The 243793-nt window shown below is 42.7% G+C and overlaps 1 protein-coding gene across 1 annotated transcript; it reads right to left on the reverse strand.

Annotated features, from left to right (window-relative positions):
• Nucleotides 1–113302: 113302 nt before the first annotated feature.
• Nucleotides 113303–237908, reverse strand: LOC124606841. The gene is made up of 14 exons (XM_047138917.1): nucleotides 237266–237908; nucleotides 230547–230941; nucleotides 221706–221838; nucleotides 215266–215417; nucleotides 211968–212185; nucleotides 211681–211866; nucleotides 202118–202269; nucleotides 181043–181333; nucleotides 165019–165129; nucleotides 144799–144949; nucleotides 134129–134264; nucleotides 128454–128656; nucleotides 120028–120184; nucleotides 113303–113421 (listed from the first exon to the last, which is right to left on the reverse strand). The coding sequence occupies exons 1-13, from the start codon at nucleotides 237461–237463 to the stop codon at nucleotides 120045–120047; spliced, it is 2466 nt and encodes an 821-aa protein (XP_046994873.1). The 5' UTR covers nucleotides 237464–237908; the 3' UTR covers nucleotides 113303–113421; nucleotides 120028–120044.
• Nucleotides 237909–243793: the final 5885 nt, after the last annotated feature.

Genomic DNA, 243793 nt, shown 5'->3' on the forward strand with positions numbered 1-243793 from the left:
GTCCCTGAGTGGAGAAAATCTCCGACCCAGCCGGGAACCGAACCCGGGCCCTCAGGATTGACATTCTGTCGCGCTGACCACTCAGTTACCGGGGGAGGACAAAGGAGGCGGTTAATACGCAACACTGAAATCACGCTTCGGATGTGGACTCCACAAAAACTGTTCTTGACTTGCTTGAACGAGTAGTCTGTTGCTTCGAGAATCTTATTGGGTTAATTTTTTTTAAATTTTTTTGTTTTGAATTTAGGTTACAAGAGCCATATAGCCAACAACGGTATAAAGAGCCAAAAGCAGAATAGCGCAAAATTACGAAGTTAGCATACAAACACAACCTTGAAGTAAAATAAAAGCGCAATTAAGCACACACCAGACAGCAGGCGGGAGTGATGACAATGACACTGGAGCAGAATTACAAACAGCACTGTACAGGAACATTGTGACGAACATGCATATGTTCTTACAATAAAAAACAAAACATGAAAGGGCAAACACCGTACACCATACAATACGTGCAACTACAGCTGAAGAAAAAAATTGCATATAACATTATACAACAACGTGAGAAGTGTACCATGCAGACAGACATACTTAAAAGAAAACCCCAAAATGACAAACACAACACAAACAACGGTATGTACAACAGTGCAGGTAGGACAGTGACTGATTGGACTCTGCAACTCAATCCAAGTGCCATCTAGTGGCTTCTTCCAAACTGGGCAGGTCAGGCTGTCCAGTATAATCTGCTCCCTGTCGGAAGACCTTCCAACCCACGTGCGGAAGTGGATCTCCCAGGTCCTTTGTGCGCGTAGGTAAGAGTAGCCACCGTCGTTATGGCCGGGCAGATAGCTTCGAGACGCCGTAGAAGATGGACGTGTATGTGTCTCAGCTAAGCCAGGAGCCACAGTTGGCGCGCGGCTTGTGCATGTTGTATAGTTTATTAGAATAAACACTTACACAATATAATTTGTACCGTCCAATTGTTGTGAGTGGAAATAAGGGGAGGACAGTGAGTCCTCTCTTACTATACGCTCTAAACTCCAATGTACCAGCACGGGAGGACGAGCCCTTGCGTACATTTTTGGGTCCTCCGGTGCAGTATGATATTAATACTTCATTGTTTCGTGTCCTGCAGTGACATAAAAGGTACAAGAGAGCAATAATGAAAATTTAATGTACAAATAGAAGTCTGTATGCAAATAAAGTAAATGTCGCGTGACTAGGGCCTCCCGTCGGGTAGACCGCTTGCCAGGCACAAGTCTTTCGATTTGACGCCACTTTCGGCGACTTGAGCGTCGATGGGGATGAAATGATGATGATTAGGACAACACAACACCCAGTCCCTAACCGGAGAAAAATCTACGACCCAGCCGGGAATCGAACCCAGGCCCTGAGGTTTGATATTCTGTCGCCCTGGCCACTCAGCTACCGGGGGCGGACTGTATGCAAATTAAAACACAAAATTACGCATCCGCTTACAAATCCAACTGATGTCACGTGAAAATGAAGACCTCGACAAGTGAAAATTTAAATTTGGATGCCGATGGCTTTCAAATAGTGTGTGAGCAAGGTATACTTATATTTTTCAAAATGGTGGAAGAAAACAGGAACACTGATAGGGAGGAGTTATCCTCTCTCAACCAATTTAATATGCAAGTCTGATTGTGCAGTCGTGTACTTGGAACATGCCAATATGATGTGGTTAAGATCTGATACTGCCGTTGTGTCCTTACCGCAGTATCCAGACATGATAATCCTCAAAAGATATAGGTTCACGGGGTAACACCCGTGTTCCAGCCTCACGCGAATGACAGAAGTCACATTACGTCTACGAAGCTGCACAGAGGCGAACCATGGTCGAGAAGAGACGTTCATACTGGGTTAATAAACAGTTAAAGATAACAAAATGGCGTTGACGAACGCTCTCTCTCTCTCTCTTTTCCATTCTGTACCGTAAAGGGCTAAGTAGGCTGATTGAGGTTGGACCCTTTGTGCAGCCCACATATTTCCAGCCAAATACCAAGGGAATTAGCACTGGGACAGTATTGATACAAATTGGGAATATTAGAGAGGGAATTTCCAGCCGCGGTATTCGCCTTACAACTATGTAGCACTTCCTGAAAATCTTGGCCACAGCCGCGGGCCGGGGCTAATTTTAATTTACTTCTGTGGCAATATGTCCCATCGAAATATCGAAAGGCTCTGTTTGCGTTTGTGCAACTGCTCTTGTGTATAACAGAGCAAAGTCGATGATCAGCACAACATGTGCAGTGTGCATGTGTGAACTGTGACGGACTCATGTTGACGGGTGACTTAACATTCAAGGAGGTCGCACTGTGAACCTGCGCGACCTGGATCGTCTTTCTTAAGATCTGCCTAACAGTTCAGACGTATGTACGAGGGTCACACTGAAAGTAATGAGCAACCTATATAACATAAATTTTTTACGAAATAACGTAGCCGATAGTATTGTACTTGCAGGTAGTGTGCCTGGGAACGCATCGTAGTTTTAGTATATCATTCACAAAGGAATGCACACTAGAAGCCGTCATAGGCAGTTTCCGCAATTTCCTACCTTTTTTGTTGTTGTGAGACACGAGGATGTGTTTTGCACAGAGTTTGTAATTACTGAGATTTCTACATACCCTGCTGAAATTTTTTTTTTTTTTTTTTTGAAATATGTGGTAAGTTCTACGGTATCAAACTGCTGAGGTCATCGGTCCCACTGCTGAACAAAAGTCTGGAATACCATCGTAAGATGTAGTCTACGGTACCAGAGGTCTCAATGACCTAGGCAATTATTGCATTACTCCGATAGAGCCCATATACTGGACAGTGTTCACTGCTGGCGAGGTTTGTGGCCGTTTCCCACTCATACAAACATGCTGTGGCACCCATCGTGAACAGTCCTGTATCAAGAATAGCTTCATTCAGTTTGTGTTCAGTCCTGTATCAAGAATAGCTTCATTCAGTTTGTGTTCAGCTTGAGCAGTAACATACCACGTAGGGGCGTACGACACGTTGATGGAGTCAGGATAGTGGCTTTACTTTTAGCAGGTCATGCACAGCAAGATGTTGCCGATCGGTTACGTGTCACTCAAAGGAATGTGTCTAAGGTGTGGAGAAGGTACAGACAGACGGGAAATATGAACGATACACCTCGTTCTCGTATGACAACACCAATGCAGGATCGTTTCCGCCAACTGTACGCCAGCTGGCCCCCCAACATCAATTGCCAGAAATACTGGAAATAACTTCTCCCGGGCAACAGCGTTTTGTATCTCAGACCAAACGGAGCGTAGAAGGTTACAGCAAGGTGGTATTCATTCCAAAATACCGATGAGAAGTTTTGTTCTGAACCAACGGAACCGACGCAATTGAAGGCTGGCTCTGAGCACTATGGGACTCAACTGCTGTGGTCATAAGTTCCCTAGAACTTAGAACTACTTAAACCTAACTAACCTAAGGACAGCACACACATCCATGCCCGAGGCAGGATTCGAACCTGCGACCGTAGCGGTCGTGCGGTTCCAGACTGTAGCGCCTTTAACCGCTCGGCCACTCCGGCCGGCGCAATTGAAGGACCTGGGCTCTTGCACATCAGTATTGGACCATTGCAGAGTGGAGTAATGTCATGTTGTCAATATCAATGAAATTCTCCAACAGCCGTGTAACTAAGATGTTATTTTACTTTATTTTGACGACAAAAAGTTTCGGTATTCCACTGTGTCACCTTCAGGCCCCAAACGCATCTCTCAAAATAAACGGTAATGCCTTACAGTGCCATATGTACCTGGATTTCGTGAATTCACGAGTGTGGTGAGAACTATATGTAGAAAACTGATACAAATTTCACGTACAGCTTGCCCACAATCTTCACATTGGCAACAGTGCCACACGATTTGAATTTTGTCACTGGTTAAATCACAGTCGTAATTTGCTTATATTTATTCTGGTCACTGATAAAGCCATCTTTACACGGAATGGAATCAACAAGACACGTAATAATCATCGATGGTCGCAAGAATATCCTCACGCTATAGTGGAAACCAATTTCCATGTTCGTTTATCGATCAGAATTTTGGCGACATGATCGGTAACATGTTAACGTGAATAGCACAAAGTCTTCGAATGGAGCCTAAAGATGGCATAGTGGAATGCCGAAACTGGTTGTCGTTAAAATAAAGTAAAACAACATCTTAGTTACAAAGCTGTTGGAGAATTTCATTGATACTGACAATTAGTTAACCAGCTCATGTTCCATGTCCTTGATGGACCAGCAGAGTAATGTTATGTTTGCTGCTGAGACCAGGATTGGGTTGCGATCGGACACTAGACGTGTTAGGACTTGGAGATGCTCTAGACAATATCAGGAACGCCGATACGTTTAGGAAGTCTATCCGTTTGCAGGTGGAAGTGTAATGTTCTGGGCGCCAGTAATGATGGGACGGCGGACCCTCTAATTCCGATCTATGGCAATTTGACTGTTTCCCGATACCTTCAAGAGGTCCTACATACAATTGTAAGTCCCTACAGACACAAAGCCGGTGACAACTTCATCTTAGTCGATGACAATGCATGACCGCACCACATTCTAGGAGTCTCTTGGTATCTTCAAACAGGTATCGCTACCAGAATGCATTGGCCAGTACAGTCCACAGACATGAATGCAATTGAGCATGCACGGGCCGGCCGGTGTGGCCGAACGGTTCTAAACGCTTCAGTCTGGACCCGCGCGACCGCTACGGTCGCAGGTTCGAATCCTGCCTCGGGCATGGATGTGCGTGATGTCCTTAGGTTAGTTAGGTTTAAGTAGTTCTAAGTTCTAGGGGACTGATGACCTCAGATGTTAAGTCCCATAGTGCTCAGAGCCATTTTTGAGCATGCATGGGATATGTTGAAAGTGATCATTGGACAGCGTCGGAATCCACCTGACAATCTTCAGGACATTACTAAAGCTGCCATTGAGGAGTGGGACCTCATACTCCAAGATAAACTTGACGGTCTCATCCAAAGCATGCCTCGCAGTGTAGATGAACTCACCCGTGTGCAAGGAGCACATACTCACTGCTGAAGACTGGTAATCATCATCATGAGATAAAGACTTTTAGCCGGCGGCTGTGACCGAGCGGTTCTAGGCGCTTCAGTGGGAACCGCGCTGCTGCTACATTCGCAGGTTCGAAACATGCCTCGGGCATGGATGTGTGTGATGTCCTTAGGTTAGATAGGTAGTTCTAAGTCTAGGGGACTGATGACCTCAGATGTTAAGTCCCATCCATAGTGCTTAGAGCCATTTGAAACATTTTCGCTGTTTTGTTTTCAAGATGTACACCTGAGAGACCGTCTGTATATTTTATAATGATTTTTGTAACTAAATAAAAAACATTCTTGTTTACAGAAGGAATTATGTTTATTTTTTAATAAGGAATTGTACAAACCTCAATGGGTGTACTACAAAAAGTCATTGTAGTAAACTCTGTGATATTCCAAGCTTTTGTTGAGTAGTGTATTTAAACACTTTATAATATATTAAAAGTATTTGGAACGTACTGTTAATTCTTCAGTTATTTCAACCTCTTTGCTCAGGATGTCCTTCTACCATTAAACTAGCCCGTTCAACGCACACTTGTCCATGGTGTGTTGAGAGTGAACTAGTGCGAGGGATTGAGACTGTGTCAGAGAAAAGCGTCGGTTAACTGAGCAGCTGAACGGAATGGACAGTGTCTTGAAAGGAGGATATAAGATGAACATCAACAAATGCAAAACGAGGGTAATGGAATGTAGTCGAATTAAATCGGGTGATGCTGAGAGAATTAGATTAGGCAATGACACGCTTAAAGTAGTAAGTGAGTTTTGCTATTTGGGGAGGAAAATATCTCATGTAGAGAGGATATAAAATGAGAGAGAGGATATAAAGTAGAGAGGATATAAAATGTAGACTGGCAATGACAAGGAAAGCGTTTCTGAAGAAGAGAAATTTGTTAACATCGAGTATAGATTTAAGTGTCAGGAAGTCGTTTTTGTAGTATTTGTATGGAGTGTAGCCATGTAAGGAAGTGAAACGTGTACGATAAATACACTCCTGGAAATTGAAATAAGAACACCGTGAATTCATTGTCCCAGGAAGGGGAAACTTTATTGACACATTCCTGGGGTCAGATACATCACATGATCACACTGACAGAACCACAGGCACATAGACACAGGCAACAGAGCATGCACAATGCCGGCACTAGTACAGTGTATATCCACCTTTCGCAGCAATGCAGGCTGCTATTCTCCCATGGAGACGATCGTAGAGATGCTGGATGTAGTCCTGTGGAACGGCTTGCCATGCCATTTCCACCTGGCGCCTCAGTTGGACCAGCGTTCGTGCTGGACGTGCAGACCGCGTGAGACGACGCTTCATCCAGTCCCAAACATGCTCAATGGGGGACAGATCCGGAGATCTTGCTGGCCAGGGTAGTTGACTTACACCTTCTAGAGCACGTTGGGTGGCAAGGGATACATGCGGACGTGCATTGTCCTGTTGGAACAGCAAGTTCCCTTGCCGGTCTAGGAATGGTAGAACGATGGGTTCGATGACGGTTTGGATTACCGTGCACTATTCAGTGTCCCCTCGACGATCACCAGTGGTGTACGGCCAGTGTAGGAGATCGCTCCCCACACCATGATACCGGGTGTTGGCCCTGTGTGCCTCGGCCGTATGCAGTCCTGATTGTGGCGCTCACCTGCACGGCGCCAAACACGCATACGACCATCATTGGCACCAAGGCAGAAGCGACTCTCATCGCTGAAGACGACACGTCTCCATTCGTCCCTCCATTCACGCCTGTCGCGACACCACTGGAGGCGGGCTGCACGATGTTGGGGCGTGAGCGGAAGACGGCCTAACGGTGTGCGGGACCGTAGCCCAGCTTCATGGAGACGGTTGCGAATGGTCCTCGCCGATACCCCAGGAGCAACAGTGTCCCTAATTTGCTGGGAAGTGGCGGTGCGGTCCCCTACGGCACTGCGTAGGATCCTACGGTCTTGGCGTGCATCCGTGCGTCGCTGCGGTCCGGTCCCAGGTCGACGGACACGTGCACCTTCCGCCGACCACTGGCGACAACATCGATGTACTGTGGAGACCTCACGCCCCACGTGTTGAGCAATTCGGCAGTACGTCCACCCGGCCTCCCGCATGCCCACTATACGCCCTCGCTCAAAGTCCGTCAACTGCACATACGGTTCACGTCCACGCTGTCGCGGCATGCTACCAGTGTTAAAGACTGCGATGGAGCTCCGTATGCCACGGCAAACTGGCTGACACTGACGGCGGCGGTGCACAAATGGTGCGCAGCTAGCGCCATTCGACGGCCAACACCGCGGTTCCTGGTGTGTCCGCTGTGCCGTGCGTGTGATCATTGCTTGTACAGCCCTCTCGCAGTGTCCGGAGCAAGTATGGTGGGTCTGACACACCGGTGTCAATGTGTTCTTTTTTCCATTTCCAGGAGTGTAGTTTGGACAAGAAGAGAACAGAAACTTTCGAAATGTGGTGCTACAGAAGAATGCTGAAGATTAGATGGGTAGATCACATAACTAATGAGGAGGTATTGAACAGAATTGGGGAGAAAGGGAGTTTGTGGCACAACTTGACTAGAAGAAGGGATCGCTTGGTAGGACATATTCTGAGGCATCAAATGATCACCAGTTTAGTATTGGAGGGCAGCGTGGAGTGTAAAAATCGTAGAGGGAGACCAAGAGATGAGTACAATAAACAGATTCAGAAGGATGTAGGTTGCAGAAGGTACTGGAGGATGAAGAAGGTTGCACATGATAGAGTAGCATGGAGAGCTGCATCTAACCAGTCCCTGGACTGAAGACCACAACAACAACAACAAACTGTGTTTGCACGCGCCCTCGTTAAAGTGCCACACATCTACACTAATGAAGAATATGCAGGTATGGTGTATATTTACGACTTCTGTGGTGGTAGTGCTCCTGCTGCAGTCGAAGAATACCGTCGTTGCTTGTCGACTCGTCGATTTCCTGTTCGTAGAGCGTTTATCCTTCAGCACATTGTGTGAAACAGGTATTCTCCAAGTTACCATTTCTCTTCTGAACATGTAATTCAACAACCTGTGCAGGAACAGCAACACATTATTGAAATCGCGCGGGCGTAATCTTACTATCACTACACGTCGATCTTCTGTAGGCATCAGTGTCCCGCGAACACGAGTGTGGCGAACATACATGAAGAAAACTGATAGACATTTCACATACAGCATGTCCACAATCGTCACATTGGGAACAATGCCACACGATTTGAATTTTGCACTGGTTAGAACACAATCGTAATTTTCTTCCATTTGTACTGTTCACTGGTAAAGCCGTCATTACAAGGAATGGAATCAGCAACACACTTAATAAACATCGATGGTCGCAAGAAAATCCACGTGCTACAGTAGAAACCAATTTCCAAGTTTGTTGTTCGATCAATGTTTGAGTGGCATGATCAGTAACATGTTGACAGATCCAGTCAGTTTAGAACAGCGAATGATGGGACAGAATTACTTATACTTTTTGGAATATTCATTTGTTGAACAGCTTGCGGAAATTCTTTTGGCCACGGGAACTGCAATGTACTCACAGAATGACGGAGGCCCTCCACATTTTACCAGACATTTTGAGGGAACATCTCAACGGCACCTACCCTAATCCCTGGACTGGTCGTGATAGTACAGTTAACTGGCTACCTAGATTGCCAGAGCTTACGCCATCAGACTTTTTGTTCATGGTGTTGGATGAAGTACGTGGCGTACAAACGAAAGATAAATACGTAAGATGAGCCGCTCGGTTGCATCACGTATGCTGCTGCCCTCATTAGGGAACGTGCAGAGGCGCTTACACAGCCAACACAACATGTTCTTCCAAGAGTGCACTGTTTGTGCGATGTTGAGCTTCTCCTGAGGCCAGCAAGAGCCTCAGATCAGTCCCCGATACAACACGTGTGAGACCAGCACGGATGTCAACCCAATCCCAGTGGCACTATCCAGGATATGAAGAGCAAGTCACAACAATTGTGAGGCAGCTTGCGATAGGAGAGGATACAACGACTTGATGGCACCCTTCCCCACCGAACCTGTGCAGGCATCCAGGCCAGAAGAGGAGCAACGCCAGACTGATGAGTGGGCTCATAGTGCCATGTTTTTTGCAATAGCCTCCCGGGGTCTGAGGCGCCTTGTCACGGTCCTTGCGGCTCCGCTCTGCCGGAGGTTCGAGTCCTCCCTCGGGCATAGGTGTGTGTGTTGTCCATAGCGTAAGTTAGTTTAAGTTAGATTAAGTAGTGTGTAGGCTTAGGGACCGATGACCTCAGCAGTTTGGTCCCCTAAGACCTTACCACAAATTTCCAAATTTCTTTGTAAAAAATGGTTCAAATGGCTCTAAGCACTGTGGCACTTAACATCTGAGGTCATCAGTCCCCTAGAACTTACAAGGGAACCTCCCCTTCGCATCCCCCTCAGATTCAGTTATAAGTTGGCACAGTGGATAGGGCTTGAAAAACTGAACACAGATCAATCGAGAAAACAGGAAGAAGTTGTGTGGAACCGTGAAAAAATTAGTAAAATATACAAACTGAGTAGTCCACGCGCACGATAGGCAACATCAAGGACAAATATGCTTAGGAGCGCCGTGGTCCCGTGGTTAGCGTGAGTAGCTGCGAAGCGAGAGGTCCTTGGTTCAAGTCTTCACTCAACTGAAGTTTTTACTTTCTTTATTTTCGCAAAGTTATGATCTGTCCGTTCGTTCATTGATGTCTCTCTTCACTGTAATAAGTTTAGTGTCTGTGTTTTGCGACCGCATCGCAAAACCGTGCGATTAGTAGACGAAAGGACGTGTCTCTCCAATGGGAACCGAAAACATTTGATCGCAAGGTCATAGGTCAACCGATTCCTCCACGGGAAAAAACGTATGATATATTCTATACGACACTGGTGACGGCATGTGCGTCACATGACAGGAATATGTTGTCGACCCATCTAACTTGTACACTTGGCGAATGGGTAAAAAGATTCTTCTACCTTGCCCGATTTAGGTTTTCTTGTTGATGTGATAATCACTTCCAAAAATGTGATGAAAACATAAGAGTTTGTCACACAAACTGAAAATAAAAAATTAAACTTTTCACTCGAGGGAAGACTTGAACCTAGGACCTCTCATTCCGTAGCTGCTCTCGCTAACCACGCGACCACAGCGCTCCTTGACTGCCAGTGTTCTTGATGTTGCTTATCTTGCGCATGGACTACTCAGTTTGTATATTTTACTAATTTTTTTCATAGTTCCACACAACTTCTTCCTGTTTTCTCGATTGATCTGTGTTCAGTTTTTCAAGGCCTATCCACTGTGCCAACTTATAACTAAATCTGAGGGGGGTGCGATGGGGAGGTTCCCTTGTTAGAACTCCTTAAACCTAACTAACCTAAGGACATCACACACATCTATGCCCGAGGCTGGATTCGAACCTGCGACAATAGCAGCACCGCGGTTCCGGACTGAAGCGCCTAGAACCACTCGACCACAGCAGCCGGCAAGTTCTTTGTAGGGTGACTCGATTTTGTAATCACTGAAACAGCGTGGCACACCCTCCCGGTCAGTGAAGTTTCATTTTGTTTCTTCCTCCTCTTCTGGAAGCTTCACTTTCTTCTCTGGCCGTATGCATAAGCACAGACGTTCAGAAAGTAACGCAGCCTTAAGGGAAAATGATAAACTTTTAAAAATTCACAAATGTTGTCTCCATTATGTAGTTTACGAGCCTGAATGCCAGGTCTTAAACTTCTGTTGTGATTTCTATGGAAGAATTGCGGTAGCACATCATTCAGTTTCTTCCTACGGTTAGGGAATTGTAGAAGGGACAGTTTTGTAAGCAGCAACCTTCAAGTGGCCTCACAAGAATACATTATTTGGAAATACGAGGTCTATCCAAAAAATTCAGGAACATTCGTAATTTCACGCCAGTGGCGTGTTGGAGCGAAATGCGGTTGGCACCCCTCCACACGCCTGTGTTTAGTATTAAACTCCCGGACGTTTCACTGTTGTATGTCTGTTAGTTATTATCCAGTGCTGTATTCAATAGAACATTATATCACACAGTTTGAGAATTTCGAGATGGCAGAGCTAGGAGAGCAACGCGTCTGCATTCATTAAATTTTCCGTGAAACTCAAGAAAACCATTACAGAGACACACCAAATGATGAAGGAAACCTACGATGATGAGTACTTGCGCCATACTCGGTGATACGAATGACCCACACGATTTAAAAATGGCCGGCCGGAAGTTAAAGATGGTCCTCGTTCAGGACGACCTTCGATGTCTACCGACGACGCTCATGTCAGGAAAGTCAACGAATTTGTGCGTGCCAGTCGAAGACTGACTGTCCGAGAAATTGTAGAAGAATGTAACATTTCTCCTGAATCATATCATGAAATCCTGACAGAGCATCTTGGAACGCATCGTGTTGCTACGAAATTCGGAAACGGCGTTGGGAGCGGTGTGTCAATTGTGGAGGAGATTATTTCGAAGGACACCATGCACAATAAGTAAAATGTAAGAGTTGAAAGCCGGCTGGAGTGGCCGAGTAGTTCTAGGCGCTACAATCTGGAACCGCGCGACCGCTACGGTCGCAGGTTCGGGTCCTGCCTCGGACATGTGTGTGATGTCCTTAGGTTGGTTAGGTTTAAGTAGTTCTAAGTTCTAGGGGACTGATGACCTCAGAAGTTAAGTCCTATAGTGCTCAGTGCCATTTCTTTAAGCGTTGAAAAAGTTTTTGGACTAAGTTCTGGAATTTTTTGAACAGGCCTCGTATTGAATTTTCAGCTGGATTGAATTCAACTAGCTTTTTGTGCAGGTTTGATAATTCGACAAATTTTGCGGATGGTTATAAAGTCGAGTGCACATTAGTTGAGGGAAAGGTGAAACGGGGAGCCGGCCGGTGTGGTCTTGCGGTTCTAGGCGCTTCAGTCTGGAACAGCGTGACCGCTACGGTCGCAGGCTCGAATCCTGCCTCGGGCATGGATGTGTGTGATGTCCTTCGGTTAGTTAGGTTTAAGTAGTTCTAAGTTCTAGGGGACTGATAACCACAGATGTTAAGTCCCATAGTTCTCAGAGCCATTTGAACCATTTTTTGAAACGGGGAAGATGGACAAAGTCCCGACCGGGAAGAGACTTTTTCACAGTTTAAGAATATGAAGTGCAACTTGTTATTAATATCAGATTCACGAAAGCGAGGAGCAGATGGTTCCCAGTAGTAACAGTTTTGTGGTGTGAAATGCACCACACGAAGTGTAGTATTGTGTCGGTATTTCCCGCATGAAAAAATACCTTTAATATTTCATGTAGAAACATTCTTAAGCTATTCCGATGTACAGATTATATTTGCCGTACAACTCCTCGAGGGGGGGGGGGGGGAGACGCACCAGAGGACCAGAGGACGTGAGATGCTCCGTAACGTACGTTATATCTGAGAATTACTTTTTAACTCCGATATATTAATCAGTATTTTGTGTATTTTTCTTCATCTGTTCCAAGTATCCCAGTTCCGTCAAAATCTTTTTTCAGCGTACTCAGATCTCATGTTTTGTTAACAATATCGTACTGTATTAAAGAACGAACAATCTTCTCAACATATGACAGCTCCATAAAACTACTGTAACAGCATCATAAAGCTATTGTCTCGGAATGTACTGTGCAGTATGTAAAATTAGGTTAAAACATTTCCACGTTGAGTGACGGAGGGCAGAGAGCGTATCTCGAAGCACGGTGCGTAGAAGCTGACAAACACAACGCCGCGACTCATGGGCGGAAGAACCCACGTTCGGCAATAAATAACTCATTAGATACCGAGCCGTCCCTGGATAGAAGGAGACATGCCTGAAATACCGTTGCCAGTATTTCCAACGTTGATGACTGTACAGTCACGAGAACATTTCGTCCGAATATTGATGCACCGTGGAATCGCCGCTTCATATAGCTCTGCAGATAGATTATCATACCCTTAATTTCCAACGAGTACACACTACGTGGTGCACAATGGACCGCGTCAGTCAGTATGCTTCTAATATCAGTAACAATTTTTGTACCGTAGTAATGTAGTTAATTTTATTTAGCAATAGGAAGGAGTAACAGGTCTAGTGAGAATTGCCATTTGCACTGCTGGCCATGGAAATTGCTACACCAAGAAGAAATGCAGATGATAAACGGGTATTCATTGGACAAATATATTATACTAGAACTGACATGTGATTACATTTTCATGCAATTTGGGTGCATAGATCCTGAGAAATCAGTGCCTCTGGCCGTAATAACGGCCTTGATACGCCTGGGAATAGAGCCAAACACAGCTTGGATGGCGTGTACAGGTACAGCTGCCCATGAAGCTTCAACACGATACCACAGTTCGTCAAGAGTAGTGACTGGCGTATTGTGACGAGCCAGTTGCTCGGCCACCATTGACCAGACGTTTTCAGTTGGTGAGGGATTCTGGAGAATGTGCTGGCAAGGGCAGCAGTCGAACATTTTCTGTATCCAGAAAGGTCCGTACAGGACTTGCAACATGCGGTCGTGCGTTATCCTGCTGAAATGTAGGGTTTCGCAGTAATCGAATAAAGGGTAGAACCACGGGTCGTAACACATCTGAAATGTAACGTCCACTGTTAAAAGTGTCGTCAATGCGAACAGGAGGTGACCGAGACGTGTAACCAATGGCACCCCATACCATCACGCCGGCTTATACGCCACTATGGCGATGACGAATACACGCTTCCAATGTGCGTTCACCGCGATGTCGCCAAACACGGATGCGATCATCATGATGCTGTAAACAGAACCTGGATTCATCTGAAAAAATGACGTTTTGCCATTCGTGCACCCAGGTTCGTCGTTGAGTACACCATCGAAGGCGCTCCTGTCTGTGATGTAGCGTCAAGGGTAACCGTAGCCGTGGTCTCCGAGCTGATAGTCCATGCTGCTGCAAACGTCGTCGAACTGTTCGTGCAGATGTCCGTTGTCTTGCAAACGTCCCCATCTGTTAACTCAGGGATCGAGACGTGGCTCCACAATCCGTTACAGCCATGCAGATAAGATGCCTGTCATCTCGACTGCTAGTGATACGAGGCCGTTGGGATCCAGCACGGCGTTCCGTATTACCCTCCTGAATCCACCGATTCCATATTCTGCTAACAGTCACTGGATCTCGATCAACGCGAGCAGCAATGTCGCGATACGATAAACCGCAATCGCTATAGGCTACAACCCGACCTTTATCAAAGTCGGAAACGTGATGGTACGCACTTCTCCTCCTTACACGAGGCATCACAACAACGTTTCACCAGGCAAAGCCAGTCAACTGCTGTCTGTGTATGAGAAATCGTTTGGAAACTTTCCTCACGTCAGCACGTTGTAGGTGTCGCCACCGGCGCCAATCTTGTGTGAATGCTCTGATAAGCTAATCATTTTCATATCTCAGCTTCTTCTTCCTGTCGGTGAAATTTCGCGTCTGGAGCACGTCATCTTCATGGTGTAGCAATTTTAATGGCCAGTAGTGTAACTGAAACTTCGCTTTGATCGATCCGCATGAGATTTTTAATGTGTTTTTCCCTTTTCCAAAACACAAATGAAATGTACAGGGCGTCTCTGCTAAGAATCGTCAGGCACGTTTTCTCTGGTGTTCCAGCAGATATCTGTTCAAATGGTTCAAATGGCTCTGAGCACTATGGAAATTAACATCTGAGATTATCAGTCCCCTAGAACTTAGAACTACGTAAACCTAACTAACCTAAGGACATGACACACATCCACGCCAGAGGCAGGATTCGAACCTGCGACCGTAGCAGTCGCGCGGTTCCGGAGTGAAGCACCTAGAACCGCTCGGCCACCGAGGCCGTCTAGATATCTGCAGTTTCGTTTTTGCAGTGTGTAGATAGATTCGGCCCAACCAAATACTGCTTGTAAAATGCTTCATGCGACACTTAGTGTCAACGGAAGGTGACGGTTTGTTTGCAGTTGCAAAGAAAATGATTTCTGAACCGGAATTTTACGTGCCCACTCGATAGAGTGGTACCAGATTAGTCTAATGCGATATTCGCTTTGTCGATATATACACTCCTGGAAATTGAAATAAGAACACCGTGAATTCATTGTCCCAGGAAGGGGAAACTTTATTGACACATTCCTGGGGTCAGATACATCACATGATCACACTGACAGAACCACAGGCACATAGACACAGGCAACAGAGCATGCACAATGTTGGCACTAGTACAGTGTATATCCACCTTTCGCAGCAATGCAGGCTGCTATTCTCCCATGGAGACGATCGTAGAGATGCTGGATGTAGTCCTGTGGAACGGCTTGCCATGCCATTTCCACCTGGCGCCTCAGTTGGACCAGCGTTCGTGCTGGACGTGCAGACCGCGTGAGACGACGCTTCATCCAGTCCCAAACATGCTCAATGGGCGACAGATCCGGAGATCTTGCTGGCCAGGGTAGTTGACTTACACCTTCTAGAGCACGTTGGGTGGCACGGGATACATGCGGACGTGCATTGTCCTGTTGGAACAGCAAGTTCCCTTGCCGGTCTAGGAATGGTAGAACGATGGGTTCGATGACGGTTTGGATGTACCGTGCACTATTCAGTGTCCCCTCGACGATCACCAGTGGTGTACGGCCAGTGTAGGAGATCGCTCCCCACACCATGATGCCGGGTGTTGGCCCTGTGTGCCTCGGTCGTATGCAGTCCTGATTGTGGCGCTCACCTGCACGGCGCCAAACACGCATACGACCATCATTGGCACCAAGGCAGAAGCGACTCTCATCGCTGAAGACGACACGTCTCCATTCGTCCCTCCATTCACGCCTGTCGCGACACCACTGGAGGCGGGCTGCACGATGTTGGGGCGTGAGCGGAAGACGGCCTAACGGTGTGCGGGACGGTAGCCCAGCTTCATGGAGACGGTTGCGAATGGTCCTCGCCGATACCCCAGGAGCAACAGTGTCCCTAATTTGCTGGGAAGTGGCGGTCCGGTCCCCTACGGCACTGCGTAGGATCCTACGGTCTTGGCGTGCATCCGTGCGTCGCTGCGGTCCGGTCCCAGGTCGACGGGCACGTACACCTTCCGCCGACCACTGGCGACAACATCGATGTACTGTGGAGACCTCACGCCCCACGTGTTGAGCAATTCGGCGGTACGTCCACCCGGCCTCCCGCATGCCCACTATACGCCCTCGCTCAAAGTCCGTCAACTGCACATACGGTTCACGTCCACGCTGTCGCGGCATGCTACCAGTGTTAAAGACTGCGATGGAACTCCGTATGCCACGGCAAACTGGCTGACACTGACGGCGGCGGTGCACAAATGCTGCGCAGCTAGCGCCATTCGACGGCCAACACCGCGGTTCCTGGTGTGTCCGCTGTGCCGTGCGTGTGATCATTGCTTGTACAGCCCTCTCGCAGTGTCCGGAGCAAGTAGGGTGGGTCTGACACACCGGTGTCAATGTGTACTTTTTTCCATTTCCAGGAGTGTATTAACACGGACAGTAAAACACGAAGAATAATCAGCAGTGCAGCAGCGACTGAGTAGCGCAGCAGGCTTTCCGGTGGCAGAGTCCCCCGCCCCGCCCCGCCCCCGGTAGATCAGTGGTCAGCGCGACGGAATGTCAATCCTTAGGGCCCGGGTTCGATTCCCGGCTGGGTCGGAGATTTTCTCCGGTCAGCGACTGGGTGTTGTGTTGTCCTAATCATCATCATTTCATCCCCATCTACACGCAAGTCACCGAAGTGGCGTCAAATCGAAAGACTTGCACCAGGCGAACGGTCTACCCGACGGGAGGCCCTAGCCACACGACATCATCATCATCCGGTGGCAGATAGCGTGGGCAAGGGCGGTGCTGTCACTACTGGAGAGTGCTGGTTACTATTCGTCGTTCACTGTCCATTTTAATACATGTCGATAAAAAATATCGCACTATACTAATCTGGGACCTCCCTATCGGTAGACAAGTAAAATTTCGTTTTTTTTTTGGGGGGGGGGGGGGGGGGGGGGGACTGACTCCAGTTACAAAATGCAAAATCGAAACACCAGAGAAAGTGCGCCTGTCGACTCTCAGGAAAGACACCCCGTATGTACGAGGGGCGTTCAGTAAGAAACGTAACACTTTTTTTCCTAAAACCAGGTCGGTTTTATTCAGGATTCTTATACACCATGCTATTCCCCTCTCTTTTACTACAAAATCCTGTTTTTTTAACATAATCTCCGTTCAATGTGACGTCACTTTACTGGGAGCGCCTGTATGCCCGTATGGTACCACTAGACTGGTCGACGGCCGGCATCTGTGGCCGAGCGGTTCTAGGCGCTTCAGTCCGGAACCACGCGACCGATACGGTCACAGGTTCGAATCCTGCCTTGGGGAATGGATGTGTGTGATGTCCTTAGGTTAGTTAGGTTTATACTTAAACCTAACTAGTTATGCCACGTTATTTTAGAAGGAGTAGGCGTTCGCGTCTCACAGTTTTTAAAGCAATAGACAACACTTCTATTAGTAGCAAGGATTTCGTAGGCGCCCAAGTCATCTTGTATGGTCCATCGGTGTTTTGCGGTGGAGTTTTGAACTTCAGTCCCGTATTACATGTCGACTATGACTTTGGTTCTTAGGACCAGGAATCGTCGTAAAATACTGGGTGGCCCAAAAAGGATGGTCGGATTTGAACTGCGTAGTACCATTGAAAGGTGAGGAGGGGGGACCACTGCCGGCCGTCTGCAAGTCAGCCATTACACCCAGTTTGCCACGAGATGGCGCAGTGGACGGTCGAGCATCGTGTTTTTGCTGTGGAACAGTTTTTCAGAAATGATGAATCGTTTATTACTGTGCAACGATTGTTTCGACAACGTTTTGGTGTAGCGCGTGATGGACCCATTCCAGATCGCAGATCCATATCACGTTGGGTGACTGCATTCCGGACAACAGGGTCTGTCAAAAGTGGTAAATCTACAGGGCGTACACGTACGGCAGTTACTCCACAGAACATTGATGATGTTAGAGCGTCAGTGCTGCAAAGCCCGCGTCGTTCCACTAGGCGTCGTGCTCAAACTTTAGGCCTCAGCCGTAGTTCGTTGCAGCGTATTTTAAGCCGTGAGTTACAGTTTCACCCATACAAAATTATGATCACGCAAAAGCTGTATGATCGTGATTTTGAGCAGCGAAGACGATTTTGTGAATCAATGCTTGACATTTTGTACTCTAATAATGATGTTGTGCTTCTTATGTCAGATGAAGCCCATTTCCATTTAGACGGCTATGTCAATAAACAAAACTGTAGGTATTGGGCAGCAGATAATCCCAGAGAATTGCACCAAAAGCCTCTTCATAGTGCTAAGGTAACAGTCTGGTGTGGAATTTCAAGATTGGGGATTGTTGGTCCTTATTTTTTTGAGGAGAACAACGCTACAGTCACAGTGAACTCGAAACGTTACGTTAACATGCTACGTAGCTTTTTGGTGCCGAAACTGCGAGAGTTACATGTAAATCGAGATCGAATTCGGTTTCAACAGGACGGGGCCACGGCCCACACAGCCAATGACTCCAAGTGTGTTTTAAGGCGGATGTTCCCCCACCACATCATCTCGCGTTTTGGAGATGTCCCCTGGCCCGCGAGATCACCTGACCTCTCAGCCTGTGAATTTTTTCTTTGGGGATACCTAAAGTCAAAAGTCTACGTAAAGAAGCCCCAAAACTTAATTGATCTGAAGGAGGCAATCAGTGCGGAAATTATGGCAATTCAAGAAGAAACAGTAGTGAAAGTGATGGAAAATTTCGAGGAAAGACTTGTGGAATGCATCACCGAGGAAGGACACCATCTTCCGGAAGTCATTTTCCGTACATGATTTTTTGTGGTTAGTTCTTGTAATTGGGTGCCTGGGAGCATTTAGTTACGTAATTGAATAAAATTAATTTGTAAAACTGATGGAGTTATAGTTATTTAAAATGTGACCATCCTTTTTGGGCCACCCTGTACATGGATCGGAATCTGTCTCAGTGTGCGTGAAAGGTGTTGACAACTGTAAAAAGATCGCACTCGTTGGTGATCTGACTCATTATTATAGAAATTAAATAAAGTTCCCTTCCTTATCCTTAATCCTTCACTATTAAAAAAAACTACACATTGTTCTTGCTAAAAGCCGAGAAGCGATTCTTCTTGGTGTTGTAGCTCTCTGGGGCACCCTGGGATGCTCTCTGGGGCACCCTGTGATACTAAATGCTCATTAACATTTGTTCATATGGGCGAAAATGTCGTCTCGAAAGTGTTGTAGCTGGTTGCCTATCTGCCGCGCCAGACCGGCTCTACTTTTAACAAGTCGGCTGTAGCACTAAAATCAAAACTTCAGATGACCTCAGATGTTACGTCCCATAGTGCTCAGAGCCATACAGTTCCATATTGGTCGATGTCGGAGAGCCAAAGTCTTGCTGTATCAATAACCTCCCCATCATCCACGTCCATCACGTACCTCCTTCTTTGGCCCATACAGAAGGAAATCGGAAGGTGCGACATCCGGCCTGATAGATGAGGAAGAACAGTCCGATGAAGTTTTGAGAGCTCTTCTCGCGTGAACAGACATGTGTCAAGCATTGCGTTTTCATGCAGAAGAAAAAGTTCCTTTGCATTTTTGCGTTGACGAACACGCTGAAATCGTTTCTTCAAATTCCTGACAGCCAGCCAGCAAGCGGTAAATGGCACAGGTTTGCGCGACCTTTTTGCGATGAAGACAGACGCCTCGCTCGACTCACTGTGCTTTTGTTCACTGTCAAGTCTCCATAGACATTGTGCAAGCGCCTATGAATATCTGCGATGCTCTGGTTTTCTGTCTAAAGAAACTCAACGAGGGCTCTCTGATTGAAACGCACCTCCGTTAAGCCTAGTTTACACGACGACATTGGGTTGCGGCACTCGTTGTGTGGAATGAGTTGCACGCAAATGCTTTCATATTTGACTGTAGACACGGCGAAACCAGTGTATACTTCAGTTTCGTAGTTTTGTGGGTCCCCGAGTCGTGTCTGAAATGAAAGTTTGGGCAGCTGCACGTCGCACGAGATGTGTTGGAGTTAAAGTTTGTTGCGTGGAATGGGTGCATAAGAAAAAAATAAGAAACATATTTCGATTCGTGACTGGATGAAGAAAAGACGTCAGCTCGGTTGCTCAGCATCCTTTCTGAAATAATTTATAACAGAAGATCCCAGAAGTTCTTTTAATTATCTTAGAATGTCACCAGAACTGTTCACGTTTCTTCTAAATAGAGTTAATTAAGCGATAAGGAATAAAGGCACTGCAATGCCTGAAGCACTGTCGCCAGAACTGAAATTATATATCTTCCCTGCCTCGTGATAACTGGGTGTTGTGTGATGTCCTTAGGTTAGTTAGGTTGAAGTAGTTCTAAGTTCTAGGGGACTGATGACCATAGATGTTAAGTCCCATAGTGCTCAGAGTCATTTGAACCATTTGAAATTATGTATCATCCAGAACTGAAATTATATATCATATTGCGTGCATTACCATCGAGAACACACGGCATTCTATAAGATACGGTTTTAGTTGGTGATGGCGCTATTTCATTAACACCAATAATTATTAACATTAACAGTAATAACTATTAACATTAGCAACAATAATTATTCGAAGCAGGCCGCATTTAGAAGAGAATGGTTTGCAAACTACTCTCTCGAAGACAGATCTGTACAGTGGCCAAATTTCAAAATATGCAGCGACGTTTTAAGTAGATGAATATTGAATAAAGAATGCAGTTTCTTGAATTTGCATAGCCTACCCTCCTGTCAACAAAATTACTTAACAATGAGTTGGCCAACTCGAACGATGGGATTTTAGTCTTCTAGACGAGAGCATTGCCACAGCTAGAATTACACTTGCTTGTATTTTTCTTAATTCAGTTGTATATGTGCTCCTAATTCAATAAATTTTGCCCTGCAGCTCAGGTATTGTCAAACCATCTACATTATGATCCCACATGACGGTCTCGGCGGCAGCAACATGTTGCTTATTTTTGTAATCAGCATCACTGAAATCTCACAAACACCTATGCAAAGCATAGATATCCAAAAAGCGAACATTATTCTCCGTTCCCCATTTCATATTTCAGTTTGTCTACACTCTACGAACCCACATAACCTCAAAACTCATGCAATAAATGTCAAAGTTGGAACACGCCAAAAACGCTTAGTTTCACCAACGAGTTGCGCAAACCGGCGGCGCGCATGCGCAGTGGCCGGTAGGGCAGTTGCCTGCAACCTAGTGTCGTCGTGTAAACTAGGCTTTACAGACGCCATTTCGAAGGCGACGTATGGCGCTGCCATCTACTCTCTCACCTTTTACTTTCCCCTCCTCGGGGAAGTGTATTGAGGAGTTTGTAGCCTGTTGGCTTTTTCTCCATATAGTGTGTTTGTGTGCGTGTGATTATCTTGGATAGTTTTGGCTGTCTGTCTATTGTGATGGTGTTCTGGTTGTGTCTTATACTTGCCTGAGGTCGGTGAGATGTTGGGTATTTTAAGAATTAAGGACTGGTATTAGGACTTGGAGATTTTGGAATTTTTCTCTTTGACTTAGTGGTCGAAGATCGTCATAGGGCGTTTGTGCTTATCGCGGGACATGTCATACCGACTTAGGAAGTGGATGAGGTTATTTCCAGATCTGGAAGAGCTCTCGTAGAAAGCCCTTGCCAGATCCTGGAATCTTTCTTTGAGGACGGGGATTTCAGCAGCGCCGTGCAAGACGTCTGTTGGAAACCCATGGGGTAGATGCTGAGCCCTCCAGAGAGCGCGGTTCTGCAGCCTCTGGAGCTTGTCCACGTGTTGCTTCGCCGCATACCCCAAGGTAGGGCACGCATATTCCATTATTGGACGTATCGGAATTTAGTGAAACTATACGGACTGAAGCGGAAATATTCCAGGTTGTCCCGCAACAAATGCCACATTTTTCAACAGAAAGTGGCCGAAAAAAATGTGTTGGATTGCTTATTGAACGCCTCTCGTATATTTGAACAAGGTTGGATCAACAACATTTCTATCGCTGAGCTGTATAAAGAGACAAATTTTACTTTTCAAGACTTTCTCACAACTATTTTCCCTGCTGGCCACAAACTGTTCTAACACAAAATAGTTTACAATAGGCAAGTACAGCGAGGGAATGTTGTAAGGCCGTTACAGTTGGATATAAACACTGATGAATATGACCACATACTTGATAGTGATTTGGCTCTGTTGCGAACTGGGGGTGTTCACTTTGATAAAAATCTCGCTGCCGGTGGAAAACATTGATTCAGGTGTCGTGTTAGAACGGATGCGTTTGTTCAAGGGCAGCACACACACAATGAAAGTAATACAGAACATTTGGAAACGATTGTTACAGTAATTGTTGAATGCAGGTCTAGCCTATCTGTCATGGGTTGATTACAATTACAGGAACACAAACTAAATAATGTTCTATGAACTAAAGTCGGAAGAAAACTAATCTTCTGTCTTGATGTACTATTCGAAGAACAGCTCCAAACTATAGGTATTCAGTTAAATCTCTAGGCAGGCGGTCTCTGTCCACAGGCGATAATTCTATTCACTGTTCCGCTTCTACTGAAGACTAACTACTGTCTGTCAATCGGCCACTGTTTCTATCTCATTCGACGACTTGAAGACACGACGAACGTTTTGCAGGAACTCTATAGCAAGAATCGGACTGACTTACAACTTGCAACTCACAACTTGTGCTCGTGCCCGGTTACTTAAAGTGTGAGTCTCTACCTGGTGGCACTGATGCTCCAGGCTAGAGCTGTTGAATAAATATTGATATACACTCCTGGAAATGGAAAAAAGAACACATTGACACCGGTGTGTCAGACCCACCATACTTGCTCCGGACACTGCGAGAGGGCTGTACAAGCAATGATCACACGCACGGCACAGCGGACACACCAGGAACCGCGGTGTTGGCCGTCGAATGGCGCTAGCTGCGCAGCATTTGTGCACCGCCGCCGTCAGTGTCAGCCAGTTTGCCGTGGCATACGGAGCTCCATCGCAGTCTTTAACACTGGTAGCATGCCGCGACAGCGTGGACGTGAACCGTATGTGCAGTTGACGGACTTTGAGCGAGGGCGTATAGTGGGCATGCGGGAGGTCGGGTGGACGTACCGCCGAATTGCTCATCACGTGGGGCGTGAGGTCTCCACAGTACATCGATGTTGTCGCCAGTGGTCGGCGGAAGGTGCACGTGCTCGTCGACCTGGGACCGGACCGCAGCGACGCACGGATGCACGCCAAGACCGTAGGATCCTACGCAGTGCCGTAGGGGACCGCACCGCCACTTCCCAGCAAATTAGGGACACTGTTGCTCCTGGGGTATCGGCGAGGACCATTCGCAACCGTCTCCATGAAGCTGGGCTACGGTCCCGCACACCGTTAGGCCGTCTTCCGCTCACGCCCCAACATCGTGCAGCCCGCCTCCAGTGGTGTCGCGACAGGCGTGAATGGAGGGACGAATGGAGACGTGTCGTCTTCAGCGATGAGAGTCGCTTCTGCCTTGGTGCCAATGATGGTCGTATGCGTGTTTGGCGCCGTGCAGGTGAGCGCCACAATCAGGACTGCATACGACCGAGGCGCACAGGGCCAACACCCGGCATCATGGTGTGGGGAGCGATCTCCTACACTGGCCGTACACCACTGGTGATCGTCGATGGGACACTGAATAGTGCACGGTACATCCAAACCGTCATCGAACCCATCGTTCTACCATTCCTAGACCGGCAAGGGAACTTGCTGTTCCAACAGGACAATGCACGTCCACATGTATCCCGTGCCACCCAACGTGCTCTAGAAGGTGTAAGTCAACTACCCTGGCCAGCAAGATCTCCGGATCTGTCCCCCATTGAGCATGTTTGGGACTGGATGAAGCGTCGTCTCACGCGGTCTGCACGTCCAGCACGAACGCTGGTCCAACTGAGGCGCCAGGTGGAAATGGCATGGCAAGCCGTTCCACAGGACTACATCCAGCATCTCTACGATCGTCTACATGGGAGAATAGCAGCCTGCATTGCTGCGAAAGGTGGATATACACTGTACTAGTGCCGACATTGTGCATGCTCTGTTGCCTGTGTCTATGTGCCTGTGGTTCTGTCAGTGTGATCATGTGATGTATCTGACCCCAGGAATGTGTCAATAAAGTTTCCCCTTCCTGGGACAATGAATTCACGGTGTTCTTATTTCAATTTCCAGGAGTGTATATTGGCTATATTTCTTTCACCTGTAAAATGAGCGGACGGCATTGTGGGCCGGGAGTCCCCCATTCGGGGAAGTTCGGCCGCCGAGGGCAAGTATTTACTGCATTCGACGCCACATTGGGCGACTTGCGCGTGGGAGATATATCGATGCATCAACATCGAAATGGCAAAATAGGGTGCCGATATTTATATTTTATATATTTTTTTCACAATTTTCGGTAAATACTTGAAATTGTTCTTTTAAAATTATAGTAGAAATGATAATTAAATCGACACTCTAGGTGCAAACAGGCGTTTAATTATCATTTCATTCTAGAGAAGCTACACAGTCATCAATGGTGTCTGTTCTTTAGGGAACAGATACTACCTTCATATGTAGTAGAACATACTTTTTCTTTCACACTGTGAAAGTGTCTTACTACTTTTTGAGCTTTCATCACGTCCAGCCTTTCTCTTTGGCTGTGTGAAGCGTGTAGATGGCACAAAAGAATTCCGATTGCATGGGGGAGGGGAAGGGGGGGGAAATAACAAGATTTCCGATGTGAAGATGTAGCACACCAATTGCGTTGAAAAACAATTTTTAAGGTAACTAGTGTGCTATTTCTTCACATCGGCATTCATCGAACACAGCTTCTGAAAACCATGAACAAAAATATAAAAAAAGATTGGTCTTTGGTGTGGGCTGAGAGTGTGGGAGAAAATGCTGACGTAATCGGCGCTCGGCGCTGCCAACAGAAACTGCAACGTTAAACTTCACCATGCAACTTTGACACTACAATTGCTAGATCGCTGGCGTTTGCGGAAATGAAAAAAAAAAACAAGGAAGTTGACATGAAGTGTTCTAGACAAATCCGATACGTGACGAAACCGAACGATGGACCTATCGCATACCTTTTATTGTGCCACTTGCATGCCGTTACCAAGTGGTTATCGACAAACGTGAACGTGCATAGTTTTCCTTTCAGGTCTTGCTCTAAGAGGAATAGGCAAGCTACTAGCTTGTTGATGTACAGAATATCTAATAATAAGTCAATACTTAAATATACATATAAATGTACAGTGTGCAGCCGATATTTTTATGGGGTGGCACGTCGATCTTTCTTCCGCCAGTATATCGATTCTCTTTTTCGATATATCGAAGGCCGACCATGATTCTTTTAGATATCGGTATATCCGGTTCCCGATATTCTTAAAAAATATCAACAGTTCTATCTCCCACGAGCGTGATTCTCGGGGACAGCGTGACTGGTTTGCAAACAGTGATGTGCCTGCTGCGATCGGACGTCTACAGTACTTTTGGTAACAACTGTCTCAAACTCTTCTTGTGTAGTATCTTATACACCACAGGTTCACCTTCGGAAAACAGTAAAGCAGCGATTCTGAGTGGCATTGGTTGGTTTCCAGAGGTACGTGGCAACAACTGTCTGCACACAGGAAATAAATTCTCGTAAATTACGGGCCAGTGGTTTGTGGACGTATATTTCGCACACCATGTCCCATGGGACTCAGATCCGGCGAATTTGGCGGCCAAGAAATCGACGTGAACTAATTAGCATGGCGTCGGGGAACACAAGCATGAAGAGATGCATGTGATCCGCAGTAATGTTCACGTATCCACAGCTGTCGTGGTGCAGTCGATTACTACAATAGGTCCTGTGGAAGCCCAGGCGAACGTCCTGTATAGCGTATGTGCGTCGCGCAGTGCGTGTTCGGAGCAGCCATAAGCCTGGATGACGGCGTATCCAAATAACGACCATCGACAAAATACGCGATTCATCGATCAGGCGTCACGTTTCCAAAGATCCATAGTCCAATCACAATGATGCCGTGGCCACCGCACTCGTATCTGACCACGCCATTGAGTGAACATAGGAACACATACAGGTCGTCTGCTGCCAAGCCCGAAATTCAACACTGTGTGCTGAACACTGTACTTTGAAATACTTGTGTGCCTGCACCAACACTGTACTCTGTCGTCAGTTGTACCTTCTACGATGAGGCGTCGACGTCCAACACCTTGTCACCTAGTCGTGGTTTCGCCGTTCCTCATCCACTTTCCATAGATGGTCACCACAGCAGCACGTGTGACAGCCGACCAGATCATCTCATCTAAATCGGTGTGACTTATGGATGAGTGGTTATCTGGAAGAGGTTTTGTTCAGTGCACCAATTACAACATACCTGAAACGAAGGCGCGCATTGCGCAACGTATTCTCAACATTACACCGACCTGTTGTGGATCATGCTGCTTCTTGATTTCAACTAGTGGCAGAAAGCGTGCTGAACATGCCCTGCACAAGTCTCACGACAGTAAGAAACCAATGTCATTCCGCTTTTTATTCACGTTTTGGTCCCAGGGATATTAAAAACCGACGTCATTTTGCCTTTTATGCTGTTTTTGGCCTCAGGACAACTAATACCCAGTTATTCCCGTTCGGTGTGGTACGACCTTGCCGCGGTGGATGCGCTTACTTATACTGCTACAACTGTTGACTGCCGAACAGTAAGGATGGTGAAATGTGCAACTCCAACCTTAGCCGACGTATTGCGATTCATCTGTCATGTGCGGCTGACTCAATTCACGTTGCTTCGGTCTGGAACCGCAGGACCGCTACGGTCGCAGGTTCGAATCCTGCCTCGGGCATGGATGTGTGTGATGTCCTTAGGTTAGTTAGGTTTATGTAGTTCTAAGTTCTAGGGGACTGATGACCACAGATGTTAAGTCCCATAGTGCTCAGAGCCATTTGAACCATTTGAGCCAATTCACGTTAAGACGCTTACAGCGCCCGCCATCTATTGGTCAGATTATTATTTCTTTTCTTTCTTTCTTCGTTTGGGTCATCTAAGGACTACGCACCAATTTTAATGCTTCCTTCTTTGTCGTTCTTTCTTTTTCCTCCAATTCTTTAATCTTTTCACTATGTATCCTTTTCTCATCGGGCCATATTGACCCTGTCTTCTTCTCTCTCCTGCCTTGGAATTCGCTTTTTAACACTTTCCTCTTGAAACTCTCTCTTTCTATTGCGTCTTTTTCACTCATGGTGTTTCTTTCCAAATCTTTTCTAACTTCTTGAATCCAGGCTATTGTTGACTTCTTGTCTCAAAGATATTTAAAAATCTGTTTGGTTAACCTGTTGCTGTTCATTCTATTTAAGTGTCCATGAAATAGAAGTCGGCTCTTTTGTAGAGTTTCATTTATGTTTTCTATGTTGCGATAGATAAACTTCTTCATTGTTCCTTAATTTCCATACCTCTGTATTTTTTGGTGGTCCAAGTATTTTTCGAATGATTTTTCTTTCTAGGACTTCAAGTTTGTGTAATTTGTAGTTCAGTACTAAACATTCACTTGCATAAAGACATTCTGGTTTTACTACTGTGTTTTAGTGCCGTATCTTCAAATTTTTAGATAGACACCTTTTGTTGTAGACATTTTTAGTTATTCCATAAGCTCTCTCCATTTTATGTACTCTTTCTTCTATAGCGAATTTTGCTAAGCCATTTTCTTTAATAGTTTCTCCCAAATATTTAAATTTATTTATGCTCTTTATCTGGCCAATATCTGTTGCTAGAGATTCCGGAGCATTTTTTATATTGTCATAAATTTTGTTTTTTCTACAGATATTCTTAAACCTGCTTTGTTGGCTATTACTTCTAAGAGATTGATTTGTGTCCCAGCATTTGATAGGTTTTCAGAAAAAATGGCAAAAGCATCCGCAAATGCTAAACAGTGAATTTCAATACCTTTTTTTTAGTTTACAGTCTGATTGGTGATAGCTTCTCTTCTTTTAGTTTTTGTTTCCATTCTCTTACTATTTTCTCCAGTGCGCAGTTAAAGAGGAGTGGAGACAGGTCATCACCTTGCCTCACACCTGTTTTGATGTTGAATGCCTTCAATATTTCACCCTGAAACTTTACTTTTGATTTGATGTCTGTGAGCTTTTCACGAATAAGGTTTGCTAATTTACATTTGATGCCAAATTCTCTGATCACTTTATCTAGTGCTTCCCTATGAACTGAGTCAAATGCCTTTTTAAAATCTATAAATGTTACAACTATATCTTTGGAGTTTGTAAGTCTGTGACGAATTATGGATTTTAGGTTGAGAATGTTCTGAGTAAGATCTGCCCTTTCTAAATCCACTCTGATACTCTCCCAACTGGCTATCAAGTGTTGCTTCTACCTTGTTTAGTAGTATTGTTGAAAATATTTTACAACGGACTGGCAACAAAGATATACCTCTGTAGTTATTTACATTTTGCTTATCATCTTTCTTGTGTAAGGGATGGTTGAGAGTCACTTTCCAGTCTTCTGGTATCTTTTCAGTTTCCCATATTTCTTCAAACATGAGCTGAAAGTTAGTTATAATTTTTGGCTGGGACCATTTAATAAGTTCAGCTGTCATTAAGTCTTTATTATTATTATTATTGTTCCAAATAATTACCTTTGCGTCAATAATATGCTGCTGAAATTTGACTTCATTGTAATCAGTGATTCTCTTTCTACAGCGTTTGGAAACAGGTACTCTTAATTGTGGACACCTCGTACTTCGCTTGCTGCGTCACAGGTCCACATCTCTACCAGGCAGCATTAAATCTTGCTATGGGCTGTGGTCGTAGTGTTTTTGCTCGTGGATGAAACAATAGTGGCAGAGTCTATAAGAGAGACATTGAGAATCACATCGACGTCTTTCTGTTAAAATTCCGAGAGCACACGTCGCACAAAGAGTGAGGCAATCTGTTACTGCTTCCCACATACATCCCGCGAAAGAACCACGACAGGAAAATCAGCGAGATTACTTTACTACTCATACGAAGACTTAGAAACAGGTGTTTCCATGCAGCGTTCGCCAATGGAACAGGACACGAGGCAAATAATACTGGTTCGCGACACACTGTAAAGTGGTGGGCAGAGTTAAGGTAGATGCGTAGTTTTTGTTTCAATCTTTTGACTGCTTAGACATAGCATGCCACGAATCTTCTCCTGTGAAAATCTCTGCACATCAAAGAGAAGCACCTGCACCCAACGCCCTCGGTTATTTGTTGAATCTAATCCATTGTCTTCTCAAACAGTTTTTGCCTTCTATGCCTCCCTCTAGCACAATGGAAGTTATTGTGTGATGCCTTACCAGAGCGAGGTGGTGCAGTGGTTAGTACACTAGACTTGCATTTAGAAGGACTATGGTTCAGACCCAACTCCAGCCATCCAGATTTAGGTTTTCCGTGATTTTCCTAAATCTCTCCAAGTAAACAGGGCGTGGTGGTCACCCGCCAGGTTAGCAGAGAGCGCTAATGCACTGCTTCCTGGACTCGGGTAGGCGTGCCGGCCCCAGATCGACTGTGCATGGCGGCTTAACGTCGAAGGCCAGTGTGTCGGCCAGCCTGGATGTGGCTTTAGGCGGTTTTCCACATCCCACTAGCTTTACAATGGGCTGGTCCCCACGTCCCGCCTGCTACACGACGCGCAGACATTTGAAACATGTTCACACTATTTTACGGTGTACACTAGAAGCAGACAGCTGGGGTATATTGATTCCATCCTGGAGGGGGGAGGTACAGGGTGGCGGCAGGATGGGCTCCAGTCACCCCTTCAATTAACCATGCCAAATCCGATCGTAACCACACCGCCCCTACGAAAACTGCAGGACAATGGCGCAAGTAAAATAAATAAATAAATAAATAAATAAATACCGTGATGGCTCCTTCGAAAAGATGTGGCCGATTTCGTTCCCCACCCTTCCCAAATCCGAGCTTGTGGCTCCATCTCTAATGAACCCACTGTCGACGAAACGTAAAACCCTAATCTTTCTTCCTGCCTGATGCCTTCACGCATGTCCTATCATTGTGTGCTTATTCTAGTGATTGTGTTGTAGATGTGCCTTTCCTTGCCGATTGTGGAGAAAATGTACTCATCTCTTATCTTATCAGTCCACCTAATTTTGAGTGTCTGTCTGTAAAATACATCTCTAATGCTTCCATTTTCTTCTTTTCTTGCTTTGATGTAGATATCAACTCTTAAACGAGCCCTCAGATGTTAGTGTTGTAGCAATAGCTATTATTCAGGTACCGAGTCTAAATCTGTATTAAAGTCAACGAAAGAAAACTGGAGAATACCTACAAATACATCAAAATTAGTAAGCAATGCATTCAGTGTAAAGGAAGAAATTATAGAAACTACTTAGGCTAAAGGTCACAGTTGAATCAGATGCAATGGAGAAGTTGGCATACTTGTGAAGGAAACTATTAACAATGACACAACGAAGTATAAAATTATTCCACAAAACATTTTATAACTTCATTGAAACACTCTGCAAAGAACAACGGAATACTGTACATCAAGATCAATAAAAGGTAGTTCAATGTACACAGCAATACTAGACAAAACCGCACAGAAATCTTGGTTCCACACACTAACTTCAATAGCAAAATCGTCAAAAATTGAAAAATGATAAGGGTAAATCATTCTAGTATCGCTAAACGAAATTCAATTTTTTTATAACAATATAAAATGCAACCTGTGGATTCAAGGAATAATGAAGATTATGGCACAAATACTAATAACGGAAGGAAATATACTACATAAAATTTCGTTTGTAACATGACTGAAAGTGTCAATTTTTTCAGGTGAGCCAATAGAAGGGAAAAAAGAGTGAAAAAGTTTCTAAGTAAATGCAGCCAAAAGCTACGGTCATTTAGATCACATACTTTGATATTCGTAAACTCACTTATCAAATCCAATAGGGTACTTCCCGTTGGCCTAGAATCATGAAATTTGTCAAGAAGAAACGTTTCACAGTACAATTAAGGCAAAAAATCCGTAAATTGTTAATTTGTGATTATATCGCACGAAAAAATTTTTCCTTCTGTCGTTTTTTATCCGACGTCAAACATGAAATTGAAACAATCAGTAGTTCTGAATTCAAGCTGACAGGGTCGCAATGGTAAAAATCATACATCAGACAAGAATTGATTTTATTGCTCACATGACGCGCTTCGCAATTTACTTATCATCAGATACCCCGGGAGCGATTACTGCACGTAGACATGGTGTTTCACACTTTCGCGCTCCAATACTTTTTCTGTACACTGGTTTACTTTGGTTAATTGTATGTGCTAAAATATGTGGTTGCGAACAAATGAGATTAATTATTATTATACTGGAACTGGTTTCTTATTAAATTAACACTGTTTTGTTACTGTAACTCAGTAGAATGCACAACATATCCATCTCTGCTACAACGATCGTAAAAATGTTCTGAAATTATTTCTGCTATCAAAAATAATGAAGAACCGTACGCAATACTTAAAGAACCTCAGACCTTGCAGTGGATTTTTCGTCAACATTAATTATTAATCAGTACCACGGCTAACACTAGAGCATGAGATTATCATTATTAACCAGAAAATAATTTTTCCATAACTTTTACCAGTCCAGAATTTTTGAATAGCAAGATTTCCTTTTAAAACATGAAAGTATTTTAACTTTGGCACTGTTAGAGTTTACAATATTAGCAGCCTGCGTCCGCCTGTGAAACACAACGTAAAACCTGCTGCTTTGTACTCCGATCTCGAACTGCTGTAAGAAATAATTTTAAATTCACTTTTTACCTGACCGTTTATTGCGGTATGATTGCCCTTATTATCAGATGTGAATCTGTCGTGGCGGCGGCTCGCTCCGTCGTGTCGCGGCTCTGCACCACGAACACTACTTAAAAAGCTGAAAATGTCTTAAATAAATGGGTAACATACCAGGCAAGCTTTCTAATAATACCATACGAATTCTCATTAAATAACTATACTTAAAACTCGAATAATAACAAGTTCACACACCTTTCTTTATAATCAGAGCCTAATGGCGTCCCGCTCACAGTCTTGACAAATGAAAGCTACCTATGCATTAAACATAGCACCACAGGTTCCTCCTCTCTACGTGAGTCCAAGAAGACGACAACGACATTATTATTCTTACACTACTATTTATACAATGGCTGATTGTCACGAAATCTCTGAGTTTTTCTTTACTAATTCTTTTCTGTGGCGGTTTCAGAACTCGCCGACACAGATATGATTTCACAAATCCAGTACTTAATCCTTTACAAATACAAAATATAACATAATTGTCTCTATTCTATTGGTATTCAGAGTCCGCAGACGTAATCAGTGCCTATATATAAATAAAATTGTAATTGGATAGTTATAAAGCATGTTTTACCAGGAAACAGATACCCCGGGAGCGATTACTGCACGTAGACATGGCGTTTCACACATCAACATGCAGTAATGGCTAGATATCTGATTATGGATAAATTCCGAAACGCGTCGTATGAGCAAAAAAGTCATTTCTTGCCTGATGTTTGGCATTTACCACAGCGACCCGGTCAGCCTACTACTGATTGTTATAATAATGGTCGCCTGCATGCTGCGTGAATCCATGTCACATTTATATTATTGAAAGTAAGACATTTGCGAAAATCTTGGGAACCTTGGGGCCGATATCTTGTCAGTATCGATGTCAGTAACGGGCAGAAATGACCGAAATTCTCAATTTCCGGAGCGGATGAACTGTCTGTTTACATAACTAAGTTTGTATGGAAACCTCAGTGCGCGAGTCCTATTTCCTCCTGGCCAATTTTTAAAATCTCAACGTGGTCTGGCATCACCTATTTTTAACAAGCATGCGTAAAGTTGTGCAGAGCTATACTGTTCACTGTAAGGGACATCCAACGCATTTTTATGTACAGCGTTACAGAACTACGTAATTGGAGCTGCTTTGGCCAACTTTTTTGTGAGGCCGAGGTTTGTTTATATTTATCGAAAGTTACATACACTCTGTATACCTACGTACTGATGCACACTGTACCTTCATATTTTGAATTTTTGTCTGGAACAGTATTGTTTAAGAAACAAACTGGAAATATTTTCAGTCCATTATTACTGGACTTTGAGAGTGGTTTTCTTTCCTCCAGGTACGTCAAAACGTTTGAGCTTAGAATATGCTCAAGGATCCTGCAAGAGACACAGACCAGCAATTCTCGTCTGTAATTCTGTACATCAAATCTTTCACCCTTTTTGTGAACAGGAGTGACCTGCACTGTTTTCCTGTCGCGCTGGAGTATTCGTTGTGTGATGTATTACCGTTAAATATGAGCTAGGAAAAGGATTAGATCTACGGGAAATTCGGTATAAATACTACAGTACGACTGAGTATGTTGAGTGTCAGCTGTGAGTCTTTGTACGAAGCGTGGATATTTCTAGTTCTTCCTGCTTTTGGCAAAAACTTTTTAACCGTGTCGTCTCTACGTACAACTGCGTTGTCGACGACCAGCTTCAGTAGCTTCCGACTATATCTCCTCATTAGGAGTGACTCATCTGGGTTCTCTTTGCTACACAGGTCAGCGGATAAGGCAGGAAAATTTCTAAGAAACAGGACGAAACGACTGTTGGTAAGCGTGTTTCATGAAACGATTTTCCTATTCAAAGTTGTTTGCTAGCAGCTGTATTAAGTGACTGGTCACACGCTTCGTTGAAATCGATAAATACATGAGTTATTTGACGACCAGTTCTGGAGAACTGTATCTTTTAGACTTCAAGTTTTATTGTCTTCAGCCAAATGGATGGATAAATGCTTTGCAGTATCTACCTATCTTCACTAGGTCCTCGTCTGGGTCTGATTTTCTGCTGGGACGTCTGAACTACATTGTATGGACACTTTGTTCAGTTATATTCAAATAGGGACTCTGAGGCGACATCGTCCAGGATTATGGAGAGATGGTTGCTTGTTTGCACAGCCTTTGGTAATTACATGTTACCTTGTTTTCCAGGTGTATGCACGTGAGATAAATTCCAAAACTAGTTCCTTTGTTTGCTTTCACAAGCTGTTTGGAATATCTGGAAATCAGTACCCTTTTCTATTCATTCATCTGAGTCTGCAAGCAGTTTATCCCATTGCTTTTCTGCTCATTAAATGTTCATACGAGTGTGGGATTATTTTTCGGGTTTTCATGAATGTCTGGTGATGTATAAAGTTACGTGACCGTTTGAAGAGCAACTGTATGTAAGGAGTGAAAATTTTATTCACTTTATGCATAATATATACAATCTGTAACCTCGCCACTATATTTGTTTCTGTATGAAATTTAGCCCAACTTTGCCTCGCACTCTATGTGTTATCCAACTTAACCTCGTATGCTAGCCTTTGACTAAACAGAACCTAACTTAAATTGAACTGTAACTGATCTGAATACAACTTGTCATTATATTAAATGCACAACTGAAGTACAACAATTATCTGGCCATAATCAAAATTTCCAGTTATCTCGCGCCTGACAACGTTGTTGCAAATTTCTCGAAAGCACAACAGCAAACAGCAATCAGGCTATTTATAAATAAAATTTCCGGCTGTTACGTACCACATGTGGTAATGCTTAATGATAAACAGTGGGGTTGGGAGAGTAACTGTTCCTATGAATCTTAGAATGAAGTATGTATTCAAAAAGACAGAGTAAAACTTAGCGTGATCTCCATAAATGACACAGGTCTGAACAATACTATGCTTAAGAAAGTGTGCAATTACTTGAAAAGGTTACACTATTAAGAGAGAATTTCTATAAAAATCAAAGAACTTAATTCATTAATATATTAATGCATGGTTCAGGGAATCGGGGTGTTCTTTATTTCAGCTCTGACCAAGTGAACCAAGTTAAGTAGATCCCAATAATCATTTCTACAAATTAAGTGCGCAGTGCTGCAGTCTTACCTCAAATTTTTTTCTCTTAAAAACGTAATAACATTATTCAAAATTTATATTCCTTTCGCTTTCCAATACGTACGTCATATTCATTCTTGTTGTCCTTTACAATAAATCTTTCTTCATCTAACAGATACCATCACAAGTCAACGCAGCACTACCTCACTTCAACTAAGAATGCATCAGACTGCGCCAAGACTTTGACACAACAAGACCAAAGTAACGTAACTTATTCCTTCTCTCTGGCGCGTACGTTGATAACATACATACTTCAAAATGATATGACTACCTCACAAATATTATTTAGTGATCTTTCTTTTTCCTGGTCTTTATGCCATATCTTCACGAGGTTGGCACACTAATTATTGGTTTGGGCCATTTTAGAGAAAGAGAGTGGCCTACCTGTCACCACCCTTCCCCCCCCCCCAACCTCCCCCCACCTCCGCCCGCCCCCCTCCTCCCGGGATAGAATCTTTGCACCCCAACTATCTGCGTCTAGTGTTATCTCTGGTGAAAATGTGGGAATGTTTTTCTAAACCTTTGCGAGTCATCTAACCGAAGTGGGACGTGGTTACCAGCCTGGTATTCATCTAGTCATATGTGGGAAACCACCTAAAAACCACATGCAGGCGACTGGCAGAACGGTACTCATCGTCAATCCGCTTGGCGTTTCGGTCTGATAGCGGCGCGCATCCCCGAATCCTGCTATCGGCGTGCTAACATTCGTGGCTCTCCGGCTGGGTGATGCAAGCTCATTCAGTATTCATATGATCTGCTACTCTTACGTGATTGTTTTTCAGCCGCCTGATCTTTGATTAAATCATTACATGTGGTCTCAGAAAAATCTCGTTCATTGCATTTCGCGACGAAAAATAATAACCTGCCGTCGGCAAACAGATTATTTTTTAATGGAATTTTCAGCAAAGAAGTGTGTGTTCCAGTGGAACTCCAAGACACGTGTTTGCATTGACGAAGACGTCGGTATTTAGTTACCAAATGAACTCATTTTCATTTTATTAGAATACCGTGTGCAAGTCCATTTCCATTGCAAGAATTACACTTACAAGGAGTGATTCAACAACATAGACCGGGAATAGCTAGATGAGATATTTTGGAAAGATTATCGTTTCTAGCTTTCTTGGTTTAGGTTTCGTTATTCTGCTGCGCTAAGAAAAAGTTCGCTGTAGCATATACTCGTACGGTAAAAGTTAGTCAGAGCACACTCTTATCACTTATACATCAGATTTCGTTTAAAGGGGAATGTTTAAAAGCATTGCAAGGGTTATAGTACCTTACTAGCTCAGAAGTTAAAATTCAAGGTAATGACTGGCCTTCACACTTTAGGTCATTTTTAGTCTTCTGTTTATCTCTTAGGCTATCCATCCAGTCATTGTCTACAATTGCCTCCAATTCAAAAGCTCATCAACTAATTATACCACTTACCCATAGCTTCATCTTCCTTTGCTATAACATTATCTCCGATTCATTTCCGTTGTATAGCTCTTCTATATATTGCTCTCACCTTCCATTTTCCCCTTTACTTATTACTGGCTTGTCATCTGAACTTTGATACACGAAAAACTGCTTCTCTTTTTTTCAAACGTCTCTTGAACTTTTCTGTAGGTGTCATTTATCTTTCCACTAGTCATGCATGCTTCTACTGCCTTGCACTTTTCCTGTAGCCAAACCTGCTTATCCATTTTGAATTCTCTCTCAATCTCATTTTTTAGACGCCTGTATTCACTTTCACCTGTTTCATCTCATGCATTTTTATATTTTCTGCTTTTGTCAGTTAAATTCTTTATCCCTTGTGCTATCCAAGGATTTCTATTAGACCTTGACATTTTACAACTTGATACCATGCTGCCTTCACTATTTCATATTGCGTCCCTTTCTCCCCTTTTAGTCAAATGTTGCCTAATGAGTCCTCTGGAACTCTCAACAATCGCTGGCTTCTTCAATTTATCCAGATGTCATCTTCTAATTTCCTTTATTTCTGCTATTTCTTCAACGTTAATGTGCAGTTCATAACCAATAAATTCCGGTCAGAGTCCGCATTTGTCCTGAAAATGCCTTACTATTTAAAATCTGGTTTCTAAACCGTTGTGTTATCATTACAAAATCAATTGTAAATCTTACAGATTCTTTATGTATTTTCCGTGTATACAGTATTCCTACATAGTTCTTAAAGCAAGTTTTTCAGTTAAATTATGCTCTATGTAAAATTTTGTGAGACAAGTTCCCCTTCAGACCTTTAGATGAGACCATTTTCTTCTAATATATTCCCTTCTCTTTCTTTTCTTACTATCGAATTCCAGTTCCCCATCACAGTTAAATTTTCGCCGCCTATAACTATCTGAGGAGCTCATTTTATCTCATCATACGTTCGTTCACTTCCTTCATCATCTGCTGAGCTTTTTGGTACGTAAGACTGCAGTACTGTTTGGCTTTTGGCTTGATATCCACATTGGCTACGATAATGTGTTCACTACACTGTATACAGTAACTCACCCGCATTCTCATTTCCTCATTAATTATTGAATATATTCTTGCATGACTCCTATTTGATTTTGTACTCACTTGACCAGAAGTCCTTTTGTTCCTCCCATTGCATTTAATTAATTTCGACTTTATTTAACTACAACATATTTAAATTTTGTAACCTTCCTACTTGAATAAGAGATCTAACAATCCATGCTCCGACGTATAGAATGCTAGGTTCTTTTTTTGCCGACGATATCCTCCTGAGTAGACTTCTCCCAGAGATCCGAATGGGGGCTACTATACCTCTGGAATATTTTACCCAAGAGCATGGCATCATCATGAAGCCATATAGTAGAGCTAACCAAGCAGCATATCCTTGGAAAATATAATGGCTATAGTTTCATCCTGTTTTCAGGCGTCTGCAGCACCAACATACAGCATGACCATGGTGGCTAACGATACAGGTTCAGAGCAGTCAGTCATTCAGACTGGTTCACCACAAACACAGCTCCGTTGTGGTTTGCACCTTATGCTGTACCATTGGGGCACGGAAGCCACCCACACCTTGGCAAAGTCCATGGTGCATAAGGGCGGGAGGGAGTGGGGAGGGGTGGGATGGGGGTGTACTTGTGTAGCAAAAACAAAGCCTTGTGCAGTTTCATGCGGTACATCGTCTTGATTGCCTCCTGTAACCTTGTCAGCTGATTTCGATATTTTGGTCCAGTGCTTGTTGACCCATTACGAGTTTAATTCGTTAATACCACATCATGGCAGTCCCAACCAACCCTCGGCATCACATTTCCCGACGATTAATGAGTCTTTGCTTTTGATCTGGGTGACAGTGATCCATCCAGCACTCGTCCATGACTATTAATTGGCTAAAGAAATCATCTGGATTGGTCTGGCAGAGATCCAATATTTCCGTTGCTGCCTTGGTTATTTGGAATAGGTGAGAGAAGTCGCGGAATCCTGTGGGCTGCTCCAATTTTCATACTCAAAATGTCATGCAAAATGCTGAAGACCGATTCATCAGTGATTTTCGCTTTGTCAACAATTGCTTCAATGGTGATAAGCCGGTCCTCGAGCAGCAGGACCTCTATTTTTTTGCTATTCCAGGCTCTTAACAGAGAGTTGTGTAACATGATGATTCTTTAATGCCGTACACTTCCACTAACTCAGCATGAACTGTTGATGCGCTTCTCCCCATTAGATTTAGAAAACGATGCTCCGCTTTATCAGTGGGCTGAGTCATTTTCTTTTGGCTCCTCTAGTACCTGTTGTGCAGGTTTCATTGTTAAACAGGACTGCAGACATGTACCTGCAAATAAACAAAAAAATTAATTACGTATCTTCTTTTCGAGGTGATAATTAACAATTTATGGCTATCTCTCATGTTAACTACGTTTTACACATAAGTACTAAAAGTACAGGGTGAGGCAAAACGTTAAGTGGATGTTCAATCATGTGAAATTACAAGGCACGAATTTGGTTGCAGGGTTTCAATTTAGCACCCATCCCGGTCAATGCACTTACAGAGTCTGTCCATTGTTGGTTGTAACGTCCATTGAGCCATTTGGGCAGGAACAGAAGTGATGACGTCAGTGTTGCGGTGCTTCAGGTCGTCCGTGTTGCCAGGTTTGCTGGCAAAGACACCATACCCCACAGCCAAAAAACACAGCTTCAGGTCTGGTGATCGTGCTGGCCGTGGGAGAGGACCACATCGAACTTGTCATTCAGGTAATCCCGAACCATTTTACTGTAATGGGCAGGGATGCCGTCTTGCTGAAAGTACTCTTGCTGGGGACGGCAAGTGGTGCTTTCTCCTGCGTGAACGTGCTGAGCACGGCAAGGCAATTCTTTCCCCTGACAGTTTATTCTTCAAAAAAGAATGGTCTAATCACTCCAGATTTGTTCACTGCGCACCAGACTTTCACCTTGGTGGAATTTCCCATGTGCTCTCGAACTTCCAGGGTGTGTTCGGCCACTAAGTTGACACAGTTGTGCTTGTTCGCAAGATTGCCGATGTGGAATGTTGCTTCGTCAGAAAACACGACAAGAATGTTAGGCTCCACGTGCACCATTTCCAGGATAAGTTGTGCTGCATTCATATGTGCTTGCTTGTCTGCGTTTGTGAGTTTGCTGCATAGTCTGCAAGTGGCATGGCTTTATTGAGAAACGTTAGTCTCTAGAGAAAGTATGCGTGTGGACTCTGTTGCGCTGGGTGTCATCGCTCCCTGGACGATGATGCTATTCTCTTCACACCGCTGTTTCCCTTGCAATCGTCTTGAACAGACCCCGTCCTTACAGACTCTTCATAGATCCTAATAACTGTTAGGTGCGACGGTGCATCCCGACAGGCCCAGGCCATGAATTTTTCTTGTGCGATGGTTGGGGACTGAAAGACCTCCATCCAGACATGTACGTTCCTTCGTTCCTCAGTGCAAAATTGGGACGCCAGGGTTAAGTCTGCCAAAAAACAAAAACAAAAAAACACTAATTTAATGTTAACATCTTTTTACCTCTCCCTGTATATTCACTTCTTTTGGCCTGCATTTATATCAAAACAGACATAGTTTGTACTGCCATAGACATCTTCACGGCACTGGCAGACAGTGACTTTACTGCACTTCTTCCAGGCCCTAAGAAGGGCAATCTACATTTGATCAATGCTCTCTTGCCTCGGCTGCAGCCGGCCGCTGTGACCGAGCGGTTCTAGGCGCTTCAGTCCGGAACCGCGCTGCTGCTAAGGTCGCATGCCTCGGGCATGGATGTGTATGATGTCCTTAGGTTAGTTAGGTTTAAGTAGTTCTGAGTCTAGGGGACTGATGACCTCAGATGTTAAGTCCCATAGTGCTAAGAGCCATTTGAACCATTTTGAACCTGGGCTGCACAGCTTTCCTTTAAGAGTGACAAAAATTTCAAGTGATGAAACTTTCTACGTGCTGCTAAAATAGAGGAATCACATTTTTAAATCAACTTATAATGCGTATTTTAGTGTATTTCTACGAAATAACGCTAATATCACCGAATTTGTCTCAATGAGGATTTCTGTTTTCACTAATTTACGAACTCTCGCGACGAAGACAGGTTAACAACATCCTCAACATACCAAGAGACATTTGAACTCAAATTTGGGGTACTCTGTAATCAAATACGGCAGCACTCACGTGAATGTTTAGGTCGCTGAGCATCCGGCAACAATCGCTTGCACAATTCCAACCGATCACACTCGAACGTTCAGCGACATAAGCAAATATGTGCGCCTACAATTGTGCAACACGGCTTCAGTATATCTGTACCGGCAGTATTCACAACAACATCGGAAACATTGTTCATGGCCAAATTACAGTCTAAAAAAAGAAAAAGAAAACGACGTACCACGACGGAATTATCCGAATGGGACTACAATCGGTGGATGTGATGTACATGTACAGACAATTGCAATTTCAGAAAAAATGTAAAATGTATTGAAGAGAATGAGTTTCATACATTGAGCAAGTCAACAACCCGTTGGTCCACCTCTCGCCCTTATGCAAGCAGTTATTCGGTTTTGCATTGACTGACATAGTTGTTGGATGTCCTCCTGAGGGATATCGTGCCAAAATCTGTCCAATTGGAGCGTTAGATCGTCGAAAACCCAAGATGGTTGGAGGGCCCTGCCCATAGTGTTAGGAACATTCTCAATTGGGAAGAGATCCGACGACCTTCCTGGCCAAGACAGGTTTTGGAAAGCACAGTGACAAACAGTAGAAACTCTCGCCGTGTGCGGGAGGGCAATATTTTTCCCAGGATGGCTAGCAACAAAACGAGGCGTAGAATATTGGTGGTCTAGGTGATATGGTGTTGAGAGGTATATTTGAGTACTGTACACTCACCGGTCTGCATCATTGTTACACTGTATTCCTTTCCCACATGTATATTTTCCTGGCACCTTGAGGCCAGCCTGAGAGCACGTTGCAGAGCATGTATTGCTGTCCGTGATGACCACATTCTCTATTAAGAACCATGTCCCGCCGGTTGTAATGTCCAAAGGCCATCACAGTTCGCAGTCACTCCAGTATAGTTATTATCTTTGAGTAAAAGTGTCATTTCTGCTCGCCTCATTTCGTATTTCTTTCAGTTACCTTCTGTACTTTACTCTACTGTACTATACTGTAGCAGTTCTTTCTATGTATGACCCAAGTTCCATCGAGCTATGTTACTTGGCAGTGGCATAGCGTGAGAAAGTTACTTTCGTCCTTAAGTTTTACACACCAGTCTAGTAGCCATCTATAAAATAAAACTGACCAAGAGCTCTTACTCTTGTTTTCACGATGTGGCAAGACAAAGGTAACCACAATTCCAGATTTTTAGCATCGCTTAAATTACTAGCAACGAGATTTGAAACTTGTCCGACATTACAGGACCTGATTTACGAAGAATACCTCGGAATTGATTACGATTTATTACAGCTCAGGCTAAAAAGAAAAAAAACTCCTCATTACACGTTTCTAAGAACTTAGAACTTTGGACAGAACAAAATTTTCTGGCATACTGCGTAACTCTGTGCCATACAGCAAAACGTCGCTGCAGCCCGATTGGATGAGAACATTGGCATAACTGAATAGATTGAAGATTTTAAGGCACGAATATTAAGTTGACAGAAATGTTCTGAAACATGACAGGCGTAGAAGTCGACAATTGGGTGGAGGGCGAGGGAGGAGGGGGGGGGGGGGGGGGAGAGGGACGGGGCAGGAGCCTCCCCTCCTGGAATCTGATCTGCCCAGACTTTTCGTTACAAAATCTCACGCATCTGTAGCAATTATTGTCTGGGATTTTACTGAACAGCAGGTTTAACTCTATCGAGTTCGACAGGAGGTTCTTTGGCTTTAGATTACGCCGTTTCCTTGTTGCGGTGGCGGTTTCGGCATTGTCCTGCAGTCAAGGTGGGTGTGAAACATCACGAAGGAGAGCGGAAATCTTCCCTCTATCGCACAAGGGCCGCTCCAACACAGTGGCGTGCGGATTCCAGCGATCATTGCCAGCAGAATTGAAATATGGCTACAGTGTACGATTAAAGCACAACTTCCGAGAAGTCAATCGCAACAGCAATTTACAAAGAAGAACCTTGGCGACCGCCTGAGCCCGCACTCACGAGAGGACCATCAGAACTGTTAATCACGGATTTCGATGAGTCTTAGGTATGTTGTAGAGGCATCTGTCCTGAGTACCTAGCTATCGGCTCTTCATGCAACGACCCATAATTTCCGAGACAATCGGTGCTGAAGCTTTATGTGCCCCTTCTGCATCTGTAACGTTCATTACACTGTGGTGATAAACGTCATCGGATATCTCCTAATACCGTGTCGGGCCTCCTTTCGCCCAGTGTAGTGCAGCAACTCGACGTGGTATGGATTCAACAAGTCGTTGGAAGTCCCCTGCAGAAATACTGAGAAATACTCTATAGTCGTCCATAATTGTGAAAGTGCTGCTGGTGCAGGATTTTGTGCACGAACTGACTTCTGGGTGTACCATAAATGTCCGATGGGATTCATGTTGGCTGATACAGGTGGCCAAATCATCCCCTCGAAGCGCCCAGAATGTTCTTCAAACCAATCACGAACCATTGTGGCCCAGTGACATGACACACTGGCATCCATAAAAATTGCATCGTTGTTTGGAAAAGTGACATTCATTAATACGTAGCTGTAAATGGTCTCCGAGCCGAACATCCAGAGGACACAGTCTATTACATGTACACATAGCCCACACCACTATAGAGCCACCATGAGCTTGCATATTGCCTTGCAGACAACATGGGTCCATGGCTTCGTGGGATCTGCATCACACTCGAACCCTCCCATCAGCTCTTACCAACTGAAATCAGGACTTACCTGACCAGGCCACGATTTTCCAGTCGTCTAGGATCCAACCGACATGGTCACGAGCCCAAGAGGGACGCTGCAGGCGATGTCGTGTTGTTAGCAAACGCATTCGCGTCGGTCATCTGCTGCCATAGCCAATTAACACAAAATTTCGCCCCACTGTCCTAATGGATCCATTCGTTGGACCTCCCGCATTTATTTCTGTGGTTATTTCAGACAGTGTTGCTTGAGTGTTAGCACCGGAAACTCTACGCAAACGCCATTGCTCTCGGTCGTCAAGTCAAGGACGTCGGCCACTGTATTGCCCGTGGTGAGAGGTAATGCCTGGAATGAGGTATTCTCGGTACACTCTGGGCGCTGTAGATCGCGGAATTTTGAATTCCTAAACGACTTCCGAAATGGAATGTCCCATGTGTCTAGCTCCAATTACCATTCCGCGTTGAAAGTGTGTTAATTTCCGTCTTGCGGCCATAGTCACATATCTAACCTTTTCACATGAATCACCTGAGTACGAGTGACAGTTCCGCCAAAGCACTGGGCTTTTGTACCTCCTGTACGCGATACGACCGCCATCTCTATGTGTGGATATCGCTACCCCATGACTTGAGTCACCTCAACGTATGTTTTGACCGAGCGAGCATACGGAAGGGCTGAGGTTCACGGCTATCACACTGGCATTGCAGTTGAAACTCGGTTCGTATACCTTTTTCTTTCTTTTTTTTCAGTTTCATCTTACAGAATGTCGTTAAACAGTATATGTGACGAAAAATTATTAAAAAATAGTAATTTCATTAATAAATCAATCATTACAGCAAATTTTCTTCAAATGTGTACTCCGTCTCTTACATAATAGGTTACAGAACCATCTTACTCACTGTAGCTTGCCGTGCTAGAACGGAATTCCAGATGTATTTATCGCGGAAGCAAGCGAAACACAAATTCGTAGAGCACAATGCACATTTAATGAAAGCTAGTCCCTTGCAGGCAAATGGATTTCTCAGAGGCGATACTGGAAAACACAGTTCGTTTCGATTCAGAAACAATGCCCCGTCTTCAATCAAGTTCGATATGAACGACGCGATTTGGTCATTCCTTTGAAAGGAGATGCACTAAATTGAAGCAGAGCCAAATAATGTATTTTTGTGGACTCCTCCCTCGAAGCGATTTCTCTATTAGTCTTTAGCAAGTCGGGAGCATTTTGAATTCTTTTCCTGAAACTTAAGTTGCCTGCAGAAATTAACAGCACAGGTTTGTCACAGGGAAGTACATTTGGGTAGGATAATTTTTATGGCACAAGTGCATGCTTCGTCCTTCATCTACAAGGATTTGATCGTGAAGTGTCTGATCAGTCTGCCCTACCCATGAATTAATAATGTAAAAAAAATTTCTTGTACCACTCACGGAAGAATAGCAGATTTTAAAAACTCTTCCTATAGCCCTACCGTGAATTTCTCTCATTTCGTGCAGGCCACATTTACATTTTTTAGTATATGAGTCACCTCATCAATTCTTTTTTGAACATTCCAACCAAGTTTCGCGGATGGTTCTGGCGTACAGAAGAAAACGCAAGGGAATATCTTTCCTGACGTTGCTGTGTTTTGAATAGAGCGACCAACTCTCCCGTATTTCCCGGCATCTCCCGTGTTATAGCAATTTATTTTAAATCCCCCCCCCCCCCGGCTCCCTTATTGACTACCTGTTTTTCCCGTACATTTTGTCAGTGTCCGCAGCTCGTCGCCTCGCGGTAGCGTTCTCGCTTCTTGAGCGCGGGGTCCCGGGTTCGATTCCCGGCGGGGTCAGGGATTTTCGCCTGCCTCGAGATGACTGGGTGTTGTTGTGTCATCATCATCATTCATCCCTATTAGGTCGGAGGAAGGCAATGGCAAACCATTTCCGGTAGGACCTTGCCTAATACAGCGGTGCGAGTCTCCCGCATCGTCCCCTACGCTCTGTCAAGGAGTATGGGACTTCATCATCACCATTTTGTCAGTATTAATCCGGCGAAGTACTGTCTATAGTTCAGATTACCTGATCGACAGATGTCGAAAAGTTTCTTGTCATAGTCGATACAAGTCAACATACAGTCTTTTCCGTGTTCGTATTTCTACCGAAAGAAGACGGTATGGTTCAAGGCAATGCGAGGAGCGGAGAAAGAATGACAGCCCACGCGTCTGGAGGGGGAACGTTTACTTGTTTCTCGGTCAGTACTGGCGATGCAAGGACGTGCTGCCGGCCGGTGTGTCCGTGCGGTTCTAGGCGCTTCAGTCCGGAACCGCACTACCGCTACGGTCGCAGGTTCGAATCCTGCCTCGGGGATGGATGTGTGTGATGTCCTTAGGTTAGTTGGGTTTAAGTAGTTCTAGGTTCTAGGGGACTGATAACATCAGATGTTAAGTCCCATAGTGCTCAGAGCCATTTGAACCAAGGACGTGCTCGCCACGTAGCGATCAGCAGCTATGCTATATACGAGGGCAGTTCAATAAGTAATGCAACACATTTTTTTTTCTGAAACAGGGGTTGTTTTATTCAGCATTGAAATACACCAGGTTATTACCCAATCTTTTAGCTACACAACACTATTTTTCAACGTAATCTCCATTCAATGCTACGGCCTTACGCCACCCTGAAATGAGGGCCTAATGCCTGCACGGTACCATTCCACTGGTCGATGTCGGAGCCAACGTCGTACTGCATCAATAACTTCTTCATCATCCGCGTAGTGCCTCCCACGGATTGCGTCCTTCATTGGGCCAAACATATGGAAATCCGACGGTGCGAGATCGGGGCTGTAGGGTGCATGAGGAAGAACAGTCCATTGAAGTTTTGTGAGCTCCTCTCGGGTGCGAAGACTTGTGTGAGATCTTGCGTTGTCATGAAGAAGGAGAAGTTCGTTCAGATTTTTGTGCCTACGAACACGCTGAAGTCGTTTCTTCAATTTCTGAAGAGTAGCACAATACACTTCAGAGTTGATCGTTTGACCATGGGGAAGGACATCGAACAGAATAACCCCTTCAGCGTCCCAGAAGACTGTAACCATGACTTTACCGGCTGAGGGTATGGCTTTAAACTTTTTCTTGGTAGGGGAGTGGGTGTGGCGCCACTCCACTGATTGCCGTTTGTTTCAGGTTCGAAGTGATGAACCCATGTTTCATCGCCTGTAACAATCTTTGACAAGAAATTGTCACCCTCAGCCACATGACGAGCAAGCAATTCCGCACAGATGGTTCTCCTTTGCTCTTTATGGTGTTCGGTTAGACAACGAGGGACCCAGCGGGAACAAACCTTTGAATATCCCAACTGGTGAACAATTGTGACAGCACTACCAACAGAGATGTCAAGTTGAGCACTGAGTTGTTTGATGGTGATCCGTCGATCATCTCGAACGAGTGTGTTCGCACGCTCCGCCATTGCAGGAGTCACAGCTGTGCACGGCCGGCCCGCACGCGGGAGATCAGACAGTCTTGCTTGACCTTGCGGCGATGATGACACACGCTTTGCCCAACGACTCACCGTGCTTTTGTCCACTGCCAGATCACCGTAGACATTCTGCAAGCGCCTATGAATATCTGAGATGCCCTGGTTTTCCGCCAAAAGAAACTCGATCACTGCCCGTTGTTTGCAACGCACATCCGTTACAGACGCCATTTTAACAGCTCCGTACAGCGCTGCGACCTGTCAGAAGTCAATGAAACTATACGAGACGAAGCGGGAATGTTTGAAAATATTCCACAAGAAATTTCCGGTTTTTTCAACCAAAATTGGCCGAGAAAAAAAATGTGTTGCATTACTTATTGAACTGCCCTCGTACATTTGGCCCAAAAGTCTGGTAACATTTGAAAAGGCGCTGATTCACGGAGTGATGTAGGTACGGAGGTAAAAATTGACACACATACCTTAACTGTCATGAGGTTTTACTGAAACCGAAAACGAGGGCAAAAGCTACCCAAAATATGGCGCAACACGTTAGTGATGCATGAGAATCGTGTATAAAATGAGCTGTAGTCAGCTGGCTAGTAAACACCTGCTGGATGCCCTGCATCTCATTTTGCCACTCTTGTGAAAGATCTCTTGCGCTCATCTTTTGGTGAGCATCGCGTGCTGTGCCCCTACGACCCTAATGCTTGGCATCCCAGGTCCCAAATGTCAATCAATGTGATTATTGGTTGTGGGGTTTCCTCAAGTCACTAGTCTACCGCGATCGTCAACAGACCTAATTAGGATTGGTAAAAGACAGCATCTGATGGCAATTTCTCACCATATGTAGTGATGTGCTGTACAGTGCTATTCACAACATTGTCCTTGTACTACAGGTATTGTTGATGAATGACGGCCGATATGTTGAGCATTTGTTATAAAGAGCATCGTCATGCTGAAAGTTAATTATTATGCTAATTATTGCTTTTGTATCATATGAAGCGCCGTCTGTTGGTAATTTTTGTTTCAATAAAACCCCGTGTTATTTCAAGCGCGTGTGTCAGTTTGTAACTATCTACCTACATTATTCCGAGAAATATTGAATTTTAAAATGTTATGGACTTTTGGGTCAGCATGTATGGCACTCGGAAGTAACAATGACTCGTGAAAGCGGATTCTATAGACATTCATATTTAAACAAACTCTTTACGTTATTTAGTTCACAATTGACTCGCACGACACAACAACACTTTACAATGCTGTGGAAGAGTCAGTGTTGATAGATCGCTTAAGTTGTCAGCAATCGAAAACAGCTGACGGCTAATACGAAATGTTCCGATTTGTGTAGTCTACCCCACGTACCTGGGACAGTGTCAGCGTTAACGTGTATCTTTGTTTGCTTCTAACGTGAATCAGTTTTCATCATGCGCTTTCGCAAAAAATGGAACTGTAAAAACTCTATGAAGCAAGAAGGTTAAATACTCATACGTTTATTTGAAGAAATGGGAGAAACAATATTCTTAGTTATAGCCCATAGCCTCCTAAGTTCACCGCGCTTCCTGTGTGATACTTTATCTCTCTCGGTTTGTGGAGCTACCCCAAAATATGATACTGGATGACATAACGCAATAAAACTTAGGAAAGTACTCAAGCTTTGTTTCATATTTATATATCTATTGTCACCCGTTGCAACAAAATGCGATGCAGTTGTGCAGTTGAAATTTATTGCAACTAAGTCTCCCTTGAACCTCTCTCAAAATGATAGATGTTGGTCATGGTTTTAACCATGAGAAAATGTAGGTCGTCCTAGTTGTGAAGAAATGACTACTCCTGTACCACTTGATTTTCTCTCCTTGTTCCCCAACAGATCTATCGTACTTCGATTGGTATTGGCAGTCGGTTTGATCTGTATTAATTCCACAATTGAAGTCAAAATTAGAGATTAGTACTTCCGTCTGCAATTGGAATCCTTCCACAGCTACTAATACTCCGTCCATCGTTAAGAACTCCTTGGAGTAGTTCAAATATTTGGCTACGAACCATAAGCGGAACACACATTTGAAAAAAGTTTGTTGCAACAATTAATTTGTTAATGAAATTACTACGTTGAAAATGACTATTTTTAAATAAATCATCATGACATATACAATTTAATGGTATTCTTTTCCATGAAATTGAAAGACAGAAATGTACAGGCAGGGTTTGAACCAGGGCCACCAGTGTGGTAGACGATAACCTTAACCCCCCCGCGCTACACACGTTCACTCGAAACATAATCAACTCTACAGGTATAGAGGATACGCATAAAACTTTGACATCGATTTTCTCGAGAACTAGGGGCCGTTAACCAGGTACTGAGGACAGATCACTCTGACACATACTTGAAATTAATCAAAATCTGTGATTAACAAGTTTGATGGTCCCATTGTCAATGTTAAGCGACAGAATATTTGTAGTAGACGCTATTGGCTACGGACAAACTGTAGGTGTGATCATCTACACTTCATCAATGTATCCAAATTCATCAGTCGAGAAGAGAGGAAAAAAGTGTGAAAAGATGTCCGCGACAGGAACTGGGAACTTGTCACCCTACGGGGAGCAACAGAGCGCAACATGTAGCCACTGATGTAAGAATCTCTCAGTCCAGTTGTTAAATAGTGTTCAAACTGCAGAGACGGGGTGGGCCTTGCCACTTGCATTTAGGTGTTAAAAGTCGGTTCTACCGATTTGATGGTGGTTTCGGGATATTTACGGTTCTCGCCTAGTGGAAAAGTGGCCGTGGGTTACACTTGACCGAACCAACCCAAAAATGTAGCTTTCGAAATATAATTGTACACCTTTAATTATGCCAGCCAACATTAAATAATACACTACTCGTCATTAAAATTTCTACCTCAAGAAGAAATGCAGATGATAAACGGGTATTCATTGGACAAATATATTATACTGGAACTGACATGTGATTACATTTTCACGCCATTTGAGTGCATAGATCCTGAGAATAGAGTACCCAGAACAGCCACCTCTGGCCGTCATAACACCCTTGATACGTCTGGGCATTGAGTCAAACAGAGCTTGGATGGCGTGTACAAGTACAGCTGCCCATACTGCTTCAACACGATGCCACAGTTCATCAAGAGTAGGGACTGGCGTATTGTGACGAGCCAGTTGCTCGGCCACCATTGACCAGACGTTTTCAATTGGTGAGAGATCTGGTGAATGTGCTGGCAAGGGCAGCAGTCGAACATTTTCTGTATCCAGAAAGGCCCGTACAGAACCTGCAACATGCGGTCGTGCATTATCCTGCTGAAATGTAGGATTTCGCAGGGATCGAATGAAGGGTAGAGCCACGGGTCGCAACACATGTGAAATGTAACGTCCACTGTTCAAAGAGTCGTCAATGCGAACAAGAGGCGACCGAGACGTCTAACCAATGGTACCCCACACCAGCACGCCGGGTGATACGCCAGTGTGGCGATGACGAATACACGCTTCCAATGTGCGTTCACCGCGATGTCGCCAAACACGGATGCGATCATCATGATGCTGTAAACAGAACCTGGATTCATCCGAAAAAATGACGTTTTGCCATTCGTGCACCCAGGTTCGTCGTTGAGTACACCATCGCAGACGCTGCTGTCTGTGATGCAGTGTCAAGGGTAACCGCAGCCATGATCTCCGAGCTGATAGTCCATGCTGCTACAAACGTCGTCGAACTGTTCGTGCAGATGGTTGTTGTCTTGCAAACGTCCCCATCTGTTGACTCAGGGATCGAAACGTGGCTGCATGATCCGTTACAGCCATGCGGATAAGATGCCTGTCATCTCGACTGCTAGTGATACGAGGCCGTCGGGATCCAGCACGGCGTTCCGTATTACTCTCCTGAACCCACCGATTCCATATTCTGCTAACAGTCATTGGATCTCGATCAACGCGAGCAGCAATGTCGCGATACGATAAACCGCAATCGCGATAGGCTACAATCAGACCTTTATCAAAGTCGGAAACGTTATGGTACGCATTTCTCCTCCTTACGCGAGGCATCACAACAACGTTTCACCAGGCAACGCCGGTCAACTGTTGTTTGTGTATGAGAAATCGGTTGGAAACTTTCTTGATGTCAGCACGTTGTAGGTGTCGCCACCGGCGCCAACCTTGTGTGAATGCTCTGAAAAGCTAATCATTTGCATATCACAGCGTCTTCTTCCTGTCGGTTAAGTTTCGCATCTGTAGCCCGTCATCTTCGTGGTGTAGCAATTTTAATGGCCAGTAGTAATTGATCATATGTGAAAATTTGTAAGCAAAGGCAGTGTCATAGACGGTAACAGAATTGAATAAGCGATTAGCACATCATACTCTCTCAAACTCGACGCATCAGTTATACCAAAAATGGCAGGTTTAGGAACTTGTCCCTTCGTAGAGACGTTTCTGCGGACGCCCATGATGGCAGGGAAACGTACTGTAAAGGCACATTGTGAGGGCGTTCTAAATAAATGAATGGAACATAAAATAATAAGGTATAAACAACACTAAGGGAAATTTCATTGACCTTAATTCAAACGAATAGCTATCTCTGGGGCTTTTCTGCTTGTATGGTTGTTTCGCTGAGTGGCCTACGTCGTTTGGTGCCAGGCTATATCAATGAGCGATTTTTATCCAAGCTTTGTTAGCAGTGTAAAGCAAATACAGTGGAACCGTGCATAGCGAGCATAATTCGTTCCAGATTCTTACTCGTAGTGCGAAACACTCGTTAAGCGAAACAATTTATCCCATAAAAATTAGTGTAAGATACGATAGTGCGTTCCAAGCCGAAAATGTACTAAAGGCTTCATCTTATTCATGCCATTTATTCAAAGAAAATTATCATATAGGATTATATATTTTATTATTCACGGTATATAACTAATTCTTTTTTACTGGGAAGCTGTCTATAGTAATTTGTTTCTGCCTACGCTTCAACGCTTGCCAAAAATGTGACACAGCATCATCGTCAAATAAATTTGTAGAGTGCATAGTCACTGCTTCATTGTGGCGATGATTTTTAATGTACGATGCAACCGATTCCCATGCTTTCAGCATTTCTCTTATTGCGCCAGAAGGTTGCTGCTGCTGTTACCGCCTCCTCCTCCTCCTCCTCCTCCTCCTCCTCTTCCACCTTCAAAACTTTTTGGTGTGAAACACACTCCACCTTCATAACATCTTCTGTCGTCATTTCTTCGATATCTTCGATATCATCTTTATCCACTTCTAGTCCCATGCTTTTGGCCAAAGACACAATATCGTTGACTACAGGCTCCAGAGGTACTGACTCAAATTCCTCAGATTCACATTCGACAACACCATCTGGCCTAATTTCTTCCAAACAGAAGTAAGAGTTCTTTTGGTAACCCCTTCCCACGCCTTTTCGATCATGTTCACGCAGGCAACGACGTTGAGGTGATATTTCCAAAACTCTATGAGCGTGAGATTGGTAGCTTCAGTCAACTCAAAGCAATGTTCTAACAGTGCTTTAGTGTAGAGCTTCTTAGAAACAATGTGCTGGTTCATAGGCTGGAGTAGCGAAGTGGTGTTGGGAGGCAGAAATTAAAGCTTGATGAATTGAAATTCTTCATGGAGGTTGTCTTGCGGACCTCGAGAATGGTTAGGTGCGTTGTCCATAACAAGCAAGACATGGAGTGACAGATTCATCTCAAGCAAATATTTTTTCACCGAAGGACCAAACACTTCATTGATCGAATCACAAAGAAGATCACGTGTCACCTAAGCCTTGTTGTTGGACATCCACATCACATTTAACCGGCTCTTCCGGACTTTACACTGTTTGGAGGCTCGTGGAGTTTCCGAATGGTAAACAAGCAGCGGTTTAATTTTCAAATCGCCGCTTGCACAGAGATTAACAGTGTGATACGGTCTTTCATTGGCTTGTGACGTGGAAAAGCATTCTCCTCTGTTGATATAAAGGTACGCCTCGGCATCTTTTTCCAGAGTAGACCCGTCTCGTCACAATTGCGAACCTGTTGCAGCAGATAACCATCAGAATCTACGAGCACCTTTAAGTTGCTGATGAAGTTCTCTGCTGCCTTTGTGTCGGAGCTGGCTCCTTCGCTGTGCCTCACAACGCTGTGGATGCCGGTTCCTCTATTAAACTTCTCGAACCACCCACAGCTTCCCTTAAACACTTCTTAAGCCGCTGATGATCCTTGCCTCTTCTTAACGAGGTCGGCGAAAACCATTCTCACCTTCTCACAAATGATGTTCCCGTCAATAGTGTCGCCTTGCAATTACTTTTCATTTACCCATATAAGGAGCAACCTTTCGACAATGTCCAGAATACAAAACGATTGTTTCGATACTCTTGTCACTCCCCTTGAAGCAGCTATCTCGCTGATGTTTTCTTCGTCTTTGAGGATAGTGAAAATAGTTGATGTAGACCGATTGTATGTACGAGCTAAATCAGCAACGCTCACACCATGTTCTCATTCTTCAATGATTTTACGGTTAATTTCTAAGGTCATTTTCTTTCTGTGTACTTGAGGACAATATTATGGAAATGAAAGAGGATGTAGATGAAGATGAAATGGGAGATACGATACTGCGTGAAGAGTTTGACAGAGCACTGAAAAACCTGAGTCGGAACAAGGCCCCGGAGTAGACAACATTCCATTAGAACTACTGACAGCCTTGGGAGAGCCAGTCCTGTCAAAACTCTACCGTTTGGTGAGCAAGATGTATGAGACAGGCGAAATACCCTCAGACTTCAAGAAGAATGTAATAATTCCAATTCCAAAGAAAGCAGGTGTTGACAGATGTGAAAATTACCGAACTATCAGTTTTCTGCAAAATACTAACGCGAATACTTTACAGACGAATGGAAAAATTGGTAGAAGCCGACCTCGGGGAAGATCAGTTTGGATTCCGTAGAAATGTTGGAACACGTGAGGCAATACTGACCCTACGGCTTATCATAGAAGAAAGATTAAGGAAAGGCAAACCTACGTTTCCAGCATTTGTAGACTTAGAGAAAGCTTTTGACAATGGTGATTGGAATACTCTCGTTCAAACTCTGAAGGTGGCAGGGGTAAAATACAGGGAGCGAAAGGCTATTTACAATTTGTACAGAAAGCAGATGGCAGTTATAAGAGTTGAGGGGTATGAAAGGGAAGCAGTGGTTGGGAAGGGAGTGAGACAGGGTTGTAGCCTATCCCCGATGTTATTCAATCTGTATATTGAGCAAACAATAAAGGAAACAAAGGAAAAGTTCGGAGTAGGTATTAACATCCATGGAGAAGAAATAAAAACTTTGAGGTTCGCTGATGACATTGTAATTCTGTCAGATACAGCAAGGGACTTGGAAGAGCAGTTGAACGGAATGGACAGTGTCTTGAAAATAGGGTATAAGATGAAGATCAACAAAAGCAAAACGAGGATAATGGAATGTAGTCGAATTAAGTCGGGTGATGCTGAGGGAATTAGATTAGGAAATGAGACACTTGAAGTAGTAAAGGAGTTTTGCTATTTGGGAAGCAAAATAACTGATGATGGTCGAAGTAGAGAGGATATAAAATGTAGAGTGGCAATGGTAAGGAAAGCGTTTCTGAAGAAGAGAAATTTGTTAACATCGAGTATAGATTTAAATGTCAGGAAGTCGTTTCTTAAAGTATTTGTTTGGAGTGTAGCCATGTATGGAAGTGAAACGTGGACGATAAATAGTTTAGACAAGAAGAGAATAGAAGCTTTCGAAATGTGGTGCTACAGAAGAATGCTGAAGATTAGATGGGTGGATCATATAACTAATGAGTAGGTATTGAATAGAACTGGGGAGAAGAGGAGCTTGTGGCACAACTTGACTAGAAGAAGGGATCGGTTGGTAGGACATGTTCTGAGACATCGAGGGATCACCAATTTAGTATTGGAGGGCAGCGTGAAGGGTAAAAATCGTAGAGGGAGACCAAGAGATGAATACACTAAGCAGATTCAGGAGGATGTAGGTTGCAGTAGGTACTGGGAGATGAAGAAGCTTGCACAGGATAGAGTAGCATGGAGAGCTGCATCAAACCAGTCTCAGGACTGAAGACCACAACAACAACATGTTCGTCTTTTCGCGGCTTTATCTTTGGGAACATTTCTACGAAGGTTATTAAAATTTGCACACAGAAACACACTGTGTGAAGACAAGTTTAGAAAAATGTGTGATCACAAGTTGCTCCAAGAGGGTAGCAGAAAGATCGCTAAACCCAAACTGCAGTACATACTGCAGACATTGTTCATATGACGCTAACGACAATTAAAGGTGTTCGTAAGTGTTGAACGTTTCCCCCGCCGCGAGCGAACGTCTGGTGACGTCACACTAAATCGTCGTCACTCGTTATGCAAAACATCGCTGTCTAAGCGAATCATTTTTTTTATAATTTGTTTTGCTCGTTATGCGAACTGCGCGTTATGGGAGCTGATCGTTAAGCGAGTTTCCACCGTAATGTCTGTTATCAACATTGCGGTGCAAGTTAATAGGAAACCCTCATGCCCTTGCAATGGCAAATGTAATGGCGGAAAATTATTTTTGGAGGTCAACGGCCTAGGATGCATAAGGTAAGGGAAAACCATATAAAAGACCGTTGTGGTATCCTTAGTCCCACTGAACAAAATCCTTCGTGGAATGGGTGTTCCCTAAAAGAAATATTCCGGAATAAGTCGCCCACAGTCGGATCTCCGGATGGGCACTATCTCAGGGAAACAGTGCGCTGAGAGATTAAACAAGAAGAATACTGAAATTTCTTGAGTGAGGACTGGAACTTTCAATGTGAGTACAATGAACGAGAAAGGTGAACTAAAAAATGTGAAGAACGAACTGAAGAGACAACATCAGCGTTTTAGGACTTAGAACGAGAAGGAGAGCTGGTTTCTGGAGAGTATAAGAGACATACAAGAGAAGAGACCGCAAAGGAGGAGGAGTGGGCTTACTGTAAAAGAAGAATTTGGTTAAGAACATAATCACTATAATGCCTGTCAGTGACAGGGTGATAGCAATGAAGATATTGAGTGACCCTGTAGACACCATATTTGTTTAAATGTGCATACCTATATTGTAAGCATATGAGGAAGAGGTGGACGAAGTATATGAATAGATCGAACAGATGTTTGAAGAAGACGGAAAAGGTAAAATAAGAACAGTGACGGCGGGAGATTGGAACAGCGAGGTGGGGAGATGTAGGCATGGAAGTAATGTTAGAGATTATGGACTAGGACAACGGAATGAAATAGGTGATAAAATGATAGGGTTTATGAGTGTCTTGACTTTTGGACTGCCAACACCTGGTTCAGAAGTTATAAATGAAGACTGTATTCATGAAAAAGCCCTGATGATAAAGATATTGTATTTTAACCAACCAAAGATTTAAAAACAGCACCAGGATGTGTAAAACTTTCCCTGGAACACATGTTACAACTTGCTTCTAGCAGGCTTAAGATCTTTGCTAAAACGTATTACAACGAAACATCTTGTAAAGAAGTGGAATCTGGCAAAAATGAAGATGCGAAGCCCTTTAAAAATAGCATGGAAGAAAACTTGGGAAGGGTGAGACCGAGTTTGGATATATCAGAAGGCTATGTAACCTTCAGAGATGCAATGCTGTAAACTTTAGAGAAAATTGTTGGAACGGTGGAAAAATGGAGGAATGAAATGGGATGGATCACACAGAATGTATTCGATAAAATGGATGAGTGGAGAAAATGGAAAAATGACTCTTCGGAAGAAGGAAAACGACAACATAGAAAACTCAAAGACGAACTGAGGAGGACTACTGAGAAAGCAAGAGAAGGGTGGATTAAGAAGTAGTGTGAGGAAATAGAACAATTAGAAAGGCAAGAAAAAATAGATGAAATGTAAAGAGCTGCAAAGTGTTTAACAACGAAAGAACCACGAAAATTACCAGCAAGGAATGGTAAAAGAACAGGGATAAATAACAATGAATACTGAAGAAAATAAAGATATATGGAAAGCATACATGGAAGACCTGTATGATTGACGGCTGATCATGGTGGATTAGCCTTAGAGGATGAACAAGAATGTGGCGAAAATCGCTCGGAACCGATGACAGAAAACTGGTAGGCGGAGAAAATGATTCAGGATATTAAGTAAAGCAAAGTGATGGGCTGTGATCAAATACTGTCCGAGGCAACGGAAGCCTCAGGGAATGATGCTGTAACTAGGATTACAAATATGATTAACAGAATATGTGACACAGGTATGTTGCCTGGAGATCTCCTTAAGGTCATAGTGGTTCCTTTACCAAAAAAATGCAATGTCAAGCAATGTAAATATCATAAGATTAGCTTTATATGCTATATTACCAAGGCAGTGACAAGAAAGGAAGATAGAGGAAACTATAGGATAAAGCAAATATATAAGGGACAGGAAGTGGCAGCTTCAGTAGAAGAAGATGAAACTGAAGAGATGGGTATCGGTAGAAGTGTATGACAGGGTAGCATATTCCAACATATATGCTGAGAAGCTAATCAATAAGGCCTTGGAAAAATCAAAAGAACTTGTAACGGGAGGGAAAGAATAAAAACCATCAAGTACGCTGTTGATAAGACTATGCAAGTAGAAACGGAGCAAGTGCTTCAGGTGACGACGAAGAATATTGTAAATGTGGGTAAAGAGTTTGAAATGAAACTGAACATCGGCAAGACCGAAGAGATGAGAGTCAAAAAAGAAGACGACACGACTAATACATCACTAGATGGCATGAATATTAGAGCAGATTCACCCGTTCCAATGTTTGGGAAACTGACAACTTCTAGCGGAAGCTGTGCAGAGGGAGTGGGACGCACAATCCCCATGGGAGACAGAACTTTCGGGAGACTGGAAGGTTTGCTGACAGCCACAAGCATCCCCATTACACTTAGGAAGACGTTCGTCAAATGTTTTGTGTAGAGGGTGGTGTCTTATGGTTCTGAAACGTGGACAGTCAGACAGAAGAATAAAAATACGCAGAAAATTTTGGAATGTGGTTGTGGAGAATAATGGAGTAGGTGAAATGGGTCGACAGAATGAGAAACGGGGAGATGCTGAGCTAGGTAGCAGCGGAGAAGAACTTCATGAGGATGATACAGAAGAGGAAAAGATGCTGGGTGGTACAGATATTGCATAGGAATTTTCTACTAAACGTAATCATGGAGGGTAAAACAGATGGAAAAAAGGAAGAGCAAAGATATGGTTTGGAATGCTGACAACGTGAGAAGAAGTTACAAGCAAATGAAGGATGATGCTCAGAACAGAGTCATGGAGCACATCCAGCTGATACCTGCCTGAGGTCATATTTGCTGAAAGAAGAAAAAGTTACTAGTAAAGCACAGGGGGCGACAGTTGAAACAGAATATGTAAATAACACTCTTGTGTCAACCTGTAATATGTAAAACATCATTGAGTATAATAGATCCCTGTCGGAAGTATTCTTCCTGCATTCAGAAATACATGCAGTTTTGTGTCACGGACCTATTATTACCAGGGCTTTAAAAATACTGTACAATCGTCCGCACACAACCCTAAACATTGTTATTATATTAAATTTTAAAAATCCAACATTAATGTTGCCGGCAGGAACAGCCTGCGCGGTACTATTTACAATATATATAAATGATCTAGTAGAATGCTTCGGTTGCTAAGGTTGTCCACAGATGAAATGTTGTCTATAGCAAAGTAGCAACGTCAGAATATAGTAACGATTTGTAGAATGACCTCCAGAGAATTTATGAATGGTTCAGGCTCTGGCAGTTGACTCTGAACATAAATATATGTAACATATTGCGCATACATAGGAAAAGAAACACAGTTCCATATAGCTACACTAGTCATGACAAACTGCTGGAAACAGTATCCGCCGTAAAATATCTAGGAGTAACTATCCAGAGCGACCTTTAGTGGAATGACCATATAAAATATGTAGTGAGAAAAGCAGATGGCAGACTCAGTTTCATAGCAAGAATCTTAAGGAAATGTAACTCGCCCAAGAAGAAAGTGTCTTATAAGGCGCTTTTTCGACCTATTCTCGAGTATTGTTCGTCTATTTGGAATCCCTACCAGATACGACTGATACAACAGATAGAGAAGATCCAACGAAGAGCGGCACGTTTCGTCACGGGATCGTTTAGCCGGCACGAGAGTGTTACGGAGATGCTCAATAAACTGCATTGGCAGACGTTACAAGAGAGGCGTTCTGCATCACGGAGAGATTTACTATCGAAATTTCTCCGCGAAGAGTCGGACAACATACTGCTCCTCCCCCCCCCCCCCCCCCCCCCCGCCCCAATACATGCCTCGCATAATGACCATGAGGAGAAAATTCGAGAAATTAGAGCCAATACAGAGGATTTCCGACAATCATTCTTCCCACGCGCTATTCGCGAATGGAACAAGGTTGGAGGACTCAGTTAGTGGTACAAAAAGTACACTCCATAACACACCATTAGGTGGCTTGCGGAGTATGATATAGATGTAGATTACCGGGCCAACAACAGGGCGAGGCCCCGCTGTAAGCGCTACACGTATAAACCGCCACTGCACAGCAGTACTCATTGCTGAGGGACGATCATTCGTGCCGGGGAGCGCGCATGTACTGGGAAGTGGAGCTTGGCGCTGACTCCGCAGGACATGCTTCCGTATTTTGAAAACAAGGTGCACTGGTTAACAAACTGGCGCTCGCTCGTAAAGGATGCGTCAGCAGAGGCGGTTATAATAGGGGGTACGGCGCGCTGCGCCTTGCGAATTAACAACCGGGCTCCTAGCGGAGCTGTTTACTCCAGGAATAGGAGCAAGCAGCCAGTGTGTCACGTAGCAATGGCGCCGTGGCGGCTGCTCGCCTTCGTACTTGCGGTGCTTGTTCTCAAGGTATGATGCCAAGCTGTTTTAGTTTTCAGTTAGTTTATTTCGAGTCGAAGTGTCATGGCTCTGAGCACTATGGGACTTAACTTCTGAGGTCATCATTCCCCTAGAACTTAGAACTACTTAAGCCTAACTGACCTAAGCACATCACACACACCCATGCCCGAGGCAGGATTCGAACATGCGACCGTAGCGGTCGCACGGTTCCAGGCTGTAGCGCCTAGAACCGCTCGGCCACCTCAGCCGGCGATGTATTGTTGAGAAATACTATAAACATTCCTTTAATAAATTCAAGCTCTTTTTTTTCTTGCTTCAATACAATATTTATTTACATTCCAAAACGCATTTCGCACTTTATATTAAAGACACCTTCAGGAATCTTTCTCTGGAATATTAGTTTCGTTTTTACGTCGGATACTTAAAGATTCGAAACATTTACATACAAAAATAAAACTGTACTATTCCTGGGAAAAATCCACAGAAGACCTTTTTAACGTGATAGGCGAAATAATTCTGAAATGCAAGTAAATATTATGTTTCAGCAAGAAAAAGATGTCTCAATTTATAAAAAGAACATTTATGTACGCACTGTGGAAACTGGCCGCTCCAACAAACTTATTTAATTCATCCATGTTATATAGAAAATGGTCAGCGATTGTGCTATAAATTTATGAATTTAGTGCTACAGATTCAGTCACTTCTTACTAATATTTATTAGTACAACGCATTTCGGCAACATGCTGCCATCATCAGGTCCAGTACAGTTACAAGTGCATTAATAATTGACAGAAAGCTATGGAGTGAAATAGATGTAATCTGAGCATCAGTCCTCTAGAACTTAGAAGTAGTTAAACCTAACTAACCTAAGGACATCACAACCATCCACGCCCGAGGCAGGATTCGAACCTGCGACCGTAGCACACGCGCGGTTTCGAACTGAAGCGCCTAGAACCGCTCGGTCACCGAGGTCGGCAGACCACTTAGAAAATGAAATAGGTTTTCTAAAGAGACTGCTTACATTACGCTTGCCCACACCCTCTCCTGGAGTATTGCTTTGTGGTGTGGCATTCACATCGTATAGGATTGATGGAGGACATTGAAAAAGTTCAAAGAAGGGCAGCTCGTATTTTAGTATCGCGAAATAGGGGAGAGAGTGCCACGAATATGACACATGAATTGGGGCGGACATTAAAACAAAGGCGTTTTTCGCTGCAGCAGGACCTCCTCATGAAATTTTAAATCATCGTCTTTCTCCTCAAAGTGTAAAAAAAAATTGTGTTGGCCCCCAGCTGCTTAGGGAGAATTGATCATCATAGTAAAATAAGAAAAATCAGAGCTCGCACTGAAAGATTTAAGTGGACATTTTTCCCGTACTCTGTTCGAGATTGGAACGGTAGAGAAGTAGCTTAAGGCGAGGTTCTCATTTAATGAGCAAAAAATAGGCAAAGCTTGGGATTTCTTTTGAGACAATGAAAAGACATACAAAGGATCTGTTTAACTATTATTATGATTGATGATCCTACGAACTTTATTTTTGATTTTTAATACAAATGATGCCCGTAACTATGATTTGATCAAGGGCCTGCCATTTTGAAGTACGCAGATTGCGTGTAGTGTAATCCCTGAGTAAACCAAAAATGGATAACATCTGTCGATACTACATTAAATTTGTGGCAACTTACACCCAACCGCAATGAAATAACTTTAAATTTAACGATATGGTGTTCATTCGAAGTTTTAGTTCTATTTTTGGGAGTTTGTTTCACTTTTTGTGGCCTTACAAAAAATAGTTAATATTAACAAATTTCATACATTGAAGGTATAAGCTCCCAAGAAAAGTAACTCAGTATTAAGAAAACAGTCTTACGTAATCCATTCTTTTATGATGGTTAGTTTTATCTAAGACATATTTTGTAATTTAACAGTATGTTCGCCCTGAAGATGGCCCCTGTGATGGGCTGAAGCCGGTCGGCACTAAAGAAATAAAAAATCGCTATTAAGACTGTTTTCTCAATACTGAGTTAATTTATAGCAATCGCTGTTTCTCCACAACCATGTTGTCCAAACACCCATGAAAAGTGTTTACTTTTAGGGCTCAAAGGTAGAAATTAATAGGTTTTCATTTTATGCTACACGCTGATTTGAAAAATCTTTTCTCGAGAAAAACCTCTTTATAGTTTAGGGAAACATTTATAAGTATTATTAGCTCAATTTGCATAAACTACATGTTATTATATGTTTTTGAGTCGCAGAACACGAAGCCGAAGTTAGATTTTTCACAATTCAAAATGGCTAATCCAATATGGCGGACTAAAATTATGTTTTGATGAGTTTCGGCCAAAATTTAACCTAACAAAAAGTGTTTTCGTTACTTGCTTTTAGTCAGCAATTCCAGGGCTTTATATCAACCCTTCCTCTAACTCGAACTGCTCCTAGAGAGCAATTCCCTCGTTCTTGGCGAGAAAAGCCGACCTGGCTGAGCCGGATAGGCTGCTTTCGGCAGCTTGCACACGTTGTTCGTCAGCTTTTTCGGCGAATATGTTTGCATGCATACTGCAATGTAAATCATTTTGTGAACATGCGTTAAGGCACGACATGTTTTTTACCTGAGCCGAGCATCTCCGGCTGAGAGCGCCACATGGCGGCCGTAACACAGCTTCGAACAATGGACTGTAGAAACTTCTATAACTCACAGATTAAAAAACCTTTTCGTCTCAACATTCTAAACACACACACCTTTCAGAAACTGCAATTAGAAAAAAATCAAATTTTCGACCATTTTGAATGAACCAGGCGCTTAATTGTGAATTGCAGAGTACTCATGTAGGTGTAGATGCAGATGTAGATGTAAAATCTGTGTAAAATCCGAAGTGTGATTAGGGTTATTTGCTGTGCCAGTGAGGCTATAATCCGAAGTTTAACCCTGTATAGAATGATTCATTTATTTCAGTGTGAATTGCATGTTTAAATTAATTCATTACTGTCTTTATATTTATGTTGAAATTTGTTTGTCTGGAACACAGTGCACAATGATAAACACACCATCATTTAAGACTTTAACATTCAGATGTTTGCAATCCAAAGACAACTGACTGCTGAGATAAGTTTATTTCAGTTGCTAAGATAGTAAAACAATAGGAATACAATTTTTAATATAAGCGTATTTATGTAGTATTTGTGTATGGCCAGGCATTTGGTTTATTTAAGCAAGCATTGATATCGTGTGCTGGCCGTTGACTTGGGGATCCTGGAAGTGTTTGTCGAAAGTCTCCTGAGCGTATGAGTAGAGCTCCTCCCATCACTTCAGAGTTTCCTCCTAAGTCTTGTAATGTTTTGTCCATAGCTTCGAGTGATTTTCTTATGTGCCACTGTGCATTCGTCCCAGAACATAATTTTAGCTTACTTTAGAAGTTCACCCCGTCAAGATGCTCTTGGGATTTTCCATACTGGCAATTGCTGTTCGGCTATATTCTACGGTACTTGCAGGGCAGAATGGGCAGTTCGAACTCCTTCCGTAAGTGTGGCTGCAATGCCGGATGCTGTCAGTGCAAGTGCGATGTGTTGTTTAGCACTGACCTTCGCCAGCAACAGATTTATTAGAAACGTTTTCCCGGTGCCGCCTCGTGCGTACTGGAAAATAATTCCGCCAGTATTGGTCTCGATCCGGTCCATGATAACGCTGTATATTTTCTTTTGATTGTCACTGAAGAGTGGTTTGTCGTGAGCAACGTACTGAAGTAGTTAGTTGATGTTGTAGCTTTTTTCATTTGTAATTTCGAAGTTTAGCACACTGATAGCCTCTTTTCGTGGTGCTTGCATCCAATGTTGTACTAAGGTCCAGTTGTTTATTGCTGAACATTTATCTTCTAGGCGAATGAGTGTTTCTTTGAAGATGTCGTCATTGAACTCTAAGATAGTTTAGGATAAGCTTGTCGGATTTGGTACAGTATACAGTATTATCACGCCTACTCTCTCTGAAGGGATCCCAAAGCTGCTTTGGATTCGATGGATTATATGTTGTTAGAATTATGGCTAATAAGTCTTTCATTTGTTCAATTGAGACTGGGAGTGACGCTTCTTGTACTCTTAATTCCCATTAGTTGTCGTTTTCCAGTAGTCCTAGGCCTTGGCATGCTTCTCTGTCCGTCTGGCATAGGTAATCGTCAACAGTCTTGAGATCTGTGAAACTTGTTGGTATTTCGTGTAGCAACATCCAGAGATAGAAACATTCGGCGTTGTTCGGATGTACGGTGTATACTCGGCCTAGTGCGCCAGTTTTCATGATTCCTGGATGATCTTCTACCGGAATTCCTTGTTTTCGTCGCTGAAAGATTTTTCTTGTTGTGTTCCACGTACGTTAGGTAAGGACGCCGATAAATAGTAATGTTTTCGCGAATGGATCCGTTTGGACCACTTGGAAAAAAGCTGTTAATATTGTATTCTGAGGTAATTCGCTTGCAATTTTTCTGGCGATATCTTTTGTGAAGTAAACTCTCTGTCCATTCTCCAAACGTACTGCTAGATGTTGCACAGTTGATTCTCATTTGTGTATGAGAAAATCGAAAATCTGCCACGCTGCCTCGTTACTGTTGGTATCTCTTCCTGTTTGGTTCATGTCGATCTCGTCGTTTCTGTTATGTTGTTCGCTGTCTGTGTATATATGAAATACTGCCATGTCACTGCATTTATTCACATACTTACAGGCATTGTCGAATGATTTCACTGAATTGCAGTATTCTACGTTTATGTTGCTTATAACGTGTTGGAAAGTTGTGTGTTATATGGTACTTCGCACTGATTATTTATTTCCAGTTTGTCGCTGCCTCGTATTCGTATTTTCGTTGCGAAGCCACAGTTTCTGGGTGATCGTCTTTTGTATTTGGGATAGCCATCAACTCTGGTTTGTGTGTCGTCCAAATATGGCTTTGGGTATTTTTTGTACATTTTCCATCTCTCATACGTGGCGAATTGGTGTTAAATGGCCCACATGGTCCGTGAATCATGATTTTCACTACTATGTCGTACAGTTCAGAATCTTCTTGTCAGATTTTGTCGATATCCGTGGGATGAATTCTGTCACGTAGCCATATGAGACTGTGTGAGTGAGACAGTCCCCGTTTTTGCCATTTCATTGTGTACATCTAGCATCTAACGGTTCCAAAGATGTGGTATTTTGTGATGATTTCAATAAATATCATTTGTTTTTGTCGGAAAACTCGGGCCATTATGTCGTGTCGATGCATGGGGGCTTGTCCGTTTCTTAGTTGTTGTTAGATTTCTGGCCACGACAAGTTGCATGTAAATATTATGAAGAGATCAGATCGTCCATATTTTCTAATGTAGGTCATGGCAGCTTGAGTGTATTCGTGCATGAGCCTCGGACTGCCTAAGTATGATGAAAGTTAATGTCGTTAATGTTTCCATCATTTATGACTGCGTCTCGAAGGTGGATGCATTCTTCTGTGTATAGTTTATTCTGATTCAGCCTTATGTAAAGCTTCCGTTCAACTTCTATTTTTCCACACATATCTACCAGGAATTGGTGGAATAAACGGCGAGTGTTGAGAATGTGATTGTATGTTTCGTTGTCTCTGATCATTAAGCGGTAAGCATAGAATTCCTTGGAAGTGACTTTTTTGTTTGTTTCTACGCCTGTTTCAGTTTGAATTTGTTTCAGATATGATATCCCTTCTCTCGTGCAGAAATATTAATGGATATTGGAGGACATCATATGAACGGTATGTCTCTGCAATGCGTTGTGCTCCTTCCCTTGTTCGTTGTACAATTATATCACAGCTTGTGTTTTCCTTGTTCACAATTACATTGGCGACTTCGTCTATCTGAGATACTTTAAATCGACGTTTGTGTTCTTCATGTGGTCTTTTGATGGCTCGAATTATAGCTTTACAGTCATCATAAATCATTCGGTCTAATGCTGTTTTGAATATGTGAATCAGTTGATTGTATTCCTGCAAGATCCTCTGTACATCTCAGACTACTTCTCGTCTTGATCCACTGACATTTGTAAATCGTTGACCAATATCTGTTTCTTCATATCCGATGAAATATACTTGCAGAAATTTATAGTCTTCGTTGAGTAGTGGTAGTAATCATCCCACGTTGTGATAGATTTGTCCTTGGATGGAAAAAAGGTAATCGATTTAATTTCTGTCAGTGTTGATCGAAGTGACACCGAAAGAAGTCATTTGGAAGCGGCGTTATACGCTTTTATATTTCGAAGAAAGTGTTTTGATTCCCGAATTTTCCTGGTCATATAATTTAAAACTTCCCTCGGAGGTGCTTCCAGTGGTGGTAATCGAATTTTTTCATTCATGCAACAGAATCCTGGTGTTTCTCTACTGAATTTTTTCGCGTTGCAAAATTTGCAGATGTTCCATTTTTCCGATTACCATGTGGTGGTGCTTGTTATATTCTTTCGTCGGGTCGTTGTGGAATGCTTCATTTGTTAGGTTGTACCGTTTGCTTGTCCTCGTCCGCGTTTCTTGCAGGGTATTATTTTCATCGTTGCTTGAGCTGGCAGTCTTCTATTATAAGCTTGTGTCGCCATTCTTGAGTCTTGAATTCATTGCGTTGTTCTTCGATTTCTCTGCTTCTCGCCGTGCTCAATCTCGCCATTGATAACTTAAACGTGCTTCATGAACTTCGCCTGTTTCGTTTTTTCGTTGTTTTTCCTTTTTTTGTTTTCGCCGCTTTGCTTCGTAAATGGCAAGATCTCCTCCTCTTTTACGTTTGGACGTCGTCTAAAATGTAAATCAACTTTTTATTAACAAATACACTAAGTACACTTTGCACGCATTTCACATTTTGTTTTCGATTTATGTTCAGTCACTGTATCACTTTGACTGCTCACACTTCACTGTTTCTCTTTATTCACTCACTGCACTACTTTTTCAGTTCCTCCCTCCGTCACTGATAAGCAACTGACGTTCGAACCCATGACGGGTCTTGCTTTATGTACCTATACCAATACGTAGCCCCACCAGTGCCGAATTCCAGAACATATCAAAAAGGCTTCGAATGGTCCACAATGTTCCAGAACATTCCACAACATTCTAGAGTGTTCTGGAATGTTCCATAATGCTCTGGGATGTTCCGGGACGTTCCCGAACATTCTGGAATCTTCCTGAACGTTTCAGAGTATTACCGACCCTTCCAGAACATCCCGGATCATTGTGGAACATTCCGGAACATTCTGGGATGTTGTGGAATGCTCTCGAATATCCTGGAATGTTCTCTGGTATTTTCGAATGTCCTTGAATGGTCTAGAAATCTCTAGAGGGCAAAACATCCCTTCTATCTCCAAAAGCACACCTACAAGTAAAAACGGTAACCTTCATCATGGATGGGGGTAGAGGGGTACCACACCTTATAACTCCCTTGATCGTACCTGGACTTATTTCTGAGTTTTAGAGGCATGCACATTGTATATTTACTTGTATAGTATGTATTGATTATGATTATTTGGTATTTCTTGGTTATTTAGTAATGTTAACACAATATTTTCTTTAAACCTTTATATTAATGAACAGACATTCCAAAGTGGAAATTTTTTTGAAGAAATTTACATTGTTACTTTCCAGCTTACCATTAAGCAACCTGTTACAATGTACTGCGCCATGAACCAAAATATTTAGTTCTTCATTCAAGTCTGTTTGGCGTTCCTTATAAATTTTATGTAATATAGCAATTGTAGTAGGTTTATTTTGGTGGTTGAGTGTCTCTGGACGGTAAACATCTGAATGTGAGAATGTTAAGTGATGGTGTGTTTATCGTTGTACTCTGTGGGCCAGAAAAATAAATTTCCAGCAAAAATGTAAGGAAAGACATCAGTTAAATTATTTAAATATACAATTCACCTAAGGTACACACTGATATAAACGAATATTTCTGTTCACGGTTGAATTTCAGTACATAACCTCACTATCACACCCAGCAAATATTCCGCATTAGAATTCCCATTAACGCACATGTAACTGTAATGCAACTGTAATGTAACTGTGATGCTGCCAAAACGCATCACGCTGTTATCAGAAAAAGGTAACTAACAGAAAAAATTATTTCATAAACTAACTGGTTATTACAAACATCGTCCTGTGATACAGAAATAAAAGTAATTTAATTTTCTTTGTTTCATTTATTGGGTCTGCATGGGATTTCACTATATAGTCTTCATTATTTCAGTTTTGCTTTACACTGGCTTTACGTGCTTTGAGAGGAGATGTCCGTTATTGTGTGATTTTGCTTTAAATTATGATTACGTGGTGTTGTTGTGGTCTTAAGTCCCAAGACTGGTTTGATGCAGCTTTCCATACTAATCTATCTTGAACACGTCTATTTGTCTCATAATAAATACTGGCACCAATATCCTCATGTAGCTGCTTATTGTTAATTATAAAAATAATTGCAGGCCTGTCCTCTAGTAGGATCCTGTAGTAAGATGCTGTAGTAACCTGTTGGAAAGCACCCCCTGGAATGCTGTTCATGAATGGCAGCACAATAGTTCGAATCATCAGATCGATGTACAATTTTGCGATCAGTGTGCGTGGGATAAACACGAGAGTGCTCCTTGTCTCATTCGAAATCGCATGCCAGACCATAACTCCAGGTGTAGGTCCAGTGTGTCTAGCACGCAGACAGATTGGTTGAAGGTCCTCAACTGGCCACCTGCTTACCAACATACGGCCATCATAGGCAGCGAGGCAGATCCATCTTTCATCAGAAAACACACCAGACCTCCTCCCTGCCCTTCAGTGAGCTCTCGCTTGATACGACTGAAGTCGCAAATGGCGGTGTTGTAATGCCAATGAAACGCTCCCTACAGGGCGTCTGTTCGTTGTGGCACTGTGGGGCCAGCTGCTGCTCGAATTACTGCTGCAGACACAGTATCACACGAAAGTTGTGAACAAATCAATGAGGATTTGCAGAAAATAAATTCGTAGTGTAATGACTGGCAGTTATCTCCCAATATTAGTAAGTGTAACCTACTGCGTATTACAAGGCGAAAATCCCCATTAATGTACAAGTACAAAATAAATGCCCAGTCCTTGGAAACGGTAACATCCGTCAACTATCTGGGTGTGACTATTCAAAAAGATCTCAAATGGAGTCATCAAATTACACAAGTAACGGGTAAGGCGAACTCTAGATTGCGGTTTATTGGTAGAATCCTGAAGCGATGCAGTCCTTCAACAAAGGAAATAGCTTACAATACGTTAGTTCGTCCAGTCTTGGGAGTATTGTTCGTCTGTATGGGACCCTTGCCAGCTGGGTCTGATACAAGAGATTGAGAAGGTCCAAAGAAGAGCGGCAAGATTCGTGACTGGTACATTTAGCCATCGCGAGAGCGTTGCAAATCTCATGGAAAGTTTGAAGTGGGACACACTAGCAGGTAGACGGCGCGCTAAACGGAAGGGGCTGCTCACTAAATTCCGAAATCCGATCTTCACCGAAGATATAGAGCATATATTATTACCACCAACTTTCAAATTTCGCAGTGATCACCATTCAAAGATAAGGGAGCTTAGAGCTCGTACTGAGGCGTTCAGACAGTCGTTTTTTCCTAACGCGATACGCGAGTGGAACAGAGGAGGGGAAATATGACTTTGGCGCGAATTGTGCCCTCCGCCACACATCGCTTGATGGCTAGCGCAGTATATATGTGGATGTAGTACGAGGCGCCACAGCCATACGACGAACACGATGGTCTTTCCTCTCGGTAGTGCCATGTGGCCATCCGGAGCCCGGACTTCTTGCGACCTTACCTTCCCGTGATCACCGCCGCCAGTATCATGTACAATGCCTATATTCCTGCCAGGTCTTTCTGCAGTATCACAGAAGGAACAGTCAGCTCCTCGTAGCCCTATTACACGACCTCGTTAAAATCAGAGGGCAGTTGACAATGTCGTCTTTGTCGTCTTGAATGCATTCTTGACTAACATCAGCTCACTATGAAACTTCCCCTTTGATCAATTATACGTGACTGTGCTTAAACTGACACACAATATTTTGTTAGCGCAACGCAATCTGACTTTCAAAATTCCCTACAAAAGAATGGCCCTGACTAACATTAAACTATACCTTTCACAAATCACTTACCTCACAAAAATCTTCGCTGCTCAAGCTACTGCAATACAGCGAGCGCCACTACTGCCAGCTAAATAAAAGATTCAAACTATGGAAGGCACTAACTACTGATAGGGATAGTTAGCAAATGAAAGATATTAGTAGAGAACAAACAATGTATTTACCTTGATATCATCATATATAAATATAGCAGTTCATGACAAATTTCAAAACTCCGCCATCTCTCTCCCCACATCCACCACTGCTGGCGGCTCACCTCCAACTGCCCAACGCTACGCGCTGTTCACATCCAGCTGCCGCTGCCCAACACTACACTGGCAGACAACAATGCAAACTACCAACAGACTGCACACAGCACAGCCAGTGATTTTTCGTACAGAGGTGGCGTTACCAATAAAAAAACCTAAACAGCCTACTTACATAGCCCCCATGCTCCCCACAAAAAATTTTACAAATTGGTTTGGGCAGTGGCCAATACAGATTTGAAAAAAAGTTTCATAATTACAATAACAAAGAAATCAAATGCACACACTTATTGATACAATGTTGGTCAAAAGCTCAAATTTTCTCACAGTCTATAAAGACAGTCCTGATCGTTCATCACGGAAAAATAGTAATTACAGTTTTTTTTCGCAAAGTCTCATTAGTAAAAGAAATTGCACACAGAATTAGTGGATTTCCATGCAGTCTTGAAGAAGTAGTGTCCTTCCAACGGAAAGACAGTGCTGACTCTTGACATGCTGACAGGTAATTGGCCACAACAGAGCAAACCCACAGCAGAGTCATTCGAAGTTTTGAAGAATATTGGTAGGTAGGTCATCACAGAGCAGACCCACTGGAGTCCTGGTAGAGATTGTGGTATTGGTGGGCCACCAGAGGTGCAGACCCACTGCAGTCCTTGTAGAAATAATGGTATTGGTGGGCCATCTGTTGCGATTGTGCAGGTGCACATTCACCATCGAAGAGTCTTGCGGAGAATATAGCAAGTCCATAACCACCACTTATGCACTCACAAAGTTTTTGGAATTGTCCTTAGAACCAGCAATGCTGTTATCCAGTCCCTTGCTGAATTAGTAACACACGTGCAAACACTAACAGTCCCTACGTCTCACATATTGTCCATATACTATGACCAACAGAAACGTGTGCAGTGAAATGTAACTTACAAGTTACTTAATTTGATGAACTGGTGTCAATTACAATTTTATAACATAAAAATACAATAACAAAGGTACAAAATACATCATTGAAACATAATAACACAAATAACATTTGTAGATAATAGGGGCTTTACAAAAGAATAGAAATAAACATATACATCAATGTTACAGGAATTATGACATGAGTACATACATAAAAGATCGGAATAACTTTCGAAACATCAACTTCACACATGAGCATTAAAACAGAACAGAATTAATAATGTCTAAACATCTCTACAAAGTAAATAACATATTATTAGTGCCAATTATATTCGAGGATAACAGTATTCCTCATCATAGTGAATGTAGCTTAGTATTAGAAAAATTCTACAATACAAGTCTTATCAGATAAACATATAAATACAGGAAAAACATAAATACCCAAGGGTACACAAACATATAGCGGAATAATACAAAAGGAAAGGACAAGGTTTGTTTTACTGCAGTATTTTGCAAACAAAACTTTCTTTACTTCTTGGAGATCTCCCTTCATTCATCATTATTCCCAAAAAGTCCTATCTATACCTCCTTCCTGTATTCTATTCATATTTCTTTCAAAATAATTATTTCTCAGTGCACAATACTCATTTTTGCCAAATCTGTTTCTTATAGCTTCTCAATGCATTTCTTCCAATTCATCATAATTAGTTTCTTATATAGTCTACCCCCTCTTAAGCTAACTTAAATCTACTGAGCTCAGATGCTAAACTAAGGGACGAGGCAATGCAGCAGCATAAAACAATTAATATAAAAATCAATGACAAAAAATTCAAATTTGCAAAGCAAGCAGCATATAGAAATCAGCAAAGCAATTGCAATATTACAACTAATATAAGGCACTGTGCAGCAAACAAGAAAAATAAATGAGTAGTAAAACTGGATTAACAGAGAAATACAAAGTGAAATTCAGTAGCACTATGCCTGGCAAACAGCAGCAGCAAATGATATAACTAGTACCTAAACATGACAAAGCTCAAGCAGAAAAAATAGTACACTAAAGACAACAATGCATATAAGGGAAACGTCTATTCACATCTTAATGTCTATGTAATTAAAGTGGTGCACCACAAGAAGTTATTCTATTAAAAAAATTACCAAGTACTTGAAAAGAAAATTATAGATGCAGTTACTGTTATTAGTCCCTTCTTATTGTTCTCTCCATTCCAAGAGCTCCTTTTTTAAAGAATGTGGATCATAAAATAATTATTTAATAGATCTGTTGACAGAAAGTGTTCACATTAGCAAATGCATTTCATTTTATAAAAGCAATGCTGCAACACAGCTGGAAACCAGATATCAAATGAAATAAGCAACTATGAAAAGCAAAGCATAAAAATATCATTCAGTAGTCATGTGACATTTCATAAGTTAGTAGAAATTCTCTCAACTCTCATAGAAAGACGCTTGTCATAATCAGGTGTGCAGATGTAAAAATATTTCTTGTCATTTTATTAGGCATTTCAGTAAATATCATAAATTACGAGCTCCACAGTATGCTTTCAACAAGGAAATGTCAGTAGCACGGACAATGGCCTCCCCTTTTTTTTTTCTACCTGTGCCGCTGAAAGGCTAATGGCTTTTCTTTTTTTTTTTCGGGCGGCTGTCGCCCAGGTGGGTGCCCGCGCGACGCATTACGTGCAGGTGGTCACTTAACTTTCTTACGGAAATATTTACGACAACAGTTTCCGCTACAGTGACAGTCTCACATAAAAATATTTCACAGGTCAAGAATTAGCGTTGCAAATCTGTAGAAACAAAATCCTATAAATATAAGTGTCCAAAAAAATTTTCGCCGGCATTGTGATACATTCACGCATTTACACACATTTCATAACTCTTAAAGTACGATTCTTGGTTTCCAACATCCTGTTTCACAAGTCAAGAGTTCCTACCCACTATTCACTACAACTACAAAGGAAATTCTCTCTATAATTACGCGCTAGCAATAAACAAAATCTACACTAATTACACGAACTGCAAGAAAAAATCAGAAGATTCCAGTGAGGTATCCTCGGCTAAGGGTCGACATATGAAACTTCCCCTTTGATCAATTATACGTGACTGTGCTTAAACTGACACACAATACTTTGTTAGCGCAACGCAATCTGACTTTCAAAATTCCCTACAAAAGAATGGCCCTGACTAACATTAAACTATACCTTTCACAAATCACTTACCTCACAAAAATCTTTGCTGCTCAAGCTACTGCAATACAGCGAGCGCCACTACTGCCAGCTAAATAAAAGATTCAAACTATGGAAGGCACTAACTACTGATAGGGATAGTTAGCAAATGAAAGATATTAGTAGAGAACAAACAATGTATTTACCTTGATATCATCATATATAAATATAGCAGTTCATGACAAATTTCAAAACTCCGCCATCTCTCTCCCCATATCCACCACTGCTGGCGGCTCACCTCCAACTGCCCAACGCTACGCACTGTTCACATCCAGCTGCCGCTGCCCAACACTACAATGGCAGACAACAATGCAAACTACCGACAGACTGCACACAGCACAGCCAGTGATTTTTCGTACAGAGGTGGCGTTACCAATAAAAAAACCTAAACAGCCTACTTACAACTACGTCCAATCTGAAAGGGTACTAAAGCTCAAGACCATTACTGCATGTATCTAAATCAAACCTGATTTGCATCCTCATTGCGCCGCTACTAGAGCTACTCGTTCACGGCTGGCGCGAAATTTTTAATACGAGGATGAGTCTAATGAAAATCTTAAATATTATTTATTGCGCAGAAGTGGTACAAAGCTGTATCACTTTTCAATATAATCTCCCCCACGCTCAATGCAAGTCCTCCAGCGCTTGCAAAGTGCATAAATTCCCTTAGAAAAAAATTCTTTTGGTAGTCTGCGCAACCACTCATGCACCACGTGGCGTACCTCTTCATCAGAACGGAACTTCTTTCCCCCCACTGCGTCTTTCAGTGGTTCAAATATATGGAAATCACTTGGGGCAAGGTCTGGTGAGTATGGTGGATGAGGAAGACACTCAAAATGCAGGTCTGTGATTGTTGCAACTGTTGTACGGGCGGTGTGGGGCCTTGCATTGTCATGTTGCAAGAGGACAACGTCGCTTTGATTTGATTTCAGGCTACAGATGATTTTTTAGGAGATCTGTGTATGATGCACTGGCGACAGTGCTCCATCTAGGCATATAATGCTCCAAAATGACGCCTTTTTCGTCCCAAAAGAGAGTCAGCATAACCTTCCCTGCTGATGGTCCTGTCCGAAACTTCTTTGGTTTTGGTGATGAGGAATGGCGCCATTCCTTGCTCGCTCTCTTCGTCTCCGGTTGGTGGAAGTGAACCCAGGTTTCGTCTCCAGTAATGATTCTTGCAAGGAAGCCATCACCTTCTCGTTCAAAGCGCCGAAGAAGTTCTTCACAAGCATCAAAACGTCGTTCTCTCATTTCAGGAGTCAGCTGCCGTGGCACCCACCTTGCATACACTTGTGAAACTGCAGCACATTAAGCACAATGTGGTGTGCTGACCCATGACTAACCTGTAAACATGCTGCTCCAAATGGCTCTGAGCACTATGGGACTTAACAGCTATGGTCATCAGTCCCATAGAACTTAGAACTACTTAAACCTAACTAACCTAAGGACATCACACAACACCCAGTCATCACAAGGCAGAGAAAATCCCTGATTCCGCCGGGAATCGAACCCGGGGAAAAACATGCTGCAATGTCATTCAGTGTCACTCGGCGGTTTTCCTTCACTATGGCTTCAACTGCTGCAATGTTCTGTGGAGTCACAACTCGTTGTGCCTGACCTGGACGAGGAGCATCTTCCACTGAAGTCAATCCATTTGCAAACTTCCTACTCCATTCGTAGACTTGCTGCTGTGCCAAACATGCATCGCCATACTGAACCTTCATTCGTCGATGAATTTCAATAGGTTTCACACCTTCACTACGCAAAAACCGAATAACAGAACGCTGTTCATCCCTGGTGCAAGTCGTAAGTGGTGCGGCCATCTTTATACTGGTACTGCGACGGTATGTATGCATCTGCACTATGCTGCCACCTACAGGCCATTCTGCACGCTGTTTGTAGCACGCTTACCAACTTACTGGATAACGTCGCGCAATTTCGATTCGTTATTACAAATTTACGGTTTTCATTTGACACACCCTCTTTGATAACATCTTTCAGATGTAGAAACACGCCTATCAACTTTCTTTGATATCGTACAACTCTTGGGGTTGGATTTCCCCCCCCCCCCCTCAGTGTATACAGAGCTTAGTCTAAGAAAGTAGGGTTGACACTTATATGGACATTGCGAAGAAAAAGTCCATACCTCTCGTGAACGTGGGAGAGCAGCTGACTTTATACGTAATGGAAATGGAGTACCGCAGCAATATTTTCGATGTATTTATTGTTAAGACGATTAGTTTCAACGCTCCATTTGCATCATCTTCGGGTCCTACTATTAATCATATAAGTACTTCCAGTCATTAGCTTATGTATCATAAAGATCAGTGTACATTCCTGATGAATAGCAGTCCACAGCACACAGCTATTGTATAGGTCCTATGATACATGAGCCAGTTACTGGAAGCACTTGTTTGGATAAAAGTAGCACCTGAAGATGATGCAAATGTAGCTCTGAAACTAGCCATTTGAATAATAAATACTTTGAAAATACGGCTGTGGTGTTCTATGTCCATTACTAACATGGATCTGCTTGCTAGGATTATCACAGCCGCGGAAGCAGTGCACGACACTCCCGGAATTTTTCGACGTGTAAGACACTCGGTGATGCGTCGTTGTGGCGCACTGGATGCATTCGGGAGAGCGAGGGTGCACAGTCTGGAAAAAGTCTTATTGTGCAGCCAGTTCCGCAGTGAAACGGATCTGATTAACATTGCAGATTTTTTAAAATAGAGTTAGGCTTAAGTTTCGATGCAAATAATGCATATTTCACCATCGCAATAAACAAGGATGCTGATAATTTATGACGAATTAATAAGTATAATTTTACACCATGCTTTCGATCTGAAATCTCACTACATTGAGTATTTGATAGGTTGGCATTTTGAAATCTCTTCATTAAATTTGTCAGATTAGTATATTGCTTGGCTGGACACGAAGGCGCACGCTTCAAAATGGTTCAAATGGCTCTGAGCACTATGGGACTTAACATCTGAGGTCATCAGTCCCCTAGAACTTAGAACTACGTAAACCTAACTAACCTAAGTACGTCACACACATCCATGCCCGAGGCAAGATTCCAACCTGCGACTTTAGAGGTCCCGCGGTTCCAGACCGAAGCGCCTAGAACCGCTCGGCGCGCACGCTTCAAATAGCTGCACTTTCGAGGTATAGGTTGCCACATTTTCCTCCACTGCATCGTAAATCTAGTAAGGTGATGCATTGATTAGCACATTGGAACCGAATTCGGGAGGACGACGGTTCAAATCCTCGTTTGGTCATCGAGATTTAGGTTCTCCATAAATTCTCTCTAAATTGTCGGGATGTCGGGATGATTCTTTTGAAAGGGCACGGCCGATTTCCTTCCCCATTCATCCCTAATGCAAACTTGTGCTCTATTTCTAATGGCTCTGTTGTCGAAGGGAGTTAAACCCAAACTTCCTTACATTTTCTTCCGGATAGTAAAATACTGTAGTTAACTGTATGGAAAGGAATTGTTTTGTCCATCTACAATCGAGCAGCACCAGTGAAACGTTCCTTTCGAATGTATAGCTCTAGGACTGTAGTAAGGAATTTTTCATAAGTCGTGTCTGCAACTTGCCACAAGTTACATGCACAGTACCCAACTCCTATTGTTGACCCCTTTAAAAATTAGAATGCGTTTTGTTAACTAATTGCTGGTGGGGAACGATAACAGTTTTATTTTGCAACCACGCTGTGTTCCTGGCTCTCTACATGCGTTATTTTTGTTTTTATTTTATGTTTTTGTTTTTTCCTCATTCTGAGACAGTTTGTTAGTACAGTGGCGTGCGGTAAGCTCAGTTGCTACAGAAGAATGATGAAGATCAGATGGGTAGGTCATGTAATTAATGAGAGAGCACTGAACTGAATTGTGGAGAAAAGAAATGTGTGGGACGACCTGACTAGAAGAAGGAACGGTTGGTAGGACACATTCTGAGATATCAAGGGATCACCAATTAAGTACTGGAAAGAAATGTAGGGAGCAAAAATCGTAGAAGGAGACCAAAAGGCGAGTGCAATAAGCAGACTCAGAGGAATGTAGGTTGCAGTAGTTATTTGGAGATTAGGCTTGCACAGGGTAGAGTAGCGTAGAGAGCTGCATAGCTCCTCATGGAACGCAATCCAATGGAATTCCAGCAAACACGAAAGAATATATGGTGTAATGTTTACATAAAGTTTATTCTTATGATGAACACAATGTAGAATACGTATCACGACGTGTTGCACAGCAGCAAGCTGAGCCCCTGACGTCAGAGTGAACCCAACCAGCGCTCAGTTCTCCGTAATTACCATAATATATTGTGTTGAAATTGCGTTTACGAGCGCAAGCAAGATTGTTTACTGCAGTGCGAATTTTTATTAGTGACTGGCGATATAGTTCAGTGTCACGCCGTAATTATAGGCGCATTGAGGAATTTTTAAAGTAAGTTATTAAGTGAAAAATAATGGTTAGCTGCGCGATCATCAGCTATATTAATCATAGAAGACAAGTTAGTAATTAACTTCCATATATTTCCTAAAAACCAAGAGAAACGAAATTAGAGAAATGCTTCTAAACGTGCAGATTCGTTTTCAACTGAAAACGCTCGTGTCTGCTAAATGTATTTAACTGATTTGGATTATGAAAGGGATTTGAAAAGTAAACTGCTGAATATTCCATCGGAACACAAGTTGAAGACTGATGCTGTTTCAGAACTAAATCTGGCATCCACTAGCGCTGATTTATGGCATGGTGACTTTTAGGCACAAAAACGATGCTACTCTAAAGAAGTAGAAGATATTTTACTGGTCGATATATTACCAACTAATGAAGAAATTACTACTGGACAGAACGTTAAATATGAAAACAAACACTGCTGTGAAAGCGACAATTGGTGCTTATGCCAAGAGTTAGAAATTATGACTAACTAGTCATCTGAAGATATTGTAAAGGCTGCAACTTTACATTGCCTACCTTATAAAGCGTTGTCTTTTGTCAGGGACGTATTGAAATAATATCCTCTTCCTAATGAAGTCACTATTAAAAGAAGACTCAGGCACTTTAGCTTTCGACCAGGTGTTATTGATTTAAGCCTTAGCATTTTGAAAAGCCAGTAAAAGTTATTAACAAAATTTGAGAAAGATATAGTTCTTAGCTTTGATTAAATGAAAATAACAACCAGGCAGAGGAGATTATCAGAGGGCCACACAACAGTGCTCAAGTTATAGTGATCAGAGGTTCGGCGGGAAAATAGATACAGCCCATTTATTATAACCTCGACACAGTCGTTTCTAAAGACTTGTTGTTGAAACGATTCAGGTAATAGAAAATGTTGAATTTAAAGTGAGAGCATTTGTGTGTGATTTGGGGCCAACGAACAAAAAACTTAAAGGGAATCTGAGGGTTACATTTGATAATTCAGGATTCGAAAATCTATCAGATCAAAGCAGGATAGTATGGGTTTTTTGTGATTTGCCTCATGTCTTAAAATTGTTACGGAATCATCTGCTTGACAATGATTATCAACTAAAATTTGGCAATTTGCTCACAAAAGAACCGTTCATTAATTAGATGAACTTCGAAACACTTTAGATTTACAATATGCCTATAAAGTAACAATGAATCAGTAGTTATTCTCTGGTACGAAAATGCAATACTCAAGGAAAGCAGTTGAGTTGTTTTCTCTCACTGTAGGGAGAGCTATTCGTCAGAGCCTTCCCGAGTTATGTTGGTGAGGCTTTGAAGTCGTGATCAATGGATTTGATGCACTGAACACCAGAACTCCTGTTGGTGGGTACAAATTAGAAAGTACGTTTGGAAATTATTTACCAGAACGACATAACGCGTTAGAAGAACTCTCGCAATGAGAGTAATAAGAAGAAATGAAGAGGGAGAGAAAAATGAGCAAGAAATAATTGACCAATGAATTTGTCTTATACCAAAAACAAATGCGAAAACAGAAATGATTAAACCCAAAAAAGAACCTACTGATGATTTTCTTTTTTCGATAAAGGGTTTTTGTTGTCTAGTTCTTTGTTCAAGGAGTTAACACTAGAAGGCTACAGTACGCCATGTCTTCAATATGCAATCGAGATAATCTTGAGAACTACTTTTCCAAAATAAAGAGGACTGGGGAGATTCTATGACCATCCTTTACCTATCATCGCCTCCCAGAGAACTAAGTCTTTGATCTTGAGCCATTATGCAGGCGAAATCCTGTCAGGTAATACAGGCAAGAATAACAAATAATTTGGCGCTTTAAGAGCTAACGTATTGGCAGGAACTCGAGATACGACCGTAGAACAGTAATTTTCCGAGAATCAAGACGCTTATTGCCTACAGGAAAGTGAATGCGATAACAAGGAAGCTGAAGAGAATGTTTCAGAGGTGATGGAAATTTTTGAGAATTGTACCAAATACGAAGGAAAAATGTTTCAGATTTGAAGGAAAATGTTGAGCTGTTAGAGATGATTGCAGGATATTTTATTTATAGAGTTAAACCCAAACATCCCGAATTAGCACATCTGTATGGCAAATCACGTAAATGTTTCCGGAAAGAATTGGCTTCAAACAATTTCAAGTTTAATGAAGCCAACCGAAAGTTTCAAGGAATTCATTTTAAAAAAGGAGATAATTGCAACAATCCCGCGGGAGTTTTATTGATCGTCACCCAAGAATTTTTATAAGGTTATAGGATATTGCAGATGAGAAGTGCCCAGGAATGGAGGATTTTTCGTAAGGAGACACATTTTCGTCAGAATGAAAGGTATCAACAAAAAAAAAGTGCGAGGGTAATAAGCGAACTGAGAGTGGACGAAGGCAGAAACTGAAAAAAATGAAAAAAAGTTATAGCAAAACTTCGCTGAATAGAAAAAGAAAACCTGTCAATACAGTTAGAGAGTTAAGCTGACAGTATAGGGTGTTCCTCTGCGCTACAGGTCTATGTGATCTAAGCCTGTGAAAGCCTTTTTCCCCAGAAAAAAAGCAGTGCCCTCCGAGATGGTAAATGTAAATGTCATGTGACTACGGCCTCCCGTCAGGTAGACCATTCGCCGGATGCAAGTCTTTCCATTTGACGCCACTTAGGCGGCTTGAGCGTCGATGGGGATGAAATTATGATGATTAGGCCAACGCAACACCCAGTACCTGAGCGGAGAAAATCTCCGACCCAGCCGGGAATCGAACCCAGGCCCTTAGGATTGAAATTCTGTCGCGCTGACAATTTTGTTCGTTGCTCATCGTTGTGTTTGGTAGTTGCGGGCGTCACATGACATACGGTCAAGTTCTCTTGTTAATCCTTCCACTCAGTTTTTTATTACAGAGGCCAACCAGCTCTCTGACCGAACACGCTGAGCTACCGTGCCGGCTATCACTCAGCTTCTGGGGGCGGACTCCAAGATGGTGAATTGATACATCCACAGAAGGAGATTTCACTCGTCGCCAACCTCAATTATTTACAGTGTGCTGAGAGAAACACTATGAGAGGAGAAGCTGAAACACTAATAATAGTTAGTGACAAGAACATACACGTTTGTTGATGAATACTCAACTTTGTACAATCCAGCTCAGGCAGCAGGTCCAGAAGTTCAATTACTATTCCAGAAGCTAAGGCTGAATGGAAAAATGTTCTTGTCCCACTTGAATGTTCCCTGAAGATGGGGTACGTCTGGCGGATTTGTAAAAATTATGAATTTCAACTCTATTAGTCCTTAGTTTTTGTGGTTACCGAATTGATTGTTCGCATTCCGTATGACATTTCACACCTATGAGAGCGGATGGTGGTTCGAAGGTGAGTAATGTAAAGCATAATTCTGGAATGCATCGAGAAATTTCAAATAAACTTGATACACTTATGACTTACTCTCTGGAAAGAGATAATTTGGGACTCGGATGGCCATGGATGGACTTGTGGAGAAGCGGAGAAAGCTCTTTCATACTTAAGCATAACTGCGGAATGGGGGAAGTTGGTCCTAATGTCAACTAAACTTTGTAAAAATATGGCTTACTGACTAGACAAAAGTACATTACGGATAAGGCACTTCTGTTGTTGTTGATGAGGTCTTCAGTCCTGAGACTGGTTTGATGCAGCTCTCCATGCTGCTCTATCCTGTGCAAGCTTCTTCATCTCCCAGTACCTACTGCAGCCTACATCCTTCTGAATCTGCTTAGTGTATTCATCTCTTGGTCTCCCTCTACGATTTTTACCCTCCACGCTGCCCTCCAGTACTAAATTGGTGATCCCTTGATGCCTCAGAACATGTCCTACCAACCGATCCCTACTTCTAGTCAAGTTGTGCCACAAACTCCTCTTCTCCCCAATTCTATTCAATACCTCCTCATTAGTTATGTGATCTACCCATCTAATCTTCAGCATTCTTCTGTAGCACCACATTTCGAAAGCTTCTATTCTCTTCTTGTCTAAACTATTTATCGTCCACGTTTCACTTCCATACATGGCTACACTCCATACAAATACTTTCAGAAACGACTTCGGCCGGCCGGAGTGGCCGAGCGGCTAAAGGCGCTACAGTCAGGAACCGCACGACCGCAACGGTCGCAGGTTCGAATCCTGCCTCGGGCATTGATGTGTGTGATGTCCTTAGGTTGGTTAGGTTTAAGTAGTTCTAAGTTCTAGGGGACTTATGACCACAGCAGTTGAGTCCCATAGTGCTCAGAGCCATTTGAATCATTTGAAACGACTTCCTGACACTTAAATCAATACTCGATGTTAACAAATTTCTCTTCTTCAGAAACGCTTTCCTTGCCATTGCCAGTCTACATTTTATATCCTCTCTACTTCGACCATCATCAGTTATTTTGCTCCCCAAATAGCAAAACTCCTTTACTACTTTAAGTGTCTCATTTCCTAATCTAATTCCCTCAGCATCACCCGACTTAATTCGACTACATTCCATTGTCCTCGTTTTGCTTTTGTTGATGTTTATCTTATACCCTCCTTTCAAGACACTGGCCATTGCGTTCAACTGCTCTTTCAAGTCCTTAGCTGTCTCTGACAGAATTACAATGTCATCGGCGAACCTCAAAGTTTTTATTTCTTCTCCATGGATTTTAATACCTACTCCGAACTTTTCCTTTGTTTCCATTACTGCTTGCTCAATATACAGATTGAATAGCATCGGGGAGAGGCTACAACCCTGTCTCACTCCCTTCCCAACCACGGCCTCCTTTTCATGTCCCTCGACTCTAATAACTGCCATCTGCTTTCTGTACAAATTGTAAATAGCCTTTCGCTCCCTGTATTTTACCCCTGCCACCTTCAGAATTTGAAAGAGAGTATTCAACTCAACATTGTCAAAAGCTTTCTCTAAGTCTACAAATGCTAGAAACGTAGGTTTGCCTTTCCTCAATCTTTCCTCCAAGATAAGTCGTAGGGTCAGTATTGGCTCACGTGTTCCTACATTTCTACGGAATCCAAACTGATCTTTCCCGAGGTCGGCTTCTACCAGTTTTTCCATTCGTCTGTAAAGAATTCGCGTTAGTATTTTGCAGCTGTGACTTATTAAACTGATAGTTCGGTAATTTTCACATCTGTCAACACCTGCTATCTTTGGGATTGGAATTATTATATTCTTCTTGAAGTCTGAAGGAATTTTGCCTGTCTCATACATCTTGCTCACCAGATGGTAGAGTTTTGTCAGGACTGGCTCTCCCAAGGCTTTCAGTAGTTATAATGGAATGTTGTCCACTCCCAGGGCCTTGTTTCGACTTCGGTCTTTCAGTGCTCTGTCAAACTCTTCAAGCAATATTGTATCTCCCATTTCATCTTCATCTACGTCCTCCTCCATTTCCATAATATTGTCCTCAATAACATCGCCCCTATATAGAATCTCTATATACCCCTTCCATCTTCGTGCTTTCCCTTCTTTGCTTAGAATTGGGTTTCCATCTGAGCTCTTGATATTCATGCAAGTCGTTCTCTTTTCTCCAAAGGTCTCTTTAATTTTCCTGTAGGCAGTATCTATCTTACCCCTCGTGAGATAAGCCTCTACATCCGTACATTTGTCCTCTAGCCATCCCTGCTTAGCCATTTTGTGCTTCCTGTCGATCTCATTTTTGAGACATTTGTGTTCTTTTTTGCCTGCTTCACTTACTGCATTTTTGTATTTTCTCCTTTCATCAATTAAATTCAGTATCTCTTCCGTTGCCCAAGGATTTCTACTAGCCCTCGTCTTTTACTTACTTGATCCTCTGCTGCCTTCACTATTTCATCCCTCAAAGCTACCCATTCTTCTTCTACTGTATTTATTTCTTCCATTCCTGTCAATTGTTCCCTAATGCTCTCTTTGAAACACTGTACAACCTCTGATTCTTTCAGTTTATCCAGGTCCCATCTCCTTAAATTCCCACCCTTTTGCAGTTTCTTCAGTTTTAATCTACAGTTCATAACCAATAGATTGTGGTCAGACTCCACATCTGCCCTTGGAAATGTCTTACAATTTAAAATCTGGTTCCTAAATCTCTGTCTTACCATTAGATAATCTATCTGAAACCTTCTAGTATCTCCAGGGTTCTTCCATGTATACAGCTTTCTTTCATAATTCTTGAACCAAGTGTTAGCTATGATTAAGTTATGCTCTGTGCAAAATTCTACCAGGCGGCTTCCTCTTTCATTTCTTAGCCCCAATCCATATTCACCTACTACGTTTCCTTCTCTTCCTTTTCCTACTGTCGAATTCCAGTCACCCATGACTATTAAATTTTCGTCTCCCTTCACTACCTGAATAATTTCTTTTATCTCATCATACATTTCATTAATTTCTTCATCATCTGCAGAGCTAGTTGGCATATAAACTTGTACTATTGTAGTAGGCGTGGGCTTCGTGTCTATCTTGGTCACAATAAGGCGTTCACTATGCTGTTTGTAGTAGCTTACCCGCACTCCTATTTTTTATTCATTATTAAACCTACTCCTGCATTACCCCTATTTGATTTTGTATTTATAACCCTGTATTCACCTGACCAAAAGTCTTGTTCCTCCTGCACCGACCTTCACTAATTCCCACTGTATCTAACTTTAACCTATACATTTCCCTTTTTAAATATTCTAACCTACCTGCCCGATTAAGGGATCTGACATTCCACGCTCCGATCCGTAGAACGCCAGTTTCCTTTCTCCTGATAACAACGTCCTCTTGAGTAGTCCCCGCCCGGAGATCGGAATGGAATATTTTACCCAAGAGGACGCCATCATCATTTAATCATACAGTAAAGCTGCATGCCCTCGGGAAAAATTACGGCCGTAGTTTCCCCTTGCTTTCAGCCGCTCGCAGTAAAACAGCAAAACCGTTTTGGTTAGTGTTACAGGGCCAGATCAGTCAATCATCCAGACTGTTGCCCCTGCAACTACTGAAAAGGCTGCTGCCCCTCTTCAGGAACCACACGTTTGTCTGGCCTCTCAACAGATACCTCTCCATTGTGGTTGCACCTACGGTACGGCTATCTGTATCGTTGAGGCACGCAAGCCTCCCCACCAACGGCAAGGTCCATGGTTCATGGCGGTCACTTCTAGCAGTCGTATTTGTGGGGTGACGAAGTGATGACATGTAATCAAACATCTAGAAAGCCTGATGAATTTCAGGCAAACTTGGTGCATCTAGATCTGTGCCTGCTGCTTCGCTGGCATAGACTGTATGGTGCGCGCACTTTTTTTGTTTTTGTTTTTTCTTAAATCGAATTTTCATGTTGTCCACAAATTGCAACTTGTTCGAAACTTTTCACAGTAAAAAAGGTCATAGAAGCATGGTCTTTGCCACATGTGTTTCTGACCAAAAAGCAATTGTGTTAGCTGGAATGTGAGGTCTTCGTTAATCCTGCCATTTGAGTTCTTCAGTGATATTTCCATATAAAATCTTTCATCCCCTAACACATATTTCTTTAGAATTCAAAAGCCAGTTTTCATAGATTTAGATTTTAAAATGTTTTAATATAACGAAATATTATCAAAAATTTCCGTACCACATTTCACTGCCTACAGGGTTGAATTTCCGAAAAACATTGAAACACGAATTTTTTTATTTCCAACCGAGAAGCCAAGTACAAATTTTCAGAGATTTAGATTCAAAAATCCTTTGGTCTGAAATATATCCATAGAAACCATTGTGTTATTTCTAACGGAGAAGTCATATACTACTTTCATAGACGTAGCTTTCAGAATGTTTTACTAGTTCTTTAATAAAGATTTATTTTCAAAAAAAGCCTTTACCAAAATTTCATCCCTATACCCGTTAAATTTCCAAAATGCTGAAACGCGTTTATCTTTATTTCTGGCGGAGAAATCAAATACCAATGTTCGTAGTTCTCGCTTCAAAATGGACTCAATAGCGACATATTTTCAGAAAACCTATAGTTTCCTGTTTCACTCCATTTGGGGTGGAATTTCGAAAAATCTCTTTTTAAACGATGCCTACAGTATAAGATAAAACACCCTCGCCAAATTTGAAGTTACTGTACTTAGCGATTTGGTCCCAGCGACGATTAGTCAGTCATTCAGGACATTTCCTTTTACTCACAGAGATTATCAGGAAAAGAATACTGGCGCGTTGACACCCGTAGGGGCGTACGTGTGGGAGTGAAGGGTGTGACATGTGAAAATAATCCAAAACGAACGAAATTATTGTCGAGTCCATAGTTTACGGGCTTGCGTGAAATCTTTGGTTGTCATGGAGATAACGGTATCTCGTATTCTGTCAAGAGACAAGACAAGAGTCACAATATCCACCAATGAAACTTCAATAACTTTGCAATAAGAGACTTAAAGATAGAAGAACACCAAGCTCATTTCTTACATTAGCAATCTTTTGTCAAATTTATGAGCAATGGCAGTTGAAAAATAGGAACTATTTTCTATTATACAGCGTAACAGCAGTATTACTAACATAAATGTTTGGTTGGTTACAGGAAACATCGTCTGCTGAAGAATCGGAGAATATTTCTGTGCTTCGAGGGAAAGACTGGCATAATACAAAATTTTTAAATTACCATAGTTCAGATAGTGGTTCTGTGGAGAATACGAAAAGTGTGTCTGTTAAAGATGAATCTACTGCTGAGAAAGAAGATTTGTCTATGAATGCAGGTGAACAAGATGATACAATGAGTGAAGCAGAAAATATGGAAGATATCCAGAGTCAGCATCAGGAGCAGAGACTGATTAACACAGGAAAGGAATCCACAAAACTGAAGGACATATTTACAGGCAATAGCCAGAGTCAACACAGGCAAGGAATAAACACTACACCTGGAAGTATAATGGGTCAGAAGAGGAGAGTAATGTACGATGATCGATATAGCAGAGATGTCCAGAAACCACACTGGTACATAGATTCAGGAGAGTATTATGATGAGGATAATGTTTTTGAGAAGATTACTGGTATATCAAATAAAATTGACAATAATTTCTACTACAAACAGCCAGTAGCACTGCCATATTATCGTAAGTCTTATAAAGGTTTATCTACCACAAAAGAAGATTATTTAGATGGTGACATATATAATGAGCATTTACTGCTTGGCAGTAGGCACATGAAGAAACCTGCACCTGTACCTGTTAGCAAGACTCCTACTTACTCAGTAATTTACCTTTTTCCTGTCAATGGCTATGAAGTTAAAAGTATTCAAGAGCATCCTTTGCTGTACAGAGTTCAGTTACACAATGATCATCACTATCATCCCCTGAAAAATGCTAAATATGTTTCTTACACTCAGGGCACGGAAGACGAGCTGGGTGAAAAACTGGCTCCACTAACTGATGGCTCTCTTCTAGAGAAAGACATTTATTATAAGAGACACGCCAGTATAGATGAACCAGAAAGATTTGAGCTCATTAAAGCTCACCAAAATGTGTTCCATCAATGGTTACCTGTAAACCATAATTCTATGAAGACTAGTTTTGGATTTGAAGACGAAATTACATCACATGAAACACTAGAGAGGTATGATCCCAACAATTTTGTGAAAGAGAAAAACGTCATACATTTTGCAGCAGAAAACATTAATGAGGACAGTCAAAGTAAGAAACTGTTCTCAGGTCCATGGTATGAACCATTTTATAGTAATAACAAAAGAATACATTCAGATTCTTTAGTAGTGAAGACTGCGTCACAACCAATACACGGTTCAGAAGCCAAAAAATACACTCCATTTGCTACAGCAGAAGATATTTACAAAACCAATCATTACTTGCTTGACAAATATCATAACAGTGGAAAATACAAATGCTTTTGTTACAAAGATGTTGATGAAGCTGGTCTTTTTAAGTATTATGACAGTTACACGACAAATAAAGATGAATATGACACCATGTATAGGCCTCCAAAGCCTTACCTATTCCTTCAAGAACAGGACAAATTACACAATGATTTGACAGAGAGTGATGAAGTGACTGTATATGACACATCAGCTGAAATTCAACATGATTCAAAAATAAAATTCTATCCATATGTTTATGAAGAGGATAAAGTTGTTGATTACACTGATAAACAAGACCATACTAAAGTTATTCATGAGGCTGGTTTGAAGAGTGATACCCTTGATGATCAAAGCATCAATATTCATCAAACAGAAATGGACTCACACCTTGCAACGTTTGATTCAAACATACCTAAAGTAAGAGAGGAAATAATAGAGGAAGCAGCACATAAGTCTGTTCATAAGTTTCATTCCCAGTCTGCTGACAGTATAGAGAAGGGCAAATTTTTCAGTAATGATGAGAATCATGGCCATACAGAATTTATTGAAAAGGATCTATTGGAGGATACTACTCTAAATGACAAAGTAATTAAGCTCCAGGAAACGGACACAGTTATGTTAGATCAACCTAAAATAAATGAGGAAATAATAGAGGCTGTAGGACAGAAGTCTGTTCATGAATATCATCCTCATAATACTTACAGCCTGGAAGAGGAAAATTTTTTTGGTTCTACTGGAAACCATGATCCCACAGGCATTATTGAAAAAGATAATTTAAATATTGGTACCCTCAATGACAGAATAATTAAGCTTCATGAGATGAATACAGTAGTTAATGAGGAACCTACAAAAGATGAGGAAATAATAGAGAAATTAGTAGATTCAGAGGGAAGGTACCATTCCCACGACATTAATGGTCCTATAGAAGATAGCATGACTGATTACAAAGGATATAATGAATACATGAAAGTTACTAATAAAGAAAATGTGGAGGCTGGTACTCTAAATCACCACATAATTAAGCTCCCTACAGTAAGCGAAATTATTTCTTACAAACCTATGATAACTGAAGAAATAGTAGAGAAAGCAGTAGATTCAGCAGTAAAATTCGACCAAGCTATTAAGTTCAATGAAGAAGAAGCCTTTGCATCTAAAAGACCTATATTAGATGAAGAAATAATGGAGGAAGTGGCAGATACAGGAATTAAGTACCATCCTCACTATGATTATGCTTTTGAAGAAGAGAAATTTTTTGATTACACTGGAGACCACTATCATGCAGGAGTTACTAAAAATGATCATGTAATAACTGGCACATTTCATGAACAGATAATTAAGCCCCAAGAAACAGAAAAAGTTATAGACTTTCCCTCCATTGTTTTAAATAAATCTATGGTAAATGAAAAAAATTTAGAAGAAGTAGAAGGTAATTCTCCTCAAAAATATCATCCCCATTATATTCAAGACAAGGAAAAGAAAGAAATATTTGTTGACACTGAAAATCGTGACTACACAGAAGTTCTCAAAACTAAATCTGATAGTGTCAGTAATCAAATAACGCAATTTCATGAAACAGAACTGCCTTCAAAGAGTGGCCATACCATTTCACATGGATATAGGGTGACTGAGGAAATAGAGGATATTCCTCAAAAAGGAAGTTATTTGATTCCTGGACCTTATGAAGAGAAATCCGAAATCAGCTTATCCAAACACAAAGGAGATTTAAAATTTGAAACGGAATATGACTCCACAATAACACAAGCTGCTCTGTTGAATCAGGAAGACATTACAGATGACATTCCTCAGAGTGAAACATATGAAATTAGTGGTGACATCCCTTACACCCGCCCATTCTTACTTAAGGAAGTAAGTGAATATGATGAAGTGAAACTTTTGGATGAGGACAGTGATGAAGTTGATGCTGATATTGATTTTCCATCCTTCTATAAAACAGAAGAAAATCATGTGGAAATAGGACATCGCCTTGACAAATTTGCAAAGGCTGAAGGTAGTGCTGTAATAACAGATCAGATTTTGGAGGAAGCTGATCCTGTAATAGTACCAGAAAACATTGATAATGAAGTCATAGAAGAAAATAAAATTGTAGAGGACTTAGATTCTGCAGTGTTACTAGAAAACACTCATGATAAGCAATTGATAGAGGACAATATTGCAATGAACTCTGATGTGGGGCATGACACCAAATATTTAAAAAATAATGGTGGTTTTCAAGATTTACCAACTGAATCTACAGTTTTTGATTCAAATGTTGTAAGTGCAGTACAGTACAAAACAGAAGATATACTGTCCATGTTCAATGAAGAAATGAATTATGAAGTTGACCATGCAAAACACATTTATGAAGAAAAAACCGGCATTCCACATCCATCACCTTATGGATATAATGAAGGATTTGTATGGAACTATGCAGGCAGTAAAACTTACAATCAACATCTAACAGAAGCTGATGATCTCCAAAAAAAGGAATTAATGTCTGCAGCTGTAGCCAAATATGACACCCATTATGAGAGTGAGGCCCCTTTTATAAATAAAGAAAATTTCAAAGTAACACTAACGGATGCTGATCCTGGCATACAAGATACTTCTGTACCGTTCTCAGAAAAATATGGGCCTATAACAAAGTACTTCCCTTTGCCTGATCATAAGGCAATGCAACACCATTTTCATACAAAAGAACCAATGAATTATGAATATCAATATTCAGAAAACAAATACCATAATGACCAATTCTTTGTAGATGAAGAAAGCAGAGAAATCCAACAAGCAAGGGAGAATTATGATGTCAAGAAAAATATAGAATCAAAGGAAGCCAAATTTTCCGTGGACCATTCCAAAGCTGCTTCAAGACCTTGCACAGGACACAAATGTCTTCCATTTTATATCTCACTGTATCATCCATATCGCACTGGTTATGTGCCTCACTGGCAAGCAACACAAGGAACAAAAGTCTTGAGTGATTTGTACACTGTTCCTACTAGAAGTAACTTCTTCATCACTACACCTGGTGTGAAGAAATACCCATGGCAGTTTCACAGACTTCCAAGATTTTAGACTAAGGGACTGTGTTTACCTCCTTCTTGTTTTTATGAAGTAATTTATTTTTGATACTTGTACAAAAATATTGTGTTAAGTGAGATATGTAAATAACTAACATAAATTATTGTTTTTTATTATTTATTTGTGTTTTACTGAGTTAAATATTTTATGATAATTATTGGGAGCGTATTCTTTGTGTTGGTCAACTCTAAAGATGAGGTTCATAATCCCATCTTATAATGTCAGATCAACAGTAGCTATAGTTGAAATATGACAATGCATCAAAAATCCTGTGTTTTGGATTGTCACTATACATTAATTGTGTATTGAATTGTATTGAGTGCAAAGATTAATTTTAACATTGCTTATTGTCATTTAAATGTCATACAATAAGGAAAGACTGCCATTTTTTTCTTAATTAGTTGAATGTAGATCCATCTGTTCATATTCATGGGTGCTGCAGATGTAATCATTCAGCTAACAGTGAACCTCTACAGTTTTGTTTAATAAACACAATCACATTTTTGATGGCATTAGACCAAGTATGTGAAATGCAGCTTTGTAAATAAATGTCGTAAACTGTTATCTCACATTGTCTCTATTTCACTTTAATATTCTGCCCTATTTCTGCTGAAGTACTCTTCAGTAATTTGCAGAAAGTTTTGCAGAACATAGCTTCAAGAATACAAATAAAATATATGAACGAAATTGACAGTTTCAGTTGTTGTAGATTAATATTCTTCAGAAGTCAACTGCTTGCATAAAGAAAATAATAAAAGGAGTTATGAAGCAGCTCTTAATATGGATATCAGTTACCATTACAGACAACACTGCTGGTACTGGTTCTCTACTCTGTTCTCTTGTAATACAAAAATACCTTGACTGCAGCATCTATTAGCTAATTAAACACTATAATGATTATGAATGGGTATGTAACAGTAAAGTAAATCAGGAAGAAGAAACCTGCATACAAATTATAGGACATTACGAAAAATAATTCTTTAGAGAACGTAATTTGAGAAAACCTGTTAAAGCGACAGCACCAGTGGTGGCTTGTGAGTATGCATTCTGGATGTTCACAAACTTTTAGATGCAGACAAATATGTTGTTGTTGTTGTTGTGGTCTTCAGTCCTGAGACTGGTTTGATGCAGCTCTCCCTGTTACTATATCCTGTGCAAGCTTCTTCATCTCCCAGTACCCACTGCAACCTATATACTTCTGAATCTGCTTAGTGTATTCATCTCTTGGTCTCCCTCTACGATTTTTACCCTCCAAACTGCCCTCTAATACTAAATTGGTGATCCCTTGATGCCTCAGTACATGTCCTACCAATCAATCCCTTCTTCTAGTGAAGTTGTGCCACAAACTCCTCTTCTCCCCAATTCTATTCAATACTTCCTCGTTAGTTATGTGATTTACTCATCTAATCTTCAGCATTCTTCTGTAGCACAACATTTTGAAAGATTGAATTTCCTTCTTGTCCAAAAAATCAATACTCGATGTTAACAAATTTCTCTTATTCAGAAAAGCTTTCCTTGCCATTGCCAGTCTACATTTTATATCCTCTCTACTTTGACCACCATTAGTTATTTTGCTCCCCCAAATAGCAAAACCCCTTTACTACTTTAAGTGTCTCATTTCCTAATCTAATTCTCTCAGCATTACCTGACTTAATTCGACTACATTCTGTTATCCAAGTTTTGCTTTTGTTGATGTTCTTCTTATATTCTCCTTTCAAGACACTGTCCATTTCATTCAACTGCTCTTCCAAGTCCTTTGCAGTCTCTGACAGAATTACAATGTCATCAGTGAACCTCAAAGTTTTTATTTCTAATGGATTTTAATGCCTACTCCGAATATTTCTTTTGTTTCCTTTACTGCTTGCTCAGTATACAGATTGAATAACATCAGGGAGAGGCTGCAAACCTGTCTCACTCCCTTCCCAACCACTGCTTACCTTTCGTGTTCCTCGACTCTTATAACTGCCATCTGGTTTCTGTACAAATTGTAAATAGCCTTTCGCTCCCTGTATTTTACCCCTGCCACCTTCAGAATTTGAAAGAGACTATTCCAGCCAACATTGTCAAAAGCTTTCTCTAAGTCTACAAATGCTAGAAACATAGGTTTGTCTCCTTAATCTATCTTCTAAGATAAGTCATAGGGTCAGTATTGCCTCATGTGTTCCAATATTTCTGTGGAATCCAAACTGATCTTCCCTGAGGTCGGCATCTACCAGTTTTTCCATTTGTCTGTAAAGAATTCATGTTAGTATTTTGCAGCTGTGACTTATTTATCTGATAGTTCGGTAATTTTCACATCTGTCAACACCTGCTTTCTTTGGGATTGGAATTATCATATTCTTCTTGAAGTCTGAGGGTATTTCGCCTGTCTCATACATCTAGCTCACCAGATGGTAGGGTTTTGTCAGGACTGGCTCTCCCAAGGCTGTCAGTAGTTCTAATGGAATGTTGTCTACTCCTGGGGCATTGTTTCGACTCAGGTCTTTCAGTGCTCTGTCAAACTCTTCACACAGTATCATGTCTCCCATTTCATCTACATCTACATGCTCTTCCATTTCCATAATGTTGTCCTCAAGTACATCACCCTTGTATAGACCATCTATATACTCCTTCCACCTTTCTGCTTTCCCTTCTTTGCTTAGAACTGGGTTTCCATCTGAGCTCTTGAGTGGTTCTCTTTTCTCCGAAGGTCTCTTTTATTTTCCTGTAGGCAGTATCTATCTTACCCCTCGTGAGATAAGCCTCTACATCTGTGCATTTGTCCTCTAGCCATGCCTGCTTAGTCATTTTGCGCTTCCTGTCGATCCCATTTTTGAGACGTTTGTGTTCCTTTTTGGCCGCTTCACTTACTGCATTTTTGTATTTTCTCCTTTCATCAATTAAATTCAATATTTCTTCTGTTACCCAAGGATTTCTACTAGTCCTCGTCTTTTTTCCTACTTGATCTTCTGCTGCCTTCACTATTTCATCCCTCAAAGCTACCCATTCTTCTTCTACTGTATTTATTTCTTCCATTCCTGTCAATTGTTTCCTTATGCTCTCCCTGAAACTCTGCACAGCCTCTGGTTTAGTCAGTTTATCCAGGTCCCATCTCCTTAAATTCCCACCTTTTTGCAGTTTCTTCAGTTTTAATCTACAGTTCATAACCAATAGACTCAGACTCCACATCTGCCCAATTTAAAATCTGGTTCCTAAATCTCTGTCTTACCATTATATAATCTATCTGATACCTTCTAGTATCTCCAGGCTTCTTCCATGTATACAACCTTCTTTCATGATTCTTGAACCAAGTGTTAGCTATGATTAAGTTATGCTCTGTGCAAAATTCTACCAGGCGGCCTCCTCTTTCATTTCTTACCCCCAATCCATATTCACCTACTACGTTTCCTTGTCTCCCTTTTCCTACTATCCAATTCCAGTCACCCTTGACTATTAAATTTTTATCTCCCTTCACTATCTGAATAATTTCTTTTATCTCGTCATATATTTCATCAATTTCTTCATCATCTGCAGAGCTAGTTGGCATATAAACTTGTACTACTGTGGTAGGCATGGGCTTCTTGTCCATCTTGGCAACAATAATGCGTTAACTATGCTGTTTGTAGTAGCTTACCCGCACTCCTATTTTTTATTCATTATTAAACCTACTCCTGCATTACCCCTATTTGATTTTGTATTGATAACCCTGTATTCACCTGATCAAAATTCTTGTTCCTCCTGCCACCAAACTTCACTAATTCCCTCTATATCTAACTTTAACCTATCCATTTCCCTTTTTAAATATTCTAACCTACCTGCCCAATTAAGTGATCTGACATTCCATGCACCGATCCCCAGAATGCCAGTTTTCTTTCTCCTGGGAATGACATCCTCCTTAGTAGTCACCGCCCAGAGATCCGAGTGGGTGACTATTTTACCTCCGGAATATTTTACCCAAGAGGATGCCATCATCATTTAATCATGCAGTAAAGTTGCATGCCCTTGGGAAAAATTACGGCTGTAGTTTCCCCCTGCTTTCAGCCGTTCACAGTACCAGCACAGCAAGGCCGTTTTGGTTAGTTTTACAAGGCCAGATCAGTCAGTCATCCAGACTGTTGGCCCTGCAACTACTGAAAAGGCTGCTGCCCCCCTTCAGGAACCACACGTTTGTCTGGCCTCTCAACAGGTACCTCTCCATTGTGGTTGCACCTACGGTACGGCTATCTGTTTCGCTGAGGCACACAAGCCTCCCCACCAACAGCAAGGTCCATGGTTCAGTGGTGGCGAGGGGGGGGGGGGGGGGGGGGGGAGAGGGCAGATAAGTATAAGAGAGTGAAATTAATAGCATTTGCTGTATAACAGCTATGCTTATCAACATATTTACACAATTACAGCCACTGCCTATATTAATAATAATATGGATAACTTGTCTGAATAAAGAAATAATTTTTTTTGCGAACCTTGCTGTTTTGTACGTAAGTAATTACAGTTTAGGGCAAGAAAGAAATAATGTTTAAGTTTTCACTATTCTTTTTTTGCATTTTTGTGTAAGTGAGAGCTTTGTGCTTTTCAATTTTTTTGGACAAATATAAAAGTTCCCTAGCACACGTACAGGGTGTACATAAAGTCTGGGAACACTTTCAATTATTTATTGCACAAGAACCAAACATTGTACAGATGTCATAGATATTTCATTTTGAAGAGAAACCCCGAAATGTTTTTTTTTTGTGTACCACCACAGTGTAGGCTTGGAATTTGATGACAGTCAGTGCTAGTCGCTTACATGGGAGGTTCATGTTTGGAGCGAGCTTTTTCATAAAATGGCTTCCACCAGATCTCACTCCATGTGACTTTTTTCTGTGTGGACACATTAAAGAGCTGGTGTTTGTACTGCCTCTACCACATGATGTAGCAGAGCTCTGGGAGAGAATATGGGAAGCAACTGCCACATTCGACAATGCCATACTGGGACGGGTATGGCAAGAATTCAATTATCATATTGATATCTGGCGGGTCATTCATGGTTCGCATATAAAATACTTGTAAAAAAAACCTTCAAAGTTTCTCTTCAAAATGCAGTGTGTATGATATCTGTACAGTGTTTAGTTCTTGTGCGATAAATAATTGAAAGTGTTCATGGACTTTATGTACACATTGTATTAGGTAAAGAATTAACTTCCAGGTTGAAAATCAGATATTCTTACACTGTACCCATGCAGCAACTTACACTTGTTGTAAACAATTTTGTTAAATGTTCATTAGTAGTCATGATTATTTTATTTTGTCACTTCCTCAGTCAGAGTGTCTAGTCTGGGAGACCCTAGTTGCTTTGCAGCTAACTTTTCCTACAAATTTTCTTTTCTGTTAACTCTTAAAACAGATTCAACAGAATTCATGCTGACAATGCACACGAATGCCGATTCCTGCACAGTAAAAAAACAACTCCATACACTAACTGCTGTTAGTGAAAATGATTAAATTCAAGCAGTAATATCTATCAACATGCTCACCTGACGAGAATACAAATGAGGTGCTGTGAACCACAAGGGCCAAAAGCACAGCGTCATCAATCCAGCATTTAAGTGAATATGAGAGAAACCAATGAGACAACTCTTTGTGAACGTTCATATATACAATATTGGCCTACAGCATAGATAAACCTGACTCACCATAAGATCAACTGATGTCAGAAGCATGAATATATGCTACAGTCTCACAATCGACATGGTTCCATGGTTCTCAGTGCCTAAGATGGATTGCAGTATGATAAAATCCAAAACTTTATATTCTGTATCTCATTCAGAGTCCCCACAAAGTAGCTTTTTTTAATCAGTATAACTGTAATATATACTGGGTATAAAGTCATATGAAATGAAAGTAGAAGTTGCTTTGGTGTTGCAAATTCTTCCTTTATTCGCAATGGAAATACAAATCTGGACTGAATTTTCTCATATTGAGAACTCAGAAGTAGCAATCTATGTTTTGCTTGGGAAAAACTTTCAATAGCCAAGATCACATACACTAATTTCATTTTATAGTGATTGAATTGGCACAACTAGGGAGTACGCAACTGTCTAGCACGACTTACGGCAAGTGAACAAAAATCTGCTGTAGTGTGCTACCATCTGGTGGCATTGATGTAAACTTTTAGGTGAGAGTACAAGGGTTAGCTGTGCATGCCATTAACAGTGCACATTGTTCATCAATTCCATGTGTATTTGGCCTGTCAGGCATTACCGGTACGTCATGCCAGTTGCGTACATGCAAAAGGCTCTTAAAATGTGCACAACCCAAGGTGTGCTCACGACCCTGATGCAAAGTTTCATAGAGTCCAGAGGAGTGGCAATGTAGTATAGTGCAGTACATTTAGTGCCGTGTATTGCAGATTATTGCATCCACATTACATTGAACAGCATTTGAAGAAAAATAAGCAATAAACCCGCAAGGTGTCAAAAGTTAGGGTGTTCATGCGCTCTTGTGCTCTTACACAGCAATTTCCAATGAACATGAGGAAGAAAAAGAGGAATGGAAAGAACAAAGAAAAGATTAAAAGCAAATAAAAAATTATGAAATCCCAAAGGCTTGTAGCTGAAAAACATTTAAGTTTTATAAAAGAAATGGCACACAGACTGGAATTAATAAGAAGGTTACGAGTAGCAGAAGACAACAGATCTCAGTTTTTCAAGCCTGTGGCTTCTTTGGTAGGGAATAAGTCATGCAGCTGCATCATACCCTGTCATAGCAGTTATTTAACAGAATAAAGTCAAACATAGATAAATGCTATTGGCAACGAACATAAGCAAAAGAGGAAGTTAGATAAACACCATATTCTGGAGACAGATGTTCTTTACATTTGGGAAAAAAGAGGAAAGTGCTCAAGGACATGGATTAGGCACAGATCAGATACAGATTAAGTAGGAAAAATTCAAAAGGGTAATAGAAAAAGAAGAGAAAAAGCAAATAGTGAAGATGGAATTGATTGTTACTGAAGCTAGCAACAAATAACAGAGGGAAATCATTTACTTCTTGTGGTGAGCTAAGGTTATATCAGTAGCAAGAAAACAACATGACACTTTTAAGAATGGTGTGCTTCACTAGAATATAGCAACATGACATACATGAACAACACACAGTACACCAACTCATAAACAAAACAAAGAATACACTCTTAGAGCAGAAAGGTGTCACACTTGGAGGGAACAGAACACATCAACATCCAATTTATTTTCTTTGGTACTTCCCCCTAAATCAAACTGTGGTGCACAAAATACTTTTAAATAAGAAAAACAAAATGACAAGATAACAAAACACAGTTACTTAAAAAGTTCTATCTTAGTACACATTACTCCAAATTTTTTTGAGTTGAAAGGCTTTGTAAGAATTTCCATAGCTGATTTTAAGAACACATATACTCCACATTGATATTCTCATTTTGATACAGTTCATACACAGAGTAATAACATACTCTGATGTGATTAGGATGTTTTTGGAATTCTGGATTTATCACCAATGCAATGGCCTTCACATTATCAATGAATAATACAGGCAAGTCCCTTGTTCCACTAATCTGAGGTATCACGAAAATATCTCAAAATGCATTTTACGACATTTCTGTCAGAAGAAGTGGGTTTAGCTGTTAACTGAGCAACTTTTGAAATGGCATAAGTAGATGCATTGCACATATCAGATCCATTAATGATTTCACAGCTAAACTATAAGGAATGGTGCTGTCAAGAATTTTGTTAGATTTGTTGACTGATTATTCATTATTACATGGAATCTTTTTTCAATCAGATATGTTAAAATGATGCAGGATTGTGTCTGTGTATCCTTGCTCTCAAATAAACATATCAGACTCACTGTTCCATTTACATGCCTCAAACTGAGTCTAAAGAGGCCACTGCCATTTCTAATTCTGACTTTAACAAATCTGAGAAAGAATTCACTGCACTTTGAGTTGATCCTGTAGCCAGACCATCACTGATGTAAATAGCAATCTGCAGTTTTTCATTTTGCACTGCTGAATGTAAATGCAAGGATCTGCTGTCAAATGAATAAAGCCATTTTCCTTCATAAATGAAACTTATTACTCCAGCAACAAGGTGATTTGCTTAAGCCCATATAATGTTTTCTTGAGACAACAAACATGATCCGGCCCATCAATGAAACCTTCCTGTTGAGCCATATATACATCTGTGACCAATTCACCAAACAAAAATGAAGTTCTGTTTTAAAATTGACCATGCTTCAAGTATTCTTCAGCTACAGTGACTATTGAGGGATGAATAGTATTGTAACAACCAATTTGTACTAATAGTTTCATCATAGCCAAGTTCTGTACATTGAAACATCCTCCAAACAACCAGTAAGCATAGTATCGATCAGTCGATCCATCCAGTTCATATTTTACCAAAGTACCCTTTGATCATCAATAACATGTTTACCTTTAGGCAGTTCTACCAACACCCAGGTACATTTTCTTTGAAGGCCTTCGCTTCTTCTTTTATACATGAATACCAGGTTTCTCCCTCAATGGCATTCCAATAATATGAGCCACCCATGTGTTCTCCTGTTGCTAGTCCAAAATGCATCAGACAGTTGTTCTCCTTCTACTAATGATGCACATTAATATGTATCATCATAGTTGAATAAAGACGATGTTCCTTTAAAAGATGAAGCTCTCATTTCCATATTTCCCACTGATGTTATCTTGACAATATGCAAGTGTTGGTACAACGACTGTCATCATTCTGTTGAAGTTTTGTGTTAGTCATGTTCAACAAACCTCACCATCTCATGAACATCCTTAGTAAATGAAAAAAATAGGCTAGTGGACAATTACTATAATTCTCACATCCTGAAGAATTCAATCTGGGCACATAATCTGTTGTGGCAAACTGAGGATATATTTGTGGTAAGAAAAGAAAGTGCATTTTTAAGAATAGAGCAGTTTACTAGTATATAGTGACATGGACATACATAAACAACACATTCTGTGCCACAGCATACACAAAACAGAGAATACAAACTTTTAGAGCAGAGAGGTGCCACAGTAGTAACCGAAAACGCGCTGAAGTTTGATTTATTTACTGAAACACTTCTGAAAGCTAGCAGTTTTGTAACTTTTTTGTTGTGGACCTTTCTGCTACTGAGTGGCTAATGTAACATTTTCCATCAGTATTTTACTGTAGTTTCATTTACCACACACTTTTTTTGATCATTTGAGTTAAAATTGTGTATTGGATCATGACTTCCATTGACACTGCAATACCAATTGCACTGTCCAACCAAATTACATGGATAGATGTAAAGATCTTTCCATCATTATTTTCTTTTTCATTATAGTGATTAACTCAGTTACAAGCTCAGATGAACTATTATGCTTACAGCTACAATAAGGTGTCCACACAGATGAATCAGAAAAATGGCAGCTGCTATAAATTAAAACATGTCAAGAAACTCACATAAATTGTCTGTCTGGATTACAGGATTACAACATTCCAGCTAATACAGCCAGACTCTCTAAACGTAGTCAAATAAATCTTCAGTGTTACACTACACAGACATTTATTTTCTGTCACTAAGAGTGAGTATGTTATCTAGAGGGAGTTTTCAGGATTGCCCCCATAGGTATTATAGAGTGTTGTTTAATATATGACAACCTGCACTGAAACATCGTCACAGGCAGCATGAACAAACTGTTATTGTCTGCATGTCTTAGTTTTATTCTGCATATACAACACCTTTTGTAGTTCCCAACAATCTTGGGGCCCTTTGATTATGTGACACATCTAGCTGCAATATGTTGTCCAATCGACTGATGAGGCAAGCAGTGTCAAAGTACATCCACATACTAATGTTGATATGTGCTGGACTAGCTTCTACAGGAGCCAGAACTACCAAAGGCAGTACTTTCAGTAGAGGAGGCAGTGGGTCACATAGGAATTGCAGACATATGTCATCCATATAGTGTCATGGAAGGACAGTTTCCACAAAGGGAAGTTGATTAGTAGCAAATTCTACAGAAACTGCAAATAGTATAGGGTGAGCCAGATGATTTAGTGAACATTCTCCATGATGCCTGTGTGGGGTTACTCTTTTCATTACCATGTATTATTGATATGCTGTATATGAGTCTTGTTGCAAAGTAGCTGCTGTTATCATGGCCTCTCTGTTAACAGTTTTACGTAGAACCATAAATTAACATCTCTCAACAATGTCAAAGGGAGTTTTATTGCCCAACATAAGATTGTGTTCAGCAAGTAATACAACACATTTTATTTTGGTTGAAAAACGCAGACAAAAATTGTTGTGGGACAGTGTGGAATTGGCCTGCTTCAGCTCTTATATTTTCATGAACTCCCGATAGGTGGCAGGGCTATTTATAGCCTTCAAAATGGCATCTGTAACAGAGGTGTAGCCCAAGCAGAGAGCTGTCATTGAGTTTCTTTTGGAAGAAAACCAGACTGATGCTTGGAGAATGTGCACAGAGACCAGATAGTGAAAAAAAGTGTGGTGAGTCGTTGAGCAAGGTGTCTGTCATCATAACAATAAGGGCATGCAAACTGTCTGATCTCCCACATTCTGGCTGACCATGCAGAGCTGTGGCTCCTACAATGTTGGAACTTGCAGACACTCTCAATCCAGGTGATCAACAGATTCACAGCTGATCATATCTGTTGGCAGTGCTGGCACACTTGTCCTACAGCTGGGGTATTCAAATGTTCAAATGTGTGTACCCACAGGGTACCTAGCCACATAACAGAAGACCATAAAGAGTAACCAAGGACCATTTTTGTGGAATTGCATGTGCATTGTGAGGCTCATTGTGCAATTTCTTGTCAAGTATCACTACAGGTGATGAAACATGGGTTCATCAGTTTGAATCGAAAACAAAATGGCAGTTCGTGGTGTGGCACCACACCACTTCACCTCCAATGAAAAAGTTCAAAGCTCCTCCCTCAGCTGGAAAAGTGATGGCTAAGATCTCTGGAACTCTGAAAAGGTTATTCTGTTTGATGTCTTCCCACATGGTCAAATGATTACCTTTGAAGTGTACTGTGCTGCTACCTTCAGGAAACTGGAGAAATTTCTTCAGTGTGTTTGTCAACACAAAAATGCAAATGAACTTCTCTTTCTCCATGACAATGCAAGGTCTCGCACAAGCCTGTGCACCCAAGAAGAGCTCACAGAACTTCATTGGACTGTTCTTCTTCATCCACCTTCCAGCCCGGATTTTTCACCTGCCAACTTCCATCTGTTTGGCCCAAGGAAGGATGCACTCCACACGAAGCAGCACATGGATGATGGGGTGCTTTCTGATGCAGCAAGGCTTTGTTTCTAATGCTTACCAGTAAAGTGGTACCATGCAGGCATAGAGGCCCTCCCAGTAAGGTGGCACAAGGCTGTTACATTGAATGGAAATTATGTTGAAAAATTGGGTTCTGTAGCTAAAAGAGGGGGAAATAACATGGTGTATTGTAATCCTGAATAAAAACCAACATGCTTCTCAGACAAAAATGTTTTGCATTACTTACTGAATGCTCCTCATACATTATGTGATCTTCGTCTATGTAATTTGTAAAATTCCCCATCATTTTTTGGTTAGCAGAACAAAAAATAACACTTGTTCATTAATATTATCATTCAATTGCTAGGCATTTTTGTACTTATTATATTCAACAAAAGTGATTTTTATGTATATTTTGCACTAATACCGATGACAACATTACAAAGGTCTTAAACAAATTGGTTCACTTAAACATTTTTGTCTTTTCAGTACTATCATCCAACTTATACAGTTTTTTAGACTGAATTCCAAACCTCTCCAAAGTGTCTCCTGAAATGAGGGCATATGACTCTGTTGATAATGATCTGTCCATCAGATGGGGATGTGACGCCTTGGTGCTACATGAGTGAAGAAGGCTATGTGCTGGCACTGAGTTTCACACTCTCCCTTTTCTCACCATTATATGACACAAACATGACACCACACTACATACACACCCACTAGTCACCTATATTCAGCAAATACGGGTAAGATACAAGTCTCATACATCATGGGGAAAGGGGTTGTTGTGTGCAGAGGAAGAAAATCTTTCTGATTAAGCTGCTGAACATACCTCAGGGCCCCCTGTCAACAATCCCAGTTCATTAATTTAAAAAAAAAGTTTGTATTACTGTAATTGTTTTCACAGTGTTAGATTAGATTAGTTATTCATTCCATAGATCCATGCTGAGGAGATCCTCATGGATGTGGAACATGTCAATACTTTTTAAAAAAAGTTTAAAAGTTGAAATAACAATACTAATAGTATGAGTATATACAATACATCATTTGTTTCTATTAAAAAAATCGTCATTGGAGTAGAAGAAGTTGGCCACAAGTAAGTCTTTCAGGCTCCTTTTAAACTGATCTTCATTTGTAACTAAATTTTGTATGTTTTCTGGCAAATTATTGAAGATGAGTGTTCCTGAATAGTGGACCCCTTTTTGAACTAAAGTAAGTGCTTTTAAATCCTTGTGCAGATCATTTTTGTTCCTGGTATTGTATGTATGAACTGAGCTGTTTGTCGGAGAAAGAGATATATTATTTAGGACAAACTTCATTAAGCAGTAAATATACTGAGAGGCTGTAGTTAGTATACCCAGTTCTTTGAAGAGGTTTCTACAGGACGTCTGTGAATTTACTCCACAAATAATACATATTACATGCTTTTGGACTCTGAAAACTTTTGTTTGACTTGAAGAGTTACCACAAAAAATTATACCATATGACATTATGGAACGAAAGGAGCCAAAGTGTGCAAGCTTTTTCATTTTTATGTCACCTATGTTTGCCAACACTCGAATTGCAAATACAGATTTGTTAAGGCGTTTCTGCAGTTCTGAGGTGTGCTCCTCCCAACTGAATTTATTATCAAGTTGTAATCCCAGGAATTTAAGACTGTCAACCTCTTCTATCTGCTCTTCTTCATTCTTTATGCACATGTTGGGTGGAAACATCTTACAGGTTCTGAATTGCATATAGTGAGTCTTTTCGAAGTTTAATGTCAGTGAGTTGGCTTTAAACCATTTATTAATATCCATGAGAATATCATCAGCAGATCTTTCTAGAACTACACTCAACATACTATTTATTGCAATACTTGTGTCATCTGCAAACAAAACGAACTCTGCTTCTGGCAGTGTAACTTACTGTTAAAAGGAGGCAAGTGTTGTAGAGTATAAAAAATTCTTAAGCACAGAATTTTCTTTGTTCCATTACTATTCTTAATCAATTTCTAAAAGTGAAGTAATTTGAGCTGAGGGTTTTTGTTACTAATCCAGTTTAAATTTTGTATTTCAATTATTCTAGAAATGTTGATAGTAAGGAATGACCTTATCCAGCAAGAGGTTCTTAAAAAAAACCTTCTCAGTCACGAAATCTTAATACACTCTTACAAGTAAAAAAGATCTCTTAAAACAGTAATTGCCAAATTTAGAAATATCATTTTTCAAAGGCTCTGAAAATTCTGAATTATGACATGTTCATAAGAAGGCAAAAATGCAGAAGGTAATAGGTTCATTAATCTACTGTACAGCTCCACCTTGTAATGTATCAATGACTCTTAATGCTCTTTATTACAAACGAATAATTAATATGATTAGTCATCTGTGTACAAAACAGGTAATGCACACAATGGCTGTTTCTCTCTACCAGTGTCCTTTGGTTTCTGTGTATGCTGGAAGGAGAAAGGAAACTAAGTTTTACATTGCATCTCATTAAAATAATTACAAATTGAGCAATAATTTATCTGGACAAGAGAGATTTCTTGTGAAATAAACTATAAATTGGGATTTCAGTGCCACTCTTCATAAATGTGAGATTTGTGTCATAACCTCTGAACTGCCTTGACTACTTACTGACATGTGAGAGTTCTCCTTCACAACTACTGAAAATCCTTTCATGAAAAAAATCTGTGATTGCACTTTGGTGTGGTTAAACTAGCTGTGCTGGCTTTTGCTCCCTTCAGTGAATATGATTAAGTGATGGTTTATACACTATGTGATCAAAAGGATCTGGACATCCCCAGAAACATATGTTTTTCATATTAGGTGCATTGTGCTGCCTCCTATTGCCAGGTACTCCATATGAGCAATCTCAGTAGTCATTAGACATTGTGAGAGAGAAGAATGCAGAACTCACGGACTTCAAACGTGGTCAAGTGATTGGGTGTTGCTTGTGCCATATGTCTGTACACAGGATTTCCACACTCCTGAACATCCCTAGGTCCACTGTTTCCGATGTTATAGTGAAGTGGAAATGTGAAGGGACACATACAGCACAAAATGTGTACAGGCCAACCACATCTGTTGACTGACAGAGACCGCTGACAGTTTAAGAGAGTCGTAATGTGTAAAAGGCCGACATCTATCCAGACCAGCCCACAGGAATTCCAAACTGCATCAGAATCCACTGCAAGTACTATGACAGTTAGGCAGGAGGTGAGAAAACTTGGATTTCATGCTCAAGCGGCTGCTCATAAGCCACACATGATGCCAGTAAATCCCAAACAATACCTCGCATGATGTAAGAGTGGAAACACTGGACGACTGAACAGTGCAAAAACATTGTGTGAAGTGATGAATCACGGTACTCAATGTGGTGATCCAATGGCAGGGTTTGGGTATGGCGAATGCCGAGCGAACATCATCTGCCAGTGTGTGTAGTGCCAACAGTAAAATTTTGAGGTAGTGGTGTTAGGGTGTGGTCGTGTTTTTCATGTAGGGGGCTTGCAAACGTTGTTGTTTTGCATGGCACTGTCACAGCACAGGCCTACATCTATGTTTTAAGCACTTTCTTGCTTCCCACTGTTGAAGAGCAATTGGGGGATGCTGACTGCATCTTTCAACATGATCAAGCACTTGTTCCTAATGCATGGCCTGTGGCGGAGTGGTTACACGACAATAACATCCCCGTAGTGGACTGGCTTGCGTAGAGTCCTGACCTGAATCCTATAGAACACGTGTGGGATGTTTTGGAACACCGACTTCGTGCCAGGCCCCACCGGCCAACATCGATACCTCTCCTTAGGGCAGCACTCCATGAAGAATCGGCTGCCATTCCCCAAGAAACCTTCCAGCACCTGATTGGACGTATGCCTGTGAGAGTGGAAGCTGTCATCAAGGCTAAGGATGGCCCAACACCATATTGTAGTAGCAGTAGTAGTAGCTTTATTCATCCGTAGATCACATTTTACAAGGATATAAGATATGTCAAAATATTTACAAATTTATGATATGGTTATAATAGAGGGAAACATTCCACGTAGGAAAAATATATCTAAAAACAAAGATGATGTGACTTACCAAATGAAAGTGCTGGCAGGTCGACAGACACACAAACAAACACAAACATACACACAAAATTCAAGCTTTCGCAACAAACTGTTGCCTCATCAGGAAAGAAAGTATTTTTGGTTATTCTTTCCTGATGAGGCAACAGTTTGTTGCGAAAGCTTGAATTTTGTGTGTATGTTTGTGTGTCTGTCGACCTGCCAGCACTTTCATTTGGTAAGTCACATCATCTTTGTTTTTAGATATATTTACAAATTTAGTTCAATTTAAAATAAGTTAATTTGTATACACATATATTTACAGACTTCTAGTTAGAGACAATCATTAGATTTACTCCTGGTATACAACACTTTTTTTACAAACAACTTATTAAATAATGTAATGCCACATTGTTCACTCATATCCCACTATCAATTACTGCACACACTATACACACATTGCTTCATAACGCTTCACTCACTACACACACACACACACACACACACACACACACACACACACACACACACACACACACACACACAACTTCTCATTTGCTATCCTGAAAAACTGAGTCTCCCTCCATAAAAAGTGAGATGTTAAGCTCAGAAAGAGGAAGAGGTGTTACTATAGTGCTATGAATAGCTTGGGGGGGGGGGGGGGGTAAGTATTTCTAGAAAGGAAAAAAAGAAGGAAAAAGCATAAAGTAAAGGTTTTATGTGGAATGTTGGATATTTTATATTCATTATTATTATTATTTATTTTTTAACATTTTTTATTGAATCCCTACTCTGTTTTATCTAAGTAATCCTTCAATGTATAAAATGTATTGCATAATGGGTACTTTTTATCTGCCTTTTTAAGTAAGTGTATTTTTGCAATTTCTTTAATATCTTTTGGTAACTTATTGTGCAGTTTTAGTCCTTGGTAGAAAATGCTGTTTTGAGTTTTATGTTTATTTTTTCTTGATAAATGTAAGTTGAGTCTATCTCTTGTTGCTTGGTCATGGATAGAGCTGTTTGTGCAGTAATTGCCAATGTTATTTTTGATGTGTACAGCTGACTGGTAAATGTATTCACATGGAGCAGTTAAAATTCCCTGTGTTCTGAACAGATCTTTACAATGAGCTTGACTAGTATTTTTGGTTATTATTCTCATGGCTCTTTTCTGAAGTTTGAAAATTGTATTCATATTTTGTGCATTTGTTCCCAAAAAAGAATGCCATAGCTAAGAATTGAGTGTACATATGAATAATATGTAACTAAAAGACAGTGCATGTTACACAATGATGATAGGATTCTAAGGGCATAACATGCTGATGACATTCTGTTTGTAAGTACCTTTGTGTGTTCACACCACTTCAACTGAGAATCAATATTCATTCCAAGAAATTTTGCGTTTGTTACACAGTCTATAGAGGTGCCATCTACATTTAATTTAACATCGTCATTTTTCCTCTTCAAACTGAAATTCATGGCATTTCTTTATGTTCAATGTCACTTTATTACTTATTGACCAATCATAAACTTCCTTGAGAGTTTCATTTGCTTTCTCGTCAAGGAGTTCTCTTGTTTTCTCAGTGACTATAATATTGGTGTCATCAGTGAAGAGGATTTTTTCACCATGAGTAACACTACTGGGAAAGTCATTGATGTATATCAGGAACAGTATTGGTACTAATATGCTACCTTGCGGAACCCCTATATTAATGTATTTTTGTTCCGATAAGTGTTTTACTAAATGTTTGGATCTATTTGAAGTATGTGTTATCTCTCTACTCTTTGTACCCTATCAGTTAGGTATGATCGAAACCAGTCATTAGCTACCCCTCTTATTCCTAATGCTTCTGATTTATTTAATAGAATCTTGTGGCCGACTGTTACAAACACCTTAGAAAGATCCAGAAATATGCCTGTGACACAGTCATCTTTATCAAGAGCACCAAGTACAACTTTTGTGAATTATACTAAGGATGACTCCGTATTTTTGCCACTATGGAAACCAAACTGTGATTTACTTAAAAGATTGTATTTATTTAGGTAATTCATTAATCTGTCTTTCATGATCGCTTCTATTATTTTTGAGAATGCTGACAGCAGGGAAATGGGCCGGTAATTTTCTATGTCTTCTGCATTACCTTTTTTAAGCAAAAGTACAACTCTTGCCTGTTTTAATTGCTCTGGAAATGTCCCCAATCTGAAGGATTAATTTATTATATTTGTTAAGGGGCCTTGTGCAATACCTATGCATTGTTTCAGTACGCACATTGGCGCTTCATCTAAGCCTACTGACTTTTTATTTTTTAGTTTTTTAATTGTTTTTCTGACTTCATTCTCTGTGGTTGGAAGTAACACCATTATTTTTAGTGCAACATTATTTACAGGTGTTGTATTTGTTTGGGGAAATTTTTCCTGTAACTTCTCTCCAATACTCGAAAAATTCTCGTTTACATAGTTTGCTAAGTGCTGTGGATCATTTATTACTTTATCCCCCTCCCTTAGCAGTATGTTATTCTGCATTTTTGCCTCTCCCTGTTTCCTTTTTTATAACATCCCAGACTGCTTTGCTTTTATTCTCTGCATTATATATTATTTTGTCATTAAATGATTTTTTGCAGCAGTTAGCACCTTCCTATAGATCTTTTTGTATCCATGACAAAATTTAAGAATTCTGGATCACTGTGAATCTTTTTCGTGGAACTGAGCTGTTTATGTGTTTGGGAGGACTTCTTAATACCTGCTGTTATCCATCTGTTTTTGTGAGATGTTGATACAGACATGCATACTTTTGGAAATGCCTTTTAAAAGTTCAATTTAAACAATGTGGAGAATTTAGATAATTTCATATTCACATTGGTTTCCTTATACACTTCATCCCAGCTTTGTCCTCCTAGTTCTTTTGGAAAATCTTTTATTTTGATTTCTGATAGATGTCGTTTGTAGGCTTGTAGTTTAGGGAATGATTTGATGCCTGATTATACTGTTGTTATTTGACATAGATGGTCTGATAGTCTGAGATCTTTTACAGCCACATTACACTTTTCTCTGTCCATATTTGTGGCCACATGGTCAATTACTGATGAAGTCATTGTGGTAACCCTTGTTGCACTATTGACCAATAGGAACATGCCAAAACTTTGAAGGATGTTTATGAAGGTGCTGCTGGATTCATTTATGATGTTAGTGTTGATGTTAATATCCCCACACAGAATTATGTTGACCTTTGTACTTGAGACTTTATCTAGAATTTCCGTTAATTTATCGAAAAAAGTGTCCACACTACCACTGGGAGATCTATACACACACAAAATGATTAATTTCTTTGGTGATATCCAGCCCTGTTAATTCAATAGCTGATATTTCAAAGTGTTTCTCTTCACTTACGGTACTGAGGTCATGTCTTGATTTGAACTGTGTTCCTTTTCTGATATAAATGCATGATCCTCCGACCCTTGAAGTAGTTTGCAGTAAGAATTTGCCCTCTCATACAATGATAATACTACATGTTGCATTTATGTGTCTCTACACCAGTGCTCAGTAATACGAACTACTGTGCAGTTCAAAGATTGGAGTTCAACTTCTAATAGTTGTATTTTATTGTTTATTGATTGCATATTTTGATGGTGGATTGTTAAGTCTGTGAAATGCCCCATGTTACTCTTTTCAATGGTTTGTTTCTCTTTGTGACATCTGGCATATGTGATATTTGAGGGGTTAAATGTGTCTTGTGAATGATTGTTTCAGTAATTTTTAAAGTGCTGGAGATACTCTTTAGGCAGGGAAACCTGTTGTATGGGTTTATCCTAAAAAAGACCTACTTTTCCTACCTATGACAACAGGTATTTGACTATGTGTGGCCCTAGATCCACCCCCTATATTTTCATGAATCTTCCCTTCCCAGTCCTGTTTAGGTGTAGGCCATGCCTAGTGAATCCCCTTCTGTTGATAGTCCCGATGGGCACCAGAGAAACATGAGCAAAGTTGGCTGTCCTCAGAGCCATCCCCAACCCCACATTGATTCGCCTCACAGCTCCATCAAGGTGTGGTCGATCATGACGCCGGAACAGCTCAACCAAGTTTATGTTGGTGCCATGAGTCAGGGAAGCTATCTTGTCCAGGTCACCCCCTATGTCATATGCCCCATCCCTGTCCAAACTGTTTCCCACCCCACCCACAATCACTACATGGTCCTCTTTTGTAAAGTCCTTACATAAAGACCCTAGGTCCCCTATCACATGAATTAGTCCTGCATTTGGCTTGAAGATACTGGTGGCCTGGTACGCTGCCCCTAAACTTTCCTGTAACTAAGGGGCTGCACCTCGCCCATGCTACTACCTAGCAACAGCACTTTCTTCTTCCGAACACTTTGTACATTCTTAGGGTTCTTGGCCACGGTTGAAGTGTGATGCGCATTTCCTGCTCCTCTTCTCCACAACTCTGGCAGTGGTAGATTCCGCTCCAGTCACTGAGATTCCAGGCCGAAGACATGACTGACGCCCTGGACAGTGGTAGGACTCCAACCTGACTGTCGCCCGTCATACAGTCCGAGAACCAGGATTGTTTGGGGTGCCATTTCTTCTCATAGAGACGCCTCTTTGGTGTCATACGCGGTACCCTTACAGCACAGCAGTACGTCGACGATATTCTACGCTTCGCTTTGTTACCCTTCACGGCAAACCACCGTGGGCTTAAATTTCAGCGTGATAATGCCCGTCCGCACACGACGAGAGTTTCTATTGTTTGTCTTTGTGCTTGCCAGTGCCTGCCTTGGCCAGCAAGGTCACCGCATCTCTCCCCAATTGAGAACGTTAGCAACATTGTGTGCAGGGTCCTCCAAGAATCTTGGGATTTTGACGATCTAACGCGCCAGTTGGACAGAATTGTGCACGATGTGCCTCAGGAGGACATCCGACAACTCTGTCAATTAATGCCAACCTGAATAACTGCTTGAAAAAGCACAAGAGGTGGACCAACGCGTTGTTAATTTACTGAATTTCCGAAGCTGTTTCTCTTGAATAAATCAGAAGCTGTTTCTCTTGAATAAATCAGCAATTTTTTTCTGAAATTGTAATCATTTGTCTGTCTGTACATGTACATCACGTCTACCGCCGGCCGTGGTGGCCGAGCGGTTCTAGGCGCTTCAATCCGGAACCGCGCTCCTGCTGCGGTCGCAGGTTCGAATCCTACCTTGGGCATGGATGGTTGTGATATCGTTAGGTTAGTTAGGTTTAAGTAGTTCTAAGTCTAGGGGACTGATGACCTCAGATGTTAAGTCCCATAGTGCTTAGAGCCATTTGAACCATCACGTCTACCGATTTTCGACCTATTCGAATAATTAATTTGTGATTCGTCGTGTTTTGTATCCCGCATGGAAGGCGGCTCGTGGGTCTGCTCCTGTAATCTGACAAAGAGGCCGAATGAAAAGGAAGCGACTAGGAGCAGGTGAGATAAAGCACGTCGGTAACGCAAGTAAAGTAAAAGAGGTTGTTACTGGTGTATGAACATGTACAACTGAATACGTATCTTTGTACAGATGAGTACGTAGGTGTGCAGCCAAAGTCCGGATAAGAAAGTCTCAATAGCAAGCTAAGCTAAAGCGGTGGTTCTCGGCCGTCTGTTCTTCATGAACTGGGCGAAAGTGGAGCGGCGCTCGTAGAGCTCCACAGGGTCGGCTAGAGGGTGCTGTGGTCGGCGAAGTTCTTCCGCTCTCGTAGTGCCAACCTACGCTGTGGCATCGGAACTATCGATACCACACGTCGTCTTCTTTTTTATACTTGCAATGTATTTTTTGTGTCTGGCTTTAAGAGTTTCTGATCACATAGCCTGTACATCTTTACGATAAAGTCTTTTTTGAAGTATACTTTATTGGGATGGTACATCGAGACTAGAGTTAAAAAACAATTTTCCTGTAAGGCTCTCATGTAAAAATGTGACATCAAAAACTTTGGTTCCCTACCCAGCTTCAAGTAAGTAGATTAGAGATCAACGTTCTGTCGGTAAGGGGGTCATAGAGACGGAGCGCATGCTCAGATTATGGAACAATGGGGACGGAAATCGGCTGTGTCATTTAGAAAAATTACGAAGAACTGAAATCTGAACGGTTGGACGAGGCTTCGAACCGTCGTCCTCCCTTCAGGTACAACCACCGCCACTGCGTTACTCTAGATACTACAATATTCACACTCAGCAGATACACTTGAGACACATCTATCACTAACCGAGTGGAAAGGGGACACTGTGCGCGGAGGAAGAAAAGCCTTTCCGGTAAGGTGGCTGAATATCCCCTCGGGATATCCCGGACAACGATGCCATATGTTCTTTTCTTTTTCATTTATGGTAGCTGACGACAAATACTTGACTGAAATTTTAATTTAGGGCATCAGGGATCAAATCTACCCATTACGAAAACAAAACATTAATCTAAATCCATTGAAATAGGGTGCAGAGTAATAACCGCTACCAGTCACAATTGAAGGTGATTTTATTTTACACACAACTGGTTTCGGCTTGTGCGAATCTTCAGGAGCTAGGCATTCAGGTACATATTTCCATACTCATTGTTGGAGATCAGTATGGCTGGTGTATTCATATCGTTTTCACTTTACGTTTATCCCATTTTTGCACAAAAATATTTCGCTTTTTACATATTAACTTTATGTTAGTCACCATGCTAATTGTTGGTGCTTCCATATTAAGTCTTTGGTAAAGTAGTGGCGCTTTAGATGTTGGTAACTTCAGACACACATGCACTCACGACGTTGTTCCCTGAAACATGTTGTGAGTGCATTTGCGTCAGAAGTTACCAACACCTAAAGTGCCACTGCTTTATCAAAAACATAATATGGAAGCGCCAACAATAAACATGGTTACTAAAATACAGGTAACGCGTAAAAAAACGAAATACTTGCTACAAAAATGTTAAAAATGTAATGTGAAAACGATATATATATACACCAGTTTCATTGGTCTCCAACACTGAGTGTGGAAGCAAGTACCTGAATGTATACCACAAGCCCGAAACTGGTGTGTATTAAATAAAATCAGCTTTTATTGTCACTGTAGCTGTTATTATTGTACACTCTATAAAGGAACAGTTACGGAGTTTAACTGCATCCATTATGGACAAAATACATAAAATCCATTGGCTTAAAAGCAAAGTACTTTTTTTTTGTCAAGGAATACATTTTGTCACTTTCTGGACAAAAGTGTCTCTCTTTGCCATCATACCATTGTACTTGTAACTGAATGGTATATGGGGTCTTAATTTTCAGTAGATAATGTAGAATGTAACAAATTAGACGTGGCTTAGGGACCCAGCAGTGCACAATTTGCACCTGTAGCTACAGGCAAGTGACTACCCCTCCTCCCTCATTTCCACTACTGCCCTACTTAACTTACGCTGTAGTTCATGCAGCTGTCACCATTAAACGTAGAATGATTGGATACTGACGAAAGAATACTGGTCAAACGAATTTTTGAAGGAAGATTACGAGGTAAATAAATATTCTTACAAAGAGTTTATTTAGTAAAAAATAATATTATAAACACGCTAACAGTTCACAATGAATTACTGCCATTGATGTAAGGAGAAAATAGATGTATATCAATGTAAAATGATTCCTTTCGATTTGACTTTATACTTCACTGGGTGTTGTCGAGGACATCTGCAAAATAAATATCACAGTCAGTGGGAAAGACGTGCTAAGCAACATTGTTATAATACATAAATCATACAAAGACGCATACATAAAAAATAAAACTGGAAATTACTGCGTACTTGAATTAATTCATGCTGTTTATTGGGCAGAAAACATTTATACTTTATTGAACGGCGTAAGACAATTTACTGAAAGTAATATCCTTCCTATTTTTCACGTAACAAAAGGATTCCTTGATAAAATGTTCAGATTCTTTTGAAGCTGATCGAGTCATGGAGGCAGTTTTCAAGATGTTTAAAATGTGTCAAGTGTTGTTCATAGACGCCATGCTGTATGAACTAAAACAAATGGTAGTCCGAAGGGGCGATATCTGGTGAATATGGCGAATGGGGTAAGAAATCCTGTCGAAGTTCCTTCAAGCTCGGTTTGCAACATATCGTGAAACAGAATGACTTTCTCTTGTGCATAAGTCTACTGCGTGCGTTTGTCTTCAAATGTGCGACTCGGGTTGAGTAATTGTGCTTTTCAACGTTCAGAATTCGCCTTTTTACCCGGTTGCAGTAGTTCATGATCCACCACAGCGACAAGGATGAGTTCCGTCACGCACCTCCAAATTGCTGTTTCTAAATCGTCGAAACCAATCTCGGACGTTGTTTCCGACAGATCATGTTGTCCACACGCTCCCACTAGCAAACTGTGACTTTCCGCAGCAGATTTCTTGAGATAAACGTAGAAGACTACTATTTTGTTGATACAAAACCCGACATGTTGAAGGCATTAAATGGGTATGTTATGTTCATTCCATTCGAAAGTCACACACAGATCTTAAAGTGTAATGTTTCTACTGTGAAATGCGTCTCGTGTCGCTGAACTAGTACAACTACTGAGCAATTTAGTCAACAGCAAGAATTTATTCAAGCTCCCAGTACAGTGACACAAAATCTACATACTTTGTGACTGGGAAACCTAAGTCCCATATGAGAACAGCATGGGAAAATAAACCGTGTATAGTTCACTTCTACATGCAAAATTCTGTCGCAGATACAAGTAATTATCTCAAGAGGAACAGAAGGTAAAGAAGTGGAATGCAAGACAAAGAGTAAATTTTAGTTTTAGACAAAAGGTGTATCACAAACCTGTGTACAGGAGATAATGTCGTTCACGAAAGGATAGAAAGCTAGGTAGGCGGTATAACTATAGGATCTATGATACGACGATTGCTTGTTTTACAGAATTTTTGCATGTAATGTTTCAAAACGATGTAATAACTATGAAAATATACGCTAACGATTAAAACTATACCATTTAATAAGGAAAAGAGTAGTACCGTATTTTACGGACTAAAATACCACCTTAATTTTAAGTAGTTTTGTAAAATTAACATTTTTACTATTTTTATTATTAGATTGCAATGCCAGACTAAAAAAAATTTTCTTAGTTCATAAAACCGAACTGACCTTTAAAATCCCTGAAAATCGTCATTTGAACTTATTCTTCTCCTTCTTCCTCCTCCTTTTCGTCGTCATCGTTGTCCTCTCCACATATAAGCTGGTCTTCACTGCCTTCGACAGCGTTACTTATGCCGCACGTCTTGAATGGTTTAACAATAATGTCTTCTCTCACTTTAGACCACGACTGTTTAATCCACTGACGCTGATTGTAGGTCGTTTTAAAGAACCCTTAGTTGTGAATTCATGTTTGGTTTTACCCGTCATCCATTCCATTTCTCTCTCATATGTACATTAAATGGTCTATTTATCGAGACATCAAGAGGTTGCAGTTGTGAAGTAAGTCCTCCCGAAGTAAGAGCAAGCTCTGTACTTCCCTGTCTCAGTTTCTCTTGCACAGAATTTTTCAAATGTCTTCTAAATTGGTCTGGCACAAGAAGAGTACTTTTCTTCAATCAAGCACCTTTCATCTCTCCCACACTCTGTTAATCCATAATTTCATACCAGCCTCGTCCATCCAACCGTTGTCACGTACGTGAACAACATCTGGCTGTATTTCGGAAGGTTTTGGTACTGTTTTGCGCTTGAAAACGATCATTGAATTAAGTTCAGTAACGTCAGCACAATATGAAAGGACAACAATTTAGTGTATTTTTCATGTCTTGTTTTTACAGTTACAAATTTAGCACCTTTCATGGCAACAGTTCCGTTACTTGACACATCAAATGTCAGAGGAATATCGTTGATATTCGCTATTTGGCTTACTTCCAGGAAAGATAATATTTTCTCTTCACATTCTTGTGGCATTTTCTGACATATCTTGGTTTTAGTTCGCATGCTAAGTCCATGACGCTTCATAAATCTATAGCGCCAACCAACTCTGTCCTTAAAGTCTGTTAAGTTCCACTGTAGCGCTAGCTTACGAGCGTGTGTTTGAATCATTCTGTATTAACTCCAGTGCCATTTAGACGGTGTCTTTGACTTCAGTTCAGTACGTCATTTTCTAGTTTTGGACATTTTGCATTCAGTCATCTATTTGCACATTTAGTTTTCTTCATTTATTTCAGTTCTTCTTTACCAGCAAACAAATCGCGAATGGTTTTTTTCTGTTGGCGGAGGGTCGAAATGCCGCTCAGGTGCTCGTTTCCACGTTCTTCTACACATGCTATTACTTTGAATTTAAAGCCCGCAAAACATGTATAGCTTTAATTTTTCCATCACGAAACTAGCTACTAACAAAAATATTGTATTATTACCTATAATACAGATCACTTTCAATTCAAGTCTCTTAGCACCGTAGACGGCAATGACGCATCATAGGCTACACAGTGTTCTGGATTTGTCATGGAGGGGCGGGAGAGAGACAGTGTTACCAAGTTTGCGAATCCCCGCAACTCACGTTCGTCGCATCGGTGCACTGCTGCTACCAGTTGAATCCAGTGTTGACAGATAGAGATAGGTTCCCCGCGGCGTCGAATATATGGCTATTTTTAAGACCGAAGGAAGTTTTGAATCTAACACTTGTAATGGTTCTTTATTTACGCACCATTACAGCACTCTAACCCCAGTTCTCGATACCAGTAATATCGTACTACTTTTCTGCGAAGTAACAGACATATTTTTGTGACAATATTCACATTGGTTTTATTAATGTATAGGTACTGCGATGCATCGATATATTACAGTGATATGGTTCTTGTGTGTATTCATTTCTGCGAGACTCTCATAATCTTTGACTTACTTATAATCGTTTTGGCGCGAATGCGCACAGAGCAGTCTTTGTTTCACTTTGCAGAAGTTAAGTTTGTAACGGAACTGAAATGATGGTGGGCTGACAGTAATTTGGAGCCCGCGCGTCGGAAACGGGCGCGCTGGTGTGAGACTGCCAGGGAGTGCACCCTGATGCCATCTATTGGCGAAACTGGGAATTAGCGCTGTCTCAGACAATGCACAGAGCTCTCGGAGTCAAATGTATTCTTTTTCTTGGTAATAATAAGTTATTACTGTATGATTTAATGTTATAAAGAGCTAGTAGTAAATTATTATGACTGGTATGAACTCCAGGGTAATAAATATAAATATTCTTAAATACTAAATGATTTCGGTGAAAAGGTGGTAGGGGAACGCCCCCACTCTTGGTGATACGAGCGTAGCTAGAGGTAGCTGGAGACACAGGGACTGAACAATGGAATGGCCTGGGGAGTGTTGACGTGAGCGGACGTGCATAACTGTGCTCACGCAAAAGTGACTGTGCAACAGCGAAAAGGAGAATATCGTCGCCGTTTGTGGAGTGGAACGCGACGAATGGTTGTCGAAGCCGTCTCTATGCCACTGGGGCTGATTGTAAGAGTTCCTGCGCCCAGATTTTATGGCGGACACGCAGTAGCTTATACGAGTGCTACAGCTCGTAGTTCCAGCCGCCATTAAGGGCACGAGGCGTGAAGAGGAAGAGCTGCGTTAGCCACATGCATCTCACCACCAGCACCGACACGTCTACCCAAGGCAAGACTGCTTGAAATTGTTAAGTCGAACTTTGTATACATGTAAAAGGAGAATACCAGTTTTCTTTTGTGCAAGTGCAGAAGACTGAATATAGTAATGAGTAAAATTACGACGCATGTTGTTCATTGTAAAGTGTAGTAACCTGAAACATAGTGTAGTGAAATCAGACTGAGGCCACAATCGCCTCTTCCATTTACAATTCTTTTGGGTGTAGAATACTTTAGCGTATAAGAACCAGAAAAGAGCAATGGTCACACCAGAATGAGTCGCCTATTTATAGTTACATAAATATTTCTGAGTAACCTTTCAAGTAAAGTCACTTAACTAATTCTATAGCAATTGTCCAAAGAGTAATATCCCAAAATCATTAAATAAGTTGAAGGGTAGAAGTTTGTTAACCTAAGTTGCATAAGTTGTCTTGGTGGTAATTACCAAGTCAACTCACAGAAATTGAGAGAGTATTTGCTTTGTAGAATCACCTAGAATGATCAGAAATAGTAATATTCAGAATTAAGTTTAAAATTCAACTCAAGCCGTTTCACTTTGAAACGAGCCAAAAAATTGATTTATTCTTTTGCTCCTTCAGAGCTGGCGACCGTAGTTATAAGTATTTTCAGGAGGATTCGACGGTAAGTCTGCTGCTCTCGTCGTGCTGATAGGATTACCCACTGCTGCTAGCAGTGGTGATTGGATACATAAGCTCACTACCAAGTTAAGTGGGTCAGGTAGGCAGTGTTACTGTGTGAACTGTAGGGCACTGTAGGCCGTGGATCGAACCCGTTCAATCATCACAGCTCTTTGAGAAATAGTCCGGTTAGGAGTGTACTAATCCAATAGGTAAATACTGGCGAGTAACGGTAAAAAATGTATACGCAAGTGAATTTAGCAAGGTCCATGTAGCACCTAGTTAATGTGGTGTAATGGCGAGGGTAGGAGTGGAGTAAAAGTGAGCTGAGCTTGTGGCAGCTGTGCTGTATTCAAAGATTAATAACGTGAGTTCACTACTACCTCTTACCATTAGGACTGAGCTATTTACGGTTAAAATACGTAGCAGTAAGCGCAAAGGCGTGACAGCTACAAGTCCGTATTGGCTTTATACATACGGAATTAGGAAGCGGGTCATTCCGTCAGTGGAGGGGGTTAAAACAACCGAGTCAGTTGAGAACATACCCCATTTACTGATGGAAAGATTCGGCGGTTCGGTCGCAAGTTGTTATTTTGCATTGTAAAAGAACAGTCGAGTCTTGTGTTTAGTTAAAATGGAAATTAAATATATGAAGATTGATACAAAACAGTTTTCTTGATGATGTGCCAATTAAGAAGAAGTATATGTGAATTTACAAGAAGTTTAATAAAAATGTGGATCGTGAACACCAAGTCAAAAATTATTTCTACCATACCATTGTTCTGATCTGGGATTGTTTGATCATCAAGAATTTCCTGAAAAACGCATTTGTTAGGTCTTCAAATATTGCTAAAATACAGATCTGGGCCTTCTAGCAGTCAAAATGGAATCACCCTAGAATCAACAAGATGAGCCATAACAACTTTGACGAAATCTAGGTGGGAATCCATTCAAGATAAGTGCCAAAATTAATGACTTTTTTACAGTGACTTCATTATTTCCATTCTGACGATACCATCCACAGTCAAGAACTTTGTTGTTGCTCGATAAAGCGAACATATGCTGCGTGAGCAACATTATTAATCTGATTTCTAACCTACTTTGCAAGTGGTGGTATTGTTATAGACTGTACATTTTTATATTAATTTCGAGTATGAGACGCACCTGTATTTGAGAGGCAATTTTTCGAAGAAAAAATTGCGTCTTATAGTCCGTAAAATACGGTAAATTGTTATGAATTGCTCAGTTTTTGGCTATGGATACAGTTAGTTCTGTTGTTATGTTGTTAAGCCAAGATGCTGTGTTGGGCAACGTGGAATACTTAGCGTTCGTTGACTGCGTAGGTGCTGAGAACCAGTATTAGAAGAATGCAAATAAAAAAAAGAATGTAAAATGAATCACCTCTATCAGATAAACAAATAAGTGTTCCATAATTTTGTTTTGAAATTAATAAATTTACAGATTTGTTATCGAATAAGATTATTTTTTTCTGCTACGGATAAGCAATTTTTAAAGAGTGTAAAACAAGAGCAATCTCAGAATAAATATTTTCTCCCAAATTTACATGATTATCTTCATTTTTACTAGCATACTTAAAATTCAGAATGAGATTTTTACTCTGCAGTGGAGTGTGCGCTGATATGAAACTTTCTGGCAGATTAAAACTGTGTGGTAGAGCACTTTCCCGCGAAAGGCAAAGGTCCCGAGTTCGAGTCTCGGTCCAGCAGACAGTTTTAATGCGCCAGGAAGTTTCATAATTGATAATTCCCGACTATTCCACGTTAACGTTCGAGAGCAACTGTCTTTTCCACTTCTTACTGTGCTAACTTTTTTACATTTTATTTAGAGAAATACAAATACCTGTTGCCAAATGGATGAAGTTTACGATGAAGTGTGTTTGAGAGCCAAGAATGAGTTGAGTTGGTAGATTCAACTACAACAGTAAATGATATTCCATAATATGCGGACTTACTCTACTTCTCGCTAGCTCTTTCCTTTTTGTAGTAAATATTTTTCAAGAATACGCCATATAGTTACCAGAAGCTCTGTTGTCGTCAGCTGCTGCAGCACAAGGACAGGCCTTTGGAGCGAGGAGCCCGCAGTTCCAGCCACTGCTCCTGGTTGGGGACATACATTTCCGCTGGCAGTGTGTCCATTGCTTCCGAGGCGTTGGAGCCATTTGGCGATTCAGGTACTGTAAAGTATTCAGACAGGCAATATATAGTGACTGGGATAGCAACCACTACGAAGCATTTAGTCATCAGGATGGTATGTAGATGGTATGTAATAAACAGTTTTACATCTACGTGATTACTCTGCTATTCACATTGAAGTGACTCGCAGAGGGTTCAATGAACCACTTTCAAGCTGTCTCTCTACCGTTCCACTCTCGAATGGCACGAGGGAAAAACGAGCACTTAAATTTTTCTGTGCGAGCCCTGATTTCTCTTATTTTATCGTGATGATCATTTCTCCCTATGTAGGTTGGTGCCGACAGACTCTTTTCGCAATCGGAGGAGAAAAGTGGTGACTGAAATTTCATGAGAAGATCCCGTCGCAACGAAAACGCCTTTGTTTTAGTGATTGCCACTTCAATTCACGTATCATGTCTGTGACACTATCTCCCCCTATTTCGCGATAATACAAAACGAGCTGCCCTTCTTTGTACTTTTTCGATGTCATCCGTCAGTCCCACCTGATACGGATTTCACCCCGCTCAGCAGTACTCCAGAATAGGGCGGACAACCGTGGTGTAAGCAGTCTCTTTAGAAGACCTGTTGCACCTTCTAAGTGTTATGCCAATGAATCGCAGTCTTTGGTTTGCTCTACCCACAATATTACCTATGCGATCATTCCAATTTAGGTTATTTGTAATTGTAATCCCTAAGTATTTAGCTGAATTTACAGCCTTCAGATTTGTGTGACTTATCGCGTAATCGAAATTTAGCTGATTTCCTTTAGTACTCATGTGAATAACTTCACACTTTTCTTTATTCAAGGTCAACTGCCACTTTTCCCACCATACAGATATCTAAATCATTTTGCAAGTCGTTTTGATCATCTGATGACTTTACAAGACGGTAAATGAGAGCATCATCTGCAAACAATCTAAGACGGCTACTCAGATTGTCTGCTATGTCGTTAATATAGATCAGGAACAATAGAGGGCCTATAACACTTTCCTGGGGAACGCCGGATATTACTTCTGTTTTACTCGATGACTTTCCGTCTATTACTACGAACTGTGACCTTTCTGACAGGAAATCACGAATCCAGTCACACAACTGAGGCGATACTCCGTAGGCACGCAGTTTGGTTAGAAGACGCTTGTGAGGAACAGTGTCAAAAGCCTTCTGGAAATCTAAAAATGTGGAATCAATTTGACATCCCCTGTCAATAGCACTTATTACTTCATGAGTATAAAGAGCTAGTTGTGTTTCACAAGGACGGATTTTCTGAATCCGTGCTGACTGTACGTCAATAAATCGTTAAATACATAAATCAAGGAAAACTATTGTAATTTAAATGCCAGATTCGGAAAAAAACATCAAGTTTGCGAACACCTGAAACAGCATGAATATCAAAATGAAAACAACGTTCCCGAGAAAGAATCTATTTTCTCCATAACTAGCGACAGGCATGGAATGCCCAAAATGAACGCGCTACTTTGAATAGCACAAGTGACAAATGTAGCCTCGATGTTTTCCGCAACGCAAATATTGTGTAAGAAATTTTTCAATGAACTAGTTGCTCCAAGGAAGGTGAAAACTGCCCTTCTTAGATTTTCTAGCTGAGTAGAAGCCTTTGAAAATACATAGTCATCCAATAAAGGATCGTAATCACATTTATTGCGAAACTGACTTTTCCTAGCGGGGAGCTTTGTTACTGCAGTCTGTCTTAACGTAATGCCTAAAACACATTACACATTTTGATAAAGTACACTTGCATTTGCGGAAATTGCAACAGCAAGGACACTTTCTGCGACCTCCCTTCTCGTTAAAGCTGACACCATAGTAACAACCTCAATAATCTCGCCGCGTTGTTTGAACTGTTGGCAAACAGGGTAGTTGAGGTTAAAAAAGAAGTCTGAATCTTCCCACCATGGAGCAGTCTCCGTTTTGTAATGCTTTCAATTCGACCCACTCCACCTTCCGTCAAACAGATGGGCCGTTTACGCTTCTCTTGCGTACGAACGTAGTCGTGCCGATAAAAAAAAAAACTTGTACTACTCGTGTTCTTTTATAGTACGTTTAAGGCGTCTCCTTGTAATTTATGATAAAACGGGCCGAATGAAGTGGAGATGCTACAATGTGATGTGAATGAAATTAACTTCTTTTCACGAACATGACAATAGACAACTCATTAAAATATTGCAAAACTGTAGCTCATCTTTTCATTGGAAAGTCGAGAATAGTGTAGCCATCCTCTCCTTATACGCCGCAAGCAGAGCTTGAAGAACATGAAAACAAACTGCGACGACCCTCCACGTGGTTTCTATCTTAATAACAAAGTTTCAAAAATGGCTCTGAGCATTATGGGACTTAATATCTGTGGTCATCAGTCCCCTAGAACTTGGAACTACTTAAACCTAACTAACCTAAGGACATCACATACATCCATGCCCGAGGCAGGGTTCGAACCTGCGACCGTAGCGGTCACGCGGTTCCAGACTGAAGCGCCTAGAACCGTAGACTACTCCGGCCGGCCCAACAAAGTTTCAACAGTGGTTACTGGAGGTCCGCGTCAGGCAAGCTACCAACCAAAACATATCCGAAGCATGTTCGTTGAGCGACATGTGAGGCGAACGAGTAGATCAAGTAAACATTTGTACCCTAAACCTTCGAAAAAGATTTGCACATTTTGTACCGCATGTAGCTGGCTATAGCCGGCTTAATCAGTACGAATTTGCATTCCCTTTCGCCTGGATATGTGCGCTGTTTCGGTTAGGAAGCGTGTCATACGAGGAGGAGTTGGAAAATAAGTTTCCCCTGTCGACTGTGGGCAGAGTTGTGTGATATGGGCGAAAGACGACACGGCAGGTGAACGCACACGTGCAAGACACCGATACATCATTGGGTAGAAGTAGACCGTGATCAAGCAGATGGCGCTGTCGCAGTGCCTGCGCAAAGCGGAAGGCCAGTCGCTCAGTCTTTTCCCGAAGCTATGAAGAGAAGGTGAGTTTTGGAGTCGTGGTCAAAGGCGAAAGTGAGAGCTGTTATCCACTATGAATGGGCAGGTGGAGCCTCAGGCACAGAAATTCATAACCGCCTTGTTGAGGTGTATGGGTCAGGTGAGATGTCAAGGCAAATGGTGCGGTGATGGTGCCAGCAATTCACTGATGGACGTCAGGAAGTGCAGGACACACCGAGACCTGGACGGACGCGCACGGCCACTACAGATGCAAATGTCAGGATGGTGGATGACATGATTAGAGCGAACCAGCGTATCACCATCGATGGAGTAGCGGCAGAACTTGGAATCGGACATGAGAGAGCTCACAAGATCATCCACGACATTCTTCGATACAGGAAGGTATCAGCACGATGGATGCCGCACCAACTGACCCCGACACACATGGAACAACGCATGGCGTTCAGCCTGGAACAGCTCGTGCGTTACCTTGAATCTGGCAATGACCATCTGTTTCGGATTGTGACGGGGGATGAAACGTGGGTCCACCATTACACGTCCGAATCCAAGGCCGCATCCATGGAGTGGAAACATCCGCCATCACTTGTCCGAATGAAGTTCAAAAGCACTCCGTGTGTAGGTAAAGTGCTACTCGCCGTTTTCTGGGACGCCAAAGGAGTTTTGCTGCTGGACTTACTGGAGGATGCAACCATCAATGCTGCGGTACTATGCCACTCTGTCGAAATTGAAAGAGGTGATTCGGAGAAAGCAGCCTGGCCTTCTCAGATCTGGCGTTCTCCTGTTGGATGACAATGCGAGACTACACAGGGCGACGGCGACGCAAAACCATATTGCAACTCTTGGTTGGGAGCGCCTACACCATCCGCCTTACAGTCCGGATCTCGCATTAAGTGACTTCCATCTGTTTCCTGCTTTGAAGAAGACTCTCGGCGGAAGGCGCTTTGGCAGCAATGCTGACGTCAAAGAAGCCGTTCAAACGCTTCTTCCGTATGCAACGCCCTGATTTTTTCCTGGAAGGCTTTCTGAAGCTTATAAAGCGGCATGACAAATGTCTGAATGTCTTATCTTTAATGTCTCATTCTCTTTTTTTTCTCTTTCACACAGAACTCTGACCCCAGTCGACAGGGGAAACTTATTTTCCACCTCTCCCATGTGTAACCGTTGTATACTCTTCTGAGGCAAGGTGCCCCACAACCGTTGTAACTGCTTCTTGATATCCTGCATAGCGGCGCTGGAACGGAGTTGACATCCGAGATGCTACAGTAAAAACTCGATTAACCGTCACTCTTTAAACCGTCAGTTTCTGTTAACCGTCACTGCTGTAACAGCATAATAATACTGTAATCACAGAATTCTCTAAGATGCAGTGACGCGTTCGCTTTGTTTATTTACTCTATTTTAGTGGGAAGTGAATGTACCCGCCCGCCGTAGAATGGTACATAAAATATGACCTTCAGTTGACGTGCTAACACATCTCCCCCTTTTCTTGTCTTTGTCTCACTTGTGAGGCAACAATCACCACTGGATCGGTTTCCAGTTGTGGCGAGAAGACTGTAACTGTCCCAGTGTATCTATCGGACTGTGCCGTGTTACGTTTTTTCCACTTGAATAAGCTTTATTGACTAATATTTTACACTACCGTATTTAGTGCAGGTGTGTGTGATACAGTGACTTGATAAAATGTCTGAAAATCGTAAACGTGTTGTTTTAGGACTTAATCAAAAACTTGAAATTATAAAACGCTTAAGAAGGGGTGAAACTGCGACAAGTGTAGCGCTGATTTATGGTATTGGAAGAACAACAGTTAACGATATAAAACGTGATGCTGATAAAATAGAACAACATGTGTCAACAATGCAGAGCATGGATGGAGATGTGCGAACAAGAAAGACAATGAAACCTGCAAAATATGATGAATTGGACACTGCAATGTACCGATTGTTTATACAAGTAAGAAGTCAGGGGATTCCACTTTCAGGGCCTATAATAATGGCCAAGGCTGTTGAAATGAACAACAAATTTGATGGTGACTCGTCTTTTAAGGCAAGTATCGGATGGCTTGACAAGTTTAAATTTCGTTATGGCATTCGCCAACTTGATATCAGTGGAGAAAAACTCAGCGTGGATAGCTCTGTAATTGCTGAGTTCCGGGAACAATTTAAAGAAAAAATGGCTGAATTGAATCTTGTTAGGGAGCAAGTTTACAATTGTGATGAAACTGGGCTTCATTGGAAGGCTTTACCACAAAAGACATTAGCATCACTCTCTGAAAAAGCTGCTCCAGGTTTCAAAGTACAAAAAGATCGCATCACTGCTATGGTTTACGCAAATGCGACCGGCAATCATAGGCTACCCCTACTTGTGATTGGCAAATCAAGAAAACCTCGTGCATTCAAGAATTTGAATTTGATTGCTCTCCCTGCACAATACTACGCCCAGAAGAGTGCTTGGATGGATCAATCAATTTTTTCTGACTGGTTTCACAAACAATTTGTACCTCAAGTTAGAGCACATTTGGCTGAAAAAAACTTGTCACAGAAAGCGCTATTGCTATTAGACAATGCCCTAACGCACCCTACTTATGAAATGAAAAGTGATGACGGCAACATAACATGTCTCTTCCTTCCAGCAAACACAACTTCACTTATACAGCCCATGGATCAGGGAATCATCGAAAACATGAAACGTCGTTATAGAAAAATATTTATCGAAAGTTTGCTCTCATCTGATGAATCAACATTTGTAAAACAGTTTTGGCGGTCTTACAGTATTAAAGATGCCATTTTCAATGTTGCCAGTGCATGGAGTGATTTGTCAGTGTCAAATGTAAAGAACGGCTGGAATAAACTTTGGCCTCAACCTAGAGGTGAATAATCGGAGGAACCTGAGTGTGTGACAGTTGACGAGATGGTCAATTTGTGCAATAATTTACAAATCAGCACAAATTTGACGTCAGAAGAAGTATCAGAGTAGTTAGAGTGTGACAAAGTGCACGGGGATTTTCAAATTTTGAGTGATGACGAAATTGTTGCCAGCATAAGTGCCACCAAGGAAGAAGAAGAAGGGCCCGATGAAGACGAGTGTTCAAACCATGAAGAAAAACAAACTATTAGCCATTCAGAGGCCGAAACAATGCTGTCCAAGTGTATAGAATGGTTTGACAGTCAAGAAGAGGCTAATGCAACGCAGGCACTACTGCTCCGAAAAATACGAAATATTGCCGCGGTGGAAGCTCGAGCATCAAAAAGGCAGAAGAAATTGACTGACTATTTCCAAGCTAGATAAACTATTTCACCTGTAAGTTTATAGTAGAGTACAGTACTGTACATTACGTATTTTGCAACTTTTGTAGTTACTGTACGGATGTTTTTATCATTTAATAAATAGTTTTATTTGCTATTACAATCGTGTTTAATTTGTTTTCGCTCCAAAATATTATTATATTACTGTGAGAGTGATATGTGTCTATACATAAAATAATTGATTGAAGTTATGTTTTGGAGGAATACAGTGTTTCTGTTGTCCGTCTATTCGCTCAACCGTCACGACCACGGTCCCGAAGATGACGGTTAATCGAATTTCCACTGTACTACAAATTTTCTGTCGCGGCCAGTTCTGAGGACGTTGTTGGCTACAGGACGCGGTCACTTTGTATACACTGAAGCAGAAACTCAAGATTACTTCCAGTCTGTGCGGTCTACGTCAAATGACGTGCATGTCAGATATGTTCTTTCTTTTCCTTTTTTTTTAAATAGACAAATGGCATCAATTTTTGTCTCTCACAAAGGGAGGCCACGACATTGGGATTACAGATTTACTTCAAACTTTGTATACCTTTAGTAGGCCATTAAAACAACAATGTCCAAGTAGTAAGGTGTGCTACTCTGGCAATTCCGAGAAAAACGCAAGAGAAGTTTGACGCGTCTGTTACGTGACTTATGTATTTGTGCGTAGGTGCCAGACGTTAAGAGTTTGTGGTGGTCACGTGATTAGAGTTTGAGCTCCGTAAGGCGAAAGTGTATGAGGGGGCAGTTCGATTGCCGCTCAGACTTTATTACTAATCTATTTTTTTTATCAATGATCATATTATTTAATTTTCAAAATATCAACGAAGTGAGTTTTCCCTTAGAAAGTCTAAACATTCCCTGTAAATGCGGAAAAACTGCAGTCATTCGATTTAGTAGATGCCGTTTCAACTCATATTTTCCATGTCCCAAGTACCATCCTGCAACGTGTAATGTCGAGAGCACTTTCGTGGCCTGGCACATTGTGACTTACTATATTACTGATTGCCGGCCGCGGTGGCCGAGCGGTTCTAGGCGCTTCAGTCCGGAACCGCGCGTGTGCTACGGACGCAGGTTCGAATCCTGCCTAGGGCATGGATGTGTGTGATGTCCTTAGGTTAGTTAGGTTTAAGTAGTTCTAAGTCCTAGGGGACTGATGACCTCACATGTTAAGTCCCATAGTGCTCAGAGCCATTTGAACCATTTGATATTACTGATTGTGAATAACGTCTTTTGCATTATTATTTATCGAGGCTTGACTTGGGCTTTCCAAACCTGTCCCTATTCCTTGAAAATTTAATTAAAATTAGTAAATAGTCAAATAACATATGAAATTCACTACAGCTTTATGAAAATGCACGTGTTTTTTTCTCTATATTACGCATCCAAATGCCATATAAATTAAATAATGTGACCAATGATGAAAAAATAGATTAAAAAGTATGACAAGACAGGATTCGAACCATCGCCTCATCCAGACTCTCCTGCAAATCGCAGACGCTAATCTCTTTACCACAATGACTTTTGACCACGAGAACCTTCGCACAAGTACATCAGTTACATAATAGACGCTCTAAACTTCTATTGCGATTTTCTCGAAACTGGTCGTGTAATGCACCTTAGTGCTTGCACATTACGTTGTTTTAATGGCCTGCTAGCGGTACAGAAAGTTTGAAATAAATCCGTGATCCCAATGCCGTGGCCTCCCCTAGTATAGTCTATTCTTGTTGTTTATCTTCTGTATTGGATGTCACTAACGAAGGGCTGTACGCCAGAATAGCGGTCTAGCTAATAAATAGTTCTGAAGTGCAGTTCATAGTGTACAACAAGACGACGTTTATCAAACCAATTAACCATTGTTGACTGTTTGGGTATGTAGTTAATATATACGCTGACACCCTTGATGCTTATGGAATAAAAATTAGGCACTTTCTACTGAGTTATTTCCCAATAAAACAGCTGAATTCACAGCGATGCTTATAAGCATTAACCTGTGAAGATCACTTTCACTTGAACGATCGACATTACCTTGTCGCGATCGGGTCTTGTGTTCCACCATAGGTATCGGTTCACCTGGGCGCCTGAGTAGCAAACGCCCAACTCCTTCGCAACGTCGCAGCACTTCGTGTTTCATGAGGTAATGTTGTATACTAGACGAAACGTCCTTCTGCTGTTCCAGCCAGGTAGGAATCGCGGCGAAGTCCATCAGCAACTGAACTGCGCCCCATTCGCTGAAAATTAAAGTTGCAAATTGAACTGTTCTTGCAGCGTGGATAGCGCATTACTTTAACATTGGGTCAAAGTAAAAAAAATGCAGAAGAATGCTTACGTTGTAACTTTTATAAAGACGCAACTATTTGTTTATTTATTTTTTCAACAATTTACACAGCCCTACGTTACACAAAGGTATTTCAACTGCTAATATTTTTGTGTAAAACGATGGTATAAAAAGAGACTACAGGTAAACAATAACAATTACCATTTTCTATTATTATTTACTGAGCAAGGTGGCTGCTGCAGTTAACACAATCAGTTCCTATTCGGAAACAAGTCATCCAGAGCTAGGTTTAACATGCTATTCCTGAATTTATTCAGGCGAATACTGAAAATGTCCCTCATTCCCAGTGCTTCACCACACTGGCCATGTGCTGCATCTTTAATAACTAATAACCGATGGGATAACTGACACTAATTTTCCTCCTTTCCTTCTTGCTGGTTTATTATGACACATTTGATGATGTGAACGATTGACTGCAGCTTTTGTGATCTTGTTTCTAGTGGAAAGCACTATTCGCTACCAGAACACGGAATACACATTCCACAGGCTAGCACTAATTAGGAATATGCTACAGGTATCTAACAGAAAATGAAATTAGACTACTGGCCATTAAAATTGCTACACCAAGAAAAATGCAGATGATAAACGGGTATTCATTGGACAAATATATTATACTAGAACTGACATGTGATTACATTTTCAGGCAATTTGGGTGCATAGATCGTGAGAAATTAGTACCTAGAACAACGACCTCTGGCCGTAATAACGGCCTTGATACGCCTGAGCATTGAGTCAAACAGAGCTTGGATGGTGCGTACAGGTACAGCTGCCCATGCAGCTTCAACACGATACCTCAGTTCATCAAGAGTAGTGACTGGCGTATTGTGACGAGCCAGTTGCTCAGCCACCATTGACCAGACATTTTCAATTGGTGAGAGATTTGGAGAATGAGCTGGCCAGGGCAGCAGTCGAACATTTTCTGTATCCATAAAGGCCCGTACAGGTCCTGCAACATGCGGTCGTGCATTATCCTGCTGAAATGTAGGGTTTCGCAGGGATCGAATGAAGGATACAGCCACGGCTCGTAACACATCTGAAATGTAACGCCCACTGTACAAAGTGCAGTCAATGCGAACAAGAGGTGACCGAGACGTGTAACCCATGGCACCCCAAACCACCACGTCGGGTGATACGCCAGTATGGCGATAACGAATACGCGCTTCCGATGTGCGTTCACCGCGATGCTACCAAACACTGATGCGACCATCGTGATGCTGTAAACAGAACTTGGATTTATCCGAAAAAATGACGTTTTGCCATTCGTGCACCCAGGTTCTTCGTTGAGTACACCATCGCAGGCGCTCCTGTCTGTGATGCAGCGTCAAGGGTAACCGCAGCCATGATCTGCTAGCTGACAGTCCATGCTGCTGCAAACGTCGTCGAACTGTTCGTGCAGGTGGTTGTTGTCTTGCAAACGCCCCCATCTGCTGACTCAGGGATCGAGACGTGGCTCCACGATCCGTTACAGCAATGCGGATAAGATGCCTGTCATCTCGACTGCTAGTGATACGAGGCCGTTGGGATCGAGCACGGCGTTCCGTATTACCCTCCTGAACCCACCGATTCCATATTCTGCTAACAGTCATTGGAACTCGACCAACGCGAGCAGCAATGTCGCGATACGATAAACCGCAATCGCGGTAGGCTACAATCCGACCTTTATCAAAGTCGGAAACGTGATATTACGCATTTCTGCTCCTTACACGAGGCATCACAACAACGTTTCAGCAGGAAACGCCGGTCAACTGCTGTTTGCGTATGAGAAATCGGTTGGAAACTTTCCTCATGTCAGCACGTTGTTGGTGCCGCCACCGGCGCCAAGTTTGTGTGAATGCTCCGAAAAGCTAATCATTTTCATATCACAGCATCTTCTTCCTGTCGGTTAAATTTCGCGGCTGTAGCACGTGATATTCGTGGTGTGGCAATTTTAATGGCCAGTAGTGTATAAAGCAATTATTATTGGTTTTTCCATCTTGCAAACAAAAAACTATAATTATTTCCATACGGCAAGTAATTCACAAGTAACAAGGTAAAGTGCAATGAGCTGTTCCACAGAATCTATTTTTATACTGTATTTTTGTGCTATCGACGTACTGGTTATTACAAGCGTAACCTAAAAATATCTACCTTCAAAAGTAACATTTATATCATTACGAAACCTCAGAGCGAGCTGTACAGATACTGAGGAGCCTAGTACTAGCGGAAGCTGCCCAAAACGCGGTTAAATAAGAGAGCAGCAAGATTTTAATAGAAACAGTTTTTGACAAGAAATGTTATATTTTTAAGCGTTTGTGTTCTGCATGTCCTCCGCACATTGCAGATAACTGGAAAATAGAAGACGTTGAAAAATACTTATTATTTTAACTTATTCGAAACAAATTTAATTTGTAAGAAGTTAAATCGGTGCTACGAACGGAATTTTAAAGTTTTTGAAAATACAAGTAAAATGTACAATATTAGATTTCTTCAGCCACTGTTTGATGCTCTTCAGCCAACATAAAACGAATGGTGACTTGGTGTGATGGGCTGTGACTCGTAATTTCAGTGCTCAAATGTGTCCTCACGTTGCTCAGCGTCATCATTACAGTAACTATTTATTATCTCGTCTCTTCCCAATAGCAGCTGAAATGTTTACCTGTAGTTTTCATTTCCCGTTTGCTTTGTAACGTTTAAATATTATAACTTTCATTAATCTTTTTAACAACAGGATTACATTAGTTTCATATTATAAGGCACTAAAGTAATGTTGAAACCATGAAATTGTATGGTACTACGTATATTTTTGTTCTATAGAATTAAAAATACATTTTCAAAATGTTGTTTTGTTGGCGGAAACGAATTTTACAACTCAGCAACTTCAGATGTGTGATAACTCCATTTTACACTGTGAGACTTACCAACTCAAAATGAGTTGTTTTTTATACAGGATGAATTACCTAAAACTTGCACCGGAAGTGGCAAATGCTACTGATGTGCGGTTTTCACAGAGTGGATTGCTAGTCAGGGGCTCCTATTGTTAGTAATAAACAGATTCTATTAATACTTAGATAGTGTATCTTTTCTGCAAACATACACTTTTTAAATGGAACAATTCCTATTGATATTAACAAAATAAAAGTAGGATAAATTAGAACGAACGTCAGTGGTGCTTGTTGCAGGATTCTAGAGCGGGTCGTTTACGAGATATCACATTTTGAAAATTTACCTGACTGACACCTTTACGATACGTGTGGTAGCCCACATTAAAGAACAACACAATTGCGTACACTAGTTATGTGGATTCTGACCAGTAACGAGGCATCTGACCATCACAGGTTATGTCCAAAGTTTTCACCGGCAGAGGTAATACGGGCTTCCAGTCTGTTATGGGACGACTGCAGCATAGTGCTAGCATTTCAGCGGAGATGTCCGAGTAGGATGCAGTAATGCGTTGTTGCATATCACCAGTTGTAGTTGATATGCCTTTGCAGACAGCGTTTTTCAGCTTTTCCCAGAGAAAAAGGCTACAGGCGTCAAATCCGGGGTACGGGCCGACCAAGATACAAGTCCTCTGGGTCCAATCCAACGAGTTGGAAACAATTCGTGAGGACATGCTATAGTACTTCGTGCACTATGGGCTGGACATCTGTCAAATGTGTGTGTGTGAATTCCTAAGGGACCAAACTGCTGCGGTCATCGGTCCCTAGTCTTACACACTACCTAAACCAACTAAAAACAACACACACACTCAAGCCCGAAGGAGGACTCGAGCCTCCACGGGAGGGGCCACGCAATCCGTTACATGGCGCATCAAACCGCGCGGCCACTCCGAGGCGGACAGCTGTCATTTTGGTACGATAGGTTCCTTCTAGTCTTCAGAGGAACGTCTCCTAGCATCCGCGGAGGATGGTCTGCTAGGTGGCTGCAATAGTTGTGCGCATTCAGTGTTCCGTATATGAATATATGTAAAACGGGCCTATGAGCCGATGGTCCACTCCCCCACACCACCATGGACGCTGACGTTCCACCTGATGAAGACGTCGGGGTCTGGCAGCGGACCAACAGTGAACGTTCTGGTGATTTACCTGGCCATAATTGTTCTCATGATCGTTTCCACGCAGCTCTTGACGGAGAGAGATGTGATAAGAATGGAACCTATGTCGAAGGAGAGTGTGTTGTATACTTTCTTGACTCATGCCACTTTCTCGTGCAACTGTGCGGGAGCTAACGTGCAGATCAACTGCAACAGCAGCAACAAGATTAATTTCCCCCCTTTTGTGCAAAAAAGAAGGAAGATTAGGTTTAACGTCCCATTGACATCGAGGTTATTAGATACGGACCCTGTTCTGTCGTCGTTTGTTTCCTTCCGTTATACTGTCTAGGTGTGTTACACTACCACTTTCAAATAATTGCTGGAAGAGGTTGATAAGTAATTGACGAGGTGGTTGAAAATGGCTCTGAGCACTATGGGACTCAACTGCTGTGGTCATAAGTCCCCTAGAACTTAGAACTACTTAAACCTAACTAACCTAAGGACAGCACACAACACCCAGCCATCACGAGGCAGAGAAAATCCCTGACCCCGCCGGGAATCGAGCCCGGGAACCCGGGCGTGGGAAGCGAGAACGCTACCGCACGACCACGAGGTGGTTGACGTCTATTGGGATGTCTTACCACATACGCCGTAAAAGAACTAACTGCATTCCTTCTACACTCTCCATACAACAAGAGCATGTCGGCATTTCTGCATTGGTAAATCCTATCGTCCACTCACGACCTACTGCTTGGACTTTCACGCACTTACTAGCAAGTTGCAATGCACTCAAGGAACACACAAGCGTACCGTAAGCAAACATAACGGTATCTTACCTAGAAACAACACAGGTTGAATGACACAAACAAGTGTCTGTACGGAAACTTCAAAATACGATATCTCGTACACGACTCGCAGTAGAGTCTTGCAACAAACACCACTGACATTCTGGTTTACCTACTTTTAGTTTGTTAATACCAATAGGCATTGTTCTGTTTAAAAAGTGTACGTTTGTACAAAAAATACACTTTCTAAGCATTGTTACAATCTGTATGTTGGCTAAGAACACGAGCCCCTGATTACCAATGCATTCTGTGAAAATCTCACATCAATAGCAGTTTGCATTTCCGTAATATTTGAGATGCAAGTTTTCGGTGATTCAGTCTGTATATGGTTGTAAATGACAAGTGGGATATATAAATCGCGAGAGATTTTTAACACTCTTCAAGACAATACTTGGACTGTCAAAATGGCCCAAAAATCATTATTTTTTGTACGTGTGACACAGCTCCCTCTAGCTCTAGGTCACTACAGTTTGTCTGTATGTTTCTTGTGGAACATTGATCAAGTTACCTAAATTTGATGCGATGTATGTAGATGTGGTCCAGCCAGGCCTCACACAGTATTCTCATAACCATAGCCCCAACATGCTGCTGCACGGTCATTGGCAGGGGAGACATCGCCTTCAGTACTGGCTTCAGCACATTATCTGGAAACGTGATGAAAGAATTAGCAAACAGAAAAACACTCTGAACATTTTAGGAATCAGAAAAATTCTTCTCCTTATGCGACTTCTTCTCTGAACTGGAGTGTAGTATCACAACTGTGGTGACGACCTCATGCAACCACTATGTAGTATTGACAGAGTAAGTAGAAAAAATGCAAAGAAGAGCAATGAGTTTCTTCATAATTTCGTTTAGTGAGCGTCAGAGCCGCATTTATTCGTGTAGGCTATAAAGGTTGCAACCAATCGCCCGCAAAAAAAAGAAAAGAAAATCAATTTTAATAGAGCTGTGCCGGCCCTCTTTTAATCGCAACACAGTGAGAAGTGATCCTTTCTATGGGCTTATGTGGATGAATTTGTCAGTGGACTGTTGGTATGGATTAAGTCATCATTCATCTGTGAAACCCAGTATTTTTAGGCAAAGCTGTCACGAACCCGAAGGTTGATTTGAACACCGTAGTGCTTTACTAGGCATGGTCCTGCTGGAGGAGTATACTGTTGCAATTCTCCGACCTCCGAAGTGATTCACCCAGCCAGTTATCACTTCCTCGCATGAAATTCCCAGTGGTGGTCGGTCAAAAGCGAGCGCTGCAAACGACTAATCCGCAAATACTTTTAAAAAATAGTTAACTATAGGCAGTTTGAGGTGAGATCGGTTTCGTAGAATGCCAATCTGTTCCGTACGTCATTTCATCCAAACGAAGACCCATAAACTATTATACTTTTGTCGTCAGACGTGGATTCTTGAGCATTCGAGGGAGGTGGGGCAGTTGGGAAAGGGTGGGGGGACCGTTTTGTCTCCAAGCTCCAGATATGAAGGTAGTCAGAAAGTAATGTCTCGTATTTTTTTCTCCATTATTAAACTGGTAATGAACCGGGAAGCTACTGACGGGCGTCCAGTGTGGGCTGCAATTATCGTGTGACCGCGAAACTTGGTTGATGTTCTATTGCGTTAATGCGGAACCGATTTACGCTGAAAAAAAATGTCTTCTAATTTTGACCACCACGTGCCAATCTGTCGCTTTGACTGCAGAAATGACGTACAGAAATTAAGTAAATTGAAGGTGGAGGGGGGGGGGGGAGGGGGGAGAAAGGAAAGGGAAGGAACTAATGATATCAGCTGCATCAGGACTTACTGCGTGATCAGTGGCGACGAGTGAAAATGTGTGCCAGACTGGGACTCGAACTCGATGTCTCTTGCTTACTAGGCATTTGTGTTAACCACTGAGCCGCCTAGACACAGTGTTTATCGTAAACGCGTGGTCTATCTCGGTAAGCTCCCCGACCGACCTACACTTCTTCCTAGCGCCACCTATCCCCCGTCCCCCGTCCATGTCCTCCACGTTCGCTGATTTTACATTCCCACTGGATGTCGAACGTAGACATGCATCTGCAATGAAAGATGTAGATTCATTGCCCATCAAGGCGAATCAGTTATATAAATGCGTGATGTCTGTCTTTCGGACATGTCCTCGCATTCATATTACATTTCGCTGGTATTCCTTTCCTTTTTCGCCATCTCCACTCAGACATGATATGTATCACAGCTGTGGATCCCACGTGGTGTCTGTTCTTTCAGACATGTCCAAAAGAAGAGACACCAGGCATTAATATAAGGTACAGAAATGTTCCCATATGTAATGGATTAGGAACAGGAACGTGGGTAGAAATGGTCAAAGAAGTGAGAAAGACGCAAAGTTGATTTTATTATTAGCTACCACTTACACAATTTCTTCACTATGAGCGCTGGATATTTTGACGACATGCCGTACAGTTCCAGATTGGTACCTGGTCGTCAAAATTGGAGCTAATTTTTTTCCCCATGTTAATTGGTTCCACATCACCGCCTTAGTGTATCTCCAAAGTTTCGCTGCTACACTGGAATTACAGCCAACACCAGCAACACCAGATCTCCTTGCATAGCTGCACTTCGATTATTACCACCTGGTAGTAATCATGAATTTGGAGCAGTTTCGCTTATCTTCTTCTACAGTCCACTATAGTAACGGTGTCCTCCATCAACAGGTGACAGCACTGTATAAGTTTAGAAAATTTCCGATATTGACTTACATATAAGACAACGTCCTGTGACTGAATTCCTTACTGTAAAAGATGATACTCTCAATCGTATTCATGAGAAGCTGACGAAGTTGTATGGAGAAGTTGCCGTCGAGATTAACACAGTTGAACGATGGATCCGTAGCTGTAGAGAAGCTGAAGGGAGAAACAAATGACTGACTCAAAGCGGAACGACCGGCCAGAGACCGCAGTGACATCGCACAACATCCAGCTTGTCGACTAAATCGTCCATGACGACCGCCGGGTAACAACAGATGGGTTGAGCCGCTAGTTATCCATCAGCAAAGGCAGAGTAATGGCCATTACTGAAAAACTGGCCTACTTCAAAACTTGTGCACGGTGGGTACCGAGATTGTTGACCGAGCAGAATAATGGGATCTTGCACCAAAAGACTTCCCTCTCTTCAAAAACCGAGTGAGTTGGTGCAGTGGTTCGCACACTGGACTCGCATTCGGGAGGGCGTCGGTACAAACCAGCGGCCGGCCATCCTGATTTAGGTTTTCCGTGATTTCCCTAAATCGCTTCAGGCAGATGCCAGGTTTGTTCCTTTGGAAGGGCACGGCCGACTTCCCTCCCCAGCACCGATGACTTCGCTGTTTGGTTCCTTTCCCCAAATAAACCAAGCAACTAAGTATGCAGGGGGCGCTGCTGTATTTGACCACGAACGGCACCTGTGCAATGCCCTCAATACGTTGCGAGTGTCAGTCGTGGTCATAACAGTGTTTCATAACAGCGTTCTGGGTAGTTGTGAGTACATTATGTCGGAGTTAAGTGAATTCGAAAGCGGGCAAATTGTTGTGTGCTTCTGTAATCAAAGTAACCGAAGAGCGTGGTATTTCAAGAGACGTCGTACCGAAGATCTACACTGCATAAAGGGCAAGCTGAAAACCAACATCTGCTAACTCACAACGCAGACGAAAGTGTGTGTAACGGACGGTCGTTGAAGAGAACTTTGACGAAAAATAAGACGACAATAGCTGCAGAAATCACTGCACAAATGAATGTCGCACACGCGAACCCTTTCAGCACCAAAACAACATGAAGGGAGCTCCATAAGCTGAGAATTGCAAGACGAGCTGGAATTCCAAAACCACTTATCAGTGATGAAAATTCCTGTAACAGGACGTGCGTAAATGGCTCTAAGCACTATAGGACTTAACATCTGAGGTCATCAGTCCCCTAGACTCAGAACTACTTAAACCTAACTAACCTAGGGACATCACACACATCCATGCCCGAGGCAAGATTCGAACCTGCGACTGTAGCAGCAGCGCGGTTCCGGACTGAAGCACCTAGAACCGCTCGGTCACAGCGGCCGGCCCTTTAACAGGAAAACCTCGTGCCAAAGTCATAAAACCTATGTGGAGCAGTGGAAGAGAGTCGTTTGTTGTATGAGCCTTGTGTCACACTGTTTCCAGCTTCTGGTCCAGTTTATGTCCGGCATATGACGCCCAAGCTATGACACAGACTGCTTGATGCCAAGAGTGAAGCATTGCTGGGGTTGGCTGATGATTTGGGCAGATATTTCGTGGTATTCCATAGGCTCCATGGTTACTCTGCAAGGCCACATTACTTCCAAGAATTACGTGACCATTTTGGTTGATCATGGTACAATATTTGTCTTCCAATGGTGATGATGAGTTCCAAGAAGACAGAGTGCCTGTACACACAGATCGCATCGTCCATGACTGGTTTTGTTAGCACAAGGGTGAATTGTCGCATCTCCCCTGGCAACTACTGTCACCAGATCTCATTATCATGGAGCCTTTGTCGTCTATGTTGGAGAGAAGGGCGCGTGATCCCTATCCACCTCCATCATCTTTACCGGAAATTGCCACTACTTTGCTGGAGGTATGGCGTAAGATTCCTTTGAGTACCATACAGGACCGTAATTTTTTCCATTCCGAGATGACTGGAAGGTGTTTTGAATGCCGACGAGGCATAGCAATGTGATGTATTTTTGGTGTTCCCAAATTTTGATTCACATCTCCTTCACGTTATTATATTCTGTGGATTATAAAATTTTATATTTATGAACTTTTAAAGCAAGTTGCGTCTTTGTACCATTTTGAAATGTTATCAAAATGTGAATGGGTATCTCAAGAACATTTTTCATGCAGCTTTTCATTATAGATAACTGCATCATCTGCGAAAACTCCAATGTTGCTATTTATATTGTCTGCCATGTCATTTACTTACAACACGGACAGGAATGCTTCCAACATATTTCCCTCGAGGAACCCTGAAGTTGCTTCTACATTGTCGATGACTCTTCGTTCAAGCCGGCCGCTATGGTCGAGCGGTTCTAGGTGCTTCAGTATGGAATCACGCGCCTGCTACGGTCGCAGGTTCGAATCCTGCCTCGGGCATGTATGTGTGTGATGTCCTTAGGTTAGTTAGGATTCCGTAGTTCTAAGTCTAGAGGACTGATGACCTCAGAGGTTAAGTCGCATAGTGCTCAGAGCCATTTGAATCATTCTTCCCTGTCAAGATATCCTCAATCCACTCACAAATTTCATTGTCACTGCCTTAGGTGTGTTATGGTGTTTAAATGTTACCGTGTTGCCCTCTCTCTCAAGTGTTCACATAACAAGGGCGACTTGGTATTCTGTTTGATAATTGGGTGACAGGATAGAAATTGTGAGTTCGTGGAGTTTATTGATGGAAGAATTTAATTTTTATTTCATTTATGAAACTTTTTCCTGTTATGTTTGAGTAGCTTATTAAGAGATACTGTAAGGAAAATTCAGTGCCCAATAAGAGTTATCTTTGCTTCACCTTCGAAAATTTGACATGTACTCCCTTGCCCCTCTCTGCCATGACTTAACCCAACATAAGCTATCCTGCGTTATATCTTTTAAACATGTGTATTCACCTAGTAACTGCTATGTGGGAAGGTACGAGTACTTTATCAATGACAAAAATTATATTTACTTGATGTGATTATTGTATGTAGAAGCGAGCTGAGTTGGTGACACTTCGCTCTCAAATCCAGGTTGTGTTGGCTTCAGTTATACAGCTTGAGGCTGCAGTGGATTGACATCAGTGTTGTGGACTAGCCGGGGGGATCCAATGGATGTCCAGCACGACCCACGAGTCCGCTGATTGCTCCTCGCCAGTGGCCAGCCCAGTTACTAATTGTATTGAGGTTGACCCCTCCCCACGGTTGAGTGTGATGTCACCTTGGGGTGTGGCAGGCTGTGAAAGATTTTCAGGAGCGCCGAGTGTAAGGCATTCCTGGTTAGTCTGAGAAACAGATTCCAGATGCTGTCTGTGGCTATCAATGTCCCTCAGCCAGACGCAGTGGCTTGCCCTGTTCCAGAGGAAACCTCTCAGCCTGCAAGATCCAGGCAGTCACAGAAGATGGGATTATTGATATCTGGGAACTCCAATGTTAGGCGCATTATGGGGTCCCGTAGGGACATGGCTGACAAGGAGGGGAAGAAAACTGATGTACACTCTGTGTGCATACCAAGTGGCGTCACTCCAAACGTGGAACGGGTTCTTCCAGATGCCATGAAGAGCACAGGATGCAGCCAACTGTAGGTGGTGGCACATGTCGTTACCAACGATGTTTGTCGCGTTTGATCGGAAGAGATTCTCTCTGGATTCTAGTAGCTATCAGAAATGGTAAAGGCTGCCAGTCTTGGAGATGAAAGCAGAGCTCAGCAATTGCAGTACAGTCGACAGGACCGATTGCGGACCTCAGGTACAGAACCGAGAGGAGGGTCTGAATCAGAGGCTCAGAGGGTTCTGCGACCGTGTAGGATGCAGACTCCTCGACTTGTGCCATAGGGCGCTGGAGTTTCGGGTTCCGCTAAATAGGTCAAGAGTCCACTGCACGCAGAAGGCGGTTACACGGATAGCGGGGGCTGTGTGGCATGGACTGGGCGGTTTTTTGTGTTAGAGGGCCTGGGGAAACAGAAAGGACTTCTCTATCAAAGTGTGCAGTCGAACACACGAAAGACGTAGATCTGGAAACCATCGGTATAATAGATGTAAATTTCCTTAATTCTGCTGGAAAAGTATCAGGGCTCCAAGCGCTAACAGAAAGCACTGATGCTCAAGTGCACTGAAAGCTGGATAGAGCCGGAGATAAGTTAAGCCTAAATATTTACGAGGTACCCAACGGTGATCAGAAATGAAAGGCAAAATACAATTGGCAGTGGCGTGATTTAAGCTGTTAGAAGTAGCTAAATTGAAGTAGATAATTCTGAGTCATTAGGGGTAGACATCCTTCTTGGCTACCGGAATAAAATAGTAACTGGATCTTCTAACTGACCTCCCAACTCAGATGATACAATTGCTGAAAAATTCAAAGAAAACTTGAGTCTAATTTCAAACACATACCCGACTAATACAATGATGTTTGGTGGCTACTTAAATTTACCCCTCTATATGTTGGCGAAATGCATGTTTAAACCCGGAGGTACAGATAAAACATCATCCGGAACTGTGCTGAACACATTATCTGAAAATTATTTCGTCCAGTTAGTCCATGAGCCCACTCGAACAGTACACGGTTCTGAAAACACACCTGATCTCTTAGCAACACAAATACTTCTGAGCAAATAACGTGCATCGAAAGGCATGAAGCGATAAGTGAACACAGATCTGTCGTCGCGAACTGAATATCGTAACTACTAAATCCACCAAAAATAAAGGAACTATATACCTGTTCAAGAAAGCAGATAAAAATTCGCTTGACGCTTTCGTGAAAGACAATCTCCACTCCTTCAAAATTAACAATGTAAGTGTAAACCAGATGTGGCTTGAATTCAAAGAAATAGTATCGGCACAGCTGACCCCCCCCCCCCCCCCCTGTTCGAGTATAATGACTTTTCTGGAGACTAGAAATCTACTCTGTACGAATCAGCATGGGTTTCGAAAAAGACGATCGTGTGAAACCCAGCTCGCACTATTCGTCCAAGAGACTCAGAGGGCCATAGGCACGGGTTCTCAGGTAGATGCCGTGTTTCTTGACTTCGGCAAGGAGTTTAATACAGTTCCCCACAGTGGTTTGATGAACAAAGTAAGCGCACATGGACTGTGAGACCAATTGTGTGATTGGATTGAAGAGTTCCTAGATAATAGAACGCAATATGTCATTCTCAATGGAGAGAAGTCTTCCGAAGTAAGAGTGATTTCAGGTGTGCCGCAGGGGAGTGTCGTAGGACCGTTGCTATTCACAATGTACATAAATGACCTTGTGGATAACATCGGAAGTTCACTGAGGCTTTTTGCGGATGATGCTGTAGTATATCGAGAGGTTGTAACAATAGAAAATTGTACTGAAATGCAGGAGGATCTGCAACGAATTGACGCATGGTGCAGGGAATGGCAATTCAATCTCAATGTAGACAAGTGTAATGTGCTGCGAATACATAGAAAGAAAGATCCTTCATCATTTAGCTACAATATAGCAGGTCAGCAACTGAAAGCAGTTAATTCCATAAATTATGTGGGAGTAGGCATTAGGAGTGATTTAAAATGGACTTACCATATAAAATTAATCGTCGGTAAAGCAGATGCCAGACTGAGATTCATTGGAAGAATCCTAAGGAAATCAGTCCGGAAACAAAGGAAGTAGGTTACAGTACACTTGCTCGCCCACTGCTTGAATACTGCTCACTGGTGTGGGATCCGTACCAGATAGGGTTGATAGAAGAGATAGAGAAGATCCAACGGAGAACAGCGCGCTTGGTTACAGGATTATTTGATAATCGCGAAAGCGTTACGGAGATGATAGATAAACTCCAGTGGAAGACTCTGCAAGAGAGACGCTCCGTAGCTCGGTACGGGCTTTTGTTGAAGTTTCGAGAACATACCTTCACCGAGGAGTGAAGCAGTATATTGCTCCCTCCTACGTATATCTCGCGAAGAGCCCATGAGGATAAAATCAGAGAGATTAAAGCCCACACAGAGGCATACCGACAATCTTTCTTTCCACGAACAATGCGAGACTGGAATAGAAGGGACAACCAATGGAGGTACTCAAAGTACCCTCCGCCACACACCGTCAAGTGGCTTGCGGAGTATGGATGTAGATGTAGATACACAAAACAGGTGAGAACACTGTTGCAGAAACAACGAAAAAAGCATGCCACATTTAAACGAACGCGAAACTCCCAAGACTGGCGATATTTTACAGAAGCTCTAAATTTAGCGCGGACTTCAATGCGGGATGCTTATAATAGTTTCCTCAACGAAACTTGTCTCGAAATCTGGCAGAAAATCCAAAGAGACGCTGGCGGCAGGACACAATCAACGCCTCCTCTGCGCTATAGCAAAGCAAATACCACCGATGAGAGTGCTGCTAAAGCCGAGTTATTAAACCCAGCCTTCTGAAATTGCTTCAGCAAAAAAGACGAAGTAAATATTCCAGAACTCGGATCAAGAACAGTTGCCAACATGAGTAACTCAGAAGTAGATATCCTCGGAGTAGTGAAGCAATTTAAATCACTTAATAAAAGCAAGTCTTCCGGTCCAGACTGTATACCAGTTAGGTTGCTTTCTGAGTATGCTGATGCAATAACTCCATACTAAACAATCATATACAACCACTCGCTCGGTGAAAGATTCGTATCCAAATGTTGGAAAGTTTCACACGTCACACCAATATTCAAGATAGGCAATAGGAGTAATCCATTAAATTACACGCCCATATCATTAACATCGATCGGGAGAAGGATTTTGGAACATATGTTGTGTTCGAACATTATGAATTACCTCGAAGAGAACGGGCTATTGTCACATAGTCAACATGGACTTAGAAAACATCGTTTTTGTGAAACATTCTCTTTATTCACTCGAAGTGTTGAGTGCTCTCGACAAGGGATTTCTAATTGATACCGTATTTCCAGATGGCTTTTGACACCGTAACTCACAAGCGGCTTGTAATCTAACTGCGTGTTTATAGAACATCGTCTCAGTTATGTGATTGGATTCGCGATTTCCTGTTAGAGAGGTCACAGTTCGTAGCAACTGATGGAGAGTTATCGAGTAAAGCAGTAGTGATTTCTGGTGTTCCTAGGTAGTGTTGTAGGCCCTCTGCTGTTCCTTATGTATGTAGACGATTTAGGAATTTAGTAGACTATCTGAGAAGCCGTCTTAGGTTGTTCCTGTCTTTTGTCGTTTAGTAAAGTCATCAGAAGACCAAACCAATTGCAAAATTATCTAGAAAAGATTTCTGTATGGTGCGAAAACTAACGGTTGACTCTAAATAACGAAAAGTATGAGGTCATCCACATGAGTACTGAAAGTATTCCGTTAAACTTTGATTACACGATAGACCAATCAAATCTAAAGACGGTAAAATCAACGAAACACCTAGGAACGATAATTACAAACAGCTTAAATTGGAAAGAACAAATATTGGCAGAACACTTAGAAGATGCAACAGATCTACTAAAGAGACTGCCTACACTGCCCTTGTCCGTCCTCTTCTAGAGTACTGCTGCGCGGTGTGGGATCCTTACCAGACAGGATTACTGGAGTATATCGAGGAAGTTCAAAGAAGGCGAACGTTTTGTATTATCGAGAAATAGGGGAGAGGATGTCATGGACATGATACAGGATTTGGGTGGACATCATTAAAACATAGGCGTTTCTTGTTGCCGCAGGATCCTCTCTCGAAATTTCAATCACCAATTTTCTCTTCCGAATGCGAAAATATTTTGTTGACGCCGACCTACAAAGGGAGAAACGATCATCATAATAAAACAAGGAAAATCAGAGCTCGCGTGGAAGGACACAGGTGTTCGTTTTTTCCGCGCGCTATTCGAGAGTGGAGTAATAGAGAATTATTGTGAAAGTGGTTCGATGAACGCTCTGTCAAACACTTATGTGTGATTTGCAGAACAGCCATGTAGATGTAGATGTAGACGCTATGTGGGAGCTCTAACTTTTTTGAGAGTGTCATAGAGATCCTAACGCACCATTGTGTTCACAATGAGACGTATAATCACTTTCGGATGTAAGGATGTGACACAGACATTACATATTTTTGGAAGTTTTACGTGCAATCATTTCTTTGTGACATAACAACGGTAAATTATCGTTCTTACTTCCCAGTTACCAATTTTTATGTATTGAGACACGTGGCTGTTATGTCCGAGGTATGCCGGCCGCGGTGGTCTAGCGGTTCTAGGCGTGCAGTCCGGAACCGCGCGGCTGCTACGGTCGCAGGTTCGAATCCTGCCTCGGGCATGGATGTGTGTGATGTCCTTAGGTTAGTTAGGTTTAAGTAGTTCTAACTTCTAGGGGACTGATGACCACAGACGTTAAGTCCCATAGTGCTCAGAGCCATTTGAGCCATTTTGTCCGAGGTATTTATGTGGTTTAATATTATGTCTTACAAACTGAGCATTTCTCAAAATAACTTTTGGTTTGTGAAGAAACTAAGGAACACATAAATTGGAAGTGTAAAACATATATTTACCTAGATAAATTTCCACATACGGACTCGCAGCTTTTGGCATCGAACGTGACTGGCGCCAGTATTTCGCCTCTGGGAAGCACATGTGAAGATTTGCCAAGCTGATGGTACGACAGACAGATGCCAAAACAGAAATGCATTCATCAGGAACTTGCTGCAAGAGATTGAGAACAAAAACAAACATGAATCACATATTGCTCACAATAGTACATGCAAGAATGCCTTAAAAATAGCTATTGAATTATTTTATGGACGTAAAACTTCTAAAGTATGGCAACGTAAACACGGCAGTTTGTTACACTTCAAGAGCACAAATGAAGCAAAACAATATTACCATTGTCCTCTGCCGGTCGCAGTGGCCGAGCGGTTCTAGGCGCTTCAGTACGGAACCGCGTTGTTGCTACGGTCGCAGGTTCGAATCCTGCCTCGGGCATGGATGTGTGTAATGTCCTTAAGATAGCTAGCTTTAAGTAATTCTAAGTCTAGGAGACTGATGATCTCAGATGTTAAGTCCCGTAGTGTTTAGAGCAATTTGAACCATTGTCCTCTGCGAGCCCGAATGCCGCCTGATGACGTCACGGGTACGTGATGCGGTTAGAAAAGAGTATAGGCCCTAAGCCGAGCAGAGACGAATGGGGAATCGTTCTGGCGATGATTCGGGACGCAAACGGGAAAATCTATTTTTTATACGTGCAACTGTGACTTAGGGAGGATAGTTAATAGACGATGACATGTAGGAAAAGGTGGAGCTGGTCGTCTGCTCGTGTGCTACTGTCGTGAGCATCTATGGAAAGTGGCTGAAGGACACTGAAATCACAAGGAGGAGACAAGGGATATCCACGCCTCATCACAAAACGTGGAAGTTGGAGGGTTGCTTGCTCTGTGAAACAGCATAAGCGGCGATCTGTGGCAAATCTGACGACAGTGTAAAATGCTAGTGTAGGGATAAGTGTTTCAGAGCACATCATTCAACGCACATAGATGCGAAGCAGACAACCCCTACGTGTTCCCATGTTGACCAAACGACACCTTCAATTATGACTGCAGTGCCCACGGGATCACGAGGATTTGACTGTGGGTCTATAGAAACGAGACGTCTATGCGGATGAACCACGTTTCTTATACGCCATCTCAGTTGGCATGTCCGGAAACGCCGTTTTCCAGGCGAATGGGTGATCGAAACGTGCACCGCTCCACGGTGGGGGGAACATTCACTTGGGCTTCCACGAGACCTTTGGTAGTAATCGAAGGCACCATGGCAACTGTGGAATGTTTAAACATTATTACGGGACGCCGGCATCCCTTCATGCTTGGTGTTCCGACGGCGTTGGAATCTGTACAGCTGTCTACGGTGTGATTTTTTCCACCGTGTACAAACTCTAGAGATTGATCGATAAGAGGATACGGAACAGAAAGGTCTAATGAACTTATTCCCGGAATTGCATTGTTTCCAAGCCAGAGATCATTTATTCGATCATACATTGTTGCAGAGACTGCAGTCTAATGGGCGCTGCACCACACAGCCCCATTTACAGTATGTGCTGAAGCTGGTTTCCATGTACCTCAACGCATGCGTGTACGCGCCGTAGCATGTTGTGTCTCACACGTTCACATCGGCCAGGCTGCATCCGAACAATGTCACAGGTAGAATGCTCCGTTGCCTCCACATCTGGAATGGGCTCTGCATACTAGATACTTTTGGAGATTGCCCCATAACCAGAAATTGCACGCGTTGAGATCCGGTGAACGAGCAGGCCATGCAACTAGACTCCCTCGTCGCATCCATCGACCAGAGAAGACAAGATTGGTGCGTCCGGACGGTAACGGCGAAGTGAGCTGGAGCAGCATCATGTAGCAGCCACATAATCCTTCGAATCATCAGTGACACTTCTTCTAGCAGGGGAGGCAAAATCACCCGCAAGAAAAGTCGATAGTTCCGTCCTGTTAGGCGACGTCTAAGAAAGACTGCTCCCGAAATATGGCCGCCAGTTATCCCGCCCCACACATTCCGATTGCACCGATGCTAATGATTCGCTGTCACCATACCGTCGTTGTTCTGCATACTGTCCCACAGGTGACTGTTGTGAAAGCTGAAGATACCACTCCGTGTAAAGGTGGCCTCATCTGTGAATAGGATGGATAACACAAATCCCGGTTCAAATAGCTCTGAGCACTACGGGACTTAACATCTGAGGTCATCAGTCCCCTAGAACTTAGAACTACTTAAACCTAAGGACATCACACACATCCATGCCCAAGGCAGGATTCGAACCTGCGACCGTAGCAGTCGCGCGGTTCCGGACTGAAGCGCCTAGAACCGCTTGACCACCGCGGCCGGCACAAATCCCGGAATCGTGATCGCCTGGTGAAGAAACCGGTGACAAAGCTGCTCTCGATGTGGAAAGTCTGTCGCTAGTAAGTGATAAGGGTAGTAATCATTGACTTGGAGAATGTTCCACACGTTCGTTTGGCTTATCTTTTGCTGGTGGGCCAACTGCCTGGTATCGACACGGCGATTGCTTTCCACAGTCTTAACCACATTTTCCTCCAAGTCTGGTGTCCGAACATTTCGGGTACGTCCTCCATGATTTCCTGCTTCCTGAAACGATCCTGTCTCAGACAGACTGCGAAACACTGTTGCAAACATTGAATTCTGTGGTTGTTGTAGGGGGGGGGGATAGATCTCCTGATACGACCTTGCTGCCCGCCGCCCGTTGCCATCTGCCTTTCCGTAAGTGAACACCATGTCGGCAAGCTCTCGATTCGAGTACGAAACTATTGTGTACAACGCTGTATCACGTCCACTACAAGGTGAGTTAGAAAGAGAAGTGAATCGCACGCAACAATACCCATGGCACGAGAGGGCGCTAGAGTATGACGTATGAGGAACAGTACCTCCCTCTAGGAGGAAACCGCGCATACCGTAACTGTGGCTGGGTGGTACAGCGCGTATTAGACCGCAGTCTCTGTAACAACGTATGGTTGAATAAATGGTTTCTAGCATGGAAACCATGCATTTCCGCACATAAGTTGATTAGACCTTTTTTGTCCTGTATTCTCTCACCGATCAATCCCTATAGTTTGAAGACGGTGGAAAAAAAAATCACCCTGTGTATCTCAAGGCTTGAATTGTGCTACCGTGGTTTGAGGAGGATGACAGTGAAGTCATGCTGATGTCTTGGCCACCAAATTTGCCTGATCTGATTCCACTGGAACATGTCAGAAACGCTATCGAACGCCAACTATGCGCCCACAAAACTCCGGCACGTAATTTATGGGAATTGCGTATCCTGTGCGTAGACTTCTGGTGGTACATACGCCCGAAAGACTAACAAGGACTTGTCGTACCCACGCCAGGCACAATCGCTAGTATACAGGGTGATTCAAAAAGAATACCACAACTTTAGGAATTTAAAACTCTGCAACGACAAAAGGCAGAACTAAGCACTATCTGTCGGCGAATTAAGGGAGCTATAAAGTTTCATTTAGTTGTACATTTGTTCGCCATTTCAGCCAATAAAGATTTTGGTCCCTTTTTCTTCGAAGGTGCTACTGTAACTGGACTACAGTATCTGGAGATGTTAGAGAATTGGCTGTTCCCTCAGCTCGAACAAGAAGCACAACAATTCATATTTCAGAAGGATGGAGCGCCACCACATTGGCACTTATCTGTCCGTAATTACCTGAACGTCAACTACCCGAGGCGATGGATCGGCCGCCAGGCAGCCCGTGACAGAGCACTTCATCACTGGCCTCCAAGAAGCCCTGATCTTACCCCCTGTGATTTTTTCTTATGGGGGTATGTTAAGGATATGGTGTTTCGGCCACCTCTCCCAGCCACCATTGATGATTTGAAACGAGAAATAACAGCAGCTATCCAAACTGTTACCCCTGATATGCTACAGAGAGTGTGGAACGAGTTGGAGTATCGGGTTGATATTGCTCGTGTGTCTGGAGGGGGCCATATTGAACATCTCTGAACTTGTTTTTGAGTGAAAAAAACCTTTTTAAATACTCTTTGTAATGATGTATAACAGAAGGTTATATTATGTTTCTTTCATTAAATACACATTTTTAAAGTTGTGGTATTCTTTTTGAATCACCCTGTATTGTGTTCTATAGGCCGAACTCCTATTAGGCAGGTGGTTATTAATATTTTGGCTCATTAGTGCGTATCACATCTGCTGTCCCGTTTATTGTATTTGCTGAGTTATTCTTACATTGTTCATTACTCGTCTTTTAGAATATTTCAATATTTAATAAACATGGGTTGTAGATGCTGTTGTTGGGAGCATATCAATTGACTGATTGGTAACCGATATTGGACGGTCAGAAAGTATAATGTCAAACGCTGAGGTGAATGCATGTGCAGACAAGTGCGGTGATAGAATGCCGCTGGTCAGAGCAATGCTTTTAAAATTAATGACATGACCGACTCGGCCGATTTAGATAACGCGAACAACGTGAGTGACAAAAGTAATGAAATTGGGAAGAGAAGTAAAGAGATGGCTTTTTGAGAGTGGGAGTTTAAACTGTGAATATTAACGAATGCAACTGTTATTAGGAATCATTTTATGCTTATTGATATGAATGGAGGTTAGATGACAGGTTTATTGGTGGACTGGCAGTTTATTATGACATGGTTGTAAAACAGTAACACTAAGTATCTGCGGATGGCAGAAAACAGCCCCAGGAATGATCAGTTTGGGTTTCGGAGAGATGGAGGAACACGCTGGTCTCACCGATCCTGCAACTTGTCTTAGGAGATATTTTAAAGAGATGAAAATCCAGATTTACAGCAGTTGCAGGCATATAATAAGCTACTGACACTGATGACTTTAAAACTCTCTTTAAAATCCAGAAACTATTTAATGCACAAAAAAGAATATTTGTTTGTTCTAATGCGCTTATACCTTTCACCGGTCGGCGATGAAACTTTGGTGAGTTGCTATGCACACGCCCGAGAAGGTTTCTGCGGGTTGCGGGTGAAAAGGGAGTGGCATAGAAGCTTAGCTGGAGCAATTTCAATCAATGTTGTACATATGTGATTCGTTATTTGTACAATTATTCGCATAAAAACACTGTGGCGGTAATCTACCGGAAAGATCGCTAGAAGTAAAGGTGATGATGAGAACAGGTGACATGTAAAAATATACGGTAGCGACGAGTATTAACATAAAATCCATAGCTTTAGGATTGTGAGAGTTATTGGTTACAGTAAAGATGACGCTTCACTCTTAGATATGGGGACAAGAGTGACGGGGGAGAAGGCGGGGGAAGGGAGTGCAAGGCGTTGCCAGGTCAGGACATATCTTTATAACGCCTCAAGAAACTTCTAGCAAAGTCAGTGCATGTATCATTTGCTGTGAGATAAAATCTGCTGTGACAGTAAGACGTCCCTAGTACGCATATGGCTGAGGGTTTTGGGTGAAAAGACGTGACACGGTTCTTTGGTGGAAACGGGCTCGCTCTCAACAAACTGATGTCAAACGTCATCGAAGCGATAATTCGGAAAGGCAAGTTAAAGGAGAAGCTGTGCTGATTCCACGTACTCTCATCATTCTCAGTGCTATGCCGTTGGGCTTCTGACTGAGTTCTGCGTTTGCCTTGCATTCCCAAGCACAATCAACGCAACAAAAGGTCGGTCACTTCAAGGTTTTGATTAAATCTGTAATATTCATGCTTTTAAACTTCTCAATTGCATATTGCATGCTGAGGAGTGGGTCAGCTAAAGCTTTATTTGTTCTTACTGAAGAAGGAAAGATAATAAATGTCTTCCAAAACTCTTGAAGAAGCTTTTTCAATTTTAATTTAGTACACCAAAAAGACTGTCTTTCACATATTTTGCACATTTAATGTGGCTGCTTTGTATGCGCCCACGTACTTAGAAATAATAAGAGGCATTACAAAACATGCCAGGCACAGCTAGTCTAAAGTATAAAAATAAATGATTGTTGGTTCGTCTTCTATGCATTCCTATATGGTTCGTCTGATTGCGACGAAAATATGAGCTGTTGTGGGCACGTCCCCGAAGGTTTCTAAAGGTGCGAGAACCGCCTATCTCGCATAGGGGTAGAAGATGTGATGAAAAACGAGTGACATAGCAGCATAACTCAGGATATTTTGTATATACATGACCCATTATTTGTATAATTATTTGTATAATACTGCAGTCGCTTACTATACACCTACCACCTCAGCGGGTGGGTGTTGGGGAGAGAAGTTATGAGATGTAACAGTATTCGATAACGACCGACATTTACAAGAGTCCATAGCTTTCAGAATCGCTTGCCTCATTGGTGACAGTCCCGATAAAGTTGCACCCCTAGGAGTGATGATACCTAGGGTGGGGCGGGGGAGGGTGGGGGCGGGGTGCAAAGACAGTAATATATTAACACACGTCTGGGACGCTGAAGTAATTTCTTCAGAAATTGGTACACGTATGATTGCAAAAAAAAAATACTGTGGCAATAAAACGGACTCCTGAACCAATTACAACCAAAGCTGATATTAGTATTTTAACCATCTTCAGCAACTGTAATTGGATACATTGAAATAATCAGCAACCGGCTGCATAAATGCAACTGGTTTTATATACTGTATGCCACTCATTATTTGTACATGTAAATGTGTCTTAGAAACACAAAGAAATATTGCAACGCATACCGCTCACGCAGTTTGAGACATGAAACAGCCCTCTCCCCTTCACCGTTCTTTTTGTTCTTTTATTATTCGAATCGGCGTCCTTTTGGAAACAAAGGAAGTTGAAAGGAGATTTTTTGTTGTTGGCAGTTCGTGAGGCGTTTCTCCGGCAACAGAGGGAACAGACGATTGCGACATTGCCTGGCGTTACAGCTCCGCTAGTGACACAGGCTCTCGCTGATTTTAGATAATTTTTGGCAATTTAACGTGACGGTTAAAGGGAAGGGCACTGATGAACTGTACGGAATTCTGTCGGCGGCTTCGCCGACGGTGGCACGCAGTTACGGGGTTGACGACTTTTGTGGAACGGCTGATTGCATCGAGGCTGTTCTTCCTGAAAGGTGAGTGTTTCTTCCCGATAGTTACCCACCATTGACAATTAATTACTACTACTTCGGAGACATCAACTACTTCGAACAAAATCTAATATATGAAAATGAACATTAGTTTGTTTGTTAATTCGTGTTCCATGCTTTGCTACACCATTCATACAGTGGCGATGACAATTTGTTGAGTTTTTGTATGAACGCCCGGGTAATTTTCAAGATCCGTTTCAAGTGATATGAATCGAGCACGTGACTATCACGGTGCGAGATATCGACTTTATTCACATCGTTGTTGACAACTCAATATCTTCTGATGTAAGGAACATCTCAAGTAATTTCGACCAATTTTTTATATGAATGATTCATTATTTGCATAAAAAATGGTGGGGTAACACACCACAGTCATCCCTAGGGATGGGGCTCGGAAGACACGACATGTAAAAATATTCGATAACGACCGATGTCAGTGTCAAATCCACTGTTTTAGGGGTCGCTAGACTTGTTGGTTGTTAGTATGTCTTTCATCCCTAGAGAGCTCGGGCAGGAGGCAGGTAGGTACGGCGCGGAGGTTCAAGACAGTGGCGTATCAGCACGGCTGTGTTACGCTAGAAGTAATTTGTACCAAAAGTGACACACATATCACTTGCTACCTGGAAAAATATACTACGGCAATCAGACACCCGTAGCACCAGTAAGTCTGAGGATTTCGGATGAAAAGGGCTGACATAAGAGCTTAATCCAGAAAAACCTGGAGTTATTGCAACTAAGTTTCGTATATACATGACTCATTATTAGTATAAAAATACTGAGAGAATGAAATACGCTTACTATCGCTAGGGGAGGTGGTCATAATGAGAAGGGGGATGTCTAGAAACGGGGGAAACGACCTGCTGGCATTTATTTCCTGTAAGTAGTTGACTTTGAATACTTTAAAATTATCAAGCGCAACCTGCTCTTAGTTTTGTTGGTCACTGCGTCAACCACATTGTAAAATTGAGCAGTGCAGCGAGGCAATAACTTTGCCAGCGTGTTTCGGGGCCAAAGATAATGCCACATGGTTAGATACTACAGATAAATTTAACGTACCCCTTAGACTCGTATCGTCTAAAATAGCGGAGAATAGGACAGTTGCCAGCGACAGTTCTTTTTCTCGAAACAACAATAAGTTAGTGGCAGAACTACCAAGTCATGGTTGTCAAATGTCAATTTGACAACCGTGCGCCCAGTATAACAGTGGTAGTGGCGGAGGACAATACGGTGCCATATGTAATTTTACTTATGTTCGAAACAGGCTTATGTCTGTTGAAGTTGTTTTATTGGTCTTGACGCAGCAGCTGGGCTACGACATTTTTCATTTATTAGTGTGTATGTAAGTAAAATGTTATCACGTGCCTAATTTTGAAGTTCATGTGTAGATTGTATCACTGGTCTAGATGTTATTTTGATCATTTTTTCGGATTTGTGAAGAAGGCTGTATTATTATAGAAGAAACCATGATCAAGGTTTAAAATAAACGTAATTTAGTGCAACTGTGGGCTGTTTTTCATTCGAGACAATTTCGTAACAGTTGCTGTCGTCGCTGCCATGATGAAAATAAAGAACTACCAAGCTTCCTGAGAATTCAGATGAAACTGCAGAACGAAATTCGCTAGTGATACGGGTGAAATATGTATACAATTATGTGTGAAATATGTTAAAGTATGTGAAACATATACAGGGTGAACCAGAATTTCACGGACAAACTTTGATGGGTTGTTCAGGAATACCTTTTGAGTGTTTTCGTATAAGGGAACAACGATCTCCTCCGCCTATTTACAGAGTTACTGCATTTCGATTGGTTTCTTGCCTCAATTCATCACTGGTGTTAGTATTAGGGCTACTGGTAAAGTATCATTAATCGACAAATCAATATGTCATCAGGTTGTGTCGATAGAAGTTGGCGTCAATATATCGATACCAAATGGAAATATCGAGTGATGGAATAACAAGGTTTCCGATGTGAAGAAATAGGACACCAGTTGCGTTAAGAAACAGTGTTTAAAGCAACTAGTGTGCTATATCTTCACATCGGAAACGTTCAAAGCAGTTACTAAAAATGGTGAACAAAAATGTAAATGAGAAGATTTGTCTTACGGTGAGCGGAGACCTGTGAGGGAAAATGCTGACGTAATCGGCGCTCGGCGCTACCAACAGAAACTGCAACGTTTAAATTCACCACGCAATTTTGACACTGCTACTGCTAGGTCGCTTGCGTTGGCAGAAAGGGCAAAACAGGGAAGTCGACTTGAAGTGTTACGGACAGATCCGATATGTGACGAAACCGAACGACGGACACATCGGACACCTTTTATTGTGAGACTCCCGGCCGGAGTGACCGAGCGGTTCTGGGCGCTACAGTCTGCAATCGCACGACCGCTACGGTCGCAGGTTCGAATCCCGCCTCGGGCATGGATGTGTGTGATGTCCTTAGGTTAGTTAGGTTTAACTAGTTCTAAGTTCTAGGGGACTGATGACCTCAGAAGTTAAGTCCCATAGTGGAAATGGAAATGAGCGTTTGGCGTCATTGGCCGGGAGGCCCCTCGCGGGGCAGGTCCGGCCGCCATATCGCAGGTCTTATTACATTCGGCGCCACATTGGGCGACCTGCACGCCGGATGGGGATGAAATGATGATGAACACAACACAACACCCAGTCCCTGAGCGGAGAAAATCTCCGACCCAGCCGGGAATCGAACCCGGGCCCAGAGGACGGCAATCCGTCACGCTGACCACTCAGCTACTGGGGCGGACAGTCCCATAGTGCTCAGAGCCATTTGAACCATTTATTGTGCGACTTACATGCAGTTACTATTGTCAGCAAAGTGGTTATCGCCAAGCGTGAAAGTGCATCGTTTTCCTTTTAACTCTTGCTCTAAAGGGGGACAGGCAGGCTGCTAGGTTGTTGATGTACAGAGTATCTAATAGTAAATCAATACTTAAATATACTGTTCTAAAATTGGCAGTATATTTACAATATGCAGCTGATATTTTTTATAGGCAGGTAGGTCCATATTTTCTCTCCGTCGATATATCGATACTTTTTCCTGATATATCGTGAACCCATAAAGGCAGTTTTTTTTAAATGTCAATATATTGGATTCCTGATATTGCACTGAAAATATCCGCCCAAACGTGCAAATGTCGACGGTATGCGCTGCGTGTTTTGTTTGAAGACAATCTTGTTTCATTCAATCTTCGTACATCCACATTTAAACTGAATGAAGGTGGGACACAGCTGGTATAATTTTTATTAAAAAATGAAATTCTTCCAGCTGTATTTAAGATTTTTTTTATTTACTTCGCTACTAGTTTCGGAGTTGCGTCAACGCCATCTTCAGGCCCGTACACTTCGATGAAATCAGTTGTGCGTGGCTCAGTCTAGAAGTCCGCGGTGAGATCAACACGTGCTCCACATGGATGGCGGGCAGTAACTGATTTCATCAAAGTGTACGGGCCTGAAGATAGCGTTGACTCAACGCCGAAACTAGTAGTGAAGTAAATAAAAAATCTTAAGTACAGCTGGAAGAATTTCATTTTTAATAAAAATTGTTTCATTCAGTCACTTTTCTTGTATCTCGCCTGGAAGGCGGCGCGTGGGTTGCATCAAGAAAAGGTAAAACACGTCGGTACTGCTGTATGAATTTAAATCCGCTTTACTCAAGCAATAAGAATACATAACTTGGAACGAGGTGCGATGCTGAAGAGCAGTGTCCTGGCTGGCTGCACCTCATGAAATGGGGTGAATCTGTAGCAGAGCTCGTAGAGCTGCACAGCACCAGCTACAGGGCGCTGCCGTCGGTGTCTCGTGGTAGTGCCAACCTTTGAAACTATGTGACATCGTTACTATCGATACCACAACTTTAGTTGCTGCCGACAAGGGGAGGAGGAGGAGATTAATGTTTAACGTCCCGTCGACAATGAGGTCTTCAAAGAAGGAGCACAGGCTCGGATTAGAAAAGGAAGGAAGGAAATCGGCCGTGCCCTTTCGAAAGAACAGTCCCGAGATTTGCCTGGAGCGATTCAGGGAAATCACGGAAATCCTAAATCAGGATGGCCGGATGTGGGTTTGAACCGTCGTCCTCCCGATCGCGGGTCAAGTATACTAAGCACTGCGGCATCCTGCTCGGTGCCGAGAAGAGTACGGCCACTTTACTCTTCGCCCTCAAGTTCCCATTCAATATCGCTCGATTCCGTCTCGGGTTTGGTTTTCCGGCAGTATTAGTTATACCTTAACAGTGATACACAGCAATGTGGATAGGTTTTCATATGAAGAGTTGGCCGAAATGCATTTCGTGTGCGGTTTCACTGAATGGAGTGGAAGAGTGGCAGAACGTCGCTCCGCTGGGCTGTTCCTGCAGCGACAGCAAGAACAGTATCACGGTGCTTCAGCATTTGAGGGTTGTTGCGCTGCTCTGTGTTTTGTGTTGTACGTTTTCAAATGGTTCAAATGGCTCTAAGCACTATGGGTTTTAACATCTGAGGTCATCATTCCCCTAGACTTAGAACTACTTAAACCCAAATAACGTAAGGACATCACACACATCCATGCCCGAGGCAGGATTCGTACTTGCGACCGTAGCAGTGTACGTTTTCGTCACTGCATATTACAAGCTTTTCCTCTACTGTGAAGATATCTTCACAGGATAAGGGTGAATGCGGTAGCAAACCGAATAAACCATAATCACATTATTTCTCTGAAACGAACGGCCGTTGAGCGTGCATTTCTTATACAAAAATACCCAGTAAATATCCCTGACAACGTCGGTGGAATCCTCCGTTGCCTAGTGCGTGTGCGAAATGCATGGGACATGGGTACGCTGTGTACAATTATGTACCAGGAGGAATGGCCAGTATTCACGTATATAATAGGAACGGTCAGTCTAAGCAAAAGTCTAATAACAAATGGCTCTGAGCACTATGGGACTTGACTTCTGAGGTCATCAGTCCCCTAGAACTTAGAACTAGTTAAAGCTAACTAACCTAAGGACATCACACACATCCATGCCCGAGGCAGGATTCGAACCTGCGACCGTAGCAGTCGCGTGGTTCCAGACTGTAGCGCCTAGAACCGCTCGGCCACTCTCGCCGGCTTCTAATAACATGAACTCTAAAATGCGTACCTTATGAGCTATTAGGACTCGTTCATCTTCTATACTGTGAAACGCACCTCTTCAACTGGACAAGTGTCATGCCTCTTAAGGTACGGATTTCAGAGCCCAAGTTTACTGGAAAGTTTTTTCTTGTTTTGGTCCTCCCAGGATATGGAAAGCAGACGGTTTGCAGGCGAAGAGATTTGTTTCACAGCACAGAAGAGGAAGAGATGCTCATAGCTCTTAAGGTATGCATTTTAGAACCAATGTTCACTGGACTTTTTTATTTCGAATGATCAAAAATGGCTCTGTGCAATATGGGACTTAACTTCTGAGGTCATCAGTCTATTTCGAATGATCCTTCCTGTCATATCCTAGCATACTGACTATTCCTCATGGGACACATTGTATGTGCGACCACTTAGAAAGAAAAAGAGGGATTACAACGCATGCTGGACATAGCTTGTAGCAATGCGTTTTGACAATGGCATTTTAATTGTTTCAGAGACGTTAAAGGACCTGAGCGATAAGATGAATGGAGTGAATGGTTAAACCATATTATGGCGAGGGAACTAGTTTACCTAGAGAGGTACTAAAAGTAGGAAACAACTTCTGTTAACAAAGCAGCAACATACCTTACGATGGCCAAAGTAAGAGGGATTAAAACGTTCTTTATATGCCTATAGAATACAGAGGAAGGGTGTCAGACACAGTAGACTAACAGTTTCGAAAAATTGGGTTAAAAATAGACTTTCGGACTAGCTTGTTTTAAATTAAAACAAGATATAAATAAATCAAGTCGTAAATTTAGTGTATCAGTTGTGTGTAAGGTGAAATGCAACGACCTGTTCTAAACAGTACGTAGGTCAGACTTGCAGAACTTTTGAGATACGATTTCAAGAACACTCTTCGTGGTGAAACAATAAGATAGCTTCCAGAGGCCATCTAAATGAAGACAAACACTCGGTAGGACCAATAGAGATGCATCTTGAAATTTTACAGAACATCCTGGAAGTACTTGAAATCTGTGGATTTCACCTGAAAGAGCCAGCTAATATATTCAATCTTCAAAAATTTTGTGTTCTTCAAGAATTTTCACGAAGTAGACAGACGGCCCAGTCAGCACCAAATCTCCAGGACTGCTACAGCAGTACAAGGCGGAAGACGACCTTAGCAGCCCGCCGCACCTCAGTTACCCCTATGTTTTGATTTGATTATGAATTTTAACAAGATGTATTATTTTGAAGATTAGGTGCGTTTATCCAAATGGGTTACCAGTTTTAAATTAATTTTAGTACATGTAATGGATAATGTCATTGTTATATGTTAACTGTTGTGACTTAGCAAGACAGCCAAGTCACAACGAGAGGAAGCCGAAAGGCACGCGTTAAGCTCACGCAGATTGGCGTGAGGTCTGGAACAGTTAAAAGGAAATGAGAACTTAGAAAATGGACGCAGTTGCTGTAATACTTAACTTTAATTCACAATTGTAGAACATCTCTCGTTACGGTACATGCTTCATAATATTAATTATCAATTGAATACGGCGCCTTGCTAGGTCGTAGCACATGTAGCTGAAGGCTATGCTAACTATCGTCTCGGCAAATGAGAGCGTATTTGTCAGTGAACCATTGCTATGAACGTCGGCTGTACAACTGGGACGAGTGCCAATACGTCTCTCTAGACCTGCCGTGTGGTGGCGCTCGGTCTGCGATCACTGACAGTGGCGACACGCGGGTCCGACGTATACTAATGGACCGCGGCCGATTTAAAGGCTACCACCTAGCAAGTGTGGTGTCTGGCGGTGACACCACATTAACCGCACAGTATTAGTTGCCTATCCACTTCACTTCCCGCCTTCCTCCTTCCCTCCTTTTCCCTTTACCTGTCAGACATCCGGATAGACGAGCGCGTTAACGCACTGCTTCCGGGACACTGGCAGGCAAGCTTGACTCGCCGGGTTAACGATGAAGGCTGGTAAGGCGACCAGCATGGATGTGGTTTCTAGACGGTTTCCCATATCTTAGCAGGTGAATACCGTGCTGGAGCCCACGTAAAGCCTCAGATAGCACGCTACGCAAACTTTTAGAACGCGTTCTTACACTTGCACATCGGATTAACTCCATCCGCAGATAGATGTGGTACACAGATTCCATCGCTCACAGCTCGTGGTCGTGTGGCAGCGTTCTCCCTTCTCGCGCCCGGGTTCCCGGGTTCGATTCCCGGCGGGGTCAGGGATTTTCTCTGCCTCGTGATGGCTGGGTGTTGTGTGATGTCCTTAGGTTAGTTAGGTTTAAGTAGTTCTAAGTTCTAGGGGACTGATGAACATAGATGTTAAGTCCCATAGTGCTCAGAACCATTTGAACTATTTGAACAGATTCCATCCTGAGGGCGGAGGGGGAGGGGGAGGGGGAGGGGTGAATAACAGACTGATGACCTTAGATGTTTAGTATCAGTCTTACCCTTTCGTCCATGAGCCAGTGTAGGATTGGTGAAATACTGGATACCACTAATGTTATCACATATCTACTTCATTTCTGTTCATTTTACGGGTGATTTACAGTTAATAATTGTTCTTTTATAAAAAAATTTTGAATTTTGAAACTCGTGACTGATCAGGTTAATCTTAAGAATTATCAATGTTGTCAACCTATGTTATCTACTTAAGTAAATTCTTATTAACGTTATACTTTTACTTTATTTTTAAATATGAGGATGTTGATTGAGTGGTCGAAAGTAGTTATCATGTGTGTAAAACTGCAACTGAGGCCGTTACCATAAATATCTTATAAAAGTGCAGACTGATGATAGCAAGAAAATTTCGTTATTGTATCTCTTCCGTGAGATTATGATGAATGCAATCCACTACGAACTACATACTTTTTGTTGCTGAGAGATGTTCCTTCCCATAAAAGACTGAACGCACGACTTATCCCAGAAGACGTAGCATACCACGTCTAGTGTGGGTACGTACACGTTGCACGTCTGAGTTTTCAGTGGCTATTGGAGACCAAGCTCACGGGTTGAGAACTTCCGTCCTTCCTTGGGACGTTCGGCAGAAGAGGGCATTACAGTGACTGGACATTGCGAGGTAACAGGGTGAAACATTCGTAAGACGACGCGTCAGTGTGATCAAAAAACATATGTTACTACTCCATTTTGAAATTAATTAACAAATTTGAGACAACGCTCAGAGAGGTGTCAATAGAGAGGTCTCCACCAGATTTGTCTACAGATATACTCGTTCTCTCTTGTATTCTTATCATATTCGTTTAGTTGGTGGGAGGCAATCACTAGTTACTATACTTTGAAATAAATTAACTCTGTTAATAGAATTAGTGTGATACTCAGCAAGGTGTCAATATGTAAATCTCTGTGAGAGCTATACATATATTCACTTATATCATTCGCCTGCCGCTTTGGCCGAGCGGTTCTGCCGGCACGGTAGCTCAGCGTGTTCGGTCAGAGGGATAGCTGCCCTCTGTAACAAAAAAATTGAGTTAATCGATCAACAACGAACTTAAACGGATGTCTTACGACGTCCGCCCTGAGCAGATTCTACGAACAAAAGCGAACAAAATGAGATTAAAAAAAAAAAGCGGTTCTAGGCGCTTCAGTCCGGAACCGCGCTGCCGCTACTGTCGCAGGTTCGAATCCTGTTTCGGGCATGAATGTGTATGATGTCCTTAGGTTGGTTAGGTTTAAGTAGTTCTAAGTTTAGGGGACTGATGACCTCAGATGTTAACTCCCATAGTGCTTAGAGCCATTTGAACCATTTTTGAACTTATGTCATTCATATGTTTTTTAGCCGGCAGTAGGCGTTACTAATTCCCATATTTGATTAATCACTTTTGAGAAGCTATATAATTAATAAAATGTTACACCTAGAAGCATGAACTAATATTAATACCGAAATATAAGATGAAACATAAATTCTAGCTTCTGTGTAAATTAAGCTCAGAGTTAGACTATGGTAAATGTGTATTATTAGTATTACCGTCAATTATGGGGGAACTAGAAGTGATATCGACTGGTGAGAGAGGATTTTTTTTCCATACGAAAGGCTCCTTACATGTCGCAATAGCATAAATTAATGTACACTGAAGAGCCAAAGAAACTGGTACACCTGCCTGATATTGTGTAGTGCCCCCGCGAACACGCAGAAGTGCCGCAACACGACGCGGCATGGACTTGACTAATAATGCTGGAGGGAATTGACATCATTAATCCTGCAGGGCTGTCCATAAATCCGTAAGTGTACGACGGGGTGGAGATCTCTTCTGAACAGCACGCTGCAAGGCACCCCAGATATGCTCAATAATGTTCATGTCCGGGGAGTTTGGTGGCTAGTGGAAGGGTTTAAACTCATAAGAGTATTCCTGGAGCCACTCTATAGCAATTGTGGACATGTGGGGTGTCGCATTGTCCTGTAGGAATTTCCCAAGTCCGTCGGAGTGCACAATGGACACGAATGGTGCAGGTGATTAGACAATACGCTCACGTACGTATCACCTGTCAGAGACGTACCTAGACGTATGATGGGTCCCATTTACTCCAACTGCACATGCGCCACACGATTACAGAGCCTTCATCATCTTAAGCAGTCCCCTGCTGACATGCAGAGTCCATGGATTCATGAGGTTGTCTGCATACCCGTACACGTCCATCCGCTCGATGCAATTTGAAACTTGATTCGTCCGACTAGGCTACATGTTTCCAGTTATGAACAGTCCAATGTTGGTGTTGACGGGCCCAGGCGAGGCGTAAAGCTTTGTGTCGTGCAGTCATCAAGGGTACACGAGTGGGCCTTTGGCTCCGGAAGCCCATATCGCTGATGTTTCGTTGAATGATTCGGACGCTGACACTTTTTGATGGCCCAGCATTGAAATTTGAAGCAAATTGCGTAAGGGCTGCACATCTGTCACATTGAACGATTCTCTTCAGTCGTCCTTGGTCCCGTTCTTGCAGGATCTTTTTCCGGACCCAGCGATGTCAAAGATTTGATGTTTTACCAGATTCCTGACATTAACGGTGCACTCGTAAAATGGTCGTACGGAAAAAGTCCCACTTCATCGCTACCTCGGAGAGGCTGTATCCCATTTCTCATCGACGACTGTAACACCACGTTCAAACTCAATTAAATCTTGATAACCTGCCATTGTAGCAGCAGTAACCGATCTAAAAAATGCGCCAGACACTTGTCTTATATAGGCGTTCCCGACCGCAGCGCCGCCTTCTGTCTCTTTACATGTCTCTGTATTTGAATACGCATGCCTATACCAGTTTCTTCGGCGCTTCAGTGTATATTTTAACTGTTCGAAGATTTGTACTTCATGCAAATGCTATAAACCACAATAACACATAGAGTATTAATAAAGTGTTTATTATCATCCTGATTACAAATTAAGCTTTTATGTCATGGTACAGTTATTCTCGTATGTGTTGTTCAAAAGAGATGAACTTTCCTAGACTGATGATTAATGGCAGTGACCGTTGGAGACTCATACTGGTGGAGAGGGGTGGAGGGGAGGGTATAAACTGCGTGAAGCGAATGGGGACGGACTACTATACTAGACGCACTTACACGAGGTACCAGTGTCGGAGTGGGCGGCAGTTTAGCTGCGCTGGTAAAATATGAAAAGTGCTAGATTCAGGACTTGAACTTTCGGAAAGTGTTATATCCTAGCCAGTAATGCCACCCGAGCCCGCTGCCAAAAGGTTGGCAGCATCAAAGTCCGGACGCCGTCCGCATAAGCAGCGCCAGCGAGACAGCAAATCGCCGCAAGTCTGCGCGCGCCACCGCTGGCTTCTGGCTTCTTAAGCGCTGGAGTCGCGAGCGCTAGGAGAGTTCTGTATTCGCCGCTCAGTTGTATACTCGCCACCGAATTGTGTACTTGCTAGTCAGTCGTGTGTTCATCGCAGCAGAGTTGTTGTTTGTCGTCAGCCGACGCTGACCTAGCCGCTCCGACTCGAACTAGACAGATTTCTGTAGACACGGAGTTCACTACTGTGTTGCTGTATCTTCGTTAATAAAGATAAGTACCGACTTTTATTTAATCAGAGTGTTTGGGTTTTCCTCTTTCTGTTCACTGTTCCAGCGGACCGGACGGCCCGCTATTAAAAGTATGGCGGTGACTTCGTAAGCCGTTTCTACAGCGAATTGCTTGTCGCTACGAACACCGCCACAAAAGAAAGTCTTTTTGTTACGCGTATGATATGTATCCCGCGATACTTTTGAAGAAACTTTGCTCTGGGGGTGAAGCTAGACTCCATACTCTAAACGCTGTGAGACTTGGAGTAATTAGCCAGTACTTCTTTCTTCTATGAGATTTGGTAGAATTTAGCTTTAGTTGGACAGGTGGCGAATTACAGTTTTTAAGACCACTTGCTTACAATTCATCACACCTTGCACGTATGTCTCAGGGTAATACGCGATTAATTGAATTTTAATTCTCAAATGCGTCGGCAATAGTAATTTGGAATCAACTCTGCATCATATTTTGGGAATATTTGCAGGTGTTTTCGACGAACAGTGTTTGTGGGAACGTCTTCAACGGTGCACTGGAACCCCTTTGACACAGCTGACCCATAAGCCTTAAATAGTTGTGAAAGAATCGTGTTCTGCTACCGAGGTAATATCGTCGACATTAACATTATGTCATTTTTAAAATGCAGAAGCATCGCAACACCATTTAGGACATTTACTACGAAAAACTGCCCAAATCTCCTATAAATTTGCTCCAAGGTTTGCTTGAACATTACCATGCTATCCTATGTGTAACTCTTCGAGGTTGAATGATTTTGCTTTTTGATTTGCAGCAAACTTTGACTTGATGTAATCAGAAAGTTACAGCGGAACCTAAAATTTAGCGCTGACCCCGAACCACGGTGTAACTCGGCTTATTTTGCATGTAAAAATCATTGCAAGAGGCCAAAGGAGCATTAAGTAATAGAAAAAAGGGTTGGTCCGAAAGGGGACTGAATCAAGGACGTTTAGGATTTGTACACCGACCCTACAGGACGACTACTACCTAGACACTAAGTCGCCAAATATTACAAAACCTTAACATCAACATTGTGTGTGCGTTGTACTGGTGTAGTAATATGTTACACACGTTCAGTTGTCGACTATAAAAGGTAAACAGGAGGAAAAGAACAAAGTAGGAGGAATTTAAAAAATCATATTTATGAGAATAGGGGATAATCTGAGACATGATTGTTTGGATTCTGCCGACGATCTAGCAATCTTAGATGAATCTATAGAATATACAACAATGCGAGAAACAGCTTCAAATGCAAGGCCATGTATATTTTTTGAAAAAAAAATCAGACTGTGTTACAGATTCCAGGGAGGCAACGAAATACATGGAAACAGATTAGAGAAGAACAAAAAAAGGTACAAAATTTAAATACCTAGTTGAAGTAATAGAACAGAATGTTTTGTACAAAGAAACTACTTAGAGAAGGCAAGTAAAACGAAAGTGGCTTCTCAATTAACAAAAAACTTGCATAAAAAGAAATACAATCCTACACTAAACATCGTCATTAGACCAAAATGATTTTATTCTTCAGCATACCTTCCGTTAAACACACTCAAACAATTAGGTGAAATAGAAAAGAAGGGAGGGAAAGTAATCAGGAAAATCTCGGTGAAATTAAGAAGTAATAAAGTAGTTGAAACAAAGGAACGAATATTGGACACATTGAGGAAGCGATGTGTTGTGTTCTATGGACAATCAAAATGGTTAGCCAAGAAAAGAAATTTTTTTAAAAAAATTGACAAAACCCAAAAAGATCAGTGATTTGAATCAAGGAAGTTAAAGCCGTCGCGAAGGAAATGAAAATAACGGGGAAAGAAATAGGAAAAAGGGGAAAAATCAGAGCAAAAGTAAAAAGCTGTAAATGGCTTTCACGGAAAAACAAAGAACAGACAACTTAGGGAAACAATGAAAAGCTACCGGAAAGAGCAGAAGGAGAAAAGACAAAAGTTATTTCATGTGGTCCTTAGGTGCTCATACAAAACAGAAAGCTTTTATACATTTTTTTTTAGAAATTTAGTTCCCTTACCTTAAGTTTTTCTATATTGCTCCTGACTTCTGACACGAGTTTCGCTCGCATCTTCGCACACACCATGACATGCTCACTGGACACGCTGCTGAGATCCTTATGTTCAGCGAACTGAAAACAAAGGAAATCACTTGATATTTCTCTCGCTGTTAAGCAATTTTCTTAAATTTCAGTACTTGAACTTCGAAGGGACATTTAGATGGGATAATGATGAGAATCATCTACACATTAGCAATGTATTACAGGATTGAACATTTGATGCGTCTCGGATCTGGACATATTTGTTGTAAGAGTGGATGTAATAATAGTGTAATAGTGGGAAACCAAGGAAGAAAATTTAGTTTTAAGGCAGCCTTGCAATTTACCACCACTATTGTTTGCAGTTGTTCACAAATAAACAATGAAAGAATAATAGATCAAGGGGAATAAATACGTACAATGCTATGAGTACAAGGTAGAACTTTTTTGGGCTATGCACTGTCGAAAATTCATATGTGCTTCGTTGAAGTCACAATTCGAGTCTGTCCAAAGTGTTCAAACGGTTTTTCAGTAAATGGATCCCATTCTCGAAATGTGATTCTGGAAGGTCTGCAAACTGCCCATACACAGAGGCCATACCTCTTCATTGGACGTTTACCAGCCACAGTTTTCTTTGTTTATCGCAGTATGTGGAAGTCAGATTATAGATTACGTACGGTCCAGCCACATCAATGTGACCATGTCTATGCTCGACATCAACGCGCAATAACCGCTCACAGAGCACTAGCAGTGGATGCTATATAAAGCGTGTCGGGCGGACGCGGAACGTACTGGAGTCATTGTATACTCATGCTCATAAATTAAGGATAATTGCAGAACGTGGTGCCACACAACGTGGCACTACACAAAACTGGCACTAATAGCATAGGTACATAGGGAACACACACGACACAGATCTGTATGTGCACGGTATTGGTGATAAGTTGAGAAAACCGTCCCGAAACACATGTGCTACAAATCGCCACTGTTTCCTGCGAATGTACCCCGACATCAATATGGGATATGATCATCACGCACTCGTAAACAGGCCGCACAATGGGGTGGCATACTCTGGATCAGGTGGTCGAGCAGCTGCTGGGGTATAGCCTCCAATACCTGCGCCAGTGCCTGTCGGAGCTCCTGAAGTGTCGTAGGGGTTTGAAGACGAGCAGCGAAACGTCGACCTAGAGCATCCCAGACGTGTTCGATGGGGTTTAGGTCTGGAGAACAGGCAGGCCACTCCATTCGCTTGATATCTTCTGTTTCAAGATACTCCTCCATGATGGCAGCTCGGTGGGGCCGTGCATTATCATCCATCAGGAGGAAGGTGGGACCCACTGCTCCCCTGAAAAGGCGGACATACTGGTGCAAAATGACGTCCCGATACGCCTGACCTGTTACAGTTCCTCTGTCAAAGACATACAGGGGTGTACGTGCACCAATCATAATCCCACCCCACACCATGAAACCACGACCTCCATACAGGTCCCTTTCAAGGACATTAAGGGGTTGATATCTGGTTCCTGGTTCACGCCAGATGGAAACCCGGCGAGAATCGCTGTTCAGACTATACCTGGACTCGTCCGTGAACATAACCTGGGAGCACTGTTCCAATGACCATGTTCTGTGTTCTTGACACCAGGCTTTACGGGCTCTCCTGTGACCAGGGGTGAGTGGAATGCACCTTGCAGGTCTCCGTGGGAATAAACCATGTCTGTTCAGTCGTCTGTAGACTGTGTGTCTGGAGACAACTGTTCCAGTGGCTGCGGTAAGGTCCCGAGCAAGGCTACCTGCAGTACTCCGTAGCCGTCTGCGGGCACTGATGGTGAGATATCGGTCTTCTTGTCGTGTTTTACACTGTGGATGTCCCGTACTGTAGCGCCTGGACACATTTTCTGTCTGCTGGAACCGTTGCCATAATCGTGAGATCACACTTTGTGACACACGGAGGGCCTGTGCTACTACCTACTGTGTTTGACCAGCCTCCAGTCGACCTAGTATTCTACCCTTCATAACGTCATCAATATGTGTTCTTTGAGCCATTTTCAACACGCAGTCACCATTAGCACGACTGAAAACATCTGCACACTTACTCGCTGCACCGTACTCTGACATGCACCAACACACCTCTGCGTATGTGGACTGCTTCCAGCGCCACCGTGCGACGACCGCAGGTCAAATGCACCGCATGGTCATACCCCGAGGTGATTAAAACACGCAAACCGCCCACCAGAGCGTTGTTTCACTATGTATCACCATTATCCTTAATTTATGAGGATGAGTGTAGAATGCGGGAACGGGGCAATTAATGTGACGTCCGAAAGTACATAATCATTGGCTTCCGGGCCAAGGTAGGAAGCATTTCCGAAACGGCCCAGTTTGTAAACTGTTCACGTGCCGCTGCGGTTAAAGCATAGCTTGAATGGAAAAATGGCGCTATCCAAAACCAGCGCCGGGGCAACTGTGGTGGGCCACGAGCCATGTAAGACAGGGGTGAACGACGGCTGCCGAATGTGTAAGGGCGAATAGACAAGCAACTGCTGAACAAATGACCGCCCTGATGAGCCGAGGAGCTATGAACGGTGCTCTTCAACGACCGTTCAGCGGACGTTGCTGTGTGTTTGCCTCCGCAGTAGGCACCTGGTTCATGCACCCGTGCTGGCTGCTGTTCAGGAATCTGCACGCCAGAAACGCAACTGAATGTCTACTGAGAGGTGACAGGTGGTGTTTTCAGATGAATCACGTCTCATGCTTATCAGACAAATGGCCGATGGCGTGTACGGCATCAAACGTCTGAAAGCAAACACCCTGCATGCGTTATGGTCTGGGGATTGCTATCGTGGCATTCCCTGCTTGATCTCGCCATTCTGGGATGGACAATGGGTGAACACAAGTTTGCATTTGTCCTTGGGGACCATGTCCACCGCGACATGAAGTTTGCTTTGTCCTCGGCGCAATGGCATCTAGAAGCAGGACTGTGCAACGTATCACACAGATCGCAGTGTACGTGAGTCGTTCGAAGAGCATCAGGGTGAGTTTACCGTACTCCCCTGGCCACCAGACTCCCCGGATATAACACAAATGAGAATCTGTGGGATCACCTTGACTGGGCTGTTCGCGACATTGATTCCCAACCGAGAAACCCAGCGCAGCTGGCTGCGGCACTGGAGTCAGTATGACTCCTTATCTCTGACGGTACGTTCCAGAACCTCGTAGACACTCCCAGGACGTCTCTCAGCGGTCTGCGCTGCAAAAAGTGGTTATTCACGCTTTTCACATGTGATCACATTACTGTGGCTGGACAGTGCATGTTTCAGAAAATAATACAAGAAGTCTCTCATTTTGATGATGATGACGTTTGGTTTGTGATGCGCTCAAAAGTCCCAATTTTTACATATTCCATTTTCTTTTCACATGAAATGATCGTATGGCATTATTGGCCGGGAGGCCCCATTCTGGGGAGTTCGGCTGCCATATTGCAAGTCCTTTTTACGTTACGCAACATCGACGACTTGCAAGTCAATTATGACTTTTCATAATCCAATCTAGTCACTCTCACAGATGGTGATGATGATGATGAAATGGTGAGGACAACACAAACACCCTGTCCCCGAGAAGAGAAAATCCCTAACCCGGCCGGGAATCGAACCTGGGGCATCGTCATCCAGAGGCAACAACGCTAGCCCCTAGACTGCGAGCTGCTCAAATGGTTCAAAAGGCTCTGAGCACTATGGGACTTAACATCTGAGGTCATCAGTCCCCTAGAACTTAGAACTACTTAAACCTAACTAACTTAAGGACATCACACACATCCATGCCCGAGGCAGGATTCGAACCTGCGACCGTAGCAGCGCCTCGAACCCCTCGGCCACTACGCCGGCCCGCGAGCTGCGAACAATTTCTCATTTTGCCCATTGCAAGAGCATCTTTGTGGGATGATTTATGCCTTCATGAAAGGGACTGTCTCGTTTTGATCTAGAAGATGTGTGTACTAGTTGCCATTTACCGCTTCGCTCTTCGTAAGGTACTATATAAGAAGAATCAGGGAGCGAAAGGCTATTTACAATTTGTACAGAAACCAGATGGCAGTTACAACAGTCGAGGGACATGAAAGGGAAGCAGTGGTTGGGAAGGGAGTGAGACAGGGTTGTAGCCTTTCCCCGATGTTATTCAATCTGTATATTGAGCAAGCAGTGAAGCAAACAAAAGAAAAATTCGGATTAGGTATTAAAATCCATGGAGAAGAAATAAAAACTTTGAGGTTTGCCGATGAAATTGTAATTCTGTCAGAGACAGCAAAGGACTTGGAAGAGCAATTGAACGGAATGGATAGTGTCTTGAAAGGAGGATATAAGATGAACATCAACAAAAGCAAAACGAGGATAATGGAATGTAGTCGAATTACGTCGGGTGATGCTGAGGGAATTAGATTAGGAAATGAGATATTTAAAGTAGTAAAGGAGTTTTGCTATTTGGGGAGCAAAATAACTGATGATGGTCGAAGTAGAGAGGATATAAAATGTAGACTGGCAATGTCAAGGAAAGCGTTTCTGAAGAAGAGAAATTTGTTAACTTCGAGTATAGATTTAAGTGTCAGGAAGTCATTTCTAAAAGTATTTGTATGGAGTGTAGCCATGTATGGAAATGAAACATGGACGATAAATAATTTGGACAAGAAGAGAATAGGAGCTTTCGAAATGTGGGGCTACAGAAGTATGCTGAAGATTAGATGGGTAGATCACATAACTAATGAAGTATTGAATAGGATTGGGGAGAAGAGAAGTTTGTGGCACAACTTGACTAGAAGAAGGGGTCAGTTGGTAGGACATGTTCTGAGGCATCAAGGGATCACCAGTTTAGTACTGGAGGGCAGCTTGGAGGGTAAAAATCGTAGAGGGAGACCAAGAGATGAATACACTAAGCAGATTCAAAAGGATGTAGGTTGTAGTAGGTACTGGGAGATGAAGAAGCTTGCACAGGACAGAGTAGCATGGGGAACTACATCAAACCAGTCTCAGTACTGAAGACCACAACAACAAGAACAAAGAAGAATCCAATTTCGTATAGACATGAGCAGCGACCTGTAAATCCAGCCAACCTCCTTCTACACTTCGAGATACTACTGCGCGTCTATGCTCTGTGTGCCGTTAGTGGGGACAAGCGTTTGAGGTGGAGTCGTTCGTACCTCTGTACGTGTCTCCCTTCAGTCTGTGCATGGGAGTGTATATAATATCAGGCACAGTATGCGACGTAAGTCAGACCGAGTCAACGCAAATATCGGAGTGAGTTTGTTTGCTGCGTAATTCTAGACGCCGATCTTTGTGGTCATTCTAGCGGTAATGCACTGGGTGGTTATAATTAAAGTGTAGCTATTCACAGAGGTCCAGTGTCAGCTGTAATTATCGTATGACAGCGAAACTTTGTAGATATTCTAAAGCGTTAATGAGGAGCCGATTTACGCTGGGAAAAAAATTAGTTCCAATTTTGGCCACTAGGTGCAAATACGGCGCTATGAATGCAAGAGCCGGCCGGTGTGTCCGAGCGGTTCTAGGTGCTACAGTCTGGAAACGCGTGACCGCAACGGTCGCAGGTTCGAATCCTGGCTCGGGCATGGATGTGTGTGATGTCCTTAGGTTACTTAGGTATAAGTAGTTCTAAGTTCTAGGGGATTGATGACCTCTGATGTTAAGTTCCATAGTGCTCAGAGCCATTTGAACCATTTTTTTGAATGCAAGAATGACGTGTAGAAATGTTTCCACATATAACGGAGTAGGAATGGGACGTGGGAAGAAAAGGTCAAATAAGTGAGAAAGATATTGTGGTGTCACCGCCATACACCACACTTGCTAGGTGGTAGCCTTTAAATCGGCCGCGGTCCATTAGTATACGCCGGACCCGCGTGTCGCCACTGTCAGTGATTGCAGACCGAGCGCCACCACACGGCAGGTCTAGAGAGACGTACTAGCACTCGCCCCAGTTGTACAGCCGACGTTCATAGGAAAGGTTCACTGACAACTACGCTCTCATTTGCCGAGACGATAGTTAGCATAGCCTTCAGCTACATTTGCTACGATCTAGCAAGGCGCCGTATTCAATTGATATTTATTATGTGAAGCATGTATCATCAAGAGAGATGTTCTACAATTGTGGATTAAAGTTAAGTATTATATCAACTACTTACTTTATTTGCAATTCTCAAGATACTGTCCTGTTCCAGACCTCACGCCAGTCAGCGTGTAATTAAACGCGTGCATTTAGGCCTCCTCTAGAAAAACAGTGTTGGCTCTTCTGCCAACACTACAGATATAACATTGATTCTATTATTCTCTGCCGCGTAAACAATTTGTTCAATATGAGCACCAGAGACGTCGACGAGATGCTGCATCCGTAAAATGACGTGATCAACTATCGCTCGCAGCACTTCCGGTGGAATCTGGGCCAAGTGTTCCTGCATATTGGCCTTCAGATCAGGTAGAGACCGAACGTATCCCTGGTAAGCGCGTTTTTTTTTTAGATATCCCTTGAGCCAAAAGACACATGGATTCAGATCAGACGATTTTACTGACCATGCATCTGGAAAACCGCTGGAGATAAGACGTTGGTAGGAAGCAGAGCTTTCATTCTGCGAGCGAGATGAGGTATTGCCCCATCTTACAAGAAAACAGTGGCGGTATTTTCTGTTGCGGCGCACAATTTAACACGTCACAGAAAGCAAAGTTGCACATAAACAGACCACACTCTACCAACGCTGGATGCGTACTGAGTGTAGGAAACTTACGACACAAAGATGGCGGTTGTAGTCCACCGCCGTGATAGACCAAAACGTCTGTCACTTTATCGATAGCCCTCGTATTTAGTGCATCACTTTTGACCTACTCTCTTGGTATATTATACTGAGCTACATTTAGTTACTGTAAATTTGAACAGTTCAGAATCAACGTACAAAATCCGGTTGGAATGAAAAGAGTTTACAGCTTAACAGAGAAAACATGTATAGAACAAAGAGGAAAACTACTAAGTAAATCAAAAGAAAGGGAGTACAATAATGCCTAATCAACATATCCAATTGTTTTCCTACCACCGATTTACTGTGGTTCTGAAACCTCCCTGTTCTTATCTATTCATAGACAATTGACTGCAGAAGTCCTCAGAACACAGCATGTTGTTATCAATGGAGAGACGTCTACAGACGTTAAAGTAACCTCTGGCGTGCCACAGGGGAGTGTTATGGGACCATTGCTTTTCACAATATATATAAATGACCTAGTAGATAGTGTCGGAAGTTCCATGCGGCTTTTCGCGGATGATGCTGTAGTATACAGAGAAGTTGCAGCATTAGAAAATTGTAGCGAAATGCAGGAAGATCTGCAGCGGATAGGCACTTGGTGCAGGGAGTGGCAACTGACCCTTAACATAGACAAATGTAATGTATTGCGAATACATAGAAAGAAGGATCCTTTATTGTATGATTATATGATAGCGGAACAAACACTGGTAGCAGTTACTTCTGTAAAATATCTGGGAGTATGCGTGCGGAACGATTTGAAGTGGAATGATCATATAAAATTAATTGTTGGTAAGGCGGGTACCAGGTTGAGATTCATTGGGAGAGCCCTTAGAAAATGTAGTCCATCAACAAAGGAGGTGGCTTACAAAACACTCGTTCGACCTATACTTGAGTATTGCTCATCAGTGAGGGATCCGTATCAGATCGGTCTGACGGAGGAGATAGAGAAGATCCAAAGAAGAGCGGCGCGTTTCGTCACAGGGTTATTTGGTAACCGTGATAGCGTTACGGAGATGTTTAATAAACTCAAGTGACAGACTCTGCAAGAGAGGCGCTCTGCATCGCGGTGTAGCTTGCTGTCCAGGTTTCGAGAGGGTGCGTTTCTGGATGAGGTATCGAATATATTGCTTCCCCCTACTTATACTTCCCGAGGAGATCACGAATGTAAAATTAGAGAGATTAGAGCGCGCACGGAGGCTTTCAGACAGTCGTTCTTCCCGCGAACCATACGCGACTGGAACAGGAAAGGGAGGTAATGACAGTGGCACGTAAAGTGCCCTCCGCCACACACCGTTGGGTGGCTTGCGGAGTATAAATGAAGATGTAGATGTAGAAACAACAGGTGTTGCTCAGTTAACTAAGATACACTTGATAATATGGTCTTCTCTCAAATATTAATCCAGACATTTTAAATATAGCTTTTTTAATGTTACATCCTGCCTTGAGATCGCATTCACATTGTGTTCCTCTGACGCTGTCGTCGTGAGGCTGTATTCCCTAGTCACTTGTGTAAGTGTGACGTTCGTGGTGATCGGTGAGGTGCAGCAGCAGCTATTCTGGCATTACAGTCAATTGCAGTGGCTCATTACACATCATTAGGAAGCATTGCAGAACAATTGACTTATTCCGTGTACAAGTGGTTCGAAGTTTTCTACTCTAAATTGAGTTTCTAATGAACAATTCAGATTCACGAAGTTTCTTGTAGACTGACGTTCCGTATGCGTCGTGCTGTGTTTGGTCAGTGATTGTGTGCTCGGAAGTGCTGTGTTTCCCTCATTCATACGTTCCTCTACGTCGCCTTTTAACTCTAAGTAAATTACACTACCGCCCATTAAAACTGCAACAGCCCCAAGACGGCATGCAGCAAGCGTCAGAATGGATTGCTTGGATATTCAAATGATTAACATTTCTGAGCAATCGCACAAAGCAGGTAGGAGTAACACCTTCTGCATTCTGTGTATCAGTAAAGGTTATCTACCGTGTTTCTCATTCACAAATCGCATCTGTTTGTTCCTTGTTTGTAAGAACATAGTGTTATCTCCCGTGCACGAAGGAGAAAAGGCTACCAGACGTGTCGAAATTCGACAGCAGCAGAATCGTGGGGTGTGTAAACTGAGGTTTATCGGTCCGCAACATCGCTGCTAGTCACGCGAATACGGAAACGACGCGTTATGAAGGGCCACACTCAACACCGTGCAGCATCTCAACGGCCCCAAGCGAGTGGCGCCTGAGAGAATAGACACATTGTTCGCTTGGCACGCAGGATTGTTCAGCCACGTCATATACAGTGCGTCCGTAATTAAAGTTCCAGTTTCAAAACGCTAATCCTCATACTGACGTCAAATTTGAACGGCATATTACTGACGACATGAAAAAAACAAAAGACAGAGAGAGGGAGAGAGAGAGAGAGAGAGAGAGAGAGAGAGAGAGAGAGAGAATTACCAATACCGACAGATGGCGGTGAAGCGTCTTAACGTAAATGGGGTAGGCTACATACGACAGATAAATCGCAGTACAACGGCTATGGTGTGAGTTGCAAATTACACCGTTCGTGTGAGTGTTAAAGTTCGGCAGTCCACAGTTGTGGCGCTGTTAGTAAGGTAAGCCCCTCCACCGCGGATGGGGGAAAACCGGTTTTTAATCATCCTGAGACCAAAAACCGCATAAAAAGCAAAATTACATAGGTTTCTAATTGTAGTGAGATAGGCGCAAGAAAAACGCAATATGCTGTCCACCGTTTTGTGCCCGAAGTTGAAATCGAGAAACAGTATGTTCCACAACAGATCAGAGTGTCTCAGGGGCCGCGTTCAGAATGAGTTGTGCAATGCGTACCTTCAGTTCAGCTACGTTCCTAGTTGGAGCACGTAACAAAACTTCTTTCAGATAAACCCACAGCCAGAAGCCACATGGACTGAGGTCAAGTGATCTGGACGGCCAACCCGTAGGAAAATGATGATTGATAATTCTGTCGTTTCGAAAATGCTTCTGCAGCAGCAGTTTCACTGCCTGTGCAATGCGTGGAGCAGCGCCATCTTTCTATAAATGATTCTGATTACACATTCGCGCTGTTGAAGGCCTGGAATGAAGTTGGTACGCAAAAGGCTCTCATAGTGTTTACCAGTGACGGGAAAGATAACAGGACCCGCAGGGCTCATCTCCTCGAAAAAAATATAGTCCTACGATAAACGATGCAGTCAACCTGCGCCACACAGTCACCTTTGCAGAATGGATGGTATCGGTTGAAGGGCGTGCTGATTTTCCGTTGGACACATTCTGTAATTTTACGTATTGGCAGGTCCTTGGAGATGGAAACGGACTTCGTTTGTCGACAGAATGTTGCATGGGCATTCATTGTCCGCTTTCATGCAAGCAAGATATCCCAGGAGCGAACGTTTGTCTTTCTGGCAGGTCTGTAGGAAGCAACTCCTGAACAAGGGTGATTTTGTATGAATTATAATGCAAGATGTTTCGTAGGGCTTTATGCACCATGTTCGCAAGCATGTCCAACGTGCGGCCAGTTGTCCGTGCACTGCATATTTGCATACCACAGCTCTATCCCTCCTGCAATGCTGTGGCCACATCTTCGACAGACATCAGATCAACTGCTTTCCTCCTTCTGCCACACTGCATCTCAAAAGAACGTGTCTTTCCCGAATTTCGTAATCATTTTCTCCACACCCTTAGCAGACATCAGACCAATGCCTTTTGCCACACCCGTCCGGAACTTCTGCAGAGCTACTGATTTCACAAGAGCCCGCACACGTTCGACGATTCTGTCGGTTTTTCAAGTTGAAAGTCTCCGTGAGCGATGATCATCTTCAACGTGTTCTCGGTCTTCCAAAAATGATTTGTTCCAGCTGAAAACTTGTGCTCTTGTTAAGGAATGTTCCCAATAGGCCTGTTTCAACTTTTCAAAGGTCGCAATCGTGGATTCCCTACGTTCAACACAAAATCTAATGGCATAACGTTGCTCTGAATTCCGCTCTTCCATTTTCGTAACGCTCAACAAAACGCAACTTCACTGACGACGCTCTCAAATATCACGTGATGGCTGTCTGTGGGTGAAACTCGGACTGAACATATGGAAGCGATGAACACACTGGTCCATACAGGTGCGACAACACAATGTTGCCAGTTCGCTCGCATTGTTGTCGGTCTTTTTACTTTTCTCACACACCTCGTAACTTTATATAGCCACAGGAATTTGCCCAATATTCACAACTGTCTTGAAATGTTAATGCATCACTTGATGGTCTCCTTTACAAAACTCTTCTCGTAACGTACAAATGACAGTGCATTTCTATGACGTGAGTCACTCTTGTGTGTTAACTAGCCGATGTTTTCTTCTTGATCCGAGGCCAACTAGGCAGAGTCTTCATGCCTTCTTTGGACGATACCACACAGCCAGTATCTATTACATATATGAATTATCTAGATTCTCTGATGAACAAGTAATAAGCCTACTGGGGTGGTTCGAAACACACGAGTGAGCTATATTGGCGCACCTTTCTGTAATCTGTGACGTATCACTTTGTGAATACCGCAGCAGGGTTCCTGTGCTCATACGTTGACCGGAAAGCTGGTGACTGCGCTGCAGATAGCGTTAAAGTATATTTGGACTGGGCAGTCTGTCTCAGAGCCAAGTGTGGCTAGTTTCTTCAGTAGTTCGTTGGTTCATTGTAACAGAACTTTTAAGTGTTCGATTAAATTCCTTTCCCCTTAGAGATACACTCCTAGCTACAGTTAATTACGTTCCCTAATTTGCATTTCTCTCACGTTTCCCCTTCAGTACCAATTACATGATTTTATGACTCCCAATGGTTTGTTCTGTGGACTCCATTCTCTCGCGCATTACAGCATACCGCAAGCTTTCTCTTCCAAAGCATCCCTGGAGTCCCTTAAACCGACGCTACTATATCATCTCTCTATGAAACGAATGTTTGTCTACCTTTGTCCTGTTCCAAAATTCGAAGGATGAGTTCAATTATTAGTGACAGAAAGATTGGACCACAGACTGACCCTTGAGTGCATACGCCATTGTCAAGCACCGATTGAGGTAGCACAGTAGTTAGGACGCTGACCTAGCATTTTCGAAGTAGTGGAACTAAATCCCCATCTGGCAATCCAGGAGCAGGTTTTCCATTGTTTTTCTAATTCACTAAAATGAATGGTTCTTTCAGAAAGGTCAGAACCGATTGTTTGCCCCGTCCTTGTACAATACAGATTCGTGTGCCACATTTAATGACTTCTGCATGATGCTAAATGCTTCCCTATCAGATGTCAGACATTGCAGAAAAAACTAGAGATTAATACCCAATCGACACTCTTGTCACTATGATCGGACTAAACAAGGACCTGGCGGAAAATTTAAATTAATATAAGCTACAGGGAATTTGAACCCCACTCCTCTCTAATGCGAGTCAAGTAACTTAATGATTTCATTGCCTTGCTCAGTAAAGCTCAGAGTAAGACGTCTAGTCCCAAATCTAACATTTAGTTATCCAGTATACACACTACTGTTCACACGATCACTTTAGTTTTTCTTTGGTTTCTGTGCGTATTACAGCCATCAGCTAGCGTACGTTCTATTTCATTAAGTACACGAGTAAATTTCTCTTAATTATAGACGACCATGATATCTAATTAGCTACCGATACAGTAGTATTTTTTTGTGATAACGAATTCCAACGTCGGAAAAGTAATTCAATTTCCTTAGTGCCTGACGAGTTTATAAGTTAAATAACAACAACGAGGAACTCGGCCTTAACCTATCTTGAATCTGACCTGTTGCACCAGTCCATCACAGATGCAGTCATATTTTAATACGATTTATATAATGAAAAACTGCGCCAGTTACTTACTTTTTTCGTGCTTAGCGCAAAGCGTTTCGAAAATTTATTCTGATTTTCAAGTGCATTTGTTTACATGGATACTTTAATTATGTTTACATGTGTGATTTCCTGTCTTTCTTTCGTTGTAGATGTATTTCTGAGGGTATACTGGAATGGGAAACTCGGACAAAATAAATCGTGGTGTGTTTTTATATGCTAATGTTAGAAACGGTGTTTTTGTTTGTCTACTTTACAGGTATTGTGCCTCCTCCATTACACAGAATGTCATACACACACGTCAGTCATCACTTACACTGTCTGTTTTAGTAATCAAAACAAGCTGCAAAGATATTACAACACTATGGTTTAACAAAGAGTTTGTGCACTCCCAGAAATATTAGTGTCTTTGGATTAAATTATATACGTAAAGCTGTCAATTAAAACATTTATTTCTACTACTATTGACTACGGAATTATCGATTGAGAAACGGAAATAGGAGAAACATGTGAAAAAGTTAAGTGATTCACTGTCTAGTTTGTCATTGACAACTGCAGATGCCAACATCACCTAAATAATTCATGTAAACAAATGCAGCTGAAAATTATAGTAAATTCTGGAAATGCGTTGTGCTAAGCACAAAAAATAAATAATTGGTGCAGTTTTTCATTATATAAATCATGAATGACAATGCTTTTCTGAAATACTGAATATGTTGAACGAAATGAAGCTACATTTTAGTAACATCGGTTGACATTACACCACCTAAAACTGAAAGACATTTTCGCTCAGTCCGGAACCGCGCGACTGCTACGGTCGCAGGTTCGAATCCTGCCTCGGGCATGGATGTGTGTGATGTCCTTAGGTTAGTTAGGTTTAAGTAGTTCTAAGTTCTAGGGGACTGATGACCACAGAAGTTAAGTCCCATAGTGCTCAGAGCCATTGAAAGACATTTTCAACTTTTGTAGTCCTGTCTTCCTCACTTGCGTGTAATATTACGGTATATTGATAATTATTACTTTATGGACCGTCTGACAACAACTGAATAAAACACAGTTTTATTGCCATACGCGTTTCGCCTTTATTTTCTGGAAGGCGTCTTCAGTGGCCTGGAATATGTACATATGTTTGCTATTTAATTTACAATAGGAAATACCAACCACCAGAACTGTTTATAACCTACATGTACAGTGACCAAAACGTAAGTTAAATAGCAAACATATGTACATATTCCAGGCCACTGAAGATGCCTTGCGGAAAATAAAGGTGAAACGCGTATGGCACTAAAATTGTGTTTTATTCAGTTGCTGTCAGACGGTCCATAAAGTAAAAGTTATCAATATACCGTAATGAAAGACGTTTTATTTCACGTTTTCACAAGCCTACTCAAAATCTATGAATACAATGTGTGTCTCCTTCCAGCGGACGGTGGAAAGAAAGAATTTCAGGGATAGATTTAAATAGGAATACATCGTCCGTCCAGGAAGTCACGAGACTGATTTTATTACTGTCGTATAAGCGACGTCAGTGGGATAGCTACTGTGGCTGCTAGAACTAACAACTGTAAACAACAGATGTGCATTCGACCCTACAATTGTGAGCAGGCTGTGTAAAGTAGTGGACTAGTGGCCGTAGTGCGTAAATAATGTTGTGCCACAAGTCTCAATAGCGCAACATCTCTAAATCGAGTGTTCAAGACACTCTCCAGAACGTTTTGAAGCAGAGAAAATGGTGTGGAAAGTTTGTTCGGCACATCTCGACTCCTGAACAGAAACAATGACACATGGACACCTGCCGTGAACTGACTGAAATGCAAAATGCGAAAAGTTTTTTTCTGGAAAAGGTGTCATCAATACGAACCAGCCGCAAAACTACAAAGTACGGAATGGGTGTCTGATGGACCGCAAAGACTAAAGGAGGTGCAGAAGTGTCATACGAATTGAACATCCCAGAAAAGCTCTTTTCTGGCTGTTTCACATGGTTCTATGGACGTTCTGTGCGTCTTACTCAAGTTTGGGGCGCGGCAAAAACTATGGACCCCTGAGGCACTAAAAACACTATCTTAATTTTTCTATGCTTTTAATTAAATCAGTTGTAAGTAGTCTGTTTAGGTTCTTATTGGTAACGCCACGTAGCGCTCTGTATGAAAACCACTGGCTGTGCTGTGTGCAGTCTGTGGCTGGTTTGCATTGTTGTTGGAATTTGCTATTGTAGTGTTGGGCAGTTGGCTGTTAACAGCGCGTAGCTTTGCGCAGTTGGGAGGTGAGCCGCCAGCAGTGGTGGATGTAGGGAGTGAGATGGCGGAGTTTTGAGATCGGATGATCTGGACAGAGACAGTAAATTTGTAATATTGGATATCATGGACTGATACAGATACTATCACTTTTGAACACTATTAAGGTAAATACATTGTTTGTTCTCTATCAAAATCTTTCATTTGCTAACTATACCTATCAGTAGTTAGTGCCTTCAGTAGTTTGACTCTTTTATTTAGCTGGCAGTATTGGCGCTCGCTGTATTGCAGTAGTTTGAGTAACGGAGATTTTTGTGAGGTAAGTGATTTGTGAAAGGTATAGGTTATTGTTAGTCAGGGCCATTCTTTTGTAGGGATTATTAAAAGTCAGATTGCGTTGCGCTAAAAATATTGTGTGTCATTTTAGCGTTGATCAGAATAGGGAAAGAGCGAAATGTCTGAGTACGTTCAGTTCTGCTCAGCTGTTTGAAAATCAGATAATGTAAGAGGTTTATCAGCACAGTAATTCATTAATTTTTCTAAGGGGACGTTTCACAGTTCAGAAATTTTTTTTGACTGAGGGTGTAAATATGGCAGGTTTGTGATGATGTAGGATGGAGCCGCTAAAATGGCTGTAGGGAAAGTGACATGATGGAAAACTACAGCAAACCAACTTTAATATAAATGAATGATAGTGCTTAAAAATCACTGACAAGAAATAGTACAGGTCACAAGATGGAACCTTATGGAACACCACGTGTAACACATACAGCTGATAGGATATCTGGCGTGCAACATGAATGGAGAACTGTATCACACCAACCGTAGGATAGATGACTGATAGTTATAACAAGTCATTACTTCACAGAAAAAATATATAGGTGCTAAGATGGCACCTTGTGGGACATGTCACATCTGATGAAGACATACAGCTGAAATGGGTAACAGGGAAGCGACAGGTCTGGAAAACTGCATCGAGCCAATCTTAACATAGTGACTGATACTGATGAAACTTCAGTAATACACCGAAGGAAAAGTACAGATGCTAAGATGGAACCTTTAGGGACATCATGTGTAAGACAAATAGCACACAGGGTTTCAGTGACAGGTCTCTCGCCACTTTGCCCTAGTATCTCTGGCTGTGGGTGCGAACTCACGTGCAGCTCCTGGAGCTTGCGCATACAGAGCGCGATATCGGCCTGGCTGACCAGGAAGAACTTGGCGACGTCCCAGGCGGAGGCGAGGCGGCGCGCGTTGGCGAGCGCCCAGAGACGCGTCGTGTGCACCGAGTGGTCCAGCCGGTGCAGCACGGGGATCTGCTCCACCAGCGGCAGCTCCTCGACGGGCGCGCCCATCGCCCACTCGGCGTTGCTCTCGCACTCGTTGCTCAGCGCCACCAGCCCGTGCAGCATGTCCGAGTACATCTGGCCCGTGTGCGTGCCCTGCGGCTGCCGACAAACAGGGAACGTCCGTAAAAACATAGCGCACACTATCTGTATATAAACCAGATCACATAGCGTAGTGTTAGAATCCATGCACTGGGTTATGAACCATTGGTGTGGTACACCGACATGCTTTTAGGCCATTTTCCACTGTTGCCCAGTCACCACTGAGCCGTGGTAAAAACTGCTGTTTTGAAGAGCGCGCGCCACAGCGCGTAGTGTGAAGTAGTCGCCCTCCGTTTCTGGCGGTGGCGCCGCTGTGGCAATCCCAGCTTTGGTGTCTCCCTCTGGTCGGAAAGGGGAAAAGTTGCCTGTTCACGTGCATTTAAGGGGCGCTATGAGCTCGGCCCAGGGCCCCCCTCCGACATAAACACCCCCATCACAGCCCAAGACATTAAACTTATCCTCCGGTCCAAACGCAACACAGCCCCTGATCACGACTGTGTCACCTACTGTCACCTTCAAGAAAGCCCCTATTCCTTCCTGACTGTCCTCGCCCATCTCTATAATGTCATCCTCTCTACTGGCTTCTACCCTGACCTGTGGAAGACCTCCCGTGTCCTCTTATTCCTCAAACCCAACAAACCCCCTTCTGCCGCCTCTTCCTATCGTCCCATCTGCCTCACCTCCATCTTCAGTAAAGTCTTTGAATCCATCCTCTCCCATCGTATCCATCAGCACCTTGCTCAACACCACCTCCTCCCCCTTACCCAGTGTGGCTTCTGACCCTCCTTCTCTGCTGAAGACCAAGTCCTCAACCTCGTTCACCTTCTGTCCCTCCAGCTCAACTACCGTCGCTCCGCCATTTTTGTTTCCCTTGACCTCCAAAACGCCTATGACCGTGTATGGCATCCCAGTCTCCTCTTTAAACTCCAAACCTACGCCCTACCTATCAATTTTGTCCGTCTGGTCGCTTCCTTCCTCTCACACCGTCCTTCCTATGTCACCCTCCACAACACCAACTCCCGTATCTTTTATCCCATGGTTGGCGTCCACCAGGGTTCTGTCCTGTCCCCTCTCCTTTATCTCTTGTATACGGCTGATATGCCCAAGCCACCCCCACCAGTCCACCTTCTCCAGTATGCTGATGACACCACCTTCCTGGCTCTCTATCCTACCCTTCAACGGTCTCAACGTACCCTCCAAACCCACCTTAACCAGTTCACCACTTGGTATAACCAGTGGTTCCTCCGTCTTAACCCCTCCAAAACCCAGGCAATCATCATAGGCCGCACCACTCGCTTCTTTCGCCTCCATGATTTCTAACACACCCTTTATAGCCGTCCCATCCAGTTCACCCCCACCCTAAAATACCTTGGCCTCACCCTTGACCAACACCTCACCTGGACCCCTCATCTCCAGACCGTCCAGCAGAAAGCCCATTCCCGCCTCCGCCTTCTGAAACTCCTGTCTGCCGGACATGGGGATTGCATCCTTCTACCATCCTCCACACCTACAAATCCCTCATCCATCCTATCCTGTGGATAGGCACACTGACGCTTTCCTTCCCCCACACAGCTCATGTATGACCTGATCCCCTTCCCCCACCTCCTCCTGCTCCTCCAACATCTCCGCATCCTTTACAATGTCCGCAGGCTTGATCCCCCCCACCCTCTGGTTTCCTCCTTCCTCTCCACCCCCCCGCCTGCTGCTGCGCCTCTATCGCTGTATCCCTCCCTCTCTCCACCTCCACACCCTCCATCTCCTTCATCAGGGCATCTGCCCTTCCTTCCAACTATAACCTGGCCTTGTTCCCCCCCCCCCCCCCCCTCCCCAGGGTCCCCTTTTTCCTCTTGCCTCCTTCTCCCAGAGCGGATTTTCCTCCTTCCCCCCCCCCCTCCCATGAGACCCTGCACCCCATACTTGCCTCTTTCCTTCGCACATCCCTCCTTACCTGGCCCTCTTCAGCGCGCCCCCCTCTCATCTCCCCCATCTCTTCCCCTCTCTCCCTTCTTCCGGCCTCCCTCATCTCCTTGCGTCTGACAGATCCTCCGTTTTGATCATCGTCGGTGTGCCACGTCAGTGTTGTGTTTAGTGCTGTTTCTCCAGTGCGTCAAGAGGTGTGATTTTAATTGTGTACTGCCTTGAGGTTCGCCGTCAGTGTTTGTTATGTGCTACGCCATCCGTCGATACCTTGTCTTCTATTGTTTGTTCTATGTCTTTCGGCTGAAGAGCAGCGCATATGCTGCTGCCAGCCCGCCCCGGTGGGGAATTGAAATACAATAAAGAAAAAAAAAACTCGGCCCGGGTCAGTCAGTCTGGGAGAGGCTAGTCAGTTGGTCAGTCGGGTCAGTGTGGGGCGGTCAGTGTCTGTCGTCCGGAGTGCTAGTATGTGTGACTTGTCCGTCTTGGACGTCGGCGTGTGTGAGGTCGCCACGTCGGTCCAGTGAGCCGCGCCGTGTAGCGGGAGGAGTGGCTTCACGGCCGACGCGGGAGCGGCAGGGATCGGCCCGCGACGTCGGACTGGCAGCTGCGACCTGCGACGCCGTGAGACGGGAGAACGGCGCGCCTTCCTGCGCCCGTTGAAGCGCCTGGCAGCGGACGGTTCGGGAGAGCGTTTTGGAGGTGCTGCGCCAGGTCTTCGCCAGAAATCGCAGTTTATTAGAAGTTAAGTGATTCGTGATATGTTGTTTCATTTACTTGTTAAATTCTTCTTGTTTTCTTAGTTAGTCTCTCGTCCCCAGCTTGCTCGTCTGTCTCCCATCCGCATTTGTTAGGCAGTTAGTGTTTGTCTGTCGGTCTGCCGTACGTTAATAGCTGCCTCTGTCATGTTTGTCGGATTCGGTGTTAACGAATTTATTGCTTAAGGTGTAAAGGCCGAATTCCTGAAATATGTTTTTATCTTGCCTATCATCTTGCGAGGTGTTATACGTGTAATGTAGTGCATAATGGTACAAGTAGCCACCCTTCCACCGTAAGAGTTCTTTTAAGAACAAGTTGCACTTTCGGTGGCAAAATATTTTTAATGTGAGTGTTTTGTACCATTTCCATCCCTCTTACGGAGTGCATAGTTTATGTGTTTGTGTGAGTTGTTAAATTTTTCGTTTAAAGTAATCTGGTGTGTTGCAGATTTGCACCAGTGTAGTCTTTCAGAGGTTGTTGTGAGTGGTCGTGACTACGGCCGTGTTAAAAGGGAGCGGCAATGTTGTCAGCCCAAAAGCTCATACTGTCAAAAAAAAAAAAAAAAAAAAAAAAAAAAAAAAAAATGTTATTTCTGCCTCTGAATAATTTGTAACTTGATATTTACAGGGTGCTTTCTGATTATAATTTTAAATCTGTTTTTTAAAAAAAGGCTTTTAGGAATAAAATTTTCATTTATTGAAAAAAATTTAATTTGTTTCATCAGTTACCAATTGGGAACTACTTCCACACTCACATAGTGTGATTAAATGTGTTAATGTTCTTGATGAATCGCTACTAAATAAAGTAAATTCTGTAAAAAAAAATTTTGAAAGTTAAATCCACGTTTCAACCACGTCAGAAAAATACGTTGTACACATAACCAAGCACTCATAGACATGCAGGGGACATAGCGAGCATTCTAGCTAATATCCAGAAAAAGAGACACAGATGGCGTCTTATTTGCTTTATTTACTAGTTTAAAGACACAAGCATATTTATCTGTTCACTGCCCTGGTGGCAACACAGAGGACTGAAGCAGTGGTCGGCATCATCGTCAACACAAAGTGGTGTGAGCTGGATCTGCACATTCTTTTCACACCGATCAAAGTTGACGATGACGAAGAGGAGTGCTTTAAACCTCTCACGCAGTGGTCACCAAACTGCATCCAACCAAATGTTCGTGTGGTCCACCGTTCTGAGCCGAATTTTGTAATAATATGCATGTAGCAAGTAACATCCGAATTCGGAAGCGTCAGCTGTCGTTAAGAGATTCTTAAGAGTGTAAGGAATAAATGCTTACGATTTGCTATTGTTGCCTTTACCTGACTTCAAAAATGTGTGTGAATTCCTAAGGGACCAAGCTGCTAAGGTCATCGGTCCCTAGACTTACACACTACTTAAACTATCTTATGCTAAGAACAACACACACATCCGTGCCCGAGGGAGGACTCGAACCTCCGGCGGGAGGGGCCGCGTTACCTGACTCCTTCGTCGAATCAGTAATGTACTGGAATTACAATATGCGCGCAAAACGCTGGCCAATCAGCTCAGAGATGAAGCTGGATGCAGTGTCAGATAGATTTGCCGCTGCAGGGTGAGGGGGATTTTTTTTTTCGTCTTCTAGCGCTAAAACCTCACAGGCGTATGTCTTCCTAGTACCCATCAGCTGCTAAGGTATAAATTTCAAACGGACGTGACATGGATTTATGAATGCACATTACAGAGACGCTCATCTTCAAATGGCCAAGCGGTTCTAGGCGCTTCGGTCTGGAACCGCGCGACCGCTACGGTCGCAGGTTCGAATGCTGCCTCGGGCATGCATGTGTGTGATGTCCTTAGGTTAGTTAGGTTTAAGTAGTTCTAAGTTCTAGGGGACTGATGACCTCGGAAGTTAAGCCCCATAGTGCTCAGAGCCATTTGAACCATTTGAATCATCTTCAACTGCAATACACTCTGAATATGAATATGAAATGAAATTAAGGCTGTTGTAACTCAGCGCGACTGGTGGAAGAAAACTGACTTTCAAAACATTTAGTAAATATCTGTGATCGCTTCTAATCTTGCTTAAGGCATTTAAATATAAGTACATTTTCTGTTATTAATTATCCGCACACAGAGGCAACACAGAAACACTTCGACAATTACAGAGTCACAACTTTAGGGTCGCTGATGGTGGCAGCATCTGAAACCGGGAACAGTCGCCACGAAGTTTTTGGAATTGTGCCGGTTTAACAAACTTACAGCGCCCTTAACCACAAATAGTCTTATGTGGTCTCAAAAGATACTACACTACTGGCCATTAAAACCGCTACACCACGAAGATGACGTGCTACAGACGCGAAATTTAACCGACAGGAAGAAGATGCTGTGATATGCAAATGATCAGCTTTTCAGAGCATTCACACAAGTTTGGCGCCGGTGGCGACACCCACAACGTGCTGACATGAGGAAAGTTTCCAACCGATTTCTCATACACAAACAGTAGTTGACCGGCGTTGCCTGGTGAAACGTTGTTGCGATGCCTCATGTAAGGAGGAGAAATGTGTACCATCACGTTTCCGATCTTGATAAAGGTCGGATTGTAGCCTATCGCGATTGCGGTTTATCGTATCGCGACATTGCTGCTCGCGTTGGTCGAGATCCAGTGACTGTTAGCAGAATATGGAATCGGTGGGTTCAGGAGGGTAATACGGAACGCCGTGCTCGATCCCAACGGCCTCGTATCACTAGCAGTCGAGATGACAGGCATCTTATCCGCATGGCTGTAACGGATCGTGCAGCCACGTCTCGATCCCTGAGCCAGCAGATGGGGACGTTCGCAAGACAACAACCATCTGCACGAACAGCAGCATGGACTATCAGCTCGGAGACCATGGCTGCAGTTACCCTTGACGCTGCATCACAGACAGGAGCGCCTGCGATGGTGTACTCAGTGACGAACCTGGGTGCACGAATGGCAAAACGTCATTTTTTCGGATGAATCCAGGTTCTGTTTACAGCACCACGATGGTCACATCCGTGTTTGGCGACATCGCGGTGAACGCACATTGGAAGCGTGTATTCGTCATCACCATACTGGCGTATCACCCGGCGTGATGGTATGGAGTGCCATTGTTAACACGTCTCAGTCACCTCTTGTTCGCACTGACGGCACTTTGAACAGTGGACGTTAAATTTCAGATGTGTTACGCCCCGTGGCTCTACCCTTCATTCGATCCCTGCGAAACCCTACATTTCAGCAGGATAATGCACGACCGCGTGTTGCAGGTCCTGTACGGGCCTTTCTGGATACAGAAATTGTTCGACTGCTGCCCTGGACAGCTCATTCTGGTCAATGGGGGCCGAGCAACTGGCTCGTCACAATACGCCAGTCAGTACGTTTGCTGGACTGTGGTATCGTGTTGAAGCTGCATGGGCAGCTGTACCTGTACACGCCATCCAAGCTCTGTTTGACTCAATGCCCAGGCGTATCAAGGCCGTTATTACGGCCAAGGGTGGTTGTTGTGGGTAGTGATTTCTCAGGGTCTATGCACCCAAATTATGTGAAAATGTAATCACATGTCAGTTCTAGTACAGTGTATTTGTCCAATGAATACCCGTTTATCATCTGCATTTCTTCTTGGTGTATTAATTTTAATGGCCAGTAGTGTGATTTACGTAGGATACCAATTACTAATAAGATCGGTACATACCGTACTCGAGATGCCCTCCACCATGTCGCTATTAGCTCTTGAGCAAAAAAGTTTGACGATCGCTGCTGTAACGTATTGCCACCAGGGCAGTGAACGAGAAAACTTGTGCCCGTTGAGCCAAACTAGCCAATGAAACAAATAATACACCTGTGGCGCTTTGTCCGGATATTTAGGAGGATGCACAGAACAAGTTTCACACGATCCATACACGGATGGCGCACACGATTTCGTCCCTTGAGTTAACCGACAGCTGGCATCAGGCAGGACATCCAGTCAGAAAGATATAATAAATTTGCCAAATCAGCGGCCGGTACAGAGCTCGTACGGTGGGATAAACACTAGGCGAGAGAGAGAGAGAGAGAGAGAGAGAGAGAGAGAGACAGAGAGTATATTATATACTGGGTACTTGACTATTCTCACTGTTTCTTGGACAGAAAACACATGTTTAATTGAAAAGTATGGTATAAGATAATTTATGGGAATTAGTGTCTTTTGGCAGCTACAACTTCTTCTCACTTTTAGGGTAACAAATGGATTCCGAGATAAAAAAAAAATTGAGTTGCTTTGAGGTGTCACATTTAGGAAGCCATTTTCGAGACTGTCAAAAATAATGAAATGTTGTTCAGAAACACAGCACTGCATTAAGCGAACCAAATGGTAATCGAAAGAGGAGCTGTCTGGTGAATATTGCGGGTGGAGTAAGGCATCTCATTGCAGTCCCGTCAAGATTTCTTTCGCTCGGTTCCAAGATGTAGTTTGGTATTGTCAAGAAGCACAATGACTCTGTCATATCTCTGAGCGTACTGAAGGGCGTTTGTCTTTAAATGCGCGATCCAGATTGAATAACTGAGCTTCGTAGCCTTCAGCCTTCATCTTTTGGCCCAGTTGCAACAGTTCGTGGTGCACAAAATCGACCAGAAGTCATTTTGTCACTAACCTCAAAATCTTTGTCTTTAAATCGTCGAAACTAATCTCTGTACGTTGTTTCCGGTAGAGGGTGCTCTCCATACACTTGTACTAGCAAACGATGGCTTTCAGTAGTAGATTTCTTGAAATGAAAGCAGAGGAATAATGCTTCCCGCAAAAGCTGTTTTGTAGGTAAAAACACCCACATGTTCACGGCACTAAATAGGCATGTTCTTTTCACTCCACTCCAAAGTCTACAGTCATCAGAAACGCTGACGTTTCTACTGTTGAATAAGACTCGTCTTGCTGTCCGCTACGTTGCGCTACTAAAATTACTGTCCCACTTCTTCAACAGCGAGGATTAATTAAGGGGCTCCGGAACGCCCTATACTTGCAATGTTAAAATAACGCTTATAAATTACATCTTTCCTCACAAAGTATTTGAGGTAGGAAGTTGAACTTTTTACAGATTATTTATTGGAATATGGCCTACAACGTAACACAGGGATTTTACAAAATTTTAGTTCAGTTATTAAAGATGATTTTTTTTCAATTGTAATGAAAATTCACAACATTTTTTTGCAATTTTTTATTTATATATTCAAAAATATACAGTTTTTTGGAAAAAGGCTGTGTTAAATTATGCAGAAGGTACTGTGTAACATTTACTGAAAGTTTGAAACAAATATGTTTGGAAGATCCTTAGAAAACATGTAATTAGTACGAGAAAATAAAAGTTTTGGGAATCGAGCGACAAAGATTGGATTAAATTTTTGGTGCATTCCAGGTCCATAGGATGGATTATCTTCATCCTCTGCAAACTCCTCCTCCAGCTTCCTCTTGTTCCTCCTCCTGTTTACTCTTGCTTGTATTTCTAGACTCTTTACAGCCCTGTCTGCAGCCCGAAGGCGTTCCTTGTCTAAAGCAAGCATCGCTCGTTGTTGTGTTCGTAGATTTTGCTACCATTTTCTTCAGTTGCAGTTACTGCAACACTGTTCCAAAAGGTGGTCATGTATGAACACTTATCACATTTCAGTTGTATTTCACTAGCAAGTCCTACGTGCTTTATTATGGAGAGTTCCAGACCAACTTCACTACAATGAATACATCTTACACAGTTTGAAAAAATTCCTTTGAGAACCGACATATCAAATATTTCATTCACATCCGATTCGCTCATAAAACATTCATAGTTTTCACTCATTGAACCAAGCTTCTTCTGTGAAGTATTTTCTTTCCCACTTTGACTGCTATGGGCAGGTGTACTTGAGAAGTTAGGTTCACTCACTTGGTTATCGTCTTTATTGTTTACAGTAATAACACATACCTTTGGCTTTCCAACATTTCTCCTTTTCTTAAAAGCCTTCAGAGGATTTCTAATAACTTTACTTTTACTCATTATTATACTTCAACAAAACAGAGACTCAAGAAACAGAATTAATTACGAATATTTTCGAGATAACGACAGAGTAAATAAACATGAAACAATCTACAATCACACCAGCGATATATATTGAACCATCACAGGTTAGCCACAACACATACTTTATCTCACATCACTAAAATGTACCTGATGAACACGGACGTTAATAATAACACCATTTGACAGCAGTTTAACAGCGCCTCAGTGGGTCACGCCCATGTAGAACACATTTCAAAAAAAAATTTAAAAATAGTTGTAGTCTTCGGAATTGAATAAATTATATATCTATTAAAAGGTAATAGTCTGCAGATTCAGAAAACGCAAAAAAGTAAAAATTGAACTTTTCATGATTTTGAGCCTTTCCGGAGCCCCTTAAAGGTCTCATTAAGTGAAATGCACTGATCAGCCAGAAAATTATGACCACCGGCCTACTATCGATTGTAAGTCCATCCAAGCGATAGCAGCGTCACCTGGCGAGAAATGACTGCTGGTGAGACACACGCACGGTGTATGTAGTATCAGTGAGCGGTGCAGTCTGTGTGCAGAATGGGGAAGGCGCGCAATATGAGTTTGACCCAGGGCACATGGAGGTGGCCTGGGAGCTCGGCAGGAGCGTTTCTGAAACTGGACGACTTACCGGGTGTTCAAGGAGTGCTGTGGTGAGTGACTGCAACACCAAGGTGAGACGACGTCCAGACGTTGCGGTGTTGGGCGGCCCCCCTCATTACTGATGTCGGACGTCGTAGGCTGGGCAGACTGGTAAAACAGGACAGGTGGCGAACTTGGCTGAACTAACATCAGACTTCAATGCTGAGCAGAGTACAAGTGTGTCTGAACACACAGTGCACCGAACACTCTTAACGATGGGCCTCCGCAGCCGACGACCCATGCTTGTGCCAATGTTAACACCACGGCATTGGCAACTACAACTGAAATGAGCACATGACCATCGGCACTGGACGTTGGCAGAGCGCTGCATGGTCTGATGGATTAATCCTGATGCCTTCTTCATCAAGCCGATAGCCGATACTTGAGTATTGCTCATCAGTGTGGGATCCGTACCAGATCGGTCTGACGGAGGAGATAGAGAAGATCCAAAGAAGAGCGGCGCGTTTCGTCACAGGGTTATTTGGTAACCGTGATAGCGTTACGGAGATGTTTAATAAACTCAAGTGGCAGACTCTGCAAGAGAGGCGCTCTGCATCGCGGTGTAGCTTGCTCGCCAGGTTTCGAGAGGGTGCGTTTCTGGATGAGGTATCGAATATATTGCTTCCCCCTACTTATACCTCCCGAGGAGATCACGAATGTAAAATTAGAGAGATTAGAGCGCGCACGGAGGCTTTCAGACAGTCGTTCTTCCCGCGAACCATACGCGACTGGAACAGGAAAGGGAGGTAATGACAGTGGCACGTAAAGTGCCCTCCGCCACACACCGTTGGGTGGCTTGCGGAGTATAAATGTAGATGTAGATGTAGCAGAGCGCGAAACCGTCTTCTACCAGGGCACAGTTTCTTGACAACTGTACTGTGGGACGAAGACAAGCGGACAGTAGTTCCATTACGCTCCGGGAGCATTCACATGGGCACCGATGGCTCAATTGGAACTTGCGCAAGGCACCATGACAACCAAGGAGAATCGTGGACTGGTTGCAGAGCACGTACACCCCATCATCACGATCATGTTTCGAGACGGCAGTGGCATTTTTCAACAGGATGATGCGCCATGTCACAAGGACAGGAGTGTGATGGAGTCGTTCGAGCAACACCGTGACGAATTCCAGTTGATGTGCTGCCCCCCCCCCCCCCAACTCGCCAGAGCTGATCCCGATCGAACACATCCGAGATGTGATTGAACATGGTGTCAGAGCTCATCGATCCCCAACCATGGAATTTGCGGGAATCAGGTGAGCTGTGTGTGTACGGGTGGTGCTAACTCCCTCCAGAGACCAACCAAGGGCTCATTGCTTCCATGCCAAGACGCGTCGCCGCTCTTATCAGTGCCAAAGGTGGACATACCGGCTGTTAGGTAGGTGGTCATAATGTGGCGGCTGGTGAGTATAAAAACGTCGCTGCTTCTTAAATCTAGTTCTGTTTACGTATCATACAGCTTGCACAGTACATAACAGCCATCACAGGGTCATAGAAATATGGACAAATTATTTATAACAATTTCAGTAACGTGTGAGGCCTGTTCTTCGCCTTCATCTACGAGCGGTAGTAATAAAGATTTAATTATCACCTCGAAAAAAATAAAGTTAGTCTATTTATTTTATGTTTGTTTGAAGGTACAGTCGTGCTCAAAAGTATCCGAACGACCTGAATTGCATTTCGCCTGATTCGAATGCAACCCACATAACGCAGCTGTCTAGCAGGTCCTCTAATCGCCCCTCGGTACAGTCGTTTGACTATTGAAAATGGTTCCAACAAGTCACCACTAGAAAACACTGCTCTGTATCGCAATAACTCAAGATGTAAAGTAATACCAAGGTACTACAAATATCAGGGAACATCTTATCACAGATAAGACGGATCTTTCAGGCTTGTAAGCTCACATTTATTACAATAAATGGCGTACATGAAATGTTACCACTCTCATTATTACGTCAGATAGGTAATTCACGTAGTTAAGTTCGTCGTATTCATGATTTCCTCTTCAAAATAACATACCGTACTTCTAGTTGAGAATATGTATGAACTTCAAATGACACGACGAACCGTCTCGTTCTGCATATGGATTCAAACCCAGCTCATGCAGACTAAACAAAGACTTCGTGACTGACGGAAACTAACAGTCATTCCTGACTAGGCGTACAGAGAGTGATATACCTCGATTTTAGACAGTATCAGTTAGCAAATATCAACTTTAACTTACATAAAGTAAACATTGTTAACGGACGCGAATTCCTACCCAGCATCTATTGTCCTTGTTAACGAACTACGAGAGATGTTAAATATTGCTTCTTCACAAGTAACTTACTTGAAATGCCGTGAGGTAAAGCTTTGTGTTGGACAGGGATTCGAACCCAGAACCTAATTGGATTGTCACCGAAGCACAATCAACTGTAACATACCGGATTTTCTCGGCAGTAGCTAGATGTTTTAACTGAAATGACGAGACGAAACATTATTTTTTTCTTTCCCAGGACTCCAACCTGGCACCTATCGCTGTTATATTCTAGAGAAAACGAACGTTAAAAATGGGTTTATTACACCAGCAATATGATGACTGGGAATCGAGCCCCACACATATCGTTGTTGACTGCACACAAAGAGACGACAGCTACCGAATTTTTCTCCACCAGCAGCTCTGAATAACATCCTTGAATTTACAATGATGCCGCAAACAGTTCTGTGTATCACTGGGACTCAAAAACGTCAGATACCGTTAGTGTTGACAACGAATGAAAATACATTAAAAATCAAAATTATTACCCACCAGCAGATAGGTGTTCTCATGATAGAGCTTCATAATACATTATGAAAGCTTTAGTGCCAGGCCAGGATTCGAACCCTTTCACGCGCAATATGTGGAGATGTTGAGGAATCTGCATTTTTGAACAAACAACAAATTGCAGTCGAGCTGTATTGTCACGAAGGGATCAAATTCCGCGTTAATGGCGGTCTGAGTTTCATTCCCAGATCAGAACCAATTTTATCGACATACAGAAGCTGAAATAAAAGATGGAATAAGTGTCCTGTGACCCTACATAGCGTTTGTTTCGTCACTAGAAATAAATAACTGGTATATGGAAGGTTACTGTTGATAGAGTTTCTACGTGCCGCGACTCCTGACTTTATTGTGATTCAACCTACTTGGTAGAGAAGGAATATCAGGTCGTTCGGATACTTTTGAGCACGGCTGTACATGTCTGCAGTTTTGGTACACATTTAAATAATCGCACAGCAATACCCAGTATGCCGCTAGAGGATCCTAAACAAAACTGCGGAATCTATTAATAAACTATATTACAGGCGGTAAATATTTATCTGCATTTTAAAGGCAACAATACTGCAACAACCGATGCTGTTTAAGTGGAAGTGTATAGCAACAACGCTTCATCGTATCGCAAAGTAGCTAGTTGGACCAGACGCTTCCAGTGTGGTCAAAGAACAAGAAAATAGCAGACCATATTTTTGTGAAGAACTAGCAATCGCAAGAGATGTAGAGACTCTGGTTCACGAAGGCTGGCGTATCATAATCGAGGCGATAGAGATAAAATCAGTCACGAACCAGTTTTCAGTAACTTGGGCGTTCTGAACGTTCAAGGGTCTCTGCCCACTAGGTTTCGCCACTGTTCACGCCCACTAACAAGCCCGGCGAGATGGGGTAACGATGGAAATAGCTACAGGTTGGTCAGGTCGACATGTTCATCGTATACGAGACCTGGGTGCATCACTATGACACTGAGACAAAGGAGCGAAGCAACGTCTGGAGACGTGGTTATTCACCAATGCCGAAAAAGAGGAAGAACCAACCATCACTGAAGAAGCTGAAGCTGACTGTTTTTTCAGCTACATTGATGTGGCGCTAAGAGATTTTGCTCGTGAGGGAACACAGATCGTCATAAGGATGTACTACTGAAATCCCCTGATGAAGTTCCCTTAGGTGTTGTTCGGGAGTTATTCCACAGCAATGCTTCAGCTAATTTTGCCTCCCCATTCCCCACCCCCATGCCACCTGCTATGATATCTTCCTCTTTTCTCTGGTGATCAAAGTATTCCAGGCAAGCATTTCCAGAATGACGATGACGTGGAATGAGTGAAAGTGCGAGATTATGTTACTAGAGGTCTCCCAGTCGGGCACAGAAACTTAGACGTCACATAACGTAAGGTCTGCAAGATTGCAGCACGAAATTGGCCTGGCCCCGCAGCACGAAGTTTTTGAAGGAACTGGAAAGGCCAGCATGTCTCAATCAACGAACAGTTAGGGCGCATGGTGGTGGAGTTTCTTCATTACAACATGGCCCAAAGAGAACATTTGGATGACTTCACTTCGAGAGAAACATTGGGAACCTGGAAGAAGGACGAAGCATGACGATTGTAGCCCAGGACTTTGGTATGGCTGACACAACTGTTTCACGTGCGTGGAGAGCGTTCTGAACAACAGGAATCGCCGCCGGAAGGAAAGTAGCTGGTCGACCACTGTCAATTACAACAGCAGATCACTGCTACATTGTGCAACAGGCAAGAAAGGACCCACATCAAACAGCGGTTGCAATTGCAGTGACATTTAACAGGATTGCAAGGCACGTTATCTCACGCTCTGGCTCTGAAGTGGCACGGCAACTGCATGGGGGGGGGGGGGGGGGGGGGGGGGGGGGTCGTCTCTTAGCCCGACGACCAGTACCTTGTGGTCTGTTGACACCTGCACATCGGCAGCACCGTTCGCGATGGTGAGAAGAGCGTAGTGACTGGACCAACGAGGAGTAAGGTCACCTGTTCTTCTCGGATGAGAGCAGATGCAGTATGAGCAGTGATTCTGGACTTCCCTCATATGACAAGGACGTAATACACGCAGGAACATTGTCGAACATGACCGTATTGACGGTCCAGGTATTCCAATGTGGAGAGGCATAATGTTGCCTGGGTGTACTGGCCTCCAAATCTTTGAACATGGTTCACTCTCTGGTCAACGTTATTGCACCACTGTACCCCTTCCTCATGTATGTCTTTTAAGAGATACATTCGGCCCTGAGTTAATTTTTATGGATGACAATGGGAGCACATTGAAACGCATGCATTACCGTCTCTGATGATCAAACACCCTATTAAGAACACTGTACCGACTTATGTCTAGTGGACCACCACGGTGACTTCAGTGCTATTATTGTCCTGGAATAAAAGCGTTGTTTCTGATCGTCTCATTATTTCAATGGGCTGTAGTATACAGTAGCAGCTCTTTCTGTGTATGGTCCAAGTTTCATAGAGCAATGTTACTTGGCAGTGACACACCATATGAAAGTTACTTTCGTCGTTAAGTTTGGCACACCAAGGTGCATTCTACAACCAGTCTCACCCAGTTCATCAATCGCTGGGAAAAATGTATTGTTTTGAAGAGTACACTGCAGAGAGACTAACACCAGTCACACTTCGGGTTTTTCGGGGTGATAATCCACATTTTACGAGCGTCCCTCGTATACTCCAGAAGTCATTTAAGGTGTGTGGTGAGATTATTTTGGGTATCTAAACCAGTTCTGTGTGCCTCCTTTGCTGGACAGTCAGCGCGCCTGACTGCAATGCAGACGAACTAAGTTTAAATCCCTGTACTGTCAAGCATTTTTGCTTTTGGGAGGACTAGAAAGGAGCACACTTAGGCTAGTAACTGAGGAGCTATTTGGAGAAAAAGCGATTCAAAGGTCTGCAGAGCTCACAACAGCAGGGAGAGAGTAGTGTTGATCACACGCCCTGCCACACCGCATCCAAATGATGCCATATGGCAAATAATGACATGGCAGCCAATCAGTATCGCATGATCCTATGGGCCAGTGATTTTTCTTTTTTTTAAGGTCTTTTCTTCTCTTAACTGTTCCACTTGTTTTGGTGTGTGTCGCTTTTGTTAGTCCTCCATATTTGGTCTAATTTCCCAAATTTAACTTTCATATTTTTTGGGAGATGCAGCTCTACATCAGGAAGTAATATATTCCCTGACTTTTCTTGGATCATACTGGCTCAGATTTTAATGTCAAACCCCCTTTTAGCATATAGACCTCTCTTGAAACTTCTGACACTAAATTATTGGTTGAACATCTCTCAAATGCATTGTTCTTCAAATCATATCATATTCCACTTGTTGCTGTAGAAGTTATTTTGCAGCCATAATTTCGTCATTACGCCATTGTCAAGCATGCACTTATTAGCTCCATTGTCGCAGTAGAAATATCGGTTGTAAGTAGTAGTAACCTTGTTGAGTTACGGTCCAGTGAAAGAGGTCTGAAAGGGACCGAGTACGAGTCCAACGTTGCGGGTTGCATACTTAACAATTCAAGGCGCTGCTGTTGCTTCATTGCTATACCGCCTTCTAGAGAACGGTAGCACTGCAGTCGCTTCCTACTCGTCGACCCAATCGTTCTTACTGAAGTCTGCGGGAGTGCAGGACTAATCGTAACTTACAATTTGTACGGAAGTTGAGTGCATGATCTTGCTGTTGTAAAGCAGCATTGACATGACGAAATAACCGATTGTCGGGCTCAGACTGCCTTTAACGAAGCTGTGTTTTGTGAGACTGTGGAGGTGTAAGATGAAAACTAAGAGATGCGGCGTGCATAATTATAAATGTTGCCCATTAGAGGAAGAATGATCTCTGGAATAACTTCGATGTTGTACTTGACGCTTCGGACGAAAAACGTACGAAGTTCGTCCAATGCAATCAAGGTGATTATACTGTTGTGTAATCTAACTCCACCGTGGGAAAACAAATGTGCTCCGTCAGACAAAAACTGGGCACAAAACAACGTCGCTGCTACGTCCCTGAAACCAAAAAGCGTACTATTTCTGTATTGTTTTCGTCGTGGCAACTTGCATTTATGGGACAACAGCGTGTCGTATAGCCTATCATTCATTTCTATCAATTTTTCGAAGACATTATTTGAATAATAATCATTTAGAGAACGTACTTCATCCTTGTGTCATGTTTCCTTGTACTGTCGTCACAGTTATACTTGCAACCAGTGTACTCGTTCTCCTTTATGCACGGGACGTGTCTACTGATACTCGTGTATGTCAACGTAATTGAGTGTTTCAGAGGTGTCCATCCATTTCCAGCGGCAGACACTTCAAAAGAGGCGTTACGCATTACAAAGACGTTTTATAAAATTCTAAGACTGTACCGTACAAGAAGAGTCAGGTAAGTTGTTACGTCTTCGAATGTGACAGTAAAATTTGACGAATTAGGCCCCACACGTTGGACTACCGATAGTGCTGCGATCCAGTCACGTCACATGATACAACACAAATGGCAAGAAATTCTGCGTCGGGTACCTCGCATAAAGTTCATTGCTTGTAGATGCACATGAACCTGCTCATCTTGAATGGCCCAGACGACATATAAATTGGACGTAATTGACTGGAAGCGTGTTGTATGGTTCGACAAGTCACGAATTTACCTCTTTCCAAACGATGGAGGGCGTCGAATACACTAGCGATGCATTTAACCTGCAGTGTGTGGAGGGTTACGTTTAGAAAGGAAGTGCTCTATTATGTTTTGGGAGCGCTTTCCGTACCATGGCTTGGGCTCACTTATTCAGGTTACCATGTACGTAAACCAGGACGTTTATTTCAACACCATCTACATCTTCATGATGTGTATGTTGCAGACACTCCAGGCTTCCTAAATTGCAATAGTCGTATTAACAAGGCTGTAAGAACACAGTACGTTCCTGATTTGAGGAAGACTCAAGCACTCTATTATTATCTCGACTATCTACCAAATCTTCTGATATTATTTTCACTGAAAAGTCTAGAACAGCGAGCGACACATAGCAATCACCATCCCTGCTATTTGGCATCTAATCACCAATGAGTGGCTTTAGCAGGATATGGCGTAACTGAAGAAACTCGTGGATTCTCTTCCTCATCGAATTCAAGCTATAGTCGGTGTTACTCCGTATTTGCATGATGCCTCCTGCGGGACGACTAATTTTTAACCAATGCACTTGTCCATAGTTAGTTCCGTATGTCGCTATCTGATATACTCTACTAGTGTTTGCTCTCCTGATTGATCCCCATCTTCCAAATGCACTGAAGCAGTAAAGAAATACAGGGATACGTAAACAGGTAGAATACGGCGCTGCGGTCGGCTACGCCTATATAACACAACAAGTGTCTGGCACATTTGTTAGATCGGTTACTGCTGCCACAATGGCAGGTTATAAAGCTTTATGTGAGTTTGAACGTGGTCTTACAGTCGGCGCACGAGTGATGGGACATAGCATCTCCGAGGTAGCGATGAAGTGGAGATTTTCCCGTACGACCATTTCACGAGTGTACTGTGAACCTCAGGAATCCAGTAAAACATCAAATCTCCGACATCGCCGGGGCCGGAAAAAATCCTGCAAGAACGGGACCAACGACGACTGAAGAGAATTGTTCAAAGTGACAGAAGTGCAACCCTTCTGCAAACTGCTGCAAATTTCAATGCTGGGCCATCAGCAAGAGTCAGCGTGCGAACTTTTCAATGAAACGTCATCGATAGGAGCTTTCGGAGCCGAAGGCCCACTCGAGTACCCTTGATGACTGCACGACACAAAGGATTACACCTCGCCTGTGCCCGTCGACACCGACATTGGACTGTTGATGACTGGAAACATGTTGCCTGGTTGGACGAGTCTCGTTTCAATTGGTACCGAGCAGATGGTCGTGTACATGTATGGAGGTAACCTCATGAATTGGTGGACCCTCCACGTCAGCAGGGGACTGTTTAAGCTGGGGAAGGCTCTGTAATAGTGTGGGCCGTGTGCGCTTGGAGTGGTATGGGTCCCCTGATACGTCTAGGTAGGACTCCTGACAGGTGACACGTACGTAACCATGCTGTCTGATCACCTGCATCCATTCATGTCCATCGTACATTCCGACGGACTTGGGCAATTCCAGCAGGACAATGCGACACCTCAAACGTCCAGAATTACTATAGAGTGGCTCCAGGAACACTGTGCTGAGTTTAAACACTTCCGCTGGGAACCAAACTTCCCAAACATGAACATTATTGAGCATATCTGGAATTCATTGCAACGTACTCTTACCGACTTGTGGACATCCCTGCAGGATTCATGGTTTCAGTTCGCTCCAGCAATACTTCAGACATTAGTCGAGTCCATGCCACGTCGTGTTGCGGCACTTCTGCCTGCTCGCGGGGGCCCTACAGGATATCATGCTCTTCAGTGTAACTGTCACTGTATCTTTCGCAGCGCCACCAGAAACGAGTTGGAGGATGATGAGATGCAAGAGAAAGCCCAAAAGGCACACTCTTAGTCTTAGCCTACTCCCCAATAAACATTATCCAATGGTCCTAGCATACATACACGCTATGACATTGCTCGTAATACGTGCTGCTGTTTTCGCATGTCGCTGCTCGAATAATGCGCCGGTCCAGGTGTAAATCTGTACGCCTCTGTTACTCAGACTGAAGATGACGAGCAAGTAAACCTTCCTTGGAGCACCGGTACCAACACTGACAAGCCGCTGACACCTAAAGTCCAACGTGCTGCGCTATATTTCGAAAGCACCGTCCAACAGCCTGCGAACCCACAATAAAACCTCTCTGAAGTTCACTTAATTGCACGAATAGTGTTTCTCGAAGCTATACTGATATCACTACAACATTTAATAACCCAATACGATACCAAAATCGACAGACAACGTTTTCGGAATGTCAAGTACTCTTCTTGTGAGCTCACCGTGTTGATCCTCAGAGCATTGTTCGTACTCTATCTAAAACGTATCTTTGAATCACAAACTTGACTTCAAATATCGTGTTTCTGCATCATGTCGTCCGAAGTATTACATGTTTTATTTTAATGTTATGTTGGATGTCTTCGGCAGTCGTACTCATAAAATGACGAGAAGTAGAGCGTTGATTTCTTGTTAGCAGTCGCTGTGACGAATTTGAATGATCTCACGAACAGGAACCACAATGTAGACATTGCAAAGGTCATGGGGGAAGAGAAACATTGAAGTACAAATTGAATGTAATCAGGGTACACAGTGGCACTGGTTTCGCATTCGGGAGGACGGAGATTCAACTCACTTTCCGAGCATTTAGATTTAGATAATTTTCCCATTTTGGGAATTAACTGTCATGTAGAATTGTCTAAATCGTACCCTTTTTGCCATTTGACTGTTCTACTGAATGGTATTAAAATTTCGGGTATATAGTAGTTTTCAAGTGATTCATCATTTTTCTATGGCGACTAATTACAATAGGTTAATAATGGATCCCTTCAGAATGATTACGGAGCCGAATTCGGTACAGAGCCCAAGAGTAAATAAAAGCTCAGTCACATGACAACAGCATAGTCAACTCAGATTTAGGTTTTCCTTGTTTTCTTTGGTAATGAGACGGCTAATTTTATGCCCCAATCTTCGAAAATCCGGTTCGTTCTCCGTCCCTGATAGCCTCTGCCTGAAAAAGAGTTTGAAATTTAAGATTTGCTGTTTTTGAGACGCAACTTGTGGGTAATTGCATGCGATATTCTTGATGGGTGTACGAAAATTTCCGTTACAAAAAATTCTAGGACTTGTAGAGGAGAGTGAGTGCGTGACATTTTGAATAGAAACTCATGTCCGAAAACGTACCGTTCCCGTGCTACAGCCGTTTGAAAACATGTTTGCTAGGTAGGTATGCAACATGGTAGTCATGGTGGGTCGTGGTTACATCCGATCGGATGATGTCACTTAACGTCTGTCCTACCTCTATGACCTGATTCGAGCCTCATTAAAGTGTCTCTGAGTGTTAGAGCTACACGGTTGAGTACGCGTTTGCAGAATACACGGACATTATCCTTCTGAATGGCATGGCTCACGGCAGCGGAAGTGCTGGTGGTCGCCTTTATCAAGATCGTTCACCACAACTCCATCGCATACCCTATTCGCCCCAGTTACGCAACGGCTTCGAGAAAGTGCACCTGCACCATCAGCAGGCGTGACTGTGGTTCTCCGAGGAGACGCTGCTCGCCCGAGCTGGAAGAGGCCGTACTGCATCACGTTGAAGAGAACCCGTCCACGAATACACGAGCAATTTCTTTGTCTACTAGTGAGTGGGACTGTAAACGAGTGATGCACTGATCACGCCTAATCAATTACTTGTAAAAATGGTCGCGTTACCGATGAGTTTTCAAATGGTTGTTGCACGGAAACGGTGCGCTTCTGTAGATGGGTTCCTCTTCAAAATATTATGCACTCACTCTCCTCTAGAAGTCCTAGAAGCTGGTAACGGGAATTTCCGCACATCCTGTATAATTTCAGTTGCAACAGCTTCAGATCTCGAAAAGAATGCTTAGCTTTAGTCTAATGTGGTAGTCAAGAATTTTTAGGCTATTTTTTGTCGAAGTTGAAACGTAACTTATAAGGTGTGTTGTTCTGCTTAAGATCGGAAGAAGTTGAAGAATTTTGATAACAGCTAAAAATTTTTGGAATAAGCTGACTGCCCAAATACCTGATTTGACTGGTAGATGATGTGCTCCAGATCTTTCTTGCGCCGGATGACTGTCATCCTGAAATTCTGGTCCCACGACGCTGAAGTGATGTGGCAACACAGCCCGTCCATCAGGCTCTGCACGGCTGCAGTCAATGGCTGAGGCACACTACCTGGCACAACACAAACAGTGCATCACATGACATACCATACCAGTTCAAAGTAGCCTCCGTCTAATGGTCTCGTTATGTTTACTCGTCTTACAAGTATGCTTGTGACAAATACGAGGGTTGACTGAAAAGTAATGCCATCTTCTTAACTCTTCAACAGTTGGCGGCATTGGTATGCAGCAGGTACTGGCTTGTTCCGTAGCCTCTTCTCTACAGCTCCAGTTGACGGGAAGCCTTAGCATTGAACAGTTGTGTTGTTACAGTGTAAAGTATGGAACCCTGCGCAGACGGTCGGTCTATGTGATTTAAGCAACGTGCAGCCATTGAATTCTTGACAGCAGAAGGTGCCACCCCAAAGGAGATTCATCAAAGAATGAAAGCAGTTTATGGTGATTGTATTGATGTGAGTACTATGAGTCGTTGGGCGAGTAAGTTTAAAGATGTTGTGATGGGACCATCTGACCTGAGTGACAAACAAAGAGTTGGACGTCCTGTGACAGCAACCACCGAGTTTCACAAGCAAAATGTTGCCAGATTGATTCAGGACGATCGTCGTATCACACAGAGAGAAACTGCAAGCACAATCGGCATTTCACAAGAAAGTGTGGGTCAGATTATTGCTTTGCTTGGCTATCGGAAGATCTGTGCACACTTCTCGCGCCACCACAGCAGAACTTCAGAGACTGAATCTCACCACCGTACGGCATCCTCCATACAGTCCAGATTTAGCACCGTCTGACTTCCATCTGTTCCCGATAATGAAAGACGATCTGCGGGGACATCATTATGCTTCTGATGAAGGCGTTGAGAGAACTGTGAGACTGTGGTTGCGCAAACAGAGTGTCGACTTCTTCCGTGACGGCTTCAGAAAACTTGTTCGTTGGCAGAAATGTATCCAATTGGCTGGTGATTATGTGAAAAAGTGAATATTGGTAATTAATGATCACATTCTAAGGATTATTTCTGCATCTGATTCATTAAAATATTCCCATCCAGACCCAATTAAGGAAGGTGGAGGCATTACTTTTCATTCAACCCTCGTATATACTAGGTGGAATATGGTGCTTCAGTTTTCTTCTGTGAGCATTATTCGGATCACGCTTGCCGAAGGATAATACTTACAGTACGACAATTATCTAACGGAGTGGAAGTGGTGAAGACGTATTATTTTCAGCTGTCTAAGATTCGTTAATCTGTTTTCACACAACTGAATAGTCTCAAAGGGACTTTTTTTCTCAAAATGCAACTACCCTACCACCTTTGCAGTGCGGAACGCTACGAGACGTGCAGAGAGGGAGCCAATGATGTTCTGGGAAGTACCGTTAGGGATGTGGAGCCATGCCGACTCCTGTGCCGTGGACAAATGCGCTAGGTTTTTCATGGCACGATCAGCCCGATCGAGGATATCCCACGGATTCTAGATTGGGTTTTAATCTGGCGGTTTGTTGGCCAGAGAGGTATGGTAAACTCATCCTGGTGCGCTTCGAACGGCGCACGTACACTGTGAGCATTGTTGCATTGTCCTGCTGATAGATGCCATCGTGACGAGGAAAAACAAACTGCATGTACGGGTGGACATGGTCCCCAAGAGTAGATGCATACTTGTGTTGACCCATTGTGCCTTACAGAATGAGGATGTCACCCAGGAAATGCCACCCCAGGCCATATTTTGTTTGCTTTCACCCAGCACACCCCCACGACCATTTGTCCAATGCAGCATAAAACATGATTCATCTGAGAATACCATCTGTCATTGGACGTCCAGTTGCGGTATTCGCGTGCAAATTCCAGTCTACGTCGCCGATGAACAGGCACTGCTAAGGAGGTCCATACGCAACAACGTTGTTTAAGGAACGGGAGTTGAGGAGACACTGTTGGTAGCCTCTTTGATCGTCTGGGCAGTCAGTTGCTCAGCTGTTGCAAGTCCATTCGCCCGTACACATCTCCGCAGCCTACTACGGCTTTTGGTGCGCCGTCGGTGATTCGACACCGGTTTTGAATACTGCCATTTTGCCATGTGCTGTGTACGTCAACCACTGTGGCACGCAAACAATTTACAAACTTACCAGTTTCGGAAATACTTCCACCTTTGTCAGATAAATCGCTCCGCTTCCACATTATGACAACTACTGCACTGATCACCGTGTTGTCGCCTCTCCCCCTCCCTCCCCTCCCCACCCCCCCCCCACCCCCGACGCGTTTTATATACCCCCCACTGCCAGTGCTGCCACCTGCGGTCTGAGAGTGGTTGTTGCACGCTGACGTCGAACGTAGACTGTGATCACATTAATGTGCCTGTACCGGTTATTTCGTAGAGCTGAGAAGAAATTTGTGAGTGAAAATGCAGGTAAGATTGACTATTTACTATTATTACTGTGGAAGGTTAAGCTACCTTTCACTTGAAGATGTGCCACACTCTCTCAACGGCAAAATGTATGACCGACCTGGTAGGTACTTTATTAGCACTGTAGGATTGTAAACAAAAACGGTATCGCAGTTACTGTTCTGCAAACGTACATTCTCCATAAATGAGGAGTATTTCTGTGTTTTCTTCCTTGGTGTACATTATTCTCACACAAATCGTAACGTTATGTGATTGGCTTAAGAATAACAATTTCGTGTGCCTCAGTGGCTGGGTTCAGATCTCCCGATTGGACGCCACTTTGGCGGCTTGTGTGTGTCCTAGTACACGCCAGTAATCCAACTGAGGAAAGGAGACCTACAGTTTAACTTTGAATCCGAACAAAGTCCCTCACGTCTCCCTAAATCGTCGGGATGTAAAGGATAGATTAAAAGTAAACTGAAGATTTCTGTTGCCCAACCGGGCTCGATCCCACGACTTCTCGGTTTCCATATATGTACTTTACCACTAACCCACCAGACTCGACGGTTGACTGAATGGTCGGTGTGTATTTTCCCTGTGTTTACTGTGAAACTCCAGAAAGTGGACGCCTTATGTACCCCGGGAATGTCAAAGTCAGTTTTTTATTACGTTTTTACTAATGTAAAGTATAAGTGATACGTTTCACGAAGATTGTTTGATAAGTCTGGTAAATTTCTACGAAAGTGCTGAACCTTTTTTTGCACGTTCATAGTTGCTAAGCCTGATTATTCTAAGAATTGTATAGAGAATTTCAACAATGTACAGCGTGCACTTCATTGTTGACTGCCGTGAGAGTTGGTCAGTGTATCGACTGGGATTGAAAAGGGAGAAAACGGAGTTTCATGCTATTAGTAAACATTTTAATTTTAATTGTAGGACTGCCGCATCATTAGGGAGCATTTACTTCTGGAATAAATAATTTAAACGTGGCCCGCAAGCACGCTCTGTCCGTTCAGTTGAGATCACCATAAAGGAAATCATTGATAAAATCCGTGATATAGTAATGTCGACCAATGTGAGATTGCTGAGACTGTAGGCATCTCAACTGAGCTAGTGCATATTATCTTGCGCGTAAAATTGGCAAGGGAGAAGCTGTATGCAAGGTGTATGCCGCGATTTCTCGCAGTCGACCAAAAGCGCATCCGGCACAACGTTTCAACACAGAGTCTGGCGATGTTTAATCGCTATCCGCAAGACTTTTTGAGCCGATTTGTAACTATTGACGAAACCTGGATTCATCATGGACAAAGGCAGGTGAAACTGCACCAAAGAAGAGAAAGACCACTTTGTCAGCTGGTAAGGTGATGCCCTCCGTTTTTTGGGATTCCCAAGTAATAGTTCTCAGGCATAATTTGGAAACAGGCAGAACCGTAACTCGACTGTATTATGCTTCATTAATGGATCGTTGTTGAAAAACGATAAAGGTTGGCATGCAAAAAAAAGTGCTCTTTCACCAGGATAATGCACCATCCTACACATCAGCGTTAACAATGGCGAAAGTGCATAAACTGGGCTTTGAATTGCTTCCTCATACATCCTATTCACCAGACCTATCCATAAGTGCCCTCTTCCTGTTCCCTAACTGAAACTTTGGTTTGCTGGGAAGAAATTTTCTTCAAATGAGGAAGTGATTGTAGTAGTCAACGAGTATTTTGCAGAATTTGACAGAACATACTTTTTCGATTGGATGACAAAGCTGGAGGATCGGTAGACCAAGCGTATACATCTCAAAGAAGGATGTGTCGAGAGGTAAGGTGAGTTGTTCACGAAACAAACATTTTTTCTTGCTTTTTTACCAGTCTTATCAAACCACACTCGTAAAACAGGTCTTGAGGAGAGGAAGTGGATTACCAAATAAAAAATATATAGGGTGATATTTAAAAAACATTGACAGCAGTTCAAGTCTTCGTAAGGGACAAAGTTACAAGAAAAGCAATCATGCCAGTGAAAGTCCACCTGGTAACTGAGAAGCACTGTCATGATACAATTTTTAATATGCTTCTGGACAAAAAGTTGTTTTGGATGGCCAGGATAAATGGAACATCCTGTATACAACGAATCAAAAGATGTTTGAAGTGAAAATATTAGTTGCTTTTCAATATAATATACTGAATCACCCAAAAATTATGATAAGTATTTCGAGGAGTAGTTGAAGTTCAGGAAAATACCTCCACACAGAAATCTTGGAGAAAATATCGGCTTAATTATTTTATGAACGTGAGACACAGTAATGCTAATGGAAATAATATTTTACGTAAGAAATTAGAGACAAATTACTGCCTGCATTGGAAATTATAGACTCATGGAAAAAATTGACTATAGAAACAGTGTACTGTACTTATAGCAACTGGACGAGAACATATTTTTGGTGTAATAACGATTTCTATACGAAATGTAATTGGCAATTTCTGTATTTTCACGAGTGGCCACAACATAATAACTTGTGATAAATTAATTAGCGAACGTCGTCGTCATCGGCTGATACTCGTAGCCGAGTTTTCATATTTCTTCTGCATTTCCTTTGCTGCATGGTAGTTCATGCATGGAGATGCCTATGATGGCTTAGCAGACCAATCCTGGCATGAAAACTCGCATGCGGCAACATGCATTAAACATAATAAAGGGTGGAGGATGTGTCCGGGCCTGGCGAAATTTGCATCTTTAACGTTTTTCCTTTTCCTGCCTCCGACGTTCGTGCTCTCATAAGTAGCGGAAGTAGCTGTGCGAAGTTGTTTACGATCTTCTGCTGCGGCCCACCAATTACTTGGGTAATTAGACTCCTTATGTTCTTCTTCAACTGGACCTTATAGCGCTTCAGAGGAGCACCACGGTACCTTCTATGTGTGCTCACTTGTCGAGGAAGTCTGCTGTTTGTCATCCGCTGGACATGCCCAATTCATCTAATCCAATTAATTAGCGATAGTGTTGTACGATAACATCCTTCTTCACCTCTCCTCATCAGGTTTCTTCCCCACATAGAGTATGTCAAACGGATATTGTTCGTTAATCGTGCGAAGCAAACAGAACATACTAAAATGGCTGTCCGGACAGCTGTTACATCTATCAATTTTTATTTATTTATTTTTCTCTCTTGAGCGTTCTGCATTTTAAGAGAGTTGTACATCAGAGATGTTTCGTTTTTATTTACAGAACGTCAGCTGTGTTTGACGTTTGTTACTCCTTTTTACATGTGTCTAACCAAAGGTTGTGAACGAAAAATCTTTGTTGTCCATTCACCTTTCGCGATTTTTTTGGCATATAAGCACCGGATTTTTCTTTTGCTGCATTTGCGTACTTTTCACTTCATTTCAAAAAAATGGCTCTGAGCACTATGGGACTCAACTGCTGTGGTCATTAGTCCCCTAGAACTTAGAACTACTTAAACCTAACTAACCTAAGGACATCACACACGTCCATGCCCGAGGCACTTCATTTCACATTCGTAACACTTTACATATCATTTACAAAAGTGAAGTGAAGTCCAAAGAACGCAAACGCAGCAAAGAAAGAAGAGTGTTCCTAGAAGCCGAAGAATAGCGAAGAGTGGAAGTACAACAAAGTTTTTTCGACTGCTAGCGATGAGGAAAAAATTCGCCGACGTCAAAACATGATGAAATGAGTAATAAATCTCAACAACCGTTGATGATCCTTTATAATTAAAAGCGGAACGCGAATGATGGAAAATTTTCTTAGTCTCCTTAACGCTTAAGACAGAAAAACAAATAACAGTTGATAGAGAACATTGCGATGTTGTGGCTTAGGTCTCTAACAAAATTACATTTCCTAGTTTCCTTTAAATCTCGTCGGTCTTTGATGCAAGAAATTTTTTGGCATAAGAACGTAAAGACTTACATACACCAATGTGGAGTTTACTTTCATACGTCTGTCTTACTGCCGCATACATAGGTATTACAGAGTGCGTTCATTTGTTGCCCGCAGTTTGGGTTTCTTATGTGCACCGACGAGCCTAAAATTTTGATTAACTACAGAAAGGAAAGTGTGATTTGCCCGATATCCGTGAAATGCAGAAACTGCCCTTGATGTCTCATACATAATGTCTTACACTGAGGTGATAAAAGTCATGAGATAGCAACATGAGCACACGCAGGTGGCGGTAGTGTCACGTACACAAGGTACAAAAGGCCATTGTATTGATGGAGCTGTCGTTTGTACTCAGGTGATTCATGTGAAAATGTTCCCGACGTGATTATGACCGCACGACTGGAGTTGACAGATTTGCAACGCGGGTTGGCAGTTAGAGCTAGACGCATTGGACGGTCCAGTTCAGAAATCGTCAGGGAATTCAATATATCACGATCCGTAGTGTCAAGAGCGAGCCGAGAATACTAAATTTCAGGCATTACCTTTCACCACGGACAACGCAGAGGATGACGGTATTCACTTAACGACCGACAGCAGAGGCGTCTGCGTAGATTTGTTACTGCAACACTGCGAGAAACAACCGCAGACATCAATGTGATGCGTACGACTGACATACACTACTGGCCATTAAAATTCCTACACCACGAAGATGACGTGCTACAGACGCGAAATTTAACCTACAGGAAGAAGATGCTGTGATATGCAAATGATTAGCTTTTCAGAGCATTCACACTAGGTTGGCGCCGGTGGCGACACCTACAATGTGCTGACATGAGGAAAGTTTCCACCCAGTTTCCCATTCACAAACAGCAGTTAACCGACGTTACCTGGTGAAACGTTGTTGTGATGCCTCGTGTAAGGAGAAAAAATGCGTACCATCACGTTCCTGACGTTGATAAAGGTCGGATTGTAGCCTATCGCGATTCCGGTTTATCGTATCGCGACATTGCTGCTCGCGTTGGTCGAGATCCAATGACTGTTAGCAGAATATGGAATCGGTGGGTTCAGGAGGGTAATACGGAACGCCGTGCTGGATCCCAACGCCCTCGTATCACCAACAATCGACATGACAGACATCTTTTCCGTATAGCTGTAACGGATCTGCAGCCACGTGTCGTTCCCTGTGTCAACAGATGGGGACGTTGCAAGACAACAACCATCTGGACGAACAGTTCGACGACGTTTGCAGCAGCATGAACCATCAGCTCGGAGACCATGGCTGCGGTTACCCTTGACGCTGCATCACACACAGGAACGCCTGCGATGATGTACTCAACGACGAACCTGGGTGCACGAATGGCAGAACGTCATTTTTTCGGATGAATCCAGGTTCTGTTTACAACATCATGATGGTTGCATCCGTGTTTGGCGACATCGCGGTGAACGCACATTCGAAGCGTGTATTCATCATCGCCATAATGGCGTATCACCCGGCGTGATGGTATGGAGGTGCCATTGGTTACACGTCTCGGTCACCTCTTGTTCGCATTGACGGCACTTTGAACAGTGGAAGTTACATTTCAGATGTGTTACGACCCGTGGCTCTACCCTTGATTCGATCCCTTCGAAACCCTACATTTCAACAGGATAATGCACGATCGCAAGCTGCAGGTCCTGTACGGGCCTTCCTGGATACAGAAAATATTCGACTGCTGACCTGGCCAGCACATTCTCCAGATCTCTCACCAACTGAAAACGTCTGGTCAATGGTGGCCGAGCAACTGGCTCGTCCCAATACGCCAGTCACTACTCTTGATTAACTGTGGTATCGTGTTGAAGCTGCATGGGCAGCTGTACCTGTACACACCATCCAAGCTCTGTTTGACTCAATGCCCAGGCGTATCAAGGCCGTTATTACGGCCAGAGGTGGTTGTTCTGGGTACTGATTTCTCAGGATCTATGCACCCAAATTGCATGAAAATGGAATCACATGTCAGTTCTAGTATAATATATTTGTCCGATGAATACCCGTTTATCATCTGCATTTCTTCTTGGTGTAGCAATTTTAATGGCCAGTAGTGTATCAGTTAGGATAGTGCGGCGAAATTAGGCTGTAATGGGCTATGACAGTAGCAGACCGAGTGTCTTTGATAACAGTACGACATCGCCTGCAGCGCCTCTCCTGGTCTTGTGACCATATCGGTTGGACCCTAGGAAATCGTTGTCCCGTCAGATAAGTCCCGACGTCAGTCGGTAAGAGGTGATAGAGGGTTAAAGTGTGTCGCAGCACCTCGAAGCCATGGATCCAGTTTATCGACAGCGCGATGTTCAAGCTAGTGGCTGCTCCATCATGGTGTGAGTTATGTATACATGGAATGGATTGGTTCCTCTGTATTTTCGGGTACTTGGAGAACATTTGCACCCATTCATGGATCTCATGTTCCCAAACAAGGGTGGAATTTTTGCAGATGACAATGCGCCATCTCACCGGCCACTATTGTTCGCGATTGGCGCGAAGAACATTACGGACACTTAGAACGAGTGGTTCGGCCACGCAGATCGCCCGATATCAATCCTTTTGGACATTTGCGAGACATAATCGAGAGGTTAGTTCGTGCACAAAATCCTGCACCGGCAACACTTTCGCTGTTATGGACGGCTGTAGTTCAATATTTATGCATGGGACTTCTAACGACGAGTTGCTATACTACGCTCGATAAAACGGTCCCCGACACAATATTAGGAGGTAGCCAACGAGTTTTGTCACCTTAATTTATACACACATAAGCACATTACATACTCCGTCTTCAGGCCACGAGCGGCCTACCGGGACCAACCGACCGCCGTGTCATCCTCAGTGGAGGATGCGGATAGGAGGGGCGTGGGGTCAGCACACCACTCTCCCGGTTGTTACGATGGTTTTCTTGACCGAAACCGCTACTAATCGGTCGAGTATCTCCTCTATTGGCATCACGAGGCTGAGTGCACCCCGAAAAATGGCAACTGCGCATGGCGGCCTGGATGGTCACCCATCCAAGTGCCGACCACGCCCGACAGCGCTTAACTTCGGTGATCTCACGGGAATCAGTGTATCCACTGCGGCAAGGTCGTTGCCATAATTTATACACAGATAAGACAGGAAACTGATGAGTCAGTTCAGCGTAACGTGTTATGATTATACACGCAGTCCGAAACAGAAAGATTTTTACCTGCGAGTTGTACCTTGTGCAGCCAGGCCCGGAACTGCTGGGTGTGTTCGACAGGGAACACCCCCAGCGCGGACGGACCCCACCACAGGGCAACGTGCTCCGACACCTGGCCGACCTCTCCCCACAGTATCTCCTGGTAGTATTCCACCACCTTGGTGTGGACTTCCTTTGTCACCTTTGGGAGACCTGTTTGCAAAAGACTACGTACAGTAAAATAATTCAGTTCTCCACTTACAGCTTTGCTTATGAAAGCAGTAGAGTCTACATGGTAAGAAGCGGTATCTCACCTGAGGATTTGGAAGGCTTTATTCCTCTGCTGCCCAGCATTTGTGGAACGCTGAAAGCAGCAACAGCTAAGAGTGTGGCTACGTGCTCCTTTTCAATTTCTAACAATCTTTCCATGGCTGACATGTTACCTCCAGGCAGTACTAAAATCTGTTGGACGGTGGTGCTTCCAGGTGGTATAAACCCAATTGTGGGTGGAGTTATATGTTTTGCCAGTGCTCTGCAAAGGAAAAAGAAAATAAGGTTTTGCGTAAGAAGGAATTTCTGCACTGAAGCGCCAAAGAAACTGGTATAGGCTTGCGTATTCAAATACAGACATATGTAAACTGGGAGAATACGGCGCTGCGGTCGGCAACGCCTAAAATATTGTTAAAATGGCTCTGAGCACTATGGGACTTAACTTCGGAGGTCATCAGTTCCCTAGAACCTAGAACTACTGAAACCTAACTAACCTAAGGACGTCACACACATCCATACCCGAGGCAGGATTCGAACCTGCAACCGTAGCGGTCGCGCGGTTCCAGACTATAGCGCCTAGAACCGCTCGACCACTCAGGCATGCGTCAGAGTAGGTCTTTCCCGTTATGTACTGCCGTCCTTGACATCCTGTGGTCTGCCAGTTCCAGCTGTGATTTCACAAACCACCGAGTGTGATTTGTTATGGAAAGCCCGTGAATGTGCGGCTTTTCCTGGTTGGAAAGTTCTCCACAGGCTCATCGACAATGGCAAGACCCATCACAAGCGACTGACAAGTATCCTGCCTTAAATATAACTCGTGAATTCCCTATCATTTTCGTGAATATCAATTTTTGTCTGCTTTGTTCTCCCAAAGTTAGCCGAGAAATTTAGAAATTGAATATGTAAGAACATATTCTACTAAAATATCAATTTTTATATTTTGTTATGTTGTTAATACTTTTCCGATCCGGGCCTGGGTCGTGGTTCGACTCCCGACCTGACACACAGTTATAACTTTTCACGAAATGAGAAAAAATAGTTACGCGAGTGGCTTCATACACGTGCGTAGGCTCTCTCGTCCATCGCCAGTTTGAAAAAAAAATCCTTTTGGACATTACGTCGCGGTATTATGTACAACTATAAAGCCGACGTTTTGCAGAGATCCTCTTCAGTGCGATGAAACTGTAGTAGTGTAAAGCCGTACTCCAACAGGAATTATAGTGCACAATGACAAACTGCAAAACTGTTTTCATAATGATAAAAACTATTATTTAGTCTCATGCCTTCAAAACTATTTAGTTATGGATCGTTATGTTGCTAGGAATTCCCTGTTTCAAATATTGTAGATCGCTGATTTATAATTAGAAAATTTAAAGACATCTTCAGGAACAATTTGTGGTGTCACCGCCAGACACCACACTTGCTAGGTGGTAGCTTTTAAATCGGCCGCGGTCCATTAGTATACGACGGACCCGCGTGTCGCCACTGTCAGTGATTGCAGACCGAGCGCCACCACACGGCAGGTCTAGAGAGACGTCCTGGCACTCGCCCCAGTTGTACGGACGACTTAGCTAGCGATGCAACACTGACGAAGCCTCGCTTATTTGCAGAGAAGATAGTTAGAATAGCCTTCAGCTAAGTCAATTGCTACGACCTAGCAAGGCGCCATTTATCCTTTGCTATGTATCTAATGAAGCATGTACAGTAACAAGACCAATGTTCACCAATTGTGGATCAAAGTCAAGTATTCCAGAAGCTACGTACTTTTCTTTATAGCATTCATTACGTATCCTGTTTCAGACTTCACGCCATCCTGCGTGAGCTTATAGCGTGCATTTCGGCTTCCTCAAACAACACGGTGTTGGCACTTCTGCCGACACTTCACAATTTTTCCATTATATTTGGACAGTTGAGCTCCGTGGCCGTGGATAATGATATTTCACTGTGAAAATACAGCAACCAGCCACTTTTTAATGCGTTTTATTTATGCCAATATGCATTTCGGGTTTGCACCCATCTTCAGCTGGCAAATTACATGTATCTTCAGTTTCTACAGTGGTAAAATAGCGACAGCAGTTTGGATGCTGCAGCTGGCCTATGAAAAAGCAACGATTCCAATCATTTACTTCAATTTCGCGAGTTTAAAGTTACGCACTATCAGTTGTTCATTTTGCTTACATTCTCCTCTCCTTGTTTTTTCTTGGCCTTTCTTCTTTTTTGTAACAGCACAAACACTTTTTATCACGTATTTTACACAGGCGCACTGCGTTATCCGCCATGTTGTCGACTGACAGTTTTGTTTACATACAAGCAGTTTATCTAAAAAACTTAGTTTACATCGTACTTAGAATACTTCTATCACCCAAGTCAATGTTTAGTAAACAGTAGCTTAGCTAGAACCTCAAAACTTTCGTAAAATATAAATCTGTCCATAGATAAACTGCTTGTATGTAAACAAAAGTGTCAGTCGACAACATGGCGGATAACGCAGTGCGCCTGTGTAAAATACGTGATAAAAAGTGTTTGTGCTGTTACAAAAAAGAAGAAAGGCCAAGAAAAAACAAGGAGAGGAGAATGTAAGCAAAATGAACAACTGATAGTGCGTAACTTTAAACTCGCGAAATTGAAGTAAATGATTGGTTGGTTTGTTGGTTTTTGGGGGAGGAGACCAGACAGCGAGGTCATCGGTCTCATCGTATTAGGGGCGGATGGGGAAGGAAGTCGGCCGTGCCCTTTGAAAGGAACCATCCCGGCATTTGCCTGGAGCGATTTAGGGAAATCACGGAAAACCTAAATCAGGATGGCCGGACGCGGGATTGAACCGTCGTCCTCCCGAATGCGAGTCCAGTGTGCTAACCACTGCGCCACCTCGCTCGGTAAATGATTGGAATCGTTGCTTTTTCATAGGCCAGCTGCAGCATCCAAACTGCTGTCGCTATTTTACCACTGTAGAAACTGAAGATACATGTAATTTGCCAGCTGAAGATGGGTGCAAACCCGAAATGCATATTGGCATAAATAAAACGCATTAAAAAATGGCTGGTCGCTGTATTTTTACACTGAAATATCATCTTCAGGAAATTTAATGTACAGGCACAAACGAAAAATCGTCGTTTGCGATGTTATAAAATCTACAAACGTTTTGATGAAAAGGCTAGAACATTAACAAAACATGATCAAGCACTAATGAGGTATGTCAGAGAAGTGATATCAAAATTCATTGCCTGAAGTAAAAGCATACTTCCCTGTAGAATCAGCGAGCTAATGTTCCAGAGAAACTTTTTGCCTTGGCAGTACCTCGTAACTAGACGTCAATTAAAATTAGAGTGGTAGGGCCATTACCTGTAGACTTCCAGGCTGGAGTTTTCCGTTTGCTCAGGGCTGGTCATCTCATCCCCTGTCGCCAGCCCGGAGTGATCGTGAGCCTGGTAGCTGTGCATCAGCGTGTAGACCAGGCTGTAGCAGCTCCGCTCGGCTCGGTGCTGTGCCAGGATCTGTGCCCAACAGCGAGAAATACAAGCACTATTTGCCATATAATTTATGTCTTTGGGGCTACACTAAAAAGTAACCACAAAACACAAATCATTTAAAGTTTAAACGTCTTGTAACTCCTATGTCATTCTCAGAGTCAATTCTGAAAATGATTGAAATTATCAAACTTTGATTTTCGCACATCCAGTATTACATATTGCACTATCAGAGGGAATACAATGGCGATTAGACAGCACACATGAATACTTAGTGGCAGTTTAGATCACATGTCAACATTGTGACACGGTTCTTCGAAATTTTCTTTCTTTTTTAATTTTGCAGAACGTTAAATGCTCTGTTTACGTTATATTGCGGTCAGCAGAATTCCAAAAGTTATAAATTCAATTCATATTTCATTAACCCATATCCTTAGTAACACTATAAATGCGAAAGTAACTCTGATGCGTTTTCACGACTAAAGTCCTGAACCGATTTTAGCGAAATTTGGTGTGTAGATAGCTTGAAATCTGAGGAAGAACATAGGCTACTTTATAAAGTATATAGTACGAGATATTTATTGATTTTAAGAATATAACTAGAATTATGGAAACATACTTACTCTGTGAAAGAGCTATTTACTCATTGACTTATGAATTATTTATGAAAATTCTTTTATTGGCTGCTAAGCGCTACATAATATGATTCATCGTGATGAATACACTGATTATGCAGTCATCAGTGTGGATAATCCATACTTCCATACTAATAATATTAAATGTGAAAATAACTCTCTCTCGTACGGTTTTACAACTAAAATGCTGAACGAATTTTGGTGAAATTTGGAATGGGTATAGCCTGAACCGTAAGGAACAACATAGGCTGCTTTAGAAATTAAAACAAAAAAACTGGCCCTAAGCGGGTGTAGTAGGGGTTGGCAACCTCTATGTTTACACTAGTGAACACAAGCAATGTTTAAAAATATTAAATCTGTGCATAATGTACACGTTGTATAATGTATTACTACTTCAGTAGCACCATCCATAGAAGAGCACTCCTACCTACATCGCGACATGTAGCACTGAGGGGGACAGGAGTGCGTGAGCTGGACAGGAGGAGAGGGGGGGGGGGGGCTCGGGTGGGGGGGGGGGGCGGAGGGAAGGGCACATCACAAGCCACACTTACCCGAACAGCAAGACACGTGAGGGAAGCTGACGTTATTGTGCTTAAAATACCTTACTTACTCACCATCACTCTTAGCAATTGAACTACTGATGAATAAGCATAGCTACAGGTCATGGATAGTAGACACCAAGGGATTATCTAAGCAGCATAATAAGTCACATTACTAGAGTCATTTCACAGTGAATGTGTTCAATATTTTGTTTACATGCGTATTTATTTATTTTACAGTATCTCTTTACAGTTAGTCATTATATTCTAACAGTTTTTCATTGACCAACATCCAACATCTGATAAGCTCTATTGTTCTATAACCAAGCGAACTGACACAGAGATTAAGACAATGGGCTCATAATTGGGAGAGTGATGGTTCAAATCTGGGTCCAGGCATCCATGTTCCTGTAAATAGACTCAAGGAAATTATGAGATGAATCCATTTATTTCATTATCATTCCCTGATCCGATTTTGTGCAACGTTTCTAGTGCCATAGTCGTTCACTGAACGTTGAACATTAATATACATTATTTTATGTGCTGTCCATGACACTCTTTTCTGTGGAACAGCACAGGTAAAGGCGGCAAAAAGCTCTTCTGATGAAGAAAACTGCTGCCACGCCTAGGTTTATTGTAACTTGGGAAGTAAGTCGAAGTAGAGTGGACTCTTATCCTGACTGTTGTAAACGTATTTCCCAAACGTGCTCAATCAACTTTTTTCTGTTACCGCATTTATTGAACCACTGTCTAAGAAAAAGTAGTTTTATACATTTTTCTGTACGGTTTTCGCAGAAAATCACAATAACACACTGCAGTGACATTTTCTGCGCAGTTAATTCGTTGGAACATAACCAAAGGTTACCAATTACTTAGCCTTTGTATCAGCCTTTCGATTCTTATCTCTTTGTTTCGGGGTAGTTAAACCTTTCAATTCCCTGGACGGTGGTTACAACTACGGCTCGAATTCTCTAACCCACGCTTCACCAGTGGCATCGTTTAGATATCGAAAGGTTTCACCTATAACGTACAATCTTTGTTTACATGGGATGTACAGTAATTCTTGCTTACCTTCGGTTATGGACATTTATTTACATATCGTACGACGATCTTGAAGAGGTATGTGTGAAGTGTTAAACTTCGTTCGCTTCTTATTGTTTTAGTTATTCTTCCCTGTCTTGGATCATCGTATTCTCCACTGTTAACTCACCGCAACCGCAACTTACAAAGCTGTGTATTTGAATCTGGTATTTGTCAAGTAAAGTGTCAAACTTAATGTACAACCTTTGATCTTCAACAATTAGATTAACCGAGACTGTTTCAGATTCCATATCAAGCTCGTATTACTTAAAAACAAATCGTTATGGATGAGAAAAACATTTGCTTTTATTTCATACCTCAAACATATTTTCCACTGTTGTTGCCCCGTCCGAACCTGACAAACTCAGTATATGTTCAACGAATAATACATACTAGCTGAGACCCGGCGTTGCCTGAGTATGTGCTTCTTCCAATCTTTTACCAGTCCATCTCCTCCACCCCGTTCTCTGTCCTCTTCCTCTACCACCCACTCTCTGTCTATCTCCTCCTCCTGCTGCTCTCTCCGTCCATCTCCTGTTTTCCCCTCTCTTTGTGAATCTGCTCCCCCCCCCCCCCCCGTCTGTCCCCTCAGTCCATCTCCTCCTCCACCCTCTAATCCCATCTGCTCCTTCCTCTCTCTTTGTCCATATCCGCCTCTCACTTCTCTCTTTCTCTTCCTCCCCTGTCTCTGTCCTCCACCTCCTCTCCTCTTTCTCTATCCATCTCTTCCTCTTTTCTCTCTCTGTCCATTTTTCCCTCCCCTTCTCTGTCTATTCCCTCCTCCCCCTTCTCCCTCCACGTTATCATGTCCTCCCCTATAGGAAACTGGTAGTTCTTACCCCCACACTATTTCTTCCCAGATTGTAACTAATTTGTGTAGCAAATTTGACTGAAATCGTTCCATGGTTTTAGGCTGAGCTTTTTACCCTTGGATTTTCGCATGTATGCACATGTCGCATATATTTCACACGGATTTGAACATATATTTCATTTGCATCTATAGCGAATATCGTCATGCAGTTTCATTCTCGCTCAGCTCAACGTTTATGACATCGTATCACCTTAACTATATGTTGCACACTGATATAATTATGCATATACATCCAGTGGTATATGTAGGTACTGTCTGTGGAATGTGTTGACACTAGAGCTAATAATAAATAAGTAATAAATTAAAACGTTATGCATCTTCCAGTAGTTTTTCTAGCATCTAGGTTTTTACAACATATTTCCTGAGCTATGTGTCGTAAAATGATACATTCAGCGGCATGTCTGGATACTGTCTGCAAAAAGTGTTGCGAGTAGAGTTAGTAGCAACGAAGTAATAAATTTAAACGTCTTACATGACACGTCAGTTTTTCACGCACCTCAGTATTTACGATATCATATCTCCTAACCTACGTGTCGTACAATGATATAATTTTTCTGGTACCTTTAGTGGTACAGCCGGCCGCGGTGGTCTAGCGGTTCTAGGCGCGCAGTTCGGAACCGCGCGACTGCTACGGTCGCAGGTTTCGAATCTTGCCTCGGGCATGGATGTGTGTGATGTCCTTAGGTTAGTTAGGTTGAAGTAGTTCTAAGTTCAAGGGGACTGATGACCACAGTAGTTAAGTCCCATAGTGCTCAGAGCCATTTGAACCATTTTTTTAGTGGTACATATGAATACTGTATGAAAAATGTGCCACGAACACAGTTAGTAGTAAATAAGTAATAAATTAAAATGTCACGTTTCATGCAGCAGTTTTACTGCACGAACGGCGGAAAAGTAGTAAGCGATAAACATTTTTCTTTTCTTCATTTTGCGGGGTTCGTCATCGAGACAAATTTTGCAAAGGTTTGAAATTATGCGTAAAGTTTGTTGCAAGGCGCTAAGTGCACTCATTCTGTAATACTGGATGAGTGAAATATGGCTATTTGCGCGTTGTGTGCCACACATCGTTTGCACCCCCACCATCACACCTTTAATAAGTAGGTGGTTCTTTCTCCCACAGCTATTCTTTCCAGGCGACAAATGATATGTGTACCAAGTTTGGCTGAAATCGGTCCAGTGGTTTAGAAGATTTATTTAATCCTGTAGCTTGGAGATAAACAGCGGGCCCTCTAATGACAGACAATCGTTAGTCAATCTCTTCTTTCAAAACACTATATTCGATAAAGCTCTCCAATATCGTCTGACGGCGTATTCCAGGTAGAAACTGTGGTAGGTGGTCCCCAATGCAGTGGCTCTTCTGCTGAGGTCGTAAGAAGTCTGCTGATCAGTGAAGTCACACACTGACCAGTTGCAAAACGCAGAAGCGTGATTCAGTTAGCCAGGATGTCAGGCAGTGAGTAGAGAGGCGAGTAAAATTGCGAACCACTAAATTCAGCTTGCCACAGGGAGCACAATCTGGCATACTAACGAAAATTTGTGGGGGTACTAAATGTTACATTCTGCAGAATCATTATTGCAACAACTTGGTGTGGGTGGACCTAATGAGTTACTAACTCTGTAAACATCTCCGGAAGAATGTACCCACATTTCACCAGACGATGTACGAGCATAATTGTATAGATAATTTACAATCCTATCTCAAGAATTTATTTAATCTTGACCGTAAGATGCATTTTATCAGCTGATCGTCCAACTGCTTACTGTGTTGGTGACTTCACAGCGGATGAATCAAGTTCAGTCCCGTGACAGAAAACTGTGATGTTTCATTTTACAGAAGTATCAATTTTGTGGCTACAGGCCCCTTATCAGTGACCAAATAATTCTTGTGTGTGATACTTGGACATAAAAGTAATATCGTCAGTTCGAATACTGGTTTGAAGACCATAGTGTTTGATAGGCATTGTCCTACTGGAGATGGTCTACCCTCACCTACCACCGACCTATGAAATGACATAATCATCTAGTTGTAGAGCTATACACAATTTAACGTAGCATCATAATCGCTGTGCAGTTTGGAATTTTTCACACCTACAAAAAAATTGCCGGAAGTTAAATTATCGACATAGTATTATGCTGATACATTGGCTATGTACCGCCGTGTCTGGTGAGGGAGTTGTTTGTACTGCATATTTTGGTGGTAATAGGTTTTTGCAACAAACTCGAAATGCTATATTTTGTAAAACAACCGAGAATGTCTGGCGTACACTTGACGGCCTGTGTACTTGGTTACAAGAATAATAATAGAGTGATAGAGTTCGAAAGCTGTATATTGAAATACCTAGTCCCACCACTGGCTGTATTGCCATTATAAAATCCCATACTGCTATTAAATGTGTGCGTCGTAATCCCTATATTTCGTGGTACTGTATTTCCACTGCAACGATTATTGATCACTGCATCTCCCTATTGCTTTGAGGTGTGGTCGTTAACGCGTTGATAATCACTGACTCCTTGTGGGCGCAAAGAAGTCGGTGTCCATCAGCAAAATACATCACCAGTAGTTGCACACATTACTGAATTAAAATTTCCAATCGCTTTATTTTTACCATAATTTCATAATCTGTAGTTACACTCACAGATTTATATTAATGACAGGGGATATTTCGAGACGCAGCTTAAGTACCGATCCAGGGAAACTCATACAATCTGACTGCTATTGCCACTTCGTACTTAATGTAGATGCTGAAGAACCGTTTCTAGGCTCATTTCGCATAAAAATTCCGGCGTGTCTCTACATTTATTGGCTAAATAGAACGCTGTCCAGCTTATGAAATCAATGGTAGACTAGCAAAAGATACCCCATCAGGCAGTTTTAACTGAAAATAAAATCCGTGAATTCTTTGCGAGAATCCGAACTTCAGAAGCATTACCACATCTAACGGAATGATAGTAAATATTAGGAAAATGAAAAATGTAATGTAAACCAACTTACCCGCTTGAAAAGTATGCATTTAGTACGTTAAATAAACAAACAAGTTTTTTGAATAACATTCACTATCTTCAGAAAACAACAGCTACACTATAATAAATTCTTACATGACTTTGATGAAAGACGTGGAAAATACAGAGAAAATAATTGTTAGGATGCTGCGCCAATGGAACCATGTTACAAAAAGATAGATTTACTTACCTGAATAAGTTTGGTAATCGAGAGTTTCCTTAGGGGATGATACAGTATTGGGCAGGTGTTTCTACAAATGGTGGCTACACTAATTCTGTCGGCAGACGGTAGAGACAACAAGTCGTTATAGAGACTTGCTAATCTGAAAAGAAACAAATTAATTCAAGATGAGAATGACACTAATTGAGGTTTCTCTAAATTTTAAAGAATAGCAAGGCATTAGTCTACTATTCCGCTACCGTGAAAAACACACGATATCAGCATTCGCTCTGAACAATTGTAAATTTTGACAAAACGATATTAATCAAAGGTCTGAGAAAGAAAATGAGCTCTGTACTCGTTTTCAACCAGCAACGCAGCTGAAATGAGAGGCTTTGTGCACGTTGATTTTTTTACCGTTTTAGGGCAATACTAAGACAGAATCAGTGCCTTGAGTAACTGCATTCGGTATTTCATGACAAATACATGTAATTGATGTAACCCATTCAGACACACAAGAAATTCGCTTGAAGATGAAAGACGAAGTGGGGCTCCCAGAAACAGCTGCTGTACAGCAAAAAGCGCGTCTTATGTTAGGAGAATGAGTGTTTCCAGTTGGTGGATACTACACCGTCTCGTGGGAGAAAAACATTTGCGACCTCGTGCAGAAGTCGTATACAGTTGCCTTTACGGTTAGAATATTGCTCACAGTCATCAGCAATGTTACAATGGAACTTGTTTACTTTGCGGACTTTCAGTCAAAAATGGTTCAAATGGCTCTGAGCACTATGGGACTCAACATCTTAGGTCATAAGTCCCCTAGAACTTAGAACTACTTAAACCTAACTAACCTAAGGACATCACACACACCCATGCCCGAGGCAGGATTCGAACCTGCGACCGTAGCAGTCCCGCGGTTCCGGACTGCAGCGCCAGAACCGCTAGACCACCGCGGCCGGCACTTTCAGTCCTTGTGTCAAATTGGAAATATTTTATGTCTGAGCCGCACCAACTGATCGGAGTGCCGAAAAACAAGAATCATGGTTAATTAATCCCAAATGCTGATACTTTTTCATGTACCTGATCTACAAGGTTGCGATTATTTCCTCGTTCTGTTAGGCACCATTTTGAATACCTAAAAGCAACTGTGTTTGCATACAAAGTGCTTCTCAATAAGAATAGCCGCAGAACTCTGCCAAAGTTCCTTTGAGACGATCTGCTTGTGCATACATAACGGGAAATATCAATATGAGACGATAAGTTGTCAGTAAAGCATGAATTTACGTTACTCACCAACAGCAACACCCACGTAACAGCGCGCGGCACACACTTTCACTCTGATTCACGGCAAGTAGGCTTTAGTGAACCATCCCGATTAATGACTTTTAACAACAGTCCGCAACTAGCGAAAGACGAATGGAGCAAGGCCCATACAGGACACAACTCGCTGGATGGCATGTAATGCAATAAACAATGCACAGAAGTGTTGATCGCAATAAACGACATATTGTAATTCTTTTTCATGAGGATTTTAACAAGAAACAAGAATAGTCCACATAGTCACGGTCAAGGAAAAAGGAAAAAACGCCGCAAAAACAGGCATTTCTTACGAACAGAGCTATCAACAAAAAATGCCGAGATAGAAAACAGCTTTATTAAGATCTTTGTGTATTCATGTTAAATGTTTTTCTGTTTCCAGTTTTGTCCATGATTATGAGGCAATACTTCGAAATGTATTGCAAAAACTAAGGTAACTTTCAAAATGGTTCAAATGGCTCTGAGCACTATGGGACTTAACATCTGAGGTCATCAGTCCCCTAGAACTTAGAACTGCTTAAACCTATCTAACCTAAGGACATCACACACATCCATGCCCGAGGCAGGATTCGAACCTGCGACCGTAGCAGTCACGCGGTTCCGGACTGAAGTGCCTAGAACCGCACGGCCACCGCGGCCGGCTAAGGTAATTTTAAGTAAGTTAACCCCCCCCCCCTCTCTCCCACATGAAACATGTACCTTGGCGTCGGTGGGGCGGCTTGCATGCTTCAGCGATGCAGATAGCCGTAATGTAGGTGCAACCACAACGGAGGGGTATCTGTTTAGAGGCCAGACAAACGTGTGGTTCCTGAAGACGGGCAGCAGCCTTTTCAGTAGTTGCAGGGGCAACAGTATGGATGATTGACTGATCCGGCATTGTAACATCAACCAAAATGGCCTAGCTGTGCTTATACTCCGAATGGTTGCAATCAAGGGAAAACTACGGCCGCAATTTTTCCCTATGGGATGCAGCTTTTCTGCAGGGTCAAGTCACGATGGTTTCCCCCTGGGTAAAATATTTCGGACGTAAATCAGTCCTACAATCGGATCTGCGGGCGGGGACTACTCAGGAGAATATCGTCATCAGGAGAAACAAAACTGGCGTCTCATGAATCGGAGCGTCGAATGTTAGCTCCCTTAATCGGACAGGTAGGTCAGAAAATTTAAAAAAAGGAGATGGATAAATTGAACTTAGATATAGTGAGAATTAGCGAAATTCGGTGGCAGGGGGAACAGGACTTCTGGTAAGTTGAATCCATGGTTTTAAATACAAAATGAGATAGGAGTAATGGAGGAGTAGCTTTAATAATGAATAAGAAAACAGGAAGGAGGGTAAGATAGTACCCACAGCATAGTCAACGCATTATCGTAACAAAGATACAAACGAAGCCTACGTGTACCAGAGTAGTACAATGGTTGGCTCTGAGCACTATGGGACTTAACTTCTGTGGTCATCAGTCCCATAGAACTTAGAACTACTTAAACCTAACTAACCTAAGGACATCACACACACCCATGCCCAAGGCAGGATTCGAACCTGCGACCGTAGCGGTCGCGCGGTTCCCGATTGTAGCGCTTAGAACCGCTCGGCCACCCTGACCGGAAGAGTAGTACAAGTTTGTGCTCCAACTAGCTCCGCAGATGAAGAGATTAAAGAAATATATCATGAGATAGAAGAAGTTATTCACATAGTTAAAGGAGATGTAATTGGGAAATACGAATCGACACAGAAGGTCCATTTTTGTTATTATATCTGTTTTTCCACATTCATACAAAGCCTGCGAAAATCAATCAGAATAAACTAGACATAATTATTTACAGGTTCAGATATAGGAAATAAAAAGGAATATAGTGATTACAAATGGCTATTACTAATGGATAGCGATGTTCCGATAAGAATTACAGAGAACATGAAAGATAGCTCTAAAGTTTGATCATTACACAAGACGCCTGGATAAGTTGCCATTAATGTATTGTGTGCAGCTCCAGCACAAAAATTGTACGGTTTAGCTTTCTTCGTTGGGCTGTGTCAACAAAACACTTACCTGGATTACTTGAGCAATGGCAGATACCACATCCTGATACGGTTTCCACGGACAACATCTTTTAGCGAGATGAAGCACTCTCACATTGAGATGTGGAGGTTCGTACATTTTTATATCAGCATCTTCCAAAACGTCCGACATCGTAGCTGGATGGTCGGCGTGGCTGACTGCAATGCGGGGCACCCGGGTTCGTTTCCCGGTACTGCCAAGGATTATTAGTGGTAGCACTGGAACGAGCTGCACTCAGCTTCGTGACGCCAACTGAGCAGCTACCTGACAGAGGAGTAGCAGTTCCAGGTCGCGAAAACTGTGTGCTGACCCCACTCCCCTCCAAACCGCATCCATTGGCATATGACGACACGGCGGTCGGTCGGACCGATGCCCCCCCCCCTCCCCTCCCCCAAGGGCCTGTGGACGGAGTTTACATTTATGGTGTCTTCGAAACCGTTGGACATGACGAGATGCGTTCTGCTGTTGATCATCTACATCTCTGGACATGACACCAAGCTTTTATTTTTATCGGGTTAAGTGGAAGAACTTGTGTATGTGACTCCTTTGACGAAAACAATTACTGAACTCAAAACGCGCATTGGTAATGAGCTCGCATAGATGACTGCACATACACTATCTGGGCAGCCCTATGTAATGCAGAACTGAGTACTTGATATTGCGAGAGAAGGACCACTGGCGAGTATAAAAGGAGGTGGGGAATACTGTGTAGTCAGGAGAGAAGCAGCAACAGTGGAATGGATCGGTCAGAGAGTTCAGTAACTTCAAACATGGACTGGATGACACCTGAGAAACAAATCCATCCGGGACGTTAGAACCCTCCTTAAGCTGCGCAAGTTGACTGTTGGTGATGTAATTGTTAAGTGGAAATGCGAATGCAACCACAATTAAATCAAGACCTGACAGATCACATGTACGCAAGGACATGGACTGTCGAGCATTGTGGAAAGATGATTGCAAAAACTCGGATGAAATCAGCGTAAGGGATCACTCTTGAGTTCCAAAGTAGTACCAACAGTCCAGCTAGCATAATGGTTGTGCATAAAGAGTTCATAAGAATTTGCTACGATGGTCGAGCAGCTTCTCATAATCCACACGTTTCTATAGTCGTCGAGCAACTATTGAGGTGGTGCAAAAAGAACAACGGCACTGAACAGAGGACGACAGGAAACGGGTGATTTTATGAATCATGGTACACAGTGTTGCAGCCCAGTGCAAGGGTTTGGATCTGCCGAATGCCTGGAAAACGTTACCTGCCATCCCGTGTAGAGCTAACAATTAAGAATGGAGGAGGTGGGGTTATGATTTATGAATGTTTGTAGTGGTAAGGATGTGGTCCTCTTATCGCAGTTAAGAAAATGCTAAATGAGGTAAGAAATAAATACATTTTACAGCATTATGTACTCTATAGACTAGGGGAACAAATCAGTGAAGATGATTGTATCAGCATGACAGTGCATATGTCGTAAAGCATAACCTGTGATGCGGTGGTTTACGGATAATAACATTCGTGAAATGGATTGGCCTGCGTAGAGTCCCGACCAGAACCCAATGGCACACCTTTGGGATGAGTTAGAACGTCGACTTAGCTCTAGCGCTCGGCGCTCAACATTTATACCTCCTCTGGTTTCGGCTTGTGGGAGGGAATGGGCTGCTACTCCTATATAGGCATTCAGACACCTCACTGAAAGTGTCCCCAGCAGATCTGAAGCCTGTCATAAAGGCGACAGGTGAATAGAGTCCATATTAATGAACACTAATATTCGACTGGATACACTTTTGGTCCGATAGTGTGTCCTTCACACCGTTTGACGATAAACAGAATATCGCTTAAACTTTCCGCGAGAAACCAGAGGGGTTCATGTAGGTCACCTGTGCAAATGTCTAAAGGAAATTGATCTTCTGCTTATATTCTCTGTAACTCTCTGCTCGACGTTGCCCCTGATCGAGGCGTAGTGCACCTATTAACAAGTCATGATCCATATCTCAAACTTCTGCATCGAGTGGGATGTACTAACACACCAGTCGGTGAATGTGGAGAGGAATAAACGGTTTGGGAGACAATCTGAGCAGCTGTTTTGCAGATGACGCTATCGTTTATCGACTAATAAAGTCATCAGAAGATAAAAACAATTTGCAAAACGATTTAGAAAAGATATCTGAATGGTGCGAAAATTGGCAGTTGATCCTAAATAACGAAAAGTGTGAGGTCATCCACAGGAGTGCTAAAAGAAATCCGTTAAACTTCGGTTACAGGATAAATCAGTCAAATCTAAAGGCCGTAAATTCAACTAAATACCTAGGAATTGCAATTACGAACAACTTAAATTGGAAGGAACACGTAGAAAATGTTGTGGGGAAGGCTAACCAAAGACTGCGTTTTACTGACAGGACACTTAGAAAATGTAACAGATCTACTAAGGAGGCTGCCTACACTACGCTTGTCCGACCTCTTTTAGAATACTCCTGCGCGTTGTGGAATCCTTACCAGATAGGACTGATGGAGTTCATCGAAGAAGTTCAAAGAAGGGCAGCACGTTTTGTATTATCGCGAAATATGGGAGAGAGAGTGTAACTGAAATGATACAGGATTTGGGATGGACATCATTGAAATAAAGGCGTTTTTCGTTGCGACGGAACCTTCTCACGAAATTCCAATCACCAACTTTCTCCTCCGAATGAGAAAATATTTTGTTCACACTGACCTACATAGAGAGAAATGATCACCACGATAAAATAAGGGAAACCAGAGCTCGCACGGAAAGATATAAGTGTTCATTCTTTCTTCGGGCTATACGAGATTGGAATAATAGAGAATTGTGAAGGTGGTTCGATGAACCCTGTGCCAGGCACTTAAATGTAATTTTCAGAGTATCCATGTAGATGTACAAGGTTCAGCTGACTATGTCGTTCTCTGACGCCCCCTTTTTCATGCAGAGAGAGACTACAGACAATTAGAGTGCCATCTGCAAACAATTGTCCAAAAATGTGCAAATGTGTGTGAGTTCCTAAGGGACCAAACTACTAAGGTCATCGGTCCCTAGACTTACACAGTACTTAAACTAACTTATGCTAAGAAAAACACAACACCCATGCCCGAGGGAGGACTTGAACCTCACGCGGGAGGGGCCGTGCAATCCGTGACATGGCTCCTTAATCCGTTCGGCCACTCCGCGCGGCAAACAATTGTAAGCAAACAAAACTTGTGGACTAAAGGCAATCGGACAGCACATGAGGTACCTAAAAAGCAGCTGCTTCACTTTCAGCCCTTAAGGTCAAATTGAATATCAAAATAATGTCAACAGGTCACAAGAAGCGTTCCTTCAACTATAGATAATAATAGGCACATGTAAATTTAACGAAGAGAAACTTCAAGAAAAAAGGAAAATAAAATGAAAATAAAAGAAAGAATGCCATGTCTACCCACACGGGTATGGATAAACTCGAGGATTGCCGAGTCACGCACATAACAGCGTGGGTGACGTAGAATACTGTAGCAGAACTGATTCTTATCTTTTAAATTTCTGTTTTACTTCTACATTAATGCTATCAATGGTTGCTGTTAACATGATTTACTATTACATACATAATTGTGTTCTTCGTAAAGAAGGGAAAGCAGAAAGGTGGAAGGAGTATATAGAGGGTCTGTACAAGGGCGATTTTCTTGAGGCCAATATTATAGAAATGGAAGAGGATGTAGATGAAGATGAAATAGGAGATATGATACTGCGTGAAGAGTTTGACAGAGCACTGAAAGACCTAAGTCGGAACAAGGCCCCGGGAGTAGACAACATTTCGTTAGAACTACTGACAGCCTTGTGAGAGCCAGGCCTAACAAAACTCTACCATCTGGTGAGGAAGATGAATGAGACAGGTGAAATACGCTCAGACTTCAAGAAGAATATAATAATTTCAACCCCAAAGAAAGCAGGTGTTGACAGATGTGAAAATTACCGAACTATCAGTTTAATAAGTCACAGCTGCAAAATACTAACGCGAATTCTTTACAGACGAATGGAAGAACTGGTAGAAGCCGACCTCGGGGAAGATCAGTTTGGATTCCGTAGAAATGTTGGAACACGTGAGGCAATACTGACCCTACGACTTATCTTAGGAGAAAGATTAAGGAAAGGCAAACCTACGTTTCTAGCATTTGTAGACTTAGAGAAAGCTTTTGACAATGTTCACTGGAATACTCTCCTTCAAATTCTGAAGGAGGCAGGGGTAAAATATAGGGAGCGAAAGGCTATTTACAATTTTTACAGATATCAGATGGCAGTTATAAGAGTCGAGGGACATGAAAGGAAAGCAGTGGTTGGGAAGGGAGTGAGACAGGGTTGTAGCCTCTCCCCGATGCTATTCAATGTGTATATTGAGCAAACAGTAAAGGAAACAAAAGAAAAAATTTGGAGTAGGTATTAAAATCCATGGAGAAGAAATAAAAAGTTTGAGGTTCGCTGATGACATTATAATTCTGTCAGAGACAGCGAAGGGCCTGGAAGAGCAGTTGAACGGAATGGACAGTGTCTTGAAAGGAGTATATGAGATGGACATCAACAAAAGCAAAACGAGGATAATGGAATGTAGTCAAATTAAATCTGGTGATGCTGCGGGAATTAAATTAGGAAATGAGACGCGTAAAGTAGTAAATGAGTTTTGCTATTTGGGGAGCAAAACAACTGATGATGATGGAAGTGGAGAGGATATAAAATGTAGACTGGCAATGGAAAGGAAAGCGTTTCTGAAGAAGAGAAATTTGTTAACATCGAGTATAGATTTAAGTGTCAGGAAGTCGTTTCTGAAGGTATTTGTATGGAGCGTAGCCATATATGGAAGTGCAACGTGGACTATAAATAGTTTAGACAAGAAGAGAATAGAAGCTTTCAAAATGTGGTGCTACAGAAGAATGCTGAAGATTAGATCGGTAGATCACATAACTAATGAGGAGGTATTGAATAGAATTGGGGAGAAGAGGAGTATGTGGCACAACTTGACTTGAAGAAGGGATCGGTTGGTAGGGCATATTCTGAGGCATCAAGGGATCACTAATTTAGTATTGGAGGGCAGCGTGGAGGGTAAAAATAGTAGGCGGAGACCAAGATATGAATACACTAAACAGATTCAGAAGGATGTAGTTTGCAATAGGTACTGGGAAATGAAGAAGCTTGCACAGGATAGAGTAGCATGGAGAGCTGCATCAAATCAGTCTCAGGACTGAAGACCACAACAACAACAACATAATATCAAACATTGTATGTCACCGTGATTAACGAATATGTACGACTTGTCTAGAGTTTCCAGATAACAGGTCAAAAATTCGTAGCAATAAATTGAATTAATTGAAAATTGAACTGTATCTCTGATCGTTATGCATTAAATAGTGGGAGCCGTTTGTGATTGTCGTATTGGTCTGCACTGCGGTTGCTGATGATTGGCCGTTGTCAAATTTACGACTACAGCTGCTCAGCCTACCGCCGATGCTCCACTGCCTCCTCCCTACCTGAGCATGTTGGAGAGGGTGCGCTGGCCGTGGTTCTGCTGCGCCACGTCGCAGCAGTGCGCCATGGTGGCCACGACCACCTGGTGCAGCAGGTAGAGCACGGTGATGCGCACCGTGTGCAGGCGGCGCTGCCAGTACTCGGCCTTGTACACGAACACGGCGCGCGACACCTTGGGCTGCGGCGGGGGCGGCGGAGGCGGCTTCCGCTTCCGGTGCGACACGCTGGACGTGGACGTGTTGGTGTCGGTGCTGCCGCTCGGCGACGGCTTCCTCTCTTTGGCGACCTCCGCCTCGGCTTCCTCCTTCTTGGCACTTTCCGCCGGTTGCTTCTGGTACGAAAGGCTCTGGAATTTCCCTGACAGCTTCTGCAGCAAATCCACCGCTATCTGCAGAGCCTAAAAAAATTTTTTTCTTTATTGTTATTTGAATACTTTTACAATAAAGGTAGGCAGGCAGTGGCCTACGTATGCCGCTCTTCGGCCACAGTGAACACATACAGGAAACAGAAAGACAGAAAAAAAAACATGGTGGACAAAAACGGGAGACAGACATAGTAAAATAAATGAAGCAGTTCACAGGCTCACTGTTTGCATAAAAAAGTTCATCACTAAATACAACGGGGAAGAACGAGTTTACACACGTGAACAGAGGAGCACAAACAGAGAAACAATGAAGCACTGATGCGAAGAGACACACGAGCACTGGAGACGATCACCGGTGCGCGAAGATGCACTGTTCATGCACAAAGCCGGGGACCTTCCAAAGGGAAGAGGTGCGGGTAGGAGGGAGAGGGGGTGGGTGTTGATGCCAGTGGGAGAGGAGAAGGGAGGGGGATGGCAGAGTGTGTTGGGGGGTTTGGAAGCCCGGGTGGAGGAGAGGGAGGGAGGAAGAGAGGAGGGAGAGAAGTGAGAGAGGGTGCCCTGGAGGAAAAACACAGGGGGAGGAAGGGGAGGATCAAAGTTGGTAAGAGGAGTAGATGGAGGGGAGTAGGGCATCATCAGGAACTGGGAGCTGGGGAAGCCACCTTGGGCAAGGGTATGGAGTGTGGAGAGATGGAGAGCGAGTGGGATGCGGGAGTGAAGGTACGGCAGCAGGTGGGGGTGGGAAAGGACGGGAGAGACAAGCGGGTGAGGGGGTTCAAGTTCGTGGGAGGTGTAAAGAATCCATATCCGTTAGAGGAAAAGGAAGAGGTGTGGGAATGAAATTAAGTCATACAGGATCCATCTGGGGGATGGGAGGTGGATGCGATAGGTGAGGTGGAGCGCATGGCATTCCAGTATTTGAAGGGATTTGTAGAAGGTAGGAGGGGAAACGATCCAGCCAGTATGGGCATAGTATAGGGCGGATGAGGGATTTATAGGTGTGGAGGACGGTGGAGGGGTACAGACCCCATTTGTGGCCAGAAAGAAGCTTGAGGAGGCAGAGTCAGGAGTGTGCCTTGGCTTGGATCGTCCAGAGATGGGGGGTCTAGCAGAGGCAAAGGTCAATGGTGACGCTAAGGTATGTGAGGGTGGGAGTGAGGTTGATAGGATGGCCATAGATAGTGAGATAGAAATCGAGGAGATGGAAGGAAGGGGTGGTTGTGCCTACAATGATCGCCTGGGTCTTGGAAGGATTGACCTTGAGCAGCCACTGGCTACACCAAGTGGTGAACCGGTCAAGATGGGATTGGAGAAGGGCTGGGAGAGTTGCAGGGTGGGGAAGAGGGCAAGGAAGGCCGTGTCATTGGCGTACTGGAGAAGGTGTAAGGAAGGTGAAGGTGGTGGCATATCCGCCGTGTAAAGAAGGTAGAGAAGGGGGGAGAGGACGGAACCTTGGGGCACACCGGCGGAGGGATAGCAGGCGTAGGAATTCGTGTTATGGATGGTGACATAGGAAGGACGGTGGGAAAGAAAGGAGGCGATCAGACGGACGTAGTTAATAGGAAGGGCAAAGGTTTGGAGCTTGAAGACGAGACCAGAATGCCATACACGGTCGTAGGCACGTTCAATGTCAAGGGAGAGAAAGATGGTGGAGTGACGGGAGTTGAGTTGTTCAGAGAGGAGGTGATTGAGGTGAAGGAGAAGGTCACTGACAGAGAAGGATGGACGAAAGCCACATTGGCTAGCGGGAAGGAGGTGGTGCTGGTGGAGATGCTGATGGATGTGTCGGATGAGGATGGATTCCAGGTCCTTGCTGAAGACTGAGGTAAGGCTAATGGGACAACAGGAAGACACAGCGGATGGCGGTTTGTCAAGTCTGAGGAACATCAGGTTCCGGGAGGTTTTCCACAGGTCGCCTGAACAACGCCAAGAGGATGCAATATATAACATACCTGTTGGTCTGACGATAGAGACAAAAAAGATGTTGTTGCTGAAGAATCGTCTTAACAAGTGCAGAAATTAGGTACCAGTATAAACTCATCGGACAAAATACTAGTCACCCCGTAAAAAGAGCCTATTGGTCACTTTGGAATGCTGCAGATGGCATACGAGGTGGAATCCAAAATTTTCGGCACTGGTGCTGCGATCTGGAAAGTAGTAGGAGTAGTAGATCTTTGCACCGCCAGGTGGCGAGAGCTGCGTATCTGATGAGTCAGTGTGCGATGTGGCATTCAGCTGGGAGGACGTGCTGCGTGTCCACCGTGATTTCCGTAATACTCTGTGTGTAGTGTGTGGCGATTTTACGATGGATCAGAAGGCACAGCTCGTTGAAGTGTGTACGGACCATCGTCACACTGCATCTGATGATCCAACCTTCTTGCCATGGGTTATAACCGGCGACGAGAGCTGGATTTACGGTTATGACACAGAGACAAAGCCACAATCGTCCCAGTGGAAGAGCCCAGGCTCTCCAAGACTCAAAAAAGCGAGACAGGTGAAGAGCACAGTGAAGAGCATAATCGTCGTTTTCTTTGCTACCAAGGGAATTGTGCGAAAAGAATTCGTCCCACGCAGCTTAACAGTGAATTCCGCGTACTACTGAGACGTTTTGCGACGTCTCCGTGAAAACGTGCGGCGACGACGGCCCTAACTTAGGCGTCAAGGGAACTGGCTGCTGCATCACGACAACGCGGCCTGTCACACGTCCTTGCTCGCCATGATCCTTTTGGCAAAAAACAACATGGCGGTTGTACCCCACCTACCGTACTCGCCAGATTTGGCACCTTGCGACTTCGCGCTATTCCCAAAACTGAAACTCAAGTTGAAAGGCCGTTGTTTCGCCACTCTAGAGAGGATTCAAGAAGCATCACTGGCGGTGATTTACATCCTCAAAGAACAGGACTTACAGAAAACGTCTGACCAGTGGCAGAAGCTCTGGGACCGGTGTGTACGTGTGGATGGGAACTACTTCGAGGATGATGATGACCATTAGTCCAAAGGTAAGGTTTTCAGCAGATAGCAGCACTAGTCCCGAAAATTTTGGACAGCACGTCGTAGAACTGTCATCAGTCGCTCAAGTGACCATCACGGCTGACATACGTCATGACAGTGTTCAGCCGTGCCCGTGGCAACACCATGTATGAAGTCGCCGATTTGTTGGTTTGTCAGTGTGGACTGTCCAACGTGTCTACGAGGAATGGTGTACCATTCGCTACCATGTAACATGGCAAGAGAACACTCGTAAAGATCATAAGTGACAGGAGCCAGAGATGAATGCCAAGTCTCGCCAATGACAATCGGTATCAAACTCAATAGGAAATGTTGCTCACAGTGAATGCAACTCCATCTGATTCAGTTTCTATTGCGAATGCAACGGCTTTCAAGATCGTTAGGAGTTGGGTACCTCGCATCATTGCTCACAGCGGTACATAGCACTACGCGTCTTGAGTTGGTCAAACAACAGAAAAATTGGACAGCAGTTGACTGGATGTGTGTCGTGTTGTCAGACAAATCACGATTTTGTCTCGTTTCATATCATGCGGGGAGTTGAGTGCAGTGGGATGTCTAACCCGCAGCGTATGGAGATTGTTATTCAGGCCACTGATGGTTCTGTGCTTTTAAATTTAAACCATTTTGCAAGATATCTTTGAACGTTCTTGCAATCAGTTCTGGTGTTTTTTCTTTTTTTTTTAGTGCATTCAGTAATCATGCAATATTAATTTATTTCAGCAAGAGTGTGAATCAAATTCCAATTGAATCATCCAGATTTCTATTCTCTGCGGCTTCCCTAAATCTGCTTATGTTAAATAAAGGGATAGTTCATCTAAAAAGGATTCAGCCAATTTCCTTCCACTACGTTCTCCAATCAGATCTTCTGTTTCATCTCTAATAATATTGTTGTGCAGTAGAGTAGTCAGCTTGGGGGACTCAGAAAAATTTCAAAGTTCTTCCCTGGCAACGCCAGAGGGAGGGGATAATGGGTCAATAGCCAGGTGGAATGGTGAGAATGGACTGCTGATGGAGTGGCAAACATGGAAACTATTGCAACACCGTGAATGAACACATGATCTAGTAACGCAGTAATATGGCATGAAGGCAAACGTGGGCTATCGTCGTAACGGTGACTGCACAAAATGTTGTAAGAATGCTTAAGTCAGATGGAGGAGTAACTATTCAGTTTACTGACACAGCAGAAAAGAGCATCTGAAAGGCTAAGTTGTAAAAGCCTGAAGCGAACAAGAGCTGGCTGAATGGAAAAACCAGGATGAGTGAAATCACCAGCAGGCCACATGGGGTCATCCTGTATAGATACTGCTTCTGTTCTGGTAGAGCTCTACTCATTTTTCTGCTGTTCTGTGGAGAGGGAAGGCCTATATAGGTCGACCGTTTGCTCATCTACTCGTCTTCGATATTCTATGGAGCAGCAGGTTCTGTCTGGAGTGACTTGATCACTGTGCGCAGCAGTGCCAATTGCTGAGACAACACTGATGTGGAGCTGTTGCTGTCGCCATCCAGCAGGCCTTCTGGAGGCCAAACCAGCACTGCATGTGAGCAGATCGTCATCTGCCATCATGTGGGCAAGCAACTGCTACTGCTTACCTCTGTTCCTGTGGTGGACTCTGATGGTGCCAGTCTCCCTCTCCCGATGGGAGACCACAGCACTTCTCTGCATGGCTCGAGATACCACAAGCAGAGCTATTAGATGCCTTCCCTGTGTGCAGGCTATAGCACGGTCTTTGATACCCTGATAATCTTCTCTGGGAAGGTGTTGGCTGCACATCCAGATATGCGTCTGTTGATCTGGGTTCTATAAATCAAAGATCTTTGGAACCAAAGTGGATTAACTGTAACTGGATAGAGAGACGATCCAAGATCTAAGAGATTCATCACCTGCTTTCTGGCTCACACGAAAAAGTTCCATTATCACTCAGAAGATTCCATTGGGAAACATTACAAAGAAAACTCCATAGTATAAGGGCTTATTCTGAAAGTACCTAAAGCTGGTGTCCCAAAACTATTCCAGGCACATATTACTGCTGTCTAGATGCATATCCCGCAATAACAAAATTGTGGACTTTACAGTACCAAGAGTTCGTTTTTCAAGAGCAAGGAGGAGGAAAATGATAATGATGACGATGTAGACGTAGATCAAACATACTGAATGTCCCGCTGATGAGTGCAAGTTTCGAATAAGGTTCGTTAAGGTATGTTAATTCGCAAAATATATTTTTCTTGCCGTTTGACATGTGTAAAGACAATCCATATTGGTGGGAAGGGAAATTAATGGCTAATGCCCTGTTAACACAGAAAATTAATTGGTTGTCCCAAATAAGTAGGTGGAAAGAAATCGGCTGTTGCCTTGTTCGAAGAATCGCCCAGCAGTGACTAGCAATAATCTGGAGAAACTAAAGGAAACAACATTAAACAGAAAACTCAGGCGGATATCTGAAACCTGTTGCTCGGGATTACGAGTAAAGTATCTTAACAACTGCTCCTACTTCACTTTTTGGCTTCAGTAAAAGGAAAGTTAGCACAGACATTAGTTTTCGCATGTCTTAATTCCCTGTGGGGCATCATAATTGTTGCTAGATCTACTTGTTTTAGAAGTTCAAAGAGGTACATTTTCCAGTTGTGATCCAAACTTGCAAACGATTGTTATAATGGATGTACCGGGTGATCAAAAAGTCAGTATAAATTTGAAAACTGAATAAATCACGGAATAATGTAGATAGAGAGGTACAAATTGACACACATGCTTGGAATGACATGGGGTTTTATTAGAACCAAAAAAATACAAACGTTCAAAAAATTTCCGACAGATGGCGCTTCATCTGATCAGAATAGCAATAATTAGCATAGCAAAGTAAGACAAAGCAAAGATGATGTTCTTTACAGGAAATTCTCAATATGTCCACTATCATTCCTCAACAATAGCTGTAGTCGAGGAATAATGTTGTGAACAGCACTGTAAAGCATGTCCGGAGTTATGGTGAGGCATTGGCGTCGGATGTCGTCTTTCAGCATGTCTAGAGATGTCGGTCAATCACGATACACTTGCGACTTCAGGTAACCCCAAAGCCAGTAATCGCATGGACTGAGGTCTGGGGACCTGGGAGGCCAAGCATGACGAAAGTGACGGCTGAGCACACGATCATCACCAAACGACACGCGCAAGAGATCTTTCACGCGTCTAGTAATAGTTTTTTTTTGTTCTAATAAAACCCCATGTCATTTCAAGCATGTGTGTCAATTTTTACCTCTCTGTCTATATTATTCCGTGGTTTATTAAGTTTTCAAATTTTTTTTGATCACCCCGTACAAATGAGTGGCAAGGAAAGAAAGAGCGTGCAGTCATACCTGAATTTCGACGTCTTCTTTGTCATGCTTGTTGTAAGCGGTTCTTGGTTTGCTTTTCTGGATGTCCAGGCGTCGCAGTTCGCGCAGAATGCTCTGTAGCTTTCCGATGAGAATCGACGCTTGGTCCTGTAACTCCCTGCAGTGGCTGTAGAAAGCGGCGTTTTCCTCATCTTTCACCAGTCTCCATTTCCTTGACATACTGCGGTGAAACAAGTCCACTGACTCTTGGTAAGTGTTACAGACGCACTTCAACACCACTCAGGAATACACTAAACACGTTTCTATTCGACCTTAGTACACATCAATTTTTTTAATACTTGTAAAAAAAAATTGGTCGAATATTACAAAATATTGGAGAGTCTGTTTATCCCGGTTCGGGGTTTATAAAATTTGATATTGTCCACATTGTTTCTGTTTGTTTTGAGTACTCACAACATTTTATATCTATGTACATGTGTATGTCAACAAACAGGCATTCAAGCACGTGCACCTATTCTGAAGTTGAGCGCACACGGGTCGATAAAAAATACATCTGAAATGATGTGTTTATCGACATAAATGCAGTAGGTCATCTCAAGTAACATTATGGAAGTTTCTTTCAGTGTGTGTCGTCACAATCTGATGTAGATTTCTTTCGTAGGGATACCTGACGTCTTCGTAGGAACATTCTTGCAGCTGGTTCTCATCCTAAAACAAGAAAGAAGTTGGTAATAACAAGAATGTAAGTATTGAAGACTACGCATCACGTCGGAAGGCGCGCCTGCTCTAGGACTGATTGCTATAAGGAATCATGGACGGGATGGGTTTACGTTCCACGTGGCGGCAGAGAAAGATCAAACGCCTTCCATGTTGCCGAACCCTACGAGTTGTTGCCAAGAACAACAGTTAATAGAACTACATCGCCACTGGTGCATAGCCACATCGCAGTCTCCTGGAGAACACTTAATGCCATCCAGCGTTATTCACTGCATGGCGTGAAGGTGCAGACCATCTACCATTGCCAGCCGCAAGTTAGGCGAGGGAGATGCTTAGAACAGCTCAGAAGTGGGTCGCCTTCTGACGTGATGCGCGCTATTACACATACGTAACGGTAACACAAAACATCAAATTACAAAATATTCTACAGTACATAGTTTGTCTACTGTAGAACTGTCGGACAGGGCTTGTGAACACACTGTGCGTAGTCGCATGGAAAACCAAAGGAGTGGTACTGAATAATTCTGGGTGGGAGGAAAATTTTACTGACTGGGGTGTATCCATTGTGTAATTTCATTGAGTTAAATTTTTAGTCGACACCCTATTGCTTATATATGCAAACGACTTTACACTTGACATTCATCACACAAATTTAATACTTTTTGCAGCTGGCACAAACGTTATAATTAGTCCGAGTTGAAGGACATCAACAGAAGAAAATATCAGGAATGTGTTTCAAGGAATTAATTAATGGTTTTCTACATATGAACTTTCCCTTACTTTCGTACGAAAACAGTAAATTCAGTTCTGCATGACAAACAGAATAACACAGGTAATCAATGTATCATATGAACAGGAAGAAACTTTAATATTGTCTTATCAAATGCTAAGTTCAGTAGTATTACTCTCCTCATAACAGTTAGTTTGGGAAACGAATAAAACAACACATCAACATATTTCTGTTCCACAACCTTTATGGTATAATTTTCTGGGGTAAGTTATCATCTAGATTTGGAATGCAAGAAACCGAGCAGTGGCGTACAAGCAGATCTAAGAGAAAGGAAAACGTACGGTGGAGTCTCATTTTTTTCTTACAAGAAAGTGATTAAAAAGTTGGCACTACACAGGTGTTTAACAGGGTCTGAACTGGAACTTTTTTATGGTTGCTTAAAAGTCGCATTCGTTTTCCAAAGACTAAAAATACTCCATATCCACAGACCTAACCCCCCCCCCCCTCCCCTTTACCATTACAAATTATCGTATGGGCATCCTTAGCCATAGTCATATTGTAACCGCCATTCGAGCAGTCTGGCATGTTACATTGTGTTAACTGGAAGTGGATCTATCAGCTCCCTAGTCCTGAACTCGGGAAAGTCGAAAGGCTCCGGCAGACAGTCATTTGTTTTACGTTACACGTTACGTTTTACTTCACACATTACTTAGCCGACAGTACAGTGTGAGGTGACCCTTGTTGACTGCTGTGTTAGTGTGTTGTACTTCAGTGTGCTTCGTAGGTTACTGTTTGTCTTTCCTTGCGAAAAGTGTGCGTAACTGTTTCAGTTAATGGTTTTATTAAGCGTTTTCAACACGTAAAATAATTTTAGTTTCTATTAAGAACAAAATGAAGTGATTTTTACCTTCTCGTGTGACTTCTGCTTTCAGTGAACCATGAAGCACAGCAGATTAAGGTGCCTGCACTGCAGGAGGCAGGCGGTTTCCCCATCCACCCCCCCCCCCCCCCCCACACACACACACAACCGCATCCCCCTTCACAGCTCATGATCCCTCGCCCAGTAGTGGTCTATGTGGAAGCTGGAATTCCTTTTCCCGCTCCTCATAACCAGCTTTGGCAACCGGCCAACTTACAGCTGACGCATTGTAACTGCTATTGTGCAATATGTATACTCACCAACGACATTCGTCGTAACTAATACATCGTTATTTAACAAGGATAGTAAAGTCTTCAGCAATAACACTAGAAGAAAAAACTTTTTTTACTTATTACGGATGTTCTCGGTGGCTCTGAAGGGAAATCAGAAGGTAGCCACAGAAATATTTTGTAGTTTGCCTAATAACATAAATTGTCCGTCAGGTACAAAGGCAAATTTTATACCTGAAACCATTTTTTTGGGACAACTCTTTGTATTCCATGGACGAATATTTAATTAAATACTCATATCATATGGAGTATAGTAGAAAAAAATTTGTTTACTTTGCTGTCAATTTTGAATTTAGAAGTGACGAAGACTGATATATCCATTTTTAGCAGATCTAAGCCACGAACACGGTAGCCAGACAAAGTTGCACTTCTAGCAAGAAGAAAGATTTTCATTTTACTAGGATACGTTACATTTAATCGAGGTCACGAAGAAGTACAAATTCTCCTTATTAATCTCTCTTCTACAGGAAGACAGGTAATTGATTAGGAGGGAAATTACTGACATGACATACTAGAAAAAGTGTTTTTGGTATACAGGGTGAGTCACCTAACATTACCGCTGGATGTATTTCGTAAACCACATCAAATACTGACGAATCGATTCCACAGACCGAACGTGAGGAGAGGGGCTAGTGTAATTGGTTAATACAAACCATAAAAAAAATGCACGGAAGTATGTTTTTTAACACAAACCTACGATTTTTTAAATGGAACCCCGTTAGTTTCGTTAGCACATCTGAACATATAAACAAATACGTAATCAGTGCCGTTTGTTGCATTGTATAGTGTTAATTACATCCGGAGATATTGTAACCTAATGTAGACGCTTGAGTACCCCTCCTCCGCTGTTCGATCGTGTGTATCGCAGGGGATCCAAAGGGACGGATCCAAAGAGAACGGTGATGGACCTTAGGTACAGAAGAGACCGGAACAGCACATTACGTTCACATGCTAACACCTTTTTATTGGTCTTTTTCACTGACGCACATGTACATTACCATGAGGGGTGAAGTACACGTACACACATGGTTTCCGTTTTCAATTACGGAGTGGAATAGAGTGTGTCCCGACATGTCAGGCCAATAGATGTTCAATTTGGTGGCCATCATTTGCTGCACACAGAATTGCAATCTCTGGCGTAATGAATGTCGTACACGCCGCAGTACATCTGGTGTAATGTCGCCGCAGGCTGCCACAATACGTTGTTTCATATCCTCTGGGTTGTAGGCACATCACGGTACACATTCTCCTTTAACGTACCCCACAGAAAGAAGTCCAGAGGTGTAAGATCAGGAGAACGGGCTGGCCAATTTATGCGTCCTCCACGTCCTATGAAACGCCCGTCGAACATCCTGTCAAGGGTCAGCCTAGTGTTAATTGCGGAATGTGCAGGTGCACCATCATGCTGATACCACATACGTCGACGCGTTTCCGGTGGGACATTTTCGAGCAACGTTGGCAGATCATTCTGTAGAAAGGCGATGTATGTTGCAGCTGTTTGGGCCCCTGCAATGAAGTGAGGACCAATGAGGTGGTCGCCAATGATTCCGCACCATACATTTACAGTCCACGGTCGCTGTCGCTCTACCTGTCTGAGCCAGCGAGGGATTGTCCACGGACCAGTAATGCATGTTCCGTAGATTCACTGCCCCGTGGTTTGTGAAACCCGCCTTATCGGTAAACAGGTAGAACTGCAACGCATTCTCTGTTAATGCCCATTGACAGAATTGCACTCGATGATTAAAGTCATCACCATGTAATTGCTGATGTAGCGACACATGAAACGGGTGAAAGCGGTGACGATGCAGTATGCGCATGACACTACTTTGACTCAGCCCACCGGCTCTCGCAATGTCCCGTGTACTCATGTGTGGGTTCATGGCAACAGCAGTTAACACACCAACTGCACCCGCTTCTCCTGTGACGGGCCTGTTACGGACCCGTTTGCGTGCTACGACCATACCTGTTGCATACATTTGGCGGTAGATGTTTTGCAATGTGCGGCACGTTGGATGCTCTCTGTCCGGGTACCGTTCTGCATACACCCTGCAGGCTTCAGCTGCATTTCGTCGACACTCGCCATAGATGAGTATCATCTCCGCCTTTTCAGAGTTCGAATACACCATGGTCACAGTTCCTACAACACTACACAGACGTCTGATAACACGGTGTACTACAGTTGGTCTGCGTGCGGAGACGAATGCAGAATAACAATAGCAGCAAGCGCTACATGCGGACACTGCGACAGCTAGACCAAACCACAACAGTGCACTACAGCCACACTCGTACACACGGTCGTCATCGTAAACATGTCCCTGCAGATGCTGCTCGCCGACCGTGGCCCGTGTTTGTTACAACACGCAACTGAAAGTCGGGGGTTTCAAGCGTCAACTTTAGGTTACAATATCTCCGGATTTAATTAACATTTTACAATGCAACAACGGCACTGATTACGTATTTGCTTATATGTTCAGATGTGCTAACAAAACTAACGTGGTTCCATTTAGAAAAAGTGGGTTTGTGTTAAAAAACATACTTCCGTGCATTTTTGTATGGTTTGTATTAAACAATTACACTAGCCCCTCTCCTCACGTTCGGTCTGTGGAATCGGTTCGTCAGTATTTGATGTGGTTTACGAAATATATCCAGCGGTAACGTTAGGTGACTCACCCTGTATATAGCGGAGGAGCTCATGAAGGCGTACCTGCAAAGCGTAAGGATCGGCTAGAACGGGTGGTACAGAGGACTGAATTATAAAATAAAATAAAAGTGACCTAAGTGTAGCTTGTTTGGCTGGTAATCATTGACTTTCGGAGTTCCGGATTAGATCCCTGCCACTGCTTAAACTTTGAAATGATCATCAGCAAAGTCAGCCGAACAATCCCGATAAAAGCAGTCACCCTCGCTCTGTCAAACGTCTTGTCAACTAGCCGGAGGAGTGGACAGAGAAGGCTGCGCGGGGTAGCCGTGCGGTATAAGGCGCCTTGCCACGGATCATTCGGGTCCCCCCGTCGGAGGTTCGAGTCCTCCCTCGGGCACGGATGTATGTGCGGTTCTTAGCGTAAGTTAGATTAAATAGTGTGTAAGCCTAGGGATCGATGACGTTAGCAGTTTGGTCCAATAGGAACTTACCACAAATTCCCAAAATTTTTTTGGGCAGAGAATTGGCACCTCCTTTTGCCCTTGAGATTGGAATGCGGAAGAATCAGGAATAACCTGTGGCATGAGTATGTCACAGGACATATGCTCTGCAGTTGGAAAAGGGTCATGATGGTCTCTCCGTTGGCAAAATAAGTTGGATTAATCACTCTCCGGACCTCCGGGAGGGGAGTGACAAGACGGAGGTAGCTATGAGAAAAAGAGTGAATAAATAACGAAAGGGTAACATTCTACGAGTCGAAGAACGGAACGTCTGAATTTTAAACGTGGTAGGGAAGCTAGAAAATCTGAAAATAGAAACGCAAAGAGTCATTATAGATATAATGGGGTGAAATGGATAGAACATAAGAATTTGTGGTCAGACGAATATAGGTTAATATCAGCACCAGCAGAAAATGGTATAACGAGAGTAGGATTCATGACGAACTAGAATAGTGGGTTAGTGCGAACAGTTCAGTGATAGGGTTATTCTCATCAGAATCGACTGGAAACTACACCATAAACAATATTTCAGATATACGTACTGACTTCCAAAGCACGTGAAGAGGTAGAGGAGGTATGTGAGAACATTCATCGGATAAGACTGTCTGTACAGTGAGATAAAACATAATAATCATGGGGGGAAGGGTGGGGGGACTGGTACGCGGGGGGGGGGGGGGGGGGAATAGAAGAAATAGTTACAAGAGAATATGGGCTCCGTAGTGTGAGTCAGAGATGAGAAAGATCTTTTAAAT

Source organism: Schistocerca americana, chromosome 3 (genome assembly GCF_021461395.2).
Source record: "Schistocerca americana isolate TAMUIC-IGC-003095 chromosome 3, iqSchAmer2.1, whole genome shotgun sequence".
Lineage (NCBI taxonomy): Eukaryota > Metazoa > Arthropoda > Insecta > Orthoptera > Acrididae > Schistocerca > Schistocerca americana.

Bases quoted from the DNA above. Each gene is read 5' to 3' on its own strand.
- LOC124606841 (XM_047138917.1), bottom strand. From the start codon at position 237,463: ATGTCAAGGAAATGGAGACTGGTGAAAGATGAGGAAAACGCCGCTTTC. The intron at 230,942-237,265 runs GTATGACTGCAC...AAATTTTTTTAG, and splicing joins AAGAAGACGTCGAAATTCAG to GCTCTGCAGATAGCGGTGGA. The intron at 181,334-202,117 runs GTATTTGGGCAG...GTTTGTCGGCAG, and splicing joins TCATCTACCAGTCAAATCAG to CCGCAGGGCACGCACACGGG.